Genomic DNA, 283,350 nt, shown 5'->3' on the forward strand with positions numbered 1-283,350 from the left:
GTGAAAAGTATCCCCAGCCACCTGGCAACCAATCCATTCATGGTTAACCCTGTCATAGTGACCACACCTGTGGGTGTCTGTTTTCACGAGTTGGGTTTTTATCAATGCTGCATGCACCAAGCCCAATGTACAGTGTTGGGAGTCGTCCATTATTGAACCGGGGGTTGGGGAGGCCTTCAATGCTCGCTTCGTGTCGGGAGGGGTCGCTGCTGAACGCATCGTTAGTGGGCGCTGTCCGTGGTGCTGATCCGTCCATGAACCACGCGAGCCCGGCGATTGCGCTCGCTACACAATCACACACGAGACGCGTCGCATCTTCACGCCATACCCATTTATCTATCGCACCTATAGCCCAGTGGTGTCTTTGTAAAAATATATATGTATAAATAACTTAAGTAATAAGGCGAGCGTGATTTTTTGCCTATATGCACACACGAGCAGATTGCAGCGCACTGTGCTATGGATGATTATATAAGGCTTGCGTTTGTGAATCGGCATTACAGAAATTCATGAATGTCACACATTCCTGTGAATGAATATAAGCAGCTGTTGTAAGTTGCTGCTATCCACACTCAACCGCAGTTACGTGCCACACAGCCGTGTGTCACAGTTGCGTGCCACAACAGTTGCGGTGAGTGCACACTGCTGCGCCGGCCGCGTATATCGGCAAAGCAGTCAGCTTGCCACAAGCGCATGCGCGCGTCCCTCTGCCGGAGAGAGCAAGAGAGCGAGAGAGAGAGAGAGAGGGAGGAGGAGAGGAGATCTGGAGAGAGGGGAGGGAGGGAGATAAACAGAGCGAGGCGGGGGGGGGGAGATAGACGGGGGGAGGAGAGAGGATAGGAGAGAGAGAGAGGGTGCGAGCGAGAGCAAGCAACACGACTAATCCGCATCGTCGCCAGCTAAAGATGGTGGAGTAGCAAAAGCAAGAGAGCGAAGAGTCAAGCGCTGCCCTCTGCGTCGTCAGGAGAAGATGGGAAATGAGCTGAGCGGCGAGGGAGGAGAGGCCATGCCGGGCGCAGCCGCTGCAGCAGCAGCAGCGGGAGGAGCAGCAACAGGGCCGGGTGCTGGCTCGCTCCTGCAGGGCGGTGCCCCGACTGCTGGAGGCCGAGGACCAGCGCCAACCTCCGTCGCTGCCTCCGCCTTCCCCCCGGCCTCTGCCTCCCCCTCGTCCGTGCAGAGGGCGTCCGCTGCTGGGCCCGGAGACCCATCGCTCTACCGGCACGTAGCCCCCCCCCCCCCCCACGCTGTGTGATCTTGTTGTAGCAGGTTGTGATCCACTGGTCCACACGTCGATCCAACACGCGAGCACATCGGATGGATTTGTGTGCGCGTGCCTGGGTGTTGCTTGTGTATCTGCCTGTGTGTGTGTGCGTGTGTGTGTGTTCCTGTGGCTCACCTGTACGTGTTATGTATAGGTCACTATATGGGTGATGGCTAACAGGCGACACGGAAGGTCTTTGTATGGATTCCTATGCTCGTGTAACCTGTCCGTATGTGTTTGTGTATGTTCATTAATCTGTCTGCCTGTATGTGTGTGTATGGATGAGTGTTCACGTGTCTGTCTGTATATGTATGTATGGGTGTGTCTGCCTGTTGATGAGCATGGGTGTGTGAATTAATGTGGCTGCCTGTTACCTATACTGTAATTGTAAAAATGGTGTTCACTCGTGTGTCCGCCTATGTGTATGGGCGTGTTGATGTGTCTATATGTGTTAATGTGTCTACGTGTGTGTCTATCTGGGTGTTTGTGTGTGTTCGTGCCTGTATATGTGTAGGTATGTTCACCTATCTGCTTGTGTGCGTTCTTATGTATGTAAATACAATGTATGTATTTGCATGCTATATGCATATAAGGTGGAGTGTATGTACAGGTACGTGTGTGAATGTATGTGTTTACTGTGGACGCTTCATATGTAGGTACGACATGCAAATTATGTATTAAAATATTCTGTTTCGCTGTGTGTGGGTGCATATGTATGAATGCGAGTGTGTATGTATGTATGTAACAGGACATACGTGAAGTATTTGTTAGATATAGCACGGTATGTAGATTTAGCGTACAGATGTGTAATGTGAATGATACTCCCACCGTTGTCTTCCTGAGTTTCGGACCGGGTAACACGTGTACCAAAAGCACTCATTCATATATTTGCGTGCACACACACACACACAAACTCATACCTTCGTGATGAAGATGAGAGTCCATTGAGTAAATATATTTCTTTAGAAGTGCATCCTAAAACAGAAGACATCTTACCTGTAGGTACGTGATATGTATGTGACCGAATGTGTACACAAAAGCAGGCAACGATGAACGGCGAAGAATCTAAGCGGGAGGCAACGCAACTGCCATGCTCGACTCACGAATTCTCGTCAGCGCATTGTTATCTCTCCCGAGTCGATAAAATAGGTACCACTTTGTGAGAAGCCAACAGAGGCCGGTCCATAGAAAGACTGACGCTCGCCATAGGAATGTGGAATTTCCACACATGCTCGTGGCCACCCAACGGCGATGAGCCCTGTGTATTATAGGAGACAGAACAGTATATATATGTCGCTGTGCTGTACTATGGCTCTCACGTTCATGCCTCCGTCCCCATCAACCCGCATTGACCAGCGTGGTGAAGTATGGCCAAATACCTCTCCCTCCCCTCCCCCTACCCACACGCCGTGGGGTGGCCCCCATCCAGCAGTGGATTCACACGAGGGTTCTAAATGCGCACGCGTCTCTTAAAATCGTCAACCAGCAATCTGCGTTTCAATACCATTGCAGTGCAGGTGACAATCGCATACTCTCCACATACACACTTATAGCCCCCCCCCTATTGGGGGGGTTATTTGGCCATACTTCACCACGCTGGTCATTGTGGGATGGTGAAGATTGTTTTCTGTGTGTGCAGCATATACATCTTTATTCCATTGTCAGACGAGGCGTGCAAATTCCTTGCCCTACTTACAGGGAATAACGTGTGTGGGTGTGTTAACATTGTCTTAATATTGTACTAAGTGATGTGTGTGCAACCCATTGACACCTAACGTGACATTTGAAGGCATATAATTGGTGTAGTAGATGTGTAATGCAATGCTACATAACGTATCAAAGCGCATAATGCAATGGAACTTCGTGTATGTACCTATGTACGACGTTTATAATGTGCCCACTGCATTATAAAATGCCCAATTATGCATGTCCTTGTGCATTACGTGGTGTGCTGTGTATGTATAATGCTCCTTTACATTATATTATGTAATGCACTGCAGTTGGTGTGTGTGCAGCGATGTAATGGCATGCAATGCACGATGCCAGTGTGATGCAGGGTGGTGCTACGAATGAAGGCGAATGTCAGGTGATGATTCTGATGATGGTGGCGGTGATAATGCAAGGTGATTATTACCATGATGATGGTGAATGATGTGTAATTCAAGGTGGTGGTGAGGATGATGATGCTGGTGCGGATGAGTTAGAAAAAAGGATGCAAGGTCGAGATGTGGATGACTAATGCGAGGAGGTGGGTGATGGTGGTGGAATGAGGAATATCCGATAATGCAAGGTCAGGTGACGTAGTGTGCGTGAGAGAGCTGTGTGTGTGTCTACATGCGTGTGTATGTGTTAGAGAGATTGAGGAAGAGCTGTATAAATGAAAGCGAGTTGTGTATACGTGTGTATGTATCAAGGGAATGGAAAAGGCTTCGTGTGTATGATTAATGTGTGTGTGTGTGAATGGGAGCTGTGTGTACTGTACGTGAGACAGAGCGATGTGTGTGAGCTATGTGTGGTGTGTATGAGAGCTACTTTGTGTGTGTTTGAGAGTGAACTGTTTGTATGACCGGGCGTGGTGCTGGCCACCCACCCCGTGTGTGCTATGCTAGCCTTCATTGGTGCTACTCGCTCACAGCACTTGACACAATAGCCTGCGTGGGTTACATGGGGGATCTTTGTCGTTGTTTGTATGAGAGTGCGCTGTGTGTGTGTGTGAGCAAGCTGTTTGTATAATTGTACTACTTGTGACAAGCATCACCACTGTCACCATCACTCCTCTGTTTGCACATCACGTGCACAGCAGTGCATTTGACATTCTCCTCTCCATTACACGAGTGTGCACTGATTGAAAACCCAGGACCATTGCTGTGTTGCCTTCCTGGATTTATTTCTCTTGCATGTATCTCCATTTAAAATGTTGATCCACTTACTGTATATATATAAAATGTTATGCAGGATAGTGCTGATTTCCATTGGAATTGCAGTACATACAACGCTACCGCTGTTCATCATTGCAACGTTATTTTACGTGATAATAATGATGTTTAAGAATTTGTTAATGTTATCGTATACATTACTACATGATACCAGCCATCACGCATTGATCAGAAAAAAAACACGCTGTGAAGAGCCGCCATCCAGCAGCACGGCGAGATGCGCTTCCTGGGATCGCAGCGTGAGGAGTCGAGAGAGGAAGACATCGGAATGGGGAAGGAACGTCGCGTCAGACTGACCACAGCGAACAGTCTTGTTAAGTGACGGAGGGCAAGACGCAATGACTAGAAGAGACTGATGATGTAGTGACTGTCACTAGAAGAGACTGATGATGTAGTGACTGTGACTATAAGAGACTGATGATGTAGTGACTGTCACTATAAGAGACTGATGATGTAGTGACTGTGACTAGAAGAGACTGATGATGTAGTGACTGTCACTAGAAGAGACTGATGATGTAGTGACTGTGACTATAAGAGACTGATGATGTAGTGACTGTGACTATAAGAGACTGATGATGTAGTGACTGTGACTATAAGAGACTGATGATGTAGTGACTGTCACTATAAGAGACTGATGATGTAGTGACTGTCACTAGAAGAGACTGATGATGTAGTGACTGTGACTAGAAGAGACTGATGATGTAGTGACTGTCACTATAAGAGACTGATGATGTAGTGACTGTGACTATAAGAGACTGATGATGTAGTGACTGTCACTAGAAGAGACTGATGATGTAGTGACTGTCACTATAAGAGACTGATGATGTAGTGACTGTCACTAGAAGAGACTGATGATGTAGTGACTGTGACTATAAGAGACTGATGATGTAGTGACTGTCACTATAAGAGACTGATGATGTAGTGACTGTGACTAGAAGAGACTGATGATGTAGTGACTGTCACTATAAGAGACTGATGATGTAGTGACTGTCACTATAAGAGACTGATGATGTAGTGACTGTGACTATAAGAGACTGATGATGTAGTGACTGTGACTAGAAGAGACTGATGATGTAGTGACTGTCACTATAAGCGACTGATGATGTAGTGACTGTGACTATAAGAGACTGATGATGTAGTGACTGTCACTAGAAGAGACTGATGATGTAGTGACTGTGACTATTAGAGACTGATGATGTAGTGACTGTCAATAGAAGAGACGGATGATGTAGTGACTGTCATTAGAAGAGACTGATGATGTAGTGACTGTCACTATAAGAGACTGATGATGTAGTGACTGTCACTATAAGAGACTGATGATGTAGTGACTGTCACTATAAGAGACTGATGATGTAGTGACTGTGACTAGAAGAGACTGATGATGTAGTGACTGTGACTATAAGAGACTGATGATGTAGTGACTGTGACTATAAGAGACTGATGATGTAGTGACTGTGACTATAAGAGACTGATGATGTAGTGACTGTCACTATAAGAGACTGATGATGTAGTGACTGTGACTATAAGAGACTGATGATGTAGTGACTGTCACTATAAGAGACTGATGATGTAGTGACTGTCACTATAAGAGAATGATGATGTAGTGACTGTGACTAGAAGAGACTGATGATGTAGTGACTGTGACTAGAAGAGACTGATGATGTAGTGACTGTCACTATAAGAGACTGATGATGTAGTGACTGTGACTATAAGAGACTGATGATGTAGTGACTGTCACTAGAAGAGACTGATGATGTAGTGACTGTGACTAGAAGAGACTGATGATATAGTGACTGTCACTAGAAGAGACTGATGATGTAGTGACTGTGACTAGAAGAGACTGATGATGTAGTGACTGTCACTATAAGAGACTGATGATGTAGTGACTGTCATTAGAAGAGACTGATGATGTAGTGACTGTGACTATAAGAGACTGATGATGTAGTGACTGTCACTAGAAGAGACTGATGATGTAGTGACTGTCACTATAAGAGACTGATGATGTAGTGACTGTGACTAGAAGAGACTGATGATGTAGTGACTGTGACTATAAGAGACTGATGATGTAGTGACTGTGACTAGAAGAGACTGATGATGTAGTGACTGTGACTATAAGAGACTGATGATGTAGTGACTGTCACTATAAGAGACTGATGATGTAGTGATTGTGACTATAAGAGACTGATGATGTAGTGACTGTCACTATAAGAGACTGATGATGTAGTGATTGTGACTATAAGAGACTGATGATGTAGTGACTGTGAATAGAAGAGACTGATGATGTAGTGACTGTGACTATAAGAGACTGATGATGTAGTGACTGTGACTATAAGAGACTGATGATGTAGTGACTGTGACTATAAGAGACTGATGATGTAGTGACTGTCACTAGAAGAGACTGATGATGTAGTGACTGTGAATAGAAGAGACTGATGATGTAGTGACTGTGACTATAAGAGACTGATGATGTAGTGACTGTGACTATAAGAGACTGATGATGTAGTGACTGTCACTAGAAGAGACTGATGATGTAGTGACTGTGACTATAAGAGACTGATGATGTAGTGACTGTCACTATAAGAGACTGATGATGTAGTGACTGTCACTATAAGAGACTGATGATGTAGTGACTGTGACTAGAAGAGACTGATGATGTAGTGACTGTCACTAGAAGAGACTGATGATGTAGTGACTGTCACTAGAAGAGACTGATGATGTAGTGACTGTGACTATAAGAGACTGATGATGTAGTGACTGTCACTATGAGAGACTGATGATGTAGTGACTGTCACTAGAAGAGACTGATGATGTAGTGACTGTGACTATAAGAGACTGATGATGTAGTGACTGTGACTAGAAGAGACTGATGATGTAGTGACTGTGACTATAAGAGACTGATGATGTAGTGACTGTCACTATAAGAGACTGATGATGTAGTGACTGTGACTAGAAGAGACTGATGATGTAGTGACTGTCACTATAAGAGACTGATGATGTAGTGACTGTTACTAGAAGAGACTGATGATGTAGTGACTGTGACTAGAAGAGACTGATGATGTAGTGACTGTCACTATAAGAGACTGATGATGTAGTGACTGTGACTATAAGAGACTGATGGTGTAGTGACTGTCACTAGAAGAGACTGATGATGTAGTGACTGTCACTAGAAAAGACTGATGATGTAGTGACTGTCACTAGAAGAGACTGATGATGTAGTGACTGTGACTATAAGAGACGGATGATGTAGTGACTGTCACTATAAGAGACTGATGATGTAGTGACTGTGAATAGAAGAGACTGATGATGTAGTGACTGTCACTATAAGAGACTGATGATGTAGTGACTGTGACTATAAGAGACTGATGGTGTAGTGACTGTGACTATAAGAGACTGATGATGTAGTGACTGTCACTATAAGAGACTGATGATGTAGTGACTGTCACTATAAGAGACTGATGATGTAGTGACTGTCACTAGAAGAGACTGATGATGTAGTGACTGTCACTATAAGAGACTGATGATGTAGTGACTGTCACTAGAAGAGACTGATGATGTAGTGACTGTGACTAGAAGAGACTGATGATGTAGTGACTGTGACTATAAGAGACTGATGATGTAGTGACTGTCACTATAAGAGACTGATGATGTAGTGACTGTCACTAGAAGAGACTGATGATGTAGTGACTGTGACTAGAAGAGACTGATGATGTAGTGACTGTCACTAGAAGAGACTGATGATGTAGTGACTGTCACTAGAAGGTTGATGTGTAAACAATGCCGGCAATGCAATGGCAGCTGGGTGTGACAGGGTGCCTGGAACCTGTCGCTCTTGTCGATGGCATTGCCCTTCGTGTGCGAAGGTGACGCTGCTGGCGGTCTGGAGTCCTGCGCAGACCGATGCGTGAGTGGAGAGCTTCTCTCGCCCACTGCGGTTGCCACTTGTAGTTTGGCGTGTGAAGGGATGGTATTTGCCTGTCGCGAGAGACCTTACATCGTACGGGACTGTGGGTCCACACCATGGCGGTGCAGCGATGAGATCGCTTTGTGCGCAGGAGTGAGATGGATTGTGACATCATCGCAGGGCAGCTGAGGGATGGGCGATGGAGTGAGGAATATGATGGCTGCTGCTGATGATGGTTTTTATAATTAGATTATTATGTTGGCACGTTGGAAATGATGAGACGGAGGGGCTCCAGATCGATGGCAAAACGTTTATCTTGAATAGCTGTAAAACGCAAGGACATGGACGTCACACCGAGCGGGTCTGCATCAGGCCTCCATTATCGAGGCGCCTCGTGCCGTCTCTCATTTGCGACTCGCGAGCCCCAACGTCTGGCCACAACCAAAATTGATCGTCCGTGTAAATACAGGAAACCGACAGCAAATAAGGGACTTTATAAACAAAGGCAACTTACAAAGTCGCTACAAAAATAAATACATTATGGGGGTGAGGGGGAGACATTTCTAACGTGCCATAATTAATATTGAGCATCGCTATTCTAGACAGTGGTGGAATAATCTATTTATAGGTTTATTATCTATGGGACCTTTTTCCCCCAGTATCGAAGTATGAAAAATAAGAATAGGTATTGGCAATGAAACAGGTGTTAAGATGTTAAAATACCAAATAGACACGTTTTTGCAAGGCATCAAATCTGCAGAGAACGCCAAAAGGTGAACAGCACTGTCTGCCTTTTGGCGTTGTCTGGTTTGATACTGACGAGACTAGGCCATCAAGAAGGCTGTCTCTGGTGTAGGCCAATCCGTTTCAAAGACAATGCATATTTGATCAAAGCATGAATGTTTGCATGTGTTGCAACAAGTACGTGTGGTTTTATTACTTATAATATATAGCATTACTGCAGTGGAAATTTAGGTCATTCACAAATTTTCATTTAATTAAAACTTACATCATGAGACCTCCTTTGCCAGTACCAAAATATGAGAATAGGTTTTCCCCCTTTTATCTGGCAACAAAACCGGTGTTAAGTTGTTAAAACACCAAACTGAAACCTTTTACAAGGAATCATGTCTGCATTAACCACAATACTTTTGGCGTCCTCTGGTCTAACACCGTTTGAGACGAGGCTCAAAAGAAAGCTGTCTCTGGTGTGGACCAATCAGTTTAAAAGACAATGCCACATATATTATCAGAGTATGTTTTTTGTTTGCATTTTGACCACAAGTATTGTGGTTAATGCAGACATGATTCCTTGTAAAAGGTTTCAGTTTGGTGTTTTAACAACGTAACACCTATTCTTAGTTTTTTCGGTAAAGTCACGTTGAAGAGAAACAACAAAATAACAAAATATATATAAAACAATAAAAAATTCTCACGACGTTTCGACCATAACTGATGATGACCGTTTGAGTTATGGTCGAAACGTCGTGAGAATTTTTTATTGTTTTATATATATTTTGTTATTTTGTTGTTTCTCTTCAACGTGACTTTACCGAAAAAACTAAGAATATGAATTACTGCAGTCACGAAAGCTTTAAATCAAAACGTAACACCTGTTTTTTTGCCAGAAAAAAAGGGGACAAACCTATTCTTAAAATGTACATGTTTATTGTAAAGGTAAAACAGATAATCGTGCAGCCCCGACTTGCTTGCTCATGCCACTGCTGGCGAAAGGGTCTCCAGAGAGCCCCTATAGAGCGTACTTGGTCTCCTCTTCCACACTCGCCGAATGTCTTTATAAAGAGGTAGGGGGGTACCCAAAATTTACCCCACCATAGTCGACCTGCCAATCAACTAACTGTGGTTGTTACTCATCTAAACCAACGGGTGGACAGAGGCGAGGGGAAATTCAAGCAACTTGCACCGCTGTTTCAACTGCCGCACCAGGAAAATTATCTGGTGACCCCAGGATTACAATTCCATCGTGCAAACCATTACACCACCAGCATGTTACATCAGTGAATAATGAGTACATGTGGAATACAGTGCTTAATGAAATAGTGCATACATTGTGTAGCGTGACACATTGGGGTTTTTGGATGGGATCCAATGATGGGGAATGGTTGTGCGGCATATATCGTGTATGCTAGGTGAGTTTTTTGTGATCAGTAGTCCGGTGCATTGCTTCATATTGAGTGGCTTGATTTTAGTTTTATGTAAAGTTGCATAAGGGTCAATAGACAGGGCCTGGTGTTATAAGAAATCAGGATCGATATATAATCAATGGTCGGGTGGCAGTTGAGAGTAGTTTAGCACTGACAAATCCGTTTATAGGAGATCCATATCGTGGATCCTATTATCCGTTAATTTACTCCTATTATCCGTGTGGTAAACACGTCGATAACCCATGGATGATAAGATTAATATGCCACGTGACGACTGTCATAACCCATGCCATTCCATTAAGACTTATGGGAAAAGTCACGGATAATAGGAAGAATAGGGCCACGAATAATAGGAGTTTTCACGGACCCTGCAGCTGTCACAGATAATAGGGGTATGGATGTGATAAAATGGAGATATCTCACAATAGTGAAAGATATGTGAACTATTTGACAATTATAATTTTTTTGAGTGCCATATTATTATGGAACAGACAAAATCCGAGACTTTAATGTCCCTGGAAGCCGAATAGATTTCTCAGAACTCTGCTACCTCAAGGATACGACGATCCTGGAAAAATCGTGACCGGTGGCAACCCAAAATGCAATACTGTACTTCTTGATTTACTCAGGAAAACCTCATTCAGTCTCATGGGACTTGTTTCACTATCTTGGTGCAATAGAGATGTAAGTTGTTAAATAACGACTTATTCATTGTTATGACACCATCTGGAATGAAGTCCCAAAAGACTAGACAATAAGGTGCTGATGAAGAAAAATAGACAATGTATTGTTTGTTGTTTTATGGATTTTATGACATTAAATTCACTGGCTCAAAGGGAAATTAATCTCTAAATGCCTGTTTGACCATGATGACCTTTTCCATTTGATATGTTTTAGTATCTGATACAACTACTTGCTGTGCATTCGCCTTAAGTTTCAAAATCATTTCCATATACTAAGTTGTGATGATTCTCATTGTCATACAGATCGTGTTTAATGACTAAGTTGTTCAATAATATATATGGAAACTTGTTTCTTTACTGTGTTACAGAAAACCTGATACTTCACAAGGAGACTACAGTTTACAAGGAGACCCAGTGCGGGTTAGGCAAGGGGAAGGCTTTCAAAGAGACCAAGGCAGAGCTAGGCAAGGCGAAGGCTTTCAAGGAGACCAAGGCCGAGTCAGCCAAGGGGAAGGAGACCAAGGCCGAGTTAGCCAAGGCGAAGGCTTTCATGGAGACCAAGGCCGAGTTAGCCAAGGGGAAGGTTTCCAAGGAGACCAAGGCCGATCTAGGCAAGGAGAAGGATTTCAAGGAGATGCAGGCAGGAGTAGACAAGGGGAGAGCCTACAGGGGGATGGTGCCGAACGGGGTCGGCACCAAAACCGAGAGCGCCGCTCCTCTCGTGCGAGGCAAGGGGAGTCCGGGGAGGTGTCTGGTGGGGAGGCGCAGGGAGGTAGGGTTCATCGGAGCCGTAACCTGCAGAGGCAGCCATCCTCTGCATCTGATCACCACCACAGCGGGGGCAGCAGTGGTGGAGGGGAGGCAGAACGTGGGTCTAGGCGGGGATCCCATCGCGACTCCACTGCGGTGCAACGGCAGGGCTCGGCGCGTGGGCTGGAGGCCACAGGAACCCGTTCAGAGCAGCGGGGTCGAGGTGTCGGGGCGGCCGCTACCGCCGTCCCCGCCTCCGCCGAAGGCCAGGAGAAGAGGTCTCGGCCTAAAAGCGTCCACGGCACGTCCACCCGGGGTTCGGCAGCCCCGCCAAAAGTAACGATGTGCCCTCTTTGCAACACCTCGGCCCTGAACCTGAACTCGGCTGAGCCGCCCAACTACAACAGCTGCACGGAGTGCCGAGCCACGGTGTGCAAGCAGTGCGGATTCAATCCCAACCCACACCTGTCACAGGTACACGGGGAAGTGGGCTGATGCATGGGGCTGAACAGTGAGGGAAAAAGGTATTTGATCCCCTGCTGATTTTGTACGTTTGCTCCACTGACAAAGAAATGAGCAGTCTATCATTTTAATGGTAGGTTTATTTGAACAGTGAGAGACAGAGTAACAACAACAAAATCCAGAAAAACGCATGTCAAAAATGTTATAAATTGTCACAGTCACTACTTATTTCCCTCATTAAAATGCAAATCAATTGATAACATTTTTGACATGCGTTTTTCTAGATTTTTTTTGTTGTTATTCTGTATCTCACTGTTCAAATAAACCTACCATTAAAATTATAGACTGATAATTTCTTTGTCAGTGGGCAAACGTACAAAATCAGCAGGGCATCAATTACTTTTTTCCCTCAGTGTATACGCGTGTGTGTGTGTGTGATGCAACACAGGTACACATACATGCAACCACATGGAGAGATATAATGCCAGAGCTCCACACACACACACCCACACAACCACAAAGTGACTGTCACAGCAATGAGCCAGTGTAAATGAATATTGGTCTCCCTGGTACAAATATTCATTGGATATTTGTGCTCCCAGGGACACTAACTTTGTTCCCCCTGACAGGGTTAGGGGAAGACTCCATTGGTTTAAACGAAAATAAGGCTCCGTTGGTTCGATTTGAGCGAACAAATGGTATGGGAATGTTGTTGGGTAGAACACTCTAACACTCTTGCCTTTTTAAAAGCAATCGCTATCAGTAGAACATTTTAAATGTATCAGCAAGGAAAGTGTTTTAATCAAACGTTTAAAAAGGGCTCCTGGTACCGCTGAGATCGCGGATTTGAATCCGAATTTCAGCCACCCATGATTTAGTTGATGGTCTCAGCCTGCCCACCAATGAATACGAATAAAACATTACATTTGGTTAATCAATTAATTACTTTTTTCAAATATCGAGTATATATAGTTATATACCACATGACAAACGCTCTTTTTAGTGATAAAATGATGTCGTGCCTAGTATGGATACGAGGCCTATTAAAGGAGAACAAGAGCAGGATGGAGTGAGTTTAGAAAGTTGAAGAATAATTAAAAAGAGCAGTCCATTGTGTCTGAAGAAGAACGTTTTCAATTGGTGCACATTGTCAGCGATGACTCGGAACGGACACTGACAAAGACAATGGAACAAAAGCTGAAAAGTGAACAAAAAATCACGGAGAGAGACGCGTGCTTGGAATTGAGATCGATAACTGAATGCATAGTTTCAGGGAACACAGACAAATCGGAGGATGTCACGTTCACTTGAAAAAGAACTGGGCCTGCGCAGCACTCAACGCTAGACATGCGGTGGACGAGACTGGTGATGAAATAGCAGCCAAAGGAGGGAATACAGACACGGAGTAAAGTGGATTGTAGCAAATCTGGACCAGAAGGTAACGCGATGGCTTGAAAAGGCCTTCATGCAGCAGTGGATACACAGTGGCTGATGGCGACGATGATGAATAGAAAAACAAGGCCTGTGTCTGCATCTGCGTGTCTACTATTATTCGGTTCATCCACACAAAAGAGATAATGAATGTCAATGGATTCTCACCGAGTTAAGTAACTTAACTTTGAGCTGAATGTAGAGTTCACCTTCGTATTAAAATTGTGTAAATTATTGCATGTACGTGGGTCTGCGGGGCTGTGCTGTATTTTTAATACAATGGTTGGCAGATTTTGGGTGAAAATACTGACCAAATGGTTTTGATCAGATATAGAATTATCTCAACCGCTTTATTGGAAACCCAATTTAATTTCGGCACACCCGAGAACATAATAGACCAATTATTATGTGTTTTTTTGCGATTTACCCCCTCCCTTATTTGGTGATCTAATAGACGCTTCAGACACGAGCTAACGAAAGTCCCTGCTTTTACAGTGCCCATATTTGCGATTTAAGGATCCTGCAATGTGTCACGTTATGGCCATTTGGGGTTGCTTTGTAAAATTTAGCAGGATTGCATCAATTATGCCGCCTCAATCAACAATTAAACTGATGGATAAACATACAAAACCATCCACATCAACAGCCTTGTTACAGAAATTATGTTTTATATATCTAGTATGGAGTTAACGTGTCTTTACGGCTCTGAATACATTTGGAAGGTCATCAACTAGTGGTGGAAAAACACCGTTAACCTATGGCGGGGTCCTCCATAGCACAGCCACTGTTTACTCTCATTAAAGTAGTTTTCATGAATGCATTTATAGGCTCGATGTATGTACATTTGTACAGAAAGCTATGTTCTCTCAGCGTTTCATAGATTTATACTGTATCAAGTTAACAAGTAGTGATGTGGATACACTCGCCCGTTCCATAGACGTTTGGAATTTCCATCGTTAGACCCGGGGCTACCAGCGGAGATTGCCACTGGCCAATACTCGTTTGTGCACGAAGACAATATGCCCGTGTAATGTGTACATTTCCCGTTCGGTACACGATCGCTCTACCATGAGCATCACCACCTTGTGCTTCGATAAACTTGTCCAGATGGCACCGTGGTTGGAACACTTTGACGCACGCACTTGAAGGTTACCAGTCCGGGTGTCGGCACCCATCATCATTCTGAGATGGATAAAATGAGGAATGATACCGTGCTGAAACTGACCACTGCCAGAGGAATGTGGAAATTCCACATTCACATGACCGGAATGTGGAATTTTCCAAATGTATATCATTGTCATCACGATCCATTGGCAGATCGCCCTGTAGGTGTCCACTGCACATTTCGTAATTTGTTTCCACTTTCCTCAGTCTTGTGCCAATACGCTCAAACAGTGCCACATCTTTCTGTCACCAATCTCCTATGTTGTCCTGTCAGAGGAATGTGGAATTTCCACCACTGGTCCAGAGTCACTAGAGATGATGGAAACCGCTTCCCGCGCCCGTTTGAGCGTGAAGACACGCAGGCGGCGTTGACGGTCGCCCACGTCGACGCGCCCGCGTGTGTGACCGTGCAAGCGTTGTCGCCGCTCTCCCTGCGTGCAGGTCGAGTGGCTGTGCCTCAACTGCCAGATGCAGAGGGCTCTCGGAGCGAAGCCGACCGCCGCTGCCCGCGAACCTCCGCCGCACGCTGCGGGCCAGCCCAGCGCCGTCCCCGAGTCACGCAAACAGCCGAGCGAGACGGACGCCCATGTGCAGCACCGGCCCCAGCCCCAGACGCAACCCCAGCCCCAGCACCAGAGCGTCGCTCAGCAAAAGCGGCAGCCGCACGCCACTCCCGCGGATAAGCCGGCGACGCTCCCCGCCGCGAGCAGGGCCGACGTTGAGCCGCAGGTGGATTTGAAGGCTGCGCCATCACCCAGAAAGCAGCCACTCGGCGCTCCGCCCGGCCCCGGGGTCCACGATGTGGCTCGGGAACTACCGCACGACCGTGCCCCTCGGCAAGTACAACAGCAGCAGCAACAGCAGCAGCAGTTGAATCAACAGCAGAAGCAGCAGCATCAACAACAGCAGCAGCAGGATAGGAAATCCTCCTCCCCGCATCCTCCAGATCCGAGGCAGCCACCCGAAACCAAGGCAACGGCAGCACCATCGGCACCATCGGCACCATCGTCGTCATCATCCGAGGCCGGTGTGGCGGGAAAGCTGTTCGGCTTCGGGGCCAATCTGTTCAGCCAGGCGACCACCATCATGGGTGCCGTCAACGCTCCGGGCTCTCAGCCCTCCAGCCGCCCGGGGTCCCAGCCGCCCAGCCGCGGGGGGTCCCAGCCGCCCAGCCAGCAGGGCTCACCCCTGCGGAGGCCCGCGACGCCCGGGGATCCCAGGCAGGTGGCGGCGGACGAAGCGCGTGGCGCTCATCCGGCCTCGGCAGCTGCTGCGGCGTTGGGTCAGCTGTCGGACTTGCAGCAGAAACAGCAGCAGCAGAAACCGCAGCAGCAGCAGCAGGCAGTGCCAGATGTTTCGGGGCAGCGGCTACAAGGCCGGAATACAGATGCGAGGGGCAGGGTGGATGAGATGGGGCGGCAGGGAGCGGTGGTTTCGGGGACGCCTGCCGCTGCTGCCACTGCTGCCGTGGTCGCTGCCCCTGCACCAGCCAAGCCCAAGGTCACGTGTCCTCTCTGCGGAGAGGAGCTCAACGTCGGCGGGCAGGAGCCGGCGAACTACAGCACCTGTACGGGCTGCCGAGCGCAGGTCTGCAACCTCTGCGGCTTCAACCCCTGCCCGCATTTGCCAGAGGTGCGTAGAGGGCCATCGTGGTAATGAGGCTTGTGGAACAGTTGCATTGTAAACGTGTTTTTTTTATTCAAATTAGTGTCACTCTGTGGTCATCTGTGTTAGCAAACACGAGGACATTCCTCATTTCTAGTCAGAAGCATGTTTATCCAAGGGATAAGCATTGCTGACTTACATAAAGTTGCTACTTTTAAACCAAGGCTTCTGACACTATTTATATTAGTCGCCAGATTTAATTCTGGCACCTGGTGATTATTTAATTGTTTAATTTATATTTCCTTTGTATGTATAATTTTATTATTTTACGAGTATTTTCACCCTCGTCTTTGTAAATATATTTTTTTATCTTGTGTGAAGTGCTGAGAAACATTTTTTTTAATCAATCTGTTTACAGTGCAGTAACATTAATATTTAATCCGAGTTGACCAGATTGTTGCTTTTTAAATATCTTCAATAATAACGCTTGAAACATGAAGACTTCTGCACAATTCTGGATAATCACCAGTGATGGAAATGGCACATTCCCATGGCCAGGGTTAGTATCTCCAGAGGACATCCTTTTGTGGATTTAATTTAATTGCTACCAGTGAAACAACACTTACTCTGTTGATCAATGAGCATTAAGTATCAATGTATGCGAGTAGCGTTTAAACATTAAATACCCTGGAATGGTTTCTTGTCACCGAGTCTCATCGGCACAGTGTGGTCTATTAAATCAATGCCTGTTGAAAACCCACTGCCACTTGTTATGGGCAACATCTATTCACAAACGCTGTGGCCTAAAACAAGTTTTGCAGTAAAAATGTAACTTGTGACATTTGGCAGGGACGTTTGCCAAAATCTCTAGATTAAAATTGTCTTTACAGCTGGAGAGACTGTTATGGGCAAAAGGTCATTGTAGAGGCTTGTGGCTAACTATAAAGTTTTTGGGCTAACTCCCAAAAAGTTGTGCTTTTGACGTGTGTAGAAGCAGCCATGCATGTGGCAGGAGGAATCATTTAATTAGCCGAGGCTGTGGCTGCGGATGGATTTCCAGTGGGTCCTGTCAGGGCGTTCCACGAGCACGTCTCAGAACCTGAGTTCAATTTTTGGACTTTGCAACTCTTACACTCACAATACCGTACGACGAGTTGGCCTGTAGCCGCATCTGCGGCACTAAAGGTATGCGCTGCCTGCTGCTGCACACATTGTAGTCTATGCTGGTATCTCCTTAATTCAACAGAGAAGTGTAACCTCTTTATCCCTGCTTCCTTAACTCCTTAGGCCCCACCTCTTCCTTGTTAGTTCCCATCTCTTCCTCTTTTGGCTTCGCACCTTTCCTTTTGAGGACGCGACCATTCTTCTTGAGGCCCTCTCTCTTTTTGGTTGTGGGATTGTGGAAGGGTGGAGGAGGGGGGTCTCAGCCGTGGATAGGCATAGGTGGGGGCCGTAGGGGTGGGTAGGGTTATTGGGGTCCGTAGGGGTGGGTAGGGTCATTGGGGTCCGTAGGGGTGGGTAGGGTCATTGGGGTCCGTAGGGGTGGGTAGGGTCATTGGGGTCCGTAGGGGTGGGTAGGGTCATTGGGGGTAGGGGCAGCTTCCAAGACCAAATCCCCGTTAGAACAGCGATGCAAAGGGTGCATCTTCACTTGTACCTGTTGTCAGCCATTGCATGGCATCCGGGGTGGTTAGCTGAGTGGAGTCCTCTTGCTCCACCTGCACACGCGTGGATGTATTTCATTAGAAGGATCCAAGGGTGGACTCAAAATACATTTCAGAAACAAAAGCAGGCACAACAAGTTCACTTCACAATTGTGCATGCGTAATCAGATTGACCCGAGCAAGATAGTGTGCAGTTTTCTTTGATTGAAATGTCATTACAATTAGCTCACAAGCTTCCTTGATGGTGCCTGTTTACTCAGTGTGGTATGCATGGTGTGAAGCCTACGTCGGTTGTACTGTGGACAAACTGGCCTCGACTACAGGGAATGTGGAATTTACTCAACACGCTCAAGGTCTGCTCTTCGAAATGTGCACCTCAATTCTAAATTGAAGAGAGATACTTTGCTTCCCTTTATATGGCAAATGCTTCATTTGGAATGTGGTTATCGAACGTTCCCATCCCGCCCTTTTCTTAAAGGTTGTCGGTCATGTAGAGACTGATGTAATATTTGTAAACATAATGGGCTGCCTTGTTCTGTGTGGTGAGACGAGTGAGCATTTCTGGACAAAGTTCAGTCAATCGAATTGACAGACCAAGAGGTGCGATGTCCGTGTTGTTTGCAAAACGATACAACTCGCCTTCATAAAGCGTCAAAACCCAAAGGTCATTGCAACGCTCTGCAGTGTTATGGCAAGGCAATATAGTCCTGTAATCACGAGAGGGCTGGGCAAGGAACAGTACACATCTTACAGTGCTCTCCAGACGAATACCCAAGACTCTTCCACCGTCTTCTCAGCGAGCACGTATCAAGGCTAGCGCGTCAAACAAAATGGTACGGTGGCTAACACCACATATTGCACAGCCACCTTTGTATTCCTAGTACTTATGCTGACCACATCACACCAGGTACTCATTTTTGACTGAGTTAACCTCATGGAGGCCCATGCGAAGTTCTGTGATTTATTTCACAAACCAAAATGAATATATTGCTGCGCTAATCCATGACACAGCCACACACAAATACCCTCATTTAGCGCTGTAGATTGCAGAACCAGATGTTGTTGGCAAGCACCTATTTAGGTGGTCAGGTGTCTTAGAGATTAGAGCACTGAGCTGGCACGACTGATACCTGGGTTCGAATCCAGGCAGCTGCTTGTGATTAAAACGGCTTCTCACTTGTAGAGCATCGATGGTCTCAGCCTGGTCACCAATGGAGGTACAACACAAAAACCCATCGCATAGAATGTGGTGCTGCACTGTTATTTCGGTAAATTCCTGCTCTGAGATTTAAACTCAAACGTTTGTCCATCATGTGACGACATTACTCTCAACGGCAGGGCAGGTGAGAAAGGGATCTGAGGAGTAGATCTGTGGCATCCACTTCCGTGGGCTGTTTTTTTTCTTCTTTACAGGAAGCATTGCATTGTTGTGCAAGAGTTCCGAATGGACTCCCGTGTCTCATGACACCGATAGCACGATCAGGACTAAGGGGGGGGGGGGGGGGGTTGAGACGCGCGATACAAAAACAGGTACAGATGGCACGTGTTGGGGTGGTGGTGTGGTCAGAACCCGACATGCTCGGCCACCTTCGTCTCCCCAGTGCCGATATTTACATATCGCACCAGATACTCATCTATGGCTAAGTTGACCCTTGACGAAGACTATAGAAGGGCAGGTTCAGATGCCTTTTTGCTCCTCGTGTGTGTGTGTGGTGATCAGGGATGGAATGTAGGAGGTTTTAAATCGAGCGCAGTGTGCACGGTCCACTAAACCCTGGCTCTTAAATCAATGAGATTAGATTTATTGTTAATTATAGAGAGTGATCCATTAATAGATACCCCTCGAAAACAATAAGGAGAAATGATACCGTTATAGACTGTGTTATACAGCATGGCCTCCTCAGATCTTACAGCCCTCGCACTGATTTTCTTAACGCCCATAATTCTTATTCTAATTCTACCCGATGGCAAGGACTGTCGGTGTACATTATGCGTGCAAGCCACGCGATAATGCCTTTGGAGGTGCCGTGACTGGTATTGTCCAGTCTCCGCCGGCGAGCGGGCGTAGCGGTCGGTCCATCGCGGTATGGTTGTTTGTTAGGTCCGGGTGGCCAGAGTCTCACCGTGGATCCACGTTATTTTTTCACCACGCGTCACAGAATTTGCGATGCGATTTGGAAATCGTTTACCTCTAAGGGAATAGAAGCCGTGCACGCGTGTGATAGTGCAGGAGCGGTGGTGTCGCGATTACGTGCACTGCGCTACGAACCTGGCAACCCAGGTTCGATTCTAGCTCGCGGTCAACACCAGCGACGATTATCTGAACTAGACCTGGGCCTCCCCTAGGTCGACTCGGCCTCAAATGAGTACCTGGTGCGATGTGTAAACATCGCCACTGGGGAGACAAATGCGGCCGGGCGTGGTGCTGGATATCTACCCCCTCGTGTGCCGTGCCAGCCTTCGTAGGTGCTCGCTAACAGCACTTGCCCCAACAGTCTGTTCCAGGCTATACGGGGGATCTTTGTCTTGTGGTAGATGCATGAATCCCCACCTGTCACCACCTTCCTTTTGTGTTTCTCTGTAAGATGCGGATATTCAATTGCATGTTGAAAAGACAGAAAAGGAAATCGCCAGAAATCAGTGGGTTGCCTATAAAAAAGATCACCCTTGTGTGTTCGGAGTAGATGGAGGAGGATAACTTTATCCAGAAAAGCCGAAGAATCGTTACCCTCGCAAATGTATTCGGCATTGTCTGGTGCTTTGCATGCGTGTGTGAAATCAGTGAAGGCTCCAGAAAATGCCCACGCACACAATGGGTCATGAACACCATTTGCTCGACTGCCACCTCCAGGCCACCTCCGAGGCCACTTGGGCTGGGTTACAGATCCCCGTCATCAACCACCCACAACCCACGACGCCACGCAGCCACAGCAGGAACGAAACACGATCCACGCGAAGCATAAACACATTCGAGTCGGCGCGCTGCATCGGGAAAACTCGCTTCCAGCCGCAGCACGCGCGCCAAGGCAGCCGGCGTGCATCCCGGTGTTCCGGTGGGGTCTGCTCCGTGCTCTGCGTTTGAAATCCGCGCTGTTGCTGCACGCCCAGAGGGAGGGGCGTTCATTTTAAAGGTCGGGGGGGGGGGACCCGTGGGGAGCCCCCCCCCCCACCAGCTTGCCCCGGGGGAGCTCGCCACAGGGCGGCTGCGTGCATAAGAACAGGCGGCGGCGGCGCGGGGTGGAAGTCTTTGTGTCTGCCTCTGTGTTCTGACATTGACTCATCAAAGGTCCCCGTGCTTTTTTTTAAATAATTCCATGAGCTGTGGCTACAATGTCGCCTTGCCCATTGTACTGCTGTGGAGCTCCGTCGCCGTGCCTGCTGCCTGCTGCTGTTGTCGCCACTTTATCTTTGCGCTGTCAGTGAAAGGCGTTTTGATGTTTGGCGAGAAATGGCATTTAAATATACATGGCTCTGTACATTCATAAAGGCAGTAGGTTGTATCTTACACACGCGCACTCGGAGTATGTCGCACCGAACACTCCTACAAAAACAAAGATCGCCCGTATAGCCTTCAACAGACTGTTGGGGCAAGTGCTTTTAGCGAATGCTAACGAGATGTGTATTGAACACCACGCCCGGCCGCCCTCGTCTCCCCAGTGGCACACCGCACCAGGTACCCGTCGATGGCCGAGTCTGCCTCGTGGAGGCCCAGGACCGGTACAGGTATTCGTCATCGATGTTGGCCATGAGCGGGAATCCAATTCGGGTCGCTGGGTTTGTAGTGCAGTGCGCTAACTAATGCGCCACCGCTCCCCACACTCGCACACGTGTGTGTTTTGACTCGAGCATTGAGTGTCATTATCTCCACACTCAAACGTGCAATATAGTGGCGACCATTTGTATTGGTCGTCTTAATCCTTTAGTGCTGTCCGTCCCACATCCGTATGGCAGAAACCAATGTCTCGGTAGAATGTCACCGTTGATCTCAACAAAGTGGTGTACAACTACTATTTTCTACCTTCACTTGATGGAGGGTAGGCTGAGGGCTACGCTGTCAGAACCTATTTTCTGTACTGCTTTTTACACACACCACATTGTTCCCTTTGTTGGTGTGCCTCACGCCCTCGGCTCCATCTCCGTGTGGTCCGTTAACCCCACATTGCATTGACGAGATTGCAGGAAGGCGCCGTTGGCGATGGCTCCTTGCTAAATGCGGCCCTGTGTGCAGAGAGGGAGGAGAGGCAGTCTTCCAGAGAGAACGACAGAGACTGGAAGAGAGACAGACGGAGGGACATGGAGGGATATCAACATTGAAACACTCACAGAGACATTGTTATATACAGACTCGGAGACAGACACAAAGAGAGACTTGGAGACATGCAGGTAAATGGACACAGAGGAACACGGAGGTGAGGCAGACAGAGTCAAGGACAGGGGCACATTACAGAGACACAGAAGCTGACGCATGGAGAAACATATGGAGACGTATAACAAACCTTGAGAGAAAATGGTGACACATTGAGAGATAAATACAAAAATAGACTTGAAGCATGATAGACAGAGAGAGAAAGACACGCATACAGCAAGAGTCGTGGAGAGGGACACAGCGAGAGAACCTGGAGGTGACATGCACGATAATAATGGGGGGGAGCCATGTTGCTCGCTCATGCGGTGCACTGCACCATCTCATTACGAGTGGCGAGTCGGCTTTGCTCCACGGCTTCCAGACCGTGGCCTGAGAAGGCATTCGTATTCAGAAGATGTCGAGGGCCCACCGGAAGGAAACTCTCCCCCCGGGCCCCCCACCACCACTGCAGCGCGCCCCGTGGCCACGCCCCGCACACCGCTACGAGCAGCGCACATTGTGATGAGGATTTGTGATGAGGATATGTGATGAGGATTTGTGATGAGGATTTGTGATGAGGATTTGTGATGAGGATTTGTGATGAGGATTCCGGCAGTCGGTGGAGGCTGAGTTTGGCGCAGCGCGCCGCCGCATTCATTGACACAGCCAAAGGGTCTCCACGCTTGAGGACAAATGGAGCGACGCTCATCTCCGTCGGTGACCGCGCGTGGCCCTGGCAGGGCCCTGTCCTCCCCTCCCCGGCGATGACGATATTCTCCCCGCAGGAGCGGTACTCGTTTTGCTGACCCCAGGTGTGGTGGGATTTGCGTTTGCCCCATTGACAGGATTGGAGCCGTGAGATCTGCACGAGCTAGGTGCGGTGACAACGCCGTCACTCAGCTGGGAGATTTTGAATATTAACGCTCGTGTGGAGTGCATCGTACGCGAGCAGACAACGCGTGTACCCAAAGCCGTCCCTATGGTACCGTGAATCTGGGCGACTGCCCCGGCCCCCGAGCTTTGGGGGGTGTCAGATGTAAGACTTCCGGTTTAGTTTTAACACATCGGTGGTCCAAGGGTATAAGTTGACCCGGGCCCCTATGGACGGCTCGGCGCGCACCATCCATACTATCTGGGTTGTGACGGTCCGGTTTGATCTCCTGGTGCGGCAATTGAAACAAACGGTGCTAGTTTATGAAATACCACACCCCCCGCAGTACGAGTGGGTACAGCCACAGTCGGTCGGCAGGTCGCATGTGGTGGGGTAAAGTGTGGGCCCTCCCACCTCGTTTCAAGACATCTGGCCATCATGGAAGAGTCGGTAAAATACCCTCTCGGGGCACTCTGTAGAGCTCCCTCTCGTGGCTGCCCTTCCACAAGCAGTGGCGTAAGCAGAACATTACAAGGCTGCACCTTTACCTGGTGACTCTTCTGATGTGTTCACAACGCCAAGGTAAAGGCGTCTCTACCATCAAACGAGCATGGGGCAGTTCTCACCTCTACGTTTTCTGGCAGCCCTGCATGAGCCGAGGAAATTCCACATTCCCATGAGATCGGTCAATTTTTACCACTGTACAACTAAGTGGCACTCGTTGTATAAACCCCACACAATGAAGGGCCTAGTTGAAGGCCATTGCATAAGAATATCTTTGACCTCAACAGACGCTGACCCATGAGATCATATGCATTCGTATTTATCCGTACTCAAACACCGACGCTATTTGTTTGCAACGCGGTGACTTTGTAAATATCAAAGGAGCAAACGAACGGGCAAGAATAAATAAACGAAAAGGCATCTCGTGCGGTCTCGGCACTCGTGAGCTGGAGTGTAAATTTTGCCTGCGTGAGGCAGCCCTGCACTGTGATATCCATGTTCATCATGGGATATAATCACGTTTACCACGGGCAGTGACATTCACGTTTACCACGGGCTGTGACATCCACGTTTACCACGGGCTGTGACATCCACGTTTACCACGGGCTATGATATCCATGTTTACCACGGGCTATGATATCCATGTTTACCACGGGCAGTGACATCCACGTTTACCACGGGCTGTGACATCCACGTTTACCACGGGCAGTGACATCCACGTTTACCACGGGCTATGATATCCACGTTTACCACGGGCTATGACATCCACGTTTACCACGGGCTATGATATCCACGTTTACCACGGGCTATGACATCCACGTTAACTTCGGGAAGGCAAAATAGCGGTGACCTGGCCACTCCTCTGTGCCCACGGCCACTTCCGGAGCCATCAACGTCTGCATGGCCGTGTGCAGTGCACCTCAATGTGGCCGGTTGAATGGAACCAAATTTTCAATGTAATACGAGTGAATATAATATAAGTATATAGTCATCGTAATCAAAGTACACGGATACATTGCAAGTAATATTGCCTGTGCCAGTCTGACGACGCGAACACGTTCCATGTACCGCCTCCACGGTGGCCCGACTCTGCGTGTCGTTGTTGGTGCCGCTGACACACCTTTGAGAAGTTACGGCAATGCAGCCTCTTGCACGCAACGTAGACGAAGATTCACTGCTAATCACCGTGACTTGAGGCTGTAGTGGCTGGGGGTTGACGGCTGTAATTGCTACAAATTGCCCATTCCCCGCGCTCTATCAGGTCCTCGCCCCTCGCAGAACCGAAAACAGCCAATGCCACCCTGACATGCGAGTGAAAGGGCCCTGCCTGGCTCTAATTACTGCCCTGAAACCTCTAATGCCACTCGCAAAGCGAAATAGATTCCAGGGTGCCACGGTGTTCTGAGCGCCCGTAATGGCCGGGTCTTAACGGCTTGACACTCGGCGTGAGCTGGTGCCGTGCATAAATTCATTTCGGGAATAACTTTTAACTATTTCCAAGGAACAGTTACGCATTGTAAATGCTCTGTCCTGTAGCCAGCGCTGCCATGGTGTGATGGCTAGAACGCTGGAGGTCGCGTATTCTATTTGGTCTGGGTAACTTCCTCTGTCCACCCATGCGTATAATAATGGTACACCGAAGTATAACAATAATAATGATGACGGGTAAACCACAGTGTGTAGTCGATTGGCAAGGTCGCGTGTGAACTCGTGCTCTCGCCTGTTCCAAGATGTCTGACCGGCCTGGAAGAGTAGGCCAATCACCCCCTTAGGCTCAGACTTATCCACTGAGGAGTATCGTGGGTGTCGATTGCCAGTTGTAGTGATGTGGTGCCTATCTTTCAGCGCTTTGTGAGTAGGGTTAGTGGATTAAGCAGAGATCATCTTGCGTGCAAGATACAGTGGGGTTCCAGGAAAGAGGCAGCAGCACAAGAAAGTTGTTTACGGATGTAAAATGTCACACGTGGCTCTTCTCTAGAGCCTATGGGAAATGGCCTTAGCGAGGCTTTCCTAGGTAAATAAAGGACCTTTAATATGGCTTATTCATCGTGAGCATTACGCTACATTGGATATGTAATCGTAGAGCTAAAGTTATTCCTGAGAGGCAAAATAAACACTATGTAATTTCCTTGTAGCACTGATTATATCTTAACGTGTTGTGGGAATTAAATAAGAAAGAAGATGCAGGTGTCATGTATTGCTTGTGAAATCACACACGGCGATGAAAATACTTGGGCTTGATGGAAGTACAAAAGGCGTGTAATAACGTACTCTTCCTGTGTTCTTCGTCGTAGATTGAGCCATCCCGCTCATCATGCGGGGATTCAACTATGCTCTATTTATATCCCATGCACTCAAAGCAGCGTGGGAACTGTGCACAAACGTTTACCCTGAGTGGGGAATCATCGGTGCATCCGGCCAGGTGGCACTGTGACCAACTTGTATCGCAATCAGAAGGGTTCGCGGTTCAGAACCTGGTTACGAGGGTCAGCTCAGTCTGTGTTGTCCTTCTGGGGTCGACAACATTATTATGGCTATTGAAGGGTGGGAAGTCATCAATGTTCGTCCCACGGAGAGACGGGTCCAGACCGTGGAAACGTGGAATTTACACCACCAGCTGAGGGCTGGCAACAGAGATGAGCGCTACCCCCTGTGCTCATTGAAGAACACAAGACACTGAAACTCGTTTTCCACTGGCACATCAGAGCTGAGTCAGTTGGGGGCTCTCGAAGTGCGCGGGTAGTTTTCTGCACCTTCTCTTTCCTGAGCCGAGCCAGAATCAGACCGTGATTTGCTGGCCTCTCAAGACTTCTGAATCTGGTTCGGGGGCCAAGGGCGGGGTTTTATAATGCGCGTGACGTCGGTGACACAGCTCTGGATCTGCAGTGGAAAAACGACCAAGCTGGTGCTTCCTGAGCTGTGCTGGGCTGGCTTGGCACAGGCCTAGTGCGGTGGAAAATAAATAGGTGTACGGACCAGGTCTTTATCATATGTAACGTTCATTGTGTCAGATTTTTGTTTGATTGCTGCTGCTGTTGCTGAAAATGGGCCGATGTCCACCATTCCCAACAACGGTGCATTTTTGACCGTTGTTGTCAAGAATTCATGAGTCTCTTCCCGCCCGTAGGCTCCGGCTTGACCTTTCCCGCGTGTGACCCCCGCATGTGAGGCCCCCACACGTGTGTTTTGTTTTTCTTGTTCTCGATCTCGTAACGTTGAGCTCAACGTGTTCGGGAGGTGCCGGTGTTCGCGCATGCCATCTGCATGCGCATGCGCCGGGTTGCACGGTTGGGCCGGCGCTGGCGCGGAGAAGATGGGAGAGGGGGGGAGGGAGGAAAAGGCAGGGTTGCAAATGGGGTTTTACTGAACTCTCCCGCGTTATCTCGTCCGTGCAGCTTGCCCCGGGATGCATGGATTTCCTAGGGCAGTGGCGTCTAGGGCCTTTAATGGGATGGCGCTGAGAGAAGCGAGGGGGCTGATGTCTGGTTGCGCAGCCATGATTGTGCCACAGCGCGCTCGAACGGAGAATGGCGATCGCAGTTTTTAGTTTTAATGTCGGCCAAGATCGATCCGCCACCGGACAAAGGCCTCCCCAAGCCGCTCGATTTTTTTATAATGGTCAAGCAAGGTGATAGCAGCAATATCTGTTTCTCCATCATATCTGTCTCTATTCAAATATTGTCCAGCAATATTAAACGCTATTGGCAAATGCAAATGTAATGGCTTCATCGTCATTATCTTCATCATATTATTTAATCATCATCATCATCAGTAGCAGCATTATCAGCAGCATCACCATCATCATTAGCATTACCACAGACTATCATAAGCATAATTATCATCATCAATAGCAGCATCATTATCAGTATCATTACAGTAACATTACTGCTAACAGCGGCAGCTTAAATGTGAAACTATATATCCTTGTCTGTTTATATATTGACATACAATAGTCACCTTATATCTGTTGAATGTTTCCGTGATTTAACTTAAGATTTTGTGTTTGTGCAATATTTTTGATCGCTCACGTGGCAATGCGGTTTTAGTGTAAAATGTCTTCGTTGCTGAACTTTAATTGTATTTGCTTCTGTCATGTGAGGTGACCCGGGCGAGTCTCGCGACCGAGACTCGCCCTGGCTCTTTCTTAGGGGCTCACGTGGTCGCCCAATAAACGTGAACAATCATCATGGTTATTACGGTATCTTACTATCGCGCGACATTTTCATCAACTGCAATGGCTTTCCCTTACGTGCAAAACAAACGCATCGTATATATCCCAATAACAGAACAGGATAAAACGCGTAGACCGAGCAAGCTCTGAAATTTAAACGCATCGAGACGTTCATTGAAATGACCCTGTCTCACCGGACGGCGAATATAAGCACTTTGTTGCTCCACACATCGACAAATTATAGCGTCGCGAAAGCACCTGCCAAATATAGTTCAACTCAAGTGAGTTAAACTAGAGAGAAAAAAAATAACAACTGTGAAGTTCCAAGTGATATGGAAGATGTGGCGAGCGGCACTGGGAATGATTGTCCTTTTATTGAATCGCTCATTTAATCATCTAGTTGGTGACTTGTGGAGAGAAATGGGGGGATGGGGCGTGGGGAATTGAAGAAACTTTCTTCGTCCCAGGAGATGGAACCAGGGACCTCTGGATCGCAACTCCAGTGTGTGCGAACAATCGCGCCATGGCAGACACCCAGAAATACGTCTTTCGCGTTTTAAACTAAAGTCCAGCGGACCTTTTTTATCACCTGGTAACCATTTATTTATTTTCCCCGGTAGAAAGTGGAAGGCATCTACAGCAAAAGATCCGGAACACACAGTGGGGAAATTTTCGAGTGGAGCGAGATTCAGTTGGCTTATCTTGACGGCCCGATGCCTTGGCCATCAAGGCTCTCAATTGTGAGCCATTTTGAATGATTTCCAAGGCTGCAATTCTCCTGCAAGAGTTGTTTTTTTTGCAGTAAATTGCCAAAGTGCAATCTGCTGCATGGTGCATCCAAAAGAGTAATGACCCCATGACATAATTTGAATGGCGTAGGCCCTCTGTAGGCTCCAGTCAAGCCCCAAATAAAAGCATTTTAAACGTTCGCCAAATAAGTTACAGAAATGTGAGAGCAATATTTTTTGTTCAATCTGCTGTTAAAACATTTTGAGGTGTCCCATCGCTTGGATTTGTTATGCTAGCCTGCAGCACTTGATTCTGCTCCACGTGGAATTCTGTAGTTGGTCATGGCTTAACGAACCCTCACTCTAACCCTTAACTCTACTCTGCACATATTACACTTGGTATCAAAAATGCAGCTGCACAACTACTTTGCAAAGTGAATCTATATGAACAATTGCATTAGCTTAGGCTATTTGCATACTTTATATGCTTTCGATGAAAGGGAATCCATTGGATTGCGTCTGGATATCAAAGTGAGCTCACCACACTGCAGACATCACTCGTTCATCTTCTGGCAGTCTTGTCCACCCGTCTGGCCAATCCTGGCGACAGCTTTTGTCAATTAGTTCCAATCTTACCGGACTACTTTCCATTTCAACGTTGGTCATGCTTTTGTCTGGTTTTGGGTCAAGATTCTTCGAAGCTTTCCTCTTTTTGAAATACATTTCACTCTGAGTAAGGCTAATTCGAGGAGTGTGCATGCGTGTGTGTGTGTGGTCTTTGTGCTTGAATAGACTGATTTGCGGCACTGTCAGTTGAGTTTGTTGTGAAGAACGTGAAGGGATTGTATCGTAATAACTGTCATAATAATAATAATCTAGGACATTTGATAGTCTTGCCATTCTTACAGCACGAGGCGAACACGAAGGGCGTGATATTTCACAGATGAGTGTAGTCCACCATTCGACAGGGATGTTTCTCTGTGGTTTACCCAATGAAGTAAATTTGTGATATTTGTTTTTATTTTGACTATCGCTGGCACAAATAGCTTCTTTCACGTCCACAGTGAGAAATGATGGGCTGAGCTCATTCCTTTTTTGTGACGTTCTAACCGGCGTTAGTTCACCCACCTCCTCCAAAATGTCTGGTCAACCAGAGTTCAGCCACCTCCTCCAAAATATCTGGTCAACAAGAGTTCAGCCACCTCCTCCAAAATGTCTGGTCAACAAGTAGGCCAAACCCTCCCGAGGTGGCTCTCAAGAGCTCCCTCTTCTGGAAGGCCTTCTGCCAGCAGCGGCGTGAGCGAGGAATTGCAGGGCTGCGCCTTTACCTGCTGTCATCTCCTGGGGCCAGTGTCTGACTGAGTGGTGCGCTGCTCACCGTGGTAGTTGCGACAGGCAACTGCATCGTGTTCCGCCCGACACGGTGCCAATGGCAAGATAGGAATTTATTTAGGTGACAACAATTAGAACCAAAGTAAATAAAAAACTAAAATTTGTCGTGATATTATAAACAGATAAATATGGCAAAATGCATTTCAAATTATATTTTCACTCCCATCTAACCTCATTAGAAGCTTGAGGATAACATACTAAATGTGATTTTGGATTGTAATATATATTCATACATATTTAACACAAGGCAGCTGGGCAGGCATTCTCGTGAAGCCATAATTCACTGCAGTTGGCACGATTTTGTTTCCGTTAACTTTCCCATTTGCACCGCTCATCTGTGGGGACTTTTATTTTGGCAGGAGGATGTCCTAAGTGGCTCGACACACACTGCCTGTACACATCCCAGATGTACGATTCTGCAAGCTCTAAATGGAATGCTTATAGTGCTCTGGCATGCGCCACCGTTTCGCACATGCATGCCAACGCTCATTTGCGATCAAATATGCAGAGCACGTTACCATTATCATGGCATAATTATCATTTAAGGGGCTCATTGTCTCAATGTAGGCTCTCATATGAGATATGCAAAATATCGGTGGGTGTCAGTGACATCCAGGGCATATTAATGAAACATCCTTTTTTAACCAAACAAGATCAAATTCATATTGCAATGAAATTGCAACAGGCAAACCTGGATAGCTGTAGTTACAACGGAACATTTATATTCATGAGCTGTCCTTGTTCTGACAAGTGTTGGGTGGTGCTTGTCTCTCCAGCTGTGAATTTCGTGGTGTAAATTCTACATTCTTGTTGCAGGGCCCAGTCTCTTTGTAAATGAAGCAGTGTTGATGCTCACAACGTGGTACAGACTTTATTGAAACCAGAATTGATTCTTGTGAGCCGAGTGATCCTGACCACAACAGCACTTGGACACATGAAGCAATTTGTGAATGCACAATATAAAACAGCATGTTGATTGTGGGCTGAGTTGATTTTACAATTAAGATTAGAAAGGCTTACCTTGCCATTGTGAGTATAACTACTTAAACCGCTGTACCGCTCTACCTGATAGCTGGTATTTAATGCAGACCAAAAACATGACCTTATGATTGGGTTTATTTTTTTATCGTTCTCATAATTGTTTCAATTGTGAATTCAGAATTACATCATTAAAATAAAACTGTCATTCATATTCTTAGTTCTTTCGGTAAAGTCACGTTGAAGGGAAACAACAAAATAATAAAATATATATAAAACAATAAAATTCTCACGACGTTTCGACCATAACACAAACGGTCGTCTTCAGGTGTGTTGGTTTGCATGGTCGAAACGTCGTGAGAATTTTTATTGTTTTATATATATATTATTATTTTGTTGTTTCCCTTCAACGTGACTTTACCGAAAGAACTAAGTATATGAATTACTGCGGTCACGAAAGCTTTAAATCAAAACTGTCATTCTCAGCTCTCAAAGGAGTGTTTAGTGCCACTACCTTGTGAAATAATGCCCCCTGAAATATTACATCACAAAACTTCCCACGAGAAGCCTTTAGTAGGCCCCCCTATCCACACAACAGGTGCAACTTTAATATAATTTTCAAAATAGTGTTTTTTAACATGGAAGCAATACTAAAAAAAACATTTTGACTTGGAAAATACCAAATTTTCTAGGTGTTCAGGTTTCCTTTCACATGTGAGGTTTCCTTTCACATGTAAGCAATTTTTGGCGCCGGCTCACCACGTGGCTGCCTTCCTGTTGGGATGTGGTTCCTTCTTGCACCTCCAAAGAATAGTAATTTATCGACAATTATGATCTCAGCGGTGCGAACTGCTTGCAATGAAACGGCGACAGTTCCCTGGGCCCCGTTCTGCTGTCTCTTTTTTGTGGAAGGAGCCATCGCCTTGTTTTGCTGTCATCTTGAAGGCATCCACGTGGAAAGGGACTCGGTTTGTAATGCTGTGATCCTGCGGTACCCTTGCAAGATGGACGTGTGACTTTCAGAAAAGTTTAGAATGTTACGCGTCATAACATTTTAAAATGTATCTGTCACAGTCGCAGAGTATGTTTTTGTTCTCTCAAGGAACTTGCGGTCAGAGTTATATTTTCACTATGGATGAGATGCCTATCAGACCTGTACATGTCTTGCCATGGAGGAGCAGGGATAAGCGTTCAAATGGCTATGTGGGTTTGTACTCTGTGCGCAAAAGCAATGATGCTCTCCTTGTTCAGCCTGAGCTGAGTGAACGCCTATTAAGGCTAGCACATCCAGTAAAGAAGTCTTATCACCAGAACAACACATGCCCAACCACCTTTGTCTCTACAGTGCTGATATATAACGCAGCCACACAAGTACGGTCCTTTATCAATCCACTGCTGAGTGAAAGCCTTTCTCACACTCAGGTGCTGACGGCGGTTTGCTTGGCAACGCTTAAACGCAATTGACTAGCAATCTGTGTTTGTAAAATTTCTTAATGAATTATATTGTTTCAAGACACGTATCTTTAAACGCTACAGCTTGTTTGCCATGTTTGCTCGGTTTGTTTGCTGCACAGAGCTTGAATTACAGGACACGCGGGGAGGTGTGCGTATACATTACGGCGTGAGTCTACGTGCTAATTTCTAAACGCGTGCGATATCTGTGGGGAATGCACACGTCTTGTTTCGTTGACCATTTTTGTGCCCACAATACCGGATACACCTCCATATTCCCTACAAAGATTTTATGTTGCTTGTGTGGTAAACTGTAGTTTCTACTCTCCTCCGGGGGCTGAAATAAGATAAATGTAGCAACAAAATCACATTCGTTGATAGGGTTTTTTCCTCCCCACAAAGTCATTGGAGACTGAGCGCAGACATATCAACTTGCTACACGTGCAAGTCTGGTTTATTGGAGCAGGCCTCCTGGGCCACGAAAAAAAAACATTGAAACTAATTGAATAATTGTAACTACGCTTCGGCCGTTATGAGAGTTTCACTTTGGTAAATGGATAATGCATCTCAGCGGGGTCCCCGTCTGCCTACATAAATGATGTGGCACGTGACTATAGTGCTTCTTCTTTTTTGATAGGCACTTCATCAGGGCAACCATTGGTGGAGAGGTGCATCAGACACGCTGGATAAAGATCACACCAGGCTGTGTCTATTTTGGTTTTTGCTTTGGGAAATTGACAGAGCTTTGGGCAACTTCTATCCAATTATTTTTAATTGGTCGCATGCTCTGAGGATTTCCTCGTGCAGCAAGTGTCACAGTCTGTGCTGTTATGAATGTTTAGAAGCGGACTGATGTGTAATCACACATTGTACATTTTTTTGGCTTGTTTCCAAATTATATTCGACTGGCGGTGCATCGTAAGACGAGGCAAACTGAGAACTAGTCACAATGAACGTCATAACGTTGCTTCGTGTGAGAGAACATCATGTAAGTCGTTCCAGCGGGCGCGTTATCCACACCTTTTATGCACCCTGCAAGGAGTGTTGAGTCTACGGCAACTGGAACGGGAATGAACCAAATTACCTCAAAATCCATATGAGTGGGTCAGTCGGTCGGTTTATTTTGGGTAATGCCCATTGATTTGGGAATCTTTTTGTTTTTTCCAATGGCAACCCGGACAAAATGGCTGACACGACGGGAGGCAGCAAGTTAAATGGGAAGGTGGGAGGGCTTCTAGCGGCTGCCTTCAACAAAAGCAGGAAGTTTTATTTTATTTTAATAAAACATGGCTGATATACAACCATAACTACGTACAATGTATATGTCGCGAGCAATCCTAAATAGCACTCGACATGACATTATGTGAAAAGAACAGGATATGTGAATAGAACAGATCTGTGAACATCTGTAGAAAGTGACAGTTACTGGGTGTTGGTGGTATATTGGTGACGATCGAATATGGGGCATTGTGCTGTATCACGGTTTTGTGTTCAGTCGTCGTTGGAGGGGCTGCCTGGAGTCGAACCCAGGCTCTCTGTGGTGCCACTGGTGCGGCTGGTATTGGCCCCTTGAGACGACAAGCTAATTTAGCACCAAATAATCCCTAACGCCTTCATGTAAACATGTCACCTAAATGAAATTATGCATACAGAAATCAATTATAGATGTTCTGAGATGCATCAATTAGGGATATCGCAATTATACAATTTCCATCTAATGTTCTCGTACATAATATATTTGAAGATGTACAGCGCTCTCTTTTTACATCTTCTACTTGAGACTGCTATGCTCTGAAATTCACAGCATGTGTACTCAACCCAGACTCAAAGCCAGATGCTTAATTGCCGGTTTCCGTGTTGATGCCTACCCCTGTAACCGTGTTGATGCCCTACTCCTGTAACCGTTTTGATGCCTACCTCTGTAACCGTGTTGATGCCTACCCCTGTAACCGTGTTGATGCCTACCCCTGTAACCGTGTTGATGCCTACCCCTGTAACCGTGTTGATGCCTACTCCTGTAACCGTGTTGATGCCTACCCCTGTAACCGTGTTGATGCCTACCCCTGTAACCGACAAGAACAATAGAGGCCCCTGCAAACAAACGGTGATTCCCATTGTTTAATTTGTCACCGAATTTGATTTGCTACTGCACGTGACTGGTATATCCAGCTATAGTGAGAAATATGTCGTAGGTACATGATAAGTAGCTACAGCCATAGAGTCCCAGGTATAATCATTCCCTGGTTATACCTATTCAAGATTTAACACTCCCATGCCACTATTCACTTCAATGTGGAATGGAGACAATAATAATGACAAAGCATTTCTCTTTGCGCTGGATTCGGACCTCACTGCATCTCGGGTGAGCAATGATATGTTGCTCATGTCAATTGGGAGCTCTCTAGCAGAGGTGGAAATTCCACATTTCCATAACGGAGGTCAAACTTCCCATAGGACAATCTCCGATATTGATAGTGATTTTTTTCACTTTTTGTAATCTGAACAGATGATAGTCCGTGCCTCCCCCTGACTGACCTCACAACCTTCCACTTTTCAGTCGAACGCTGTAACCACAGCACTGCCTGGCCATATCACAGTTCTTCATGATTATTTATTTGTCATTGCATATATTATTATTATCACATATTATTGTACCGTCCATCTTGGCCTTCTTTTTCCTGTATTTTGTTGTATTGTTGTCAAAGTCATTCACGCTTCACTTGAAATCCACAAAAGGCTGAGCAATTTCATTTTTATTAAAATGCCAGTTGCCGTGATGCATTGCCATTTTGGAAGTCGGGGGCTTTGTGAGGAGGCCCCTGTTCTCAGAGAGCACAGAAAGAGTGCCGTTTTTTTATTTCACGCTTGACTGCACTTAATGAACTTGCCACACATTTAACCCCTATTTTTGCTTTGCCATTGTCCGTCTGGTGTTCCGGCAAAACTTTCTAGAAAGCCAAACCCTCGTAATGAGGAGACAGATTCAACTTCAAAGAAAACTCATATATACACACAAAAAAACAGATGTCTAAGGGCTTCAGAGAATAGCGTGTAAAACGTTCAGCTGACAAAAACTACGTCAGTGCATGCTCGTAATGAGTGAAAAACAACGTCTTCATTTTTGCTAAATCCTTATCTTCGCAATCATTAATCACCTTCAGTATCAAATGTGTTCCTGCCTTCTTCATTGCAAGGCGGCATTCAAATTCCGCGGACGTGCTCGCGCTAAGCAGAGGACAAAACGTCGCTTGAAGTTGCATTAATATTGTCCATTACCTCCTGTAATACTTGAAAGTGCGTCTAGAATGAAAACAGCAGAGGAATTTTAAAATACTTCAATAATGCCCTGTGCTTAGAACCAATGTGATCAATGCAGCCAAGGCTGCAGGTTTTTTTTTTGGATAAAGGAATGAAAATCGTTTAACTGATTACAGCTCTGAAAGGCTTCAGAGTCGTCTATAATGAGCTCGCATTCTTTACATTCATTCAGAATCTCCATCAAATGCCTCCCCCCCCCAAAAAAAATGTGGGTGGTTCAAGACAACCATTAGCTCTACACTTTAAAAATTCATGACCAGATGTGACAAGTTAATACGTGCAAGGCATCATGGGAAATATCCACAACATCCTACGAGAGACAGAGCCGTGCATGGTAGATCTGGGACAATTAGTCAATACAGTGCGTTGATTAGGTCTATTAACCGACTGGAAATTGCAATCGACTGCTATTTTTGCTTTTTATTTAATCGGGCGGTTTTAAAAAGGGCGATTGCCCCAAACAGCTTGGCCCCCGAAGGTGGGAAACCCCCTACAAGCCACGCCCAACGAAACGTTGCTGATGATCCTCTGCATCAATTAAACCTGTGTGCAGTCAGATCAACTGTCCCTTGAACCTCACTCAGAGGCCCTGCCTCTGGGAGCCTCGCAGCCGAGAGATGGAATTCCCCTGCGATCGCAGCGGCAAGCACCGATTAATCTCCTCCTGGGGCATTCTGGGTCACTCGGGCGTAAGCAGATAAAACTGGGGTGAGCCTTGTTTTGTGATGCAATGTGATTGCCGCAACATCTGCCACTTAGTGCAGGACAAGCGGGGTAGAAAAGTGATTTCTCATTCAACGTGGTAGATCGGTCCTGAAAAGTGTGATGTTGAATGGTGGCTTCTCACCAGTGGTGGCATGAGAGAGAAATTGCACGGCTGCACATTTTTAATTTGCTCTATATGACTTTAGGATTTATTGTACGTATCTGAGTTATAATTGTATTCCAGTTGTACGATGGATGTTAAACCAGGATGTAGGAAATGTCCAATTGTAACTCTCATAGTGACCAATGTAACATCGCATTATATCCGGAGATGTCCCCGGAATGTGACATCACAAAAACTACTTCTAAATCACGTCAATATGTCCTCTAAAGAGCGTTTTACTGCATCGCAATAAAACTGATCACTTAGTCCTATGAGCTGGAATCTTATGAATTATGTGGAAAATCGAATTAATTTAAATGTTTTATTTTCCATCAAGTCCCTGGTGGCCAGGTTGAGAACATTCGCTGCATTTGAGAACCCAATTTAACCACGTGTATCTGATATCCTGACTGGAACTCAGGCTCTCGTCAATATTGGCTCAGTTCTTTGCAAGATCCATGAGTCACCAGGCCACCTCCAGTACCAACAGCTGATGGGCGGTGGTGGCTCATTTGTCGGAGGTGGAAGTGAAAAATAGACACTTGGTTGAAACTGCGTATTCACACACATATACGCGTGACTCGCTTGCAGAGAGGGTGGGTGTGGATTAAGTGTAGCTCGGCTGAGTCACGCTTTGCACTGGGCTGCAGAGCTCACTTAGACGGTGTCACAACGGAGCAGCGAGAGCTGTCTGAACTTGGGCTTAAGTCGCAGCGCATTGCAGCAAACGAGCGCGGCTCTCCAGTGGAGGGGAAGGGCAAAAGTCCTAATTTATTTTAATAACCCGAATGAGAGGCACTTGTAGTCTGGCACAGCTAACACTCGCGGTCACGGCAATTTTTAAAGGTGGTATTAACTTTCAAGGTTTGTGTTAATGACTTTATTATAATTTTTGTTGGGCACATGCACAAGTACTTGACTTTTTCCCCAAGCCTCAAATGGTTGTTAATGGGTCTTGTGATACCACCTGCATGCAATCATTAAGGGGTTTTAATAGGCCAACTAGCTTATGCATACACCACGTAACAAAAGTCCTTATAGGTTTAACACAAGAGTGTATTGCTTCAGGCATGCATTCAGTGCTGTGGTAATGCTAATATGTAATCTATCAATTAGGAAGTATGATTGGTGGATGATGCACAGATGGAGCATTGCGATGCATGAGACGCATATTTTAAAGGTCTCGAGGTGGTGTCTACAAGAAGCAGTACAGCAAGTACACGAGGAAAAACTATCTATGCAGAGTTTGAGCGCATGAGTTTTGTTCAGGCACTTTGATTTCCTTCCACCACAATACACACGAATGTATCGTTATGCTCAAACAATGTATTGGCTAATAACTCAACCAGAGGCATTTGAAAATGGGTCATGAGAGTCAATGAAGTTTTCCTGAATATCACAATACAATTGTATTTTATTTAGACGTTATTCATTTATGTTGCAATCATGTGCAGGTTTTGAAAAATTATTATGTCTTGGTCACAGTGCTGAGCAAGCACCACTGAGAAGCATGGCTCAAAACCCCAGGCTCTGGCCACCCATGATTAACCTGAGTTCTCAATTGTAGTTGAGTCAGTGGTCTCAGCCCGGTCACCAGTGACTGCACAGCCAATTATTTGTAAGGAATTATCATTGGGAGAACACACTTTACAATTTGTGCCATGTCACATGTGTACAGTGAGGGAAAAAAGTATTTGATCCCCTGCTGATTTTGTACGTTTGCCCACTAACAAATAAATGATCAGTCTATAATTTTAATGGTAGGTTTATTTGAACAGTGAGAGACAGAATAACAACAAAAAAATCCAGAAAAACGCATGTCAAAAATGTTTTAACTTGATTTGCATTTTAATGAGGGAAATAAGTATTTGACCCTCTCTCAATCAGAAAGATTTCTGGCTCCCAGGTGTCTTTTATACAGGTAACAAGCTGAGATTAGGAGCACACTCTTAAAGGGAGTGCTCCTAATCTCAGCTTGTTACCTGTATAAAATACACCTGTCTACAGAAGCAATAAATCAATCAGATTCCAAACTTTACACCATGGCCAAGACCAAAGAGCTCTCCAAGGATGTCAGGGACAAGACTGTAGACCTACACAAGGCTGGAATGGGCTACAAGACCATTGCCAAGCAGCTTGGTGAGAAGGTGACGACAGTTGGTGCGATTATTTGCAAATGGAAGAAACACAAAAGAACTGTCAATCTCCCTCGGCCTGGGGCTCCATGCAAGATCTCACCTCGTGGAGTTGCAATGATCATGAGAACGGTGAGGAATTAGCCCAGAACTACACGGGAGGATCTTGTCAATGATCTCAAGGCAGCTGGGACCATAGTCACCAAGAAAACAATTGGTAACACACTATGCCGTGAATGACTGAAATCCTGCAGCGCTCGCAAGGTCCCCCTGCTCAAGAAAGCACATATACATGCCCGTCTGAAGTTTGCTAATGAACATCTGAATGATTCAAAGGACAACTGGGTGAAAGTGTTGTGGTCAGATGAGACCAAAATGTAGCTCTTTGGCATCAACTCAACTCGCCGTGTTTGGAGGAGGAGGAATGCTGCCTATGACCCCAAGAACACCATCCCCACCGTCAAACATGGAGGTGGAAACATTATGCTTTGGGGGTGTTTTTTTCTGCTAAGGAGACAGGACAACTTCACCGCATCAAAGGGACGATGGACGGGGCCATGTATTGTCAAATCTTGAGTGAGAACCTCCTTCCCTCAGCCAGGGCATTGAAAATGGGTCGTGGATGGGTATTCCAGCATGACAATGACCCAAAACACACGGCCAAGGCAACAAAGGAGTGGCTCAAGAAGAAGCACATTAAGGTCCTGGAGTGGCCTAGCCAGTTTCCAGACCTTAATCCCATCGAAAATCTGTGGAGGGAGCTGAAGGTTCGAGTTGCCAAACGTCAGCCTCGAAACCTTAATGACTTGGAGAAGATCTGCAAAGAGGAGTGGGACAAAATCCCTCCTAAGATGTGTGCAAACCTGGTGGCCAACTACAAGAAACGTCTGACCTCTGTGATTGCCAACAAGGGTTTTGCCACCAAGTACTAAGTCATGTTTTGCAGAGGGGTCAAATACTTATTTCCCTCATTAAAATGCAAATCAATTTATAAATTTTTGACATGCGTTTTTCTGGATTTTTTTGTTGTTATTCTGTCTCTCACTGTTCAAATAAACCTACCATTAAAATTATAGACTGATCATTTTTTTGTCAGTGGGCAAACGTACAAAATCAGCAGGGGATCAAATACTTTTTTCCCTCACTGTATGTGTGTGTGCTCGCGCGCATTTCAATACGTGATTATCTGAAATACACATCACATGACTGTTCAAATAATCCACGCCTCGAGTTTCCTGGCTAACCGCTGGGTGGGCTCCTCTCCATCACCCCAACAGAGACCGTTGTCGTTTGTGGCCGTGGGCAGTTGGCACCGAAACTAGGTGGGTAACTGGCTGCACGATGTTTGTCGTATAACAAATAAACATTGCCTTGAATAAGTAATTATCATAGCGACGCCGAAGACGCGTAAGGAGTACAGACTGACGCGGCTAATTTAAAATCTCTCAAACGTTTCAATTGGTGTTCCTATTAATGGAATTATTTCGCCAAAATAGTCTTTAAATCGTAGAGGATATAAAAAAGAAGCCCATTACTTTGTGATCCGAGTACAGGAGATGATTGTGAGAAGAGCGTGAACGTGACAGCCGTCTCTTACTTTACACTGCAGAACAATTGGGCCCTCTCTACGAGTGTATGTCCATAATAATAAATAAAATTCGCGGGCACTACAAGGTATTACATCGTCATTAAATATTAACTGTGCTGCAGGCTGCGAAGAAGCGATGTTAGCCGTGGCTGGTGACAGTCCCTGAAACAAAGAATCCTTTTGTCTGTGGAGCGTGCGGCCGCATGGACGAGCGACGGAGGCGGCCGCGTTACCCCACGGAGCTCGGCAGCGAACTCGTGGCCAAGTCGCCCACACTTTCACCTTCGTCACACGGGGCGGTGGTATTAAGCAGAATTCATTATTCATACGCATTGCACTGTGCGAGATAGAATGGGAGGGGGGGGGGCACTCCTTCTTCATGGGGACTGCGTGCTGGTCGGCTGTAATGAGGGACTCGTGGCTAGTATGCGGACATATTAGTGAGACCAATGGTGCTTGTGGTTGCGGTGCTACTCGTGTGCTACCGAAAAGTATTTTTACGTGGATTATTCTGCTGTACCTAAAAAGAGAAAGAGCGCGTGTTGAGCCTGTGTTGAGCCTGTGGAGATGAAAGCTGTTAGGAGCACGTATTAAGGGCCATCACAGCAGATAGAAAAGCCAGCCTCACATCAGTTTATTTTACCTCATTTAGTATGAGCTAACCAAGGGGAGTCCCAGAACAGGTTCCAATTCAACCCCCCAGTATTGTGCTTGGCCAAAAATCTAACCTGGGTCGCTGGGTTAAAGAGCAGCACACTAACCACTACATTACTGCTCGAAAAACAGCCATTTGCCATTAAGTGACTTTACAGATGAAAATAATGACTTAAAGCTGTCGTGACTGCAGGAAGATGCAGTTGTACCAGACTATGTGCAGTGCCCTCTACTGCCCACCATTGTACATTGAAATGAAATGCATTTCCACTTCACTTTTTATCACTTACTTCGTATGTACTTTAATAGGTTTGGTGCAACCTAACTCAAATGAAATGTAAACAAAGCTATTTCCCATTACCATACTATGGCATAGACTCGAAGTGAACAGGCAATTTTAAATCCATTAATTTAATTTTACACTCACAGTGTTTGATAAAACACACGTGCACACACACCACTTGCACGTGTGAGATAAAGATTCCATGTGGAGCCATACAGCAGTGGTTCTTAACCTGGGGTGCACGCTCCACCCCCAGGGGGTGCGAGATGCCCTTTCTGGGGGTGCGAGACATGGCCAGATTGTTTTAGAAGGTAAATAATCGAAACACAAATTAAACACGGGCATGTAAGTACAACTACTTTGTTTCATCAAATCGATGTATTTATGAGCATGAGACATGTTTTACCGATCGAGAACCAAAGGGGTGCAAGTCTGCAGTCAAGGTTAAGAACCAGTGTCATACAGCCTGGAGGGAGAAGGGCTGTTATTAAGCACCTCGCAAGGCAGCCACGGCACGCGCTGTGAGCTGGACACGACAACATTCGCCTGCAATTACAAACCATGTCCACGTGTATAGTTCAGTTAATACGGGGGAAGGGGGGGGGGGGGGTACAGGACAAGCCGAGCTTTCCCCTCTTTGTATTCATTGCCAGGAATCGAACTGAGGTGCCTGCGCTGCGGTGTGTGAATCGCTGCACCAAAATTGCTTGGTGCACACACGGCACGGGAGGAGCCAACGTGCTGATGAAAGATCCGTCTGAAACCGTGCACAAAATCCGACCGTGACTCAACAGTATCTGCATGCGCCAGATCCCAGTTGTGCACGGGCTCCCGAGAGATGCGTTTGAGGCAACTGCAGCGTGAAGGTTTCAATCCATCGGTGAATGTTTGCACTTGTCTCAATGGTGCACAACCAATCCCGTGTGCCAGCGCCCGTTTTTTCACCAGTGGATGTCCGAAGACATCCCCTGGAAATTCATCGATCCTGGAATTACATGGTTGACCACATCCATCATTGTCCTCTCGTGTCTATCGGTGGCCTCGAGGAACTGCCGTAGCACGTCTGGATCCTCAGTCGTCCGGCTTCGTCGCTGTTTGTCTAATTCACTCGCAATGCTGGCGAACGCAAGGGTCCGCCTCTGTGTGGTATGGTGCACTTTGAATTGGCGTTCGAATCATGTTGGCGGGTTCCCCTCTCCACGTCCATCACGACAAGGGGACATTCACTCGTGGTAGTCGGCACACAGAACTCGCTCTCGAAGCAGTCCTTCTCATTCACACAGTGGCACCCCTTAAGTGGCGCAAAAAATGGTAACCACACCGTCGACGCGTAAAATGGCGGCCGCTTTTAACCCACGTGCGCAATGGCGGCCACGTGGTTTACACGGTGATGGCGTGCAAACCACGACGACGGATCACGTAGTCGGTGTGCGAACGTCGCCGAGGCTCGATAATGGAGAGCGAAGACAGTGGGCTACGGCCCGGCTCTCCGCTCATGCGGTGCTGGCTATGCAGGGTTTTTTTAGACGGACGAATCTTTTATTCGTCCCACTTCTGAAGCGTTTTCTATTTTCTTACTGATGTAAAGGAGCTGGCCGTGTAGTGAGAGAAATATTTTATTGCAGCCAGTAACTCAGCACGCATGGCATTCAGATCAGAGCAAGCCTCAAGATCGTGTACCCTATCCCTTATAGACCCATCCCCCAGCCTTATCGAACCTTCTCAACTGATTCCATATCCCGAAAGCCAATCAATCCCCTAATCCCTCAACGGGTCTCTAACCCGATCCTCCGTTTACTCTTGAATGTTCTGGGCAATGAGCCCTTCAAACCCTTCCACCAATCTTATTCACGGCCCACTAATCACGTGTGCGCTAGCGGGCAGCCAATCACGCGAGTTGAAGCTTGTTAGCCAATAGAACACACAAGTGTGCCCATTTGAACGGCAAGATTGTGGGTTTGTGCTGTACACGACGGCGGATCTGATTAGTGAATAATCTACACACTTTAACACGTAGGCTTTCGCGACTAATATCCATAATACAGGTTTTTTGGGTTAGATCGCGTAAATATAAAAGTGACCTTACTTGCCAGTATCAAAGTATAAGAATAGGTTTTACCCTTTCTGGCACTAAAACAGAGACTAGGTCCTTAAGAAGGCTTCTCTGGTGTCGACCAATCATTTACTAGAGCATGTATTTGTTTGCATGGTCACCACAAGTACTGGATGTGTGGTTAACGCAGACTTGATTCCTTGCAAAAGGTTTCAGTTTGGTGTTTGAACATCTTAACGCCTAGATTTGAAGCTTTTTGTGACTGCAAGGATTCATACGCTTTGGTCTTATTCGGTAAATTCACGTAGGTAAAATAAATTAAAATAAAATAAACAATTAAAACACGACGTTTCGGAGGCAATGCAAGCTTCCGTCTTCAGGTGGGACCAATCACTTGGTGCAGCGATTTTGGCTGTGACTGGTCCCACCTGAAGACGGAAGCTTGCGTTGCCTCTGAAACGTCCGTGACACCGAACGGGAATGGACCGGTGCGCGGCACGGTGTAACATTCCGAATGTGTTTTGAATAACGATGAGTGTTGTACCTCACACTGAGTTAAATGCAGCAGAATTGTACCAACGCAATGGTTACAGTAGCACACATTCAATATATCTCTCTCTCTCGTGACCAGGGTAATAGTCTTGTGATTTCCATTTAGATGAGCTGCTTATATGTATGCTGTATTTTCCAGAATTATATTTTCTACTTGAAGTCCCGAATACAGATGTATACTGTACAGTATTTTAAAAGCTGACCTTGGATTTTAAACAAATTCTAGGATGCAAATGCTTTCTCGCGCTCCAACTGTGATAAAGTGAAGGCACTGGCTTAAAAATATTTAATTTTGAGCGCTTTCCAACTCAATGTTAAAAGCGTTTGTGTTATCTCTGTCCGTTCATCTGTTTGTGTCTCTATCTCTGTCACCTGTTTTCTCTCGAACATAATAACTCTCGGGAAAAGAAGATGACCCAATATAGGTGTGAGCTGAACACTTGAAACGTGTCCTGTCGGGCAGTGGTGGATATGCACGTGGCCTGTAACCCAGCAGCACTGTGGAGGCAGCAAGGGTTGGTGGATCACCGCACAAATGTTGTGAAAATCCCTCCTGTGGGCGTCGAGGAGGTGCCATACCCTGGCTCACCAGGAGGAGGCAGTACAGCAAGTGGACTCATCGCCATCTGTTTATATCTGTACGGTGAAGAGTGTGTTGCCCCCCCCCCCACCCCTACGACTCAATGCGGCTTTCCAGGATAAATTTTATTTCATGTTTATTATGACTAAAAAGTTGCGTTGCCATTTGAAGACTTGCCCCATAAAAAAACGGCCATTTGATCAAAGGATAGCCCAAAATGTGGCAAGAAAATCTCCGGCGCTAAATGGAAAACCCCTTTCACGCCACGCTGCGTGTGACGTCATGTCGCCGCGCGTGTGACGTCACGTCACCGCGCGACTGACGGTTGCGTTATCATTGAGGACACTCGCATGGTTGGGAAATGTTACGGGACACGTGAATATGCGTGATTTTTTTTCTCTCTTATGTGACTCTGCTGCGCTGCCTTAATGTGCAAACACCGTGTGTTCTGGGCAATACTAAAAACAAAAAATAGTGAAATACACGCTACAATATAAAATTATAACGTTTACACGAACGCATATTCGACGGAGACATGCAATGAGTCACTTCCCCACCCCTGCAACGTGATGATAAAGTGTCACAATTCACAGTCGCAATTAATTTGGTCTGAGCACTGTCTCATTAGCGCCGTCTTTCCTTTGTGCTGCCGTATCTGTACTACCACATTCATCCAAATAGCCTAACGGCAACATTTGCATCTACTGTATAGTAATTTACGTATAATTTAAAAATAATCAATATTTACATGCACGACGTTGATGTATGGACCGCAAGGGTGAGAATCAATTTTAATCAATCGATCAATGAATCGTTACATGCCTACGGCAGGTTCCGAAGATGCGTAGCAATTACACCACGTGCTGAAAGACATAGGGCCCCGCAAGGAGTGTTAAATTACAAAGCCAAGTCATGTATGGCAACCGCCCTGTAAGGTGCTGCCTTGAATAGATACATTTACCAGGCTATTTCCTGGCACTATTCGCGATTTTTTTGTTATTTCTATTCCCACAATTCCTCTTGGGCCTTCTGTTAGTAGCTCTATCGAGCTGTGATGAAGCTACCAAACTGTAAAATAAAAAAGGCCCCGGCATGGGAATGTGGAATTATCACTGGCCTCAACGCTGCCATTTTTGACTGGATGTGTCTTTCATGAAGTGGTCTAGGAATAGACGCGTATTATTATTATTATGATGATGGATCAGAGGTCAGAGCGCTGCTGCGCTGGCACCGCTGAGACCCTGGGCTCGAATCCACTCAGCGCGTGCAACCCAACCGGCGTCTCAAGTGAAGCGAGTTCGTCGTCAATGACTGGGTAATTAAACCCCGAAAACATTACATCTGGCTGAGCACTTAATTTGAGTGCAGCAATACTCTACTGGTATGACAAACATTACTTTTATTTTACCAGGTAAGGCCCACTGAGCTAAATAGCTCTTTTTCAGAAGCAAGCTAGCCACAAATGATAGCTCAACGAAGTGGCTTATCATGTGAAGGTGTATCGCAGCCAAATACTCTAAACGCATGTTTGTAAATTGTGGAGGGACAAACCGAAGGACCGGGAGCAAAATCCACGCGACCACGGGGAGAAAGCCATGCAGATTCCAAATATCTACTCCCATAGGGCATAACAGGTGATAAAGCACTTACAGTACCTGTGTCGACCAGAGGTCATTTGAAGGCATCTCAAAGGTAGCTCTGTGTATCCGCCTCTGTAGGCCGTGCTGTAACACGTATGATTGCACTGCTCTGGGAGAGATCTGAATGGATACTTCGTCTCGTGACATGACACCGATAGCACTTTTGGGATGAATTTGATTGATTTTAAGACTAAACAAGCGGGGCTGAATTCAGCAATCAGTCCGTCATGCGTGATATGCGGCGAGGTGTAACCCGCTGCTGTTATCCTCACCCGACCCACTGGATAGCTACACCAGAGCCCTTTTTAAGCCTCTAAATAGAAGCCCATTGATTCTATCTCAGTGGCCCGTGCCCTCTCCCGGCATTTGCATGTCCTCCTCATCATCATCATCAAATGAGCGTGGGGGGAGGGGGGGAGTGGCCTGACGTTTGTTTCGCAGGGCAAGCACTGCATTAGCAGTAGCCATAGGAGAGATGTGGCACTCACCAATTGCATTCCATGATCTGGGAAAAACTCATTGAATCTCAAGACACATTTTGAGGAGAGTCCTGTTTGGGATGTTTAGACAATTTGTCTTCGAGTGTTATTGCACGTCAGATTAGACCATAGTGCCCGTGGAATAAAAACAAAATCTAGACTCGAGGGAGCACATCGCAACAGTACGATAAATTAAATATGCAATTCGACCTGTCAATTGCGTATCAATCTAAATCGTATTGCATAAACATGACGATGAAAACTCCTGCAAGTGCTGCTGCCTCTCGAGAGGCTTCTCGGCCTCGCACCGCCACGCGGGCCCACCGTCTGTGAACCAGTGGGAGCACTTGGTCTCGCCACACGGGAGCTGCCGGTCACGTTCACTGCGGTGTAGCTGCGCAACCCCGGTGTGTGTGTGTGGGGGGGGGGGGGGTATTTAAGAGGGAACTTGCAGCGTTGCTTCAACTGCCGTGCCGGGAGATCGGACCGGCGACCTCTGCTTTGCAAGTCCGCTGTGTGCTAACCATGAACACCACGGCAGCGATGCCATCGTTGGTGAGCATCGCTGTCTCCTGTGCATCTGCGTGGCGCAGCGGCGATGCATGCGTCTGCAGAGGGATCGTGTGAGATTTGTTTCTAATGCTCCGCCGGTGCAAGGGAAACTTGCCACGTCGGGATTTTGTGGTCTAATTCGGGATGACGCTGACCGACTGAGTCGGTGTCATCCTCGGAGCCCCTTTGCGGCGGCGCTGGCACATTCACCGATAGCGCCGTTCGTCCAGACACGGGCCGCTTTGTTGCTCTCATGGGGATTGGTCTCGCGTCTGCTGCTGTGAGTACCTCTCAGCTCGCCGCTGTGCGAGCGTCGCTCACCTGCGTTGTCTCTTCGAAGTCACCTTTGTTGGGTATCGTCGTTTGATGTACAGCGGTGGTGTTCGAGAGAGACTGGTCCTGTTAGTTCTGGTCTGAAGGCCTCATCGGACGTCGGCCCGTCAGTCTAAACCAGGGAGTCAAACCGATTGGTTATCGGGTGCGGTTTTGGTGAACCGTTAACCACTTTAACTGGTTAAAAAAGTTCGGTCCTAGGCCAACCGTTTACGTGACCTGGTTATAGCGGTCCAAATTTTCATGAATTTACAAAAAGGACAAACCTCCTCTGCAGATAATTTTTGCAGGCTACAATGCAGGCTACACGGGAGATCTTTGTTTAGCAATGTTTTTAGTTGATTACTAAAATATTCGATGTTTATTAAAACAAAGAGGTGTTTGAATCGCTTAAAACATGCATCTCTCTCTGTTATAACTTACTAGAAACCATGAGATGGAGATGCACAGACAACGGGAGATGTAAATACAAAATAATCTGCACAAAGGGAGGTGCAGAGACAGCGAGGTGGACGTTTTTGGGGCAATTGGTATTTGTGGGCACATACAAACTTGACAAACAAATATGACCAGCACTAGCGCACAGCAATAAACATTGCCTAGCTTTCGTCAGCTATGCTTTAAGGACTATTTTAATATTCGTGTGATAAGGTAGAACTAACGTTAAAGTTATTAAAGTGTACCCTGCCGTGTGTTTACATCTTTTCCACTATTCAAGCTGGCCGCAGGTATTATTGTATACACAAACGGTGCCAGTATTCCCAAATCACCAAGATATTTACAAGCCAATTATTTTTCACATTCATTCGGAAACGGCTGAAGTTCTGTGCCCTGTAACTTTAAACGGCGCTCACAGTTTATTCGGAACGTTTTCCTGAAAAAGCCGATTTAAAGAAACGTCTACGGGGTGGGTTTTGTTGGGTCTTCTCCCTCATCCACTTTGCCTTTTTAACATAATTCTCTTTCAATGCAACCTGCCCCATTCCTCCGACACAATCCGTGGCTCGCTGCTGGTGCGGGAGTGGCGGTGGAGGCGGTTTGCTTAATTAAATCAATGGCAAAATCAATCGGTAATTAGGCGTGAAAGGAGGCAACGCGCGCTCGCCCGGTGCGCAAGGGCCCTGCCTGCGCACGCCGCCTCATTGGCACCGCACACGAAGCCCCCCGGAGTGGCATTTCTCTTTCCTCCTCCTCCTCCTCCTGGAATCGATAGTTGCCCGTGCTGAGGCGCCGCAATAAACCCCCCCCCCCCCCCGCCTGACTAAAGTCATTTCGCTTTCACTGTTATTGCTCGGCGCGTTGCACTCTCCGCGAAATGGGACACGGCTCGACGGGAGCAAAGGGACCGACGAGCCAGAAGCGTTAAAAGAAGTGACAATTTGATCTCTCCCGACGTGGCTGCTGCTTCGATGCTGATTTTTGAATGGGGGTCTGAAGAGCCCCCCCCCCCAGCCCTCTCCCCGTTGGCAGTCCGCGCGAGCCCCTGGGAACGCGCTCAGAAATAAACGTGCTGCGATGGCGAATTAGGACGTGGGAATTTACGGCATTGTATGCATTGTTATAAGTGAGCGTGTTGATTCATAGCTGCTGGGATCATGGCGGGATTAAACCAAAGGTCTCCACAGGTTTTTTTTTGCTTAACACAATACTGATGTTTTTTTTTACCGAAGGAAAGCCACGATCGTGACCGATTCTACCGTTCTCGAAATGAGGCGTTTACCCCCCCCCCCCCAACCCCGGGCGTCTGCGTTTCTCCACTCTGTCCGCCAGCTTTCTTCCGGATCTGTCTGAGATCCAGCAGCGCGATCCCAGAGTTCTTAACCTCGTATCGAACCCCTCCCACCCACCACCGATTTAATCCCTCCAGAAGTCGTCAATTGTCTCCGTCGTCGTGAGAATGTGGAATATAAACCACGGGTTCCGGCCCACCCACCAGAGATGAGTGTGAAGCACGTGTGTGCTGCCGCGCTCAAGGTGGCTGGGAGTGGGGGGGTCACACTCGTGAACGCTTGCCGGTGGCGATCGGTGACGCTGCACCTGCATATTGACTGCACGGCGAATTTGTGCACCTCGTTTGCATCTGCCACCGTGGCCAGGTTTGGCGTGCACCGTGCAGGCTTTTTTTTCCGCAGGCCTCCCCAAGCAGCGCATGAACTAAAGCACAAATAGATGCACGGCTGAACGCATGGACGAATGAACGAATGCATTCACGGAACGCACGATTGAATACGTTGATTTATTACATCATTGAATACATAAATTCATGGTTACATTATTGCATGAATGGTTTAACTATTGCATAAATTCATGAAATATGGTTGAATGCATAAACAAATACACGCACCAATTAATGCATGAAGGATTTAATGCATGAAGGAATGCACGGATGAGTTGTTTAGCACGAATGGATTAATGCTGATTTCATGAATAAATTAACGATTGAATGGATTAATACACCAATACACGCAGAAACAAATGCAGGCATTGTAATATTGCTGCTCATTTTGACCTGGCCTGCAAGAATATTATTGCAGCTGTAGAGAAATGGAAGTTACGAAATGGTGTACGGTAAACATTTTTTTTCCCGGCTTTGATCTTAGTTACACCTCTAACTCTTGGTCTCAAGTGCGCGCTGAATCTCCCAAAGGTTCCTTGTTAGAAAAATAACAAAGAAACTCCCTGCCTAACGATGCCTCTGAAGCCTTGACCTAATTGCTACAAAGCCTTTACGAACATCAGGCCCTCGCTTGCTGTAATTAAACTAAGCCCGTTACTAATCCAGCGATTGGCCGCGGCTTAAATCACTGCGCCGGTGTTTGGCATGGCGTGCGAAATCGGGAATATTACACGTAACTAGCTGTACTACTCGGCTTCGCCCGGGACTTGGATTCACCACGGCCGGCCGCCTTTGTCTCCCCAGTGGCGATGTTGACACACCACACCACTTCCTCGTTTGATGCTGAGTCGACCTAGGGGAGGCCCAGGACCGGTTCAAAGAATCGTCACCGGCGGTTGCCGTGAGCGGGAATTGAACTCGGGTGGCCGGGTTCGTAGCGCAGCGCGCTAACCACTACACTACAATGCGTTACGCTTTCACATGCGGGGGTTGTTGAGCCCCCCCCCAAAACAAAAGTGTATTTTTATAATTTTTGCATGGTGTACAGTCTGGAAAGTACCCACATGGCAAATTTCAAGTTTGTTGCATGTCGGGAAGTACACTAAACATTTTGAACAGACACACATTCACAACTTTGCCTTTTTTATATATATAGAGATGATTGTCTGGCAGTTCCGGCAGCTATTAATGTGTTATTGACTTAAGTGAATAAGGAGTTCTGTTTTCTATACAGACATAGCACCCACGACTGTAACTGCACGACATTCGTGCATTTGGTTTTATTAGGGGATAGTTGATGATTGGGTCTGCGACATGATTTTTTGCTGCAATTGTTTGATTCTCTACTTAAATTTCCGTAAATCAACAGGGGCGTTCATGGTGGCAGCATTTCTCCATAAGTCGCTGCTGTCATTGCTTGAGCGTTGAGGGTTTGCGGCGTTAATCGGAGGTCGGTTCTTCAGTCTTCGTTAGGCCCCTCCCCTTCGTCGTCAGGTCCCGCCCTTTTCCTGATGAAGCCCCGCCTTCTTTCTGCTTAGCCCCCACCCTTTTCATATTTAGGCCCCGCCCTCTTTTTGCTTAGGTCCACGCCTCTTTCGGCTCTTGCCCATTCCTCCAGACAAGGGCTTGGGATTTTGGGTTTGTGTTTTTTAAAAGTTAGAGCCACTTCTTTTGCTATCCCCCTCGATATTTGGCAACTCTGGGCTGAAGCCGAGTTGATTCGAGTGAGAGGCGGCCTGGTCAGTGGGTTGCAATCGGGTGAGGGTTGTGGATTTGGGGGTGTACTTGCTGAGCACACAGGCAGTAGTCCTGTTGAGTAGGGAGGGCATTGTGGCTCGGGAAGTGGAAATGCTGGGTAGGCGGTGGATGTTATTGGCTAGAGATGTGGGCATGATTGTTAGGGAGGATCTGATGGGTAGAGATGTGACATAGGACGGCCCTGTCCTCGAGTTTATACATCTCCGACGTTATTGTACCTCTCAGTCTCTTGTAGCACGTTAAGAGGGCCTATGGAATATTACCGTATATATTAAAATGTTATTGGGTCTTAGACTTTATAAACTCTCTCCCTGCTCATTGATTCAGTTCAAAGTTGAGAATAGCGTGAAATGTGACATCATCTGTGTAAAAAATTCACCATAACCGTAGGATGGGCAGGTTCTGGCTTTATATGTTCTATGTACATGTTTAAAATGAAACAACGGCAAACAATTAAGTACATAAATATAATGCACATAACCACGTACCACACATGCACACACACATTCATGCACACAGGCATCCGATATATTTGACAATCTGATGCATTGCCTTCCTTAAGTGCACAATGCATATATGGCACAAAAAATCATGACCATTAGCATTTAACTCTGCTTGAGCCATCAGGAGCACCCACTTACAGAACCAACGTCAATATGAGACTCATCTTCGCCCGCGAGTGCGACAATTTAGTAACGGTTCGGGGAAGATAGATTGAAAGAATTGCATTAGCGGTGAAATTGCAGCTTTCGGTGTTGATGTTACTGCGTCGTTGCGAATAACACCCCAGTGTCGTGGGCGTGAGCTCGTGCCAATCGTCGAGAGAGCCCGAGAGCCGCTGGCTGTAATCTGCCGAGGCCAGGATGCGCGTGCGCTCGCAGATTATAGCCGCGACCGTGGACAAATATTGCACGATGTGTATCATTGGCTGTCACTCCTCCCTCCGTGAAATGTAGAGGTGGGGAGCAGCCATCAAAACGCTTTTATATCCTATTTTTTTTTGCCTCGCCGTAAGTCTCAAGGGCGCGGCATTATTTGTGTTGTGTACGTGGGCGCGCGGGAGTGTCGGGGTGAGCGCCTTTGTTAGCGAGCGCCTATTAAGGGCGGTGTGTGGAGCACGTGTGTGTGGAGCACGTGTGTGTGTGTGTGTAGCACGTGTGTGTGGAGCACGGGTGTGTGTAGCACGTGTGTGTGTGGGGCACGTGTGTGTAGCACGTGTGTGTGTGTGGAGCACGTGTGTGTGTGTGATCAGCACAGTGCACGGTCATCCATCCGCCTGTGCTCCTCCAGGGCTGGTGTCGACCACGATGCACCAGGTGCTCAGCCATACGTCGAGCTGACAGAAGGGATATCTAATCCGGATTCAGATTTTCATATCGCTATGATGTGTTTTTGTTTACCTCGCACAGAAAGTCATTACCCTTTGGTACTTTCGGTAAAGTCACGAAAGCATCGAATCTAGCAAGTCATTGTTTTGGGAATCGTACACTGCACGTGCATTGCCGCGTTGTGCAATTACCCCGTGCCACTGTTAAACGAAGGGACTGACCAAATGGTGTATACAAGGCGTAACATTGTAAGAGCAGCTGCAGGCTCGGTGATAAATCAAAAAGGCAGAGGACAGAGCCAGGCTGAGTGACCAAGCTCGCGTTATCGGTGTAGGGTTGCAGCGATAGACCGGTCGATAAATCAGAATACAGGGGCAGGATTAATGGGCCAGAGGATGGACATCGTAAGGTGAATACTGCAGTTTGTTAGCAATTTGGGATGAGAGGCCAACAAAGATGTAAAGTATGGAATAAGTGGGCTCTGGCAAGAAATATGATCATCTGTGTCCGGGAGCTCGAAGCAAGCCCTGGGGGGAGACGGCACTGCTCAGGATTTACAACCCATGGTCGTGTTGCTGAACAGGAAACCCAAGACTTTGTTCACAGGTTGTCAATACTCTACACATTATATTCATAACTCGGGACTCCATCTTGCCGAGTTGTTTCACTGGGACGCTGCCATCGGTGGCCACACGATGCGTCTGCCATCTAGCGGAAATGTCGATAAGAATACAACGTTAACTCGTCCCATTTCGCTATTCGGTCGTTACCAAACCCCGCAAACAGTATTTCTCTTTCGTGAAATACTGTACTTTTGTACGGTATTATCGTACAGTATGTATAATGTATGCGTAGAACTACATTCATTTACAGAGGAGCGTGATTCTATATTGAGAGCAAAACAGCGTTTACGTAAATGAAAGTATAATAATTTTGTCTTCACAGGCATGATCTCTTCGCTGAAAAGCTCCATCATCATTAACACTCTTCTTTGACACAAACGTATGCGGTATAACATTTCTGCCAATAGCTGTTCTCCAAAGCTTGAGCTTGAGACAGTTGTCAAATCAACACATTGCATTGTGGCTCACAACCGAAGCATTGGCTCTACGTTCCTATTTGTACTTGTGTGGCGCAGATGCCACGGAGCAGACATGAAAGAGCAATCCGATGAGTGACCGATAACCAGCAAATAGGAACCACCAAGTCCCAACCAATAAATTGATCATGAACGTAAAAGGAAGCGTCATGGCAGCGGAAATGGGAACAGGACAGAAGGGACATGTAAGAATGAGGCAGTGATATCTGAAGGAGCTGTTCGTGGACATCCACGGCCAGGAAATTGCACTCTCTATTTGAGTCTTGATCAAAGCCTACTATCGACCAAATTGTCTTTGTGTTGTACGCCTTGGTGGATGTGGGCAGTGATTTCTGAGCGGTTAGCGCACCCCACTGAAACCCCAGCGACTCGGGTTTGAATCCTGGCTCAGGACTACATCGGTTCATTTCGTCTTCCGTCACGCTTTATTACCTGGTTGCTCTACATGGCTTTTCCAATGTTCTGCCAACTGTTCTATCAGCGTTGTGACACGAGATGAGCAATCCATTAGAAACTCTCACACAGTTCAGAGATTCTCGCCCAGTGTTAAGAGAAGCGTTTACTGGGGGAGTAGATGTCACAGAGCAGCATCTGACATCTCTCATAGAGAACCCTTACCCAACATCAGGGGGCTGGAACTCCCACTTGCCCTGCTATATACAGAAATGTTCATCACATTGCAGTTGAACTGACATTTGTTTAAATGTGACTGCAATGTAGCCATATTTTTTCAAGTGCAAAAACAAATCCATACTCTTTGGTTCTATTGGGTAAAGTTACGTAGGTGAAAATAAAATAACAAAAAATCACGACGTTTCGGCCACAACACAAGCGGCCTTCATCAGCGCTGTCCTCCAGACAGTCTCGTCCCTTCACCTGATGAAGGCCGCTTGTGTTGTGGCCGAAACGTCGTGATTTTTTGTTATTTTATTTTCACCTACGTGACTTTACCCAATAGAACCAAAGAGTATAAATTTTCTAAATGTTTTTTTTTCAAGCAGTCATTGGTGTGACCATGTTGAGACCATCAGCTGACTATACTTGAGAACATTATTTAGTGACAAGTGGCTGGAATCCGGATGTGGGTGCAGGAACTCAGAGGCGCCGGCTCAATCCTCTGAACTTTGAGCTACCTGGCCACCTGCAATTGAGTTGATAAGCACTGGCGATGATGATGATGATGATAACAAGGATGTACATTTGTATAATATACAATAAAGGTGGCCAGACTGGCGATGACACAACTGCTGATGACTCACCGCAAAATACCACTCTAATTATTATGCACATAAAATATAACCTCCATGCGAGTAAATATATATTGTGTAGGTGACTACAGTATATAAATACACGGACATAATCAATTCAGTATGGCACTAATGAAATTGATAGCCGCGGCAATATATTGCGGGAGTAATTAGCGTCCGTGATGAGCCACACGCCGATGCGAATCGCTCCACATCTCGGCAAATCCATCCATCATCGGCCAAAATCGACCATTACCGCTCGTGCAGGTTCCAGCATAATTTGTTTGCTCAAAATGAGGACGCGATCAATCAACGGACACCGCCATGGTGTCCGTTGATTGAAAATTTCGAATTCACGTGGAGGATCTTCACCGCCCGTCGAGGCATAACGAACGCGTCTGAAAATCATGGGCGGACGCGTTCACAAGGGGAAGATAATGTGAAGGCTCGTGGGGAAGAGGATCCACTCACCCGTTCGCCCGTGCCTCCTTCATCCACGTGAAGTACCGAATGCAGCAGACTCGTCGCGCGAGCCACATCCAGCGGCTGCACCTGCTCATTCTCGAGCAGGTGCCAGCCGCTTTTGACAGAGCGAGCATCGTCAGGAACGGGAGACCTGGTCCAAGCAAGTCGACTCAAGGCGGCGGGGAGTCAGGACCGCGCCATACTGGAGGTTTTGGTGCACAGATCTCGTCATGGATGTTTCCGTGTGCTCCAGCTGAGGCAGCTTAGGCCATCGTCGCGAAGCGAGCCACGGGGGGCTTGGATTTCGCGGCTCTCTGAAGCGATGTTACCAGGCGCGGGCCTCCTCGCACATTGTCCCAGCGCGTGCTTTCAGGATGACGACTTTGCACATCGAGCATTTTGGTTTATTTGTGACTCTAAGCAAGGTATCTCCTAAACACCACGTGGTACGATGTTTCCCTGTTTTAAAAAAAAAAAACACAAATATTACAGTAATGTATACCGTCATACTCATCATCATTGTGTCGTTAATTGTGCAGTGGACATAAAATGTACAGCACGGGAGATTGCCTCAGAGCGGGGGCTCATTGGGGGCAGAGGGTTACGGGATACTGTGCTGTAAGTTATTAAATATCCCAACAGCTAAATTACTTCATTTTATTTATTCAACACCAAACACATTTAATTTATATTTAAATATACAAATTTTGACATTTACGGTTGACAAAGGAAGACATCGTGTAGAATTATGCAGGATTATTTTTTTCCGGCACACAGAAGGACCCTGGTGATTCCTTTGAAGCAAATCAAACCGATATAAATATACATAGCAAAGCACTGCCCTTTGAAACGTTATGTTTTAAAGATTAACATTCAGACGTCTCCCCGGGAGGTGATGGTGCTGACGGAATGTCCGCGCTGCGTGGTGTTTGTGGATAGATTGACAGGAGGAGGAGGAGCGCTTGTCGACGTGACAAGTTGCAGTGCGGAGTTGATGTTGATTCGCTCCACGGATGATGATCCCGTTTAGCGAGTTCCCCAAATATGTCACACGAGAGAGAGATGCGTGGTGCACGAGCGCAGTGAGAAGAACCATCAAAGACGAATAACATCGCCGTTGTAGAGTTGGAGTGAAGGGTCCGTAATGAATATGTGCACAACTAACAAACGAGGTATTTGACTGTCGTAAACAAAACACGCATGAATGCAAAAAGAACATGTACAAATGTAATACGAAAGCAAAAGAGGCGCCAGACAAGTTAGGTACAAGTGTAACTGTGTAAGTAAGCTGACTAGTTTAGCCTGACAATGGCATGAACACTCGCGAATTGAAAAAGACGATGTAAACTTGTGGGAGCAAGTGGTGCGAGAAAAAAAAATAGTTAGGGTACATCATGTGCAACGGCGCTGAGTTGTTGTTTTAATAGGGACATAAAGACTGGGGAGTGAAGGGATGGAGGGCGCTTACCAGCTGTGATTGTGACTGCGAGAGATGAGAGGGTGCATGCGCAAGGAGCGAGCGAGGGAGTTCTCTCCCGAAAGCCGCTCATCACGACCCTCCCGTGAGCTGCTGTGGCAACACTGCTGCTCTGTCACGCAGAGCGCACGGCTGCACTCTGATTTTACTTCTGTATGCACGGTAGCAGAGAGAGATGGATCAGAGTTCAGAATGTGTGGCTTTTTTTTTAAACCAGTATATATTCCACGCTCCATAGCTATAATCATCAGGGTCATTATTATCATAATTGTCGTTAAAGTACTGGCGGAAGGCCTCCCAGTCGCCCATCTCTCACGGTCCTGCAATGCCACGCTCCATCAGCATCACGCCACTCATGTTCGTGCACTCATCTCATTACTTCCATTTCAACGACGGTGGTCATCCTATCGGGCACGTTCTCGTCGCTGACCCACGGCGTTTATTATGTATTCTTTCCACTTGACAACTTCATATGAGCGTGAACAACTAACGATTAAACGAGTCTCAGTCCGAGGTGTGTGTGTGTGTGTTCCCACCTAGGGAGCTATGCACTTTTAAATCGAATGAAAACTAATTTCTTTAGAACTGTTTTATGTTTAGATTTTTAGTTTTTCCACCTCACCTCCGATTAGTACCGTTGGCGACGTACGGCCCAAAATAAGTTCTACATACATACATACACACGTACATACATACACACGTACACACACACATACGTACACACACGTACACACACACATACACACACAACAACAACAACCGCCATTCGCCACTAAGTAGCGGTGACGTCACCACGACGCTTGTGCCAGGCCATGTGCACCTTGAGGCCACGTGAAGTGTCGAACGCCCGCTGGCAGGAGGTCACGCGGCAGACCCAGGTGCCACGGGTCGACTGACTGAGATGACTGGCTGATGCACCACCTGTGCCCCCTACTGTGCGAAACTGCTGTGCTTTAGCCACCCGGCGCTCCGCTCGTTGTTGTGAGCGTCGCTTCTCCGCCCTCCGTTGTTGTTGGAGGGCGACTACCTCCAACTGCCCAGCAGCGTCCTTCATGAGGCTCCTCCACAGAGGCCGATCTTGACACCGCTGGTACCAGTCATCGGCAAGTCCGCTCAGCTCCACGTCCTCCTGTACCACATCACTCCATCTCTTCTCTAGCCTGTGCCGCGCCCGTTTAGCCCCTTCGATCCGGCCAAACAAAAGCTGTTTCGTCATGCGGTGGCTGGGCATGCGTGCTACATGACCCAGCCAACGCAGCCTTGCCTGCCGGAGGAGCTCACCGATGGGACCTTGCCCAGATACACACACACACACGTACATACACACATACATACACAACAACAACAACAACCGTCATTCGCCACTAAGTGGCGGTGACGTCACCACGACGCTTGTGCCAGGCTATGTGCACCCTGAGGCCACGTGAAGTGTCGAACGCCCGCTGGCAGGAGGTCACGGGGCAGACCCAGGTGCCACGGGTCGACTGACTGAGATGACTGGCTGATGCACCACCTGTGCCCCCTACTGTGCCAACCTGCTGTGCTTTAGCCACCCGGCGCTCCGCTCGTTGTTCTGAGCGTCGCTCCTCCGCCCTCCGTTGTTGTTGGAGGGCGACTGCCTCCAACTGCCCTGTAGCATCCTTCACGAGCCTCCTCCACAGAGGCCGATCTTGACACCGCTGGTACCAGTCATCGGCAAGTCCACTCAGCTCCACGTACTCCTGTACCACATCACTCCATCTCTTCTCTAGCCCGTGCCGTGCCCGCTTAGCCCCCTCAATCCGGCCAAACAAAAGCTGTTTCGGCATGCGGTGGCTGGGCATGCAGGCTACATGACCCAGCTATCGCAGCCTTGCCTGCCGGAGGAGCTCACCGATGGGACCCTGCCCAGATCTTTCAAGGATTTGTGAGCTCCTCACACAATCCAGTCTGGTTAAACCCAGGATGGATCGTAGGCAGGCCAGCCTAAATGTTTCTAACCGGCGAAGATGTTCCATTAGGGGGGTCCACGTTTCGCAAGCGTAGAGAAGGGAGGGAATGACCGTGGCCGAGAAGACCTGAAGCTTAGTGCGGAGCGACAGACCAGGTAGCTTCCACACAGCGTTACGCAACCGATGAAAAGATATTGCCGCTCGACTGATTCGGAGTGAGACCTCTGCTGTTAAACTGGAGCCAGTCATAAGCACACTGCCCAGGTATGGGAAACTCTCCACTCTCTCCACAACTGCCCCATCACCGATTGGGAGTTGTGGGGGTGGAGTGTCCGATGGTACAAAATACCCAGGCAGGTGCTTAGTTTTGGTGGGGCTGATGGTAAGGCCCCATCTCTTAGTGGCACGCTCCAGTCTCAGCAGCAGCGTCTCCAACTCCCCCTCTGACTGAGCAGCTATTACCAAATCATCAGCATACATAACGTGGTTGAGCAATAGGGAGCCATCCCTTGACCGCACCCGGGCATCGATTAGCCTCCCATTATATCTGTACCATATGGAGATTCCCCCGGTACAGCTATTGAAGGCTTCACGAACTACGTGGTCAAAATAGATGTTAAATAATGTGGGAGCCAGAGGACATCCCTGTCGCACCCCAAGGTGTACAGGGAATGGCTCTGACTCCCGGCCACGTAGTTTTACCCGGGCCCGCTCACCATCATGAAGGTCCTTAATGATCGTGAGCAGAGGGTCAGGTACTCCAAAAGCACGAAGAACGACCCAGAGCCCAGGCCTACTGATGGTATCATAGGCCTTGACCAGGTCAATAAAGCAGAGATGTAGGTCTTGGTGGAATTCCCTACACCTCTGCTGTAGCAGACGGACAGAAAATATGGCATCTGTGCAGGACCGCCCTTTCCTGAAACCGCATTGGGGCTCCGCAAGCCTCTCCTCAGCGTGCCTGGCAAGGCGATGCTGAATAATCTTTGCCAGGACCTTTCCCGGCACACTGAGGAGTGAGATGCCCCTGTAGTTGTTACAGTCTGTGCGGACCCCCTTCTTAAAAAGGGGGACCACCAGGGCATCCTTCCAATCCTGCGGAACCCGTCCAGTGGTCCAGACTGTTGTTATGATGTCATATAGGGCAGTCTGTGCACAAACGCCACCCTCCCTCAGCATTTCGCTTGGGAGATCATCTCTGCCCGCTGCCTTTCCTGGTCTCAGACTCCGGATCGCCTTCAATACTTCCTCAGCAGATGGCACCTCAGCCAGCCACTCACAGGGGGTGACTTCTTCCAATATTTGAGGCACCGCAGCCTCAGCAGGGTCATCCTCACTTTGTGCCACGATGTTTTCCTGGCTGAGGGATTTTCCCTCCCCCAGGACCTCACAGAAATGCTCAGCAAATCTGCGAACCTGTTCCTGGGGGTCGGAGATTGGATCACCGTTTTTTCCCCTAATGATGGTAATAGGTGTGGCGCTGCAGATTACTTTTTTGATGGAGTTAAATAGAGATTTGTGATCACGGGCCACTGAGGCAGACTCCATCTCCTCAGCAACCCGCGACCACCACCCATCCTTGCAGCGCCTCACGGCTCTCCGAACCTCCGAGCGAAGGCTGCGGTAAGCCTCCTCATTCTCTGACGTGGGATTCTGTAACCGATGACAGTGGGCCTGTCGCTTTTTCTCAACCATCCTGAACACCTCCTCTGTCAGCCAGGGTCTCTGGGGAGGTCTGGACTGCGTACCCAAAGCAGCCATTGCAGCTGCATGAGTCACAGTCCTAAACCTCGCCCATTTACCCTCGACATCAGGAGGAGTCGGGGACGATGCCAATCCCAGCCGCAAGCGATGATGAAATTCTCGCTTGCAACTTTCATCAGATAACTGAGAACAGGCCACTTTATGTTGGAATGGGGTCCTGGGTGTACACCCACCACCGGAGTGGAAGAATGGCAGGCGCATCTTACAGATGACTAGTCGATGGTCAGAGGGCAGTTCAGCTCCACGGTAGGTCCTGGTGTCAAGGACATGGGCTCGCATCCGCTGGTCCGTCACTATGTAGTCCAGCAGATGTTCTTGCTTGGACCCGGCATGCATCCATGATGTTGTGTGGATGCGCCGATGCCGGAACAGCGTGTTGGTAATTACAAGCCCATGGGCTGCACAAAAATCTAGCAGCCTCCTACCGTTGTTATTGAGCTGATCTGGCCCATGCCTTCCAATCACTCCAGACCAGGTGCCAGTATCATGACCAACTCGGGCATTGAAGTCACCCAACATGATGACTCTATCCCGAGGGGCCACTTTAGCCAGAAAGCATCTGACTCATCGGCTTTGCCTGCATCCCTCCACGGATGTTCATCTTCGGTGGGGGCATAAGTAACCACGACCACCATTCCTCGCCTCCGGTTGATGGTAAGGCGAGCCCAAAGTAGCCTGGGGCTTACAGCTTCCCACACCTCACCGCCACGCTCCCACGCCCCCTTCATTCTTTTGTTCAAAAGAAGACCCACACCCTGTTGTTTGGCAGTCTGCTGCCCCGAGTAGAGGACTGTCCACCCCTCATGGTGGCAGGAGCCAGAGCCGGTCCACCGGACCTCCTGAATGCCGCATAGATCCAGGCGGTACCGGTCCAGCTCCCGACAGAGGAGTGGCAGACTCTCCTCTGCAGTGAGCGTTCGAACATTCCACGTGGCCACCCGTAGTGGCTTTTCGTTGTTTCTGGAGTAGCCCCGAGAGTAGGTATTCAATCTCCTGGCTCCGCCAATTGGGGTTTGGCCAGGAGACGTCATAGACGCCTGGCCCCCCGGTGCCTCCGGCACAAGCTTATTAGTTACATATTTCAGTTTAATTCGTGGTTTCGTGGTAATTAATTGAAGGTGGAGGGGTTACCAGCCCCTCGCACCCATCCAGAGCCCCCGTTTAGCCCCTGTGGTGGACACATATGCCATGAGGGGAGGAGCCAATCAAAATTGGATCTCCCCCCACAGCACTGTCCACGACAGAGTTGCCCGTCCGGCACCGCGAGGAGGTAGGGGGTTGTTTTGCCGGACACACATACATACACACATACATCCCCTGGTGGCCCCTCCCCCCCTCGTGCCCCCTCCCCTATTTCGCGTGACCAGTCTGGCGCTGTCGTCTTCCCAGCCCAGGCTTCAGCCTCTGGCCAATCTCACCGGTCTACCATTCAATGTTAGACGTTGTCTGTTTCAGAGGTGAAACATGCCGTTTATTATAGATTTTGACGTGCTGAATTCAAATATGACAATTAAAACACCTGATTGGCTACTGTTCCCGAGATATTTAAGTTTTTACATTTGACGTCTGTGTATATTGTGTAGATAGTGGAGTTAATTATAATTCGCCCCTTCTCCCCCTTCATTGCTGCCAGCCAGGGCTGCCTACAATAACCAAATTGACGTCTGGTTAGGCCACCCGTGATTGTGGCTGCACTCTTCACGCATCTCGTCGTCTTTGTTGTGCACACCCGTCGACTGTGCCCATGCCTTCACCTGCCTCTCTTACATCACAGGATCGCGAGGGATGGTGGAGGCTTGAGGAAGGCCTTCATCCAGCAGTGGATTGATTATAGCGCGTAATGATGATGAATATCTATGGGTTTGCTTTGGTCACGAGTTCCCTCCAAAACACTAAATGTTACAGCTATGGGAGCCAAACAGCCCAAGCAGAATCTTTTTGTGAAAAAAATAGCAAACTCGTCACTATACAGATATATAATGATATACATTGATATATTTTACATTTAATTGGATGTTTATTTATATTTATTGGCAAGATAATAAATTATTAATAATAAATTATTATCTTCAGAGCCACTCTCCATCTCATCCCACATTATGTGTCTAAATCTCTCAACCAAAACTAAGTTCTATGACCCTGTGGCACGCACTGCAAAGGTAACGTGCGGAATTTATTGGGATTACAGTGTTGATGATTCAGTGGATGAGCCCGAGGCTTTTATAGGGACCAAACAAGGGCAAACTGATAAAACAAAGTCAGTGCTATGATACGAAATTATATCGCAGCAGTGGGTTTACAATTATATTGTGATACCAGGCGTGATGATGCCGTGGTGCGACGGGTTGGCACACGCTTGACTTGCAATCCAGAAGTCACCGGTTCGATCTTCTGGCGCGGCAGTTGAATCGATGGACACTTTTCTTAAATCCCCCCTCCGTCTCTGTCCACCCAGCAGTGCAAATGGGTACAATCAGGGTTAGTCGATCGGCACGTCGAGCGTGGTAGGATAAAATGTGAGTCCTTCCACCTCTTGTGAGACGACTGCCCAGCGTGGAATAGTAGGCCAAACACCCTCTCGGCAACTCCCTCTCTGTGTGTGTAAGATCTTCTGCCAGCAGTGGCGTGAGTGAGCAATTGCATTGCTGCCCCTTTTAACGTTTTACCCTCACTGGACGTGACTTGCAGTTAAATTTGTAATTGTGTAGGTGACCGGCTGGCTCAAGAGGATATTGCTGCATCAGGCAACTGAGTCGGCAATACTTGGGTCCCGGGTTTGGATTGCCGAGTGTAGCCACTCGAGATTAAATGGGGTTTTCAAGTGTAATGAGTTCATAGTTTCAGCCTGGTCATCAATAACTGCAACAAAAAAGTTGTATTTTAGTTTTTTTTTTTATTAGCTCTGAAATGTGTAATTTTCAGTTGGATTGAAATGTGACGTTCTGTTTTCAGGGAGTCAGGAAAGGGCATGTGGATTAGGTTTCATTTCAGGTTTTTCAGAGGTAGTTCTGACATAATTTTCCAGAACCATTCTCTGACACGTAATGTTACATTGCTCGCTGTGTAAGCTCGTGCACTGGCTCTGAGAGTACAAGCTCAGTGCAACGTGGGGAGAAAGCGAAAATAAAACGTTTAATTATATAAAGTAACGCAACATGTAATTCAAATATTTGACTGGCCAGGTGTGGAGGCAGTGGTAGATCGTGCAGAGCCCTGGGATGTGAGACACCCATTTTTCAGTGCGAAGGGGTGACCTGTTTAGGGAAGTATAGCAAGTAGGTTGCTAAGCTCTCTCTGTGGATCATTGCCCTGTTTTCCATCCACACACAGAGCTACTGGATACATAATTGGCCCAAACATTTCAAGCAGAATTATGCAGAAAAAAAATTGGCATTCATTTGAGGCTTTTGTAGATAAATCAAGAGCTAGTATTGTCATCATTGTTGTAGTTGTGATAAGCATTGGTTACGGCTAATCCAAAGTAATTGCACATTTGGTTTTCACAGCGTTTTGTAACCTGTGGCATTGTGAGCTTCATTAAAAAAATATCCAGCAATTTCCGTGTTAGACATTGTAGGCGCCCATTCAAGAAGAATTGCAAATCTATAAATATCTGCACGCTGATGTATGCCTGGTTGGGGTGAAAACATGTGACAACGATTGCAATCATTCAAACCATTTAATTAAAACCTTTATTTATAACTCCACACACTTTTCCATTTTTTTTCAGTTCATTGGCAACATTCATCACGGGAAAATTGATTTTAAATCAGTCAGACCTCCTGGATAAACCGTACGTAGGAAACTAAAATGCAGAAAATTTGCAAATTATCGAATGTTACCATGGTATAACGGTGGCACACTGGACTTATGATCCAGAAATCGCCGGTCCAATCTCCTGTTGCGCCAGTTGAAACAACAATTCACATTTCTTAAATCTCTCCGCCTCAATCCACCCAGCGGTTTAAATGTTTACCCCAAGGTGAGTCGGTCGGCAGGTCACGTGTGGCCAACATGGAAGAGTCTGACAGATGTGACATCTCAAGGAGCTCTCGAGGGGCTCTCGAGAGCTCCGCCTAATGGAGCCCCTTCGACCAGCAGTGGCGTGATCAAGCAATTGCAAGGCTGCGCATAGACAGGCACGTGTCACTGTGTAGCCTGTAGGGACACGTGCTGTTGGTGCACGCGGTGCTCGCCACACCGGCTGGCACACAACAGGTGTTGTGCCTGGTACCATATTTTTATTTCATGTGCCGGTTGTCGGCATGCCGTAGCACTTGATAATTTTAGTCTGAGTTGACTCGGGGAAGCCTCAGCCCTGAGATATTGGGATTGTTGCACAGTGGGTGAACACCACCACTCGCCGCTCTACATACACTAAAGACAAATATCCCCCGCGTAGCCTTGGAGGCAACAGAGACAAGTGCTGTTAGTGAACAACACCACGCTCGACTGGCTCCCCACAGTACCGTGTACAGTACGCATTTAGGGCTTGCTAAACCTAGGGGAGGCTCAGCACAGCCTAAAGTATGATTTTTGCATGGCCCGGAATCAAACTGAGATTCGTGGGATTGCAGCGCTGCTGTGCGCTCACCGCAGTCACAACCGCTTCACCCACCCACGACAATTGAACACATTGTCCTTGATTTTACCAGATGAGAACCCACTGAGAGTCGTTGCCCCGTGTGCGGTATTGAGAGTAGTTATGTAAGGGCAGTATGTTTTGCATTTAAATAGGCTTCAGGTGATTTCAGTTATATAGGGTTAAAGACAAAGGTGAAGTTCCCCCGTTATAGCCTTACTAGGCGGTTGGGGCAAGTGCCGTTAGCGGGCCTGAGTTTTAATCGAGGTTTCATGAATGAATCATTATCAGCAGCCATGCTCAATCCACTGCTGGATGAAGACATGCTCAAGTCTTCACCATCAGTCATGATCCGGCGGGGTCATAATCCACCCCAGCGCCTGCTGCACACGATCTCCGATTCCATTGCTCCATCTCTGCAGGAGACGTTCCCTCGGTTACGTTCCGTGACTGCCACTCCATCACCTTCACGTCAGGGTGATTTACAATGGCATTGAGTCCGTTGTATTTAATTTAAAATAATATTCATAATGTTCCGCCTTTGATCTATCCACTGCTTGATGAAGGCACCCCCTGCACAGTTTCGGTAATGGGGGTTGTTTGACTTTACATCTCCCTGTGGGTGAGTGTGGGTTGGTGAATAGGGTGGGTGCCCAGGAAAGGCTTCGATATCATTGCCCTGCCCAGGAATCAACTCGTCCTGCAGTGCATGAACTACTGCACCAAAGTTCCACCCATGTGAATAGCGTACCACCTTGCCTCTCTGCACACATGAGCATTAGACAACACTTACCCCCGTTGGTTAACCTGAGTCAGTCGTAATAATTCCACATTACTACATCAGGTGCCAGCCTACTACTCATAGGACAAATTCGTACTTATTGTATTGACTTTGGAGGGATGGTATAGTGGATCGAGCCACACTTGGCATTTGAGCTCACAACCCTTCTGATTGCAGACCGCTGCTCTCAAATCATTGCACCACCACGCTACCCAATTATTGCACCACCACCCTACCCAATTATTGCACCACCACCCTACCCAACCATTGCACCACCACCCTACCCAACCATTGCACCACCACCCTACCCAACCATTGCACCACCACCCTACCCAATCAATGCACCACCACGCTACCCAATCATTGCACCACCACCCTACCCAATCATTGCACCACCACCCTACCCAACCATTGCACCACCACCCTACCCAATCAATGCACCACCACCCTACCCAATCATTGCACCACCACCCTACCCAACCACTGCACCACCACGCTACCCAATCGTTGCACCACCACCCTACCCAATCAATGCACCACCACCCTACCCAACCACTGCACCACCACCCTACCCAACCACTGCACCACCACCCTACCCAACCATTGCACCACCCTACCCAACCACTGCACAACCACCCTACCCAACCACTGCACCACCACCCTACCCAACCACTGCACCACCACCCTACCCAACCATTGCACCACCACCCTACCCAACCACTGCACAACCACCCTACCCAACCACTGCACCACCACCCTACCCAACCACTGCACCACCACCCTACCCAACCATTGCACCACCAACCTACCCAACCACTGCACCACCACCCTACCCAACCACTGCACCACCACCCTACCCAACCACTGCACCACCACCCTACCCAATCATTGCACCACCGCCCCAACCCAGCTGGCAATCCCTGCTGGATGCGTTCACAGAAGCGGCAATCGCGTGCGTTGCCGAGGTGCAATGGAGCTCCGTGGCTGTTGGATCGGTCGGTGGCTGACACAATGTGCTCCTCCTGTGCTGTGCTTGCCAGCTGCGTAGCCGGTTCCAGCCAGCTGCTGCAGGTTTGCGCTAAAAAGACTGATGCAGCTGTAATTTCCCCATTTACGCATAAATTCAATCACGGGGCGATGTGTGGTCGAAATTTGCTCCTGAATCCCCCTCTGCCCCGTACTGCTGTCTTCAAAACCATCGCCCGTCCCTCTTGTAATCATAATAGCAATGCGATAACGGGATCCTCTAAGGTTTGACATTCATTATTTTGATGTATTCTTTTTAAAGGAAGATCAGGAAGCTAGAGTTTAGTGGAGGCAAACATTTTGAATTGGAATATCGCAGTAAATATTTACTCGTATATGTATTAGTAATTAGTAATTGTACTTCAGACTTATCTGATAGATCGGCTGACGTCCATGCAATCAAAATTGTATGCTAATCTCTTACATTACCATAGCCACCTTGGCGCGCTCGTCGTGGAGGATGCTCGGCGATCTGACATTAACATGCTAATTTTTACCTGGCAGCCCTTTGATTGGTGGAAAACCCACCACCTTCGCCGTCCACCACTCACATTAACATGGCTGCCGACATTTGGGCTATGCCCATTTCAAACCTTTATAAGCAGTTGTCTTTAGAAGCTAACCCCCTTTTCCTGATGACGGCCGCCTGTGTTGCGATCGAAACGTCGTAGTTTTTAGTTGTTTTTGTTATTTTCTTTGTACCTATCAACGTGACTTTACCTAAAGACCCAAAGAATATGAATTCCTGCAGTCACAAAAGCTTTAAGTCACGCTGGGGCATATTTGCTGACTTGAGAACCCTACCTACAAGTTTAAGCTGTGTTTAAAACCTACGATATTTACTGGCAGACCGATTTTCAAAGCTAATTACTGTCTACAGCTTCGTGCGTTAAAAAAAGTGTTTTGATTACAACATTTACTTTGAAAATCGTTACGTGGGAAAATATAAAAAAAAACAATTGGCAGGATAGCACTTACAATTGGTGTGACGTTGTCCACGGTATTGCAGCTGGGTGCAGTGACCTGGCAAGAGAATGGGAGCGTGGCACACATGAACATCGTGGCGATGCTTGGAGCATCGAGGGAGAGAGTTGGTCTATCATGGATATGATTTGGAGGTGTGGGATTTGCTGGGGTTTTTTCAGGAGTTAAAAACACAAGGCCTTATTCTGGTCCTTTATAGCGACAAGGCCACTGTACAACAGTAGTGATATTTATAGCAGCACGAACTGGCTCAGTGGCTGCACTGCCACCACCCGGCCACCCATCATCCCCTTTAATGTCCAATCTATTTCGCTCACCTCTCTCCATCTTTTCTGATCTCTCCCTGTCACTCGTTACCGCTCTCTCTCTCTCCCACAACACAACGCGACTTCTCCTTCTTCGTATGGCTGACATTGATCTAGAAGAAGAGCGAGAGCAGGACTTGTACATTGAGGCGGTTGAGCCAGATGTTTGAGTGGTGCGCATTACTGTGATGATGATGATGGTGATTCCCTTCGTATTTGTGAATCGGGTATCGAGTCGTTAAATGGTGTGTTCTGGCTGACCGTGGTCGCACACCGGCGAGTGTGCAATTTTCCATTCGCACAGCCAGTATATGCACCCTACTGCTGCCATGGTTTTTCCACGGATGTGGTTCAGCTTCGGGTTGTGGTCGATGAGCTTGGTGGAACCTCAAAGCCCAGGGGATCGTCTGCATCGTCGGGTTATTGAAGAGGTGATTGTGATTTGTTGTGAACTCCATTCGGCATTCCAAGCATCGTCATATTATCATCAGGGTTGAAGTTGTATTGACAACAAAGCAACTGATCACAGCTCACTGGAATGCCTGGACTCTGTGCTGCTCTCCACAGCTGAAGTGAGAGCGATACTCATTCTACCTGTTTCTTCATTCACCGACCACATGTATTGTGGGTGGAACGGTGAGACGAGGTGCATACTGTTCATCACAGTAGCAGCAGCAGTCTGGAGAGAAGCATTAATCGGTGGTGGGGAAAGGGGCTTAGAGTTAGCATCACCTCAAAGAGACCTTCAGATTGCCTAAGCTGTTACAGCCGCAAGACAAGGTGGTGACACGTTACGATGGGCCACGTTCACATCTTGACAAAATGGGCAAATTGTTTTTGTCAACTCAAAGATGTGCGCAGTTGTTGGTGATAGGCAGATGACCGTAGGGTTTTTGTTCAAATTTTTACAGAAAGGGCTAGTCGCCAAGGATGTATCGAGTGTGAGGTTGAGTAAATATAAAGGATTGTGAAAGATGTTTCGAGATTATTGACTTGCACTTTTTTTTTACTGTAGATTCTGGTTCCTGACTTTCAGAACCGTGTTCATAGCACACGAAGAAGAGAGGTCAGAGCGTTAGAGTTAATTAGGTTTGGAGACTGCATTTGATAACATGTGGCCCTGATTAGAATAAAAAAATTATAATATTTTCTGATGACCAGTTTTTAAATAGGCATTTTAATAATTAGTAGTAGCTATCGAGCAACAGTAGTAGCTATCGAGCAACAGACACATCCTTAAATAATCAATAAAGTATTCTAATATTAATGAATTTAAGTTAAAAGTAAATGTTGCTGGCGCCTTGCATTGTGGGAAGGTTTGTTTAGGGCAGACTCCTGCAAATGCATTCTTGGGCCCTAATGACCATTTCAATAAAATGTATTTAGCTGCCCTACATTCCTGAGGCAGAGAAGTCTGGGAAATAAAATGAACGATACAACTATAGAGCAGTTTTTTTACTAAAAATAATAAGGTTTGATCAGCACTCAATGACAAAGCTCCGTCTGATGTGACGGGAGGCTGCTCATTCAGTGCTGCTGCTGCTGCTGGAACGATATTCAGTATAAGCGTGGCGATGGGGTGCTGTCCACGCTTGATGTCATCCTATTTAATTGGTACGAGCGAGGACCCTTTTGGCAGCCTTTTGGATGAGTTGATTACGTTGAGTGAGAGAGACGGAAATTGTAGTAATCTTATCTGGAGGTTACAAAGGCACGAATTAAGGTTTCAGGAGCATAGTAAGGTAAGTTACGGATCCATGGACATTTTATGCGGGTGATGGGAAGCAGATTTAGAAGCCTGAGAAATATATATGTTGAACTTCTTTCACACCGTTCGTAGCCAACCGTGATAATCAAAATATATTGAGAAACAGATAGCTCCGAGTCGCGCAGGAGGACGCTAAGCTGACACACGACGATATCGCAAGTCGGTGAACAGCAGGTGATTGGAATCGTGTACGAGTAGATCTGTTTGTTATTGAGTTGAAGACAATTTGACACCATCTGCTCGGGGACAGCGGGGACACAGGAAGAGCGGGGAGAGAGAGAGGATCTGGGGCATTGAGCTGCGTGTGGGCGGCAAAGAAGTGATGACCAATCTCAAAACTCAAGATAATTTCATCTCGAGGAAGAAGGAGTACATGGCTAGGAGTCGAGGACTAAGCATAGAGCCCAGAGGAACACCATACTGCAGAGGTTTGCACGATGGGGGTATTCCCTGGTTAGAGGACGAAGCAATTCCGGTCAGATGGAATGCGCGAAGAACCACGCAAGGAGTGGATTAGAGATGCCCACATGTCTGTGTTGGTGGATTTGTGGCCTTCTGATTGTTAAACCGTGAGATCCAACCATAGCACCACCTAGTGAGGTGTTTCATTTTATATATATAAGAAGAGACTTGTTTTATATCGCCAGTGCTGTTGAAAATGTATTTTAATCAGGCTGTGTGTAGTTCATTGCTGCATTTCCCTGCAGTGAAATGCTTGACTCGCATAGTAATGATTTAATTTTGTTGGCTACACACATAATTATATTCCAGTTGTACATTAGCAGTGTTAACACATACCTGTTGAGAACGCTCCACGGCAGAAATCCTGATAACACACAGAGCACATTGTGAAACGACTTAGAAGTCATCGCATTTACTTTAGTGCAATCATTAGTCCGACCTTTAAAATAATTACATTTATTACAGAACATTTTTTTTGCGTAATCGCAGCAGTCAATAAGCTCTCTGAAGCAGTAACCCTGCATCATTATGGATAATGTATTTAGTCTTGTAAACGTAACTAGGTATACTCTTTGGTTCTATTCGGTAAAGTCACGTAGGTAAAAAATTAAAACAACAAAAATCACGACGTTTCGGCCACAACACAAGCGGCCTTAATCAGGTGAAGGGACCAACCTGTCCAGCACTCCAACGCTGTCCGGTGGACAGGTTGGTCCCTTAACCTGATGAAGGCCGCTTGTGTTGTGACCGAAACGTCGTGATTTTTGTTGTTTTAATTTTTTACCTACGTGACTTTACCGAATATAACCAAAGAGTATGGATCCTTGCAGTCACGAAAGCTTCAAATCTACAAGTAACTAGGTATGTACAACGTAGCGGTCATTCCGCAGTCATATGACGCCACCATTCCCCCCCCCATGTACGTAGTTTATGGTTCAGTGGGGTGTTAAATCACTGACTTGGACAGTTCAAGCCTTGCAGAATTTTCAGCCGAGATTCATGAAAGAGCTCTCAGTCTTATGTACAAGGGAATGTGGAAGACAGAACTCGTGACATCAACATTCGTTATCCAAGTGCGCTGACACTCGCCAATAATATAAGCACATCGAGGTAGGGTTTACGTGTCACTCGGAGATCTGACCGACAGAGTGACACGCTGTCCTGGATGAAGCAGGACCAGCGAGTACGGTTCTGACTCGTCCGTGAGGAGCTTGAGTGTTATATCTCCTTGTGGTTGTGGGGCTTTCTCTGGGCACTCATTTCCTACCCCACTCAATAATTAAATAGCCAAACTTGAAAATGGCATTGAGACTGAGCGAGGCGTTTGCAGGTCGTTCTTGGTAGTGTTGAGGAAATAAATCCCCACATCACGAAGCATTCCCAGGGTATTCCCAGGTCCCAAATGGATTCATCTACTGAATCAAACTCGCCCATTAGTGGTGCCAAGAGGCGCCACACGATGCCGTTAATTCACGCAGGAAAACCTCGGGTGTGTCACGTGACTCGATCAGGAGGGGTTTGGCCTGTCATGTTTGTGTCATTTGCGCTTTGCTGCAAGCGCGTTTGTGTAAACATTGTGTATACTTACGCTGTATTACTGAATACGGCTAATTGAAGAAGAGAAAACGCACGTTCCACACTGTGCGATGTTCCCCCGTTTACAGCAACGACACATATCATGGACAGCCTTTGCGCACATGTCGAGGGGAAACCATTTTCTCGTGCTCCATCGCATTTGGTGTCGACGTGCCTGCAGGAGTGTAATGGGCGCAGAAGTGTGCCCTCACCCGGATGGGATGTGTTGTTCACACGCGTGCCATCGGTGAGGCCCTCCCTACCTTGCACGTTGGATCCAATTCTACAGTGAAACGAGCTGCTCAATGACGTCACTTTCACACTCGCTGCAAACAGAAATCCATCCGGGTGGCAATTTAACCCAGAAGCTTGTTGCAAGTTCAAGTCCCGATTGGAGGACGACTCATGCCGTCCGTTGCACTGGGGGTCGATAAAACGGAGTACCACTTTGAGACAAGTCAGTAGTGACTGTCTGGTGGGGCCCCTACCACGGGAATGTGGAATTTATACCGCTGGCTCCCGGGTCACTACATAAATAAGCATTGAGCATTGTTTATTTGAGGAAGGGGAGACACTGGCGTTCGCTTGAATAGGAGAATAGATGTGTGTGCAGGTCTGGGACCTCCCTTCGTATTGAACTAAACACCACGTTGGCTGCTCTGTATAAACACAGTACATTTGTGAATGTGCTGCTGGATGAGGGCAGGCAATGACGTTCATTAAATTATACTTCGCCACGCTGGTTCGCACAAGTTAGTGAATGAGGGAGAAGTACAGAGCCAATAGATTGAGCTGCACATCCCTCTGCTGCCCACAATGGCCACAATACCCACAATACCTACTACTCCTGTTGTATGCATGGTGGTCACCCATCTAAGTACTAATCAGGCTCAACCTGATGAGCTTCTCAGGGCTGAAGGGATCTTCTGGTGCATTCGGAGCGATTTGGTCACAGCAGTGCACTTCTGTAATAATCTAAAAATCCCACACATGTGAGTTCGAAATGAAATATATAGATTTAAATTAAATATTGTGATTTAAAGCTTTCGTGACTGCAGGGATTCATATTCTTGGTTCTTTCCGTAAAGTCACGTAGAAGGGAATCAATAAAATAATAAAAATGTAAAACAATATATTTTATATTTTTATTATTTATAATATACATATTGCGTTAATGTTTATCCAGATGTGTTCTTCCACATGCAGGGCACATTGCACTTAATCAGGAGCACAGTGCCAAATCACATTGTTTACCCCTTTTGGTATAGTTGCTGTGTGTGGATAACTAAGTATCGGCGAGGTAGACATAATTAACTAATTACAATTGTTATTTCAACTGCATAATGCTATGGATAAATAATGGTGCTTGCCATAGCAACGGGAAATATCCACATTTGACTCTACAACGGAGATGAGCCACTGGCCCTCTCTCGTGAGCGTTACACAGAAAGGTCAGTGGTCTCATTGAACGCTCCCTTGTTTTTCCTTCCTTCGCACAGAAGAAGGAATGGCTCTGCCTGACGTGCAACACGGAGAGGCTCATGACGGGGCAGTTGGGAGATCTGGACGCCCCTGGTTTCCCTCCGCAACAGCAGCCCGCATCTCACCCCACCAAGTTCGTGCCGCCATCTCCCCAGAAACAGCCACCCTCCTCATCGGCATCGCCATCCTCGTCTCCGTTCAAGTCGCCGGCCAAGCAACCGTCTGCTCAAAGCCAAGGGCTGCAGCAGCAGAAGCAGCAGCAAAACGAACGACCATATGCCACTGTGACATCGGCTGCAGCAGCAGCAGGGTCTGGGATGTCGGTGGTGGAACCCAACGTACAGCTGCCAGCATCGTCCGTGCTGCTGTCAGATGGTTTGCATCATCAGCCAGGTGGAGGTGGTGCGATGGATGTTAAGTCGGGGCTGGCTGTGGCTCAGAAGATGGACATGCAGCAGCAGCAGCAGCAGCCTGGCTTGGTGAGCTGATAATAGTCAAACAGTAATGCCGTGTTATGTAGCTGGTACAGATAATCAACAACAAAAATGTCATCCTGTGTTACAAGTGGTGCGTAAGCACAATGAACAAAAATACACCAATAGCACTGCCCCAATTGTCAATGTTTCCTCTATATGGCAGTGTTATTGAGGAATGTGTTTTGAGTTTTGGTACAGCTCAATAGGCCTGGCCACAGCTTCAGTTCCTACAATTCTCAGCATTCACTCTAAGGGCCTACAGCTCGGAGAGACAAACTACGACAAGTCCACACAAACAAAACTGACAATAGCTAGATATTCTTGGTTCTTTCGGTAAAGTCACGTAGAAGGGAAACAATAAAATAATAAAAATATAAAACAATTAAATTCTCACGACGTTTCGACTGCAACACAAGCAATCATCATCAGGTGTGAAAACCACAGCAAGAAAATTTGAAAAAGTGGCGGGTTTTTTTTTTACGTTAGCACCACGGAGAGCGATTTGGCAGTTATTCAGATGGACAAGTCCATCTATGTTCGGAAAAGATAGCAAGATAGATTACACCAAACAAGATGCAGCGGTTAAGTTGTTGTAGAGGGCAGATATTCATGGCATTTTTCTTCGAACACAACTTCAGAGTGAGAAATATGCACAGTTGCAGATAATGCATTTCAAACTTGGTAACCTCTGCAAATAAACATCCGGTTTGTTGCTTAGTTTGGTAAAATGCTTTGGAAATATCACCCTGACTACACAAACTGTTCTGGTGTTCATGTTCATACACCTCTTGAATATTGGCCTGCAACTTATTTGGCAAGTGATCATTCGAAAACATAAAATAAATGACAATGAACAATTCAAAAGTAAAGTATCATTGCATTGGTGTTTGCAGTGACTGATAATGGATCAACTGTAATTTTTTTTCTTTCTCCCAGGGAATGGCGGCGAGTCAGAAGCAGCTCGATAGTCAGGTAAAAGATGTGCCGGCTGACAAGAAGAAACAGGCGGGCAAACGGTCTGCGGTCACATCGGACAAAGACAACAAAAATCTCCTGCAGAAGCCAAAGGCCAACAACAAGGGGCAGGACAAGACGAGGCAGGGCCAGAGCCTGCAAAGGCACGGGGAGGCTCAGGGTAGAGACAGGCGGCAGAGGCCTCGCTCTCTCTCCATCACGCCGGAGTCGTACAGCTCGGGCGAGGAGGACGCGCGGGACACGAAGGAGGTGGACGAGGGCGTGATGGACATGGACAGCACGTTGAGGAGCCACTCAGACGCCAGCCGCCGCGAGAGCCTGGACTCGCTGGATGAGGAGCTGGCGAGGATCCAGCGGCACGACATGGTGGAGGACAGCAGCGAGAGCACGCCATCGCCTCTGCCGTACGGCAAGGGCTTCGTGACAACGACGGCGGCGACAACGACAGCGGCATCGACAGCAACGTCTGCGGAGGGGGTGGCGGCAGTGACGACGGCGGCGGGAGCATCAAAGGGCCAGGGCGGCCAGCAGGCCCGAGGCAAGGAGCCGGTGCAGCCCGAGGACGAGGACGAGGACTTCATCCGCAGACAGCTCCTGGAGATGAGCGCCGATGAGGGAGGCTCCGCGTCCGAGGAGGAAGAGGAGGATGAGGACGATGACGATGTGAAAGGGCGGCCGGCGGGTGAGAGTGGAGAGAAAGCATACCAGAAGAAAGACGCGGTGAAGGGGAACGAAGCAAAGTTCGGGCAGTATCAGGATACAGGCGGTTTGGGCTTAGCTGGGAGCCCCGGTGACGATGTGTTTTACGACAAAGAGCCAGAGCTGGAGATGGAAAGTTTGACGGACACGGCGGAGGACCGGTCTCAGGGCGATGGCTCGTCGAGCTACCCGGCGGCTTCGAGCATGACACCAGGCAGTGGCACGTCGCCCTCTGTGTCCTCTCTGGAGGAGGACAGCGATGGCAGCCCCAGCCGTAGGCGCAAACCCGAGGAGGTGAAGAAGCAGCGGAAACCCAAGCACCACTCGCACGGCCCGCAGCTGCCGACCATCGAAGACTCGTCGGAAGAAGACGAGCTGCGGGAGGAGGAGGAGCTCCTCAAGGAGCAGGAGAAGCTGCGGGAGCAGGAGCTACAGCAGAGGAAGAACCTGGGCCGCAAGTCGAAGCGCGATAAGGAGGAGCTGAGGGCGCAGAGGAGGCGGCGCTCCAGGGCGTCTCCCAGCAACCTCTCTCCGATTGAGGATGCATCGCCCACCGAGGAGCTGAGGCAGGCAGCCGAGATGGAGGAGCTGCACCGCTCCTCGTGCTCCGAGTACTCGCCCAGCATCGAGTCCGAGCCGGAGGGCTTCGAGGTTTACACGGAGAAGCTCTACAAACTGCAACAGGAGTTCAACATGCTCACAGCTCAGTCCCTGAGCAATGTGAGCGGCCAGGATGGGATGGAGCCCGGTAGGCTTCAACGAGAGGACACATCGGACAAGCTCCTGCGCAGCGCCGAAGAGGTCTACGAGGAGATGATGAGGAAGGCCCGGCTTCTGCAGAGCCAGCATTCGGGCCACCAGGAGTTTACGCAAGGCATGGACAACAGCCAGTGCGACGATCCATCGCAGCAGACCGACCTGGCCGACAGTGGTCAGGACTCGCTTTACAGCATGGACGAGGACATGGAGAGGGGATCTCACGGGTGGCAGTCGGTGGGGCCATCCAAGAGCTCCAATGAGATCTACGACGAGATCTCCCAGCGTCTGCAGGAACTGCAGCAGAACAACCGGTCATACAGTACAACGTCGCTCAAGCTGGAGCTGCGCAGCAAAGAAGAAATTGACAGCGGCAACATCTCGGCGAGTTACTCGGACACCGCCCTGGTGTCTAAGCAGGACAAGAAGCTGCTGGACGCGGACGCTGCTTACGACGAGCTCATGAAGAGGCACCAAGAGATGCTCACTCCAGGGACGAGCCCCACGCAGCCGTCCTCCCCGATGACCCCGCCTCACCAGATGGAGCACACAGCAATCTGTTTTCCCACACAGATTATATACAACAACCAGAGTGTGCCAGCCGTTCAGATCACACAGCACTTCTCGACAGACGATGACGGCGCTGCAGGTCCGGCGGTGGCGGCGATTAATCAACCGGGCAGAGCAGCCACGTCTGCTTCGGGGTCATCATCATCGGCGTACGTGAGACCTTCTCAAAGCTTATCTGGTGCGATGACAAAACAGACATCTGTGGATTCTGCAACGGCACAAGGCTCCGCGCCATCGTCGACGCAGACCGCCGGAGGGGTTTCGGCGACGAAGGCTTCGGCGTCGGTCACGCCCTCCGCACGCCTCACCAGGCAGCAGAGCTTGCAGGGTAAACAGAGCGGGTTTGCAGCTGATGCTAAGAAACAAGGAGCGTCGTCACTGCAGCGATCCAGCTCCGTCACGTCCGATGATTACGAGTCAACTTCTCGTGCTGCGGCGGGATCCGGAAATCTGATTCAGCAAGGTCAGAGGGGTAGTGGCGGCGCCAGGCAAGGAGGGCATTCCAGCTGTGGACCGGGCACTTCTGTCAAAAGTGCCGGCATCTCGATGGTGAACAGAACGTCGCAGACGGGCATTGGCCCCAGCGCCAACATGAAACACGCACAGACGAGCACAACTCCCGTCGGCACCAGCGTCATGGATCTGAGATCTTCCACGATGCTTGCCAAGCACGTTATGACCGACGGCGGGATGGATTTAACTTCTTTCAGTGGGGAAGGGAGGCGTTATTCCCTCCCAAGTGAGGACTCCATCAGGCACGTCATCTCGTCGGGCGTAATGAATCTGAGCGCCGTCGGCTCGGATCAGCCGCAGCCAGTCACCGTGTTCAACCCGGCCACTCACACTTCCGGAGCTTACAACGCCGTGTCGCAGCCCCCGCCGTACCAGCCGGGCGATGGCACGGTGCACAAGCCGCTCGACCTGGTGTCCAGCTGCCCCTCTCGCAGCTCGGTCGCGGTGGATGCGACGCGAGCGCCTCCCAAGTCGATGACTGCCACCGCTGTCCAGACGGACAATGATGACGACGAGGAGGAGGACGAGGAGGAGGAGGCCATCCAGACTCCACAGCGGCGCACGCGGCAGTCCATCTCACACGGGGAAGGCCACCACCACCACCACTGCGGCAGTGGCGGTGCGAAGCCACACGACACGGTTGTCACCATGGACGATTCGGTGAACCGGGCCGTGACGAGGCTCGCGAGCAGGGACGTGGCCACGGACCCCGTGGACCTGACCGGTGGCCGGGAGGAGAGACGTGCCGTGTGCTGCGACGTCGTCTACAAGTTTCCCTTCATGAAGTCGGCCAAGAAGGAGAGGTCGTCTCCGGGCGTTCCCATCACGCCTCCGCCCCATCACCGGTTTGACCCGACCCACTACTACTATCCCGAGATTCCACCATCGCCGATGAATCCCAACTTCGTGCTGAGCCCAATGAAGTCGTCGTTTTCGGACACAAACCTCGCCGACATAGGGATGTTCTCCTACCGTAGTAGGAACAACGCGGAGTTCGATGGCAACGGCTCCGTGGTCGACCTGACATCCAGGAAAGGGATGCAGCGGAAGCCCGAAGGCAGCGAGTTGAGATACGACAGTATGTACGGGTCATCATCGGACCTCCGGTGGAATCAGGAGGAGCAGGACTACTACATGAGGCCCATGAGACGTTACAACTCTGACCTCAACATATCGAAGCTAGACCCGGAGTTTGACTACTACGGCAGAAATCTGTACAACGTGAGGCAGGCCAATGCGGGCTCCTGGCAGTCCACCGCAGATACGATCAGGGAAATCAACAAACTGTGCTCTGAGCTCAATGCCCTGCAACAGGAGTGGACGGCATACAGCGACCAGAGAGAAACTGTGCAGTTCGGCATGAGCCAGGCCAGCGCCATGCCCACGTTTGCCTCTCGCCCTCAGCAAAACGTGCCCATGGGCATGAAGGTCAATCAGCCATTCACTGGTCAACTGGGCCAAATGATGCCGAGACCTCAGCTGGGACAATTGCCATACACACTGCACGGCCAGTCGCTGCATGGCCAGTATTCGGACACGGTCAGTAAGCAGCTGGGCCTCTCGGGCTCGTTCAGGACGCCCGGCGGACTGCTGTACTCGACCATCACGACGCCAATCCTGTCCACGCTGCCCATCACCACGCAGCCATCCTCCATCATGCCGTCACCCTACAAGGACAACTATAGGCCCACCACCTTCACGCCGGCGCCACTGGGGCCCCTAAACCCACGCTACCCGCTCAACCGCTTCCCGGCACCCGCATATCCAAGGCCAGTGGGGATGCCGATGCCTCGGCAGGTGCTGCCACCGTTGGCGTACCCCGTGAGGGTCACGCAGGCCGAGCGGCCCGTGGGCAGCGTCACCAGGATGGAGTCGGCACCGCTTGTCAACAAAGCCGGTGCTGTGGCGCAGATGAGGCCCCCGCAGCCGGCCGCCACCGTCCCGCCTCAGTTCCACCAGGGCAGCGCAATGAGCGGCAGCCTCAGCTACTCGCAGCCGGCAGACAAGCTGCAGGCAGGTCAGCAAGTGGCGTCCTGCACGTACCAGATGGTGGGCGAGCAGGCAGCGGCCTTCACGAAGCAGCAGGTGCAGCCAATCCCTCTCATCAAGGGGGTGGCCGCGACGGCACACCAGCCCGTCACATCGGTGGTGCCCGTGATGCACATTGGCATCTCCGACCCCGGCCTCAACTTGACTGTGGTGGCTGAGAAGGCGAAGCCACCAGCGTCCGAGCGTGGGGAGCAGGCGATGGCCGTCCACGCCACGGCGCCTCCAATCCCGGCGGTGCCGCAAGTGGTGAAGGTGGACGAGGGGAAGAAGCGGAAGGAGAGTGAGGAGGTTAAAGTGGTGGTGCGGAGTGCGGAGGAGGAGGGGGAGAGGCGGCTGAGGGAGGAAGAAGCGAGGAAGAAGGCGGAGGATGAGGAACGGAGAAAGAGGGAGCAAGAGTTTCAAAGGATGCGGGAAATCGAAGAGGCACGGAGGAGGAACGAGGAGGAGCAGAGGCGGCTGCGGGAAGCGGAAGAAACGAGGCGGAGGGAGCAGGAGCAGATTCAGAAGAAGCACATGGAGCAGCAGCTGCTGATCCAGCAAGAGATCCTAGAGATCGAGAAGCTCAAGCAGAAGAGGATCCACGAGGAGCTTGAGCGGGACCGCTTGGAGATGAAGCAGCGCCTCGATCAGGAGAAGAGGCTCATGGAGCAGGAGCTGCAGGACTTGCAGAAGATGAAGCAGCACATCTTCCAGCAGCAGCAGGAGGAGCGCCAGGCGCAGATGTCGCTGCAGCAGGAGCAGATGGCTCAGCAGCGGATGCAGATAGAGAAGATCCAGCAGCTACAGCAGCAGCTTCAGCAGCAGCTCCAGGAGCAGAAGGTCAGACAGGTCGGCCCTGTGACGTTCGCTCATGACCCGGCAGCCGGAAGGTGGACACCGCAGATGGTCCAGGAGATGGAAGCTCAGGGCATCGCGAGCAGCCACTATTGGCACGGAGCTCCCCACGCAATGACGTCCGAAAAAGAGAAGGCCGCCAGAGGCCAGGGAGAGGGAATCCCTCATCAGCATCACCCACGTCACCCCGTGGCCATGTCAACGTCGGACACGCCGATTAAGGACGGCGGTTACAGGGGCAGGAAGGTGGTGAGGCGGCGGAGTTCCATTTCGGGGCCGAGGGTCTCCTACGACGAGGACGACGACGACGTGGGCGCGCCGTCCTCGTTCAGGGGGGCGAGGAGGTCCAAGATGGACAGCGGGGTGCAGACTGATGAAGAGGACACGGAGCGCTGCTTCGAGGGCCGCCGGAGGAGGGCGCGCCGGAGCGTCGACTGTGGCGTGCAGACCGATGACGACGAGGACGACTGCGGCGACGACTGGAGCCACCCGTCACGGCGCAGGAGGCCGAGGGCAGCCAGGTGTGCGGACGCCTGCGCGGAGCTCGACAAGTGCAGGCCCGCATCCAAGTCGATGTCCAGCATCGCCGTGCAGACCATCGCGCACCGCTCCGCGCAGACCGAGCCGGATGACATTGCCAAGTGCCCAGCGGTCGCCTTCCCCACGCTGTCCCGCACCGAGATTGTGCATCACATCTCGGCGCCCGAGCGTGGCACCAAGGGTGGCAGCCTGGCCTGCCAGACCGACCTGGAGGCTTGCATGCCGTTTTCACAGCAGCAGCAAGCCGCAGGCCAGAGTGTCTACTCTAAGGGCTGCTCATACTCGATGGTAACTCAGCAGCAGGAGCAGGTATCCACATCCTCGGTCTACAGGAAGCGACCCGCCCCGCTCGAGATCGCGTACGGAGCCGGACAGCAGCCGCCCGACTCGTCCGGGCACCAGCAGACCTCGCCCAAATCCCCCAAGGTGCTGTACTCGCCTGTCTCCCCCATCGGACAGAGCAAGCCGGCGCCATCGCCGTTTGGCTCCTACGACAAGCAGCACAGGGCGGTGCACGTCTCCCCGCAGAAGCACGCGGCGACGACGGTGGCCGCGTCGGTGCCCTCTATGCAGTCTGCGGCCACCCCCCGCGTGGTCGTCCACCACTGCTCTGCTGACACCAAACCGCTGGAGAGCAGTGGGGCCTACCAGAGCTCCGGCCAGCAGGTATCGGCTGCTCCACATCATCGGATTGTTACCTTAGTCTTTGGTTCTTTCGGTAAAGTCACGTAGGTAGAAAAATAACAGATCGCGATGTTTCGATCGCAACACAAGCAATCGTCATCAGATGGGATAACCACAGCAAGAAAAAACTGCTGAAGTAGGCGAGAGATCTGTCATGGTACGAGGCTATATAGTAGGCCTCGGCAGTAGGGGGGGAGAGAGAAGGGGGGGGGGGGAAGAGGTGGGGCAGAAAGTGGAACCCGCAGCAGCCGAGGCCTATATAACCTCGTGCCACGGCAGATCTCTCGCCTACTTCAGCAGTTTTTTTCTTGCTGTGGTTGTCCCACCTGATGACGATTGCTTGTGTTGCGATCGAAGCGTCGTGATCTATTATTTTTTTACCTACGTGACTTTACCGAAAGAACCAAAGAGAATGGATTCCTGCAGTCACGAAAGCTTAAAATCAAGATTGTTACCTTAGGTTTACCTTATTATTATTATTATCATCATCATTGTATCCTGGTTGTGGAACAGTATGGTTTAGAGATGAAAACCGAGAAAATGTATAAAGGACAAAAACTTGTCAAACCTATTAACCCTAACAGTAAAGAAATATCTAGGAAGTGAAGAGGCTTGTAACAACAGATGGTGTCTCTAGTTGGGATGTGACTAGGCCGTGAGACTCGTTGGTAGAAACACCATCGACTTCCTTCTTGACAAGAATTGCATGAACACCGAATGTACACGATCGTCATTGTCGTCACCGATCGTTATCCCGCAGGACAAAACTCAGCAGAGCCCTTCGTTGGCACGGAAGGTGAAGAGGACGCTGCCCAACCCGCCACCCGAGGAGGCCGTCCCCACGTCTGCCCAGCTCCTGGCCTCGATGGGGCGAAGCCTATCGGGCCAAATCACGCCCATGCAACGCGACAAGCTGCTCAAGGAGATCAACAAGGAGTTGGAGCTCGTGGAGAAGGAGTCGGTGAAGCTGCGGCAGAAGCAGGCCGAGCTGGACGAGGAGGAGAAGGAGATCGACGCCAAGCTCAAGAACCTGGAGCAGGGTGTCCTGCGCAAGCCGGATGGCCCTGGAAAGGAGGCCGCGCCCGCCAGCACGAGCACGTGGGCGGGCATCGTCGAAGAGTCGGTCGTGGCCGAGGCCACCATTAGCAGCAGCAGTGGCAGCATTGTCGGCTGTAGTGTAGGCGGCGGTGGTGCCGCCGGCTCTGTGAGGCTAGACGGACCCAAGACAACTCAACAACAGCTGCAGCAGCAGCAACAACAACAGCAGCATTCGAGCTATGCGCTAACGAGTGCCCATTTCACGCAGCCGTCGGCGTTTATTCCGTACCAACAGTCCACCTCCCACGTACCTCCGACGCTGTACCCGCAGCAGCCGGGCTACCAGCAGCTGAGCTTCCAGCAGGTTGGGCAGTACCAGCCGCAGCCGCCGCAGATGCACGGGCAGACGGCCTTCTATGGGCAGAGCGGCGTCGGCATGCCGGCTTACCAGGGCGTCGTCGCTGGCGGCGTGGGGTACTCAACGCTGCCGCACGCGCACGCCTACCCGCAGCCGTTTGCACAGCCGTACCAGGCGCAGCCGTGCGTGCAGTACCAACAACAGCAGCAGCAGCCAGTGGCGGCGTACGTCCAGAGCCAGCCGCCCGCTCAGGCACCCGCGGTTTACTCGGCAGCCGTGGCCGTGACCACGGCGCAGGCGCCGGCCGCGCCGCTCGGCAAGCATCCGACCAAGCAGACCAACTTGACCGACCTGGAGCCCAAACTGATGACCAACTACGAGGTGGTGCCAGGGCTGCCGCTGCTGGCGACGTCGGTGGCGGCGTCTTCGTCGTCGTCCGCGGCGGACCCCGCGGCGGGAGGAGGGGGCGGGCGCTACGAGCAGGCCGAGCTGAGGCTGCCGGGTGATGAGAAGGGCAGCCCCGCGTCCAACGTGTCGGCCGAGTCGTTCTACTCCGACCTGGAGCAGAGCATCCCGAGGAACTACGTGATGATCGACGACATCAGCGAGCTGACGAAGGCCTCGGCGTCCGGTGCCGGTTCGCTCGCCGGGGGCGGCAGGGATGGAGGAGCCTCCTCGCAGGTGAAGGGCGAGCGTCAGAAGTTCACGTATGAGAAGCGGCGGGCGGACGCTGCCCCCGCTGCTTCCGAGCGGCAGAAGCTGCCGCTGCAGTCGTCATCGCCGTCGCCGTACGACCGCACGGTTGACGCTCCGGCCGCCTCTTCCATCTCCTCCCAGCTGTACTCATACGACAAGGACGTGGAGCCTCTGCCGGGAGATCCCTACGAGCAGCAAAAGTGTACGAAAAACCACCACCATCATCACCAACGGTCGAAGAACAACGACGACTACGGCCCGACGGCCTCCTCCTACGGCTACGACGACGGCGACTACAAGCAGTCGGCGAGGCGCTCCGACAAGCACGGCTCGAGCCGTAACTCGTCGCACAAGCAGGTCTCACCGTCCTTCTCCTCGGCGGTCATGTCCAAGCGCGGCAAGCACAAGAAGCAGAGCGCCGAGCAGAAAATGTCGACGTTCTCTCCCATTGAGGAGTCCAACGATGGGGAGGCCGACTACGCCTACTACGGCGGTGGCGGCGGCGGCGGCAGCGGCCTGTCGTCGGGCTCCAAGGGCTCGGTGTCTTCGCGTGCTCGCAAGCTGCAAGACGACATCACCTATGGCCTCAAGAAGAACATCAGCGACCAGCAGAAGTACGGCGGCGTCTCCTCCTCGCGCAGCAGGAGCCACGGCGACCCCGACAAGTACTACGGCGGCGAGGGCCGCTCGCAGCACTCGTCGCACGCCGCCGAGCCGTACTCCCCGTACGCCCCCCCGCAGGGGCCCAAGCCGTCGTGCAAGGGCGGCAACCGGGGCTACGGCGGCAAGTACGAGTCAGACGACGGGCCCTACGCGCCGTACGGCGGCGCGGGCGTCGGTGGCGGCGGGCCATCGCGGCCGCGCTACTCGGACGCGCCCCACGCGTCATCGTCCCACTCGCGCTCCAAGTCGGGCGGCGTGGGCAAGGGCCGCTCGTGCGGGCCGGCCCAGACCTCGGAGGAGGAGGTGGTGGTGCGCAAGCCGTCGCGCGCCGCGGGGCCACCGTACGCCCCGCCGTCGGTGGCGGCCGCCGTGGCGCGAGATTCGTTCGGCTCGAGCCACTCGCTGCCCGAGGTGCAGAGGCACGGCAAGCCCGAGGCGCGGCCCCAGCGCGGCTACGAGCGCGACGCCGTCTTCATGCCCGACGACGCGCAGCACGCCATGTCCGACAGTGAAGGTGGGTTTTTCTTCCCTCCAGGCACCCATCCTCATCTAGTCTATATTTACATTGAGCCGGCTTCGCTCCAGGCGCTCTATGACACCGCTTACATAATGGCGACACAGAATGGAACGATGTAGATGGCGGGGTTGTGCTACAAGGAGTGAGGAATGAGTGACAGCGATAGAGGGGTACTTGGGGATCACGAATGGAGAAGAGGTGAGGCTTTGAGAGAGGAACGGACGGAGGTTAAGGAGGGGGACTGTATCATGTATAGGGGAAGTTTATTTTCAGCGAAGGAGAAGGACCAAATTATGGGATTGCTGCTCGAGTGGGATGGTCGGCATGCTGGACTTGCAATCCAGAGGCTGCCGGTTCGATGCAACCATTCCCATGCAGCAGTTGACACAAAGTATCGTCTGGCACAAACGAACGAGGATATACGTTCAAATATATTCTGAGCACCGAGCGCAGTGATTTTAAATGTTTTGTATTATAATATCAGGGATGCTGCTGGAGTTTAATGGTTAGAACACTGGATTTGCAATCCAGAGATCGCCGGTCTGGCCTCCTGGCATGACAGTTAAAACAGCGGTGCGATATTCAATGACAGCACAAAGTCCACGTATCCAATTCATTGCGGGAGACTAAGGCAAAGGCGAATATGTGAAAAGGTCGGATAAGTGAACATCTATACACAATGACAATTACACTGTGCACAAATACCACACTGGGTGTGGGTGGTTATTTGGCCAGGGCAGATACGTGACGCTCGAATATGTGGGATTGTACTGTAATTGGGTCTCTCACCTCTCAAGTCTAGCTTCCAAGGCTGTAGCACAGGATACTGGAAGGTAGAATCTCCCATTACATGGCACAACGGATCGCCGGGGTTTGTCTTTTTGAGACGCATTGTTAGTATTCTCGTGTCTTCTTCATATTGAGAAATTGGGAGAGTCACGAGCCTTAGAACACTTTGTTGGCGCTTTGAGTGGCAGATTTGTACCGGCAAGGCGCCATGTGTTTGAGCAAAAATAAAATTTACTTGACTATGTTGTATTACACGATTCGCTATGACATTCAACATCTAAGGCTTTTGATGTTTGAACACAACCATATTTGTTTAATTGCCATTGTGTTGTCCGGTCTGTCATGTCGAAGCAATACGTGATGAATGATTGCCGTGATCTCACGCTTCCTGTTGCCCTGATTGTGCGCGCGATATTTGTTATTGATGTTTTGTTTCATCTGCTCGTCCAACATTTTTTTTTGTTTAAACTTCACGAACAATATTTCTGGGTGATGTTTCCCGACCACAATTGAGCCATCGCCAGTTGTAAGTTTTCCCAACTTTAAGAGTACTTAAAGTATATGTATAAATACCCAATCCATTGAGATGGACCATTGACACAAAGTGGTTGCTAGCGAGCAGCTGTCGATGCTCAGCAGCAACAAACAGAATTCTGGTAGAGCGAGAACACCTCGGACTTCACCACTTTTAAATCTCCCAATGATATATATTTTTTTTATTTTAGGTCAAGTCAACCTAACAGCGAGGTCCAGGCCAGGAAAATGGCCACCTAATATGCGCGTGGTCAGGGTGGCGCTCATCTGGGCAGCACTCGCCCCCATCGGTGGCCCCAAACAGCTGGCGGAAATTCCCCAAACTCATGGCGGGAACCAGTATTGTAAAACAAAATGGGCACAATTTACTTTCCACAAAGCTGATGAGTAACGCTCCGCGTCGATTCCCGACCGGGATGTAACAATGCAGCCTTCCCCCTCTGCCAGTCTTAAGCTCGGCGAGTCGGAGCTCTCTGTGCCACCCAGGCACAAATACGTGGTGCGTTGAGAGGGCGCCTCAATAAATACATGAGGGCGTGAGGCTCGCAGACATCCCACGACTCTCACTGCTGGGCCTCAGTGCATGTGTAGTGCTTAGAAGGCGGCGCGTGCCGTGCGTTGTTGTTAATCGACCTGTTCTTGCATGCATTTGGATTAAAGAGTGGCATTTGCCTTTCGAAGCATACCACCTGCGGGGCGAGGAAACGGACTGGTTCGAGAAGCCCCCGGATGTGGCCCATCAAGAGCCAGTGGCGGCTGCCCTCCCTAAGCCACAGACGAGCGATAAACCCATCAAAGTTGGCCATGAATCAAAGGCGCCTCCCGCTAGCAGCGTTGCCAAGGTAAGCGGTCGCATGAGGGGTGCCTCGTGCCGTGAGCTGTGACGGCCGTTTTAATGCTCGGACACGGTGGGCAAGGTAGGCACCAGAGGCGCCCCGGTTTCCAAGGGGACTTGCGAGCAGCGGGAGCTTCGGTCAGAGTATTAAACGCGGCCTTGTCACGTGATGGTGCCACGCACGTGTTGGTTCCTCGGTTGCGGCGCTCTCAATTGTTAGTCACTGCCGGCGCGTTAGATTCCGTTACGAACCGTCAGGTACCGTACAGTGTTCCAGCTGCATCAATTGTGAAACAAATCACATGTAGACATTGTAGGAGTTTTTTTTGTCTATCTGTATATTTGCTCTCTGCTCATACTCAGCCCTTGTGTTTTTTCAGCAGTTTGTCCAATTGTCTTAACATTTACCCAACTGCCTGTCATTCTGTCTGTTTATTTTGCTCATATGTCCATCTGTTTATTTGTCTGCATCTGTCTGACCTCTTTCCTTTAATGTAATTTTCCTTCAATTTGTCCAATTTTCTTGGTTCTTTCGGTAAAGTCACGTAGAAGGGAAACAATAAAATAATAAAATATATATTTTTTTCCGAAAGAACCAAGAATATGAATCCCTGCAGTCACGAAAGCTTTAAATCAAAATTTGTCCAATTTCTTTATTTTCAGAAATGATTTCATTCAATCATCTGTCCATATGCTGCTCCACCCATCTAATTGCTCCGCTCTTCATCTTTTCATATGTCTTCCGATTAATTAGTCTGTCCAATCAGTCATCCCTCATTTATTTTTCTCATCGATCCATTTAAATAACCAATACAATTGTCTCCGTATCCTTTCATCTGTATTCCATGTGTCTGCATGTCATTTGGACTCTTTGTTGATCTATCTATTTATTGATGTGTCTTTCCATTCGATTGTCCATTCACTCCTCCGTCTATGCTTTTTGCCTTTTCATCCATCCAGCTGTCTGCTCACACTTAAAAGAGCTGCAAAGCCACATTGCCTGGCACTGACGTCATGTGGCACATCAAATGAATAACAGATGACGGTGTAATCAGAATTACATAATACAGAGCAAGAATTAAAAGAGCTGACCTGGAAAGCTTTGTCTACACAGCGCGGCCTGCATGACATTACAGACATTCTGAACAGACAGAAACTCCCACTAAAGGACAAGGATAAGTGGTAATTAATTAAGCTGCTTTTAAGTATTAACAAATATTACCTGTGCAACAATTGTTAAATGAACACTAATAATGGACCAGTTTAACAGGAACCATTGGAGATCTTAGATTTATTGGCACGATCTTAACTACCTCGCCTGGTATACAGGAGGTTGTGGGTTCGATCCCGACCCTGATGCCTGCTGCTGTATATTTGGAGTTTGCATGTTCTGCCTGTGCTCGCGTGGATTGTTGTCCGGGTCCTCCGGTTTTTACCTCCACATTTAGAAACATGGGTCTCAATTATGTGATTGCTATAAATGTCCACATGATACGCCACTTAGCTGAGCTATCATTTTTGATTGCCAGGTCGTTTTTGAAAAAAGAGCTTTGTAGCTCAGTGGGCCTTACCTGGTAAAATCAAACTCGTTATAATGTGGTGGGTGGCGTGTGCTTTCTCTGTGGATCGCTGCCACGCTTTCCCGCCCGGATCTCGGTTCTCAGCCTCCCTGTCCCCCACTCCATTATCGCCAGCGAGGCGATTCATTAAAGCCGTGCCCGCCTCTGGTAGCCGTGCAGCTCGGAGGTCAGAGCTCTGAGCCAGAAGCCCCCAAGACCCTGAGTGACTTCATTTGACTGCCATATCATGATAATAATACTTTTATATTACGTTTCGGAATATAATATACATAACGGAATGTAATGTAATGTACGTAATGTAATTTCTCAGATTGCGGTTTTTAGCTTAGGGGACTCCCCCTCCCCATTATATGGCAGCTGTCCCTGTGACACTATTCCAAACTCTAATCTCATAGCAGCATGTGTTGTTAAGTGTGGTAAAGTGTGCGCCCGAATGTGTTGACATAAAAGACGCCGCATGTTCGGTTTTTCACGAGTTGAGTGAACTAAATAACTAAATAACAAACATTCCCAGCCGTTAGTGCGAAATTCAAATAGCACTCTTTTTCTCATGCCGTGATGTTGATCACGGGGCTAAATATACGATTGGGAGAAAGAGGACCAAAACGTCTCTAACCCTGCCGACCAACTGATGCGCAGACCGTTGTGACCAGCCACGACATCCATAAACCACCATCGGCCGATTATTTTCGTGATGTTCTATCCCATCGATGTTTCCCACTTGGCAAAATAAGTTGGCATTTAGAGATATCTAGTTTCCAGTGCTTCTTTATTTTGGATTGGCTGGGTCGTGTCACCTGTCATTCCCTTCCCCGCATGCCCAACTTGTTCACGTTTGGCAGGATAGAGGGGTTTAAACAGTCACGGCCCAGGCTAGAGAAGAGACGGGCTGGAGTGGTACAGGAGGACTTGGGGGCTGAATGGAATGGCTGACGGCTGGCGACGGCAACCTCAAGATTAGCCTTTGTGGACGAGGCTCCTTAAAGATGCTACTGGGCACTTGTCAGCAGCCATCCTCCAGTAGCGATGCTCACAGCTTTGAGCAGTGCACAATGGAGAATTTGGATGCTGCATCTGCCAGGCAGCTGAGGAGCCCTACCCGGTTGTTTTTACGCTGCAGAACCCCAAGCTGTGCTGCTGGCAGCACACGCAGTGAATTTGCGACGTCAGCATGACACTGTCTGGTGGACTGACTGATGCAACCTGTGACAAAAATAATTTGCACCAACCCAAATCCGTAACCGGGATGTGAACCTGCAAACTGCTAACCACAGCTGCTACCCGGCTACATCGTTCTCGAATGGCATATGCAATAGCATCACACTCCTACAATTACCTAAACTGCAATTAGGCCAGGAGATGAACAATATTTTTAGCAGTGTATCGCAAGAGGGCTGGAACATAAATGTATTATTAATAGGGCAGTGTTAATAACATACTTGGTGACTTTGCCATTTAACTGGCAAGTCCGTGTTTTCATTGTATTTGTGAATAGTTAGCGTGGTAGGTTACTAACAATCGCCCTGCAATGTGAATGTCTCCCGTGTGGTTCAGCCACTGAGCTCTCAGATGGCCGTGACCCCCCAGCCCATCCCGACCCCTCAGCCCATCCCTGCCCCACAGCCGACGCAGCCCCCACATCAAGAGGCTCCTCGTAACCGGCCGATAATCCAGCCCGTGCCCAAGATGACCACAGTGACAGGTAATGCGCCGACTTCGCATACGCATTCGCGTGTGCGTGTGTGTGTACGCGTGTGTGTGTGTGTGCATGCGTGTGTGTGTGTGCATGCGTGTGTGTGTGCATGCGTGTGTGTGTGTGCGCGTGTGCGTGTGTGTGTGGGGAGCGGTAGTGTGGCGGTTAGCGCGTTGCACCCCGAAGCCGGCGAGCCGAGCTCGATTCCCGCTCACGGCCAATATCGGTGTCGATTATCTTGAACCTGTCCTGGGCCTCCCCTAGGTCGACTTATCCTCAACTGGTGCAGTGTGTACACATCATAGCAAGATCGCAGCATTACACGAAGCTGCGTTGGAGTTAACGTGCGGTGTTAAGTCTCGGCAGAGCGAGTTGTCGTCGTTCACGAGCCCAGTGGGTGATGGTAAACGCGTTGCTCCATCAAAGAGGAGGGAGATGACGGCCGTGCGCTTCGTAAGTGCGGCGACTTTGGCCACAGTGCTCGGGTGAATTATGCGGTGTGTGTGTGTGTGTAAAGGCACTTGGCAACGCAATACACGGATGCTGGCGATGATGGGCCGAGCTCTCCCGTTGACCAGAATTTGAACTTTTGCAGCCTTCTAGTTGTGAATTGAGCAACCTGGCGGCGGCAGCACCCGGCCAGATGTGTAATGTGAGTGGTGCAGTGTCGGCGACGAATACATTCTCGCATTGATTGTATTTCTCTTCCGTTTGCCCACCGCCCGCTTGGGCAGGCAATGGTATAGGAGCCAAGGCGGCACCGCCCGCCATGGGTAAGGACGGTGGCACCGCTAAGGATCCAGAAATCGGAGCCTACATCAATAAGATCATCCCGGGAGCGGCGGCGGAGCAGGCTGGCAAGCTGGGCGACGGTGAGCGGCGGCGGCGGCGGCGTCATACGCGCTGTTCTAAAGCAAAGCGATCTGCGTGGCGGTGACCTTCGTGGCCTGCAGGGGCCGGTGAGCCCGTAGCCTTTGGTCAAGGTCCTGGCCTGGGTGCGTCTCGCTGGGGCGGTGCCAATGTGAGGGCACGGAGCCATCGCCACTCAGGGCTTGGCTGCTTGGTGCTGAGCCAGCATCGCCGACGTCCCCGGGTTCTAAGGCGTTGGGCCGGGAGCACCTTGGGGGAGCGATGCTCATGACCGGGCAGCACGGCCGAGATGTTGGCTTCTCCTCGGGGAGTGACTCTCATGCCTTAGCAAAGTGCTGCCGAGGTCTTGGGTTCGAGACTTTGGGCCGATGTTTCTCGCGTGGGTGATGCTTAGGGTCGGGACACTTGAGGTCAACGCTGCTTTCCCACCCACGGACCTGTTAAAATATTCTCGTAGACAGCTGGTCTGAGTGGCATCAGCACAGTCACATGATTAATGAACAAAACTAAACTGGAAAGAGCCAACGACGTTCAGAGTCAAAGTGTCGCCCTGCTTTAACGAAAACGTGGGATGGCACTCGTCCGAGTTGGTGTCCCTGAGGCAATGGATACAATTCCACATTTCCATGGTGGAGGCCAGGCAAACATCGGGTCGGGCAGTGAGTGCCAGCATACATTTTGGGAGGTTTTGTAGCTTAAGACTTTCTGAAATTACTATCTGGAGCTTTTCAAATGTGCTGAATCCATATCTGACATCCGATTCTCATTCACTCCACATACTGCATTACTTTTGGTAGAGTGTTATTCATAACAGGGTCCAACAGTCAATCATACATCCGGGAAGAAATGCTTTAGAACATTGCACGTATGCACATTGTACACAGCGAATGCGTTTTGTCATTCCTTTCATGTAGCGTTTGACAGCGAGTCCACAATTTTCAAAACTATGCACATACTTTCGGTGTGGAAACTGCAAACAAATAATTGGCAATGATTCACTCCACTGGCAGGAGAAATATGAATGATGTATTTACATTTAAATCGTACAAATACAATATTCATAAGCTCTGTCACTATGCAGCAAGCCAGGAGTTAATTCATATTTAGTGAAGTGTTGGTGAATGTTGTGGTAAGTCCAATGTATTTGATATCTTGCACATTGACCTCTGAGCTATCTAGTGCATGTGGAGAATTCTGGAAAGTACATACCGGGATAGGGTAGGAAACTCGGATCGGATATCTTGGAATAAAATTTAGGAAGAAACATTCGTCTGGAAAAGCATTTGGTAGAAAAGTATTGCTGTTTTTTTAGGAGAGTAGGTTGTCGTGGGTGAGGAATGTGTGCAGCACAGATGAGGACTGGTTACAATGAGAGGCGTGGGGTCGCACGGATGAGGCATGGCATGGCACCCAGAGATGGGTCACCAAGGCGGAAGACCTAAAACCAGATCGTGGGAGACTCTTAAGAACATACATTAAAGGTCATGTGTGACAGGAGAAAGTGACAGATGATCTGAACAAGCGGAATTTCTCTATACATCTCACATTTTTTGGAGAACGGGGTGTTGGTGGCTAACGCTCGGATTTCGTGCGTGCCTTCCAATCTGCTGAGCTCCGAGGTGTCTCGTGAGATGCCAGTGCAGTAAGTCTGCCACTGAGCTGTCCGTGCAGATTTCGAGCTCTTTACCCCAATAAGACTCTGCGTTTTCTGCCACGCTCAAAACACATTCAACAAATGGCCTAAGATCTTAATGCGTATGTAAAGGTGCATGCCTACAATTGCTTACCCAAGCCACTGTGTTCGGAAGCGCCTCCACGAGAGGGAGCTCTCGAGATCACCTCTAGAGGGTATTTTAGCCGACTTTTCCTTGCAGGCCAGATATCCTATAAGAATCAAATCGGAAAATAATGAGAAAATCGCATCAAAGCCAAACAATAGTCAGTTTTAGAGTCTTGTTTGAAGCTCGTGGGTTTTCCGGCATGCATTATGTGCCCTTTTATGGGGTTTCATCGTCATTTTAAAAGTTTCATTATTATTGGCATAAGCCGAGATAATTGTCCCCCCATAGTCTGGCCGTGGGGACTCCACATCTACAGATCCCAGAGGCAGACTTTGCACCAGTGAACGTTGGCGACTGTACTAATAATGACGAAACTGATCTCCAGTGGTCTCTCCCCGTGTCAGTACTGCCTCTGCTGCTGTCAGTTGGTCAGATCTGCTCAAATGCATTTTTATGGGACCTTCGACAAGAGGACCAGAATGCACCTCATCAGGAACAGCTGATGGTCTTTTTGCAATAATGAGCCAAGGCGGAGAGCCGTTTAAATACTCCGCAAGAGGTGGGAGGACCAGTCACACCTTTGACTCACCACTTGCCACCTTCCGTTCAACTAACAATGCCGTACCTATTTGTACGGCTGGGTGGCCGGGTTCCAGTGGAATTAGGGAATTTAAGACATTCCCCATTGCTTTTAACTACCTCACTGGGAAATCGATCAAACCTCTTGGATTGCAAGTCCAGTGTGTGCCCTCTTTGATGCAGTACAGGCAGCATCTCCATGAATCGACTACATTCCTTTAAGAAAGGGTCTCGTGACATGGTGAATCTTTGTTAGAAAAATGAAGGAGGTTTTATTTCATATTCTTAGCTCTTTCGGTAAAGTCATCATCAGGTGATGACCGTTTGTGTTATGGTCGAAACGTCGTGAGAATTTTTATTGTTTTATATATATTTTATTATTTCATTGTTTCCCTTCCACGTGACTTTACCGAAAGAGCTAAGAATATGGATTACTGCAGTCACGAAAGCTTTAAATCAAAATTTAGGTTTTATATCGTAAGTGTGCCCCCAAGATCATCTTCAATAATACATGTAGGTAGCGCCTTCTCTCCTGGCACTTCTTCTCAAGCCACCCTTGGTCGTTTTTATATTCCATATCCATTTATTTAGCGAGGCAGATTTCAAAATGCCGACATCTCACGCAAGCATGAAAACAATATATATTTATTTTTCAAAGTATAGAAACGAATGCAATCACAGAGCCCCAGGGATAAACACTCGTGATTTCTTACGCACTACAGAGCACCTCAAAATAGCCACTGCTGTCATTCTCCTGCTCCTTCCTCCCCTCACCCTGCCACTTGCGCTCACAATATGTTCTTAGCGTCGCTCTTAAGTCTCACCCCCCCCCCCCCCCGTCCAGCATCTTCAATCTTGTCCCCGCTCCATAACGAGATAATGTTCTAACAAGCTGCCATCTGCAGCGCGCTTGTTAATAATGCAGCAGGCTCCTGGGCCATTAGTGAAGAGTCCTGGCTCTGGTTTTGTGCCTCTCGTGCAGATGCACTTCTGCGGTTTTACGTCTGGTCATGAGAGCAGAGGAAAATGCGTCACGTTTAAATCACTGTTATCGTTTGGCGTTGTCTACACACTGCTGGATGAAAGCCTTTGCCATGAACCAATCCCATCACTCGGTCCAGTGGCTTGTCGTTCCCTCTCTCTCGTGGATGTGATGCCTGCTTGCGCTCGTTCTGTTACGCGCCGATTGTTTTTTAGGCTTTGATATTTGTTCTGAAAGTCATTGAACAATTTTAATCTTGTAATCGAGTCACATCGCAGCTTAATTTGAGCTGTTATAACGATACTAATATTAGAACAATTTATAACGTGCCCTTTGTCACGAAAAGGCATTTTCAGTCGCAACTCCAGAGGCTCCGTGGAGTCTGGCTCAGGGTGTCGTCTCCCCTACGCCCGACTTGAACAAATGAGCGGTCTGCAACTGTCTTTTTTATGATTATAAATGTTTTGTTTATTAAACAAGAGCCCGATGCAAAGCCCCGAGGCCAGATGGCCACGGGGCAGGGGAAAGGGAAGGTGGTTGGGCTCACTGCCCTCCTACTCGCGTCGGGGCAACGCTTGGGATCTTGGTATTTTAATGAAGGATGGGGAGATCGGGCAAACGGGAGGATCCTCAGCTGTCTCTTAAAAGTGGTGGTGGATTAGCTGCTGCTGCTGCTACTGTGTGTGTGTGCAACACCAGTGACGATTATCTGAACCGGTCCTGGGCCTCCCCTAGGTCGACTCAGCCTCAAATTAGTACCTGATGCGGTGCGTAAAAATATCGCCACTGGAGAGACAAAGGCGACTGGGCGTGGTGCTGGCCACCCACCCCCTTGTGTGCCGTTCTCGCCTTCATAGGTGCTCGCTAACAGCACTTACCTCAACAGTCTGTTAAGGCTATATGGGGGATCTTTGTCTTTTGTGTGAGTGGGATGTAAGTCTACAATGATTGGAGCAGCCCTGGAAAAATGGCGCTCTGCCAGGACAGTCTTCGTGTGCTGCTGAGAATGAGCCATCCCTGTGTCTCTAAACTATTTTTCTGAAGCGACCTGGCCACAAATAATGTTTCGCAGCCAAATGCTCTAAACGCGTGATGTTGATTCTAAATGTAGAAGAAACATGCAAACTCCATATATACAGGCGTTAGGGTCAGGATTGCATCCACGACCTCTTGTATACCAGGCGTGGTAGTTAACATCTCACCACTACGGTGATAGTTTACAAACATTTTCTGTGTTGTATTTTCCATCGTCACTGTACATTGAATCATTGGCTTGGGCTTTATTGTGCAGAACAGCATGCCAACGGACATACAAAATCTGTATCATGAATATCCTGAGAATAGGTTTTCCCCTTTTTTCTGGCAACAAAATAGGTGTCAAGATGCTAAAACACCAAACTGAAACCTTTTACAAGGAATCATGTCTACATTCACCACAATACTTGTGGTCAAAATGAATCAGACATGATTCCTTGTTAAAGGTTTCAGTTTGGTGCTTTAACAACTTAACGCCTATTTTGTTGCCAGAAAAAAGGTTAAACCTAGTCTCATATTTTGGTACTGGCAAAGGAGGTTCCATGTTGTGAGCATCCTCTTGGCATCTCAGAACTCATCGCGCCTGCTGCTGTACTGCTCGCTGTAAAAGGTGACACTCTGCTCATAGATGTCCTGCAATTTCTGAACACCGAAATTTAATACCAGTCCAGTTTGGATTGATCTGCTGGACTTTGACCCGAGAGTCTTAATTAATACAAGATGATGCCATCCATATCTTAAGTTTGTACATTATTCCACTGCTTAGCTTCAGCATTTTATTTTAAGTGGCAATTACATTTTTAACAAGTGATTTTGCGATTCTCCAAAACCCATAATGAATGCTTGTATTCCTTAATACGGTCTAATATTGTAGCTATATACAATTGTGCCGCAAATCTTTTTTTTTAAATGATACTCACAGCCACAATATTGGGTCTGCATGGAGAATGAGTAATGAGTTGGTGCAAGCCTCTAAATTCGTGGTTGAAATTCTACATTCCCATGGTGTGAGCCAGTCGATCCACTGTATGAAATCTGCAGCATCTGCTGCCTTCCCACAAAGTGGTGCTCATATTATTGACCTCAGAGGGATGATGGGTTAAGTTAACTCCCCGCACCTCCTATTAGCATGGTTGGCTACGTACGGTGTGAAAGAAGTTCAACATACATACATACAACCTAAGTGTAATGCTCTGACTGTAGCACCACTTGACCAAATTTAAAACGCAGCTGTAGAATTGCAGCCTTTGTGAGTAACTTTCAGTGTGAATATCCAACAGTGCAAATAAACACAGTGTGTGCGCTCCCAACAACACCGATCGGGGAATTGGACGGGGAGCTGTAATACGTCTAGTTATGAATACAAATGTTGATTTTATGGAATGAATATTTAAAATGCAAATCTGCTTTCCGTGATACTCGTGTAAAAAGCCGCCTTCACCAAGCGGCGTCACCACGACGAGACGTCGAGCCTCTACGCTCGCACCCTCGGCATTCCACGCGCGGCACGCAGACTCCGCTTTCATCTCGGCGTGTTGACGGCACAACGAGTGCGGGAAAATCATTAGAACGTGATGCATGCCGGCACCTTTCCTAGCGTACGGGGCGTGTTCGCCGAGGCGCGCCTGTAGCAGAGGCGCCTTTAAAAGGCGGGAGGGGGGTTGGCGGATCACGCACGCGGCTGCTTGTGCGAGGCACCTACGAGAAGATCTTTGTGACGAAGTTGGGATAGGGAGCGGCTCTTTGCGCCTTAATGGTGGCTCGAGCGCTGCGTTGTGAACCCGGCACAACCCCAGTTTGATTCCTGGCCGGTAGTGAGTGGCATCGGAACTGTCCCTCCCTCCCTCCTTTTCACAAACCCGCATTTGACGAGCGTGGTGAGGTATGGTCTAAACAATTGCCACGATTGACGTGTCGCTGGGAGGCCACGATCCATTGGTGGATTGAGAGTGGCTTGAATTAATGCGATTTTACTTTTACGAATAATACTTTACAGCTGTTCCCAGTTCGACTACTGGACCCAGGCCTCCTTGCTGTGGTGTGTCAGTCTTGTGGGTTGCTTGACCACATTTAATTGCACGAGTTCCCTATGGGCTGATGCAGTGGGGACCCAAGAGCGGCTGCAGACATCTTCCACCGCTGACGTTAGCCGAGGTGTGGCATCACACTCCGGACACCGGCCCGGGTTCGTCACGCAGCGGGGCTGAACCACTGGCGCTGCTGCCACTCCCGCTGGATTCGTGCGAGACTCAACGTATGTTAGCGTTGCACACGTTGATTAGGACGATGCTCCGAACAGCGACGATCGCATTGGGCTGCGCCGCAGACCACCGCAGCAGTATTTACGCTTGGGTGAAGGCATTACCGTGTTTGGTGAGGACGCATGGCGAGACTTCATGGCCTGGCCTCTCCAGGCACCTTCCGGTATTGTCAGGTCAGTGGTCTCCAGAGCCCTCGGGGATTGGGGGCGCTGACATTTTTTTATTATTTAGGCTTGGAAACCCATCCAATAATGTTTCCACGAATGCCTCCTTCTGCCGAGGCTGATGTATCCTGTGTGACGCGGTGTGCCATTTATGGTTTTGTAATGTGTTATTTATTTTTTTGCATTGCAGAAATGATTTGTGCAATTTTGCGCGGCATTCACTCGCTGTCACAAAATGGAGCCGCATCGTTGTAAATTGGTTTTCCATTCACTGGACCTCAAAGGTGGAAAGATTAGTCATCGCTAAAGCACTGTTATTCTGTAGCAGTGGACAAAGATAAAAGTGGAAATATCTTCCCCCCCAAATGAGTCAGGATCTGTGGTCAATTATGTTTCTGGCCCCTCGTCAGTGTTTCTAATTTTGTATTCTAATGGCAGGGACAATGCTGCTGGGTAAACGGTCGGCACACTGCACTCGCGATCCAGAGGTCATCATTTCGATCTCCCGGCACAGCGGTTGAAACAACGCTGCGAGTTTCTTAACTCCCCACGTCTCTGTCCAGCCAGCGGTGTAAGCAGGTTCTTCACCAGAGTTAGTCGATCAGAAGGTCGTGTGTGGAGGTGTAAAACCTGTGGGTTACTCCGGCCTCTTCGAAGACGTCTGACCGGTGTGAATAAGTAGGCCGACACCCTCTAGTCGAAGCCCTGTTGCTAGGAGTGGTACGAGCAACCAATTGCAGGGCTGCAACTTTACCTTTGTTCCAAAACGCATATGATAACAGTTGCGTATATCTTGTTGGGAAATAATCTAACAACAGGCAATAAGCTTTTTAATCCCGGCAAAATTCAGATTTTCACAAATTCTTCCCGGTACCAGGACTGTCTTTCTCAAACAAGGGCTGTTCTGGCCAAATGAGGATGTTTGCTAGCTTTGACTGTGTGTATGCAGATACACTTTGTACATGGACATGCAGTTCAATTAAGGATAGATGTGGGTGTTACAATTGAAGGTGCTTATCGCCTTTCGATTGCACCTCTTTTCGGCGTGGTTGTGGTATAAGCATGGAGTGTGTTATGGGTACCTGGCGGACGCTGACCATCAAACAGTCTATTAAAACCGTGACAGTCTAAATCGTGCCCTACTCATAGCTCACGACGTAGCCAGTTACCGTTGACACAGGTCACCGTGACAGTTCAACGCTCCCTCGCTTCAGTCGCAGTGCATTGTTACCAGCAAGTGACCGATGAAGCAGTGATTTAAATGGAGTCACTTAATTGCATCGCTGAAATTGCACACAGTGTAAAATTGCGTAGAAGTGCAAAATGTATTTGTCTCAATTTCGGTATTGATTAACAGGTTTAATGAGTGTTGCAAATTCGACAGCAGTCTGGGTGTTTTGTATTCAGGTCAGCTTATGAGATGCACTGACACTCAAGTGTTATAATTGGCTGATGGCAACATGAATTCCCTCAGCGCTGGCTGTATAGACGCGTGGCCAAATTGCTTCAGCAGCCCAATTTCGGAATCAACAAAATCCCGTTGAAAAATGAAAATGGGTGACATTTATTTCTCCACAAGACCATTTACTTACAATTACTCGCACGCGCGTCTCCATGGCCGAAATCTCTTACGTCAAACTTTTTCTCCGGGTTACTGCGATAGGCAGCTGCCCTATGGAACTGCAGCAATATTGTCGCCGCCATCGTACGTATCGCATCACATTTTTCGAGTGCATGAAGGCGGCCAAGTATGGATTTTGTGAGAATGGTGGAGAGATGATGATCATGATATTCTTCCATTTCCTCACTGATTTTGACCAGAATTCCAGGAATGCACCTTCAGTCAAGAAAGTTCCTCGGGTCAAATAGAAACCCTTCGAATCCTGTTTAGTATGACGAAGGATTCGTGTGTCTCTGACGCATCTGGTCAATCATCCACTGCGGAATGAAGGGCTCCCCAAGCCGCCAGCACATCTCTCTCGAACCCGCAATGTAACAATCCACCCGGCACCCGGGCCGATTCCATCGCTGCATCTCCCAGGTGGACGGCCCCTCGGGATCATTCTGTTTCCTTGGCCGCTGCCTCTGCATCAACCGGTGTTTCTGAATGCGTTAAATTACTTTTTCAGGTTTAATGTTTACCTTTCGATTTTTATTATGTTGAATTATTTGCCCTATAAATATCAAAGTAATTGCAGCAACGCTAACTATTGTACTTCACACGCACCTGAGCAAGACGTCACTCTTGATTATGTATACTCCTCTTCCACTGTAGACATCCCTGGCAGTGTGCGACCGTGGTCACCCCCCCCAGAACAGACCCTGGGATACGTGGCGACTCGGTGTCCAATTAACAAACACGGAGTAGGTAGCGTCATCACCACGGTGATGAAGCGCCACTCCACTACACCTGACTCAAACGTATGGCTCGATCACTTCCATGTGAAAGAATATTGTAATTGTAAATCGTGTCCAAAATGTATCACACTCAATGGGGCATGATCAAATATTTATTGTCAATTGTGCAACAATTGACTGTATAGGGTATCAATTGCTTCCTGGCTGTAAAGATATCAGATTTGCATTATTTTCTCTATGCTCAGTGTATAAACACTGACTTTTGTTGTTGCTGCTGCTGCTGCTGTGTTTGGGATTGGTGAACAAGGCAGTAGCGGTTGTGCGTGCGAGATTAGACTGGCAGCCTGTAGGATTGAGGTCACCACGTGTCTCACATGGTCAATGGTGCTGCCGGAGCAGCAAATAACATTATCACTGTGTTTGCTCAAGAATGCATCACGTGATTGTGTACTTGCCCTGTACACGATATACATATATACTTACACTTGTGTGTGTAGTGTAGCGGTTAGCGCTGCGCTACAAACCCAGTGACCCGAATTCGATTCCCGCTCACGGCCACCACCAGTGACGATTATCTGAACTGGTCTTGGGCCTCCCCTAGGTCGACACAGCCTCCAATGAGTACGTATTTCGATCATTTATACAATAGCGTTTTTACATATTTAAATATATAGTGAACTCATCGACCCACTCCAAAACGTATTCTATCGTGGCCATCTCCATTGGCGGTCTCTAAAAGCAGGTGCCAAGTTTTAATCTCGAAACTCTTCCAAGTTTGTGTAGTGAGCGACTTCGGACGCACGTCAAGTATTAAGAGCACACAGGGCTATACACTTCGTAACGTGGCTACACCCAGGCTGTCCAAACACGCAGCCCATCTCCGTCCTGCGCTACGCGGGCTGGTCCACGAGCGTTTCGGTGAAGACGGAGCTGGTCTTACAGAAGAACAGCCACGTGGTCAAAGACATGACGATGGCAGCGACGCAAGCAGGACCCAGACCCCACGCTAACAGCCCCGAACCTTCTGATTCGGGGCTCCTTATATCCGCCTGCTGCGGCCAAGCTCCACCTCTGGCCACGCCCCCTTTCCAGAACCTTCGGGTTGGTTCCCGGAGCTTCTCGATTGACTCCGCACTTGACCTTTGCCCCAGATATGCCCTTCATAATAAGGCATTATGTAATGCAGCTCTAACCGTAATTACCCGTACAGGCCGGCAGGTGTCACTCTGTCATTACACTTGCACTAGACACGCTAGCCACAGTGCCGTCTGCCTGGACAGCACAGTGCAACCATTCAACAAATTGTGTGGTGCTGCAGCTGCCGCGTTGGCAGCGGTGCACAAGCGCAAATAACAAAAGCAAAACACCCATCGCATTAATCGATAACACTATGGCCTTAAAAGGAAGCTTATATAATTGGTTGAAATTTAAGGCTAACATTCACAGCACAGAAACAGCTTTTACTGACACAACCGTCATCCACTATTGTCTCCGTGGTCTCTCCACTTTGTGCGCTGTAACGGAGTGCCCATTGCTCGTACCCTCGCCCACTCCTCCTTTGAAGGCCACCACGGCGTTATCGACGAGCGCATTTGGGGTGTTTTTGTTCTCTCGTTAGCAGCGGTGGAGTGCGTGGTTGCGCCGTGGGCCCCGTCCATTGTGCCGCGAGTGCCATCGCCGCCGAGAGAAAGGCGCCTTTCTGTGGAGCGCACAGGTGTAGTGATAAGTGCCCTCATTCCGCAGAGTGGACGGGAAAGCATTAATTGGAAGCGGTTGAGAGCGGTGATAATTGGGGATGCTTGCGCTCGCACATTCACGCTCCGCCGCCGCTGAAGAGGCAGGCATGGGCGCAGTGACACTTGAATGACTCGGCGAGAGTCCTCGGGACATGCAGAGCGGAGAACTGAACACGTGTCAAGAAGTGCGTCACGCTGATCCTCCAGTCTAATTAGTTGGCTTTGTGCTCAACTGTAATTAGACAAAAAGCACACCGCCTATTTGTGTTCGCAGTGCTATATTCTCTGTGTTTTTGCATACGTCTGTGAGCTCTACGTGGATTACACCTCAAATTTGGAATAAACATAGCAAGCATCGCCCCGACGGCAAAAGCCTTGCAGGACCCTCTTCAAAAATAGACTTGGTGAAGCATTTCCAGGGGGTAAAGAAGTTCGGTCAAAAGAATGAAGTAGTAACAATAATAATCTTATCCACTGATGGACGAACGTCTCTCCAAGTGGCAGTCATCCGACGAGCTCTCGCGATGCACCAATCCATCGAGCTCCCGAGTGACTTCTGATATTGTCGCTCCATCTCCAGCGGTCGCGCCCCCGTGCGTGGTCACTCGCGTGACTGCGTGTTTGCGGAATACAAAATTCTATCTCTATCACGTGCGGTGCATCACAACGCCACGCCGTGTTGTCGCCAAAATGTGTGTCCTCTATACCTGCAGTCAGTAACTTGTACGTTGGATATGAAATTCTGTACAAGTACTGTGCTGTACCCTGTAAGCGGAAGGCATCGTTGCGGTGTGAGGCATACGAATTGCGCTATACCACAGCCGGCACACAAATTACGTATCTGTCTCTCCCCGCCGGTAGAGACGCATTTTTCTGCAAGACGGAGCGATTCGACAATTAAATAAACAAACTACATCCTCGGGGCGTATTTCCGTCACACTCCGCAAACAGTCGACGTGACTTCAGGTCCCCCACCCCAGCGCGTATTTGGCGAAGACGACAATTATGGCTTAAACCCAGCGCGCGGCTGCACGACCTGACACATTCGTAAATATTCTCGTTCATTGTGAGGCCGTCGTGCAGAAATTGCAATTGTATCCATTATTGTACCCACGTGGTGCACGAGGATCACGATGCAAAGTGCCATGTGCCGTGTGTTTACGCTGCAGGGGCCCTTGGCCATCGTGCTTTTGGTTGTGTGTGGTTTCCTCGTGGCTGCTAGAGTGGTCTGCCGTTCGTTGTAGAGCATAGAGCAAGGGCTAAAATGTGGGGTACAACCCGAAAACAGTCGGGGGAGTTTGGCCAATCCATGAGCGACTAATTGACTATCAGCAAAATAAAATATTTCTGGAGACTCGGTGAGGCTATCCTGGATATATAACTGACATTATTAATATATTATATAAAATGTGAAATATTTCCATATAATTTTGCATCTCAGGTGTCCTGTACAGAAGAGACTTTTGTCTTAATGGGCTCTCACCCAATATAAAGTGAATTCATTAATTCACAAGTTATTAAAAAAACAATACATGGAATGCCACTATTGAATTTCATTGATTCAACATATCCATTTTCTCCTTAAAATTTTCAGTAAAATTTACTTTAATGTATTCTTCACACGGGCCTCTTAGGCAAACGAGATATTGGATCTCAGAAGGTCCTCTCTGGGTTCCCCCTAAGTTAATTCATTCGATCACCCAGTTACTCTCATGGGGCCTGACAACTGGACTGGTTTAAACCCCACTTGGGAAGCCGAGAGGGGAATGGTGGTTCTGAGCCCATCGGCCGTGTTTCAAAAATAGCCAGCGAGCGGGTCAGCCAGCCTGCCAGTGAGCGAGCGAACCAACCAGCGAGCGAGTCAGCTAGTCAGCCAGCCAGCCAGTGAGTGAGTGAGTCAGCCAGCCAGCCAGTGAGTGAGTGAGTCAACCAGCCAGTGAGTGAGTGAGTGAGTCAACCAGCCAGCCAGTGAATGAGTCAGCCAGCTAGCCAGTGAGTCAGCCAGCCAGCCAGCGACCGAGTCAATCAACCAGCCAGCCAGTGAGTGAGTCAGCCAGCCAGCCAGTGAGTGAGTCAGCCAGCCAGCGACCGAGTGAATCAACCGGCCAGCCAGCCAGTGAGTGAGTCAGCCAGCCAGCCAGTGAGTGAGTGAGTCAGCCAGCCAGCCAGCGAGCGGGTCAACCAGCCAGTGAGTGAGTCAACCAGCCAGCCAGTGAGTGAGTCAGCCAGCCAGCCAGTGAGTGAGTCAGCCAGCCAGCGACCGAGTCAATCAACCGGCCAGCCAGCCAGTGAGTGAGTCAGCCAGCCAGCCAGTGAGTGAGTCAACCAGCCAGCCTGCGAGCGGGTCAACCAGCCAGTGAGTGAGTCAACCAGCCAGCCAATGAGTGAGTCAGCCAGCCAGCCAGCCAGCGACCGAGTTAATAAACCAGCCAGCCAGCCAGTGAGTGAGTCAACCAGCCAGCGACCAAGTCAATCAACCAGCCAGCCAGCCAGTGAGTGAGTGAGTCAACCAGCCAGCGACCAAGTCAATCAACCAGCCAGCCAGCCAGTGATTGAGTGAGTCAACCAGCCAGCGACCAAGTCAATCAACCAGCCAGCCAGCCAGTGAGTGAGTCAACCAGCCAGCTAGCCAGTGAGTGAGTCAACCAGCAAGCCAGTGAGTGAGTCAGCCAGCCAGCCACCGACCGAGTTAATCAGCCAGCCAGTGAGTGAGTCAACCAGCCAGCAACTGAGCCAATCAACCAGCCAGCCAGCCAGTGAGTGAGTCAATCACCCAGCCAGCCAGCCAGTGAGTGAGTCAACCAGCCAGCTAGCCAGTGAGTGAGTCAATCAACCAGCCAGCCAGCCAATGAGTGAGTCAGCCAGCCAGCGACCGATTCAATCAACCAGCCAGCCAGCTAGCGAACTAGCGAGCGAGCCCACCCTTAGCCAGATATTCCTTCTCCACGCAGCCACTGTTGGAAAGGTAGCATTGATTTATTTACAGGTGTTAACTACACACACTGAACACCATCACCATCTTCATTATTACCAGCCATGTAGAGCTTTAACCATTGGGCTTTCCCGAGAGAAGAGAGAAGGCAGCAGGATTAATTTTGGTTGCCAACTCTCCTGGTTTTCCTAGAATCATACATTTTTTGAGGTAAGCTGCTCTTGGATATCTCTAAATCTTCAGAGGACATTAGAAGTCATGATTTAAAGCTTTCGTGACTGCAGTAATTCATATTCTTAGCTCTTTCGGTAAAGTCACGTTGAAGGGAAACAATAAAATAATAAAATATATAAAACAATAAAAATTTTCACGACGTTTCGACCATAACACAAACGGTCATCATCAGGTGTGAGCCCACCCGTTTGTGTTATGGTCGAAACGTCGTGAGAATTTTTATTGTTTTATATATATATTTTATTATTTTCTTGTTTCCCTTCAACGTGACTTTACCGAAAGAGCTAAGAATATGAATATTAGAAGTCCTGTTTTTTTTCTCAGTTGCTTAAAAATAATAATAAACCACTCAAGACGATGCGTCGACTTGTAGTTCTTACCTCTTCTGGTAGTGTCGTCTTGCTGTGTTATGTCCCCCTTCACGTCACTGTCAACCATTTTCTTTCTTTCTTTACCCCAGAAGGCCTCGCCGAGTCTCCAGGCGCTTGATCAGGAGAGGACAGTGCTGCATTCTGATTTATACACAATGCCTCGGAGGATTTTTGCACGTCCAAGGACGCAACATTGCCTGGAGAAAACCTGCACACGAGGGAATAACACTCAAAAATGAATACACTTTTTGTAGGCTAGAGAACTGTTTGCTGTACTGTCATATATTGAATGACTCACTCATGCACGCACAACCTTGCACAGCAATTATCACATCAAAATGCAAATTAAACAAAAACAGGCCAAATTTAGATTTATAGCTTTCGTGACTGCAGGGATTCATCTTCTTGGTTCTTTCGGTAAAGTCACGTAGAATGGAAATAAAATAATAAAAATAAAACATAATAAAATAAAATGATTTTTATGTTTTATTTTTATTATTTTATTTCCATTCTACGTGACTTTACCGAAAGAACCAACAATAAAAAACAGGCCAGTCCCTCCATTCTCAAAAGGAGGACTGGGATTTGCCCTGAGTCGGGTTAGGACATTCCACATTCATATGGCCACATCAGTCCGCGCATAAAATAACCACCATCTGTTTAATATACAGTTAATGTAGAACCTTTGAAGAATGGGCGACTGAAGACATAAAAAAGCCTTAAAAGAATAATTACTGTCAGGCCTTTCCTTAAACCTCCCCACCGCTGTCGATTGCCAATTTCATGCGCGGGTCGTGGTGTATAAACTCATCATTAAAACGTATGTTTTCATCTGTGCACGTGTTCATCCAGTGTGCACTGTTGACTTATCGCCAGCAGTGTACATTATTATTGCCGAGCCCGTAATGATTTGTGTCCCTGCTGTCACGGAGGCAAGGCCCCTCTGGGGGACCTACAGCTGACAACGATTTTCGGAAATGTTGTCAACTATAGTGTGCAGCATTGTAGTCGATGCAACGTTCGCGATGGCGGATGTGTCGTGATGAGACGCACGCCTGCTCCAAAGCATTTTGTCAGTTTTAGGGGTTGGCGGGAGCTCTGGATTTGTTTGAGTGAGAGGAGACCACGTTTAAAGGGGAGAGGCGTGCGGTGTCTTCGCATTTTTTCATTTAGCTGAACACTTCCATTACCATATTCTTGTTTTTTTCGGTAAAGTCACGTAGAAGAGAAACAATAAAATAATAAAAATATAAAACAATAAAATCCTCACGACGTTTCGACTGCAACACAAGCAATCGTCATCAGGTGTGAAAACCACAGCAATAAAATTTTGCAAAAAGTGGCGTTTTTTTAATTCATGAGGCTATCCACATATACAAACACAGAGACAATTTCAACCGAGAAGATGGATTCTGGCTTAGCAATCATTGGAAGGATTTGATAAACCATTTCAGGTCTTAATTGATTGTTCACGCTCAGACCGCATCCATTATTTTCGTCTCCCCCCTCCTCTTTTCCGAACATAGATGGACTCGTCCATCTGAATAACTGCCAAATCTCTGTGCGTGGTGCTAACGTAAAAAAAAACGCCACTTTTTTGAAATTTTCTTGCTGTGGTTTTCACACCTGACGATGATTGCTTGTGTTGCAGTCGAAACGTCGTGAGAATTGTATTGTTCAATATTTTTATTATTTTATTGTTTCCCTTCTACGTGACTTTACCGAAAGAACCAAGAATATGAATCCCTGCAGTCACGAAAGCTTCAAATCAAAACTTCCATTACCCTCAACCAGACGCCTGCCAGGTTTTTTGTTCTTTGTCTGTGGCGCGCCTGAACTGCGCTCGGGCTGGAGACATCGTTGGAGACGATTAAATAAAAGCTCAGTGGGGGCTCGGGCAGAGCACGTCGCGAGTGGGGGACGGTGGCTGATGGTCAAAGAGTATTGACAGATTGGGAGCCAGGGATGGAATGCGTCCGAGCGGACGTTCAGCGAGGAGGTGGAGCGATGATTTGAGCTCGTGTGCGGCTCGCGAGAGAGATGATGGCGGCTTGGGGCGGGAGGGGGGAGGCCTTCATCCAGCAGTGGATTGACCATGGCTCATGGTTATTTGATGCTGATGATTATGATGGTGATGACACCCGTCTATAATCCAGCGCTATCGAGGTATGGTTGGCGGATCATTGGCAGATTGCATGCGAGACCCACCTGTAGAGCTATTGGGTGACCAGGAAATGGCAGCACAGCAAGTGGGTTGCTGAGCTGTCTGTACAAATGTCTGCCATCCCATATACAAAGAAAAAACACTCACTAAGCAACTGGCCAAACTTCCTAAGCAGAACTCGACGAAACTATTAATTTTGAAACCAATGCATATTTTGCTGAACAAATATAGGGACTTGTCAAGCGAATAACCCTGTCCCTATCAACAGGGGATTGCCCATAGCTGTTATGATGAATATACTGTGTAGTCAACAATGGATAAGGCCTTTTTGTTTTTTTTCAACTCATGTTTTTTTTATTTCTCTCTAATTGTGGTCGAAATATGTAATAACGACAGTTGCGAATGAAAAATAATCATCAACATTTTTGGAAATGGCCACGATTACATTTAGATGTCGTGGTAAATCAGGTCAAACACGTGCTGCAGGGATCACGGCACTATGAAGCCATTAATGGCGGCAAGGACATTCCAGGCCACATTCGTTGCCATAGTAAATTTTGCGCGGTCCCTCTTCAGTGCTCTACCCACACCGTCCTTTCTCATGCACGGCCCTAAATGGATCCACGTATCGATCGTTGCCTCAACTTGCGTGCGCACGCGCTTTCCCGCGGCGTCCTGCGCTGTAACGTTTCTCCCCGTCAAAGCCTCTGCACAGCGCCTGCATTGTGCAAGCGCTTCCATGAGCAGCACGCCTCTCACCTCGGGAGTCTACGTTGGCGTGCTGCACATTTCAATCGATGCCTCCTCGGTTTGTTCGGGGGAAAACGAACGTCTTTGCGCGTACGGCAAATTTTTTGCGCGCTGTCCACTTTGGTGACGTTAAGTTTTGAGATCAATATTTCATCAGGCGTCGGCCGTTGTGGTGATACAAAATATATTTTAGCGTCGCGTACGGTATAACATCATATTTAATTTATATTCTGTGCACTGGCAGCTGAAAGTAGCTTCGAATGCAGCCAGGCGGTTTTGCGGTCAGAGGTGCTTGATTCACAATCGGGAGGTTTCGAGTTCAAATTTCAGCTGGGCCTCGAACTCGTCTCATCATCCCTTCCAAGGTTGCTAAAATGATGCACCGCTTCGTGAGACTTCAACAGCTGTTGCCATTAGAAAGATCTGGCTCCTTGACTTGGAAACGTGGAGTTGTAATTGCCAGCTGGGCCTCGAACTCATCTCATCATCCCTTCCAAGGTTGATAAAATGATGCACCGCTTTGTGAGACTTCAACAGCTGTTGCCCTTAGAAAGATCTGGCTCCTTGCCTTGGAAACGTGGAGTTGTAATTGTCAGCGGTTCAGGTCCCACAATGGAGATGAGCGCAGCTGCCACATTAGTCTGAGGTGGGGAGACATTTGATTTGCACCGTCCATTGCAACAACTGGAAACTCACAATCCTTTCACGATCTCTCTACAATTCACCCCCATGATCTCATTGCTCATGCTCTCTATCTCTCATCATTCCCTCGGCACCAATAACCGGCGCCATCTCCCGCCGACCCCCGTCATCCATCTCTGCCGCACATCGCCCAGTCGGCTGGTGAAAAATTTAAGTGGACGTTTTAAATATTGACACGGCTTTAGCTTTGGCTTGAGTCAAATATATTTAAAGTACTCCTTGTCCACGATACTGCATACTGTATATTTACATTATCAGCCGTTTGTTCATTTCAAATTAAACATAATTTAGTATATACGGATGTGTTTGGCACATAGAGAGAACCGGGAGTTCCTTTGACAGCATGTAATGCATGTTCCTTATCCACAGTCTCATTAAACAAAGATTACCCTTGTAGTTTTAATATTGCAGCCTTCGCATGAATTCCCATCGTGCTACCAGTATCTATAGAGAGTGCAGTGCAGTTTGCTCTTCATAACCTCCAAGATAAAATGGTGGTAGACTCTAAGAGCAGGCGTTGGACGTTGGTTATTGACGACGAAATATGTGAGCAATCTGGCAGAAGGAAGCAAGTAATGGCAAGGTTTGGTGGCATTAAGAACATTGGCCATGATGACCTGCTCACTTGATTTACTTCCTGCAGACAGCAGGGTCACGACATCCACTATGGAGAATGAAAGCAGAGACGGCAGGATTTAGATCGGTGTCCATCGATGATCTATCTCAGCACCACCGCCACCTCGACTCTGTGTGCTTCAGATGGTCATTGAGTGAGCAGTTAATTCTGTGCCTTGCCTGCTGAGTAAGCCCTTCAAACGAATACTGTAGCATGTTAATGCAGTTTGAAAAAGGTTCCCGTTTAAAGTCACAACAATGTAGCCAGGTGTTTCCTGAGTTGTAGCTTCAATTAAGCACGATACTAAATTAATTTTTTTTTGTAAAATCATTCGTAGCTTCGCTGAGACCAACAATGTGCTGCACGTGAGAAGCCGGTTTAATCACGGGTGGCTGCAACCCTATTTTGAACCTAGGTCCTCAACAGCACTGCCTCGTTGTTGTAACATGTGTAAAGGAGTGTTGGAACATCACGCCTCTAGTAGGCCCAGTTATCCTGTCTTCCCAGTGCTTCTCGGATGTTCCCAATCGACTCCCCTCTCTTGAGCAATCCCACATCCATCCCAAAATAAGGGGGCTCATACCGACCCACAATTAACTTTTCAAATATCCCGTTTTTTTACCTTTCACACTCCCTGTCCAATCGGATGCAAGCGCCGTCGCTCTCCGCAAATCGGGTCAAAAAATCTCGCTGAGCAGCCAATCGGCTCGGACCAAATGGTGGTCGACTCATGTTGCGAACATGTGATAGCAGGCCATGAGTGGAGGAATACCCCACATCCAAACGGCGAGTCTTAAAATTGATACATCTTTCGGTCTTATATAATTAAACAATAGGGTTTTCCTATTCGCCGACACTTGCATGTGGCTATTACAAAGCTGTCAACCCATACGGTTTACCACGTATTCTTGCACAAGAAAATTGAGTTTTCAGGTCCATGCGGCGTACAGCCGTTTCAATGCGGGCTTTGTAGGATGAGCATTGAGATTTATAAAGGCACGGGGTGACCAATAAAGTCTAAATTGGTCTGTAATAAGGTAGGGCAATGATAACGGGTTGACAGGTTTGCTATTACGAGCCTCTTGAGGCACCCAACATACTTCCGAATGTGATTTTTATGCAGAATAATAGAGAGCTGGACATCTTTGGTTCTTTCGGTAAAGTCACGTAGAATGAGAATAAAATAATACATTAATAAAATAAAATAACACAATAAAATTCTCACGACGTTTCGGCCACAACACAAGTGGCCTTCTTCAGGTGAAATGAACAGACCTGTCGGGACGACAGAGCTTCAATGAACGTTGTTAAGATTTGTAGCGTCTTTTAAGCTGGTTTAGAGAAGTGAGGCACCTTGACAAAGGGGTTTACATTGATATGTAAACCCCTTTGTCAAATCTTAACAACGTTAAGACCTGTTGTCCCGACAGGTCTGTTCCTTTCACCTGAAGAAGGCCACTTATGTTGTGGCCGAAACGTCCTGAGAATTTTATTGTGTTATTTTATTTTATTAATTTATTATTTTATTCTCATTCTACGTGACTTTACCGAAAGAACCAAAGAAGATGAATCCTTGCAGTCACGAAAGCTTTAAATCGAAGCTGGACATCTGTTCAAGTTAATTTTACCAACTGACAGCAAGCCTTACTTATCTAACTGGCTTGCCCAGGAGATTAGTTGTCATTCTATCCTCCAGCTCTTTCTTAAAGTTTAAATGTATAGAAAAATAATGATTAAAACGGCCTTATTTTGCCTCGGGTGGTTGAACTCATGCTGAAGTTTATCCAGCGATGCGCTCGACATTCACAGGGACGCTGCGCTAGTGAGGCGTCATTAATCGGGCCCTTCGTTTTTTCACCGGATGGGGGCACGCGGTGGCTGCCGTCACTAGCCAGGCATGCCAGCCCTCCTCCCGCGGCAGTCGTTGAAGATTAACGTCAAGCAACGCCGCGCGTAAGCCGTTATTTCTTATATTTTTTAGGGCATCCTCGGGCGAGGTGGGGCCGACGGCTGTGCCCACAATGCGCCGCTTCCGGAAAGGCTTCCAAATCTGATGTTCGCGAGGCCGAGTAGCGGTGGTGCGTGTCTGGCACTCCACGATCGTTGTTCGTGAACCTCGAATTAAAAGCAAAGGTCATCGTCGATGGTTGAAGACAGCAGCACCGCCACTCACGGAAGCACAAACGAGTGTTCACACAAAGCTGTGCTAACAAGAGCAAATTTCATTCCTCTACTACTTGTTCCTTATTTTTATAATAATATCACCCAGATCCTTGCATTTAATGTTTTAGTTCATCTCCAGATTCTCGACACCTCTTGTTGGTGGGGATGAAGGAAGGAAGGAAGGTCGTGGTAGGTGGGTACATAAGAGCCCATTTGCAAATTCTAATCGTGGCAGTCTGTCTCCCTTACCACTCGCACCTCAGTGGGCGCTCTCACTCGTCGCCGCGCGAGTTGCTATTAATTTAATGGAATCGCTTTCCGGCGGCGATAATTTCGATCACGGTAAATAAACACCGCGGCCATCCCTTCGCACGCACGGCCACTGCGACGGTCTCTCCCAAAGGTTAGCCGTGGCGGCGGGCAACGCGTTTAATGGATGGCAGCATTACCCACTCCCTCCCCGCCACGCTCACCCAGAGAGGCTGATTTATAGTGGCAGAGCCGGCGGGTGCAAGGGGTGGGGGGGGGAGATTATTCTGCACTGCGGCCCCATCCCTCGGAGTGCCACTGACCGCGTGTAGAACACAGAGAGGACCTTTTCCCTTCGCCACGCGCGCCACTGCCGTCGCCGCCACGCGACCTGATGGTGCCCCTCCCCCCACCACTCACCCACTCACCCTCCTCTGTCTTTCAACAGCAATAACCGTTGGCAGCAATAGGTCACCGCGGATTGCCCTTTATGCCCGCACAATACGGCGGTTGAGGGCGGCATGACACGAGAGATGCATATGGCGTGTGATACAGGCGCCAGAGATGTAGATTAATATGTTTTCGCTACGGAATGGGAATGGTTTAACCCATTACAACCCTTTTTGTTACCAAAAAGGGTTAAAGTCCTGTAGACTTTATTTATTGTCAATTTACATGAACATGACATGAACGTGTAGCATTTAACATAGCCGTCCTCTGAAATAATAAATCATGCAACTTGACCTATTTTGCATAGCCCTACGATCCCTTCCTTCAATAATGAAGAACTTTCTAGTAAGAATATCGCATTCATGTTTCAACTGTCATGACAGCATCGTATACTTGGCAAAATCAATCCAACATTACCATTCGGCATTATATTACATGTACACACGCACAGTGGAATAACTCTTAGTATGTCCAGTCCTGGAGAACATCCCTCCAACCCAAGCAGACCCCTTCACGCCCCTGTGCGGCGACTTCACTCCACATAATCCGGGCATCTGCGTGAGTCCCTCGGACTAAAAACCTGCAGTTCATGATTCAATCTAAAAACCTGTGAACCGCCGTCTAATCTAAAAACCTGTGAACTGTGGTTTGATCTAAAAACCTGCAGTTCATGATTCAATCTAAAAACCTGTGAACCGTGGTTTGATCTAAAAACCTGTGAACCGTGGTTTGATCTAAAGACCTGTGAGCTGTGGTTTGATCTAAAAACCTGTGAACCGTGGTTTGATCTAAAAACCTGTGAACCGTGGTTTGATCTAAAAACCTGTGAACCCTGGTTTGATCTAAAAACCTGTGAACCCTGGTTTGATCTAAAAACCTGTGAACCCTGGTTTGATCTAAAAACCTGTGAACCGTAGTTTGATCTAAAAACCTGTGAACCGTAGTTTGATCTAAAAACCTGTGAACCATGGTTTGATCTAAAAACCTGTGAACCCTGGTTTGATCTAAAAACCTGTGAGCCGTGGTTTGATCTAAAAACCTGTGAGCCGTGGTTTGATCTAAAAACCTGTGAACCCTAGTTTGATCTAAAAACCTGTGAACCCTGGTTTGATCTAAAAACCTGTGAACCCTGGTTTGATCTAAAAACCTGTGAACCGTGGTTTGATCTAAAAACCTGTGAACCCTGGTTTGATCTATAAACCTGTGAACCCTGGTTTGATCTAAAAACCTGTGAACCGTGGTTTGATCTAAAAACCTGTGAACCCTGGTTTGATCTAAAAACCTGTGAACCCTGGTTTGATCTAAAAACCTGTGAACCGTGGTTTGATCTAAAAACCTCTGAACCGTGGTTTGATCTAAAAACCTGTGAGCCGTGGTTTGATCTAAAAACCTGTGAACCCTGGTTTGATCTAAAAACCTGTGAACCCTGGTTTGATCTAAAAACCTGTGAACCCTGGTTTGATCTAAAAACCTGTGAACCCTGGTTTGATCTAAAAACCTGTGAACCGTGGTTTGATCTAAAAACCTGTGAACCCTGGTTTGATCTATAAACCTGTGAACCCTGGTTTGATCTAAAAACCTGTGAACCGTGGTTTGATCTAAAAACCTGTGAACCGTCGTTTGATCTAAAAACCTGTGAACCGTGGTTTGATCTAAAAACCTGTGAACCCTGGTTTGATCTATAAACCTGTGAACCCTGGTTTGATCTAAAAACCTGTGAACTGTGGTTTGATCTAAAAACCTGTGAACCCTGGTTTGATCTAAAAACCTGTGAACCCTGGTTTGATCTAAAAACCTGTGAACCGTGGTTTGATCTAAAAACCTCTGAACCGTGGTTTGATCTAAAAACCTGTGAGCCGTGGTTTGATCTAAAAACCTGTGAACCCTGGTTTGATCTAAAAACCTGTGAACCCTGGTTTGATCTAAAAACCTGTGAACCCTGGTTTGATCTAAAAACCTGTGAACCGTGGTTTGATCTAAAAACCTGCGAGCCCTGGTTTGATATAAAAACCTGTGAACCGTGGTTTGATCTATAAACCTGTGAACCCTGGTTTGATCTAAAAACCTGTGAACCGTGGTTTGATCTAAAAACCTGTGAAACGTGGTTTGATCTAAAAACCTGTGAACCCTGGTTTGATCTAAAAACCTGTGAACCGTGGTTTGATCTAAAAACCTGTGAACCGTGGTTTGATCTAAAAACCTGTGAACCCTGGTTTGATCTAAAAACCTGTGAACCCTGGTTTGATCTAAAAACCTGTGAACCCTGGTTTGATCTAAAAACCTGTGAACCGTAGTTTGATCTAAAAACCTGTGAACCGTAGTTTGATCTAAAAACCTGTGAACCATGGTTTGATCTAAAAACCTGTGAACCCTGGTTTGATCTAAAAACCTGTGAGCCGTGGTTTGATCTAAAAACCTGTGAGCCGTGGTTTGATCTAAAAACCTGTGAACCCTAGTTTGATCTAAAAACCTGTGAACCCTGGTTTGATCTAAAAACCTGTGAACCCTGGTTTGATCTAAAAACCTGTGAACCGTGGTTTGATCTAAAAACCTGTGAACCCTGGTTTGATCTATAAACCTGTGAACCCTGGTTTGATCTAAAAACCTGTGAACCGTGGTTTGATCTAAAAACCTGTGAACCCTGGTTTGATCTAAAAACCTGTGAACCCTGGTTTGATCTAAAAACCTGTGAACCGTGGTTTGATCTAAAAACCTCTGAACCGTGGTTTGATCTAAAAACCTGTGAGCCGTGGTTTGATCTAAAAACCTGTGAACCCTGGTTTGATCTAAAAACCTGTGAACCCTGGTTTGATCTAAAAACCTGTGAACCCTGGTTTGATCTAAAAACCTGTGAACCCTGGTTTGATCTAAAAACCTGTGAACCGTGGTTTGATCTAAAAACCTGTGAACCCTGGTTTGATCTATAAACCTGTGAACCCTGGTTTGATCTAAAAACCTGTGAACCGTGGTTTGATCTAAAAACCTGTGAACCGTCGTTTGATCTAAAAACCTGTGAACCGTGGTTTGATCTAAAAACCTGTGAACCCTGGTTTGATCTATAAACCTGTGAACCCTGGTTTGATCTAAAAACCTGTGAACTGTGGTTTGATCTAAAAACCTGTGAACCCTGGTTTGATCTAAAAACCTGTGAACCCTGGTTTGATCTAAAAACCTGTGAACCGTGGTTTGATCTAAAAACCTCTGAACCGTGGTTTGATCTAAAAACCTGTGAGCCGTGGTTTGATCTAAAAACCTGTGAACCCTGGTTTGATCTAAAAACCTGTGAACCCTGGTTTGATCTAAAAACCTGTGAACCGTGGTTTGATCTAAAAACCTGCGAGCCCTGGTTTGATATAAAAACCTGTGAACCCTGGTTTGATCTATAAACCTGTGAACCCTGGTTTGATCTAAAAACCTGTGAACCGTGGTTTGATCTAAAAACCTGTGAAACGTGGTTTGATCTAAAAACCTGTGAACCCTGGTTTGATCTATAAACCTGTGAACCCTGGTTTGATCTAAAAACCTGTGAACCGTGGTTTGATCTAAAAACCTGTGAACCGTCGTTTGATCTAAAAACCTGTGAACCGTGGTTTGATCTAAAAACCTGTGAACCCTGGTTTGATCTATAAACCTGTGAACCCTGGTTTGATCTAAAAACCTGTGAACTGTGGTTTGATCTAAAAACCTGTGAACCCTGGTTTGATCTAAAAACCTGTGAACCCTGGTTTGATCTAAAAACCTGTGAACCGTGGTTTGATCTAAAAACCTCTGAACCGTGGTTTGATCTAAAAACCTGTGAGCCGTGGTTTGATCTAAAAACCTGTGAACCCTGGTTTGATCTAAAAACCTGTGAACCCTGGTTTGATCTAAAAACCTGTGAACCGTGGTTTGATCTAAAAACCTGCGAGCCCTGGTTTGATATAAAAACCTGTGAACCCTGGTTTGATCTATAAACCTGTGAACCCTGGTTTGATCTAAAAACCTGTGAACCGTGGTTTGATCTAAAAACCTGTGAAACGTGGTTTGATCTAAAAACCTGTGAACCCTGGTTTGATCTAAAAACCTGTGAACCGTGGTTTGATCTAAAAACCTGTGAACCATGGTTTGATCTAAAAACCTGTGAACCCTGGTTTGATCTAAAAACCTGTGAACCGTAGTTTGATCTAAAAACCTGTGAACCCTGGTTTGATCTAAAAACCTGTGAAACGTGGTTTGATCTAAAAACCTGTGAACCCTGGTTTGATCTAAAAACCTGTGAACCGTAGTTTGATCTAAAAACCTGTGAACCCTGGTTTGATCTAAAAACCTGTGAACCGTGGTTTGATCTAAAAACCTGTGAACCCTGGTTTGATCTAAAAACCTGTGAACCGTAGTTTGATCTAAAAACCTGTGAACCGTAGTTTGATCTAAAAACCTGTGAACCATGGTTTGATCTAAAAACCTGTGAACCCTGGTTTGATCTAAAAACCTGTGAGCTGTGGTTTGATCTAAAAACCTGTGAGCCGTGGTTTGATCTAAAAACCTGTGAACCCTGGTTTGATCTAAAAACCTGTGAACCCTGGTTTGATCTAAAAACCTGTGAACCCTGGTTTGATCTAAAAACCTGTGAACCGTGGTTTGATCTAAAAACCTGTGAACCGTGGTTTGATCTAAAAACCTGTGAGCCGTGGTTTGATCTAAAAACCTGTGAACCGTGGTTTGATCTAAAAACCTGTGAACCGTGGTTTGATCTAAAAACCTGTGAACCGTGGTTTGATCTAAAAACCTGTGAACCCTGGTTTGATCTAAAAACCTGTGAACCGTGGTTTGATCTAAAAACCTCTGAACCGTGGTTTGATCTAAAAACCTGTGAGCCGTGGTTTGATCTAAAAACCTGTGAACCCTGGTTTGATCTAAAAACCTGTGAACCCTGGTTTGATCTAAAAACCTGTGAACCGTGGTTTGATCTAAAAACCTGTGAACCGTGGTTTGATCCAAAAACCTGTGAACCGTGGTTTGATCTAAAAACCTGTGAACCCTGGTTTGATCTATAAACCTGTGAACCCTGGTTTGATCTAAAAACCTGTGAACCGTGGTTTGATCTAAAAACCTGTGAACCCTGGTTTGATCTAAAAACCTGTGAACCCTGGTTTGATCTAAAAACCTGTGAACCGTGGTTTGATCTAAAAACCTCTGAACCATGGTTTGATCTAAAAACCTGTGAACCATGGTTTGATCTAAAAACCTGTGAGCCGTGGTGTGATCTAAAAACCTGTGAACCCTGGTTTGATCTAAACACCTGTGAGCCGTGGTGTGATCTAAAAACCTGTGAACCCTGGTTTGATCTAAACACCTGTGAGCCGTGGTTTGATTTAAAAACCTGTGAACCATGGTTTGATCTAAAAACCTGTGAGCCATGGTGTGATCTAAAAACCTGTGAACCCTGGTTTGATCTAAACACCTGTGAGCCGTGGTTTGATTTAAAACCTGTGAGCCCTGGTTTGATCTAAAAACCTGTGAACCGTGGTTTGATCTAAAAACCTGTGAGCCGTGGTTTGATCTAAAAACCTGTGAACCGTGGTTTGATCTAAAAACCTGTGAACCGTGGTTTGATATAAAAACCTGTGAACCGTAGTTTGATCTAAAAACCTGTGAATCGTGGTTTGATCTAAAAACCTGTGAACCGTGGTGTGATCTAAAAACCTATGAACCGTGGTTTGATCTAAAAACCTGTGAACCGTGGTGTGATCTAAAAACCTGTGAATCGTGGTTTGATCTAAAAACCTGTGAACCGTGGTGTGATCTAAAGACCTGTGAACTGTAGTTTGATCTAAAAACCTGTGAACTGTAGTTTGATCTAAAAACCTGTGAACCCTGGTTTGATCTAAAAACCTGTGAACCGTGGTTTGATCTAAAAACCTGTGAACCCTGGTTTGATCTATAAACCTGTGAACCCTGGTTTGATCTAAAAACCTGTGAACCATGGTTTGATCTAAAAACCTGTGAACCCTGGTTTGATCTAAAAACCTCTGAACCGTTGTTTGATCTAAAAACCTGTGAACCCTGGTTTGATCTAAAAACCTGTGAAACGTGGTTTGATCTAAAAACCTGTGAACCGTGGTTTGATCTAAAAACCTGTGAACCCTGGTTTGATCTAAAAACCTCTGAACCGTGGTTTGATCTAAAAACCTGTGAACCCTGGTTTGATCTAAAAACCTGTGAAACGTGGTTTGATCTAAAAACCTGTGAGCCGTGGTTTTATCTAAAAACCTGTGAACCGTGGTTTGATATAAAAACCTGTGAGCCGTGGTTTGATATAAAAACCTTTGAACCGTGGTTTGATCTAAAAACCTGTGAACCATGGTTTGATCTAAAGACCTGTGAGCCCTGGTTTGATCTAAAAACCTGCGAACCGTGGTTTGATATAAAAACCTGTGAGCCGTGGTTTGATATAAAAACCTGTGAACCGTGGTTTGATCTAAAAACCTGTGAACCCTGCTTTGATCTAAAAACCTGCGAACCCTGGTGTGATCTAAAAACCTGTGAACCATGGTTTGATCTAAAGACCTGTGAGCCCTGGTTTGATCTAAAAACCTGTGAACCGTGGTTTGATCTTAAAACCTGTGAGCCGTGGTGTGATCTAAAAACCTGTGAACCCTGGTTTGATCTAAAAACCTGTGAACCGTGGTTTGATCTAAAAACCTGTGAACCCTGGTTTGATCTATAAACCTGTGAACCCTGGTTTGATCTAAAAACCTGTGAACCATGGTTTGATCTAAAAACCTGTGAACCCTGGTTTGATCTAAAAACCTCTGAACCGTGGTTTGATCTAAAAACCTGTGAACCCTGGTTTGATCTAAAAACCTGTGAAACGTGGTTTGATCTAAAAACCTGTGAACCGTGGTTTGATCTAAAAACTTGTGAACCCCGGTTTGATATAAAAACCTGTGAGCCGTGGTTTTATCTAAAAAACCTGTGAACCGTGGTTTGATATAAAAACCTGTGAGCCGTGGTTTGATATAAAAACCTGTGAACCGTGGTTTGATCTAAAAACCTGTGAACCATGGTTTGATCTAAAGACCTGTGAGCCCTGGTTTGATCTAAAAACCTGCGAACCGTGGTTTGATATAAAAACCTGTGAGCCGTGGTTTGATATAAAAACCTGTGAACCGTGGTTTGATCTAAAAACCTGTGAACCCTGCTTTGATCTAAAAACCTGCGAACCCTGGTGTGATCTAAAAACCTGTGAACCATGGTTTGATCTAAAGACCTGTGAGCCCTGGTTTGATCTAAAAACCTGTGAACCGTGGTTTGATCTTAAAACCTGTGAGCCGTGGTGTGATCTAAAAACCTGTGAACCCTGGTTTGATCTAAACACCTGTGAGCCGTGGTTTGATTTAAAAACCTGTGAACCATGGTTTGATCTAAAAACCTGTGAGCCATGGTGTGATCTAAAAACCTGTGAACCCTGGTTTGATCTAAACACCTGTGAGCCGTGGTTTGATTTAAAACCTGTGAGCCCTGGTTTGATCTAAAAACCTGTGAACCGTGGTTTGATCTAAAAACCTGTGAGCCGTGGTTTGATCTAAAAACCTGTGAACCGTGGTTTGATCTAAAAACCTGTGAACCGTGGTTTGATATAAAAACCTGTGAACCGTAGTTTGATCTAAAAACCTGTGAATCGTGGTTTGATCTAAAAACCTGTGAACCGTGGTGTGATCTAAAAACCTATGAACCGTGGTTTGATCTAAAAACCTGTGAACCGTGGTGTGATCTAAAAACCTGTGAATCGTGGTTTGATCTAAAAACCTGTGAACCGTGGTGTGATCTAAAGACCTGTGAACTGTAGTTTGATCTAAAAACCTGTGAACTGTAGTTTGATCTAAAAACCTGTGAACCCTGGTTTGATCTAAAAACCTGTGAACCGTGGTTTGATCTAAAAACCTGTGAACCCTGGTTTGATCTATAAACCTGTGAACCCTGGTTTGATCTAAAAACCTGTGAACCATGGTTTGATGGAACAACCTGTGAACCCTGGTTTGATCTAAAAACCTCTGAACCGTGGTTTGATCTAAAAACCTGTGAACCCTGGTTTGATCTAAAAACCTGTGAAACGTGGTTTGATCTAAAAACCTGTGAACCGTGGTTTGATCTAAAAACCTGTGAACCCTGGTTTGATATAAAAACCTGTGAGCCGTGGTTTTATTTAAAAACCTGTGAACCGTGGTTTGATATAAAAACCTGTGAGCCGTGGTTTGATATAAAAACCTGTGAACCGTGGTTTGATCTAAAAACCTGTGAACCATGGTTTGATCTAAAGACCTGTGAGCCCTGGTTTGATCTAAAAACCTGCGAACCGTGGTTTGATATAAAAACCTGTGAGCCGTGGTTTGATATAAAAACCTGTGAACCGTGGTTTGATCTAAAAACCTGTGAACCCTGCTTTGATCTAAAAACCTGCGAACCCTGGTGTGATCTAAAAACCTGTGAACCATGGTTTGATCTAAAGACCTGTGAGCCCTGGTTTGATCTAAAAACCTGTGAACCGTGGTTTGATCTTAAAACCTGTGAACCCTGGTGTGATCTAAAAACCTGTGAGCCGTGGTTTGATCTAAAAACCTGTGAGCCGTGGTTTGATCTAAAAACCTGCGAACCGTGGTCTGATCGATCCTTCAGCAGCAGCAGCCAGGGGCCGCTTTAACCTCTTAGGACCTGTATCCGTGGTCACTTCCATATCTGTCTGCGGAGGTTTTGTTGTGCCTTTTGCGCAGGATTTTAATCTTTAGTTTGTATATTCATGTGTATTTGTGAAGGGTTTGTTAGGCGTTGGGTCCATTTGCTCTGGTGCAGCGTGTTTAGAGAACCGTGTTCCAGACCGCCTATATCGGAGGCCAGATGTTGCTTCTACACCCCGAGGATCCTTGCCCATGCTGACTGAGTTAGAGAGCATCACAGTGGACGCTCCAGCTTGATGTCATATTAAACTGTTCTGGGTCACCCTTAGGTCAACTGAGCCTGAAATTAGAACTGTGAAGACAAAGAAGGTATTAGTGACACTTGCCCCCTGCCCCCCCCCCCCCCCCGATATGTGATGCTGGCATAAATAAATGCTTTCTAAAAGCATTTACCCTTATAGCCTATACAAATAAATTGGGGATCTTTGTCTATGGTTGTGTGTTAGGGTTGGGGGTCAGTTGTTGCATTGCAGTTGGCTTGGTGAATGCAGCGTGTGTAGCAAATGCAGCATGTCCATATATTGGCGCTTTTAATGTCCAAAGGTTTGCTCTGTGGGAGAACTATCCCGTGTAGAATATCAACCGTGCAGAGTCTGTGTGTGGGTGTTTATATATACGTGTATAATTTGCTATGTTTATATATACGTGTATAATTTGCTATGTTTATATATACACGTGTATAATTTGCTATTCCCAGATACTCTCTGACAAAGCCAAGTCGTATCTCAAGGGACCCTCACGCGTTATCATGAAAGTTTTGTGAAAGAAAAAAAGCCAGAGGCACTGGATCTAATTTTGGGTGCAAGGTGTCACCCTGCTATTGCACACTTCACAAATTACCTTGTATTGTTTTTTTTGGGATATTAAATTGTTTTGCAAATCGTCCCGTTGCTCAGAGTTTTTATAACATCTCTGGTTCTGCCCTATTAACGTGGCTTGGTTTCTCTTAGGAGCCGAATGCCCAAGGTCTGGGCATAGACCCAGAACCTCTGAGGTTCCTTGGTTTTTGCTCAACCACCTTAGTGCAAAACGTCGTTGCTCGACATCAACATTGGCAATACAAATTAGAGGTTACCCCCAGGAGTGAACCTGATCTGATTCAGTATTCGTGGGACATTTTAAGGTTATTTGCAGCAAGCTGTTTAAAACACTTTCCCACACCACTGGAAAATCCCAAAATCCAAAAATACTTTATTAGCTCGGTAGAAAAAAAAGACTGCAATGTTTTTCTATTTTGTACCCAATGTAAATGGATCTTTATCACGAAATTGATGTTAGTTTTGGTGCTTCATTCAGCAGAGTTATGTTGGTGTTTAATATATACGCACCAGAGACTTGAAAGTCGTAACACATGCGATAGACGGTTCCATGGGATTTCCTTGTGCACATACTCATTGCTGTGTGTTCTGTGTGTGTTCTGTGTTCTCTTTGTATTGCGTGTTCTGTGTGTGTTCTGCGTTCCGTGTGTGTTCTGAAAACGTTTTGTTTCACAGGTTCATGGTCTTGGCTTCATAGGGAATTGGACTATAAGTAACTCTGATTGCCCTTTGCCACAAAAATTATATTTTTAAAAGCTCTGATGAGATCAAGGGGGAATAGACTTGAAACCATGGATTCCTATAATCTGAAATTAATAATACAACCTCATAAAATTCTCCACTCCCATACATGACGTAAAATGTCCGGTGATCTCTTATTCCTAAACTTATTGTATATTAGGTCTCCAATAAATATTGTTGGAAAATGTGAATTATATTACACGGTTATATAATTTTGTGACGCTAATAACGATTTACATCCCCGTTACCGGGGATGTAAACAATGAAGCACAAACCTTGGATGTTAGATGTTGGTAGCATAACAGATGTGGGGGTCTGGCAGATGCAGGGGAAGCAGAATATGCATTGGCCATGATGGCGTATTTGGTTTCATGGAAATTAGCAAAACTGTTGCCATTCTCGAAATATAAGGTTTATAGTGTCCCCACTGGTGGTCCTAGAACCAAATGTCGATAATTCCACATTCCCCCGGCCAAGGCCAGTCTATCCATAGGGCAACTCACGTTGATTTCCTACAAAATACTGATCATATTGACCCTGAGATGGATCGAGGGGCCTAACCAAACCCCGGGCAGAATTTTAACTCCTCGACGTTTCCCATACGGAGGAGGTTGGTGCTGTGCCACGGTGCCAGATGAGTGACTTGAAATCCTCCACGCAGCGTGGCGGTCAGGAGGACAACATTATTATTGTCTGCGGGAGTAATAAAAGAACACAAACACCTTTTGTTATTTGTTGCTTATAATAAGAGCCATAGGCTGTTGCAATTTGCCCAAGTCAAATATACTTATTGAGGTTTTTAACATTTTTAAGTTGCTGACTGAAGGTCCCGATTGTGATCCAACCACCTTCAACACTGCTGGGGCACACTCGCTATGCGAATGACATTACACTGAACAAATTGCTCAATTGTAAATAAAGGTTTAGGATGCAGAGGCGGGTAATGAGTTCCAGTGCAGGATGTAAAAGGTGAAGCGAAGTACTTTGTACGGCCGGGTCGTCGCGAAGGAGATTGCACGCAAAGAGTCGAAGGGAGGAGATTAGCAGGAGCGAGTCGAAAGGCATCAAAAGTGGGAATGACATGACACTTGAACAGAGCCACTGATCGCAGCAGCAGTCGTAGAAGAGGCAAATAGAAGCGACAGAGCGATGGTGGTGAGACAGAGGCATGAAAGGTCAACATCGCTGGGTCATCAATAAGGCAAACAGCTTTTGATTGGATTCCGTCTGTAAGTTTGTAGCGCTGGCTTTGGCACGCATCGCAACATTGGGGCAGCAGAGCACCAATCGCGAAGCGACCGGTGATTTGATGAGCATCAGGACTTCCTCTTGAATAAGCAGTGATTACTCTTTGCTGCTGCGATCAGCAGTGATTGTTCAAAGCAATGGAATCCAAGTTTCTGTGGAGGCACCCTTAGCAACTAAAACGGTATTGTAGGTTCCAACGGAAGTCAGCAGAGAGCTAGCTCCAGAGATGGATATTCAGACTTCATGAACACACTCACAGGATAAATCAATATTTTTCAGGAGCTTCTTCAGAACTGAACTGATAGGGTCACCATGTCCCTTGGTTAAAACACATCGGAGTGGTGATGCGGCTTCACCGCAAACGCCCACGCAGTGGTAGCAGCGGAAGAAATGCCTCAAGCGGGGTTGAATGGCAGCCTTGTCTTATTTGCTGCATATTTGTTTTCTTTTAATTACATACCCGCGACTCTAATTACCACATTTGGCTATGTACGGTGCGAAAGAAGGTCTACATACATACATCATCCATGTGTGGGAACCCCTGTTTGGTTTAAATGTTGTAGCAAATAGCACTGCTTTGTGATAGCTGGCTTCCTGAAGAGGTGATCCAAGGTGATCTACTCAAGTCATTTCCACAGCGTTTGAGAGACGGAGTTTCCCCCCAGTGTTTGACCTCCAAGGGCTTGGAATGCATTTGTGGGCGAGGGTTGTAACCTTGCAGCCTGCAAACGAGACGAAACCTGGGCCCGCAGTGCTCACAAGTCACCGGGCCTGCAACGATGTTTTATTTTCTCTTGCAGAGATATTTACTTGCCCTCGTCGTCTACCACTTTCAGGGAGGTTGATGAACGATGGGCCCAGGACTAGTTCAGATTTCGTTCATCAACAGCTGTTAGCTGTGGCTCAGGGTTGCCACCTGTCCTGATTTTGCGAGGATCGTCCTACTTTTTGAGGTAGCCTCTGGGAAATATGTGAGTCTTCTCAGAACATTAACCGGGACACCGCTCAAGGCAATGCATTATTTACACGTGGTTCTCTCCTCTCTCAGTATTGTGAGATATTCTTCTTCCCATGATATCTCCTGGTAGTTTGGCAACCCAGGTGCTGCCCTTTCTCATAAATATGCCCAAAATAGCTCAGCACACATTTTAATATGCAGGATATTTTCGTGGGAAAAACATCGCTGTGGCTGGAAAACTCAGGTCGCTGGGTGCATAGCACAGCGTGCTAACTAACCACTGCATTGGACTGCAGAGTTGCTACTGCCGTACATTGACTGACAGGAAGAAGGCCTACCTCTGTATTCATAGTTTAAAATACAAGCCCAGAACGTCCATAAATCCAGAGTAATTAATATTGCACATTTAAAAAATGATAATTTTAAGCAGTCGTTCATGAGCTTGTGGTGTGAAAGTGATGAGCTCTTTGACGTACAAATAAATAATTAAGCCACACATTTGCTGCAATGCAAGCCTGGGGGGTGCGATCACGTGACGTTGGTGTCACATGCCCACGCACGCTATTTAGTGGCTATTTTAAATTTACCCACTCTAATTAATATCTGTATGCCATGCAAGTCTCGATGATTATTGAGATTGAGACGCAGAAGCTCCCCCCATCCATGGTGACGTGGGAAATGAATGCCACAGATCCTGTTACCCGCGGGGTTATCCGCGGGTAACAGGATCTGTTACCTGCACTTCTCCGCTGGATAAAACAAAACGGCGTTTAACCGCAGAAAAGAATAAGATTGGGGCCAACTTGGACCATGACGCTGAGACTCAATGTCCTACGAGTTCAAATTAAATAATATAATGATTTAATTTAATTAGGAAAGCCTCAATGATCTTCACGATACGTTTGCAGGAGGGCCGTTGATTAGGATGTGTGGCTATTTCCACGAGTGAGTATCTGACATGTGGGTAGTACACTGCCATTCCCTGTGCACCTCGCAGCCCAAGTCTCACAAATATCTAATACACGAATGCTTGCCTCCAGAATGCAGGATTTTACAGGTGTGCACAACCGCTGTCGTTTCTGCGTGCCCTTGTCATCATCATCAGTGTGTGTGTGTGTGCATCTCAACATTACACAGTGGTATTTACGCCGCGATTGCCGTGATTGCCGTGATGAAGGAGAGGGCTGATTGTGGCTGCGGCCCGTTTACAAGTGGCAGCACTGATGGATGTGTCCCTGGCCCTGAATCTGCGCTCTCGGGATCGTGAGTGAATGTGAAAATGAATGTGCCGCCACCCCCTGTGTCAATGAGTAATTAAGTGCCTGTTTGCCTGCGTCCGAGATGCAAGCGCCGATGCGTTCGGTCGATACCAGTCAATAGTGCACAGCCCACTCTGCTTGGAAAAGTGACACCGATTTCCCGAGCCCTCCGTCCGGGTAATGGCTCGAATTGTCAAAGTAGTAACGCAACGGGTGGTAGGTCCTGAAGGGGAGACCCATCGCGAACACATTTGGGTACTGTACTTGTTTTTTTTCATAAACACAAAGGTAAAGGCGCAGACGCGCAATTGCTCGAACCAACGAGTGCGGAACGGCCTCCGAGAGAGAGTGACCTCAAGCGAGCCCCTCTAGAGCAGGGCTTCGCAACCGGCGGTTCCGCGGTGTTTTTTGGATTGTAGAAAAGGACCGAGCCCTCGCTTGTTCGCGAGCTGGGACAGGCGAGCTCTCCTCCGTGACGTTCAATGGGCGATCCAGCCTCCCACCTCTCCATTGGTCGTACGTGCGCAGCACGGCAGTGGAGACAGCCGTCAGCCCTCACCCCCGGCCCTCTTAGCTCCCTCGGTCGCACGTGCGCAGTTGAGCAGGCAGCCGCTATGAGCGGCGTGCGTCGTGAGCGATGATACGTTGTTCTCGCCCGGGCCCATCGTGCGGGTTTTGGTTCGTTGTGCTGCAACGATTGAGCAATCTGGAAAGCGAGTGCTGTGTAGTGAAACAGTTTGAGAAGCCCTGCTCTACAGGGTGCCACTTTAAGTTGAGACGAATTCTCGCATCAACTAGGCGGTGGTGGCTACGCACGCCTCTAGGCCAGCGCCGGTGGAGGCGAGCGTTGGTGAATCACCGCACAGATGTTGTGAAATTCCCTTTCCTTGGGTGTCGAGGAGCCGTGTACCCTGGCTTGCCAGGCGAATGCGGTGCAGCAAGAATATGGACTCGACCTGTTCCATCTGTATGGGATAGAGTGTTTCCCCCTCACACGCGTGAGTTTTCTGTGGGTGTTTACAGTTTCCTCCCGTGTGTACGCACTCATTAATTGGCTGATCATGCCTTAATATATAGAGGGCCGCAGATCTTGGGCAATTGTTGGCACGGGCTCACCGCGTAGCTGCCTTCCCGCTTGTCTGTGGATCCTCTTCACATCTCTGAGTCGTTCCCTTTCTTCGACAGTGAGTGAATACTGTTCGCGTTATAAGTTGAAATTATTATTTTTCTCCAAGGGGCAAATCATTCTATCCGTTCTCTTTACATATACTATATTCTCCAGATAATGACTTACTGCTTTTCCCTTATATCATTAATAAGTCTGATTTATAGAGTGCACTGATTTGTGCAGTGAATCGCTCACACACGTCCAATATAAGTCCTGTATTTTAGAGTGAAAGTTTGAAGTGCGCCGTTTATAATCCGGGGAATAAGTTAGTTTTACTGCAGATGTGTTTTAATCAAGGTGCATACGAGTCATCTTCTGGAAGGCGGTTCTCCATCGCACTGCATTCTCCCAATGCTAGAACAGCTTTTTTTAGCCTCCACGACTCAAGTCTGGCGTGCTTCTTACCTGACAGAGTGTCCCATAATCCGGAGGACGCGCGGTTGTACATTTACTTGTGTATATTAAGACCAGTGGCGGTCTCTGAGTCAAAGGTTGAGGAGGGATAAAACGACGAAGACTTGACCAAATCTATTAATCACTCGCGATCTAATACCACGAGTAGCTTCAAAATATCGATACTTTTTCACATTATTACGTGTGTAAAAAACAACTCATTGTTCAGGCCCTTCTTCTCTGGCAGCAAGCAGGATTTGCTTTGACTATCACCAAGGTCATTATAAATCAATTCAAATTCCAGATAGCGCTGGAAAGTATACGTGACCCTTCAGACAATGCATTAATCAAGTGACATAAAAAAAGACTGTGCAAAATTAGAAGCCATTTATTACGATGAGTTAACTATTTATAGGCTGCAGGGTAGCAAAAAGTGAAACCACATACATCCACTCGATAGCATTTTTAAATTGGATTTGCGTTATTTAGATATGCATAAGGCAAATTGGCAAGGAATGACGACGCTGCTCAGAGGGCAGTGTCCCTGAGCAGACACCGCTGACAGCCTGTGTTCGATTCCAGGCAGCTGCCGGTGGTGAACCCGGCTTCTCAAGTGTGGCCATTTGATGGCCTCAGCCTGGTCTCCAATGACAGCATCGCAACAAAAATAAAATGAAAACCCATCGCATACAATTTTATTCTGCACGTAATTTGAATAAATTCCAGCGCTGAGAATGCAAATGTTGCTTCGACTTTTGTGCGACCAAACATTGTTACCCTCGCATGCAGAGCCAGTGGGAAAGTGCTGCCCCCCCCACTCGTGTGAGCAACCAGATGCCACTTGTACGGACCTCAGAGGTGGCTCTGTGACGTCGCACATTATCTGGACGGCTGTCCAGCACGCAGGGTGGCACTGCTCTCTCAGGGATCCAATGGAATACTTCACCTCATGTCTTGACGCTGATGGCGCAATTGGGCTAGCGTTATGTACATTATTACATTTAATTAAGAAAGAAACAACTGCTGAGAATGCCAAGGAGTTACATTTCTTGGAACGGCTTACGTGTGATATATTTAGTTTTAATTGTGGTTGCTAAAACTATGAAGACGGTAATAACTTTTAAGTGAGTGCTGGTGTCTATCACTGCTTAAACACACAGGCAGAGACCATGGCTCGGGGGGGGGGGAGGAAATTCCTAATTCTTGCAGCAACAATACTCTATCGATAAAACTACCACTGTTGACAGCCCCAGGGGGATGATCGATGCGTTATTTTGGGATTGACCTTGCGACCTTCCAATCGCAAATGTAATACTTTCACCAGAGTTTCATCCATCACTTTTTCATGAATGTTATTATTTTTACTGAGTCTCAATACTATATTTTGATGGGTTCTGCAATTAAGTTGTTTGGTTTAATTCCTTGTTGAGTAATTATGCTGATGGGGTGCAAACCGAGGTGTCAGGAGAAAAGCCACACATACGAGAGGATAACGTTCCACCTCTTAGAGAATAGCTCGGCAGCTTACTTGCTCTACTGCCTTATGCAGGCATGCTCTCCTGCTCGGTCAGGTGTATCGCCACGGTGGCGAGATGTTGACTAGCTCGCCTGGTAGACAGGAGGTCGTGGGTTCGATCCCGAGAGGACACCTGCATAGTTTGCGTTTGCACGCTCTCCCTGTGATCGTGTGGATTTTTCTCCGGGTCCTTTGGTTTTTCCCTCCTACATTTAGAATCGCCACGCGTTCAGAGTATTTGGCTGCGAGAAATGTCCACACGTGATAAGCCACTTCGTTGAGCTATCATTTGTGGCCAGGTCGCTTCTAAAAGAAGAGTTGGATAGCTCAGTGGGTCTTACCTGGTAAAATAAAAATAGTTTATAGTTTCAGTTTATAGCAGCACGCGTGTGAGCACAGAACGATCTGCCAACTCTGCCTCCGGGCTGCCGGATTAAATGCGTCCCCGACGTAAGATGGCACTGTGCAAGTTGTTGGCACGTTTCATTCGAGGCGACGTGTGTGATCCGTGCAGTGAAAGCCACACATTACTGCATAGGTCGTGGAACAAGCATTCAATGTTCATTGTTTACTCTTAGTTCTGCTGCGGTGACGTTTGCTGGAGTACCGGGTGTTTCGGAGTAAGCCCGAGAGCGTGTATTTATTTTCGCGCAGCCGGTTGAATTTTGAGCGCGGAATCCACAAATAAAGGGCTCGACATTTAAACCGCAAGGCCCTTTAGTCAGTGCAAATGTTAAATAATGTATCGATAGAGCAGGTGCATTTTTCTGAAGGTTATTTGGTTATTTATTTTTCTTTCTTTCACAATCTTTTCAGTGAAAAAGATAGATTTTCGCACAGAATTTCTGCGAGTAATGTGCTTTGTGTATTTTTACAATATCATTATATCATGAAATCATCCTCGTTTGCAAGCTTCTGGATTGAAGTGCAGTGTTCTCCAAACAAGCGATCTTATATCTTGAAATGAGTGCTGAGCTAGTCTGGTGGTATTATGGAAAGGGACAGCGGTAGGCTTTGGACTCACGATCCGAGGGTCGGAGTTCAAATCACTGCAGCCTCACGTGCCACCACTTTCAAAAGGGTGGTGGTTATTTCGTGGAAAAACTTGGGCCCTACTCTGAGAATGTGGAATGTTCACCGCTGGTTCAGGACTGCCAATAGAGATGCACAATACCCCATTGCTCTAAATGAAAATGAAGAAAATTTCACATCGCTTAAATCTATCCATGTTTGCATTCTATTATTGTAAGTTTCGCGCAGTATCCACTGGGTGTCATCGGATAGACGAGTCTCCTTCGCTCACTGCGGCAGCGTAGGGCCGAGTTACTAAATGCCCTGCTCGTTGATTGCATTGCTGCATCTGTTTCCGATGCGATCTCTGGCTATTGACGATGGCTTAGCCGGGGCTGGGGTCCCTTTGCCTTGTGAACCCCACACTTCCATCGAGGGACATTGCCGCCGTTCCGAAATCCTGGGAAACCGATCGACGTTTAAATGCAGCCAGCATTCCCGTCTCCACTGCAATTGATTTCGTGAAATCTTTATTTATGCTGGGTCAACCCTATCGTACGCTTATTTATAAGCATATCTTAGCTCTGAGGAAATGGGAAGGCAAAAGTGGCTGAGCACAGTGATGGCCACAACAACAACAACACCAACGTTGCCAGCTTCTTTGGATGCTTGCGAGCTGTAATAAATCTTCGTCCGCGCCAGTTTTGGCAGTACCTCTGTTTATGCTAATACATTTTGTGATGTTTTCTCTGTTTCTGTCCCCACAGCTGTCTCCGCCTTTGGCCGCAAATTTGCATCCCTGTGGTGATGGCATCGCAGGCGAATACTGCGGTACGTGTCTCAGCGCACCGCACTCACAAGGGCACTGCAGGGGGAACACTGTGGTACGTGTCTCAGTGTACCACAGGGGAACACTGTGGTACGTGTCTCAGTGCACCGCAGGGGGAACACTGTGGTACGTGTCTCAGCGCACCACAGGGGGAACACTGTGGTACGTGTCTCAGTGTACCGCAGGGGGAACACTGTGGTACGTGTCTCAGTGTACCACAGGGGAACACTGTGGTACGTGTCTCAGTGCACCGCAGGGGGAACACTGTGGTACGTGTCTCAGCGCACCACACTCACAAGGGCACTGCAGGGGGAACACTGTGGTACGTGTCTCAGTGTACCGCAGGGGGAACACTGTGGTACGTGTCTCAGTGTACCGCAGGGGGAACACTGTGGTACGTGTCTCAGTGCACCGCAGGGGGAACACTGTGGTACGTGTCTCAGCGCACCACACTCACAAGGGCACTGCAGGGGGAACACTGCGGTACGTGTCTCAGCGCACCACACCTGGCACTCACTCACCAGACATTCACCACGCACCTGACACTCACTCACCAGACACTCACCACGCACCTGACACTCACTCACCAGACACTCACCACGCACCTGACACTCACTCACCAGACACTCACCACACACCTGACACTCACTCACCAGACACTCACCACACACCTGACATTCACCAAACACTCACCACGCACCTGACACTCACTCACCAGACACTCACCACACATCTGACACTCACTCAACAGACACTCACCACACACCTGACACTCACCAGACACTCACCAGGCATGCACTGCATGTCAAAACATAATCTGCTTCTTCTCTCGCACACAGCTCAATTGCAGTTCCCTTCCATTGCCTCTTATCCCGAGCTCTAATAAGTTTATCTAATCAAATTAATGTGTTTTAGATTTGATCTATCACGGCCTTCGATAGTGCCGTTTGTTTCCAGATTCTTCGCGTTTTGGGCCTGTGCTCGGCAACTTTGTTCGAAAAAGTGTTATGAAACGTGTGTATGTGTGTATATATGTGTGTATGTGTGTGTATGTATGTATGTGTGTATGTGTGTGTGTGTATGTATGTGTGTATGTGTGTGTGTATGCGTGGACGGGTGCGAGGGGCTGGTAACCCCTCCACCTTCAATTAATTACCACGAAACCACGAATTAAACTGAAATATGTAACAACTAAGCTTGTGCCGGAGGCCCCGGGGGGCCAGGCGTCTATGACGTCTCCTGGCCAAACCCCAATTGGCGGAGCCAGGAGATTGAATACCTACCCTCGGGGCTACTCCAGAAACAACGAAAAGCCACTACGGGTGGCCACGTGGAATGTTCGAACGCTCACTGCAGAGGAGAGGCTGCCACTCCTCTGTCGGGAGCTGGACCGGTACCGCCTGGATCTATGCGGCATTCAGGAGGTCCGGTGGACCGGCTCTGGCTCCTGCCACCATGAGGGGTGGACAGTCCTCTACTCGGGGCAGCAGACTGCCAAACAACAGGGTGTGGGTCTTCTTTTGAACAAAAGAATGAAGGGGGCGTGGGAGTGTGGCGGTGAGGTGTGGGAAGCTGTAAGCCCCAGGCTACTTTGGGCTCGCCTTCCCATCAACCGGAGGCGAGGAATGGTGGTCGTGGTTACTTATGCCCCCACCGAAGATGAACATCCGTGGAGGGATGCAGGCAAAGCCGATGAGTCAGATGCCTTCTATGACCTCCTGTCACAGGTGCTGGCTAAAGTGGCCCCTCGGGATAGAGTCATCATGTTGGGTGACTTCAATGCCCGAGTTGGTCATGATACTGGCACCTGGTCTGGAGTGATTGGAGGGCATGGGCCAGATCAGCTCAATAACAACGGTAGGAGGCTGCTAGATTTTTGTGCAGCCCATGGGCTTGTAATTACCAACACGCTGTTCCGGCATCGGCGCATCCACACAACATCATGGATGCATGCCGGGTCCAAGCAAGAACATCTGCTGGACTACATAGTAACGGACCAGCGAATGCGAGCCCATGTCCTTGACACCAGGACCTACCGTGGAGCTGATCTGCCCTCTGACCATCGACTAGTCATCTGTAAGATGCGCCTGCCATTCTTCCACTCCGGTGGTGGGTGTACACCCAGGACCCCATTCCAACCTAAAGTGGCCTGGTTTCAGTTATCTGATGAAAGTTGCAAGCGAGAATTTCATCATCGCTTGCGGCTGGGATTGGCATCGTCCCCGACTCCTCCTGATGTCGAGGGTAAATGGGCGAGGTTTAGGACTGTGACTCATGCAGCTGCAATGGCTGCTTTGGGTACGCGGTCCAGACCTCCCCAGACACCCTGGATGACAGAGGAGTTGTTCAGGATGGTTGAGAAAAAGCGACAGGCCCACTGTCATCGGCTACAGAATCCCACGTCAGAGAATGAGGAGGCTTACCGCAGCCTTCGCTCGGAGGTTCGGAGAGCCGTGAGGCGCTGCAAGGATGGGTGGTGGTCGCGGGTTGCTGAGGAGATGGAGTCTGCCTCAGTGGCCCGTGATCACAAATCTCTATTTAACTCCATCAAAAAAGTAACCTGCAGCGCCACACCTATTACCATCATTAGGGGAAAAAACGGTGATCCAATTTCCGACCCCCAGGAACAGGTTCGCAGATTTGCTGAGCATTTCTGTGAGGTCCTGGGGGAGGGAAAATCCCTCAGCCAGGAAAACATCATGGCACAAAGTGAGGATGACCCTGCTGAGGCTGCGGTGCCTCAAATATTGGATGAAGTCACCCCCTGTGAGTGGCTGGCTGAGGTGCCATCTGCTGAGGAAGTATTGAAGGCGATCCGGAGTCTGAGACCAGGAAAGGCAGCGGGCAGAGATGATCTCCCAAGCGAAATGCTGAGGGAGGGTGGCGTTTGTGCACAGAATTCCCAATATGACATCATAACAACAGTCTGGACCACTGGACGGGTTCCGCAGGATTGGAAGGATGCCCTGGTGGTCCCCCTTTTTAAGAAGGGGGACCGCACAGACTGTAACAACTACAGGGGCATCTCACTCCTCAGTGTGCCGGGAAAGGTCCTGGCAAGGATTATTCAGCATCGCCTTGCCAGGCACACTGAGGAGAGACTTGCGGAGCCACAATGCGGTTTCAGGAAAGGGCGGTCCTGCACAGATGCCATATTTTCTGTCCGTCTGCTACAGCAGAGGTGTAGGGAATTCCAACAAGACCTACATCTCTGCTTTATTGACCTGGTCAAGGCCTATGATACCATCAGTAGGCCTGGGCTCTGGGTCGTTCTTCGTGCTTTTGGAGTACCTGACCCTCTGCTCACGATCATTAAGGACCTTCATGATGGTGAGCGGGCCCGGGTAAAACTACGTGGCCGGGAGTCAGAGCCATTCCCTGTACACCTTGGGGTGCGACAGGGATGTCCTCTGGCTCCCACATTATTTAACATCTATTTTGACCACGTAGTTCGTGAAGCCTTCAATAGCTGTACCGGGGGAATCTCCATATGGTACAGATATAATGGGAGGCTAATCGATGCCCGGGTGCGGTCAAGGGATGGCTCCCTATTGCTCAACCACGTTATGTATGCTGATGATTTGGTAATAGCTGCTCAGTCAGAGGAGGAGTTGGAGACGCTGCTGCTGAGACTGGAGCGTGCCACTAAGAGGTGGGGCCTTACCATCAGCCCCACCAAAACTAAGCACCTGCCTGGGTATTTTGTACCATCGGACACTCCACCCCCACAACTCCCAATCGGTGATGGGGCAGTTGTGGAGAGAGTGGAGAGTTTCCCATACCTGGGCAGTGTGCTTATGACTGGCTCCAGTTTAACAGCAGAGGTCTCACTCCGAATCAGTCGAGCGGCAATATCTTTTCATCGGTTGCGTAACGCTGTGTGGAAGCTACCTGGTCTGTCGCTCCGCACTAAGCTTCAGGTCTTCTCGGCCACGGTCATTCCCTCCCTTCTCTACGCTTGCGAAACGTTGACCCCCCTAATGGAACATCTTCGCCGGTTAGAAACATTTAGGCTGGCCTGCCTACGATCCATCCTGGGTTTAACCAGACTGGATTGTGTGAGGAGCTCACAAATCCTTGAAAGATCTGGGCAGGGTCCCATCGGTGAGCTCCTCCGGCAGGCAAGGCTGCGATGGCTGGGTCATCTAGCCCGCATGCCCAGCCACCGCATGCCGAAACAGCTTTTGTTTGGCCGGATTGAGGGGGCTAAGCGTGTGCGGCACGGGCTAGAGAAGAGATGGAGTGATGTGGTACAGGAGGACGTGGAGCTGAGTGGACTTGCCGATGACTGGTACCAGCGGTGTCAAGATCGGCCTCTGTGGAGGAGGCTCGTGAAGGATGCTACTGGGCAGTTGGAGGCAGTCGCCCTCCAACAACAACGGAGGGCGGAGGAGCGAAGCTCACAACAGCGAGCGGAGCGCCGGGTGGCTAAAGCACAGCAGGTTGGCACAGTAGGGGGCACAGGTGGTGCATCAGCCAGTCATCTCAGTCAGTCGACCCGTGGCACCTGGGTCTGCCCCGTGACCTCCTGCCAGCGGGCGTTCGACACTTCACGTGGCCTCAGGGTGCACATAGCCTGGCACAAGCGTCGTGGTGACGTCACCGCCACTTAGTGGCGAATGGCGGTTGTTGTTGTTGTGTATGCGTGTGTGTAGGGAATTCCAGCAAGACCTACATCTCTGCTTTATTGACCTCGTCAAGGCCTATGATACCACCAGTAGGCCTGGGCTCTGGGTTGTTCTTCGTGCTTTTGGAGTCCCTGATCCTCTGCTCACGATCATGATGGTGAGCGGGCCCGGGTAAAACTACGTGGCCGGGAGTCAGAGCCATTCCCTGTACACCTTGGGGTGCGACAGGGTTGTCCTCTGGCTCCCAAATTATTTAACATCTATTTTTACCACGTAGTTCGTGAAGCCTTCAATAGCTGTACTGGGGGAATCTCCATTTGGTACAGATATAATGTGAGGCTGATCGATGCCCGGGTGCGGTCAAGGGATGGCTCCCTATTGCTCAACCACGTTATATAAGCCGATAATTTGGTAATAGCTGGTCATTCAGAGGAGGAGTTGGAGACACTGCTGCTGAGACTGGAGCGTGCCACTAAGAGATGGGGCCTTACCATCAGCCCCACCAAAACTAAGCACCTGCCTGGGTATTTTGTACCATCGGACACTCCACCCCCACAACTCCCAATCGGTGATAGGGCAGTTGTGGAGAGAGTGGAGAGTTTCCCATACCTGGGCAGTGTGCTTATGACCGGCTCCAGTTTAACAGCAGAGGTCTCACTCCGAATCAGTCGAGCGGCAAATATATTTTCATCCGTTGCGTAACGCTGTGTGGAAACTACCTGGTCTGTCGCTCCGCACTAAGCTTCACGTCTTCTCGGCCACGGTCATTCCCTCCCTTCTCTACGCTTGCGAAACGTGGACCCCCCTAATGAAACATCTTCGCCGGTTATAAACATTTAGGCTAGCCTGCCTACGATCCATCCTGGGTTTAACCAGGCTGGATTGTGTGAGGAGCTCACAAATCCTTGAAAGATCTGGGCAAGGTCCCATTGGTGAGCTCCTCCGGCAGGCAAGGCTGCGTTGGCTGAGTCATGTAGCCCGCATGCCCAGCCACCGCATGCCGAAACAGCTTTTGTTCGGCCGGACCGAGGGGGCTAAATGGGCGCGGCACAGGCTAGAGAAGAGATGGATTGATGTGGTACAGGAGGACGTGGAGCTGAGTGGACTTGCCGATGACTGGTACCAGCGGTGTCAAGATCGGCCTCTGTGGAGGAGGCACGTGAAGGATGCTACTGGACAGTTGAAGGTAGTCGCCCTCCAACAACAACGGAGGGCGGAGGAGCGACGCTCACAACAATGAGCGGAGCGCCGGGTGGCTAAAGCACAGCAGGTTGGCACAGTAGGGGGCACAGGTGGTGCATCAGCCAGTCATCTCAGTCACCTTAGTCAATCGACCCGTGGCACTTGGGTCTGCCCCGTGACCTCCTGCCAGCGGGCGTTCGACACTTCACGTGGCCTCAAGGTGCACATGGCCTGGCACAAGCGTCGTGGTGACGTCACCGCCACTTAGTGGCGAATGGCGGTTGTTGTATGTGTGTGTTTTAGCATGTGGGGAGCGGTAGTAAAGCGGTTAGTGCACTGCGCTATGAGCGAGGCGACCCGAGTTCGATTCCCGCTCACGGCCGACACCGGTGACGATTATCTGAACCGGTTCTGAGCCTCCCCTAGGTCGACTCAGCCTCAAATAAGTACCTGGTGCAGTGCGTAAACATCGCCAACTCAGGAGACAAAGGCGGCCGGGCGGCAAAGGCGGCCGGGCGGGGTGTTGGCCACCCACCCACTCGTCTGCCGTGCCGGCCCTTCATAGGTGCTCGCTAACAGCACTTGCCCCAAAAGTATATGAAGGCTATACGGGGGGGTCTTTGTCTTTGTATGCATTCTATTTACAAAAGTGTGGAGAATCGTTTGCGAGCCCGTTATGTTGGGAGACCACAGCGGGGGCAATGCTGGCGCACTAACACACACACACACACGAGACTAACACACACACTAACAACCACACTAACACACACACACGAGACTAACACACACACACACGAAACTAACACACACACTAACAACCACACTAACACACACACGAGACTAACACACACACACACGAGACTAACACACACACTAACACACACACTAACACACACACACACGAGACTAACACACACGAGACTAATACATACACACACGAGACTAGCACACACACACGAGACTAACACTAACACACATACACGAGACTAACAGACACACACACGAGACTAATACATACACACACGAGACTAACACACACACACACGAGACTAACACAGACACAGGAGACTAACACACACACACGAGACTAACACACACACACACGAGACTAACACACACACGAGACTAACACTAACACACACGAGACTAACACACACACGAGACTAACACACACACACGAGACTAACACACACACACACGAGACTAACACTAACACACACTAACACACACACACACGAGACTAACACTAACACACACACACGAGACTAACACACACACACGAGACTAACACATACACGAGATTAACACATACACGAGATTAACACATACACGAGACTAACACACACACGAGACTAACACACACTATCGCACACACACAGGAGACTAACACACACTAACACACACAGGAGACCAACACACACTAACACACACACAGGAGACTAACACACACACGAGACTAACACACACTAACACACACACAGGAGACTAACACACACTAACACACACAGGAGACCAACACACACTAACACACACACAGGAGACTAACACACACTAACACACACAGGAGACCAACACACACTAACACACACACAGGAGACTAACACACACACGAGACTAATACACACGAGACTAACACACACACACACGAGACTAACACACACACGAGACTAACACACACTAACACACACACACACAGGAGACTAACACACACTAACACACACAGGAGACCAACACACACTAACACACACACAGGAGACTAACACACACTAACACACACAGGAGACCAACACACACTAACACACACACACAGGAGACTAACACACACACACGAGACTAACGCACACACACACGAGACTAACACACACACACACGAGACTAACACACACACGAGACTAACACACACTAACACACACACACACAGGAGACTAACACACACTAACACACACAGGAGACCAACACACACTAACACACACACAGGAGACTAACACACACTAACACACACAGGAGACCAACACACACTAACACACACACACACAGGAGACTAACACACACACACGAGACTAATACACACGAGACTAACACACACACGAGACTAACACACACACACGAGACTAACACACACACACGTGGGACTAACACACACACAAGACTAACACACACACAAGACTAACACACACACAAGACTAACACACACACGAGACTAACACTAACACACACACGAGACTAACACACACACGAGACTAACACACACACGAGACTAACACACACACGAGACTAACACACGCGCGCTTTGCTCCGCATGAATATCCTCAAAAGAGCTCCTCCACTCGTGCACCCTGCGGCGGTCGTCCGATGTTTATTTTAGAAATCGCCGGCCTCGCCTCTGAATTTCCATTCGTGTATCTGCTGATGTCGAATTTGCCCATTTCATCTGCGCGCCCTCCTCTCCCTCGCTGCGAGGAACATGAGTTTCTCGCAGCAAACTGCTCCTCGGGTCGTGAAAGCAAAATCAGCAGCCGGTTTATTTCTCCGAAGGAAATTTATCGTCGCATTCCGCGCCGTATTTATTTCAGTGTCTCTAAGAAATGCTTTTCATGGAGGCAATATAACATTGCATTTTCCCGCACCGCTGCGCCACGCTCCGTTTGACCACAACACGCACGCCGTGCTGCCCCTGCAGAATGAACGACGGTGATTAATGTGTGCGGCACTGCCTCTCGACTCTAAAATAATGGCAAATAAGAATTCCCCCCACGACCAACCCTTCCACGCGCGGCGTTGCTACACAGACACAGGGAGCGCCCGAGCAGATAGCAACGAGACTCTGCATTCCACTACACAGGCACACACTTGAGATGCCCGCCGTGAGGTAAAGGCAAAGGTGCAGCTCTGCGTGGTTCTTGCTCGCACCACTGCTGACAGAAGGGGCTCCCCCTAGAGTGGGCTCTTAGAGAAACTCTATCGAGTTGTATTTGGCCTACTCTTCCACGCTGGCCACCACACGCGACCTGCCGATCGACTGACCGTGGTCGTCCAGAGGCGCTGGGGGAAGTCGAGGAACTCGCTCCGCTGTTCCAACTCCCGCGTAGGGACATCGAACCGGTGGCGTTTTGGGTCGCAGGCCCAGCGTGCTCACCGCTACGCCACGGCAGAATCTGCAGGGCGGATTCTATGGCATCAATACATTGGCTTGCTCAAGGAGAGTGTCACTGATTCCCAAGACGCGTTCAGCAAGAGGGTTCCGCTGGGCTAAAAGAGCGATCGGCAATGCCGGGCGGTGGTGGCGACTAGGCACGTGGCTGGCTGCCTGTAACGCAGCAGCACCGTGGAGGCAGCGTCGAGGGTTAGCGGATCACCGCACAGATGTTGTGAAACTCTCTCGCCGTGGGCGGTGAGGTGCCATACTCTCTGGCTTGCCAGGAGAAGGCAGTCGAGCAAACACGTGGACTTCACCTGCCCCATCTGTATGGGATAGAGCGTTTCCCCCCCTCGCACACGTGGGGTTTCTCCGGGTGCTCCGGTTTCCTCCGACATGCAAGCACTGATTACTAGGCCGATAACGCCTTCACACATAGAGGACCGCAGATCTCGGGCAAATGTTGGCACCGTCTCACCTCCTGGCCGCTGCCTTCCCGCTTGTCTGCGGTTCGTCGCGCCTGCTGAGTCGTCGCCTCTCTCTCTTGGAGAGAGACCGAATCCTGTGCAGCAGCGCGTTACGAGTTAGAATCCTGTGCAGCACGTTACGAGTTAATAAACGGTGCAGCAGCGCGTTATGAGTTAGAATGACGGTTGTGGATATCGGTCCTGTGTCCATGATAATCACCTTTTGAATGTGTGTGCTGACCGTCCTTTGCTCTACAGCATGCAAGAGTATGTGCATATCAGTGGATTATTTTACTTCGGACCACCTGAAACAATGGAAAACCCGTGAAGAAATGCAACCCTTAACGTGGCGTCTCAACACACACAGTAAGTGTGCACTTTGTCAATTATTTTACGGAGGCGGCTCCCTCCTCCCTGAGCAGTGTGGCTTATTTTTGTGAGTTTATTTCATAGAGCGGAGGGTAAGAGACAGCATGTGCGCTTCCGAGGTGACATCCCAGTCGGGAGTAAATTCTCAGCCCAACATCCTCTTGTGTGGTCGATACAACCGGTATCGCCGTGTGCGAGGTTGACGACGGCCGTGCTGCGGAGTAAATGGCCTCCACCTTGGTAATGTGGAATTCTCACAGCTGGCTCAGGGCCACAGAAGTGAAGGCCTCCCTTCCCACTGTCGTGGGTGACTCCTGGACGTGGGTGACTCCTGGACGTGGGTGACTCCTGGACGTGGATGACTCCACCGCACATTCTCTCCTGGGCAGCCGTGGCCAAAAAGCGCCCTCGCTCGTAGTCCCCCACTCACTAATCTCTCTCCGTGTTTCTCCTCGAACCTGTTCGGTCCTCCTCTCTCCTCACCAATATTGTCCCTTCTTCCTTACCCATCTCGAACGCATCCTCCGCTCCCTTATCTCCCTTTTCCCGCGACGTTGAATCCCTCGGCCGATCTCCCCCCCTCCCTCCCCCCCCATTATCCCACCCCTTGACAGCTGTCCCGCGACAGCAGGGAATATTAAATTAATTCATTGAGGCAGCCTACGGGGGCGAGCCCTTACACGCTCTCGTGATATTGAGTAATGAGAGGGAGCCAGTAACTGTACACACACGGTCGGGAAAATCGTGCACCCGTGTTGATTCTGTAACGCTTCGGCAAAGTGAGTTTGTGTTCCTGACTGCTTAGAGAACAGAAGCCGACTGGTAGCGGTCATGGCCAAATGCGTTGGCATATTTTCAAAGAGTATTTTTTTTGCTGTTCCCTGTTGTGGGAAATCCACTTATCATTGTGGCCGGTTTTGAACAGGGCAAGTCTCTGATAGCGACAAACCTTTATGCCATGTTCATGTTGGATCCACTTGACAAGAGTGTTTGTCGTGAGGCCGTGTTACAGGCAGATGGACAGAGTTAATGCACAAATGCATTCAATCTTGCTTGGAAAGCGATAAATGAAAAGGCATCCTCAATTGCGAACCTAAACAGCGCAAAAGGCTGCCATTTGGTGCAGAGAAACAAAATAACAAATTGTTTCCAATCGGATAAAAAAGGCCTTTGGGACAATGTCTGTGAGCAGTGATTGTTTAAGCAGCGAGCGCTTGGCCACTTTTGGTTTTCGGAGTCGTCAGCAGAGTGTGTGACCTGTGACACTCACGCTGATGTCCATCAGCGTGAGTGTCACGATGCTGTAAACAAGAGCCCTCTCCGTGGACACCACGGGGCTCGGTTTATCACGGTTTACAAATCACCGGTGACGCCCACTGCAACTGGGTGTTTTAGCAAAGGCGAGGCCATGAAAAGCCCCCTTTAGGAAGTGAATGCACGTGACGAGTATCGGTCGTAAATAATATTAACACCAAAAGTCAAGCAACTCTAAATGCCACACGAAGCGCTTTCTTAGTTTGTTGTCCTTGCACCTCCGAGTAGCACGGTTGGCTACGTATGGTGCGAAAGAAGTTCAAAATACATATATCTCTCTGTTGGCCCTTAATATGGCAGGTGTTAATTACACATTTCTGATCACTTTGTACAAATTAGTCTTCATTTTATTGAACCTTGAGGGATGATGGGCCACAACGCCCGCACCACACAGCTGGATTATATTCCATAATGTATCGTGTGTGTGTGATATTATAGCTGTCACGTCTGTGGTACTAAAAACCAGGGACATATGGGAAACAGAAGAATAATGTCTCTTAATATCGGAAGAGGGGCGAATTATAATTCCATTGCCTTGAGTGGTGTTAAATCGTACAGTGTGACCACCTCACACTCCACATCTGCACCTTAACCAGAGCATATCAGCCACCACCTATGGACACCAGATTGAACGCGACTACTAAAATCTAGCTTTGTTACGCGAACGACAAAACAACTCGGATTATAATATCCACGAGAATACTTTACGGATATTCCGGGACAGCAAAACCACCTTGTGATACCAGGATAGGTGGCAATCCGAGTGGTGATACTCGCGTATGTCCATAACAAGTTGGTCTTCATTTTTCCTGTGTGGTTACAGCACCCAGCTGCTTCACATGCAAGGCCATCTGAGCACACGCACGCTCGCTCGCACGCACGCTCGCACGCTCACATGCACACTCACATGCACACTCGCATGCACACTCACATGCACACTCGCATGCACACTCGCACGCTCACTCGCACGCTCACTCACACACTCACACGCACGCTCGCTCACCCTGTGGAGACCCTGGGAGCAACGCAAGAGTGGAAACCCAGCACGTGACTTCACCTGCAGCCAGGTACCGTCCCCATGGCCTCTCGCACGAGCGCAGACCACAACACCGGGACTGATGGGCGGACGTGTCGGCCCTTGACCGTCATCGTGATCATCAACGGTCACGATCTATCCACTGTTGGATGAGTTCCTCCACAATCGGTTTCCATTGCTCTCGATCCGCCTAAAGTCCTGAGCATGAGTCGATTTTCATCGTTTCATTTCCGCATATCCCATCTTTTGCTGCCACTGTATTTGGTTCAAAAAAATTGTGTATTGTGGTGGATTGTGGGAAATGCAGCAATAAATGGACATAAAAAAATAATTAACGGTCGAGTTCATCAGCCTACAGGCTGTCTACTGACCTGATTTTCTGGACTGATGCGTAAGTGAATGAATCTTACAAACATCACGGGTCTTGCAGGGCGACACTCGAAGCGTGCATTGGACTCTGGGTTACTCGTTGAGGTTTCTAAGTAACCAATATTCAAATTAGCATGGTGCGATTACTTATTTTCTTTTGGGTGACAACTTTCTCCATATTCATGTGAACAATTGTTAAAGTGTACATTGTGAAGTGGGTTGATTAAACTTGAGAAAGAGTAGCGCTGTGATTGTAGAATCTGTGGCGTGATGTGCATGCGCTGGCTGCTCTCTCTTTCTCCGAAACCAAATCTCATACTGAAATCATTTCCTTTTAATTGTTTTTGGGATAATGATTTTTCTCAATTATGAAAATCAAAATGTAGTGAAAATGGTACATGCAAAACAACAATTCATCTAAACACTGAGAAATAAATTGGATTTCTCTGGTACTCCGTTTGGTGGAGCGGTGGCACGGTGGTTAGCGCGCCGCGCTCCGAACCCGGCAGTGATTATCTTCTACAGAAAGCCTTGGTTGTTGGAGTGGAGAGTGCGGGTTGGGGAGCAGGGTGAGATTAGAGGAGAGAATGTAGGCAGGGGCAAGTCCATGGAGTATATTAAAGATGATGAGTGTGATCTTGGAATTGAACTGTAATTGCATTGGGAGTCAGCGGAGGGATTTGAGTATTCGGGCGATGTGGTCTCATTTGTGGGTGTGGGTGAGAAGTTTGCGAATAGCTTTTGTGATCACCTGGAGTTGGGAGATGCGGGATCTGGGGAGGCCGTAGAGGCTGTGACTCAAGAGCACTTTTCTCAGAACCTCCCTTACATCACGAGCCTCTGGCAGCAGAAGGAGATGTTGGGTGGATTTCCCTTCGTATTTGCTGATTTTAATGTCTGAACTGGCAGTCCATGAATATTTGTTTAAAACGAACCAGATGCCCCCACTTAATCTTCTGATTCGTTTTAAACAAAGGCGGCCGGGCGCGGTGGTGGCTACCCCCCCTCCTCGTGTGCTGTGCCACCCTTCACATGCGCTCGCTTACCAGCACTTGCCCAAACAGTCTGTTAAGGCTATAGGGGGGCTCTATCTTTGTGTTTTGTACACATGAATGTGCGTACAAAACAAAAGGCCAACTTGCTGTCGTGAGTATAAATTATAATCACATGGCCAGAGGCACTTCTGTGGCCTAGCGCAGTCCAATGTCCCGACACTGGCACCGAGTGCGCTCAGAGAGGTAAATCGTCAAAACGAACCGGACGGCACGGAACCGCTCGCCAGCCACTGGGTTGCATCAACGAAATGAACGAACGGATGGCTGAATAATTAAAAGTATAAATCAATCACTGCAGCCTGCCAAAGATGTACGGTCCTGCGCACTTGGAACGTCCGCGCGCGTGGAGCTTGGCGCGCCTGATGAGTTCGGTTCGCACGCGGCGCCAATTGAATGTTAATCGTGCTCCGATCGCTACGGGGGGAGGGGTGGGACGCCGATACAGCGAGGCTCTGGCCGCTCGTGAAACCCTCGCGGAACGGAGGGAATTTGCCACAGGCAAAGTTGGCGACTGAAATGAAAACAAGTTCAGCAGGTGTCATTTAAAAAAAAAATTAGAAAAAAATATTTTCTTCCTAACCGTGCGAGTTTAATTTTTTGTCCGAGCGATGGGAATGACGTTCATTGGTTCGAGAGGGTGTGCGTTCTTGGTTAGCGAGCCTTTCCGTTCATGTATCTGTGAATGCGATTTAGATTCTGTGTTACTCTACGGGTCACAGAGATGGGCTTAAGAGCAACTAGCAAAGACGCTTCTAGCTTTTGAGTCCAGGTGCATGTGTGAAAGCTGCTAAGAACTGTATGCCAATATAGAGTCAGCAGCTTGAAAGTTCCAAATGGCACGTGGGTACATTCCAACGCACGTGTGCATTCGTTGGCACGTGTACAAAGCATTACGTTACGATAATTGTTAAAGTTAAAATTGTATTCCGAAAGTATTCCGTCGTGGATGTTGCCTGAGTAAACAACGCAGATCTGAGCTCTGGTGCTGGCAAGCTCTATAGCGATTGGTTCAGCGGATTTGTAGTTTTCATGGAAATAAGTCGAGCATCCTCGAAGGGACGAGCAGATGCACGAATACTTTCCCGGCACAGCAGTAAGTGACCTATCAGCTCGCTTAAAAATCAATGTTCACAATTCCGCAGGATCACCACGGCACCTTTTCTCATTACAGTGCCATCATTGTGTCGTTGTTTGGCCCCGTTTCCCATTAAAAGTTGGATTTATTTTATTGTTGTTTTTCTTCGGTCTACTTGAGCCATTGAAAATATCCACATCACATAACAGCTTCGTCTCTTTCAAATGCTGGAAGGGATGCGGTTGATGCGTTGACGTGCCCTGAATTTGCTCGCGTGAAAGTTCGAGTGGTGTGTGTGTTTTTTGTTTGTTTGTATCGCATCGTTTCACTTTGCCAGCTAGAGCAACAACGTGACTATAGCCAGGGACCCGACATTTGGTTTTGATTGCAGTCAGAACTTTGCTGCCCCTGTTCCCATAGCTATCGGATAATATAACATCAGACACAGCACATGCCTCACCGTTCTCACAAATGCACACGCCAGGGCTTATTGCGAACATCTAATCCAATCTAATTTTATATTTACAGAGCGCCTTCATTCAAGTGGGGACGGAATAAAATAAGTCAGATAGCGGAGGGGCGTGCTACAAGCGATGAGAAAAGAGTGACCGCGATCGAGGGAACGCTCAAGGATCGTGAAAGGGTAGGGGAGGGATGGGACGGGGTGGAGGGGCAAGGGGAGGGATGAGGAAGAGAATGGGGAATGGAGAAGAACCATCGCACTCTGCTCTGTTGTAAGAATGGGTGGACAGCAGCCACCGGTACATTTTGGCCATTATTTCATTCCGAATTTGTGCTGACTTTTTTGCTTCTGGTTGCACGAATTAATCAAAATGTAACCCGCTTACTATGTTTGCAGGGCTGCTGTGCCCGTGTTGTAAGGGTCAACACACTGGCCTAGCAATCTGGAAGTTGTAGGTTCGATCTGCGAGCATGCCAGTCCATCCTACAGTATAACTCGGCGCACCGGAGCTAATGAATGGTCAGGTCGCGTCTGGTGGGGTAAAGTGTGGGCAACACCACCTCTTCACAAGGTGCCTGCCAATCAACAAAATGTACGCTTAAATAACCTCCCATGTTTGATTTCATCCCACACCCAACACCACGATAAAACCGACTCCCAATGCAGGACCCTGCCGAAAAGAAAAGTGTCGAGGCATCAACGAGGCTCTCCAGGACAAATAAACCAACCCTCTTAATCATCGCCACCGTTTTGTTAAAGCGGTGAATGTGGGGGGAGGGGGGGGGGGGCTTGCAAATGTGAAGCGTCCACTTGGCCTGCCGCTGCCGCTGTTTGCGCCGTTCACCGGGCCGCGCTAGCGGAGCGGAGTGAGCCCGCGAGCCTGCGAGAGCCCGCGAGCCCGCGAGCTCGCGAGCCCGTGAGCCCGGTGCAGAATAACAATCAGGCCGCCTCGCTCCCCGGAGCGTGCGGCACGCCGCAGCGCGATTAAAACGCGCGCCGCCTTCTGCCGGCTCCGCACGCGCCCCCCCCCCCCTCGCTCGCGTCTCCGCAGATCTCGAGATTTCTGACCGAGGGAAGGGAAGGGGATGGATTGGGGGGGGGGCACACAGGATGGGAGCCCCTTTAATGGCTATCTCGGCGGACGAGAGACATCTGCACGGCAATGAATCATTTATTCGCGTTCAGCGAATTCGAACAGAAGAGTTAAATTCTCGGACAATCTTCCGGAAAGTACGTGTGTTTCAGAAGAGATGCCTGCCGTGGTGTCTAAGGGTTGGCAAACCGGACGAGCAATCTGGAGGTCCCCAGTTCTATCTCGCGGTGCGGCAGTTTAAACAATGGGCCACATTTCTTAACCCCCCCCCGCCACCTCCGTCCACCCATCAGTAGTGCGAATGGGTTCACCGCAGTCGATTGGCAGGCTGCTTGCGGTGGGGTATAGTGTGAGCAACTCCCACTTCTTCCGAGAAGACATCTGGCAAGACAGTACCCACCCGAATGGCTCTAGCACTCCCTCGAGTGTGGGGGGGGGGGCTTATGTCAGCAGTGGCGTGAGCAAGGCATTGGAAAGCATGTTATCTTTTATCCCATGTCCAGTATTTCAGATTTTGCTAAGCCAAGGCTCTAAGCCATGAACCGCAAAGTGGGAAGCAACAGGGAGAGCTGTTTTTGTGAGGCCGTAGAGACGAATGAAGGGAGGGAGATTCGATCAAAATGATCGCTGCCAAGCGGGCAGTCAACAGTGGCTATCCTATTCAATATCTTGCCCCCATCATGCGAGTGTGGAATTTCCCCCACCAGCGTTTTAAGATAAGCATGGAGATGCTTTGATTTTTGAGCATCGGTCTATGGATATCTTTTTTATTGTTAAGAAATACGCATGAACAAACTATGACACGTGTACCACGTGACGTTCAGCTCCTGAAGAATCTCCCAGCACGTGGGGCGAAATGTCGGACATCGTATGTCGAACACTCGGTACCAGCAAGACAACCTATGCAGTACACGTACAATATACCGGAATTAGCCCAGAGAATAAATGACTTATGGCCTAGGAGTATTCCCTTAATCAGCTGCTATCTCTTACTATGACACTTGTGCTATTGTTACGAAGACTGTTTTGTTTCCAGCGTACGTGTTGTGCTGTTTTATTTTTCAAATAACCTCTTTGCTCTCCCCCCCAGAGTGCAGACATGCATCACAGTTACATAATGCCTTATCCCAGCCATGAGGATAGACCACTTAAGACACACATCTGTGGCATTAATCCAAACTGCAGCACGGGAGCCACTCGCGTAGTAATTTTAACAGCTTGAAATTTTTGCTTGATGGAATCAGAGGGTAGATGTTAGATTTGACGCTCACCACGGCGCCTGGTGAGTTTCGATTATTGGACGCTTTTGAATATTGTGCTCGGATGACGCATTTGTGTACTTTTAACTCAACACAAAGGAAAGGGTTATTAAGATATAAAAACTAAATCCGTGGTGTGACAGGATGAGAAATTCAGTAGTCGGGAAGGAAATATTGCGGGTGAGCGCTGTAGATTTACTCGGACAAAAAACGGTTGCGCTGGATGGGACACGAATGCAGGATGGAGGAGGGCCGGTTACATAAAACAGCCATTGGGGTGGTGTCCACGAGAGCCCAGAGAGCAAGGGGAAGAGAAGACTTCGGGCCAGATCTTGCAGGTCACAAGCCATGGGATCTGGCGGAGGGTAGAGGGCACTGGCGAGGCGCGGTGACTTCAACGGTTTTGGCCACGGTGGCATTATTCATATTATTGGTTGCTCTGGGGACTCGTGTATTGACAAGCACGGGGGTCGGCATCCTACGGCTCCAGAGACGCATGCGGCTCTTTAAGGACTGCGTTGTGGCTCTTGAAATATCGAGATGTGTTTTTTATTCTTACCAAATTCCCTGGGCAGGCGGATCAAAACTTCGGACGTGATGCGATACAGCCCAAGCGTGAACACGTGCGCGGTCGTTAACCCAGTGCTGTCAACCACCAGTCAATTCGTTGGGAGGGTTATTTTAATCAAGAAGTATCAGTTTGTATTGGAGGGTTATTTTAATCAAGGTGTATCGGTCTGTATTGGAGGGTTATTTTAATAAAGGTGTATCGGTTTGTATTGGAGGGTTATTTTAATCAAGGTGTATCGGTTTGTATTGGACGGGTTATTTTAGTCAAGGTGTATCGGTTTGTATTGGAGGGTTATTTTAATCAAGGAGTATCAGTTTGTATTGGAGGGTTATTTTAATAAAGGTGTATCAGTTTGTATTGGAGGGTTATTTTAATCAAAATTTCGGGGAGAAAAGTCTTGTGAAATTGGAACAGTGACAATTTTGTGTGAACGTCCTCACCGAATGAACCACGTGTTTATTTCTGCGTCCTTCTTTCTTAACACTCTACAGCAGAGCGTCATGGATGGACACTTGTACGCTAAATATATATTTATTTTTATATATAGATCTTCCCATTATCACCTCGTGTTGCAGCGATAATGACCATTTTCAATTAGGCGACGATGTTTTAATTTAAAATTGCATGCACTCACATCGGATCAGATTTACGTGAAATATTCCAAAATAACCTTCGAAGAAAGCTGCTTTCAATGTGACTTGGCTACTCTGGTGTCGTTACTGGTTCTGTTTCATTCCACGGTGATTCATGGCGTGAAAGTTCAATCTGCATCTGGAATTACTCGGTGTTTTTGCTGTTCATGTGACACACGCTCATAAAGCCATCATGTAATTAGGCATGTGCATTTGGTGTTTTTGGTCAGCGGTGCTATACCCGCGTTTCCAACTATGTTATTCACTACATCACACGGAACATTCATAGCTGGTGCAGCAAGTACTATACTGTATGTCGACTTAGATCAAAAGTTGGGTTCAAGATTCTGCCTTTTGATCCACAAGCTTTATTACTTCTGATGCTGTGGATTAAACAGACTTCCCAAGGCAGGTAGCAATAATGTCAAATTACTGTTTTTCAGTGTGTGTGACCAGTTTGCCTTTATTCATGTGTTAGTTGATATTAACTCTAGATTTGAAGTATTCGTGACTGCAAGGATTCAAACCAAAGAGTTGATATTAACGTTTTTCGGAAGGGGTCACAGTGGCGTGATGGGTTCGCACATTTGACTTAACATTCAGAGGTCACCGGTTCGATCTCATGGGCACGGCTGTGAAAGCGATAGTGCAAGTTTCTTAAACCCTGGGCCGTTGCCTCGTGAAACGCAGTCGTGAGACTCGGTGAGGCTTCCTGGGTAAACGAGTGGAATTATTCCCAGCCTCGATCCACCCAGCTATATAAATTGGCAGAGCATGGTTGTTCTGCAGGTCGTATGTTTTCGGGAAAAGTGTGGGCACTCCCACTTCTTCCAAAACACTATAAAACTAAACTATGTTTTATTTTACCAGGTAAGGCCAACTGAGCTGTATACTGTAGCTCTTTTTCAGAAGAGATCTGGCCATAAATGATAGCTCAACGAAGTAGCTTATCATCGTGTGGAAATTTATAGCAGCCAAATACTCTGAACGCGTGTTGTTTCTAAATGTGGAGGGAAAACCCGGAGGACTTGGAGAATAATCCAGCAGGTGTCGGGGTCGGGATCTAACCCACGACCTCCTGTATACCGGACGAGGTAGTTAACATCTCTTAGCCACCGTGATGATGATGATGAGAGAGAGAGACACGCAAACTCCAAATATACAGCAGGCGTCGGGGTCGGGATCGAACCCACGACCTCCTGTATACCTGGCGAGGTAGTCAACATCTCCTAGCTACCGTGATGATGATGATGATGAGAAAGAGAGACATGCAAACTCCAAATATACAGCAGCAGGCGTCGGGGTCGCGATCGAACCCACGACCTCCTGTATACCAGGCGAGGTAGTCAACATCTCCTAGCCACTGTGGTGTCACAATGTATCTGGCCAGCGTGGAAGAGGAGGCCAATTACCCTCTTGGGGGGGGGGCTCTCTAGGGGGGGGGCCTCTGGGGAGGTGCATTTCTAGGGGGGGGGGGTTCTCCCGAGCCCCCGCTAGCCGAGGCCTCTTCTGCCAGCAGTGGCTGCAGCAAGACATCGCGAAGCTGCGGCTTAACCCTCCGCAGCTCGACCAGGGAGTTGCTCGCGACACCGAGAGTTAGGACCACGACGATCGCCACTGCTTTCTCTTTCTCTCTTGCCGGCGGCCTCCTCCACATTCGCAGCGCTGACTCTTTACTGACCTTTAAGCGCCCTTCTCAAAAAAACATATTTTATATTTTAATTTTACTGAGTGGGTCTCTGAGCTGGAACTCCGCGCCTCAGGGGCACTGCCTTCGGGCAAGTGGACATTTGTGCGCGTTTGACGCGGAGGAAGATTTCGCGACCAGTACCATCCATCACGTAGGTTTGTTTGGGTTAGAGCGAGTAAATATAAATGTGTCATTGTTTAAATGCATGCCTATACAGGTCACCATACATCAATAGGGATTACGTGTACGTGGACAATAACAGGCACTGATATTTTATTGCACGCAAAAGACAGGAAGTACAAGAACAATCTGCTCTGCATCATGTGCATGCATCACGTGCGTTGATTACCATGTGAATAACCCAAGCGGTAATGATACCCATTGCATACTATTTGCTTCTTTCGGTGAAGTCACGTAGGTATAAAAAAATAAAATTAATTAAATATTTTTATTTTATTTTATACCCACGTGACTTTACCGAAAGAACCAAAGAGTATGGATCCCTGCAGTCACGAAAACTTCAAATCTAGATTGATACCCATTGCAATTCAAATGCGAAGAGCTCAAGTGACGTCATCACATCTACGCCTCTATTTAAGGAATGGAACAGGAGGAGGATTTCTCCACAAATCTGGCTGTCGCCTGATAATGCCGGTTGTAATTACTGGCGAAACGTCGTACTCATTGTAATTATTGTGGATGTACTCTCCAACACACCGGTGTGCTGTACTAGTAACGGATTGGCACGTTCTGTTTACGTGACAGCCCTTACTATTTGTCACGTGGTGGTGGCGGGTTTAACGACACATTTATGTTCACGCGATCTTACCCCAAACAAATAAACTGTTATGGATTGTGCGCGTTGCTAATTATTATTACTAATTATTATTAAGTTATTAACTAATAACAATTATTAAATACAGCTTTAAGTCAAGATTATTAAATATAATTCAACAGCAATTCTTAAATAATAATTTAACATCCGCTGTTGAATAATATAAAAAAAGTATTAAATTGTTATTATAAAATTAGTATTACCACCAACATTATCACGATGAAGAAATAAATGTTGCCCATGAATAATAAAGAATAAACTATGCTCTCTAGAAATTTCCACAAATATTATTCGTTTCCAAGACTCTATATTTAGAATTGTGAGACTCGGTGAGGCTTTCTTTCCTGGGTGCAAACAAGTGTAATAATAATATAATATGACATACGGAAGTTAATCTTTGAACCCTTATCAATATAAAACATTCCATCGTTGAGCAAAATTAATTACACATTGGAAGTGCTGAAATATTTCGTATCAATGCAATCCAATACACTTTCAAAACCGGTTTATATTTAACTCCGCTGCCAACTGAACTGCAAACACACTCACACATAACACGCACACGATTACGCTTTCTAGCAAACATATCATGCGGCCAAAGACTAAGAGATCATTACACTGGCAGCTCAATTTAGCTTCTTCGTCATAACATCTTTGAAGTGTTCTCTTCAACAATGTGGATTTTGCTCCGGTGTGGTTTCCCTGTGTGCGAGAAATATTGCTATGAGGAGGAGGAGTGTAAATATGCCTCCATCTGGTCATGAGTCATTCATGAGGTATCCTGTGCCCTTGTCCCTGCCAGACTTTGAAGTGAGCGGTAAAGCACTACACTGTCAAGGTTTTAGTCATCTCTTTCAAAGGCACGTCAATGTCTCATTAAATAACAGTTGATAAACCTCGCGCCTCTTCTTATTGCCGCCGCCGCCGCCTCGGCCCTTGCCGCGCAAGAAGTGCAGACGGGGAGAGGCCGGGCGGTCCGGGACGGAGCAAAATCCACGCCTCGCGCGGCGCGACGGAAGCGCCAAAGATTGCGAGGGCAGCGCGGATCGCAATGCCCGCGACACCCCCCTAGCAACACCCCCTAGCAACACCCCTAGCGACACCCCCCGTGACACCCCTAGCAACACCCCCTAGCAACACCCCTAGCAAACTCCCCCCTAGCGACACCCCTAGCAACACCCCCTAGCAACACCCCCTAGCAACACCCCTAGCGACACCCCTAGCAACCCCCCCTAGCAACACCCCTAGCAAACTCCCCCCTAGCGACACCCCTAGCAACACCCCCTAGCAACACCCCCTAGCGACACCCCCCGTGACACCCCCCGTGACACCCCTAGCAACACCCCCTAGCAACACCCCTAGCGACACCCCCCGTGACACCCCTAGCAACACCCCCTAGCAACACCCCTAGCGACACCCCTAGCAACCCCCCCTAGCAACACCCCTAGCAAACTCCCCCATAGCGACACCCCTAGCAACACCCCCTAGCAACACCCCCTAGCGACACCCCCGTGACACCCCTAGCAACACCCCCTAGCAACACCCCTAGCGACACCCCCCGTGACACCCCTAGCAACACCCCCTAGCAACACCCCTAGCGACACCCCTAGCAACCCCCCATAGCAACACCCCTAGCAAACTCCCCCCTAGCGACACCCCTAGCAACACCCTCTAGCAACACCCCCTAGCGACACCCCCCGTGACACCCCTAGCAACACCCCCTAGCAACACCCCTAGCGACACCCCCCGTGACACCCCTAGCAACACCTCCTAGCAACACCCCTAGCGACACCCCCCGTGACACCCCTAGCAACACCCCCTAGCAACACCCCTAGCGACACCCCTAGCAACACCCCTACAAACCCCCCCTAGCAACACCTCCCTAGCGACACCCCTAGCGACACCCCCCTAGCGACACCCCTAGCGACACCCCCCGTGACACCCCTAGCAACACCCCCTAGCAACACCCCTAGCGACACCCCTACCAACACCCCTAGCAACCCCCCCTAGCAACACCTCCTTAGCGACACCCCTAGCGACACCCCCCTAGCGACACCCCTAGCGACACCCCCTAGCAACACCCCTAGCGACACCCCTAGCGACACCCTTAGCGACACCCCCCTAGCGACACCCCCCGTGACACCCCTAGCAACACCCCTAGCAACACCCCTAGCAACCCCCCTAGCAACACCCCCCGTGACACCCCTAGCAACCCCCCCTAGCAACACCCCTAGCGACACCCCTAGCAACACCCCTAGCAACCCCCCCTAGCAACACCTCCTTAGCGACACCCCTAGCGACACCCCCCTAGCGACACCCCCCTAGCGACACCCCCTAGCGACACCCCTAGCGACACCCCTAGCGACACCCTTAGCGACACCCCCCTAGCGACACCCCTAGCGACACCCCCCGTGACACCCCTAGCAACCCCCCCTAGCAACACCCCTAGCGACACCCCTAGCGACACCCCCTAGCGACACCCCTAGCGACACCCCCTAGCGACACCCCCTAGCGACACCCCTAGCGACACCCCCCTAGCGACACCCCCCTAGCGACACCCCTAGCGACACCCCCTAGCAACACCCCTAGCGACACCCCTAGCGACACCCCTAGCGACACCCCTAGCGACACCCCTAACGACACCCCCCTAGCAACCCCCCCCCTGGCGACACCTCCCGCGCCTCTTCTGTGTGACCGCCGGACCAGGGATCCCTGAATCGCCACGGGGCGAGGACCCCGCTGAACGAACGCCCCTCCCCCATCAGGTGGCCACGTTGTTCAAAACGAACTTTGGTCGGCATTGTGGAGAGCCTGGGATTGAACCAAGACTTTGGTCATCCGAGGTTCAACCGGCTCGTCGAGTTTGTGGCTGGACAGAAGGATGGCTGATTGTTGGATGGCTCGGAATTTTGTGGGTAGTTGTGTGGTCATGTTGTTACGTTAGCTGCATGGCTGTGTGGCGGCTTCATCGGCATTCATCGAGCTAAGAAAATGTCACATGGCGACAGTCTGAGACGTTAATTAAACATGTTAAAAAAGCGCTGCAAATGAAAACCAAATCAAATAACACGAGCATTGAAACTGCCCAAGTAATTCAAACGATCGAAATACTGTACATTGCGGGAGTAACTGATAAACTAGCCAGATGTTTGGAAAAACAAAACATCCGAGTCAGATTTGGCACGGTACATATAATACAGAAATTAATATCTGGTACAAAATATGTATCACCGAAGCTATCAACAGAAGGTGTGTACAGGATTAACTGCACTTGTGGAAAATTATATTTTGGGCAAACAGGACTAATGATCAACACAAAACTAAAGGAACATCAAATAAATGTTAAATATTCCCAAATGCAACTGTCAGCAGTAGCAGAACATGCGTGCCAACAAGGACACTCAATTGATTTTGATAAGACTAATTAGATAATCTATCGAAATTTAAAGAAATAAAAACTATTTTAACCGTTCGGATAGCTAGCGCCTTAGTGCTGCGTAGAAGCGAATAATCAAATAATATGTTCTTTAAATGCATGCCTATACAGGCCACCATACTTGAATCAATAGGGATTACCGTTGGTACGGCTATTTTAATACACGATGGACAGGAAAGACAAGATCAAAGGGCTCGCATAATGCGCATGCATAATATGCGTTGACTCATTAATCCTCCCCCACCACATTGTGCAAAAGCGCAGCTGCATTGTCAACACAACTACGCATCTATATAAGGAACGAAACAGGTGAACATCACAAATCTGGCTGTCGCCTGATGAAGCTAGTTGTAATTACTGGCGAAACGTCGTACTCAGATTGTAAATGTTGAAGCTTGGCTCTCCAACACACCGGTGTGCTGTACTAGTGACGAATTGGCCACGTTATGCTTACGTGACAGCCCTTACTAGTTGGCTGTGTCGGGTGGTGGCGGGTTTTAACGACACATATTTACGCGATCTAACCCCAAAAAACCTCTAATGGAGACTAACCACGTGACTCACCGCTGCCACGTGTTCTCTTCTGTGGCCGGCTGCTGGCAGCCCCCCCCCCCCCGATTCGTGGCTGCTGACAGAGTCGAGCAGCATCCCGCGTGTGGCTCTAAGGGGGGCACTTTCGCCGATAAGACATCATCAGTGCGAGGGCCGCCACACATTTGAAACAATTGTGGGTTTGACAGCAGCACGATGATGATGATGATTATGGTGGGGAGTGTTGTCACGTGTTGTGTATTGTCGGGGTCCACACGTCAGGGGCCGCGCAAAAGGCTACCAGGGGTGCCACCCGTGGCTCGCGGGACTTGCAATGAAGAACAACGCTCTCAGGACAGGAGACACCTTTGCCCTCGGGTCTTAGAAGACTCGGAGGCAATGGGAGAGAGCGGCGCGGTCTGCGCGTTGCTGCGTCGCTGTTCTCGTGCAGGCTGAGTTTGAGGCCTCCTGCTCTATTCACTGTTGAGTGCACTTCCTCGGGTGAGATCCTTGCCTGTTGTTCGCTGAAGATTCGTAATGTGTTAAAAAGTGACGGCCAAAGTAGTCCCGTGGAAATTACCGCACACAGTTTTGGTTTTTCGATTTTAATTTCGGGAAGTAGTTTGACCTTTCTTTGCGCGATTAAAGGTGGGTGTCATCATTTGTGGGCGTCCAAAGTGAACCTTTTCCAAAGCGACGAAACAAGAAGGCCGATCTGCGTGGAAGAAGCCGCGTATTTCTTGGAGCGTGATGGGAATGTTCAAAACTGAACGGTTGCGGGCAGGGAAGCCGCATGGCGCGCACGGCGGGGTTGTCCGCCATCTTTTGCCCTACAGATAAAGAGTAGAAATTTCGCAGATAACCCACACAGATAGTGGGACCCGAGCTATTGATCCCCGGGCAATATCAACGTGGATACGAGGAGTTTTCCAGTAATGGTCATGGATAGTGGCGCCGGGGCTAAGTGGGTAATGATTAAGTGATGAGCGTGGGATGTGGGGTGGTTTTCAGGTCAATTGGCAGCGCTGACCCAGCGGCAAAAAAATTCACCGCCCTTTGGAACGAGAACCCCGTTTGTCTGCGGGACGACTATTAATAACGCTTCACAAAGTGGTACTCGTTTAGACAGCCCTAGCAGGATGATGTGCTGTCAGCCACGATCAATCAACTCCTGGATGAAGGACACCCCAAGGTGTCGCAATCTCTCAGTGGTCAATGCGACTTCGTGATGCAACAAGTGGCTGCACAGGAGCTGACTCACACTTCATAGTACACCTGTAGTTATTATACAAACGCCATGCGAGGGAATGTATCTCTGTTATGATACAGTGTCGACGACTTTATCTTAGCAAGCCGAGCATGTCATTCGGGTAGCTGGTATTATTTGTCGTGCAGTGTAGAAAATAACACGTCTGATTTCGTAAGTGGTGTTGAATGTTATCTTACGTACATGACAACTACAAACATATCCAGAAGGCCTTGTGAACTGCTGTGCAGCATACCTACCTTCCGTATGGGCGTTTTATAGAGAGATATATAAACGAGAAATACATGTAAAGCTATGTTCACCTTGCCATCCAGCCACATTGCCGTTCAAACGTAAGCCATCTCAGCCACCAAGCCACTCAGCTGTCTGTACAGCTAGCCTACGCAGTCACCGAACCAGCCAGACATCCATCTACCGAAAAACCAAGCTGCCCAGTGTCCCAGTCGTCCAGTCATTCAGACTTGCCACCTCTTTTTTTTACCTTCAGCCACCTACTTACTTAACCACCCAGCCACCAAGCCACACAGCCATGCGGCTAACGTAACAACACGGCCACCTAACTACCCACAAAATCCCAGCCATCCAACAAATCCATCCGTGCTCCTGTCCAGCCACGAAAGCACATCGCGACGCGAGCCTCCTGTCCACGTCAGCCGCCCGCCCGCCCGCCCGCCGCGCCCAGCAGACCACCGATGCACGCAGACACCCAGCTAGCCAGCTAGCCAGCTACCCAGTGATGCAAACTGCCCACTCAACTGAATGTGCGTGCCTCACTCAGGGCGCCAGCTTCACGTGCGCAGCAGACTCGCCCAGGCTGTGAAACTATAGCGGCCTTTTGTAGAACGGCTTCTCAAAAGAGCACGTCTTGGATCGACCACAATTCCACAGCCTTGCCTGTGGCTAATTTCAATGCAATGTTACATCGCCCTGATTGTAATTAACAGCTTCTGTTGCCCGAGGCTCCAGCAATCAATTTAGCATTCTGTTGCCAATATGTACAGCAGTTAACCATGTTCAGTGTCTTCCTCTTGAAATTAATGCCATTATTAAATAAATTCACACACATGTTTGTGATTGCATGGCTATTGCTTTGTTTTAAGAATGAGCTCATAAAATAAAGTCGCTTGAGTGTAATTGTAGCCTTAATGTAAAGTCAAATTGCCACACAATAATCACCAAATAATAATTATGTTACATGATAATTATGCAATTATAAAACTATATAATTACATAGCTATTATATAATATAAAAATTATTATATTATAATAATGATGATTATATTAATATGAAATCTACAGCTCTGATTAGTCTGGTTGGTTGCGTACAGTTCTACAAACATACAGCTTTTAGAAGACTGGACATTTGTCGTACACGATAATTTGAGCCATTATCCCTCATCATTTAAGTTGTGAATTGCTTCCCGCGAGTCTTCCAGGGCTTCCCCATCCGAGAGTCACCTTCTTCTCACTTGAGCACGATCGTTTCAGGCGAGGTGCGAATTGGCAACGGGCAGTTGAAGCAATCTGCACGTCGTGACGGCGATGTCAGCAACTGCTAAACCCCACTCGTCAAGGAACGTATCGGCGGTACTACACTGGTGGTGCTCAGTATATATACACACACACAAAAACTACCGAATTCTTCGCAATACTTAGTGACTTTCCCGCGGTTCGCAATCTCCGTTCAGAAAATCTTGCGTGGTGGCGGCGCGTCGAAATCGCTTCTCGTGATGTCGAATCGGTCACAAGACGAATGTCAATTCACACGTAGATGTGAATGTCAATTCACACGTAGATGTGAATGTCAATTCACAAGTAGGTGTAAGACTGTTCTACGAGGACTGGTGTGTCAGGCTGCATCGGTCCACCACCGATTCGTCCAAATGGACACTTTTGCACCGAGCCATTTCCCACCTGCCTGATGTATTTGTATTATTATTGTTGTTGTTAGTTTTAACGGACTCGTTGAAGAGTCAAGAGTTGGCCAGCGTTGGTGCACGCGTTTGTCGTTTGTCGCTAAGGCGGCGGCGTCTGTTGGCTGTGGGCGCCAACGCTGCGCTGGCTCCGTTGAGCGCTGGGCCTGGACGCAGGCAGCCACCAACGGTGCCGGCCACGTTACCCGCTGTGCTGGTGACGTTAGGCCACTCGCCAATGACCGCGTGCACAAAAACTCGACCACATCCCGTTGGCGTTTTACCTCGAATCCGTCAAATTTCCGGTCATCTTCGAAGCGGCTCTTGGCGAGCCATCGAACCGAAGACGCTCCACCGCATTGCGCACGTTCAGATGCGCTTCCGTGGCCGTCTGGAACGCTCTTCCTTCCGATGACTGAAAGACACTGGAGATACGCAGTTGTAAATCTAGATTTAAAAACTCATTTCTGTAGAACTACTTTTGGTGTTTAATTTGTTGTCCTTCCCCTGAAAGAAGTTCAACTTAAGTACAAATCGGCGTATTTCAGCTCTGAGATGAATTATCGCATTTAACATGCAACCAACTTTATTTCTTCGCGAGGTATGCAAACGGTGCATCCCGAGTGTGGATAAAGAGTTGTAGACACAGTGTGACACAGTGTGGTGCACTGCTCACTGCAAGCGTCCCGAATGGAGGTTTCTTTATCTGTGTGACAAGGCAGCATTATGTTTGTGTCGACGTCCGTCCTTTCTCTTTTTGCATCTTTCCATCTGACAGTACCGTACAGGGTTTTCAAATCTACGTCTTGGTTCATATGTTTGTCTGTTATTGTGTCTTTCTCCATTGGTTCAACTGTCCATCTGTCTGCTTGTAAATCTGTCTATCCATCTGTCCACCTTTCTGCCTGCCTATTGTCCCATCCATCCATCCATCTGACCGTCAATGTGTCTACCGTTTGTCTGTATTGCCTCTCTGCCTGCCTTCCTACCCGTATATCTTCACATCATCCGTCCGTTCACTCGTCTGCCCATCTCTCCGTTCATTTCTCTTGCCTGTCTATCGTCTCCCTGCCTGTCTCTTCGTCCAATCGCCCGTGTCATTGACGCCTCCCACCCACCACCGTACTCTTATTTGGCTCTATTTGGCTAACGCGAGAGCATAGTTCGTTGCCCGCCGCGTGTCCTTGCGAGGCTGCAGGGTCGACCGTGCAGCGATGGCTCAGATGATGGGTGCAGCAGTTAACAAGCTGTCACTCCAGAGGCCCCTTTCCCGTCCTTCGGCATTAGCCCCCCTCCTCCCCAGCCACCGCCGCGCCCCGTAAATAGCAACCTCTGTGGGCCATACGTTCACGATTAATGGCACTTATCAGCAAGCCTCGTTTCACGGATTTGTAATTTTAAAGAGACGGGCAAAAGCGTACGTGAAATGCATCCCGATAGCTCGCCATTCAATAAATAAAGGGCGCGGGTTTAAGTGTAAATGTCCCGCGGTATACGAATGTACGGAGACAATTAACTGTTGCAGACTGTCCGAGTCAGCCTTGTTCATAGTACCGAGTTGCGACCCTCTGTTAATCCACCGCTGGATGAAATCCTTGCCGATCACTTTCACGCCGGTCATGTGGGGTTTGTTTGACCATAATTCACCGTGCTGGTCAGTGCAGGTTTGTGCAAAGAGGGTGGTGTAGGGACCGGTTTCGATATCGCACTCGACTGACGGTAGCCGTGGCTGGGAATCAAACCCAGGGTTGTTCAGAGCTCAGGGCGCTAACCACTGCACCGCTGCTCCCGCACCTCCGATTAGCGCAGTTGGCTGCGTACCGTGTTAAAGAAGTTCAACTGACATATTAGTGCTATTAGTGAAGTGTGTACTATGAAGGCGCACTAAGACTGCATGGGTGCGTCATGGACCCACTTTCCGTACTGCTATTTCCTAACCACCTCGCAGCACAGCAGACATCACAGCGGATGATGGTGACGACGACGATGTCTGTGTGTAGCTCAGTGTTCTCTCATCTGGTCAACCTACTTGCGCTGCACTGAGAGACGTGCTGCATATCTCGTACAGTGTTTACGATGTTCATTTGCTATTCTTTAATCCGCGGGAACACCTAGGGCCCCATTTTCCCCACGTCAGGAATTACAATTCATCTCGAGTCGGGAATCACAAATGTTGTGTGAAGAATTGCAACACCAGGCTGCGCTGAGTGTCCCAGTAATATGACCATTTATATTGATGTAGCTGTTGCACGTTCGAATAAATTACGTTTTATTCGCGGTGTGCAGTAGGGTCATTAATGCCGAGGGAGAAGACGGGATGATTGCATCTCCGCTGCCGATACGGTTGCTGCTGCTGCTGCCGTGGGATTATAAATGCAGTGGTGCAGCTTATTAAATGAGTGGGGTGTCTTTCTAACATTGCAATTTCCATGTGGGGGCCGCTCGGGAAGATCACGTGGCACAACATTTCTCAGCCAGGTAAAGGCGCATCTTCGTCCCTTCGGTCGGAGTCGACCTAAGGAAAGGCGCAGAACCGGTTCAGATGTACACCAATCATGCTGGCCTTGAGCCGGAATCAAACCTGGCCCCACCAGGTTCGTGAGCGCTAACCCAACACCCCCCCCACCCACCCCTCTAGAAGCTACTGCGTGTGCTGTAAACATCCATAGCTGGGACCATTGCGTCCGCGCAAACTCTGGCGACGAGGGAACCGCAGCAGCCCTTTGTTTAGCATCACGTGGTGCGTGCCGTGCCGGTGGCGTGTGGAGGCTGACAGCTGCGCGCGTTTACGTCTTAACAAGCTGCATGTGTTTCTGTCAATGGTGCGCGTTCGTTGTGACCAATCGGGCGTGACCTTGAAGTTTACATCTGGCACTACAACCTTGGCAGGAGACCGGCGGTTTGGCCGCGCAAGCCAGCGACGGGCACTGTTAAGTTAACATTTACTGCGGACAGGCCTGCGTTCGACGCTTGTGTGCGGTGCATTGTGATTGATGCACACACGAGCCCAGGTGCATTTGTGGAATCGCACATCGAGAGACGGAAGTACGCATGTGGATCGGGGAACAAACACACTTCAGAGACACCCCAAACTGTCTGTCACGAACGGTGGTATAAGCGGACTTGGGCAGTGCTTCATCAGTGGGTGGTCAGATGGGCGAGACTGGTAACTGAATGGCAACAAGAGTAGAGGACCCGCCCAAGAGGACGACCTCCGTGCAGATGGAGCAAATGAGATGAGTTCGTGAGCAGGAGTGAGAGATGGATCGAGCCATCGCAGGACCATGAGAGATGGCGACGGTGTGGGGAGACCTTCATCCAGCAGTGGATAAAAATGGCCATTATTATGATGAATTAATGCTTGTACCTTTGGGAACATTTCATGTATTTGATTCAGTTATGACCCCGATAAATGTCTGTGTGGTCAATTTATTTCGCACCGTACGTGGCCAACCGTGCTAATGAATCAGAGGTGCAGATAAACAGCGACTATGCTGCCCTCTAGGACAATAACTTGGCGGAGTAGATCAGCTTAACCTTCGTGAGCTTTGCTCGGCCTCCTGTAATGCAGTTTGCCTCTCGGTTTTTACCTTATGATTCAGAGATTGCAATATTGTGGCACCAGATGTATGTGTAATTGTGCACAGGGCTGTCTTTCGATATTTATTAATACATAACTAAATGTCACTAATTACACCCCCCTCGAATAATGTATGCACTGAGCAAATGCACAGAGTTAATATTTGTCTTGGATCTCCCATTGACGGCACAGAGAATAACCCATCAGAGGGCTTTGCGCATTTCCCCTCAAGGATCTGTCTTAAACAGCCATGCATGGTCACCACGATGTGGCGGCTCTGTGCTACACTGTACCATACAGGGCCCGCGATGATTATCATATCGTACGTTTTGCTAAACATCGTCGGATTTTTCTTTCCTATTTTACTCCCTGGCAAAATGGCGTAAGAAATAACAAACACAGTAATTAAAGTTGTAGACAAATAGCCATTGACCCATGAAAAGTATTTTTTAGTAAAATACGTTCTGGAGTAATTGGTGGCGTGGCGATTGTCAGTAGAGGCCAGTGCACGTATGGTCAAATAATCCCCGTGACTCGTATGGCGTGGGGAGGCCCTCATCCAGCAGTGGATGGACAAAAGGGCTGCACGTCTAACCAAGGGCTCAGACCGAGGGTCTCTGTAACATTTCCAGATGTCGTCGTGGCCAAAGTCGTTGATGTCACCACGCCTCGCCAGTGCTCTCTAACCTCCGCCAGATCCCACGGCTGCTGCAAGGTCGACACGTGACCCGCAAGATGTGCTCTGGGGGGGTCGTCGCTTCCCCTTGCTCCCTGGACTCTCGTGGACACCACCACCACCACCCCAGTGGCTGTCTCCGTAACCGGCCCTCCTCATTGGTGTCGCACCAATCGCAACCCGTTGTTGCCCGACTAAATCTCACCATCTGATTCGCTCTCATCACGATTCGATTATTTTTTTTGGTTTTTACAATTCGGTGGTCGCAATTGCATTCGAGAATCAACATTCGTTTGGTAAAATCCAGTAGCTACAGTGCACTCGAACACAAAATGTACTCCTGCTCGCACAATTCTATGCGCGTATCGTGGGCGTGGGAATCTTTTTCAATCGATGGGTCGATTGCACCACGGCGTGGCTGCATGGTGGTGTTGGTGCAGTGCATCGTTCTCAGGTCGTTATGGCGCCCGTAGAACGATGGCGTTCAGGGCGCTTTATACATGTATATTGTTATTATTATAGCAGGCGTCCCGTTATCCTCGGTCCCACCCGTTTTCAATCTTTTCTCCGTAATAAAATAAACTGTGAACGAAACTATTTTTTTCATTTTACCAGGTAAGGCCCACTGAGCTAAATAGCTCTTTTTCAGAAGCGACCTTGCCACAAATGATAGCCCCACGAAGTGGCTTATCACGTGGAAATTTATCGCAGCCAAATAATCAAAACGCGCGTTTCTAAATGTGGAGGGAAAAATCGGAGGATCCGGAGAAAAATCCATGCGACCACGAGGAGAGAGAGAGAGAGACACACAGCAAACTCCAAATATACAGGCATAAAGGGTTGGGATTGATCCCATGACTTTCTGCCTACCAGGCGAGGTAGTTAACATCTCGCTACCGTGAGGCCTTTCCCCACCGTGGCGCCGGTGTGTGAAACGGGCTCATCTCAGATAAAAACGTGTGACGTCACTTGCCATTTATTCGTGAACTTCTAAAATGTACGGGGGGGGGCGGGGGGCACAGGGGGTTGTGATGGGTGGGACACGTGATGGGTGGGACACGTCTCACCAGTAAACCACGGTGCTGCATTGACACCCAGAGAAGGAAAACGTTCCCCGCCTGTTGCTGAGGTTGGCCGCTCGGACTCAGCCGGTCGCCCTGGTTAACACTGCGGATGCATTGATCGTGAAATATGCGCCGCATGTTTCGCGGGAGACGATGCACTGTATGGTGAACTTCTATTGCACCGTACGTAGCCAATCGTTACCAATCGGAGGTGCGGGGGAATGGGCAGTAACAAGGTATCTCGTGACGTCATGTGGAGAAGAGCAGCCATTTTGTGCGCGTGCGTGCCGGCGTCGTGGATGGAATTACCAATTTTTTTTTCTAAATGACACCGCAAATTACTTTATTAGGAAACGCATTACAATCGTCGACCCCCCCACCCCTCCTCCATCCCCCTACTGCGGGAACTCTTGAGCCTCTTGAGTTTGAGGCTTTCGTAGGCAAACAAGGATCATAATAATCTACCAAGGAAAATACCTCTCATACCAGATGGTAGGATACAGTAATGCTGCGTTCCCATGACTCTCGGCTCTAGGCCCAGAGACGGTCAATTTGCGTTCCCGGATCAGGTGCACGGCGCACATTGACATCGCCAATGTGGCGGGCAGTGGTGGTGGTGGTGCAGGAAGTGGTGGCTTGGAACGCGACGGCGCTCATGATTAGCATAAACAGCGCGTGTTCAAAATAACCAATCACTGTGGCAGCAGGTCACTGGTTGTCACACATCTCCTGCCACGGTGACGACGGTTTGGGCAGGCGTTTATCCAGCAGTGGATAGATCACGGCTGATGATGATCTCTGCATGATCCATCAACCATGCCACCGCGTCAACTGGGCTCGAGGCATGCACCACCACAGCCAGTGCTCGACCCATTGTTATCCCTCTGAGGTCGATAAAATATATACTACTTTGTGTAAAATCCCACCACTTGGCCTGCACGAGAGACAGCCTCCTGGCATTGTCTCACCAGTGCTCGCCAAAAGACCCCCATAAAGCGAGCAGTACAAGGCAAATGCAAATACCAAAGCATTTCTAGCTTTGGTTCAGGAGTTATGGTCATGATAATCATGATAATGGGAAGGTGGTTTAGTGGCTCGGAGAAAGTGCAACGACTGTGATCGAGCACTGAGCCAGCAACGCCGAGTGGCTGGGTTCAGGTCCACGTCCCGATGCTCCGAGCACATTGAGCTCCACGGCGCCACCCTGGACTCGGCCGCCTTTGACCCTCCGACCGCTACTCTGACACCGCACCACCAGCAACTCTGGCGACGGCCACCCCAGGGCCTTGCGCCATTCGTGGCCGCTCGTCGCCGCTGAAGTCGCCAACGCTCTCGTCGGCAGCGTCGTTGGATCTCGACTCACTTCCTGTTCGACCTTCGTCGAGTGACCTCCAGCAATTCCAACGGTCGCAAAACAAAACTCGCGTGCATCGTCCCCGGCGCCTGCCATCCACGGCGAGACGCCCTGACACTCCCTCCACTGGCGTCACGTCGCCAGCAGGGACAGCGACAACGTCGCCTTCTGCCTGTGCCTCTGACAGTCCTTGCTGTGTTCAATCACCGTCTTCCCCCTAGCGCCTGTCTCCCGGCACCACAGCTCACGGTGGAACTCTCCGCAGCAGCGCCACTCGCACGCTTCCTCCTGTCTGCACAAAGATCCGGGGCCATCCCCGCTGGGCGTCATTTCTCTCTAGCAGCCACCACCATCATCATCCTCCCGCTGCACATTCGCAGCAGCAGCGTTCAATCCACAGCAACTTATAAGAGGAGACACTTCAAGGCCCCACACCTCTCTCCAAGGGACACTGAGCTTGGCTCCACACCTCAGAGCCTCGATCATTTATTTTTGTAATATATTGTGCGCATTATGAATTGCATCATTTTCATGATTTACAGATGGTTCCCAGAGCCCGTAAACATTGGTGACCCTCCTGTGCTGATGAGTCCTAATAAGGCTGACACCGATCTATAGTTGTCTCTCCCTTGTATTAGTCACATTTGCTCAAAAGTATTTTCATGGTGACCGAAGACAAGAAGACCACAATGCAATACTTGAGGAAACGCCGATCAATGTTTGCATAATGCACAGAGGCAGAGGGGAGCTTTTCACACATTGTCGTGTGTTGTTTGAAACTTCGGGTTTTCTAGCTTGGACTATTTTTCTGGGAGGATGCGTTTCTCTCTCTCGTCATTCACAGATTCTATTAAACATTCTCCATTGTGCGTCTGTTTCATTGTTTCCAGCAAAGATGAAAGAACACGGAGCCACTTTGCCGCTCGAAACTGGTTCAGTGAGACCGGGGTTCAGACTGTCGCCCGTGAACGCTCGCGCAGACTTGTGGTGCCATCCCAGCCAATCAAAGGTAAGGATTTCATTTGCATGTTTTTTATATTCACGCATTTTCTAGAGCTGGGCTATCAGATTAATCAAGTAATTGATTACCGATTATTTGATTATTCGACGAATCGACAAAAATTGTTGCGGGGAAAAAGGTTCACCTCTGTACCCACGTGTGCCGCTGGACGGGAGGTGATGGGCAGGGCTTGGTGAGGTCATTGGCATCATCTGAGTCATGGTGGGCGTGGCTTGTAGGGGGTTTCCCACCTTCAGGAGGCAGGATGTCGGGGCGATTGCCATTTTTTTATGGGGCCCTAGTAATTGACAACCAAGGTACTTGATAAAACATTTTAGTCAAATCGGCAAACATTTTTTTCTTCACGTGCTTGGAGCTGCTGTATGAACTATATCTTAAATTGTTTCAATATTTTATTTAAATGTCCATGGTTCACACCAAACATGTTGACAGCGTTTTATTGCATCGTTTTTGCAGGACAGCAGCACGATTATACGTTGTGGAATGGCTGAAATACGCAAGTCTTCTGGTGACTTCATGGGAAATGGATCTGTCCCTCGATCTCATGGAACGAAGCCTTTAAAGCTGCATCATCAGCTATGGCCTATTTACTGCTGGATGAAGGCATCTCCTCAATAACGCCACAGTTTCAAAATGCCACAAGCTATCTCTAGTGTGCGCACAAAATGACCGAATCGCTTAATTTGCACCGTGACACATCTTTTGGCTCCCACTCCATGACCTGTCTCATCCATCAGTCAGCATCCATTCTTGTGATGCGTCTTGCCCAAACCCACATTCCTCAACAGTCCATACAACACCTGTCATTCGCGTTTGTTCTCTGATCTACGTGTTCCTCTCCACGTATGTCAGTGTAATTCATAACATACATCTCTTCATGCTTTCTTTGTGCACAATTCAACATTTGTTCCACTTTCTTAGTAATTTTCCATATTTCTGATCCATACATCATCTTAGGTAATATGCACTGATTGGCAACTATTCATTTAAAACATTTGCACTTTGCTTTTCATTGACCAACTCAGTTCTCCAAAGTGATGCGTCCGTCCTGCTCACATTCTTATTTAGTCCATCGCCCATCGTTGGCAACGTGTCCTCGACTTAAAAAAAAAAAACTCCACAACATTCGTCTTTGCGAAATCTCAAGATGCTTTGACTTAGACTTTCTTTCGCAAGCAAGAGCACATCTCTTACCAGCGCCATTTCCCACGCCTAACTTCCCCACTTGTACGATTTTCAATGTTCAGCATCCACGCATCTCAAAATATCTCCTGCATGATTTAGCGTCGTTTTGGAGCGTACCTTACGTAACATATCGCGATCCATTTTCTTTCTACATTCTGCCCTCTGGCTCGCCTCTTTTATTTTAAATCAATTTCACCCCAAGCTCTGCGCTTCGCTCTACATGACAGGCCAAGAAGAGACCCATCACGTAACATCTCGCTTCATGAAGTTATAAGTACAAAAGGTGGTCACTTATCACGTCGGGACATTGCAGATATTGATAATAATCATTGTAATGTTATATTATAATATCAGAGCGAGCAAGGGCACATCAATAATTATAATATAATTATTACTCTCAACGCCGATTTTACCCAGCAAAGCATGGCTAGGTTAGGTGCTGCATGCTGGTACGGATGCTGCTGTGGTGTTGTTCAGGGGGCGGTTGAAACAGGCCGCTGGGTTCTTAACCCCCCCACTGCTTCTGTGCACCCCCAGCACTCTGAGTAGAGTCACTGAGAGTCGTGCGTGATGGGTTATAGCGCTGGCACTCTCGCCTCTGGTGCGAGTGCAAGAACAGGAAAACATGCACGCCACTGCACCTCTGCCGGTGGTAGAGATGGGGCGTGGTCATGGCATGGCACGGCTGCGCCTTTGCCTTTTGCTGGACAGCGTGTAAGCGCCACTGATCAAATCTGTTTACCCCTCCAGACACGAGGGATGCGATTTACAGATTTATAATCCACGAGAGTGGGTGGCCACCTGCTTACCATCAAGCCTGGCACGGTAGCGCACGCATTGGGAGGTGGGATTTGTGGATCACACAGAGATGGAGCGTAGTATGCTCCCACTGTCCAAGACATGGCAGTCTGCAAGGTGGCCGAAAGATGTCAGGACAGCAAATGGGTTCCTGACTTAAACTTGCCGTGTGGGTTTTCTCCAGGTACTCCATCTACTACCCGTAATCAAACACCTACACATCCTGTGGACTCAGTGAGGCATTCCTGGGTAAAATACTAGCGACACATTATAAAGCCTAAAACTCCTCTGCCAATTACCTCTACCAATGAACAAAATAAAGAATCCTTCAAGAGAGCCATGATACAAATCCACATGGTACATTGCGTGCGTGTGTGCGTGTGTGCGTGCTGACAAGGTGCACATGGCCTGGCACAAGCGTCGTGGTGACGTCACCGCCACTTAGCGGCGAATGGCGGTTGTTGTGTTGCGTGCTAACAGCAATTGCACCAACAGTCTGCTCAGCCTATACGTGGATCTTTGCTCGTTGTCTTATCTTGCGTGTGCAGCAGCGATTGCCAGCCAGTGTCAGGGGAGTCACAACGCCACACTTGTGGCTTTGTTGCGAGGGCCCCTTCACACGGGCACACACGAGACAGGACAGCAAGCAAAGATCCCGCGCGTGCGCCGGTTGCTGTGGTGCGCCGTCGATTCGAGACGCTGTGCGGTGACTCGCGTGGCCCCGTTACAAGCGTCGGCGGTGCGTTAAGAATCCGAGATCGTCGCGGGTTAAGAGTATCCGGCTTCGACGAGGGCTCCGTTCTTCGCAGGGTTTTCCATTGATGTGTATAATGTACATTGATATTAAGGTGCGGAATATTGCGCTTGACTTGCGGTAATGATTTTGCGCGCTTGACTCTTCGCCCCAGGGTTGACTTGGCACGTCATTTCTCCGGGCTGTATACAATGAGACACGGCTTTGCAGGACGTTATTCGCGATCTCGTCCGACGTTGCAAGCGGCTCTGTCATAGGAATGTGGAATGTTGACGGCTGGTGGAGATCAATGCCACCCTCACCCAGTGCTCGCTGGAACAGGGAGACTCTACACTCGTGTGCCGTGCGTGCCAGATCGCTTTGCATTTCGAAATGAGGATGGAGGTGCGATTTGTGGATTTTGTGTCCTTGTTTGTGTTCAATAGTGTCAATTGAAGATGCCTAAATGTGCATTATTGTTTTGCCAATTTTAATTTTTATTTTCAGGCAGAGTATGAAACATTTAATTGCAATATTGACGTGTGTGTGTGCTTAATGAGAAGCAGCGGTGTAGTATTTAGCACATTGCGATGTAGGATGACGTCAATCACTTCCCGACTGTGCTACACACAGCAGCAGTGTTGCCAATTGGTGTCTGAAAACTGGCCCAGGTCTCTCCAAGTTTCACTCGGCACAAAATGAGCACCTGGTGTGGTAGTGTGCCAACATCTGCACAGGGGGATACAAAGGCGGTCAGGCGTGGGTAGCGCTACACACACCAATCCCTTCGTTTGCCATGCCGATCACAATAGGGACTTACTAACAGCGCTTATGCCTGCAGTCTGTAAGTGAAGCATCTTCGCACATGTGAAGTTGGCGAAGATGCTAGACAAAAGAATAACGCATTATCGGTGTGCACAGATGTACTCAATACCGTGCCTCTTTTATATTTAAAGCTGGGTAGGTGGTACAGCGGTTTGATTATACGACTCACCAAGGTAAGGTGATCCATCAACTCCTCGGTGGTCAATGACTGCAAAACACAGCTACCACTTTGTATTAACCCAGCAGTGGTTATCCTATGGATATACTGACCGTGACATAGGAATATGGAATTTCCATCATTGGACTAAGGCTGGAGATGGAAATGAGGGAGGGTAGTCTCTTCCTCGCTTAAGGAGGGAAACACTTAACTATTTTATAAAAAAAATAATGTAAAGTTATATTTAGCGTGACTAATTTATTTAAAATTTATTTTATCTGTCTGAAACCCTCTTGGCTGTTATTTAATATGTATAATAATAGACTAATATACTGATATGTATAATTGTGTTCAATACAAAACCCTCCATGCTCATTTAGAATAAACACTGCGTTGCTTGAATGGACTAATTTATTGTACATAATTAAAGTGACTTTAGGAATTAAATGAATCGGAGCTTCAGCCGTTGTCACTCAGCTTCTCAAACAGAAGGATTTGTAGGGATAGCGTTGAGGCTCAAGGCACAGGAATTACACGGCTTGCTACGGACGTGTGTGGATGTGTGGTCACCTCTGTGTGTGCGCGTGAACCTTACCTCACTACTGCAGGAACTCGGCTCATTACTGCCGATGGATTAGCGCGGTTGGCTACGTACGGTGCGAAAGGAGTGCAACATGCATACATAGATGCAAATCGGCAATGTGTTTCACTTGCACTCATTTGAAACTCGACCATCGTGGTGGATAATGACTCGAAATTAAATTGAGGCAGGGCCCACAGAAATGTGGAGTTTGTTCCTACTGGTTTATTTGTGTTGTCCCTACTGGTTTCGTTTTTTCCCTTCTGTTTTTTCCCCCCCACAAGAGATGAGCAACCGCCCATTGCTCAATTGAGCACTTAAATATAGCACGTGCACTGTTGCATGCGTTTTGAATTGTTTAACACTTCAAATACTGTTCAGCCCACACATCAACATTCATTCTAAACGTTTCGACCAAAAGAACAAGGTATGAACGTGCATAGTTTGTTCCAGTGATGCAAAACTGCGTTTACATGGCAATGAATGGGCCTGAATGAGTCAAACTTGACAATGCCCTTCGGGCTAATTGTTACATTAAAGGGCAATGATAATTCGCTTTGCAAAAGCCAATATTAGTCCAGGCGGCGTTGTACTTTCTCTTTCAAAATGCCTTTGTAAAGCATCTGACATGTCGACTCTGGCTACAGTTGAATTGCTAATACTCAGTGATGCGTGAGGTTGTGTAACACGGATTTGATTTAACGTTTGAAATAATTTTGCCTTATTTATGGTGGCATCATGGTCAGCCATCCAATGCGCCTGCGTTTGTTAATATCGCCCGATGCTTGTTTTAGCTTGTTCCCGCAAGGGTTTATAAATGTGTGCGTGTCCAGCAAACGTGTCTAGCCTCTCACAACGGAGCTCCCGCGTGACGAGGGCATCGACGCAGGGGTGGTGGTGGTGGTGTAAATATTTAACCCTTTCGTGTTACCAACGTCTCGTTCCTAATTGTGATGGATGGATGGATGACAGCTTGCGAATGTGCATAAGGAGCCGTGAGCGATCGAGCCAGTCAGCCATCAGAGCTTCCAGATAATATGCAAATCTTAGGACCGTAACAGTCTATGCACAGCAATGGCAACAATCTCGTGGGGAATATTCCCATGAAACATGGAATCTGTCACTACTATAGTATCACATAATAGCTGGTTTGGAAATAACATTGTACGAAATGCTGTCTTGCCCATCAGGGCTTTGCTATTTGCTTGGGATGATTGCTTATTTAATTGTGACGTCCTCTTGTGTTGGTTTATGTTGAATGACTGATGCCATCGTGGGCAATGGAATGCCATTTAGGAAATATCTCATGAGCTACTCTTTGTGGGAATTCCCCTCCCACCAATGCCACTCGTGTTGCTTCTTTGCCGCCAATGAAACAACACACGTTGTTCGAGCAATGTTTTAGCGACACTGTAATTGCTTGCGGGCTTAGTGTTGTTCCGACTTCTGCGTTAACAGTTAAATCGTACATAATAGAGGTTTTTGGGTTGGTAAATTTACACGCTGTAACCCAAAAACCTCCATTATGGATGATATTGGTCGCAAAAGCCTACGAGTTACTGTAAATGGTATCTGTACAATCCACAGGTTATATGTTTCAGGTCACATGCGAGGAAATGCGTATTTCCCGCAAGAATGTATATATAGACATTTAAACCACAGCTAGCTTGTGAGTCGTTAAGAAGTTGTGTTTAACTTTGCCGAAACGCATCAGCCATAAACATGTTTTTACAATGAGCCACATTTCAACTAACAGCGTTGGGTGTTTTCAATCTTCACATCGATTTGAAGAAGCATGAGGTCGAACGTTTTGCAGCTCAAATAGTGGTGAAGTCACGAATCGGTGTCATTGATTTACACAGAACCATGTTGTCAATGTCGGTGTATGAACAACATCGCAGCATCGAAGTGATTAGTGGAGGCCAACCAAAAAAAAAAGAATTACTCGTTAAAAAAAAGCACATTTCTAAGGGCAGAGAGTGGCAACGATTCGAAAGATTGTTACCACAATGCCCCTTAGTTGCCCTGCTATATTAATGAAGTAGCAGCATCTTTGGAGGATAGTGCTGTGACGTGACTGTTAAACCTGTTAATCTACTACTAAGACGCACTTGCCATGTACATCGTGTAAATAACGATAGTGTGTGTGTACATAACGGGTGGGAGTTGATATTTCTCAACAACAAAAAAACCCAATACGAGCATTCCACAGAAGATAACGTGCATGTGCGTCTATCTGCCTGGTGTTCCTGTAAATATTCTCCCTTGAATGTCACAATGCACTGGAGTGCAGGAGAGATCACGAGAGTCTGCTCCGCTGTGTCCCCCCCCCCCATTGCTTTGGAGTCCAATGTTGTGTCTCGAACGTGTCGCCATGTCCCTTAAATGTCCGTGAGTGCTGTCGAGTTTGGGGAAATCCGTACATGCGTCTGCATTCCTGCCTAAAGCATGGAAGGCTTTGCATTTCCAGCGAGGATATTTACCGTTGTTGTTAAATGCTTCAAAAAGCTTTCGCTGAGACCAGCGACTAAGCAGAAGAGCTTAAAGTAATTGGTGGTGGTGAACATGAGGCTTGTTGTCAACCGTGCAACGGCTGAGAGAGGCCTAGCAGAAGGAAGGGAGTGATGGCGAGGTGCAGTGGCTTTTGACACCATTGACTGTGATGGCCTCTGCAGCTCGGCCTTTGAAGAAAGCGGAATTTTCCTGTGATCGCGCACGGAATGGGTGCAGAAATGAATGTGCATGTGTTAATTCATGTAAGGGCATTGTAGGCATCACATTTACGAGTCAGTGTCGTTTTGTACGGCTGTGTTGAATTATGAAGTTACAAAACAGTGTGTGGGATTATTATTATTACGTGAGTACAGCCAAAATAATGTGTATTGTGTTGTCATGCAACTCTTTGCTAAAAAAATATATTTCCTCAAAATACACATCCAAATGTGCAGCTTTGGTTACTTAACGTCACTGAGAAGAGATTTTTATTCATTAAAGCATGAAAACAACCCATGTGAATCGACCCATCATGTATGTAATTTTTTAACTGTACATTTTAACTTTGTGAATCATATTAGTAATTTAATGTATCCATAAATGTATCTGCTCCAGTGAAATAATTGATGTTTTTTGGATTAAATGCATATTGAATATTTTATGTGGAGAAATCACACTACAATGCCCTTACAATTCAATTTATCTGAGGCTTGCAATTATGTGTAAAAATAAAAAAAACAATACTAAAAATAATGTTAGCTATATTTGTGACTCATTATAAAGAATTTTAATTATTTCCTGTGTTGTGATAAAATGTTATGGAAATAAACAAATGTTATGCGAATAGAATGTCAGTTGTCATTTATCTGCTTTCACTGCTTAATTACGTTTTTCAAATGTCTGCAAGCGACAAAATATGGAAACTAAATAGGTGTATGCAGAGCCCCAAGAGTTGTGATTGGAATTGAGTCTTTGTTGTACGATGCTAGAACGACAATTGAAGGTGATTCCTCAAGCTAAGCTGTTCAGGCCCAGAAATATCAGGCGCAATGTTCTGTCAAGTAGCAATGCGGCCTATCCATCCATACGGGGGTCAATAGAATAAGCACAACTGTTGGGAATCAACACTTAACCTTCCTATGGGTATACTGAATCCTGCTATGTAAATGTGGGATGTCCACTGGCTCAGGACCATGAATGGTGTTGAGTACTGCCTCGGGCTGTGCTTTCACTTCGTGATCTGAAGATGACTCAACTCTGGCCTTTTCGAGGGTGTCACGCAATGTCTCGTGACTCAGCAGCGACTCGAGTTCCCCGTTGCTCTCTGATTTGACGTCCGAATTACGTCACAAGGACGTTTTCGTGCGTGATCTGGACCACTCGTTCGGTTGGGCTTTTTGTCCAATGTTCTTTCTTTGCTCAAATAGGCGAAGTTTTTTTTATTTGATTATCAAGAAAGGGTATACATTCAATGGGAAGGATGCAATTAGACTTCTTTGAAAACACAAATCCTACTCAAGTCCACGACATTTACAGATGACGTTTTATGATTACGAGCAAGTCGCGCGTGTTTCATGTGTGGCCGCCCGTCCCTCGCAGCCAGCCACCAGAACTTGTACAATATTCTTGTATGGAGCACTCTCTTTCCAACCTCTTACCTTCTCTATCGCTTCGTCTCTCTCTCTCTCTCTATTGCTGTCCCATGTTCCCCCTCTATATTCCTCCCCTCCCTCCCCTGTACCTCGCTCGCTTCCCCCTATCTCTCTCCCTGTTTCTCTCTCACCGCTCACCCTCGCTCTCCTTATCCCCCACCTCTCCCTTCTCCGTCTCAATCTCTCTTGAATCTCCCCAACCCTCCCTCAACGCTGCCTTGTCACGTTGCCTCGCTCTCATCTTTCCGTTTTTCTCTCCTGCCAGTAGTCGCACTGCGCCCCCGTTCACTCTCTCCCCGCCACCTCTCCTGCCTCCTCCTCCACAATCCGTCGGTCACCACCCTCCTGTCTCTCCTTGGGGATGGAGGGTGGGGTGGGTGTGTTGGTACGCGTGTCGAACCCGGCTCAACCACGTGGGTTGCGGCTGATGCATTCAACGCAGATGCACGCGGCAACGTGCAGAAATGAATGTGCATGTGTTAATTCATGTAAGGGCATTGTAGGCATCACATTTACGAGTCAGCGTCGTTTTGTACGGCTGTGTTGAATTATGAAGTTACAAAACAGTGTGTGGGATTATTATTATTATTACGTGAGTACAGCCAAAATAATGTGTATTGTGTTGTCATGAAACTCTTTGCTAAAAAAATATATTTCCTCAAAATACACATCCAAATGTGCAGCTTTGGTTACTTAACGTCACTGAGAAGAGATTTTTATTCATTAAAGGATTAAAACAAGCCATGTGAATCGACCCATCATGTATGTAATTTTTTAACTGTACATTTTAACTTTCTGAATCATATTAGTAATTTAATTTATTCATAAATGTATCTGCTCCAGTGAAATAATTGATGTTTTTTGGATTAAATGCATATTGAATATTTAACGTGGAGAAATCACACTACAATGCCCTTACAATTCAATTTATCTGAGGCTTGCAATTATGTGTTAAAATAAAAAAGCAATACTAAAAATAATATTAGCTATATTTGTGACTCATAAAGAATTTTAATTATTTCCTGTGTTGTGACACAATGTTATGGAAATAAACAAATGTTATGCGAATAGAATGTCAGTTGTCATTTATCTGCTTTCACTGCTCAATTACGTTTTTCAAATGTATGCAAGGGTCAAAATATGGAAACTATATAGGTGTATGCAGAGCCCCAAGAGTTGTGATTGGAATTGAGTCTTTGTTGTACGAGGCTAGAACGACAATTGAAGGTGATTCCTCAAGCTAAGCTGTTCAGGCCCAGAAATATCAGGTGCAATGTTCTGTCAAGTAGCAATGCGGCCTATCCATCCATACGGGGGTCAATAGAATAAGCACAACTGTTGGGAATCAACACTTAACCTTCCTATGGGTATACTGAATCCTGCTATGTAAATGTGGGATGTCCACTGGCTCAGGACCATGAATGGTGTTGAGTACCGCCTCGGGCTGTGCTTTCACTTCGTGATCTGAAGATGACTCAACTCTGGCCTTTTCGAGGGTGTCACGCAATGTCTCGTGACTCAGCAGCGACTCGAGTTCCCCGTTGCTCTCTGATTTGACGTCCGAATTACGTCACAACGACGTTTTCGTGCGTGATCCGGACCACTCGTTCGGTTGGGATTTTTGTCCAATGTTCTTTCTTTGCTCAAATAGGCGAAGTTTTTTTTATTTGATTATCAAGAAAGGGTATACATTCAATGGGAAGGATGCAATTAGACTTCTTTGAAAACACAAATCCTACTCAAGTCCACGACATTTACAGATGACGTTTTATGATTACGAGCAAGTCGCGCGTGTTTCATGTGTGGCCGCCCGTCCCTCGCAGCCAGCCACCAGAACTTGTACAATATTCTTGTATGGAGCACTCTCTTTCCAACCTCTTACCTTCTCTATCGCTTCGTCTCTCTCTCTCTCTCTATTGCTGTCCCATGTTCCCCCTCTATATTCCTCCCCTCCCTCCCCTGTACCTCGCTCGCTTCCCCCTATCTCTCTCCCTGTTTCTCTCTCACCGCTCACCCTCGCTCTCCTTATCCCCCACCTCTCCCTTCCCCGTCTCAATCTCTCTTGAATCTCCCCAACCCTCCCTCAACGCTGCCTTGTCACGTTGCCTCGCTCTCATCTTTCCGTTTTTCTCTCCTGCCAGTAGTCGCACTGCGCCCCCGTTCACTCTCTCCCCGCCACCTCTCCTGCCTCCTCCTCCACAATCCGTCGGTCACCACCCTCCTGTCTCTCCTTGGGGATGGAGGGTGGGGTGGGTGTGTTGGTACGCGTGTCGAACCCGGCTCAACCACGTGGGTTGCGGCTGATGCATTCAACGCAGATGCACGCGGCGACGTCACTACCACGCATTCGCACGCGCCAGCCAGACGGACAGGAATCCAGGCAGGAAACGTTTTTGACACACACCGGTGATTCATATATTCGGATCTACGAAGACTAACGAGTTGATTGAAAAAAATATATAGTACAGTAGTACGAGTATGATATGAGTCATGAACACGTTATTTGGTGGGGTTTGTAAAATGTGTCTACCGGAGTCATTTCTCCGACTTACAAAACGAAACCGAATAACACTATATATACAGGGTGCTTCAAAGAAATATTAACACTTCCGAAAATTTGCAACAATACCACGTGACATGTGCTGCTGCCTCCGGGCTCTGGACACCACCTGGAGAAGATTCCAGGCCACGTGTTGACAATGATGGCGAACAAGTGGAGACTCTTTGACTTTTTGAAGCTCTTAAAATTACATTTGTTTTGATTTAAAGCTTTCGTGACTGCAGTAATTCATATTCTTAGTTTTTTCGGTAAAGTCACGTTGAAGAGAAACAACAAAATAATAAAATATATATATAAAACAATAAAAAATTCTCACGACGTTTCGACCATAACTCAAACGGTCATCTTCAGGTGTGTTGGTTTGCATAAATTTATTTTTAAACGGCGCATTTATTTATTTATAAAAAACGTTAGCGCCACGCGCAGCGATTTGGCAGTTTACCCAGGACTAGTCCATCTATATTCTGAAAAGAGGAGGGGGGAGACGAAATTTTTTATAATGTATGCTGTCTGAAAGCCACTGTAAGCATGAACAATCAATTAAGAACTGAAATGGTTTATCAAATCTTTCCAATGCCTCCGCATTCGTGAACACAAAGCAGACCTTAAACACGGTAGGACCAACACCTCGGCCGTAGCAGATCATTGTTCTAATTCAGTAGGCTCACATGCCATTGACTTTTCCAAGACAGAGGTTCTTTGTAAGCCATCTGGCTTCCATGAGAGATTCGTTCATGAGGCTATCCACATATACAAGCACAGAGACAATTTCAACCGAGAAGATGGATTCTATCTTAGCAATCATTGGAAAGATTTGATAAACCATTTCAGTTCTTAATTGATTGTTCACGCTTACAGTGGCTTTCAGACAGCATACATTATAAAAAATTTCGACTCCCCCCTCCTCTTTTCAGAATATAGATGGACTAGTCCTGGGTAAACTGCCAAATCGCTGCGCGTGGCGCTAACGTTTTTTTAAATAAATAAATAAATGCGCCGTTTAAAAATACATTTATGCAGACCAACACACCTGAAGATGACCGTTTGAGTTATGGTCGAAACGTCGTGAGAATTTTTTATTGTTTTATATATATTTTATTATTTTGTTGTTTCTCTTCAACGTGACTTTACCGAAAAAACTAAGAATATTACATTTGTTATCACGTTACGGTGTATTATTATCCGTTCTTTTTGCCATTCAAAACGATAGTCCCATATAAGTGTTAAGATTTTTTAAGCACCCTGTATTTTAAGCAGACAGCCAGCCCAGCTTTGCATATAAAGCGATATCAGTCTCGCTGAATTGAAGTCTAAATGCATTTACAGGGTTATGAATGGTTTGAATAGCGATCCATCATTAACTCCATGATTGCCGTTTAGAATACGTCACTCTGAAGATGTTGTTACACTTTTTAGCTTCACACGATCGTCAATAACGCCGCGGAATTTAAAGGAAAACATAATAGGGGACGTTTCAGAAAACGGCCCTTCTTCATGGATCAAGCAATCACCAAAAATCTGTCCGTTACACTTTAGTAGTTCCGCAATTTATTTTGAATTCTTCACACCGAAGACTTTTTTTGCAGTCTACCTGGGACAATTTGCCCTTGGGAATCCCCAACCCCTCTGAGACCCCCCCCGCCCGCCCGCCCGCCCGCGGACGTCAGTGAGGCCATCTGGTCGCGACGAGTGCTGCGATGCCTTCAGAATTATTCCGAATAATTTCTTCATCCCGCGGATTCTCTCTCTCGAGGGCTCCCTTCGAGCCGTCTTCTCCAGCCGAGCCGGCAAATCAGCCAGCGCCATCGTCTGGATAGCTACTCGGGCTGAACGATTAATCGATTTCAAATCGAAATCGCCATTTGAAACAATGCGATTAGCAAATCGCAAAGGCTGCGATTTTTTTGCGATTTGAAAAGTCCTATTACTTTCTTATTGGAATTGTTTTATTTTTTTCATTATTATAACTTTTTTTTATTTAACTTAACAATTGTTCTATGTTTGTTCTATTTCATTTTTTTAAATAAATACATGTTGGAAGCAATTAAAACCTTTTAAGTTCTCATCTTTGCATTACAAGAAATAGAGCAGTTAATATGTTGATGGTATCACGTGGTAATGCTCCATCACATGTTTTAAATCTATTACACAGTGAATATTGAACTGAAGCTTGACAAATCGCAATCGCAATATCTGTCATAAAAATCGCAATTCGATATTTTCCCCAAATCATTCAGCCCTAATATCTACCTACCGGTTCTGTATCAACATCAACCTCACGTCAATAATTCCTTCCCCCTCCCCCCAAATCCCCCAACATAGTTGACTCTCAATATTTACGGAAAGTCAGATGACACGAAGGTTTTTCGGTGACGGTAAAGCCATCGCGGGCAGATTGTCATCGTTCACTCGCTTGCATTGGGTCCCTGCAGCCGACAGGAATTGTATCGCAATGCGAGTCGTAGTATCGTGGGAGCATTCCGCCCCCTGCTGCTCAAGAATGCCGCGCTCGTGGGGAGTTTCCAGATGCGTCTGAGACACGTGCCGTGTAAACCCTCATTGCAGTGCTGGCTGCACCGTGCCGTACACACAACATTCAATAACGGCGGCGTCGATTCCCCCGGCCACGGCTAACATCAGTGGCGAGTGATTTTACGAGCTAAAAACTCAACCAAACGTTTTACTTTAGGCAGGTGAGCTACGTGGCTCTTTTGCCGAAGCGAGCTGGCCATCACAAATGATAGCTCTAACGAAGTGGCGTTATCATCACGTGGACATTTAAAGCAGCCAAATAGTGTAAACACGTGTTGATTGTACATGTGGAGGGAAAAACCGGAGGACCCGGAGAAAAAAACATCCACGCAAACTCTAAATACATTAGACGGGCCTCAGGGTCGGGATCGAACCCACGTCCTCGTGTATAGGGGCCGTCCATAAATGACGTCACGCGATTTTTGACAATTTTTGACCCCCCCCTTGTCACACGGCGTCACAAAAGTCAGACTCCCCCCTCAAATATGACGTCACCAAGCTCTGACCCCCCCCCCCAAAAATATATGCTTCAAATTGCTTTAAAGTTTAACCTATTGTCATTGTATTCTTGGTTCTTTCGGTAAAAGTCACGTAGAAGGGAAACAATAAAATAATAAAAATATAAAACAATAAAATTCTCACGACGTTTCGGCTGCAACACAAGCAATCATCATCAGGTGTGAAAACCACAGCAAGAAAATGTTGAAAAAAGTGGCGTTTTTTTAATTCATTAGGCTATACACATATACAAACACAGATACAATTTCAACCGAGAAGATGGATTCTGGCTTAGCAATCATTGGAAGGATTTGATCAACCATTTCGGGTCTTAATTGATTATTTACGCTTACGGTGGCTTTCAGACCGCATCAATTATTTTCGTCTCCCCCCTCCTCATTTCCGAACATAGATGGACTCGTCCATCTGAATAACTGCCAAATCGCTCTCCGTGGTGCTAACGTTAAAAAAACGCCACTTTTTCAAAATTGTATTGCTGTGGTTTTCACACCTGATGATGATTGCTTGTGTTGCAGCCGAAACGTCGTGAGAATTTTATTGTTTTATATTTGAATTATTTTATTGTTTCCCTTCTACGTGACTTTTACTGAAAGAACCAAGAATATGAATCCCTGCAGTCACGAAAGCTTTAAATCAAAATTTATTGTCATTGTATTGCGTATTTAATGTGGCGCTGCACTCTGATGTTGTAGGAGAAAACATTTATTAAAAAGTATATTTAATTAAGTAGAACGTGTTGTCTATATTTAGTTAGTTGAGCATTTTGATGTGACGTCACATTTATCACCCCCCCCCCCCCGTCACACATCGTCACAAATGTTTGACCCCCCCCCCTCCGAGGTGCGTGACGTCATTTATGGACGGCCCCATATCAGGAGTGGTAATGTATGGTCAAACGATCCCCCATAACTGACACCCCATAGGGAGGCCTTCAGTCAGCAGTGGGTTGAGACATGGCTGTAAACCTGCGAATGAATGGTGACAGTAATTAATTATTTTATGAATTATTAAGCGAGGAAGACCTAACAGGGAATGGCCTGGCGACATGAAGACATTTGGTGCCACAGAGATGTGGCAACCACTCGAGCGTATTGGCACAGGGCAGAGGAAAGTGGAAACAACAAATGACGAAGAGGGCAGTTGGTACCCAGGGGCTCTCCGTGCCATGGATCGTGACGACGACGAGGATGAGGGTGGGCACACGCCATACTGAGCATCACCAAAGTCTACAAACACAATCATTCACTTGTGGCAGTGGCGAGGCGCTGCGCATCGCAAAGTCTGCAGTGGGTTCACAGTCAAGGGGCCACGTTGCCCCATTTGGTCATTTGAACCTCGTGGCGGGACCCCGGGGTCACGCCACGAGGTTCATTTAGCGGTGTCAATGGTTATTTATTTATTTATCTTTACCAATTTGAACCGCGTGACGTCGACACGCAATGGCCACTTCGTTTCGAATGACGTCAGTCGGTTTTGAAAGTCCACCGTGAATCAGACGGCGCGTGGTTATTATTATTATTATGCAGGGCGGCCTGCCGGCTCAAACCGCGCGCCTCTGTTAACCAGCGCACCGGCACGGCGCTGCTGCTTGGGGCTATGTCACCTAATCCACACACACACACATGTACATATACGTACTCTATTTGCTTCAATTGAGTCAACTGAGATTATGGATAACTTCAGTCATATGAGAGAATTGGCGGACTCGCGGTGACTCGACTGCACTCGACTGGTTGACTCGAGTTTCTAGGCTCGGAGCGATCTCGGCTCAGAGCTATGGCTCTAGGGTTTGGTGTTACATGTTATTTATGTAGTTTATTGTAAAAATTCGGTCACAGTCCTTGTGATCACTGTTACGTTGCAATTATGGATTTATTTTTTGGTGATTTGGAAAAGTTTTTTGGTTTGGACATGTTTGTTTTGTTGTAGTACGGAGTTAGACTGATGGCCTTAATCTAAGTTTTCTTGTGGTTGTTGTTGTTTGACTTGCATCCCACTGGGATTTTTTGCACACAGCGTTGGTGTACGGTGCTTTTTTCAGGAATATTTTGCTGTTTTTTCATGGATTTTCTGTTTGCACAGTCACATAGTCACTTTAAGTTGTTTTCTTGTTCGTGTTTTTGTTTTTTTGTTTGTTGTGGTTGCACCCGATTCAAGAGCCGGATGGCTCACAGGGCTATACCAAAATAAACTGAACCGAACTGAAGAGCAGTGCGTGTTGTCTTCCACGAGATGTCACTACAGGCTAGAACAACTTCAGCATGGCCACGCCGTCCAACTGTGTACCGCGATGATTGGCGTTCCTGTGATTGAAGTCGTTGGGAGAATAAAAAAAAGGTCGTGCGTAACCTTTTCCATCATGCGTTGGCCAACCAAAATATTTAATTAGCAGTAGCGAAGCCAGCGGGAAGCTGTCACACCAGAGCGAGACAGCTCATTTGGCCGGCATGAGTTCTTTCGGAAAGTCCAAACTGGTCAGTGTTTTCCAAATACTGCCCCGTTGTCCTCGGGGTTGTGTCTCCAGGTTGTTCTTCCACCCTGTGATCGACGTGGCCGGTATTTCTTGAGCGCAGCGGATCCCGACCTTTTCGGGTGTGCGGACTCCTTTTTTAAGCGCCAGACATTTCACGGACCACCACATATCCTCCGAGTTAGACCGCGTCGTAACGGGGAGCACGTTCCGCGTTATAACGGGCGGGTTCCGCGTTGTGCAAAAAGTGTTCCCTAATAGAAGAACCGCGTTCTCGCCAATTATACATACACTACTGTTTTTTAAGGACTTGGAACAGTTAATGTTTTTGGCCAGCAGATGGCATCAGAGCTGTTTGCTCAGGATTTGATGTTTAACCAGATTTTTCCTTAAGCAAGAGCTTGCCTCATTAGAATCGTCAAGTGTGGTCCTGTTTAAATGAGGGTTGGGGTGGTGCTCATCACCATATTCCCATGGCCAGGAGCGAGTCTAGAGCATTGTCACCAGCCATGGTCATTGATGATTAATCAGTTCAGACTGTCAACTCAACACTTGGGAACGTATTATTGGGTCTTTCGGTAAAGTCACGTAGATAGGGTCAAAGAAAATAATAAAAAAATAACAGAAAACTACGACGTTTCGATCGCAAAGCAAGCGGTCGTCTTTCAGGAAAACGACCGCTTGCGTTGCGATCGAAACGTCGTAGTTTTCTGTTATTTTTGATGATTTATTTGACCCTATCTACGTGACTTTACCGAAAGACCCAATAATATGAATTCCTGCAGTCACGAAGGCTTTAAGACTTGGGAACGTGTCTTAATTATGGGATGCTTATTACCACAGTCGATTGTTAGGTCACGTTTGGTGGGGTAAAGTGTGTACTCCCCACTTTTCCGCAAGATGGCTGGATAGCATGGAAGAGTAGACCAAATACACTCTAGATGGGGCTTTAGAGTTCCCTCCAATGGGAGGGAGCTTTAAAGCTAGCATTTGCAAGAGCTATCTAACCTTTATGCATTCTTAAACCCAAATTGAAACCAGGATGTCACCAGGGCTTCTGTTAGAGGCCCCCACGAGCCACCTGGGTCACTTCAACAGCAGTGCTTAATAACGATGCAAATTAAATCGGTGTTTAAATTGGACATGAGTTCCCCATTGGGCCGGCATCTCTCCGCGAGATGTCCTGGATATTCACCGTCAACGTTGGAGGGAAGATTATGCACCGCAGTGTTTATTGCGAGGGCTTCCTTCAAAGGTCACTCCTGGGAGGGGGTAGCGCTACGAGACGTCTGCAGAGGCTGCTGGAGTCCCCGAGCAAGGTGGTGCTGGGGCCTTGCCACGCGGTGAGCGGCTTCCACTGTGGGACCACTCACACCAGAATTAGGCTTCACTCGAGATTTTCATCGTGGTGCTGGCATCTGCTTTTGAAGGACGCTCCCCTCCCTGTAGCACAGCTTCTAAGCCTCCTTGGTGCTTAATCGCGATGACACCACGGGGAAAAGAAACGGACGACCCCCGAGTGAGCCACACCAGTCAGGGGAGATTGCTCAGGAGACGAAGATAGATGCTTTATTAGGGTCCTTCGCTCAGCTAATTAAGAGTCTCCGTGTTTAAAAGAGCAATGGGGCAGTTACGCATTTACATTGACGACCCTGAGATCGTGGTTCATATTTATAGGGTCCTATCGTGAGGGCCACACTAGCCAGGGGACAGTCCCTTGTTGGCTGCCATAGAATGGGAGTCATTACAATGACGGTGTGAATTGATACCAGACTTGGATTTTAACTCGCAACTTCCCATTTGCGAAGCAAGCATTCAAACTGCCCGGCCACGTGAACGGTGTGAGCGAACGGAAGGATGAAGATCCAATTTCTCGTGCAAGGTACCCAAGTTGAGTTTTCAAACTCATTTTGAGGAGGACCCTGTCCGAGATGATGTCTAACCATTTGCTAAACTTTTTTGTCTTTAGATGCCAGAGGAATCTCGAGTGCCCAGAGATAACCCATTCACTGCTCAAGTGTCGCATCGATCTACTCTCCTTACTCCCTCTGACAGGCGCAGCGCGTTGTCAGCTGCGATGCCTCGCATTGTCTCAGCGTCATCCACAGAGGGCCCCCTGCAGGGAGAGATCACGAACGCGCTGCGTCCGCACATCGCCTCCAACATCGCAAACGCTCTCGCCTGCAGCGTCGTTGGGTCGCGGCTCGACTTTCTGTAACTCAGTCCTCGTCCGCTCCACTCTCAGCAATCAGAATGATCTGCAGCGCTCACAAAATCGCATTGTCCCGAGTTGTCCACGGCCCCCGCAACCCTCGCCCTGACTCCCTGTCCATCTGTCGTGTCCCTTCATTTGGCTGCCCATTTCGACCAGCGCGACCTTCACGATCGCTTGCCTCTGCTACCACGCCCTTAAGCCCGGCTCACCCACGGCACCCGCCAAGTCCTCCGCTGACGCCTCACTCAACCGCACCGAATCGTAGACAACTTCGCGGCACGACGCAGAGCCTCCTTGAAACTCGCAGGACAAGGGCCGTCACTGCTTCTCGTCGTTTCTCAGTCGCAGCCCCCACGGTCGTCTGGAACGCCACCCCCCTCCCCCCCCCCCTATTCACATCTGCGACGATCAATTATTTTCTTCGTTCAAAAACCATCTAAGAGGCGCATCTCTTCGGCTCGACGTTTAACCACCGAGCCTCCCCGGAACCGCGCGACGCGATCTAACACTGAGCTCGGCTCAGCGCATCAGAATTGCGTCTTCGGTCCGCAACATTGCGCGCGTTATAAATTGTATTAGTATTATTACGCTTGAGAAGCCAGGTGTGTTCAACGGTGGCCGAAACTGGGATTAGAACCCAGGATGTGAGAATCGATGGCTCTGTGCTCTGACACCGCCATGCTTTGCTCCGTTCATATGTTGTAACATTTAGCTGTCATAATTATATTAGCACAAAATAAAACAGTTCATGCCAGAGATCAATATCGGTTGTACAAACTGCCCCGACTCTTTAATGCATGCTATATTTTGGTGTGCCGAAATGAAAATCTTAATTTGCTGCATTCATTTTTTTACATTTCATCAATTCACCCTCATCGGTTAAATACGCGTCAACTTGGAAATATTTCATAATGTGCTCGTTTCACATGAATCGTGTCAAGAGATGTGTACGCTTTACATGCAAAGAGAGTTATTTAATTGCCTGGCAAGTTTTGTCCAAATTTTCGATTACAACGCGCTGGTGCAATATGTATCTTGAAGGATGATTACACATTACAGTTCACGCGTGCATTATGCACAGTGATGCTAAGTTTGACTTTGTCTTGTGCACAATGATTCAATTATGCGTGCACACACACACACACGAACGTGCTGGAAGGTCTGCGGGTGACAGTTCTGTAAGCGAGCACCTAAACAGCATGGCAGGACATTCACACACTGCAACAGGTATTTATTTAAGGCAAACGACAAAGATCTCCCGTGTAGCCTTATCAGACTGTTGGGGCAAGTGCTGTTAGCGAGTAGCACCTATGAAGACCGGCACAGCATACGAGGGGGTGGGTGGCCAGCACCACGCCTGGCTGCCTTTGTCTCCCTAGTGGCGACGTTAACACATCGCACTAAGTACTCATTTGAGGCTGAGTCGACCTAGCGGAGGCCCAGGACTGGTTCAGATAGTCATCACTGGTATTGGTGGCCGTGAGCTGGAGTCGAACTTGGGGTTCCGGGTTCGTAGTGCAGGGCGCTAGCCGTGCTGTGCCACTTATCTAAGGCACACACACACTCACTTCACAATGCGGGGTAATGACAGTCAGCGATTTTTAGTGTCAAACATTTCTGATTTATAGTTTAATAAAGAGGCTAAGATTTGTAAAATAGCTTTACGCCATCACACTAAGTGTCTGCCATCTGTTATGACTTTTTTCCTCCCATGAAGTAACGTTTTCACTCTGAGTTATGCTTTGTGATGGTGAGGACCTCTGCGCATTTTGAGAGTCCAATTTATTTTTGCAATTATTTATGCACTTTAACAGTGAAGAGAATCACTTGGCTTAAGTGCTCTCTACCCCGGGCTAAAGTCTGTCCTAGATTTTAAAAATCCATGTACATGAGTTTTAAGTTCCAATTTGCTTCAGGGAGAGCAAAAAATAATTTATATTGCAACAAGATGTGATTACTGCTTTGGAATAGATACCTGCATAACCAAATGGGTTTTTCCTTTTTTGTTCAAGAAAATTGATTAATTAATGCAGAGTCTTACATTGTTTTTAATTGAAGTCAGCTTTTAAGGAAATTAATGTGTTTCTCTCTGAAAAAAAAGTCACGTTTTGCACTTATTCCTGCAATCTTGGAAAATAACCTAAAAAAAATATAATGGTGCAGAATTAATGATCGACTTTAATGGATGGTGGAATTAAAATAAAGTTTTGGGGGAAAAAAAACATGGAGCAAAGCTTTTATAAGTACATTAGCTGTAAAATGTTTCGTAGAGCTGAAGGTCATGCTGTGACATGCTTCAAAATATATCCCATCTTTTAATGCTTTAAATGAATACGTTTATTCACCCACAATGTATATGCAATTAAGCCAGATGTCATTTTCTCTTACCGTGCTTAACAAAAAAAAACTCTCCAAATTTTGATGTAAGCCTCAAATATATATTTTTTAATCTTTCATTTAAATGTGAAATAAATATAAAAGAAACCCCCTCCACTAAAAAATGTTCACAATTTCGCCGTTTAGCGCTCTGCATCTCAACTCTGAGCATAACTCTGCAACTTCACCGCGTACGAATATTTAGTAATTATTACCCATGTATTATGCAAATAATCCCGCCGGGGATATAATTATGAATCGGCGAGCTTCAAATGAATGAGAAATTAAGATGATTTTTACTCAAATCCGCACGCTTAACGCTAAAAAAAAACACCGAATGTCATCAGCAAACTATTCCTTGTATGACACGATGTCTCTGTGTTCTATAGTCAATTAGGCGCGGGGCGAATCGTGATTCGGTCACTTTCGAGCGCCCCGCGTTTCCAACGCACCGAGTCAGGAATGGCCTTGCGACAGCGAGCGAGCGAGCGAGCTAGCGCGCGCGATCTTGGCGGCGAGACTGAAGCGGCCCTCAAGCGGAGTCGCGCTCGCCTCGCCTCGCCGATCGGTCGGTGAGGACGGCAGAGTTGTCGTTGGAAAAGATTGGATCAAGTCCGCCGCCCCGAAATGCCACGCTCACAAGTGCAGCCGCACTATGCAGGCAGCTCCTCTAATTCTTCGTCTTCTTATTCCCATCATTCCTCTTCACCGCCCAGCCCCCAGTTTTATTTACACGTCCGATACATAATCGTTTCCCCTGATTCCAAAGACAGAGTCTCATCTTCGAGGAAGCTGTCACCCCCTCTGCATCGTAAATGCACTCTCTAATTTACTAATTAATCGTCGTAATTAAACGCCCACGTTAGTTCCCGCCAGCTAGGAGGTGGTGGTGGGGGGGGAGACAATGGCCTGCTGGCGAGGAGCGCCGCACCTGCAGGATGCTCGCTGCACACTCCTCAAGTGCCGACATCAGCAAAAGAGAAGTTTGTGAGAAGCCAAAAAAGAATGTGCAGGCTCTGCCAAGTCAGGAAAGGGAAACCCCTCTGGACTCACGGAAGGCGATCTCCGGATTTCCAGAAATTCCTGCTGTACACAATTTTCCTTTTTTTCTTCCGACGGTAACATTAACGGTAAGAACATTGACCTCGAAGAGGAAAAATGAGAATCGTTAATAGCCACGAGATTCAGACGATGTTTATGAAATAAAAGTTGCCGGTAAGTCAATTAATTAGCTGTGGTATGGCTGAGAGAAGCTATGCATTGAGCGCTATTGGAGGTGACAGAGGGTATTTTATTTTTTCTGTGGAGATACTAATCCCCGCCATAAGAATGTGGAATTGCCGCTTAATGGCTCAGGGCCACAAGCAAACATGAGCAGGAAGATATTCCGCCTTCGTAAAGAAAAACATAATTAAATAAAATTCTCACGACATTTCGGCCACAACGCAAGCAGTCGTCATCAGGTGAAGAACAGAGCTGTCGGAAAGACAGCGTACTAATGAATACTGCAACGTCGTGAGAATTTTATTTTATTATTTCCCTTCTACGTGACTTTGCCGAAAGAACCAAGAATATGAAGCCCTGCAGTCACGAAAGCTTTAAATCGAACTGAGGCCGTCAATTTACCTTCCAATTCCGATGCAGTGGATGACGACATTGACGTGTAATCTTTGATAATTGTTAGTTGGCTTCACACATTCTCACACAGTTTATTATTGTGCCCAAGTCAGCCAACACATTTCACATTGTCCTCTGTAACCTTCCAACGGTCATTGTTGTTCCAGTGAGGCCGCATTTGTTAATGTTCAGTAGAAGCTTGCACATACACCCCCCACACACATATTTGACCAATATATATGCGTGTATATATATCACGTGCTTTATGAGGTGTAAAATTGTTGCCGCTTCAGCGATCTTTCACAATAAATAAGAGGTTCAAGTTAAAATGCAAACATCGTTTTTGCTTTCACCGACAAGAATGTCTGGAGAGTGTTCGCTACCTGCCGGACCTTCATCTGCGAATCTTTAGTTGGAGCCTTAAATATGAAGCAGCAGAAAGAATGAGCGGCGCTAATTTGAAGTCTTAACGTCTCCCTTGCTCCAAACGGAGCATCAAGCACAGATCATCTCTGATGGCAGCTCTGGGCCAGTGGTGGAGATTTCACATCGCTATGTTTTTACCAGTTTCAGCATAAGGCAAACCGCTGTTGACTTCCCACAAAGTGCTCCTGAATGTTCTTTATCTGGGTACAAAGCCTCTACTAAATCTCAACTGTGCCTAAAAAAAAACTGCTTTGCTCTCAAAGCCATATTTCTCTGAATGTGAAAGCAAAACTGTTAAATCTATAAAGAAAATCCCTGAGCTGGCAACACTGCAAAGTGGGATGTATGTCAAAACTAGGAGTGCGTGGCATCATTACATTTTATGTGTGATAACCCTTTTATTTAACGCACGCCTGCTTTACAGAACGTTTTGAATACAGCTCAGATGATGGGACAGGAGGGCTTACAGTTGTGGGGTTGTGAGTTAAAATCATTGACAGTGGTCACTGATTACAGTATGATGATGATCATCAGCAGAATGATCGTCGTCATCTTCATCTTCGTCATCGTAGTCAATGCCACCTTCGTCATCGTGATCAGCAAAAGCATTGTCAACATCACAACAACAATCATCATACACAACACCTACAACAACAATATCGTCATCATGACTAATCGCATTCGTATTTATTAATAACATTCGAACACGGGTGAACAGGAGGCAACGATATAGAGATGCGCGCGTGTACACTAATTTGTAAACATTACATTTGGTCAAATTAGTTTGTGTGTCTCAAGTCATTTTGTCCATCTACTGCCTGGTGAAGGGGCTCTCTGTGTAACTTGACCATACCTCACCACGCCGGTCAGCGACGGTTAGCCAAGGTGGGAGAGCACAGAAGTACAACGCGACACAGAAGTACAGCGCCCCGTAGCAGCCTATAGCACCTTGCTATGCACTGCCGTCGCCCATTGCAGCATGACGCAAGCTCAAAGATGTGGAGATTTCGGACGCATTCTGGGTGATGTTGGCCCCTGTCACAGGACCCTTGCTATACCCATTCTCTATTGGTCATCATTAGGAAAGATCGACCGGTCCTCGCCATGCACATGTGGACTTTCCACCGCTGGACCAGTACCACCAATGGAGATGTGATGAGTGTCCCCCGACGTCTGACTGATGACAGACACCGACCTAACGCCAAAACACCTCTATTGTGGATGATATTGGTCGCGAAAGCCTCCGTGTTAAACAGACACCGCTTCGTCAGCGCGCAAAAGCGACGGACACGGGGACGCAGACATCAACAGCCAGCAATCGTCAGCCACATTTCAGAGAGTGCTACTTAATTAACTGTAAATGTATCATATTTAATGAAGCAATACTTAATTTCACACCCAATGCTGCGTCCAATAGCGCATTTTACGATGTATAATTATTAACATAATAAACAGTGCTTGGCAATTGGCGTAAAAGCGTTTTAATTTAATTACGCCTACAAAAAAAATGCAAAATGCTCGTTAGGCGGATTGTCGACAGTAGTCTCGACTTTTGTAGCAAAAACATTTTAAGGTTCCCCTTTTGTGGAACGACTTAACAATGAATATAAAAAAACACGAATAAAAGTTTAAACTAGCAAGACTCAGAAAATAGAATGTCACTCCAATCACGCCTTTCAGTTGCTACGGGACTAAAATAGTCACTTCTTGTTTTCTTGCCATGGTAATGTGGAATTTCCACCACTGGCTCAGGATTGCCAAAAGATACGCGCAATAACCCACGCTCATCTGGGCAGTTTGACACACACGTGGGCTTCGTTTGAGCGATCAGCAAAAGCACACGTAACTTGTCTCGATTTATATTTGGAAATGTAAAGCTTCGAAGAGACGAAGCCCCATCTGCTCAAAGAAGCCATTGGTCGGTGCTAATTTCTGCTACCAAGACCCGATCCATTGCTTGAAATTCCACATTCATATGGCAGGGATAGGTACATATAGTACGAACACCACCGCTGTCTTCACGCTCAAGGATGCAGCCTGAAACCGGTGGCGTTAATTTGTTTTAACAAACCCAGCCAAACAATGCTGTTGACGATGACAATGACGATATAGCAATAATAATGATTACAGTAAATATTCCGATTATGATGATAGTAAAAAAATTATATGTTTATAAGATGACTGATTATGATAATGGCATCATAATGATGATGATCATCATCATGATAATGGAATCATGATGATGATGATATTGATGATCATCATCATGAATAAACCCTGGCCAGAGTTTGAAGTGATCGCTTCACAGATTTGGAGTCTCGCCATCTGAAAGTTATATATACATCTATATAAAAAATCACCCCACACACCTCAGTGCGCGCACACAAACCCAATGCGCAGCCCACTCGCATTGCGCGCTCGCTTCCAATGTCACGTGATCTACGGCTTCCTTCAAAGCCTCGCATTTTCTTCATGACATTGAACGGTCGTGGAGTTTTAAAATAGTGCTAACTGAAATAAATCAAATCTCTATTTAGGAGATTATCGCTTTCCCCTCTTGCCACGTACACAGGTCGTTTGTAACCCGTGCTGGATGGGGGTCCCCCGCTCTGATGGATGTGCGCCCGTAAACACTGCGGGGAAATGAAACAGCTCGAGAGGAGGAGGGCTCGCGAGGGGGAAAGCTGCTGCAATGAAGTCGCCGGCGCATTTCAATCGCAACTTTGCAGACACATACTTTGAAATTAAAATAAAAAACACAAACGCGTACTTAATTTTCTCCTGCCTTGGCCTCGCTCGTTAGAGCACGCGCTGAAGTGGTAGTTACGAGGCTCGTGGTAGACGCGATAGCAGAACGCAAGTGGGCCTCTTGGCAGTCTGCTTGGCGTGATGTTTAAGTGCATACGATGGCGTCTTGAGACAACACGATGACAAGGCACTGCCCTGCGCAATGTCTCGCTCCACTCCACTGCTGGCTTAGGGGCCTCCACTAGAGGGAGCTCGAGAGAGAGAGGGGGCACTGGTTCTTAACCGTGGTTAAACATGTATCATGTTAATAAACACACATGTTTGATGAAACAACGTACAGTAGTTGTAACTTCACGTGCCCGTGCTTAATGTGCGTTTTCGATTATTTACCTTCTAAACAAAATCTGGCCGTGTCTCGCACCCCCAGAAAGGACATCACGCACCCCCAGGGGGGTGCATGCACCTCAGGTTAAGAACCACTGGTTCAGAGCACTTGGCCTACTCTTCCACGCTGGCCAGACGTCTTGGAAGGAGGGGGAGTCACCCGACACTTTAACCCACCGCTCGCGAACCTCCGGTCGACGGTGTGCGGTGTCCAAACGAAGGTCGGGTGGGAGGGACGGACTCGGCAAACTTGCCCCGCTCCTTCTCGACCGGCGCGCCAGGAGATGGAGTCGAACCGTCGACCTCTGGATCGCAAGTAGGGAGGTGCGCCGACCGTTACCACCTCCCCCACGCCCTGGACGTTCCATCTTTATTAAAATCTGCGCATTAACATTTTTTTCGGGATCGCAAGCGCGCGTTTCCGCCCTTCACGGCTGCTGAATGTGGCCCAACCTTTGAGAATGTCAGCGAAAGACGCGCCGTTATTATTTTATTATTATTACTACGACTTTTTTATATCACCATCGCGCCTTTATTTATGCCCGTCGGTGAGATCGTCCGTACGAGAAGGGTTAAAGTGGGTAATTGCCAAGGACGATGATGCATGAGCAGCATCTGTGGGAACTGTCCGTGAAGGTTCTCATCCATTGAAGACGCATGGGCAAAACTTGGCCGGCGAAAATGCTCGTGCTGGCTGGGGGAGAATTGAAAAGGGCTTGCTGACAGGTCTATTAGAAGGTGGGAGGCGGGGGTGATGTACATGACATTGACCCACGGCGTACTCACCGCGGTGTCAACGAACGCAATTGAAGAGCCAACGAGGTCCTGCTCACGGTGACCCGCGCTGCAGCACGAGGATGGAGCATGAATAAGCTGTCAGAACTAACAGACTCCCTGATACACTACGGCAAGGAATGGAGCCGATGGAGATAGAGACGCATATAGCGCGTTTGTTCTGTTGTGCTGCGATGAAGATCTCACCACGAGCCGCCTTACCTGCCTGCCCTCACGAATCATCCTCCTACACCGATCGCCTTCCTCGGTACCCAGCATCGACAGCTGCAGAAATGATTTGCCGCTAGCAAGGAGACCGTTGCCTATGAGAAACCGTGTTCAGCACATTAACATTAACACTCCGGGGCTGATCGAGAGATGTCCTCGGCTCAAGAGTGATTGGACTATGAGGTTGGCTGGCTGGCTCCGGAAGGCAATGTAATGTCAGAGCACTGAGCCAGCACTGGCTGAGATCCTGGTTCAAATTTTGGGAAGCTTCCCGTGATTAAACTCTGGCATCTCAAGTGCAGAGTTGATGATTTTAGTGCCAGTCATCACGGACAGCAAAAATAAACAATCACGATAACCTTGTGATGGCGATAAAACAATGCAAGTCTCATTTATCACGCAGGTAACAACGTCAGGGCAATGGAGAAGCCGCACCCACCACGTGTGGATAATCGGGAATTCATGAGGTCTCAGAAGCAGTTCTGTGATGTCATACTTTTTTCGAGGCATTCCTCTCAAATTCTGCGAGTTACAAACCGTCTCCATCTCACGGCAGCTCCAATCGCGTTTTTTTGGACTACAATCGAGAAAGAAAATAAGAAAAACAAAGACAGTGGGGTTTTTATTTGTGTTGTGTTGTGCAGAGAGAACGACAGCTGCCATAGACATGTGAAACACTTCTCCCCTGGCTCAGGGCTTCGATTGGTGATGGGTGGAATGGTGGTCCTGCCGTTAGCGCACAGCGCTACGAACCCGGTGGCCTGAGATCGAATCTCGGCACGCAGCTGACAATTATGGCCTTGGGCTTCCCTTAGGTCGGCTCAGCCTTAAGTGAGTATCTGGTGTAGTATGAAAACATCAGCATTGGGGAGACAAAGGTATTCAGGAATGGTCCATTTTAAATAGGTGTTCACTAACAATCCTTGCCTCAACAGTCTGTTCAAGGGTCCTGGGGGATCATTGTCAAACTGACAAATCATTGTTCCAGCAGAGAGACACTGTGATTTTATCCTTAATGAAATTGTATGTGTGTTTTATTGTACACGTAATATGTACGTGTTAATTCTTTGAAACAATATTTTTTATCCATCCAAAAATAGATGCGGCTCTTGACACAGATGTAATACCAGTTCCAATTTCTGGAAATAGTTCTGCGTCTTCTTTCCAAATGTATTTTTAATCGGTATCATATTATATTATTGGTTCTTTCGATAAAGTCACGTAGAAGGGAAACAATAAAATAATAAAAATATAAAACAATAAAATGCTCACGACGTTTCGACTGCAACACAAGCAATCATCATCAGGTGTGAAAACCACAGCAAGAAAATTGTGGTTTTCACACCTGATGATGATTGCTTGTGTTGCAGTCGAAACGTCGTGAGAATTTTATTGTTTCATATTTTTATTAATTTATTGTTTCCCTTCTACGTGACTTTACCGAAAGAACCAAGAATATGAATCCCTGCAGTCACGAAAGCTTTAAATCGGTATCATATTCATTAAGAATGCGTTCGGACAGTCTCAGAGTCTAGCACATCACCACATTCAAAGAGCTTGGTCTGTGGAAATAAATATCACAAGAACCACTTCTGACACATCTTAAAGTGACCTCTTATCCACACCAGGCGAGAGCACAATCTCTCCCACCCTGCCTCAGGGTACTTGTTCAATGCATGCCGATCAATCTCATTAGTTTGCATTCGCAGAACTAGGATTTATCGAAAATTAAGTGCAAAACTAAATTTCATTATTTTTGTGTGCAGTCATTAGTGACTGAGCTGAGTGGCTCTTGTCTTACATGTGGAGTCAAACTGCATTACCCAGAGAAGCTCAAACACATTTAAGAGGATACCACTCATAAACTTGTGCGATTATCAGACCAGAAACGTTTTGCTGTACTGCTATCTATGGGGCACACTACATGAGGAGTGTCACAACACGTGGTTATTTCCAAGTTAAAACAATGTACGCTAGTCATGAGTAATAGTTGAGCTGTTGCCCCGGAGACCGGGAGATCGTTGATGATCGATGTCCGGTGGTGGCCGGGTCGATGGCGGCGTGGGTGGCAATGTCTCTCTCAACGGAGTGGGTCACGTGCAGGCTGTCACCCTCTCCTCCGTGACATGTAGTAGTGGACATGTAAGAATCACAATGTCCTGGATTAAAGTACACTTTGGGATTCAAAGGAAGTACAACTCTTGGTGACGTGGCTACTTGTGGTGGCTGCTGTGTGTGCGACCAAACCCAGTAAGGCCCACTGAGCTATGTAGCTTTTTTTCAGAAGCGACCTGGCCACAACTTACAGCTCAACGAAGTTGGCCTATCACGTGGGCAATCACAGCACTCAAATACTCTAAACGCGTCTTTATAAATGTGGAGGGGAAAAAAACCAGGAGGACACGGAGAAAAATCCACGTAACCAAGAGGAGAGAGACACACAAACTCCAAATATACAGCAGGTGTCAGGGTCGGGATCGAAGCCACGACCTCCTGCATACCAGGCGAGGGAGTTAACATCTCACCACCACGGCGCCTCAATGTGTAGCATGGCGAATGACGTCATTTTTATTTATAATTAATAAATATACGTGAAACTGTAATTGTAATTCACTTTGAACATTATTCAATGTGCATTAACTTTTAAATTACCGAAGAGCCACCGAAGAGCCACAGCTAAATGTCAGGTTCGGGATCGAAGCCACGACCTCCTGCATACCAGGCGAGGGAGTCAACATCTCACCACACGGCGCCTCAATGTGTAGCAAGGCGAATGACGTCATTTTTATTTATAATAAATAAATATACGTGAAAATGTAATTGTAATTCACTTTTAACATTATTCAATGTGCATTAACTTTTAAATTACCGAAGAGCCACAGCTAAATTTCTGGGATGAACATTTTTGAATTCGGTAAACTGAAAACGTCCTCGATCGGAGGGTTCTGTTGCCTGAGCCCGTCGAGAACGCGGCTGTCGCGTACACAATCACAGCGCTTCACACAAACGCTGTGCAATTAGACAGGCAAGCAAGAGCTCTCTGACACGGCCAACACGAACCACTCCCCGGCCCAGGCATTTGGACAACGTAGCACTAAGTGCAACCGTTGTTGCTTTTGCTGCTTTGCAACGTGGCATGTCACGAGGCACGCCCCCTTGCAGTTGCTCAAACAGCGCAATAGGTGGCAGCAAAGGCTTCGCGATGCGGACGAGGCCAGAGCCCTCGTCGACGTCGCCAGGACGAGCCCCCTTGGCCATTTCTGAATTCTAAATGCAACCGTTCATTTCACATTGCTGTGCAGCCTCATTAGGCACAGACACAGGCCATTAACGGTCGCCATTAGTTCTCCGCTTAGCTTCCACCCTCTAATAAACCGCCAGTGTTCCATAAAAAAGAGCTGTAACAATCGTGACACGATATTTATTGGAGTCTCATCGCCTGCGATGGCGGGGTTTTTTTTCCTCTTCTCGGCTGGGATTAAATTATTTTTACGGGCATGAATCAATGGCACGCACAGCGGGGGAGAGGCAATCTAAAAGTTAAATGATAATGATTTCTCATCCCTTCTTGCCCCTCCAATGCCTCTGCTTCTCACTATCAAATGCATTAAATACATATTGAACTGTTATATTATTATGGCTACTGGGTTCTCCCCATAACTTGCCAACTTTATTGTTAAGTCATTTATGTATAGTTATAATAAATAAATAGAGGAATATTAAACGATAAATATGTTTGACGAAGGTTCAAGGCCCCAGTGATATCAGTCACGTCGGCAGATCATTCTGTCCAAGTGTTATAGCCAAAATATTACAATTACTCAAATCTAAATATACAATGATAGTACTATTATTCATTTATAATTATTCATTTGCCAATATTACCCTTACTTTGCCTCAAGATTTCTTCAGGAGAGTCCTGCTTACAAGTTCATTATCAGCAGTCATGATCCATCCACTGCTGGATGTATAACAAATAATTACAGCGTATTTAGCGCCTTTCGTAAAATATCAACGTGCTTTAAATCAATGGCAACTGCCGGGGTGGCTCTTGAGTTGAAATAGGAAACGTCTGGTGAGAGAGACAAGTTTGTCGGAGGATTGACTTGAAGATCCCAACCAAACCGGACTCCCTGACAGCCTTCAAAAAAAAGTTCCACAGTGCGGGTGTCACGTGAGTGAAGGCCCAGAGAGTTCCACAGTGCGGGTGTCACGTGAGTGAAGGCCCAGAGAGTTCCACAGTGCGGGTATCACGTGAGTGAAGGCCCAGAGAGTTCCACAGTGCGAGTGTCACGTGAGTGAAGGCCCAGAGAGTTCCACAGTGCGGGTGTCACGTGAGTGAAGGCCCAGAGAGTTACACAGTGCGGGTGTCACGTGAGTGAAGGCCCAGAGAGTTCCACAGTGAGGGTGTCACGTGAGTGAAGGCCCAGAGAGTTCCACAGTGCGGGTGTCACGTGAGTGAAGGTCCAGAGAGTTCCACAGTGCGGGTGTCACGTGAGTGAAGGCCCAGAAAGTTCCACAGTTCAGGTGTCACGTGAGTGAAGGCCCAGAGAGTTCCACAGTGCGGGTGTCACGTGAGTGAAGGCCCAGAGAGTTCCACAGTGCGGGTGTCACGTGAGAGAAGGCCCAGAGAGTTCCACAGTGCGGGTGTCACGTGAGTGAAGGCCCAGAGAGTTTCACAGTGCGGGTGTCACGTGAGTGACGGCCCAGAGAGTTCCACAGTGCGGGTGTCACGTGAGTGAAGGCCCAGATAGTTCCACAGTGCGGGTGTCACATGAGTGAAGGCCCAGAGAGTTCCACAGTGCGGGTGTCACGTGAGTGAAGGCCCAGAGAGTTCCACAGTGCGGGTGTCACGTGAGTGAGGGCCCAGAGAGTTACACAGTGCGGGTGTCACGTGAGTGAAGGCCCAGAGAGTTACACAGTGCGCGTGTCACGTGAGTGAAGGCCCAGAGAGTTCCGCAGTCCGGGTAACCACGTGAGAGAAGGCCCAGGGATCGGTACCCATGGATTTGAGCTTCGTTCTGGGGATGCAGAGGAGATCCAAGTCCACCGACCTCACAGTTCTCGCGATTGGAAGCTTAGGGCTCAGCAGGAGGAGCAGCAGCAACTCCCCAATGTACGGATGTGGGAGTTCATTCAGGGCCTTGAGTGTGAGAAGGACCATGAATTCCACACAGAATTTGACCGGTAACCAGTGACGCGATGGGATCAGAGGGATGATGTGAACTTCTCTCTAAGCAGTCATCATCTTTCACGACCCTGTGATGCTTTTGGAGCAGCACTCATCTCCATGCTGCAGAAGTGTCCTTACGCGCGACAGACCACTGGGCGATGCCGATGTCCTTTGATGGCCACGAGCCAGCGGCAGAGATTCACCAATTCCTGTGATGGAGGTGGCCTCCCTGAACGATGACCACTGGTGACCTCCAACACTGGTTCTTATTTAATCAACTCCACCATGATGAGGATTATGAAAACTCAAAGAGCTTACGATGGTCAAGGGTGTTGATGCTACCACGCATCGCCATTCCTTCCTTCCCTCCTTCTGCTAGATGCCAGACTGGTTGTAAAGTTGACACCCAACGTTAGAGATTGCTCTTATGATGATGATGATGATTATTATTACAGTTATCATTGTTTAATCTTATCCTACTTGGGCATTTATAATACAGCATAATGTATTCTCCCAGAGTTAAATAAAGAGCATTTACATATAAGTCTAAGAAAATATGTATTTAATCATGTATGATATGCACACCAATATACACGAACTGTATGTGCCCAGACACGTATGCTCAATAATTAATAATGAAAATTAGTCCGTATCGTTATCCTCATTATTACGATAATAATGATGGGCCAATTAAAATTACTTCATCTCTGAAGAACGGTCATTAAGCTAGGAAAATAGAATGTCAGTCTTGCGATTGGAATTTTATGAACTCACCCTGCATTTATTTCTGGTTTGCCACAGCTTTACTCGAATGATGTTTGCGGAATGATCATACAATGACAATTCGGACGCGTAAACACGTGAGCCCATGTCATTCCACTGCTGCGTGAAGGCCGCGTTGGTGGTGACGTTCGTTGACCACACAGGTTGGTGAAAGCGATATGCCCAGGATACTGGCTCAGATATCACTCGCCAGTAGAGAGACAAAGGCGACCGGGCGTGGTGCTGGCCACACATTCCTTCGTGTGCAGTGCCGGACGTAATAGGTGCTCGCAAACAGGCTGTACAGGGGGCCTTTGTCTTGTTTGGTGTAGTGGTAAGCACACTGTGCTACAAAGCGATTACTGGACCGGGGCTAACATCAGTGGCCTTCTCGAGTCAATTTAGTCTCAAACGAGTAGCTGGTGCAATGAGTATAAACATCAGTACCTGGGAGACAAAAGTCTGGAGGGGCGTAGTCACACCACCCCCCCCCTCCCCCATGGAGGACTTCATAGTTGTTCGCTAAGAGCACTTGTCCCATAAGTCTGTATGCCTATAAGGGTCATCTTTGCCTTTTTGACACCAGAGTTGGAGTCCCGACTGTGTTCAACATCAAACTGTCCTCTGACTTGCCCAGGTCGAATCACCTGGTTGGTGTCTACTGAGGTGGCCTCGTGGCTATTAAGGTGGAAAGACATGTAGTTGGCCATGCCACCTTCATCTCGCGTACGTGTCATGCCAACCTAGCAGGTGCTCGCTAACAACGCTGCAGTCTATCAAGGCTAAACACAGTACATTGCGTGCAATAAATGCAGTCACATTCAATATTAACGGCGCAATGCATCACAATAATAAATCATTTTTCACTTGAAAAATGCCGCGTTATTTCCTGGCATTCCGTTTAAATTGGTGTCGGGCAAAAATGAAATAAATAGCCGGTCCCTTTAAAAAAAAAACTTTAATAAATCTTACTTTTTGAGAAGCGTACAGAGTGCCCAATGAAGCGAAGGCCTCTCCAATTATCCACTTAGACTGCAGGGGCTGTTTGCTATTCGTTGTCGCATTTTTAAACGGGGGCACCAAGTCGCAGCAGGCCTCGTGTGGTGGGATTGTGTGTGGGTGCTCCACCTCTTCCAGGACTTTCGGTCAGCATGGAAGAGTAGGCCAAACACCCTCGAGATGGCCTCTCTAGAGCTCCCTCTCGTGGAGGCTTTTACTTTGCCGGTTGTGGCTTTAGAATCATAATCTGTATTTAGACTGGAGGAACCCGGTGACCTCTATGACTCATTATGCTTATGTCTTACATCTCCAATCCACGTTTCTGGAGATATGTACTGCACTGGCATTGTTGTGCAGAGTCTTGGCGGGTGCATTTCTCCATGCGAGACTCATTTTTTGTTTTTAAATGCTACTTCATTTGCGAAATCTTCGTACGGCTGTTTTATATTTTTTAATGGATTCTATAATTTCGAAATGTTTTTTTTGTTATCAAATGCATTTCATATTAAGTTTTATTTCTTTATAGATTTTTTTTTATACATCATGGGCGTAGTTGCCTGTAGATTGCTAATTAGCATTGTATCATAACGATTAATATAATGTATATATATAATTTGTGTTTGTCCTGTCATCCATGTGTTCCTCTTTCTGCCTCTGGGTGTAAATTCAAGCATGCCATCGCTGCAGGCTTCGTTGTGTACGCTTCAGCTCTTGTTATATATTTAAATGTTCAGTGTCCCTTGCTTCCAAAATCTGTTGCGTGATTCCCGCCACGCGCGTCGATCTCTCTCTCCGAGTGGCTGAGGATCCAGAGATCCAGTGGTCCCTAAACAATCCTTCCCCAGAGGCCCTTCAGGAGCAACGGGGCCCTCCGATTGGCCATAGAACGCTCAAACAAATGTTGCAGCGGTGGCACAGAGGCAATGGGTCCCAAAACACTCGGCAGCAGCGGCAGCAGCGTCCACATAGTTTGGGGTCATGCGTTTGCGGTGTCTCGCCTATGGGGGATGGTGGGGGGGGGTGCTCAGTAACCCGTTCATCATCCCGCGAGCCGATGATGTTGTTGTTTACACGGCTGACCTACGGGGTCACGGCGATGTCACGTGCGGCTGTCTGCTGCCTCCGAGCTGCGCGGCTGATCTCCGTGCCGCAGCTGTGAATTCCATTAATGCCGCTGATGTTGCTGTCCATTCATTTATAAAAAAAAAATCTCTCTCACACACACACTTGTTCTCTCTCCCTCCCGTCTCTCCGCGGCTATCTCTGTCTCTCTTTATTTGCCTGTCTGTGACCTATCTTGTCTCGCTGTCTTCCCCACTGTATTTTTGATCGTTTACCCCATCACGTCTCACTTTCATATTCTTGGTTCTTTCGGAAAAGTCACGTTGAAGGGAAACAATAAAATAATAAAAAAAATATCTAAAACAATAAAAATTCTCACTTTCTCGATATTTTTAAATAAACATTTTTTGGATATTGCAAATTTTTTTTTATTTAAAGGCTTATGCCCAATAATTAGACCCAAACAGGAAGAATTAACCTTGTTTATAATACAAAATACGATTTCTCGTATTTGTGTACGAAAAGGTAAAAATATATATTAAGGTGCAGCCCTGAAAGTTCTCACACAAGCCACTGTTGGCAGAAGAGTCTCCGCTAGAGGGACTCTAGCAGTCTCTTTTGGACTACTCTTCCACGCGAGTCTTGTAAGAGTTGGGGGTACCCACACTTTACCCCACTACACTTTAACTCCACCGCTTGATTAACTCTGACTGACTCGTTAACACTCCTGGGGGGGGTGGGGGGGAGATTTAACAAACTGGCAGCAGTGTTCCAAACGCCGCGCGGGGCGATCGAACCGGCCACCACTGGATTTGCAAGTCGAGCGTGCTGACCATGGTAAGCATCCAACTCCTGTAAACATTCAGACGTGGCGTCTTCATCAGCGAACGGGCACAGCGGGGGTGCTCTGATGAGTTGGCGGCGTTCGACGCAAGTGGAAATTCTCACATTGCCGCTGCAGAAGTCAGTCTCTCTGTTCGATTGCACAAAGTTGTCCTCATTTAATAGACCCAGGTGGAATGATGTGCTGAGTTGATGCAACTCTATCCCCCACTCTGTATAAATGTTCAAGACCCCCACTTGCTGATGATAGATGTCGCGAGTTCCACTCCCACTGCCAACGCCGCCGCCTTCCCCATTGCTTCTCGGACTTGTTCAGATTTTGTTTTGTTCTTCCCGTCGAGATGGCTCAAATACATTTTTGCATTTTAAATATTCCCAAAAGGCCTCGTCATTTGCATCCCGCTCAATTATTCTGTAAATGTTTGTAACATTTTAATGGCTTGTTGCATCGAGCGTTTGGCTTATTATTCTCAAGAGCATTGATACATGCGTGCATCGAAGAGACAACAGTAAAACAATCCCAGTGCATTCATTAAAATAATTACAGATAGGGTTATAATAACATTAAAAGGAGCTGTGGGGCCTCTTTAATTATTCACTCTATGATGTGACAGAATACGGCACATCAAAGATGTGTGTTTTTAAACCTCATGTTTCTGTAAATGATTTCCACATAATCTTCCCTTTTCAGATCTCAACAATAGCACGACATGTTTCAGGGAAACCAAGGCTCCGTCCGTCATTTGCATCAATGGAGCATTTATTAATGATCTGTGTTAATGAGCACGTCGCATGCTGCAAAAGCGTGAGCTACTTCATTGAACCTAGACTCAGAACTGCGCTCACTCGCCAAGTGTGATTGTCCAGAAGGCGCATGTGTACGTACTTACAGGGTGGCCCAAAGTTAGGACACATGAGGGGTTCTTATATTTATTTCAATAAATCACATAGGGTTATTGAATAATTTTTTACGTGTTCAAACTGACTTCCATTAACATTAATACATGCATGAATTCTATTACAAAATGAGTGTGGGACTTTTTAAAAGATTACAGGTGTAATCTTTAGCATACATAAAAACTAATTGAACTCGTTAGTCTTTCATAAGTTTTCTTTAAATTTAAAAATGTCATCTAAGAAGAAAATAGATGATGAAAAAAAATGATAATAGAACAATTATCTGTTCAACGAATAAACAATTAAAATGTTTGAATTTAAGTGTCAAAATAAATGAAATAACCATATGTGTGCTGACTTATGGGCCACCCTGTATAACAATCATCATCATCAATTGCCTATCTACTGCTGGATGAAGGCCTCCTCCCCACGACGCTGCTGCCTCTTACGGTCCTGCGATTCCACAATTCCATCTGACTACTGCACACAAACTGTATCTCATTGCTCCGACTCTTCGATCGATCTCGAGGTTGCGGTTTCTACCCTTTGGCTGCTATTCCATCACCAGCCTCAACCGTCGATCCTCATTGGCGTCGATGTCTCCGATGTGTTTGCATCACTGAACAAAGGCCATCCGTGTCTGTAAAACCAAACACCGTACGGTCGTTTGCTTGTAGCTATCTGTCCATGGATGTGACCATCAACTCGATGCAATCGGCATCCCAATTGAATTCAAGGAGGATGAAACTCAATTTAAAAGCCAGAATTTAATTCGTGCTGGCCATTATGAACCACATGGACAGCCGGGCCTAAGACACGCACCTACAAACAGCGGAATCATTGCCACCGTCACGTGGCCCGGTTAATAAACTGGCAATGTTTATTTTAACTCCAGTAACAAAGTCCCAACCAGACGCACAGATTATATACAAAGGAGTTGCTTAAACGCTAATGACTGCAATTTGCACTGAAAGGTAATCTTACTGTTGCCAGAACTGTTGAGCAGATGTGTTGTGTAAATGAACACCCTTCTATTTGGTGAAAACTGCAGCGATTCCTTTACCAGAACAAGTTAAAATAAAACAGAAACCATCGCAGATAAAGTCTTTCATTTTTAAACTCAGACTGCAATGTACCATTTCGCACCATAACCTGTTAAAAACTAACTAATAATACTCAAAGCATGTCTTTGAGTTTATTTCATGAAATAATTGCATTATAAACGAAAAATAATTATGTACATTTTAAAGACTCATCATCACCAGCCCTTCCACGGTAGAATGAAGGCAGACATACCCACGCTGTTGCAATGCCACACTCCATTTGTGAAAAAGAGCTTCATAGCTGATCGGATGCCTCCAGGTTAAATACAAATTCTGATTCTAACATCTTTATTTATTTGTTAGTTTGAGTAATATTTGTCTATAATTATTGTAGTCCACACACCTATGGCAGGATTCATTGGTGACTTCTAACAATGTGGTACCCTATATTCTCAGCTCTTTCGGTAAAGTCACGTTGAAGGGAAACAATAAAATAATAAAATATATAAAACAATAAAAATTCTCACGACGTTTCGACCATAACACAAACGGTCGTCATCAGGTGTGTCGGTTTGCATAAATTTATTTATTTTTAAACGGTGTATTTATATATTTATAAAAAACCGTCAGCGCCACGCGCAGCGATTTAGCAGTTTATTTAGAAGGACTAGTCCATCTATGTTCTGAAAAGAGGAGGGGGGAGACGAAAAATGAATGCATGCTGTCTGAAAGCCACCGTAAGCGTGAACAATCAATTAAGATATGAAATGGTTGATCAAATCTTTCCAATGATTGCTAAGCCAGAATCCATCTTCTCGGTTGAAATTGTCTCTGTGCTTGTATATGTGGATAGCCTCGTGAACGTGACTTTACCGAAAGAGCTAAGAATATGAATTGCTGCAGTCACGAAAGCTTTAAATCAAAATGTGGTACCCTATTTATTGACATTGGTGAAATGATTATTCGCCATGGTGTACGTATTTCTTGAAGGCACAAAGAAGAAACAAATATATAAATATATATCACTCCGACCTCAATAAAGTCCAATCACAAATGCAACCTAAAGTTCGAACTGACATTAAGGAATAAAAAAAACCCCTGTGAACAATCCTCCAAATTGTCTGCAACAAGACCACAAACGCAGCGTTGTGTTGAACCGGCCGAATTGACTCGTCATGTGTTGACGTCAAAGGGCAATGATTTGCGTTCCTTATCCTAGACGCGATTCTCGCTAACAACACAGCCAGCCCTGTTCTCAAGGGAGGCCATCACCACTGACTGTGCACTAATTACGCGGTAATTGTTGTGGACCAGTGTGCCAAGAGGTTGTCTGGATGTAAGGAACTTGCACAGTTGTTTTCGAATGTCCCCTTCCAGCGAGTTCAGCAGCACTGCTCTGGTAACTCGAGTCGCCCCTTGTGTGACCGCGGAGAATTGTGTGAGAAACCACATTGTCACTCAACATGTGACTCTCTCTGTGTGTGTGTGGCCGTGTTGTGCTTCTAGGAAACCGAGCCGGGTCAAAAGTCATGCTTATGGCGATGCTGTTTTCTGTCTCGAGGGAAGGAATACATTAAATCTTGCCTTAAAGCTTTCGTGACTGCAGGAATTCATATTCTTTGGGTCTGTCGGCGGTCATCAGACCGCTTGCGTTGCGATCGAAACGTCGTAGTTTCTGTTATTTTCGTTGAACCTATCGACGTGACTGTGCCGACAGACCCCAAGAAGAAGGAACACATTGTCCAGTCGGCTCATCGCGCCCACCCCTCTTGACCCACATTTTGCCAGGACGTGATGGTTTGATTCCCCGCTACAAACTTATGGAAACGTATGTAGGATGCCACAAAAGCACGCAGCCTGCTGCAATTTGATGTTGGGTAACACATTAGTATGTAATTTATATTTAGTCGATGCGGCAACATTCTTTCATTTGCCAATCATCAATAAACCCGGTCGGGGGTAGGGTGCTTCATTATTGGAATATCAGAAGTGTTATTTTCAGCCTGGAATCAACAGAGAGAATTGCCACTCTGGGGTCAGTCACTAAAACAAGTTTCACTTTTAAGTGGTGGCCGAGTGGCTCAGAGGTCAGGGCGCTGAGCCGGCTCCCGCTGACAACCTGCGTGCGAATCCAGGCAGCTGTCGGGTGTTAAACCAGGTTCTGCAGTGTGGTGGGTTGATGGTCCGATGCCATTTACTCATGAAAGAACAAAGACATCGTATTAAACTTGGTTCTACACTTTACGTGGACACATTCCAACTATGGGAATAAAAAATTGCGGTTTGGATGTCATGCGACGTACAGGATGGGAAAGTGCTCTCCACCGGTGTATTAATAAGAGGTCACTTGAAGCAATGGCTGAAGTAGTCTTGTACATTTACAATTTTGAATCGCAGCATTGCTTTGCATGTCGAGATGACATCCACAGTTCTCATGCTCCCACTGCACACATTGCCTTGTGGTCGCCCCCAGCTGAATTTGATTTGATATCAATGTCTGCAGACACTGTGCACTGGTTCATGCTGATTAGAGACTCATGCATACTCTACAGTATAGCCACCATGTTATAACCATCACGCCACCTATGTAAGCATTTATGCTATAGTATAATTAGCATATATATGCCATTACGCACACGCCACCTTATAAACACAGCAGAGGTCATATGTACAGTGAGGGAAAAAAAGTATTTGATCCCCTGCTGATTTTATACGTTTGCCCACTGACAAAGAAATGATCAGTCTATAATTTTAATGGTAGGTTTATTTGAACAGTGAGAGAGAATAACAACAACAAAATCCAGAAAAAACACATGTCAAAATGTTATAAATTGATTTGCATTTTAATGAGGGAAAAAAGTATTTGACCCCTCTGCAAAACATGACTTAGTACGTGGTGGCAAAACCCTTGTTGGCAATCATAGAGGTCAGACGTTTCTTGTAGTTGGCCCCTAGGTTTGCACACATCTCAGGAGGGATTTTGTCCCACTCCTCTTTGCAGATCTTCTCCAAGTCATTAAGGTTTCGAGGCGGACGTTTGGCAACTCGAACCTTCAGCTCCCTCCACAAATGTTCTATGGTATTAAGGTCTGGAGACTGGCTAGGCCACTCCAGGACCTTAATGTGCTTATTCTTGAGCCACTTCTTTATTGCATTGACCGTGTGTTTTGGGTCATTGTCATGCTGTAATACCCATCCACGACCCATTTTCAATGCCCTGGCTGAGGGAAGGAGGTTCTCACCCAAGATTTGACGATACATGGCCCCGTCCATCGTCCCTTTGATGCGGTGAAGTTGTCCTGTCCCCTTAGCAGAAAAACACCCCCAAAGCATAATGTTTCCACCTCCATGTTTGACGGTGGGGATGGTGTTCTTGGGGTCATAGGCAGCATTCCTCCTCCTCCAAACACGGCGAGTTGAGTTGATGCCAAAGAGCTCCATTTTGGTCTCATCTGACCACAACACTTTCACCCAGTTGTCCTCTGAATTATTCAGATGTTCATTGGCAAACTTCAGACGGGCATGTATATGTGCTTTCTTGAGCAGGGGGACCTTGCGGGCGCTGCAGGATTTCAGTCCTTCATAGCGTAGTGTGTTACCAATTGTTTTCTTGGTGACTATGGTCCCAGCTGCCTTGAGATCATTGACAAGATCCTCCCGTGTAGTTCTGGGCTGATTCCTCACCGTTCTCATGATCATTGCAACTCCACGAGGTGAGATCTTGCATGGAGCCCCAGGCCGAGGGAGATTGACAGTTCTTTTGTGTTTCTTCCATTTGCGAATAATCGCACCAACTGTTGTCACCTTCTCACCAAGCTGCTTGGCAATGGTCTTGTAGCCCATTCCAGCCTTGTGTAGGTCTACAATCTTGTCCCTGACATCCTTGAAGAGCTCTTTAGTCTTGGCCATGGTGGAGAGTTTGGAATCTGATTGATTGATTGCGTTTGTGGACAGGTGTCTTTTATACAGGTAACAAGCTGAGATTAGGAGCACTCCCTTTAAGAGTGTGCTCCTAATCTCAGCTCGTTACCTGTATAAAAGACACCTGAGAGCCAGAAAATTTTCTGATTGAGAGGGGGTCAAATACTTATTTCCCTCATTAAAATGCAAATCAATTTATACATTTTTGACATGCGTTTTTCTGGATTTCTTTGTTGTTATTCTGTCTCTCACTGTTCAAATAAACCTACCATTAAAATTATAGACTGATCATTTCTTTGTCAGTGGGAAAACGTACAAAATCAGCAGGGGATCAAATACTTTTTTTCCCTCACTGTATAGATCTGTCCCTGCCATGGAAATGTAGAATGTTCAATTCTGAGTGACAAGAGATGATTGCTGAGAGACTGCGTTGGTCACTCCTGAAGGGAATGCGATGATGTGTCAAAGTGACGTGCACTTTCTAAGAATAAAATGCAATTTTAAAATCTTATTCGCATATTACCTCACCGATCCATCCCTGGTAAAAAAAAAAAAACGTCCATAACATTTGTAATTAATCTCAGTATCTATTGTTATACCATTACTAGTGTATGTGATATGTACCACAGGAAGTCACTGCACATTTGTTTATAATTATTTCATCCGATACTGCCCTCCCCACGTGTTATGTTTATTCAGATGTACAGTATTAGGGGTACATTTTTGGATTTCGTTTTCCCCCGACATTAGCTTTTTTGACAATTTCAGATTTCATTTCCTCTTTAAATTAATTACACTTCAATAACTCCTATTGTTTGAGAACTAAAATGTAAACGTGTTAACTAATTTAAATATTAATCAGTCAGGTGGCCTCACGGTGGAGCGAGTGAGTGGCCCTAAAAAAAGATAAAGCAAAGTTCCCCCGTGTAGCCTTTAACATCCTCTTGGGACTTTCACAGACTGTTGGGGCAAATGCTGTTTGCGAGCACCTATTAAGGCCGGGACAGCCCTCAAAGGGGTGGGGGTGGCCAAAACGACTCCTGTTGTCCCCATTGCTGAGGTTTACATAACACACCAGGACCAGTTCAGTATATTCATCACCACTGACGTTAGCCGTGGTCAGGAATCGAACCCAGATGGCTGGGTTCATAGTGCATTATGCTCGTCCTTATGCCACCACTTTCCACACCCATACAGACACATACATACGTTTACACACATGCAGGCAATGTTGCTGTATTACCCAAACTTGCTGAGTTATATCAAGAATACTTACACAATTTAATTGGGTGTTTTATGACTTTTGCGTATAACTGTGGTACACATTTCCTCCAACTATAATGTAATGAATAGTCAACGATATAGACACAGACTTGCATCTTCCGTCTGACGCCCTCACTGAATAGAACACACAACACACGGTGTTGCCTGTGTGCGAGTGCATGCTGTAAACTTATGACAATATGACAGCAAGGGCAAATGAACAAGACGATGGCACTTTAGCGCTGACAGTAATATAATCGCAATTTATTTGGTATGCTTCAAATTAGCATGAAACCTGCTCTTGCAAGCCACCTAAAATAGGCATCTGCAAGAAGGTTAACCACCGCCAAGGCTGGAAATGCCAGGAATTTAATTTATTGGCAGAGCTCAAAATTAATAATTTCATGGTTGACTTTACTCAATTTCCCCCCCGCTGCTCCCGGTGGCTAACCGACACTGTTGCTAAACAATATCGCGGCACTTGACTGAGGATGCCGCACTTTTTTTTAGCGGATGTTAACGGCGAGAGGGGAGAGAAAGAGAGAAAAAAAGTGTGGCCGGTCTCAAGCCATTAGCAGAATAAATCACCGCACTCTGCTTAGTCTCCGCAGCCCCTTCTGAGTAATTGGGAAGCTCGCGGTTGTGTCTTGAGGCTTGGCTACATCAGGGGATACCCATGACAATTATCAGGATGATCAGGGTTAGCATCAAAAGCAGGTGGGCAGGAACTTGGGAGGGGATTAGGGATTGCAGGCCACCCAGAGCTGTGGGCACGCGAAGGGGTCTCAGTGCGCACGGGCGCGCGGGGGGTTCAAATTTCACAAGACAGGGAGACGAATCACGGCGCATTATAATGGATGCTTACAGCGGACCGCAAGGACAGTCATAATGAGACGTTGCTTCAGGTGAAAAATTATCGTACGGTCTAGAGAAGCATGAATTGGAAGGTCCCGGAAGGCCTCTGTGCTGGTGAGGTGCGAGGATTTTTTTTTAAACAAGCAAGGCTTCTCATTATTCAAATCAGACATTAAATTTCGTCTCATCTGAATGCAAAAATAGGACCTCAAAGAACTCATCTCCCAACCATTTTTCAGCCTGATTTGGCTTCTACATATTCTGATTTCTTTTTCTTTATATATTTATCATGAAGGCAATTCGCTGGGGTTTTACTCTTTCGATTGGTTTAGACTTTTGAGCATCAGCACAATTCCAACTGTTTTTTTGCTTCTGAAGCACTTTTATACTTTCCAGCAACTTTGCCTACCTTTAGAGCCCCAATTATAGATGTGTAAATTGTGATGTATACTTTATAACCAGTCGAGTCAACGTGTAATATATCACCTATGGTTCAAGCACATCTTAAATATACAAATACGTATCCTTTAAAATATGAGAACACAAACTGGAAACGTCTCCACACGATTAGCGTCCATTTTCCGTGCGCCACACTAATTACCACTCACTCATTTTAAAATAAATTAACATCTCATATGATGAGACTATAAACAGCCCAACAAGGGAAAAAAATTGGTATTAAATTGAAGCCATTTAATTAACACGTTGACATCGCATCGCGGTCCAAGATAATTTTTACATAAGCTAAAACGTTTAAGAATTAACACTCTGCACTATAATTACTGGGCCAGCCTAAAAGGTGGTGGCACATGCATTATGGGATTTAGTATGTTAATTATAAGCCCATTACTGAAAGCATTCATAGATTTATACATAATGGTGCTTGAACCAAACGTTTCTGTGTGTATTATTACTACAACACTGAATTTAGTGCCTTTATTTAAGGCTCAAAATTAAGCATTGGAATTTATAATAAATCCGTATGCGCCTTAGGAATGTAATGAAATTCGCGTGAGCTATTACAATCGTCGCGCGCAATACGCCTCACATGGCTGTCCAGATCGAAAAACCGACGCCTGAACGAATGACGAACAAAATAAAACGGCGTTCAGTAATAAAGCTGTTCCACTTGACATTATTACTTATTTCCTTTAATCTTATGTGCACACGTGTGTCTCCAACGTGCACACGGGATTGGTGGATCACGTCGAGATCACCGCGTGTGTAAAACACCGAGCTCCGGGTAACGTGGAGGCTGGAGTGCTCTCGAATGTAGATAGATGTCCTTCTCTAGACAGCGTGGTTTTATTTGTATTATTATTATCGTCAAGCGAACGTCGAGGTTACTGGGCAGACATGAAGAGCAAAACTTTAAACGTGGGGAACTGCTAGACTGTGCTTAAGAAGTGAGCGAATGTACGCCAGATGAAGACTGTTGCATTGCCATGCGGGGAAAAAGGTCACAGATTCGTGAACATCGAGCTCAGCATTATGGGGGGAAAACAATAAAATTAATGTGCAGCAGAACACTCAGTCATGCATAGCAGACTAATTCACCTTAAAATGTAATAAAAAAATATATATGTTTAATTAATAAATTAAAATACGGATACGAATCAGTCTTAGGAATTTCACCTTTGTTATTTGCTAGTTTTTAACGAAGTATCTTCGTTTCAATAATTTATCCACGTTTCATTGTTGGGAAATCATTATTTGTTAAAATTGTGCATTTAAAATAATTAAAGATATCATATTGCATTTTAAAATTCCACATCATAACCAATATGTACCAGTACAACTTGTTTCAGATTTGATTCTCAGTAAAAATGTAAATTTGACCATTTTGATGCCAAAACCAATCAGTTTATGAGCAGCCACGAAGTGGATACTTCACTTTGCAGGCTCGTGAGAGATGGAAACATCCAGCGTTGGATTGACCATGGCCGTTGACGATAAATATCAAAATACTTTTAATTTGAACAATTGTAAAATAATTGTTATCCTTTTTTACGTTCCACACAGCTTATGAAACCTTCATTTCAACGGGCCTTGTGTAATGTTAATGGCTAACACATCAACACTAAAGTGGAGTTAAGAGGTGAAAATGCCAATTTAATTAAGAGCGCAGGCGATTGCCCATAGCAGGGGCTGATGAAGATTAATCGTTTGCTAGCTGTGTAACTTTATTAACTTATATTTCACTTTCTCAGTGCAATTTCAATTCCTCTGTAGATTTTTTTTACGAATAAAAAACCCCAATGGGGGTCTCGCGTGGTTAAATAATGAATTTAGTCGAGTCAAAGTGCCCCCACGCTTAAACGTTGCGGGCTGGTTGTCCTTGTCGGTGTGCGGTGGCCCTGAACAAGTGGTGGCAATTCCACATTTTCATGTACGAGGCCAGTCGTTCGAAGGATGTAAACAAAGAATACTCTTATTGATGGTTCTTTCGGTAAAGTCACGTAGAAGGGAAACAATAAAATAATAAAAATATAAAACAATACAATTCTCACGACGTTTCGACTGCAACACAAGCAATCATCATCGGGTGTGAAAACCACAGCAAGAAAATTTGAAAAAAGTGGCGTTTTTTATTATTTTATTGTTTCCCTTCTATGTGACTTTACCGAAAGAACCAAGAATATGAATCCCTGCAGTCACGAAAGCTTTAAGTAAAAAAAAGAATACTCTATAAATAAAATTACCACCCAGTGCAATGATTTTGTGATAAAAAAGTGACAATGTTATAAAATTTAATAGATTCCTATGTTTTTTTTACTTTTCAGTTTGAACTGAAAGATTATATCTTTTACAAACTCGATGCAAATGTGTGTTGAGTGAAGCCTAAATCTTCCACTTTCATACTTTTTAATTATTAACAATTTTAGACAAGCAAGTTAAAAAAACCATTATAGATGTGCGTACATAAATCACGTATGGACACACGCACACACCGACCACGTAAAAGGGCAAAGTTGTAGGCCTGCAATTGTTTCCTCACACCCACTGCTTGGCAAGGGGCTCCACTCGAGCGAGTTGTGGACAGACCCTCGAGTTAGAGAGTCATTTGGCCTCCTCTTCCACGATGGCCAAATATCCCACACGCAATCTGCCGACCGATCGCCTGCGTCCGCTGCCCATAGATACCGCTTGAGTGGTCGCACCGGTGGCCTCTAGATCACGAGTCCAGCGTGCTCACTATTATACACCACGACATAATCATACGCAAGAGCCGTGATCGTAAAAAAAAAACAAGCTAATCTGCAAATTCACCATGGAATGATGTATAATGGGGAGAGGTAATGGAACACAAGAGGTCAGAAGTTGCCCAAGCTTCGTTCAGAGGAGACAGGGTAAATATTTATCTATCTTTTTTTTCCCCCGTTAAAGTTCGTGTTCTCCCCGTGGTCGTGTGGATTTTTCTCCGGGTCCTCCGGGTTTTCCCTCCACATTTAGAATCAACATGCGTTCACAGTATTTGGCTGCGATATACATTTTCACGTGATGAGCCACTTCATTGAGCTAACATTTGTGGCCAGGTCGCTTCTGGAAGAGAGCTGTATAGCTCAGTGGGCCTTACCTGGTCAAATAAAAAAAGTTAGGTTGGTTTAGTCTCATCAAGCAAGGGGCTGAACAAGCAGATATCAGACGGAGTGTTGACTCACCGCAGTGCACTTACATCTTAGAGTGCAGTGAGCGAGTATAATTAGACGAGGTATTATTTTAGCCTTTAAGGAGTCCGGATGCAGGGCATCAACGACGGTCCACGTCTGTTGGACAAGACCTCTCGGTTCGAGCCGAGCGGGCCTCCAGTAATGAGTCCGCGCGTGGGAAGCGCACACAAAGTCGCCGCTGTGAGGAGCAAGCAGAGAGATGGGTGGGCGAGGCTCGCTCGCGCGAAGCGAAGAAGTCCTCCCGGATGCGTCGTCAAGTCCCCTGTTCAATGTGCCACGGTGTACAAGTGATCAGACGGTGGTCCGGTAAAAATCACACACTCCGCGAATGTGCTACTGTGAGAAAACCGGACCGTCTCTTTCGTAGAATCTCTGCGAAACGTTATTCCTCCTGTATTTGCAAAGGGTGTTGTTGTGACACCTGTGATTGCTGTGTGATTGCTGTGCGCTCCTGTGTATTGTTGGGGAGTTGGGTGGTCAAACGCTCTCAAAATCCGAAAATCCTGCAGCACGCGGTGTGAGATGGCTCTAGGCCGACCCACAGCTATATACAAACCAACCACTTGTCAAACATTCATTCTGGTTGTGACAATGGCCCGTTGCCAGTGGAGCACGTGATTAAGTATTCCGATGAAGTGGCCATCATTGATGTTACTGGGTAAAGTTATAAAGGAAAATAATTGTGCTGGAGCTGTGTCAACAAGGGCCAGACCAAAGGCAGAACTCATTAAAAAAATACATACCCTTACTTAAGAAACATGAGATGTTAAATAAATATTGAAGCTCCCATACCCATTTTACCAAACTTTATTTATGTATGAGGTAAGGCAATGTAGGTAGAATTAAGTAATGCACAACAGTACACACATATCTTAATTAAAATCTGACTTTGTGGCCCACAATCTCACCGTGAAAAAATGCAGTGAAATGTAAGGTGCACCAATGTATTCCAAATGGGCCTTACACGTTTTTTTTGACTCTCCAATATGATTGCATGAATGTGCGTTCCAATCTCAGGGGTCAATTCAGCCCATCATTCCTCAAAGGCCTATAAAATTCGTACCACTTTGAAGTCGATGGATGTTGTTCATGTTGACGAAGTCGTTCAGGGCTGCCAATCGAGCACTGCCAAAATGCTCATTTCAGCAGAAAAAATATTTAGGAGTTGACTCGATTTCATAGTAAAATTAGGAATCATTTAGGCATCATCATCAATAGTCATCACGATCATCTTCCCTACGATGCTGGCAAAATGACCACCACCACCACCACCACCTCCAGGCGAGGATGCACCGCTCACAGTGAGAAGTCGTTCAAAGAGAGCGAGCGAGCGAGCGAGAGATCAGGCCCCTGCCGTGAACATTGCAGAAATCCCACCGGTGGTAACGTGGAGCGAAACGTCGGACGTCGTTTGCCGAACGGCACGGTGGAGCCTCACACCGGCACGGAGGCCACGAGACGCAAGCGAGATCCTTGGGGGTGACGTTCTGCCAGCGGTGAGGTGAAAGCGGCGTCCCGAGAGATTTACTCACAGCCCCTTGCCCCCCCCCCAGCCCCCCTTTTACATCACCCCCGAGGTGTGACCCCCGTGCTAAACGAGGGAGCCAAATAGCCGCTCACTCGACCGGAAACCCGCGGGGTTCGGGGGTGGCGAGGCGGTGAAGCCCACCCCGTACACTCCCGCACTGCTGTTGTTTACAGCCTTCCCTGCCCAGTTGTGCCAACGACAAATAAGCACACAACGAGTACAACGAGTGATAGTCATGAAATAAACAGCGGGGCGGGGGGGGTTAAGGATAGGGAGTTGGGGAAACAGCGTTGCTTTTTCATTTAATCAACAGATTCTGATTTGAAAGCGTTTTGCCAAGAGGGGGGCAATGGGTGGGGGTGTCGAGGCTTTTTGTACACGGAACGCTGCGGCCGTGTCAAGCAGCAGCAGCGACAACGACTGAGATCCATCAGCGGGCTCCGGGGCGAGATCCACCTTGGGGGAAACGAAGGTCAGCCGCTCCGCTCGCGCGCTGCCGGTAACCCGAGCGCCGTGCGCTTGGCACTTGTTGTTGTGTTATTGTTGTGTTGTTGTTGTGTTGTTGTTGTGTTGTTGTTGTGTTGTTGTTGTGTTGTTGTTGAGCTGTCGTTGTGTTGTTGTGTTGTTGTGTTGTTGTTGTGTTGTTGTTGTGTTGTTGTTGTGTTGTTGTTGTGTTGTTGTTGTGTTGTTGTTGTGTTGTTGTTGTTGTGTTGTTGTGTTGTTGTGTTGTTGTTGTGTTGCTGTTGTGTTGCTGTTGTGTTGTTGTTGTGTTGTTGTTGTGTTGTTGTGTTGTTGCTGTGTTGTTGTTGTGTTGTTGTGTTGTTGTTGTGTTGTTGTGTTGTTGTTGTTGTGTTGTTGTGTTGTTGTGTTGTTGTTGTGTTGTTGTGTTGTTGTTGTGTTGTTGTTGTGTTGTTGTGTTGTTGTTGTGTTGTTGTGTTGTTGTTGTGTTGTTGTGTTGTTGTTGTGTTGTGCTTGTTCCCGCGACGGCCGTGCCGCTGTTGCTCGGCACCGTCCCCCGGGGCTCTTCCCCGCGCGCCCAGACGGAGGAGCCGCGCCTTGATCAGCACGTGTCGATTGGCGCCCAGCGAACTACCACCACCACTACCACCACCACTACCACCACCACCACTACCACCACTACCACTACTACCACTACCACTACTACCACTACTACCACTACCACTTCTAACACTACTACCACTACTACCACCACCACTACTACCACTACTACCACTTCTAACACTACTACCACTTCTACCACTACCACCACCACTACTACCACCACTACCACCACTACCACTACTAACACTACTACCACTACCACCACTACCACTACTACCACTACTACCACTACCACTTCTAACACTACTACCACTACCACCACTACCACTTCTAACACTACTACCACTACTACCACTACCACTTCTAACACTACTACCACTACTACCACTACTACTTCTAACACTACTACCACTACTACCACTACCACTTCTAACACTACTACCACTACTACCACCACTACCACTACCACTTCTAACACTACTACCACTACTACCACTACCACTTCTAACACTACTACCACTACTACCACTACCACTTCTAACACTACTACCACTACTACCACCACTACCACTACCACTTCTAACACTACTACCACTACTACCACTACTACCACTACCACTTCTAACACTACTACCACTACTACCACTACCACTTCTAACACTACTACCACTACTACCACTACCACTTCTAACACTACTACCACTACTACCACTACCACTTCTAACACTACTACCACTACTACCACTACCACTTCTAACACTACTACCACTACTACCACTACCACTTCTAACACTACTACCACTACTACTTCTAACACTACTACCACCACCACTACCACTACTACCACTACCACTACTACCACACTACTACCACTACCACTTCTAACACTACTACCACTACTACCACTTCTAACACTACTACCACTACTACCACTACCACCACCACTACTACCACCACCACTACCACCACTACCACCACTACTACCACTACCACTACTACCACTTCTAACAGTACTACCACTACTGCCACTTCTACCACTACTACCACTACTACCACTACCACCACAACCACCACTACTACCACTACCACTACTACCACTTCTAACACTACTACCACTACTACCACTACCACCACTACTAAGACTACTACCACTACTACCACCACTACTACCACCACTACCACCACCACTACTACCACTACTACCACTACCACTTCTAACACTACTACCACTACTACCACTACCACTTCTAACACTACTACCACTACTACCACTACCACTTCTAACACTACTACCACTACTGCCACTACTACCACTACTACCACCACCACTACCACCACTACCACCACCACTACTACTACCACTACTACCACTTATAACACTACTAACACTACTACCACTACCACTACTACCACTACCACCACTACTAACACTACTACCACTACTACCACCACTACCACCACCACTACTACCACCACTACTACCACCACTACCACTACCACCACTACCACTACTACCACTACCACCACTACCACTACCACCACTACCACTACCACCACTACCACTACCACCACTACCACCACTACCACTACTACCACTACCACCATTACCACCACCACTACCACCACCACCCCCCTCCTCCTCCCCACTGGGTGTGCTCTGACGGTGACTGGCGTGAAGTCACAAAGTATAAACTCGTCACGAAGTATAAACTCGTCACGAAGTATAAACTCGTCACGAAGTATAAACTCGTCGCGTCGACCGGCGAAAGGGTTAACGCGAACACACAACCTGCCCGGCCGTCATTATCGCCCAGACATGAAAATAAATGAAGCAGCCGAGCACTGCGCTGTCATTATACAAGGCACGCGTCTGGGGAGCCAATGACAGATGAAACTTCCATTGTTACGGACCCAAAAGTGCCAAATTCAATTAGACCGCCTGTAAAAAAAGGGAAGGGGGGGGGGCGAGGCATCTTTTAACCCACGGCGGTCGAGGCTGCGCGTTGTGTCTGTGTGGCCGCGGACGTGTGGAAGCCAGATCCTGCGACATTGACACGAGAGAGAGACAGAGAGAGACAGAGAGAGAGAGACGGAGAGAGACAGAGAGAGACGCGCGAGTCGACGGTCTTGTCTCACGCGTGCCAAAACGGAGTGCGACGTTCCCCGTTATCCGACTGGCATGCAGTTTTAGGGACCGAGATATAGACGGATGTGTGTGTGTGTCTTTGTGTGTGAAAAGGTCGGATTTTGTCATGGTCTGGACATGTAAAATAACGATGACACGCAGTGCAACATTTGTGCACTGCTTGTGGGCAGCTAATTGGCCCGGGCGGATAAGTGACGGTGGGATATGTGGCCTTAGACTGGCCTCAGTAGGAATTGGCCAAGCAAGGACATGCATGACCCTCCTAAAATGTTTACAGACTCGTTGAGGCTATTCAGGCTGAAATATTATGATGATGATATACAAGCAGATATAGATAAAAAAACATTTACAAATACCCATAAACGTAGACACATGTATGTATATGAATACACATACATAGTCAATGACCCAATGTTCTGCGGGATGAAGGCTCCACCACCTCGTGTCGGTTAGGGGTTGTTTGGCCATACTTCACCCTGCTGCTGCCGTGGGGGTGGTGAAGGCGGTCTGGGCTGTTGGTAAGAGGGGGAGTGGACAGGGTCGGTTCAGATATTGCTCGCCACTGCTCTTCGCCAATGCCGGGAATCGAACTCAGGTCGCAGAGTTCATAGCAATGCAATGCGCTAATCAATGCACCACTGCTGTGTGTACACAGAGAGACAAATACTGAACGTGTCTCCCTGCTAACGTGAGCGTGAGACGGTGCTCATTATATCCGGCCAAGTCACGTGCGCTGGTTAGAATTCTCATCTCTCAATCTTAAGAATCCTAAATTTAATCTCACAAAAGACTGACCTAGGCCCATCGTCCCAAGAAAAGTTTAAACATTTTGTACCACTGTGGAAAGTCAAAAGTGGTTGTTCTAATAAAATATACTGACCCCCTGCAATAGCAATGTGGAATTTCCACATCGCTATTGCTCAGGACTGTCAGTGGAGATTAGCAATGCCCCGCATTCAATTTCGCAAAGAGACACTTTACTTTTAACTTTATCTTAACGCGAGAAAAATTACAAACATTCCCTGTGTGCAAATCTTTGACAGGCGGCATGGGCCAGGATGGGAAGGGAATCTCGTGGAAGGCCATGTCATGATGAACTGGCGCAATTAAACAAAGACAACAGAAACTCACAAAACTCCGATCCTAACCATGTATTAAACGAACTCGGAGATTTTAATTTCTGCAATAATAACCGCGTGTGCAGTCTTCGACTTAGGGTGACCAGTGACTGCTTAAGTTAATTATCTGATGACAAACAAACATACCCAATGATAGCTAAAGGCCAATTGAACCGGCATGCGTAACCTACTGGGGGACAGTTAGGGGCATTCATTTCCCTCATCAAGTTCAAGATGCAATGGGTTAAAAAATAAAAGAATAAACGCAAATAAATAAATGAACGCAGAATTTCCAAAGAAATTAAGGATTCATTTTTCGGCTTCACCTTTTTATTATTATTATTATTCGCTTTTTGAATTTCAGGTCTATGCTTTGTGTCATCATATCTGTGAAATTATTTTTGCTCCCAACTCTTCTTTATGGTAATTCATGTTACAAGGAGGGGAAGGTTTGATTTTTCTCACGCAAAGGCATTTCAGGACTTTCATTATCGGAATAAAATTTCCCACCTTGCTCCAGGTTATCACGTCCTTAGAATATTTCTCATTGAAGAATGGATGCCAATCTCGCCTCAATAAATGAGAAAAGCTTAGAATGTATTACCTTTCCTGTAATTTCACAAAACAGATATTAGGCACATTCTTTACATTAATCATTGATGATGGACTATTTTTAAGTTAAATATTGATAGAAGGGAGAAATTGCCAAGAGAGCCTTTGAATTTTAATTTCAAAATGATTAGCACTTAGGTTCATTCATACCAGACCTGAGTCTTGTTTGAAAACTTTAGAAATATCATTATTGCTTAAATGGAATATGTCTACGATGTAAATCTGTTTTAAAAATATAAATCCCTTTTCACGCCTCAAAGTGGTTTTAAACGGGGCGAGAAAAGGAAATAGCAAATTGGAATTAGACGTGTGAGCTGCGTCAGGTGTAATGACTTTAATGGAGGGGCAGATTGATCTCGGTGCATTCAGATGTCAAGTAAAAGGGTACCGACGCCTTGTAGACAACAAAAAAGTTATTTCAGAACATTCCGAGAGTGTCTCTTTGTACATGTGTATTACCTGCGCGCGTGTGTGGAGTTGACAGAGTAAGGAGCTGTAGTTGAGAGGTTCAAGTGCTGCTCTACGAATCCGGCGACCCGAGTTCGATTCCTGCTAACGGCCAACGTAGCTTACGATTATTTGAATCGCTACTGGGCTTCCCTTAGGTCGACTCAGCCTCAAATTAGTGCTTGGTGCGATGTGTAAACGTCACCACTCGGGAGACAAAAGCAGCCGAATGTGGAGTTGGCCACCCACCTCCTCGTGTGCTGTGCCGGCCTGCATAGGTGCTGCTTGCTTACAGCACTTGCCCCCAACAGTCTTTTGAGGCTATAAGGGGGGTCTTTATCGTTTGCCTTAAATTAATACCCGGTGACTTGTGTGAATGTCCTGCCGTGCTGTATAGGTGCTCGCTAATAGCCTTGGGGAGGCGGAACAGCACTTACCCAGCCAGGTGGCATTGTAGTTGAGTGCTTGATTCACAATGGAAGTGTAATCCAAAAATGTATCAATTAAGCCCATCAGCCATCCAGGGCCAATAGAACAATCACGACGGGCTTTCACAGGAAGTCTAAATAACTTCCATAGGAACATGGAATTTCCAACACTGGCTCAGAATCATTATCAGAATATTTATCTATAAAGCTCTTTTTCACAGATGTCCAGTATTCGCTGGTGGCTCAAGGCGATCAACAGAAATGAGGGGCATCTCGTGTTTCATTTAAGAGAGAGTTTACTCTGTAAAATGAGGTGGTTAAGGGATGAGTAACATTACCATGGTCACTCTTGAAAGGCTGCATTAAACCACGGCCGGGATTGGAACTTGCAGCCTCTCGTTATTGAGCCTTGTGCTCTTGCCGCAGTGCCAATTGGCTGGCTCCGGGTTAGGCAGAGTTGTCAGATCTCCATTGGCATTTTTCAGGCTTGTCCAATTTGAATCTACATCTCTGGGACTTTTGACATCACTTCATCCCCGCGTGCTGATGATCACATGCCCCGTGATCTTGATTCAAATGTAGGCAATTTCGAAATCTGAGCTCTTAGCATCCAGCAACGACGGTGTATTTCCCTACACAGTTGTACCTGTGTCAGCAGTGCTAACGGCATGAATAAGTTGAAGGAAAGAAGTTGATTGGGTTGGCGATGGTCGCGCAGTCAGTGAGGTGGAAATATTGTCTCTTCCATGAAAGCAAAAGTTATACTCTGATGAAACGAATTGTTTGGTGATGCTGCTGCTGTTGCATTGGCAATGGTTCACGAGCATAATCATCAAGAACACACTCAAACACGTTTGTCAATAACACTGTGGCCTTCAAAATATATATAATAGACGACGTTTCGGGCAATGGGCCTGCTTCACCACACTCTAGCATGGCTTGTTGAATCGACGCTCTCACAAACCAAGGTATTTGTCAAGCATATACAGTCATTGTTACAACCATTCATATGCATATTCTTTGGGTCTTTCGGTAAAGTCACGTAGAACAATAAAATAATAAAAATGAAAATAAAGTGAATAAAAAATAATAAAAATATCACGATGTTTCGATGAAACGTTAAAATAAAATAATAAAAATGAAAATAAATTGAATACAAAATAATAAAAATATCGCGATGTTTCGATGAAACGTTTCATAATAAAAATAATAAAAATATCACGATGTTTCGATGAAACGTTTCATCGAAACATCGTGATATTTTTATTATTTTTTATTCACTTTATTTTCATTTTTATTATTTTATTGTTCTATCTACGTGACTTTACCGAAAGACCCAAAGAATGTGAATTCCTGCAGTCACGAAAGCTTTAAGTCAACATTCATATCCAGTCATAATTACTACCATTCATACACAGTCATTATTACAACCATTCACAAACAAGGAACTGCCACGTTGAGTTTACATGCAGAGAGCAAGGATAGAGTTAAATCAGAAAAACAGTCAGGTAAGTTGATACGCTCTCACCAACGTTATGTACAGCAACATTAGAGGATATCGTCAGAAAATGTGGTCTTTGGTCACGTAAATGAAGACAGATTCAGCCATCTCAAATTCCATGTGATGAAAGTATTTTAACAAGCAGTGAAAAATAATAGGGCAGCTCAGAGGTTAGAGTCCTGAGCTGGTACCGCTGAGTTCCCGGGTCCGAATCCAGGGCTGTGAATAAAAAAGGTTCTCACGTCGAGTCTAGCCTGAGCCCAGTCACCAATGACCGTACAAAATAAATCATCGCATTCAATAGATTCTGCACTTCATTGGGCTACATTCCACATCTGGGAATTAAAATATTGGTTTGAATGTCACGCGGAAAACTCTACTGTCACGTGCAAAGTGAGTGGGAACATGCTGCCCTTTAATGTGTTGACCAGAGGCCACTTGAAAGGACCTCAGAAGTAGCTCTGTGTTAGCCGCTTCTGTGGGCTCTTCTCTAACACGACGGGTTGCACTGCTCTCCGAGAGATCCCAGTTGATACGTGGCCTCGTAACACCGATGGGTTTTCTCCAGATGCTCAAGTTTCCTCCCATACGTATAAACACTCATCAATTGGCTGAAAACACATCAATGTATAGAGAACTGCAGAGCTTGGGCAATTGTGTGTACTGGTTTTCCACCTGACTGATTTCCAGCTTAAAGATTTGGCAGCAAATCTTTAAGTCGACAGCTCTAAAACTCTATTTGGAGTTACTTAAATTCAGTAGGTCTCAGTCGCTCGACACTTAGATGTCGCTCATTCACAATGTTGAGCGTGCACATGGTGGTTAGCGCTCTCCTCACCAACAGGCAGAGACAGGTAAGGGTTCCAGTCCTTTTACTCAACCTTCTCCATCACACGCGGTTCCCTCCTTCATCCACAGCGGTCTCCTTCATCCACAGCTCTCTCCTTTATCCACAGCATCCTCCATCCACAGCTCTCTCCTTTATCCACAGCATCCTCCATCCACAGCTCTCTCCCATCATTCTTGCCGATGTCTCCATCTTATTCCCACGGCCCCCTCTTCCATTTTCTCCCCCTCCCATCATCCCTGTCTCCTTCACACCTCGGGGTTACCACTCCCGGTCAACTCGGTGCAGGGATGGAGTGAGCGTGTAGTGGGTAGGGAATTACGATGTTGTGCGGACCGTTTGTGTGGGACTGTTACGCGTGGATCGCGAGCCACGGCTGGATCGCTAAACCTTTTGTTGTGGATCTCAGGACAAATCAGAACGATCGCCTCTAACAACAATTGTCTTTACGGCTGATGGCAAATACAAAGCCGTGACTAAGAATTCATATGTTACATTCATATGTTACAGTTGAGGTGGTTCGGGCACCTTGTAACGGATGCCCCCTGGTTGACTCCCCCTGGAACTCTCCCGGGCAGCAGCAGCAGCAACTTCCCGCTGGGCGAAGACCCCGGGGCCGGCCCAGGACACGTTGCTGGTGGTGGGACGATGTCGCTCGGCTGGTCTGGGAACGCCTGGAGTCTGTGTATAGTCGAGTATGGTGTAGTGGTCTATAGTAGTGTATAGTGTATAGTGTTGTCGTGTATAGTGTAGTGTATAGTGGTGCATAGTGTAGTAGTGTATAGTAATGTAGAGTAGTGTAGTAGTGTATAGTAATGTATAGTAGTGTAGTAGTGTATAGTGTAGTAGTGTATAGTAATGTATAGTAGTGTATAGTGTAGTAGTGTACAGTGTTGTCGTGTATAGTAATGTATAGTAGTGTAGTAGTGTATAGTGTAGTAGTGTATAGTAATGTATAGTAGTGTATAGTGTAGTAGTGTACAGTGTTGTCGTGTATAGTGTAGTGTATAGTGGTGCATAGTGTAGTAGTGTATAGTAATGTATAGTAGTGTATAGTGTAGTAGTGTATAGTGTAGTAGTGTATAGTAATGTATAGTAGTGTAGTGGTGTATAGTGTAGTAGTGTATATCAGTGTATAGTGTAGTAGTGTAAAAGTGTTGTATAGTAGTGTAATAGTGTATAGTAGTGTATATTAATGTATAGTAGTGTAGTAGTGTAGTGTATAGTGTAGTAGTGTATTGTATAGTAGTGTATAGTGTAGTAGTGTAAAAGTATTGTATAATAGTGTAATAGTGTATAGTAGTGTATAGTGTAGTGTATAGTAATGTAAAGTATTGTATAGTAGTGTAATAGTGTATAGTAGTGTATAGTAATGTATGGTAGTGTAGTAGTGTATAGTAGTGTATAGTAGTGTAATAGTGTATAGTAGTGTATAGTAGTATAGTAGTGTAATAGTGTATAGTAGTGTAATAGTGTATAGTAGTGTAGTAGTGTATAGTAGTGTAGTAGTGTATAGTAGTGTAATAGTGTATAGTAGTATAGTAGTGTATAGTAGTATAGTAGTGTATAGTAGTGTAGTAGTGTAATAGTGTATAGTAGTGTAATAGTGTATATTAGTGTATAGTAGTGTAATAGTGTATAGTAGTATAGTAGTGTAATAGTGTATATTAGTGTATAGTAGTGTAATAATGTATAGTAGTATAGTAGTGTAGTAGTGTATAGTAGTGTAATAGTGTATAGTAGTGTATAGTAGTGTAGTAGTGTATAGTAGTGTAATAGTGTATAGTAGTGTAATAGTGTATAGTAGTGTATATTAATGTAGTGCTGGAGTCTGGGGAAAGGGAGGTCAGGACCGCCCTACTCAACACGCTGTATAGTAGTGTAGTAGTGTATAGTAGTGTAATGGTGTATAGTAGTGTATATTAATGTAGTGCTGGAGTCTGGGGAAAGGGAGGTCAGGACCGCCCTACTCAACACGCTGTATAGTAGTGTAGTAGTCTATAGTAGTGTAATAGTGTATAGTAGTGTATATTAATGTAGTGCTGGAGTCTGGGGAAAGGGAGGTCAGGACCGCCCTACTCAACACGCTGTTGAGAAACGAAGGAACAAAAACATCACAATTTCTACCAACAGATGGCGGTAGTACATTAGGTCTGTCTATACCCGACAATGGTGATACATTGTTGGCCATGGCTTTCTGGTGGATCACAGCAGAGCCCGTTGAGATCCACCAGACCGCATCACAGCGCTCGGTAGACTGGCCACGACTGCTGGAATCCCTGGGAGCTGATTTGAGAGAAGAAAATTAAAAAAACACGAAAGTCGCGAATTGTTTTACGTTGGGGTACTTGACCCGACTTGGACGAATTAACTTGCGACCGACAAGAAACGAACCTCGGCACGGGTGGCTGAAGGGCAGGTCTCAAACCCAGCATCTCGGCAATTGTGGCTTAGCACATTACTAGCGTGAGTGCACAGAGGCGCCAGAGAGGTAGGCAGCGTGTGGACATGGGTGGGTGGCTCGGTGAGCAGGTTGGTGAGAAGATGGACAGGGACATAGGCAGGGGAAATCCAACAAGTGCAGCAAAATAAACTCAACAAGAAACCGAACGCAAATTCTGTCAAAAACTGAACTACATTTGTCTTGTTTACAGCACGTAAACATAAAGCACAGTACACTGCTTCTGTTCTCTCCTATATTGGTTGTTGAGAATATGAGTGGAGTAAGGCACGAACACGTGTAACCCGATCTCTCAGAATATCTTCTACCCGGACAGACCTCGCAAGCTCAGGAGGCTTTGCGCCTGGGTGAGGGTGATCACCAAGCGCCATGAGTTGCCGTGGGCAACTCCCCAACCCCTCACATTCGCCAAACCACACTGACCAGCACGGTGAGGTATGGCCACATATCCCTCACCGCCCGCAAGGCGTGAGGAATAACTCATTCAGCGGTGGATTCACAAAACTGGCCGAATGTTTACATCGCACATTTACAGATGAAGAACCAAAAAAATCCAAGCTTTCATCTGCTCTGGTTCAGGAATCAAACTCTGAACTCTTTGATTGGGTGACCAAAGACCTCACCAATATTGCATGTTGACGCAATACGCGAGCAGAGCGCCGAGTTAATACCGAGAAATTATCCGGGGAAATGAAGAGAGGGGGAGAGCGAGAGGGAGAGCGGGTGAACTCTTACTTCTGTGCGCATCATTGTTTTGGTGAGGTGTTTTTTTCTCTCTCTCTGTGTGTGTGAATAAAATGAAGGGAGGAGAAATGAGTTTGTTGGGGATCGCTTGCCCTCTGTAATGATGCGATTCATTACGACGCAAATCGCTGCGAAAAGTGGTGGCTGTTGCCCTTTCAACGGCAGAGCTAATAACCAGCCCAAGGAAACGCCATCAATCCTGACAAATGTGCACCAGCGGGTATAAACACGAGGTAATCTCTGCGTCTCTGACTGCATGCATTTTATTTATAATGTATACACACAGTCGCCTGCGCACACACACACAGACACAGACAAAGATCTCGCATTAAGCCTTTTTTGTATGTTAGACCACTGTGTAAATTGATGTTCGCAAGCACCTGTTAGGGCCAGCATGAACACAAGTGGGGTGGCGTGGCTGCCACCACGCATCCCAGCCACCTTTGTCTCCCCCATTGATGTTGGCACATCCCAAGTCAACTTGGAACTTTGGTCCAGTAGTTCCGCCCGAATGCCAACGTTAGCCCAACGTTGCATGTTTAATCAAACGAGGAGTACACGCCAGATTCAGATAATATTTTATAGTGATGAGCATCACACACAGACAAAGAGCCCCCTCCTATACTCATTGTTTTTTTCGGTAAAGTCACGTATGTAGAAATAAAATACAATTTAACTAGATAAAATACAATTTAAATTTTGTTAAATTAAATTAAAAGTTAGTTAAATTTATTTAGTTACATTTTATTTTATTTCTACATACGTGACTTTACCGAAAAAAACAATGAGTATAGTAATTTCTGCAGTCACAAAAGCTTCAATTCTATATCCTCCTCCTAGTTATAGCTATCCAGACTATTGGGACAAGAGCTGTTAGCGAGCACATATGAAGGTCATCACGGCACACGAGTGGGTGGTTGTGGTTAGCATCACCCCTCGAGCGCCTTTGTCTCCCCAGTGCTCTTCATTACACGCACTGCACCAGGTACTCATTTGAGGCTGAAACGACTTAGGAGAGGCCCAGGACCGGTTCAGATAATCGTCGCAGATGTTGGCTGTGAGTGGGAAAAGAACTCGGATGACTGGGTTCGGAACGCAGTGTGTTAACCACTGCGCAATCTTCATGCATACACATACAATCACACCCACTCAATACACAACAACAACAACCGCCATTTGCCACTAAGTGGCGGTGACGTCACCACGGCGCTTGTGCCAGGCCATGTGCACGTTGAGGCCACGTGAAGTGTCGAACGCCTGCTGGCAGGTCACGGGGCAGACCCAGGTGCCACGGGTCGACTAACTGAGATGACCGAGATGACTGGCTGATGCACCACCTGTGCCCCCCCCTGTGCCAACTTGCTGTGCTTTAGCCACCCGGCGCTCCGCTCGTTGTGAGAGTCGCTCCTCCGCCCTCCGTTGTTGTTGGAGGGCGACTGCCTCCAACTGCCCAGCAGCGTCCTTCAAGAGCCTCCTCCACAGAGACCGATCTTGACCCCGCTGGTAACAGTCATCGGCAAGTCCACTCAGCTCCACGTCCTCCTGTACCACATCACTCCATCTCTTCTCTAGCCCGTGCCGCGCCCGTTTAGCCCCCTCGATCCGGCCGAACAAAATCTGTTTCGGCATGCGGTGGCTGGGAATGCGGGCTACATGACCCAGCCAACGCAGCCTTGCCTGCCAGAGGAGCTCACCGATGGGACCTTGCCCAGATCTTTCAAGGATTTGTGAGCTCCTCACACAATCCAGCCTGGTTAAACCCAAGATGGATCGTAGGCAGGCCAGCCTAAATGTTTCTAACCGGCAAAGACGTTCCATTCGGGGGGCCCACGTTTCGCTACTGACACACACCCCATATACGCACACATTCACACACACATACTCACACCCACTCCACACACACTTTACAAAGTCAGAGAAACATTACATTCCAAATTATTTCTTAACCGAGAACAAAATTACAGCGCTAAGCTCCAGCCGTATTATCGTAATGCTCTCAATTTGCAATGGAGTCTATAAAATATGCACAACTCATACCTTTGTTGGATGTCAAATCACGTCCTCCACCTGTTCCTTTCATACATCACGGTGAAACACGTCTGGGTAAATACGGGGAGGGCTCGAGTCACATTACCGGAATATAAAATGACAAGGTGATGTGTAGCGGCCCCATCCGTAAATATTAAACCGTATCGTGCAGCGCTTTTCGCGCCCTTATATTTCACGAGGATGTTCAATGTTGCAGTGAAATCGTGCCTATGGAGATGCACCACAAATAATCACCCCGACTTGCAGAGACCAACAAGGAGCTCTCATTTCATTTTCCCAGCCAGCAACCTCAAGCAACCAATTTGTATTGGAATCAAGATGACGTCCTTTATTGTGACTACTCATGCTGGTGGCGAAAGCCTACGTGTTCAACTGAGACGACACCCTTCTGCTGCCGTCCGGAACGCTCTTCCTTCCGATATTCGGAAGCCACTGGAGCTGCGTACTCTTACATCATCTGGGTTGAGAACTCGTTTCTTCAGAGCTGCTGTTTGTGCTTCGTTTGTTGTCCTTCCCGCGCACTTCTGATGAGCACGGTTGGCTACGTACGGTGCGAAAGAAGTTCAACATACACACGTCTGCTTAAACGCATGAAATATTGTCAACAATTGTCGCTGCTTATTTTCTAACTTTTAGGAACAAAGAGGCGTCTCGTTAATTAGAACAGGCAAGGAGGGCACATATCTATACTCGGATATGAGCAAGCAAATATATATGGGCTTCCCAGTACATAATAATATCATTATCATAACATTATCATAACATTATCATCGTCGTCATTATCACGATGTTCCCATGAACTTGCAACCCAGAGGTCACCGGTCCGACCTCGCGGGGCGGTAGGTTTATTAACCCCCCTCCCCCTTCCCGCCTCTGTCCACCCAGAAGTGTGAAGGGGTTGTTCGGCAGGTCACGTGCGAGTGGTGAGGTAAAGCGTGAGCACTCCCACCTCATCCAACATGTCTGGCCCAGTATGGAAGAATAGGCCAAATACACTCTCCAGAGAGGTTACCTCCCGTCACTTGAACATGATGCTCACACACTCACTCACTCACACACACTCACACACACTCACTCACACACACAACAACAATCGCTAATCGCCACTAAGTGGCGGTGACGTCACCACGACGCTTGTGCCAGGCCATGTGCACCTTGAGGCCACGTGAAGTGTCGAACGCCCGCGGGCAGGAGGTCACGGGGCAGACCCAGGTGCCACGGGTCGACTGACTAAGATGACTGAGATGACTGCTGATGCACCACCTGTGCCCCCTACTGTGCCAACCTGCTGTGCTTTAGCCACCTGGCGCTCCGCTCGTTGTTGTGAGCGTCGCTCCTCCGCCTCCGTTGTTGTTGGAGGGCGACTACCTCCAACTGCCCAGTAGCGTCCTTCACGAGCCTCCTCCACAGAGGCCGATCTTGACACCGCTGGTACCAGTCATCGGCAAGTCCACTCAGCTCCACGTCCTCCGGTACCACATCACTCCATCTCTTCTCTAGCCCGTGCCGCGCCCGTTAAGCCCCCTCGATCCGGCCGAACAAAAGCTGTTTCGGCATGCGGTGGCTGGGCATGCGGGCTACATGACCCAGCCAACGCAGCCTTGCCTGCCGGAGGAGCTCACTGATGGGACCTTGCCCAGATCTTTCAAAGATTTGTGAGCTCCTCACACAATCCAGCCTGATTAAACCCAGGATGGATCGTAGGCAGGCTATCCTAAATGTTTCTAACCGGCGAAGATGTTCCATTAGGGGGGTCCACGTTTCGCAAGCGTAGAGAAGGTAGGGAATGACCGTGGCCGAGAAGACCTGAAACTTAGTGCGGAGCGACAGACCAGGTAGCTTCCACACAGCGTTACGCAACCGATGAAAAGATATTGCCGCTCGACTGATTCGGAGTGAGACCTCTGCTGTTAAACTGGAGCCGGTCTAAAGCACACTGCCCAGGTATGGGAAACTCTCCACTCTCTCCACAACTGCCCCATCACCGATTGGGAGTTGTGGGGGTGGAGTGTCCGATGGTACAAAATACCCAGGCAGGTGCTTAGTTTTGGTGGGGCTGATGGTACGGCCCCATCTCTTAGTGGCACGCTCCAGTCTCAGCAACAGCGTCTCCAACGCCTCCTCTGATTGAGCAGCTATTACCAAATCATCGGCATACATAACGTGGTTGAGCAATAGGGAGCCATCCCTTGACCGCACCCGGGCATCGATCAGCCTCCCATTATATCTGTACCATATGGAGATTCCCCCGGTACAGCTATTGAAGGCTTCACGAACTACGTGGTCAAAATAGATGTTACATAATGTGTTAAATAATGTGGGAGCCAGAGGACATCCCTGTCGCACCCCAAGGTGTACAGAGAATGGCTCTGACTCCCGGCCACGTAGTTTTACCCAGGCCCGCTCACCATCATGAAGGTCCTTAATGATCGTGAGCAGAGGGTCAGGGACTCCAAGAGCACGAAGAACAGCCCAGAGCCCAGGCCTACTGATGGTATCATTAGCCTTGACCAGGTCAATAAAGCAGAGGTGTAGGTCTTGTTGGAATTCCCTACCCCTCTGCGGTAGCACACGGATAGAAAAAATGGCATCCGTGCAGGACCGCCCTTTCCTGAAAACGAATTGGGGCTCTGCAAGCCTCTCCTCAGCGTGCCTGGCAAGGCGATGTTGAATAATCCTTGCCAGGACCTTTCCCGGCACACTGAGGAGTGAGATGCCCCTGTAGTTGTTACAGTCTGTGCGGTCCCCCTTCTTAAAGAGGGGGACCACCAGGGCATCCTTCCAATCCTGCGGAACCCGTCCAGTGGTCCAGACTGTTGTTATGATGTAATAGAGGGCAGTCTGTGCACAAACGCCACCCTCCCTCAGCATTTTGCTTGGGAGATCATCTCTGCCCGGTGCCTTTCCTGGTCTCAGACTCCGGATCGCCTTCAGTACTTCCTCAACAGATGGCACCTCAGCCAGCCACTCACAGGGGGTGAATTCTTCCAATATTTGAGGCACCACAGCCTTAGTAGGGTCATCCCCACTTTGTGCCACAATGTTTTCCTGGCTGAGGGATTTCCCCTCCCCCAGGACCTCACAGAAATGCTCAGCAAATCTGCAAACCTGTTCCTGGGGGTCGGAGATTGGAACACCGTTTTATCCCCTAATGATGGTAATAGGCGTGGCGCTGCAGGTTACTTTTTATGGAGTTGAATATAGATTTGTGATCGCGGGCCACTGAGGCAGACTCCATCTCCTCAGCAACCTACGACTACCACCCATCCTTGCAGCGCCTCACTGCTCTCCGAACCTCCGAGCGAAGGCTGCGGTAAGCCTCCTCATTCTCTGACGTGGGATTATGTAGCCGATGACAGTGGGCCTGTTGCTTTTTCTCAACTATCCTGAACATCTCCTCTGTCAGCCTGGGTCTCTGGGGAGGTCTGGACCACGTACCCAAAGCAGCCATTGCAGCTGCATGAGTCACAGTCCTAAACCTCGCCCATTTACCCTCGACATCAGGAAGAGTGGGGGACGATTCCAACCCCAGCCGCAAGCGATGATGAAATTCTCGCTTGCAACTTTCATCAGCTGAGACCAGGCCACTTTAGGTTGGAATGGGGTCCTGGGTGTACACCCACCACCAGAGTGGAAGAATGGCATGCGCATCTTACAGATGACTAGTCGATGGTCAGAGGGCAGATCAGCTCCACGGTAGGTCCTGGTGTCAAAGACATGGGCTCGCATCCGCTGGTCCGTCACTATGTAGTCCAGCAGATGTTCTTGCTTGGACCCGGCATGCATCCATGATGTTGTGTGGATGCGCCAATGCCAGAACAGCGTGTTGGTAATTACAAGCCCATGGGCTGCACAAAAATCTAGCAGCCTCCTACCGTTGTTATTGAGCTGATCTGGCCCATGCCCTCCAATCACTCCAGACCAGGTGCCAGCATCATGACAAACTTGTGCATTGAAGTCACCCAACAAGATGACTCTATCCCGAGGGGCCACTTTAGCCAGCACCTGTGACAGGAGGTCATAGAAGGCATCTGACTCATCGGCTTTGCCTGCATCCCTCCACGGATGTTCGTCTTCGGTGGGGGCATAAGTAACCACGACCACCACTCCTCGCCTCCGGTGGATGAGAAGGCGAGCCCAAAGTAGCCTGGGGCTTACAGCTTCCCACACCTCACCGCCACGCTCCCATGCCCCCTTCATTCTTTTGTTCAAAGGAAGAGCCACACTCTGTTGTTTGGAAGTCTGCTGCCCCGAGTAGATGACTGTCCACCCCTCATGGTGGCAGGAGTCAGAACCGGTCCCCCGGACCTCCTGAATGCCACAGAGATCCAGGCGGTACCGGTCCAGCTCCCGACAGAGGAGTGGCAGCCCCTCCTCCGCAATGAGCGTTCGAACATTCCACGTGGCCACACAAAGTGGCTTTTCGTTGTTTCTGGAGGAGCCCCGAGGGTAGATATTCAATCTCCTGGCTCCACCAATTGGGGTTTGGCCAGGAGACGTCATAGACGGCTGTCCCCCCGGGGCCTCCGGCACAAGCTTATTGGTTACATTTTTATTTCGTGGTTTCGTGGTAAGTTTTTGAAGGTGGAGGGGTTACCAGCCCCTCGCACCCGTCCAAAGCCCCCGTTTAGCCACTGTGGTGGTCACAGACGCCATGAGGGGAGAGGCCAATCGGAATTGGCCCTCCCCCCACAGCAGTGTCCACGACAGAGTTGCCCGTCCGGCACCGCGAGGAGGTAGGGGGTTGTTTTGCCAGACACTCACTCACACACACACTCACTCACACACTCACACACACTCACACACACACTCACTCACACACACACACTCACACACTCACTCACACACTCACTCACACACACACACTCACCCACACACGCGCGGGTTTCCTATAGTTCAGCAATACCCGGACTGTGAGCGTTAGGGGCGGTGCACCAAGATTATTCATTCTGCATTTTGAAGTTCAAATCGACCCCGGGTGGGTTGCTCGTCGGCAAATTTAATCTGTGAGTCACCAACGTTATGACCCTTTGTAGTGTCCACCGCCTGAGCATGCGTTAAACAGCTGTCACATCTGCCGGCAAGTGTCAAAGCTCCCACGATACTCATTGGACAATAACACAGTCGTCTCTGTCGTCTCGTACACAATTGATTTGTGTCTTCATCTCGGCCCGTTTTTATTCTCAAAGCAAAACGTGTGTTCCTTGAAAAGTATAATCTTAAAGTCCACTAAACGTCTACTGTCATCGAATAGTGATGTGTCGTGCCTTGCGTGCGGCCGCTGACGCGTGTGAACGATCTCGCCCGATCCCTCGAGTCCACGTGAACCGGCGTGCTTGGGTGTTTACATTGCATTCGTTTGCTGCGGGGCCGTGGGAAGTATTCCACGACCTATACGTCCAATGCCGCACTTGTATAACTTACTTATGTCACTGGTATAACCCAACACGAACACAAACATTTGTCACCAATTACAAAAGGCCGCGTGCGGGCTCCGGGTGGCTGACTTACGTCGCGGGGTCGTGAGCAATTGCGGCGGCTCGGGAAAGCCTTCATCCAGCAGTGGAGTTTTGTTAAATTTTATTTGTGAATACAGCGCCCGTGCGTAGCCGCCGAGCCATGCGGTGGCGGTGCGGGGTGCGTGGCTCCTCTCGTGGCCCTGCAGCCATCGACAATGTGCAGGCGTTGTTTGTGCAGTGCCACAACTGTGCCATGACCAAGGCTGCTGCTGCTGATGATGATGATACTAACGCATTGACGTTATACACAGCCGACCCTATCTGACTTGTGTGTTATTTTCATTGCCCTGGCATGCATTTCCAGACTTGCATCATTATCAGGCCCGGCTTGGCTGCGCGTGAATTGTGGCGAGAGAGGGGTCCTCTGAGCATTGGCATTACTGCGAGTGAGAAGGTGTCATCAGCGATTCCGATAATGAGCACGTTGCTCGGGCTGGCAACCCCCCAGTTGTGTTCTCACATCCGCGTGTAATGAAGCAAAGGGCGGTCAAAAGTCATCCCCATCATCAACTCGAGCCGGAGTAGGACGGCTGAGCGGCTCGGGGCTAAACTCAAGCTGGGAGGACTGAAACGGCAAAACACAAAAAACAAATTGACGTACTCTTTGGTTCTTTCGGTAAAGTCACGTGGGTAGGAAAAAATAATAAAAGATCACGACGTTTCGATCGCAAAACAAGCGGTCGTCATGCAGGCGGAAAATAATAATCCAGCAGGTCAGCAGTTCCACTGCTGTCCACGTGCACCCAATTCCGATGTTGCTTTGGGAAGAGCGTCGCTGACCCTCGTTCCATCCCCGACGTCGTCACTGCAGGAGCAGCATCTCCAGCGTGCTCCCATCACATTTCTAACAACACCTCTCCCTACGGTTCGTACACTTCGTGAGGTCATTGTGTTTGTGTGCACATTCAGTGACCTCACGAGGGGTTAAATTATCGAAATAATAATTCGGTAGTAATTGTGAACAAATGTTTATAAATGAAATCTAAATTAGCATTAATATAAATAATCGGATCACACATATTCCTCCGTCCCATGTTTGTCTCGCCACATACAAAAAAAAGAAAATATTAAATGTTTTCACATCCTATCAGTCACAAGCAAATACTCTCAGGAGGCTGCGTGGCTGTGCGGCTGCGTAAAAACAAAACGAATTTTCCACGTCGAGATGTGGCGAAGGAGGCGTAATGTCTCTGCTTATTCATCGTTTGACATGTTTATTCTCCACAACGCCACTCACGATCATTTCGCTCCGAGTAAACATTGTTTGGCGATGCTGCTGCATCGGCCGTGATGCACCAGCACAGCCAATAACAACAACAGCTCAACACACTCGTCAACAACGCTCTCACTTCAAGTAAAGCCATGAATAAGGGTCATTGCCTGAAACGTCGCCGATTATATTTGCACCTTTTAAGCGGTCTTGTTGATGAGTATGCGCCAGGCACTGTGGGTATTGCTGCCACCCTGGGCACACCGATGAAATCCTCCACACATTTTCCATATTTCCGAGAAAACTACTTCACGCGGATTTTATTCGCTATACAAATGACGTGCCAATGGGTGGCGATAAATCGTCGCGTTAATCAGAGGGATGCTCCCTCTATAGGAGACGATCATATTGTTATCATTCAATGTGTGCGGAACGTGCTACGTGAAGTTGTTCTGAGCATTGACTGATGCGATATTTATACATTCGACCAGTTTGTGTGCATTTTAAATGTTGTTACAATGCATAAAAAAGTCTCGCGTGCTTCTCCATGTTGCAAATTATTTTTTAAACAGGATGCAAATAGCCCCCTTTTTAAAAAAAAGTATTTTAAAATACGTCATAGCACACATACACTCACACACGAGGGTCCAAATTTAGCCAAATTCAAAAATCACATCGCAAATTCCTCAATTTGTGTTTGATACAACAGCGGCAACCATCGCCAGCTACGAGCAGAACAATGCCCGAGAGTCACGCTCACTAATGCCACCAATCCCCAGCCTCTTGAGTTCCCACCCAGTCGACGCACAATCGCCTTGGAACCGGACGATAACAAACACATCCTTTTTGTCAATCCACAGCTGGATGAAGGCTTCCCGCACACCCCGTGGTGCTTACGACGCTTGTCAATGGGGGACATCAGAAGCAGTGGGTGGAGGTGGTGAGGGAGGGTCGAGGCTGGGTTGCACGTTGCATGTCGCCCCACCAATATTATCCAGTTTGACTTATTTAGCCGCACGTTTCATCTTCGTGTTTTTCTAAATGTTATTCCAATTGTGCTATCGGCATCATTCCACCAGTGGCAATGCATTCCTCCCAGATAAAGAGAGCCCGTGGAAGAATATACCACAGAACTACCCCCGATTGCTGTTCCAGAGACTTCTTACAAGCGCTGCACTTTTTACACATGCCCAGCTGATAGAGGCGTTCATCACATTCCAGTCAAAGTAGTAATTTCATTTGTTTTACTTCCCAGTTATGGAAATTTGACAAATTAGGTGACAAAACCAAATGTAATGTTCTATTTTATTTTTAGATTGTGTGAATTAATTGATGACGGAAAATAAAACAATGTGTAATTTATACCGCGCGTAACATGCATCTGAACGTGGTTTAATGATGGCTTCATTATAAAGAGGAACTATTGGAGAGTCAGTGGTAAGTGGCCATTTGGTTACTTCTAGATGTGGTGAATTGTAGACACCCCCAGTACCTTCACGTGAATATTTGGGGCAGTGCGAAGTAAAATGGTCTATGGCTCGGAGCTTGTAGCTTTCAGTGGCTGAATAGATCTGACCTCAGCACGTGAGTGGGGCGAGTTCAGTGCTGTGACCCCTAAGGGACCCGACCGCCCCTCTTTAAGAGTTCATCACGGAAGTTTTTTTTATCGCTCGTTAATAAAATGAAGCCCATCTGTGGTTACATCCCTGCTGGCATCTGCCCACTCGGCAGTGCCAGAAACCGCGGCGGGTCGATCGGCCGGTCGCGTGCGGTGAGGTCAAATGTGGGTACTCCCACCTGTTTCAAAGACATCTGGCTAACATGGAAAAGTAGACCAAAGAGCCCTCTTGAAGGTCCTTCTCACGGAGTGCTCTGCCACCAGCAGTGGCGTGAGAAAGGACTTCCAGGGCTGCACCTTTTTCTTTGTTTTTAAGCCCTCGAGATGGAGATTTCCCCATGAACGTACCGTGGTTGTTGACTTTTACAACAGAGTCTTCACGTGAACCCAGAGCCCGTAGGTCTCCCACGAGCATCGCGTAGCTTAGTGGCAATCAAGCCGCAGTGATCGCCTGCGAAAGCGCAGTGGTATCACACGGCCTGCCGGCGATGTTGTACTGTGCACCGCAGTGTTATAGGAGCCTTAGGGAGTATTATTAAACAAGAGACTCGCGGCTATATTTGGGTGGTGAGTGGGTGAGCGGGATATTAAACATGGGGCACTCAATGTGTAATGTGCTTCGTAGCAGGAACGTGCGAGTGGCGCAATCGGGGATTGTTAAACCGAGGGGTTCTGGAAAATCCAGCCGACGCCTTGGGGCAAAGCTGCTTCATTTGGTAGAATAAACTCCCGTGGTCAAACTGTTGGTGTGTCCCCCAGAGAGGTGTTTTGGTGAAACGCGTGATAGGTTAACGCTGTGCTTGGTATTCGAGTCAAGGGACAAAGTGGGGAGATGCCTCTGCTCCAATACGCGAGTGTGAATCCAGAGCAAGAGATGATATGAGCTAAGCAACTACAGTAAATAAAGAAGCAGACTATACGCCTTCCTTCCAACCTGCACATAAACGATGACATTGTTTTTGTTTAACACATCCCATCTAGGCATGAGCGTCTCGTTAGCAGAGTCAGGCTTGCTTGAACCAATGCTGATGAAATTCCAGATGTTTATTGGAAAACTCGTGGCAGAAAATTACACAAATACAGCACACTATACAGTGAGACTATTGTTTGTATTAAAAAAAATCGTATTCAGTGTTGGCAATCACACGGCCACATTCCTAGTATATGGGAGCCAACCTGTTGTGGTTGAGATCACTGTAAGGTAATTATCTTCATCACCAGGATGTCCACCTCCGTTTGTTCAAGGTGGAAAAGGTAAGGGTGCAGGGCTAAATGTTGACTTAAAGCTTTGGTGACTGCAGGAATTCATATTCTATGGGTTGTTCCGTAAAGTCACGTACATAGGTTCAACGAAAATAACAAAAATATAACAAAAGAGCTACGACGTTTCGATCGCAACGTGGTAGTTTTTTTGTTATTTTCTTTATAACCTAACTTCGTGACTTTACCGAAAGACCCATAGAAGTTGCGGGGCTACTTGGATTCACCTCCACCACAGAGACCTCGAGGTCTGAGCGTGGCTGTGTTTCACTCCAGCGCTGTCCTCGAGACAGTCTGGTCCCTTCACCTGATGAAGGCCGCTTGTGTTGTGGCCGAAACGTCGTGATTTTTGTTGTTTTAATTTTTACCTACGTGACTTTACCGGATAGAACCAAAGAGTATGGATCCTTGCAGTCACGAAAGCTTTAAATCTAGAACCTCGAGAGAGCCCATCTCGCGGGTCTTGGGAGAGGGTGGGAGTACGCCACATTTACCGCATCGCACGCGACCTGCCTCGCGACTAACTGTGGCGTGACCCATTTGTTCTGTTGCGGGGCACTGAAGAAACTCGCTCCCTCGTTTCAACCGCCGCTCCGGAAGATCGAATCGGCGACCTCTGGGTTGCATGCCCACTGCCCCAGCCATTGCGACCCGTGTTTCAGAACGACTTGATGATGGATATCCGTTGTCAACAGTTTGAGGGCAATTTTCAAGCACAGCCCAGTAGAGATTGGACCACGGTTCATCATCGTGATGGACGGATGCAGAACAAAAATTAATGAGTACAAAAAAAATTCTTAAGGTGAAAAAGGCTCATTATTTGGAGAATTGGCTACAGGGCTCGGATATTAAAATGTGTGGTGTGCGATGCTGTCTCTCGGCAGATGACGTCAATACTTTTCGCCTTTGGCTTAACTAAATGTGAAAAATAAATGATTTAAATGACTTACTTTTTTAACAATGTGTCACTTCCCAAATCATAACTGCTTGTCGAAATACATACAACTGTGAAGTTAATGAACATCTGCGGCTTGTGAATGCAAGTATAATACCGAGTGTCGTACTCAACTTTATATGCGTACATTTTATCAGCCCTTAATTGATATCTACAGTGTTAATTCATTTAGGATCATTCATTAACGTGACTTTTCTTTTTTATCCCGCATGACGCTTGCCAGTCTTATACGTTGAATCGAATATATGGTTCTAAATTATTCTTTAAAGCCTTAAACATGATGGCGCATAATTACTTGACTTTGAATCAAAGTAGCGAAAATATGCCCAGTGTCTTAACCCTCCGCTATCCTTCTTACGCGGCCTATCGCGTCGTGGAATAGCAAGCTTCGGTAAGATCATCTGAAAACATGTTTTGTTAATTACATCACCTTGGCAGGGGTGCACACAAAGACGTATTGCACTCGTGCGTCAACATCACTGCCTTGAAAGGGACTCATATGTAAGAGCCAACATGTTCGGCAATCTCTCTGCGTTACCTGACACGTCGCCTGCCATCATTTTTTTAATTCCCCTTTAAGACGGCATTATTGAGGAGCATGTCGAGTTTTCGTTAAGTAACAAATACAAATGAAAGGTTGATGCTGCTTCGTTTGAATTTCGGCCGTGTTGGCCGATATGTAAAATAAAACAATTGGGAGTTTCTCTTTGGTTCTTTCGGTAAAGTCACGTATAAATAAATAAATTAAATAATAGAATACGACGTTTCGATTGCAACACAAGCAATCGTCATCAGGTACACACAGACACACAAGCAGAGAGAGACACACAACATAGACACGCCAATTAATTTAACATCTCTGTGCGTCTATGTTGTGTGTCTCTCTGTTTGTCTTTGTGTTGTCTCTCTCTCTGCTTATGTGTCTGTCTGTGTGTACCTGATGACGATTGCTTGTGTTGCAATCGAAATGTCGTATTCTATTATTTAATTAATATCTTTGTGACTTTACCGAAAGAACCAAAGAGTAATTACTGCAGTCACGAAAGCTTCAAGTCAAATTTGGAGTTTATCCGTACGCGATGACCACAAAATGTAGCGTGACCTTACAGAGCATCCCACCACAGAGGCAGCTCCGCATGATGCTGACATTTGCACGCGATTGGTGGAGATCTTAAAGTGAAGTAAGCGGGGACTTTGCTTCTCGCTTCTGAGACAACAACCACTGGACTGGCACACCGCCTTTGATGCAAATTCTTTAGACCAGAGCTCAGTGAATTCAACATTTGAACGATAAACTGGGTCTGTGCGTTAAGGGAGTTGGTTCTTACTAACAACGCCGGCGAGAACAAAAACCTCTCAACTATTTGACTTCATCATTACTCCTTCCAATAATGGGTTGTTGTTGTGAGTTGTTGGTTGTGAGTTGACAGGGCATTCGTCAGGACATAATTATGCTTCATTGGGGAGGTGTATGGCCGATTCATTTAACGAGAAGGTTTCGGACCCCGCGGGCTCTCGTCTCCTAGGCCCCGTGAAGGGCTCCACGGGTTGTAGGCCTGATGATGCTGGTTGTAGGCCTGATGAGGCTGGTTGTAGGCCTGATGAGGCTGGTTGTAGGCCTGATGATGCTGGTTGTAGGCCTGATGATGCTGGTTGTAGACCTGATGATACTGGTTGTAGGCCTGATGAGGCTGGTTGTAGGCCTGATGATGCTGGTTGTAGGCCTGATGAGGCTGGTTGTAGGCCTGATGAGGCTGGTTGTAGGCCTGATGAGGCTGGTTGTAGGCCTGATGAGGCTGGTTGTAGGCCTGATGATGCTGGTTGTAGGCCTGATGATGCTGGTTGTAGGCCTGATGATGCTGGTTGTAGGCCTGATGATGCTGGTTGTAGGCCTGATGATGCTGGTTGTAGGCCTGATGATACTGGTTGTAGGCCTGATGATGCTGGTTGTAGGCCTGATGATGCTGGTTGTAGGCCTGATGAGGCTGGTTGTAGGCCTGATGATGCTGGTTGTAGGCCTGATGAGGCTGGTTGTAGGCCTGATGAGGCTGGTTGTAGGCCTGATGATGCTGGTTGTAGGCCTGATGAGGCTGGTTGTAGGCCTGATGATGCTGGTTGTAGGCCTGATGATGCTGGTTGTAGGCCTAATGATGCTGGTTGTAGGCCTGATGATGCTGGTTGTAGGCCTGATGAGGCTGGTTGTAGGCCTTATGATGCTAGTTGTAGGCCTGATGATGCTGGTTGTAGGCCTGATGGTGCTGGTTGTAGGCCTGATGGTGCTGGTTGTAGGCCTGATGATGCTGGTTGTAGGCCTGATGATGCTGGTTGTAGGCCTGATGATGCTGGTTGTAGGCCTGATGATGCTGGTTGTAGGCCTGATGATGCTGGTTGTAGGCCTGATGATGCTGGTTGTAGGCCTGATGAGGCTGGTTGTAGGCCTGATGATGCTGGTTGTAGGCCTGATGATGCTGGTTGTAGGCCTGATTATGCTGGTTGTAGGCCTGCTTGTGTTGTGGTTATTGCAAACATGATGCCTTGAATAAAGGTGTCAGTTTTTGTGCCAGTTAAAAGGGTAAAACCTATTACTATATCTTGTTACTGGCAAAGGAGGTCTTATAATGTAAATGCTCACCCCGAGCCCTCAATACTCTGATAGTGCGCTGTTTTTGAGTTGTATGCCTTTTGGCGTCTTTTGGTCCAACACCAGTGGAGACTAGGCACTAAGAAAAGCCGTCTCGGGTGTGGACCAATCAAATTCAAGGACAGTGCATATTATTACCAGAGTTGTCTCTTTTGTTTGCATTTTGACTGCTTGTGTTGTGGTTATTGCAAACATGATGCCTTGAATAAAGGTGTCAGTTTTTGTGCCAGTTTAAAGGGTAAAACCTATTTCTATATCAGGATAGACTTATTTGCAAGAGTGGCCTGAGTCATACTGCTCTGTGAAAGATCTGAACTGGCTCTTTGATGACACGATGCCGATAGCACATGCGGAATCACATTCAGGAAACAATCGCCAGAGATGAGGATTTCCCCAATGCTCTTTGCATAACGGAGAAACTGGCTTTTGGAATGACATTAACAATTGCAACACCGCATGAAATTTAGGTCAGGCTTTTGGTTTGAGCGTTTGGGAAAGGCAAAACAATTGGTAAATGAGAGTAGATTTGTTGGTTTTCTTAGAGCATGTAAGATATAACTCATAAGCTTGGAAGCTTCTGACTGAGCGCTATGACAGTCAACGACGCGTATTCACAGACTGATGTCATGACGGCTCGCTCGTGCAGGGCTGTTGTCTGTGCTCCGATTGCTTTTCAAAGGAATCACCTCTTGTTGGCACTCGTTGTTTGAAGTCGAAATGTGACAAAACACCATCGTGAAGAATGCAATATTAAATTCATAAAGGGTATCATATATTGCGAGACAATCTTGTCAGATCTTGTCTCGAATGCGTCTGAACTGTAAAAGATAAGAGCAATCAAACGATGCACACACACACGTGTACAACACAAACCCCGATACTTACTGGGGTTCTGCAGCAAAGTCGGTCTTTTTTAGCAATGGACCTCTGAAGTTAAGCAGGGTTGTCCCTAATCACCGCAAGCTATGGGCAATCTCCAAGCAATGAAGAGTTGGTAGGGTTAACGATTCCTATGCACATATGGTGTTGACCTTCTGAATCTAAACAGCACAGTCAGGCTTGTTATACAAATGTTGCTGGATTTGCATATGTTATTGGGAAGAGCACTCCATAAGTGCCGTTGAAAAATACGCTTATTGAGTTTGTGAGCTAACAAAAATACGCTTATTGAGTTTGTGAGCTAACAAAAATACGCTTATTGAGTTTGTGAGCTAACAAAAATACGCTTATTGAGTTTGTGAGCTAACAAAAATACGCTTATTGAGTTTGTGAGCTAACAAAAATATGCTTATTGAGTTTGTGAGCTAACAAAAATAAGCTTATTGAGTTTGTGAGCTAACAAAAATATGCTTATTGAGTTTGTGAGCTAACAAAAATACGCTTATTGAGTTTGTGAGCTAACAAAAATACGCTTATTGAGTTTGTGAGCTAACAAAAATACGCTTATTCAGTTTGTGAGCTAACAAAAATAAGCTTATTGAGTTTGTGAGCTAACAAAAATATTCTTATTGAGTTTGTGAGCTAACAAGCAGGTAAGGAAGGTCAACAACTCAATTGAGTTTGTGAGCTAACAAGCTCACAAACTCAATAAGCATATTTTTCAACGGCACTTATGGAGTGCTCTTCCCAACAACATATGCAAATCCAGCAATATTTGTATAACAAGCCTGACTCTGCTGATGAGATCCAGAAGGTCAACACCGGTTCAGAGTTTGCGTGCTTAAATAAGTGCTGCTCGATGTGAGTGGTCTGATAAGCCAAGACGCTGCTGAGCTAAGCTATTCACGAGGTGACGTGTGGCTGCCTGTTTCAGATAATTTATTTTATTCCATGCTTTAATTACCTTAAACCAAACAGGGGAATTAAATGGCTGTGGACCCCGACCCTTCCTTTTTATGCTCCGCCTCCTTAGGCCCCACCACTTCCTGATCAGGCTCCATAATCTTCCTGGATTTAGACCCCACCTCTTTTGTGTAGACCCCGCCCCCTCTCCTTTAGGCCCTGCCTGTTACAAGACGGCGCTTGCTAAAGATAGTGTTGATGGTTGTAGAAGGCGGGGAGTAGGGTGCACCACGAGATGTTAACTACCTCGCCTGGTATCCAGGAGGTCTTGGTTTCTATACCGACCCTGACACCTGCTGCTGCTGTATATTTGGCGTTTGCGTCTCTCTCTCCCCGTGGTCGCGTGGACTTTTTTCCGGGTCCTCCCGATTTTCCCCTCCACATTTATAATCAACTTCGAGTATGTTGGCTGCTGCTCTAAATGCCCACGTGATAAGCCACTTCGTTGAGCTGTCATTTGTGGCCAGGTCCCTTCTGAAAAAGAGCTACATAGTTCAGTGGCCCTTACCTGGTAAAATAATGGTTTAGTTGAGAGTGCATGGACAGCAGTAGGTAGGTAGTGGTGGGAGGTAAGGACTTGGTGGCTTCACACTGACCAGAATCCCTTTCAAAGCAGCAACATCATCATCAAAATAGATGGATGTGTGGAGACACACAAACGCAGTAATGCTCGCGTTTGTCAGCTCATTGCTGTGGCAACAGGCACAGGCAGCAGTCAGCGTGGCACGACACACGATGCTCCCTTGAGCTGTTTACAAAGACAAATATTTCCCGTGTAGCCTTAACAGACTGTTGGGGCAAGTGCTGTTAGCGAGCACCTATCAAGGCCAGAACGGAACACGAGGGGGTGAGCGGCCAGCACCACGCCCGGCCGCTTTTGTTTCCCAAGTCGCGATGTTTTTACGCACCGTACCAGGTACTCATTTGAGGCTGAGTCGACGTGGAGCAGGCACAGGACCGGTCGAGATAATCGTCATCGGTGTTGTTGGCCGTGAACAGGAATCAAACTCGGGTCGCCAGGTTGGTAGCGCAGCGCGCTGACCGCTTACACCAACCACCGCTCCGCTCCGAGCCGCGCGCACACCCACGTGGGCACGCCGCTCTGCGCGGCCATTACGTGGCCACGTTTTCGCGGAGCCAATCAAAGCGCGACGCGTCGTGCTTTGATTGGCGATTTTGAAAGCCTTAATTAATTTATAACCACAGGAGCCTCTGAGGCGAGTAATCGCCTGCGATGGGAGGCAGTCACCATTCCCGCACCTTCGGCGGCGCTGGAATCGTTCCAGGATGCCGTCGGCAAGCTGCTATCATTTACACAAAGCAGCTGCCCCAACACCTGTTCTACCCAGGGACACAATACACACAAATTGCTGTGTTCGCTACACTTCTGTGAACCGGTAATTAACGCGCACCAAAGACTGGCGATGTTTTTTTCTTACACGGTGCTTGAAAGAGGAAGAATGTGTGTGTGTGTATTTTTATGGTATTCAAAAAGGCACCATTATTGCCAGGACTGCAGAACTAGGTATATTCCAGTCTTACTCTTTGGTTCTATTTTACCTACGTGACTTTACCGAAAAGAACCAAAGAGTATGGATCCTTGCAGTCACGAAAGCTTCAAATCTAGAATATTCCAGTCTTGGCGTAGTGCAGGTATCTCTGCTGTTATGCAATGCTTTTGATTATCATATGATAGACGAGTGTCATTATTGGTCGGATGGGGCAATAAGGTAAGCAAGGTGTGGTCGGGATTGCAGGCAAGAATTCCTCATTCTCACATCAGGCGCCAGTCTGGTCCATAACGATGACTTCTATGGACTTTATAGATTGAAGTGAAGATTTAGAAGTGAGTAGTTTGTCGAGATTGTTCCTCCCAGAGAGAACTCGGTCCGCTGTGGCCAGTCCCGCTTGTGGTAGTGCGCCTTGGTGCCTAAATATTTTGTAGGAAATTTTGCATTACTTTAGTATAAATACATGTTAATTTTTATTCATGTTTTTTTTCTGACTGAACGAAAAGACACACATTCGCCCGTTTTCTCATTGAAAATATATAAATTAAAAAATATCAATGTCCTGGTCACAAAAGCAAAGTTTGTGGGGAATAATAGGCATTTTCTGTACTTTTGAGGCATAAGCAATTAGGAAAAAGCCATTACTACCTAGGAACAATAAAACACTGTTACACAGTGTTACCTATTGTGTCACCCCAGAGGGCTGATGGAGCAAGTATATCACCGATTGAGTTCATAACGTATGCCATTCTGATTGCGAGTCAAGCTTTCTACCAACACCGCTGGCCACATCATCGTGTAGACTACCAGTGCGATCTCGCTACTATCGTGATTGTAACAAGAGATTCGTACCGTTGGCTACGTACTGTGCGAAAGACGTTCAACATATATACATACGGCAAAGCAAAAAATACCACAACCATTCGGGGATGATTGATGTAAAGTTGCGCTGTGTTCCAGGCCTCTTCTCTCCCATACGGATGGTTGAGATGGTGACTGAACAATTTCAATAAGTCGGAAAATCAGTGGGTCAATGCTTTATTTCGAAAGTGCTCTTCCGGGGAGACAGGACACAGAGAGGGAGGAGACAATGAGACACGTGGAGAGAGAGAGCTCATGGAAGTGGCTCATCGTCACACGTAGCAATGTACAGCAGTGGCCAACAAATCTCAAACTAATCGCATGTTGATTCTAAATGTGGAGGGGGGGGGGCAAAGCCAGGAGAGATATCCACGCGATCACCTCAATCGGGAGAGAGCACGCAGGCGCCGTCCAGGTCGGGGTAGAACCCACGATACACATTGTATGCCACCGTGGAATCACAACACAGGGAATGGCGAGCGCACTAAAACAATATCCAACGCAGTCGCGCGCGTGGAGTCAACAAAAGCTGATCAGTATGCGGACTATGATGTCATTAACCAAGGGACGCAAATTCCACCAGCTTGTGTTTGCCAAATGCTAGCACGTCTCATTCCAATATCAATAATTTGACTAATCCTCCGTAATTGTTACACTTTGCCGGAATAAAAGCTTGATTGTGATGTTACAATTCACCATCTGTCGCGTGTACAGGTGTTGCACAGTTTCTAAGGACAAATGGATTAATTATGTATCTCATTACAGCCCGCATATTATCCCATTTCGGGACAAGTAATGAAGCGTGGAAAATTGCCATGCACGTGCTGCTGTATTGATTAATGGCAACGTAACGAGAGGTCTTTAACGAACGTGATGCCGATACGAATCGGAGCGAAGTTACCGCCACTGACTGGCAACAACAATGATGATGTTGATGTTTGAATGCAGCCTCTCATCACAAAACATTGGTAGCCTTTGTGTTACCGTTGTGTATAGAAACCATTTGGAAACAAACCATTCATAATAGGTTTTTTATATATATGTATTTTTTCATATATTTGGTTATTTGATAGGTTATAACACTATGCAGGCGGATCCATTTGTATATACCCAAATCAAATAGGGGAGAGATTAAGTCACTGCTTGATTTTGATTGAGGAATGGGTAAGCATTGCATCCTGTATCTCGCAACACACTCTCTCCATAATTATCCCAGTTTTTTGGCATATTCTCCTTACGTTCTAAATTGAACCAATGTCACGGAGTTTGCAAAATAATTTAAAATAAAAAATATTTAAAATAAATTGTGTTTTTTATTTATTTATGGTTAATGCCAAAGATCTGTAAATTTCCACCCGTGGTACCAAAAACCAGGGGCTCAGGCATGGCTCAGCTCACAGGAACTCTGAGTGAGTATGGCTGGGGACCAAGCTCACAGCTGGGTCAAGTTGGCTCAGAGCCAGCACGCCCTACAGGGGAGACGGAGTCAGCTTGTGCACAGGTGTGAGTTAGGTGGATCATTTTCAATGTATTGATAGTGAGAGATTTTAACACCATGGGTGAGATCTGAATCCAGCAGTGGATTGATCTTAGCTGCTGATGATGACAACAACAATTATAGTGTCATAAGGTCATAGGACGTAAAGGTTATATAATTAATTGATCAGCCTGAGAGCTTATAGGAATAACATACATTTGTAGGAGAATAAATTTAGATGCATGGAAGAGCGTGTGTTCTTCACTGTCTGCTTGTGTTCTATCAGTGCTAACTTGCTATTAAGGGATTGATTGGCTTCTTGCGAGAGTGGACATATGAAAACAAACATTTACCGGCTGAAAGAGCCCACATCGACACCCTTCATTCACAAGCATCCGAATGCAAACCACTTCTCGACAACAGGAGCTCACCGTCGAAACAATTCCGCTCGAGTCGGGGCCATGAAGGTGCCACGCTTTGCCCTGCGTGTTTACGGTGCTTTTACGATAACACGCGGTTTTAACGGGCAGGGTCAAGGCTGTTCGGGGACCCACTTTCCATGACGCAGAATGGCAGCACGGCCACGTGGACTGCACCCTCAGTGCACGCTCGCCAGCGGTGGATCGCCGCCGGTGAGGCTGCATCATTCTGTCAGCACACATTTTGTTCGAGAAAGTAGCATTGTCGATGTTCATAGGGGCAATGTTTTTTTTTACGATTCAAAGTATACCACTCTGTTCAGAGTGGTATAATTGCATTCATATCAGCGGTGAGTGATTTCTGAATCGGTCCCAAGCCTTTCCTCAACTGACGCACACTGACTGGCAGGGTGAAGTATGGTTAAACAACTCCCATGGCCGACACAGCATGGACATACCTTCATTCATCCAGCAGTGGATTGAAAAAAGTATCTACAATACACTTGGCTATGTGGGTAAGGAGTGTGTCTGCTTCGGACTCCATTCGGCCATCAAGGCCCCTTTGGCCATCCATTTTTGCCGGACCAGTTCACCGGAATCGGGGTACAACCGAGAACGAGTCTACACTCCAGGCAGCGGCAATGAATTTCGACGGTGATTCTGCCCACGTGGAATTGGTTTCAATTGCCATTCTTGCCATCTAGGATTAGTGATGCTTCGTTAAGCTAGATTCACAAAAGGATAATATAATTCCATTCTATTTCAAAATGCTTCCATGGCAGACACCCAATTCTAATCTCTTATTAAACAAATGTAGAATTTGACGTGGGAATCATCCGTAGCAGAATAGCAATTTCTTACTGCAAATGGCCAGGATGGAATCTCATCGCGCCAGAAAGAAGACATCAACCTGGCGTCGTTCTGATCTTAACAAGAGCTTCCTAACAGCACTTGCCTCAAACTGACTATTTTGGTGGGTCGATAACCTTTTTGTATCTGTCTGTATATATAATATTACGAAATCGAAACGTCTATTACACAAATAATGCATAGAGGAAGCGCTCTATATACTTAACATTTAATTCAGTGATGGTTGTTTCACTCCACTCCCCGTGCTCGAGTTCCAACGCGTGCTCATGACGCACAGCACCAGTGGCAATTTATTGGAATATGCACCTGGTCTAAAATCTCCCTTTCAATGGTGCCGCGTGCGGCCAGCATGAGGAAAGGAGAGAGAGAGACAGGGATGGCTGAGTTCAGGACCACCCCATTCGCGTGCTCTTCCCTCGCAGCTGACAGCAGGCAGGCTACCCACCTTGCTTGAGAAACTCCCTGCGAAAAAACCCCTCCCAGTCGCCTGCACCGGGAACCAACCCATCAGCTTGCGCACAATACTGCCTCCCGGGTTGGTGAGCTCACGAACCGCTTGGCTACTGGGGGGGGGGGGCTTGTGAAGAAACGACGGAGCCGAGGGAGGCGTTCACCGAGACAAACACCCAGCGATGGCTTAGCGCTGTTCCGCTGCCGCCACCAAGCCAGTTGTGCGACAATGCGCGGATGTCAGGAAACACGCACAGAGCCCCGTCTCCAGGATTTCATGGCACCTGGGGGTCGTGGTGGCGGCCGTGTCTGCGTGTGTGTGCGTGGCGTGGGCCTCCCCTAGGTCGACTCAGCCTCCAATGAGGTGCGAGGTGCATCTCCGATTACCGCGGTTGGCTACGTATGGTGGGAAAGAAGTTTAACATACATGGTGAAGTATGGTCAAATAACCCCCACGACCCGCATGACAAAAGAAAGCTCTCATCCAGCAGTAGATTTAAAGTTTGGCTGGACGTGTACACTGATTTGTCCATTCATGTCTCTCGATATATATATTCTACACGTAAGGCAAGGGTAAACAAAAACCACGTAGAAAAGTTATCATGGATCGAATGACAATTCTTTGAAATGCGGATCGAGCAACGTAGCGAATGCCACAGATGTAACTTGCAGCACAAATACATTTCTCAACGTTTCAAGAGCTGTGAACGGGAATACAACCTCAACAACCCTGGATTGCAAGACGGGTTTCCCACTCTCCAACATCATTCCAGACGCGATCACGTGCGAATATGAAATCCATTACAGACCACTCAACGGCTCATCACCATTACAAACACCTCAACAATTTAAAGTGCAGTCCCACTGCAATTACACTCACAATTGCAATCACTCAAAAAACGATGTATCTAATTACATACAGCCATAATTGTAATGATAATCATAATTAACTGTGCAACGGCTATTATCCAAAGTCTTTGGACCGTAAAAGTGAGTTCATACGGATGCACCGTTCCTGAGATTTTTTTTTTATTCATGACACCTCTGCATGTCACGAAGCGTCCATGCGTTAAAGACTTGGCCCGTTTTTTTTTTTAAAAAAGGTCCAGACATCTTTAATTTGTCATAATTTTACGTGACATCCACATTTTAGTAAAATTGCCACTGAAGGGGTTAAACCGCGTGTCAAGCAGAGGCACGAGATGCGATGAATGAGGCGGCTGGACAATCATGCCTTTCATACACTCGGCGTTATTTCCTACGGAGTCAGCTTTCGTCTATATATGTGTGTGTGTGTATATATATATACTGTATATATACTGTATATATACTGTGCATATACTGTATACATACTGTATATATACAGTATATATACTGTATATATAATTCGTGGACGCAAGGAGAACAGCCTAATGGCAGCCAATGCGCTGTATGCGCAGGTCAGTAAACCTGAGCGCAAGGAAGGAATCATTAAATTGATGGTCCTAATGAGAGTTGGCAGAACCTTTCATAGACTGACATTTCATCCTTTGTTCTTTCACTTTCTCTTCCTCTCCCCTCTCTCCCTCTCGCACATCCAACCCATCTCTTCTCCACTCACTTCTCTGGCCCGTTAACCCCGCACCTCCCCCACCCTAAACTACCCCCCCCCCCCCCCGCCTGAGGAGGTAGAAATTAAATTAGGGCGCCGCGCACCTCGTGGTTATTCCCCCCCCCTACCCCATCATCCCCCCCTACCCCATCATCCCCCCCCTACCCCACCATTCCCCCTCCTACCCCACCATCCCCCCCTACCCCATCATCCCCCCCTACCCCACCATCCCCCCCTACCCCATCATCCCCCCCTACCCCATCATCCCCCCCCCCTACCCCATCATTCCCCCCTACCCCACCATTCCCCCCCTACCCCATCATTCCCCCCTACCCCACCATTCCCCCCTACCCCATCATTCCCCCCCTACCCCATCATCCCCCCCTACCCCATCATCCCCCCCTACCCCATCATCCCCCCCCCCCTACCCCATCATTCCCCCCTACCCCACCATTCCCCCCCTACCCCATCATTCCCCCCTACCCCACCATTCCCCCCTACCCCATCATTCCCCCCCTACCCCATCATCCCCCCCTACCCCATCATTCCCCCCTACCCCAACATCCTCCCCTACCCCATCATTCCCCCCCTACCCCACCATTCCCCCCCTACCCCATCATTCCCCCCTACCCCAACATCCCCCCCTACCCCATCATTCCCCCCCTACCCCACCATTCCCCCCCTACCCCATCATTCCCCCCTACCCCACCATTCCCCCCCTACCCCATCATTCCCCCCCTACCCCATCATCCCCCCCCTACCCCATCATTCCCCCCTACCCCAACATCCTCCCCTACCCCATCATTCCCCCCTACCCCATCATCCCCCCCTACCCCATCATCCCCCCCCTACCCCATCATTCCCCCCCTACCCCATCATTCCCCCCTACCATCACCCCCCTACCATCACCCCCCCCCCCCTTCCTCGCGACGGTCACGTTTGGCGAGAGCCCCGTGGTAATTGCGCGAAGGGAATGTCCGCGCGCAGGTGGCAGCTGTGAACTTTAAATAATCTCCTGGCTGCAAAGGGGCTCAACGAGTCTCAAGCGGCAGGGAGCATGCAACCGTGTCACCCAGTCATCCACCCACCCACCAATCCACCCACCCACTCATACACCCAACCACCCACCAACCCACTCGGCCACCCACCCACCAACCCAGTCACACCGGCCTGCCACCCAGCCACCTACCAAACTAGTCACCCACTTACCCAGTCACCCACCCACCAACCCTGCCACCCACTAACCCAGACACCCACCCACCAACCCACCTAGTCACCAACCAACTCGGCCACCCGCTAATGAGGGCACTGTTGACCCGTGGGGCCGGCCACTCTCCTGACATTGCCACGAGGCGATGTAAATTACCCGCATGGGTGCCTCGGCAAGGCTCAGCGATGGTGGAACCAAGGGGGCTTCAGGAAGTCGCACATTCTATTCCTGAATGCACGCAATTAAATGCACACTTGCCTGGAGAGTGAACAAAGCGCGTGTGGCTCATTGCCTGGCCGCGGTGGTGGCGGTGGCAGCGATGATGATGATGATGCAGTCGCATAACGAAGGCACTGGATATCCCGTACGAGAAAGTAGGCTAAATTAATGTGTTTATTTGTTAACGCACTGGCATTGCAAACAATCGTATCTGGTCTTAACGACGTCTATTTAGCCCACATGACAGCATTAGTTGTGTTTAGGGCGACACGAAGACAAGAGGGTAACAGCTTACCACGTTGTAGGAGGCTTTCGCGACTAATATTATCCATAAGAGGTTTGTTGGTTTAGATCGTGTAAAATATAAATGTGTCGTTAAACCCGCCACCACTCGACACAGCCAATTAGCAAGGGTTATCACGTAAACACACCGTGCCAATGCGTTACTAGTACAGCACACCGGTGTGTTGGAGAGTAAACCCACAACATTTACAATCCGAGTACGGCATGTGTTTTGTTCACGTGACAAACCTTACGGAGTAGCTGTGGTGAGTGGCGGCGGGTTGAACGCCACATTTATATTTACGCGATCTGCCCCCCCCCCCAAAAAAAAACCTCTTATGGACAAGAGGGTAAGGGGAGGGACACCGCAGAGAACCACTGTGGGTGGTCTGCGCTCCTTCAACACAGGAGAAGAGGGGGAACAGCAAAACGAAACAAACTCTCTCCTGAAGCTCTCTCGGGGCCAGCAGACATCGACACTGGCTATTGGCTCCTGAATCTGTTGCCACGAGCAAACCGAGACACGCGGAGTCCCCATGTTTGCCGTACTGCCTTCTCCTAGCACGCCTGACCACCGTTGACCCATGGTTATGGCAGTGTGGTTACTCATATTCTCCGCGACGATGCGAATGATGATATCGCCTGTCGCCGTTGACTTCCATGTGGTCAAATTTGCACCAATCCCTGCACGTGACACCTCCCACAGAGGTCACAATACAAGAGGTGGAACTTCACACTCTTCCTCGTACACCATCTTCAACCTCCCCTGTGGGCTTCGGCCCATGTGACGGACACCCCGGAGACAACCCAGGCAATGTCACCATGAGCACCGGCAGCCACAGACAGCGCCAGACTCCTCCGGATCCGGTGTATTTGAAAAGCAAGCGTGATGGGCTCCATCTGACTGGTCACCACACCGCAGAGCTGAGCACTGCCAAACCTTGCCAGGCCAGTTCAACTACGCCTCCAGCAACACAATCACATTCTGCCAGCACAAAATATACATGTATACATATATACATGTGTATATATACATATATACACATGTATATATGCATCTATATATACACAAATATATCTCTATTAAATTTAAACACACAAAATAATACGTTTATAGGGAATCAACCTGTGGGCTTTGCAAACCAAATATTATGCAGAAATAATTTGTTTGAAACAAGCAAACTCCCGACTGGTTTTGACGTTCTGTGTCTCATCAGCAGCCGGGCTTGATAAGGAAATACCACGGGATTGCGAGATCATCATGCGTAATACTCCACAATGACAAACACAGACGCTGTATACGCCACTTCGCATTTACAACGCGTATACACGAACACACACACGCCATAGCAGCTCTCTACAAGCTAGACAAGCCATAGCAGCACTCTCAAATAAAAACACCGTCGCATCACTGCACCATCAAGCACAGCACGGTTCACAATGGCCAGCAGTGGCAACCAGGCCCCCCCTGGTCAAGTGCGGGAACACACATCAAAGGTGCAGCCCTGCAAATCCTCGCTCCCCCGCTACTGCAGGCGGAAGGGCCACCGTCAGCTGAAGCTCATGAGGGTATTGTAGCCTCGTCTTCCATGTTGGCTCGACACCTTTGCTATGTTCACGTATTGTTTTTGCTGTAATTCGGTTTCTATGGTGTAACCAGGTCCACACCGACAATTAACATTACTTGCCCAATGGTTTTTTTTTCAATCTATAAAATAATAAAACCTACAGCTGCCGATTGCCGAAAATCACTTAGACTGCCTTTGGCAATCTGGTTACTGAGGTGTTATTTTGACGTACACGAGCTTTGTATCATCCGTTTATTTCATTGTCACTTTGGCATTGTAGCGGTTCACTCTTCTGTCTGCTTTTCCTAGAGGACACATTTGCTAACATTTGACATTTATTTCACTAATTACTCCGAGTGTAAATGTGCGCGTTGTTTTAACGCCAGGAGTTCGATAGCTCAGACGCCAAAACCCACACGAGCGGAAAGCCAAAGAGTCCGCCTTGAGTGAAATAAATAATAAATAACTAAATAGCTTCCCCTGCGGACTGTGAGCAGAAGTGGACGTTAATTAATCAAAGCTAAGTCTCTGCTGCACAACAACACATTACCTTGCACTCGTAGCCGTTAGAGCACGCATGCCAAATGTTAAGTGAACTGAAAACAAACGGGCTAATGAGTATGTTAATGGCAAGTTAAAATCTGCCAACGTTTCAAACAATGCAAAGTCATAAATAAATAGGCTACACTGAAACAATTTGCAAACAGATTCAAGAGTTCCACTGCATGAGCACTGGGACCAGTGTTTATCAATCTGCGTTGCTACATGTTTCCAGCTTTGAAAATTCCACATTCACATGGCGGTGTCTAACTGAAGGACAACAATTGTTTACTTTTCACAAACTTCTACTCGATGTATCGACCCTAAAGGGACGATGATCTTTATTGATCCTCGCCCTGGGATGAAACCTCTTCTAACCTTCCACATGTGATGCGAGAATTCTCCAACCGCACTGCCACGTGGCTGGATTGGGTATTTTAATGACTGCACGTGACATTCTGTACGTCACAATCACCAGGAGCCGCCCCAACCGCACAAGCCCGCCCACTCTCTCCTTGGCCCCACCCACTAGAGCGCCCCCTCCTCGCGCGTGCCCCCCCCCCCCCCCCCCCCACACTCAGCCAATGAAAACGCTGCTGAGTGATCCGTAATGGTTTTCAATCAACAGCACACCACTACAAATGTCTTTAAATGTATACAAGCAATCAAGAACTAAGTTCAATTCCCAGTCCGAGGCTGTCTCAGCCCTTCATCCCCGTGGGCTTGATGAAATGAGTGTGCTGCTGCGAGAAAAGTCCATCGTAATTTGTCTTCCTCATGGCATGACCCTACCTGCCATGGGAATGTGGAATTTCCAACCACTGACTGGCTCAGGGGGAGCAGTGGCGGGGTGGTTAGGGCACTGCGTTATGAGCCCGGCATGCTGTGTTCGATTCCCAAGGCACGGTGAACAATGAGTGACGAGCGATATAATTGCACCGAATTTGGGTTCTTCCCTCTTCACCAACGCGCACTGATCAGCGTGGTGAATTATGGTCAAACTCAAACGACTGCCACCATTGACACGACACGTGGTGGGGAGGCCTTCGTCCAGCAGTGGATTGACAAAGGGCTGCCCGTTATTATGCTTGGCGTGTACGTCACTTGTCACGATGCATCGCACTTCCTCACCACATGGGCTCGGGTTACGCGAGTTCCGTCCAGTAGCGGATTCGACAAAGCGGTTGAAGTCCGCAAAGCAAGCGGCGTTGTCGCTGTATACCGGCGATAACGAGTAACCTGCGTGATCGCGGGTGGCGGTCGACACGATGACATTGTACGTCTTAGCGCACGCAACTTTAAAGAAGTCCTCTCTACGGCGAGACACCGGTGCGAATTGGAACAGAGATGTCCAATTACGTGGATGCGGAGCGTGACAGGAGACCGCACGGCCCCATCGCGCGCCTTTGCTGCGAAAATCTCACATCCTCACATCACTCGCGTCCCATCAGCGAGCCCGTAGCCCCGAGCCGAATCTCGTATAATCGTCGTCCCGTGAGCTCGGCACGACCGGCCCCGCCGCATGGACAAAATCGATCCGTGAACAACGTGTTTCCCCGCTCAGCTCGATAACAAAACACTCTTGGAGGCTGGGATGAGCTGCAGCGAGACCCTACGGGTGTTTTAGTGTCGAGAGCCGTGGAAATTGGGGGGGGGGGGGGGCTGCTTTATTGACTTAATCAGTCAGGGGGGAATGCGCTTATCGGCAAAGGGATTACACATAAAGTGCTTTCATTGCCTCTGCATTGATTCCCACTCTTTACGTGTTACGCACTCAGCCTCATGCATTTCTAATGGGGCTACATTAACGCATTAGAGTAGTTGATTACAGGGACAGTAACAAATAAATGAACGCACACCGAGACAGGCTACGTCTGCCTACGCTAGGGGTCAGCACACGAGCTGCAAATCGCTTTTCAAAAAAAAAATGTTGGCAAGCCTCTATGGTGACGAATAATGTGTGTGTGAACTCAGATGGAGGACAACTTTGTCGGAAGTAAATAGTGGGTGGCTCGTGGATGGTCTGACCCTGGCATATGAACGTGGAATGTGCATTGCTGCTGGAACACAGACTTCGAACGGAGATGACCGTTGCCTCGTGCTACCGGGTAGAAGGAGTGGAGGGCGACTGGGCGAGATGGAAGAGATGCGGTGGACAGGAGAGTCGATGTGACGACAGAAGGGGCACAGACGAGACTCGACGAGGAGAGGAGACGTCATCGGAGCAAGCCCCGTCCGTGCACAACGTTCCGTGCCCTCATCCTGTTCACCAGCTCACTCCTTGTTTAAAAAATGTTGCTTTGAATGTCTGGCTCTCAGAATAACTCTCCCAAATAATCAACAGATAGTGTGCTGCTATCGAACGCCTAGTCGGAAGGATGTTGAAGCTGCATCTGCACTGAGAGAGCTTTTTGGGAGCCTCCTTAAAGGTGAAATAGTTTTAGTGGGTGATCTAAATTGGAACTGGCTAAACCCGCCGGCCATGGCCACAAATTTTGCAGATTAATTTAATCTGTTTCAATTAATAAGACCCAACCTAAAAAATCCGGGATAGTCATCTCTGCTTGACGTCCTATTGACAAATGCCCCTCACAATTTCACACTGACTGGTGTTCTGGGTAATAACCTTCGTGATCCCTCCTTCATTTTTGGGGTGAGATCATCAGCCAGACCTAAAGCCCCCCCCCTAAATTGGTTGAGAAGCACTCTATGAGACACTTCAGCACTCAGGCATTTACTAATGATGTGCTTCACTCGGATATTGACAAGGTCTATGATATCCCCAACCTGACTACGGCTTGGGAGACCTTCCGGTACACGTTTCTCCAAATGCTTAACAAACATGCTCCGTTGGTTAGATTTAAAATTAAAGGCAACCGCCCACCATGGTTTGATCCTTTGATTACAAAGCTCATGAAAACTAGGGACAAGGCTTGGGCATATGTTCAGAAAAGTAATTTGGTCAATGACTGGCTAGAATACAGGATATTAAGGAATAGATGCGCCAAAAAAATACGGCATGCAAAAAATGCCTACTATTCCTCCACTCTCCTGGAATCACATGGAAATGCCAGGAATTTCTGGAAAACAATCAAATTTATCGAAAAGGCATCCAAGACAGACAATCTGCTCGTTGAGCTTAATCGAAATGGGGAATATTTTTCAGATCCCCAAATAATAGTTGACAATTTTAACCTTCATTTTTCTGAAGCTGGTAATCTTTTAAAAAATGTATTGGGAGTCACCCCTGCTCATGCAAATTCCTACACCCCTGTCCAAACATTAAACGAATTTAGTTTCCAGCCAATCCACGAAAGTAATGTTCTGAAACAACTGTCCAACCTCAAAGGGTCCTCTATCGGAGCAGATAGTATTCACGTCTTTGCTCTACTAACTGTTGGTCACCTAATATACAAACCTATAGCCCATATTTTCAACCTGTCCATTAAAGAAGCATCAGTTCCTCTAGAATGGAAACATTCCTATGTCCGTCCACTTCACAAAGGAGGCCCTAAAGATGATCCAAATAACTACCGACCTATCTCAATTTTGTCCCCATTTATGAAAATTTTTGAAAAATTATTGACCTACCAAATTAGCAGTTTCCTGTCCACCAACAATCTACTACATCTAAAACAATCTGGGTTCCGAAAAAAATACAGCACCACATCTGCTGCATTAGACTCTCTGAATCACATTTACAGTAGCCTTGATAAAAAGCAGTACTGTGCCTGTCTTTTTCTAGACTTGTCAAAAGCTTTTGATACAGTAGACCACAACACTCTGCTTAGTAAACTAAGTTGCCTCGGTTTTTCCGAAAACACAGTAAAATGGTTACAAAATTATCTCTTTTCTCACACCCAAACTGTATTCACAGATGGTTGGAGGTCAAACAGTGTTAAGATAATGATTTAAAGCCTTCGTGACTGCATGGATTCATCTTCTTGGTTATTTCGGTAAAGTCACGTAGAAGGGAAATAATAAAATAATAAAATTTAAACATAATAAAATAAAATTATCACGACGTTTCGGCCACAACACAAGCAGCCGTCTTCAGGTGAAGCAACAGAACTGTCGGGAAGACAGCGTTCATTGGAACGCTGTCTTCCTCACCTGAAGACGGCTGCTTGTGTTGTGGCCGAAACGTCGTGATAATTTAATTGTATTATGTTTTATTTTTATTATTTCCCTTCTACGTGACTTCACCGAAAGAACAAAGAAGAGTGTTAAGATAACAAAAGGGGTTCCACAGGGTTCCATCCTCGGCCCCCTCTTGTTCTCTCTTTATGTCAATGACTTGGGCACTGACCTGGATCATTCCAGGGTAAATCTTTTTGCAGATGACACGATACTGATTACTGCTGGCCGCTCTCCGGATGACGTGATTGCTAAGCTACAGGGTGATTTCAACAAACTACAATATCAGCTAGTTGCTCTTAAACTCGTCCTGAATACCTCCAAAACCAAGGTGCTATGCTTTTCACCAGGACTAAAGCAGGAAGTTATTTTTCCCCAATTACTTTCCTTAAATAATTATAAAATAGAGCAAGTCAAGATCTATAAGTATATTGGGGCCATCCTGGATTCAAAACTGAATTTTGAAGATCACATTGATTATATTGGTAAAAAGACAAAAATAAAAATTGGTTTTCTGTATCGACACAAGCACTGCTTCCCCCCAATGTTCCGTTTGGAATTGATCAAAGCTACCATACTGCCTCTACTTGACTACTGTGACATCGTGTATAAATCAGCCCCAAGTACTGTACTGAAGAAGCTTGATTCCATCTATCACTCGGCCTTAAGATTTACATTGAACTGCCCATATAGGACTCACCACTGCGATCTCTACATTGGGTCAAACTTAACATCTCTTAATGTTCGACAGCTTGTGCGCCAGATCTTATTTATTCACGATGTACTTACAAAAAAATCCGCAGACTACCTGCTGGATCTCCTCTCTGTTTCAAAGAACAAATTTGACTTGATGTCTTCGCTCATTTACCAGCTTCACATTCCCTATTGCCATACAAAAACTGGAGGAAGGGCCTTTGCTATTGATGCCCCCAGGGTCTGGAATGCTATTGCCAATAAACTGCAACTTGAATCGCTACCAATGAGATCTTCTCTCAAAACTGCTCTAGAGGAGTTGTACACCCCTAGCTGCCACTGCTATTCATTGGAGTAAAATGAAATAATATGTTTCGCTCCGGATGACGCTGCAAAGTATTATCTGTATTTTGATTTAGCGTGCTGATCCTAAAGGTGCATTGAAAAATTTGATACTCCGACTGATGCATCTGTTGTTGTGGAGTAACTCATGCAGCCAGCTATGGCTCTAGGATTTGGTGTTACATGTTATTTATGCAGTTTATTGCAAAAATTCGGTCACAATCCCTATGATCACTGTTACGTTGCAATTATGGCTTTATTTTTGGTGATTTCGAAAACGTTTTTTGGTTTGGACATGTTTGTTTTGTTGTAGTACGGAGTTAGACTGATGGCCTTAATCTAAGTTTTCTTGTGGTAGTTGTTGTTGTTTGACTTGCATCCCACTGGGATTTTTCGCACACAGCGTTGGTGTACGGTGCTTTTTTTAGGAATATTTTGCTGTTTTTTTCCATGGATTTTCTGTTTGCACAGTCACATAGTCACTTTAAGATGATTTCTTGTTCGTGTTTTTTTTTTGTTTGTTGTGGTTGCACCCGATTCAAGAGCCGAATGGCTCACAGGGCTATACCAAAATAAATAAACTGAAAACTGAAAAACTGAAACTCCATTTGGTGGCCCTCAGCCAGTGTTGGAAGTGTCCACGTTTCATGGCAGAAAGCAGCACGGTGTTGATTTCCCAAAATGTGGTGCCAATTTGTATGGATCCAAGTGGGATGATGAGCTGCGTTATCCCCGAAGCAGGATTGGAAGGCGTTGGGCTCTTGCTATTGTAGTGCCCAGACGGATGTGATCCTCATTATTTATATTCCGCACTGCGTGCTATGGGGTAGCAGCACACCGAGCTGCGGACTCGAGAGATCTGACTTCAATTCCCAGCCTCGGCTAAAATCTTTGGCAAGTGATATCCGAACCAATCCCTGAACCTCCCGTCCCCCTTACTTCACCAATCCACATCTGACCAGCGGGGTGAAGTATGGTCAAACAACCTACACTACTGACACAGTGTGGGAATGCCTTCATGCAGCCGTGGATTAACAATGAACTATTTTTTTTAAATAAATTCTATATATTTAAAATGCTTTTGTAGTATCATATTATTTAAATAGTAATAGTTATATTCTGCAGTGGAGCAATGGCTAGCGGCACGCCAGTCCGAGCCGATCTAACGTGGCATGGCTCCACCACGGCCAGCTGGTCGGCAGGTCGCGTGTGGTGGAGTCAAGCGTGGGGACTCCCAACTCTTCTCCTCTAACACGTCTGAGTCACGTGGAAGAGTAGGCCGAGTACCGTGCCCTCTAGAGCTCCCTCTAGAGGAGGCCCTTCCACCAGCAGGGTGTGAGCGAGGTAATCGCAGCGGCGGCACTTTTACAAAGTCGTTGTTTGGCAATCGAGTAATGATCGCTGCGGTGATGCACGGCACAGGTTCACCCCGCACGTAGCTCAGCACTGATTGCTGCCGCGCCTTGCAGTGCAACAACAGCCACCACTCCGGCTCGAGGGGGAAAACGTGAAAACAGTCGCGTTAGGTGTCATCTGTATCATCATCATTCTCACCATCATCGTATATCAACTGCTGAACGAATGGATGCAGGTCTCCCCACGCCCTTGTGCTGTCCCTCACAGTCCCAGAGAACGATGGACCAATCCATCCCAACCCCCACAGTCCCGGACTACAATGGACCAATCCATCCCAACCCCCACAGTCCCAGAGAACGATGGACCAATACATCCCAACCCCCACAGTCCCCGACTACAATGGACCAATCCATCCCAACCCCCATAGTCCCAGACTACAATGGACCAATCCATCCCAACCCCCACAGTACCCGGACTACAATGGACCAATCCATTCCAAACCCCACAGTCGCCGACTACAATGGACCAATCCATCCCTACCCCCACAGTCCCGGACTACAATGTACCAATCCATCCCAACCCCCACAGTCCCGGACTACAATGGACCAATCCATCCCAAACCCCACAGTCGCCGACTACAATGGACCAATCCATCCCAACCCCCACAGTCCCGGACTACAATGGACCAATCCATCCCAACCCCCACAGTCCCGGACTATAATGGACCAATCCATCCCAACCCCCACAGTCCTGGACTACAATGGACCAATCCATTCCAACCCCCAAAGTCCCGGACTGCAATGGACCAATCGATCCTAACCCCCACAGTCCCGGACTACGATAAAACAATCCATCCCAACCCCCACAGTCCCGGACTACGATGAAACAATCCATCCCAACCCTCACAGTCCCAGACTACGATAAAACAATCCATCTCAACCCTGCTCGTGAACTCATCTCATTGCTCCATCAACACACAGTGGTCACATCTTTGATTCATGGTGGACCCGAGGGTCCACCATGAGTCTTGTCCATCAGCCGTCGCCGCTTCTCTGGAAGTTCTCCACCCAAGCCCACTCGCTTTCCTTAGCAGTCAAGACGACGTCTCTAATTGGCATTTATTCCCTGCTCCGTGTGCTCATCTCTCTGTCTCGGTATAATCCCAAGCATATTGCCACGCTTCTGTGCCTAGGGCAAGCACTGAAGATGAACCGGGATAAAAGCGATGGCATTAAATGAAGAGGCAAACAGGAGCGTGGTGAAACACCATTGGAAGGATAAACTGTAATCCTTAATTTTCGTAATTGGTCTTAATTATAATGTAAGCTTTAATTCGTTCTAAATTAGATTGCCTCGGGAAATTTAGGTTTTGTTATTTTAAATTAAAATTGTTGGGGCATTCATGTATATTTTATTTCATGTGAAGCTCCGATATGCCTTGAATGACGTGAAGTGGCTTGACATTAAGAAGTTAGCAGTCTGCCGCCGAGCCTCGAGATCAGTGCTTCCTATCGGTACCTTCCTCCAGCTGTGACAGGCACCAGGAGCGTTGCTGGACACTGGCAGACAAACAGCCGAGGCAGAGGCACACAACAACAAAAACAACCGCCATTCGCCACTAAGTGGCGGTGACATCACCACGACGCTTGTGCCAGGCCATGTGCACCTTGAGGCCACGTGAAGTGTCCGGCAAAACAACCCCCTACGGGCAACTCTGTCGTGGACAGTGCTGTGGGGGGAGGGCCAATTCCGATTGGCCTCTCCCCTCATGGCGTCTGTGACCACCACAGTGGCTAAACGGGGGCTCTGGACGGGTGCGAGGGGCTGGTAACCCCTCCACCTTCAATTAATTACCACGAAACCACCACTTAAGAGGCACACACGCACATACACAGAGTCATCCAATTCATTTTCTCTCTCTCTCTCTCCAAAAAACGTTGCCAACATTGGAAGAAAAAAAATCCGAAAATAATTACCGGCGTTCAGTTCCTGGCTCAATCTCATCGACCGTTTTCAGCAAACACTTTGGCAACGGCGACACTTAATTACGTAATCGTTCGCGGGTAATTATCAGGTAATTAGATGTAGCGGGCTAAGGACGGAACAATTCACAGATCGTTGCTTACTTTTATTACAACCGCAATTACCAATTTGTGGGGTTTTCCGTTGGGGTAATCACCGGGCAATTCTCAAATAATTGTCCAACCCTGATCTTAACCCTTCACCTTTCGCCCTTAACCCTAACCCAGTCTCCTAACGCCGAGCACATAACGCTAACAGTTTGACATGACCTCTGATTGATGTGTAGCAATTCAGTGAGTCGAGAGTCTTTATGTGAACCCGATGAGAATCAATCGAGACGGGGTATGTCCCTTATGCACCGGAGACGTAAAATAAAAGTAAGGAAAACAACCATTTTTTTCTGGAGCAGGGGAAAAATAAATGGTGCGTGTTCGGTGTCAAACAAAACTCTCGGAACGCAAACTTGGGCTCCACGTTATGAGAAGTGCATCACGACTCACTGCACTTGACCGGGAGAAAAGTGCTGGGGAACCACGGTAGCGAGATGTGAACTACCTCGCCTGGTACACAGGACGTCGTGAGGTCGATCACGACGCTGAAGCCTCCTGTGTGTTTGGAGTTTGCGTGTTTATTTTCCGGTGGACGCGTGGATTTGATCTCCGGGTCCGTCCGGTTTTTCAATCCACATTTAGAAACATTCGTTCAGAGTATTTGGCTGCTATACATTTCCACGTGATGAGCCACTTCGTTGAGCTATCATTTGTGGGCAGGTCGCTGCTGAAAAAGAGCTATACAGCTCAGCGGGCCTTACCTGGTTACATATAAAAAAACATACTTCAGTTTAGTCACAAGTTTGATGGTTCAAATGCTGGTTGGGCTGAAATCAGCCCATTATCCCTACAGGATAAACACAGACATCTACTTCAACTTTGCAGGGAAGTCGATATTCGTCGTCCTGTCGATACACTGCCCACTACCGGCACCGTGCCGCCAGCATCAACGAGCACTCATTGATTAGAGTCACGAAACGTCGATGGTCATCGATTCTTAATTGTCGTACCAGTAGGGGACCCCGCCGTGGTGTCCCGGTCATCACGCCGGACATCTCGCAACCCAGAGGCGTCCAGTTCGGTCGCCCGGTGCGGCAGATGAAACGAAATCCCTCCCCACCTCTCTGTCCTCCCGGCAGTCTAAATGGGCACGACCGCAGTTAGTCGATTGACGAATACACCCGTGGGTATTCCAGCCTCTTCCAAGACGTCCGGCCAACGTGGAAGAGTAGGCCAACATACCCTTGATAGAGGGGCTGCTCTGGAGCTTCGGCTCGCGGAGGCCCTTCTGCCAGCGGTGGAGTGAGCAAGACATTGCAGGCTGCACCTTTACCTTTATAGCTTCAGTACCAGGCAGGTAGGGGAGTGTTGTTCTCTTCACGTTGATCAGCGCGGTGGACCGCGTATGGTGTGAAAGAAGTTCTCGATACGTAGGCTACCGAAGCAGGCATCGGAGTGGCACCCAGGGGTTAGCGACCAAGGGAATGATCTCGAGGCAGGTGGGAGGCACCCTGCTGTAGAACCATTCTCTGGACTAATCTTGATTTGAAGCTTTCGTGACTGCAGGAATCCATACTCTCTGGTTATTTCGGTGAAGTCACGTAGGTAGAAAATCAAATAAATTACGTTTCGGGCGCAACACAAGCGTCCGTCATCAGGTGAGAAAGCATGGTCTGCTGCCTCAGCAGACCATGCTGCCTAAGCAGACCATGCTTTCTCACCTGATGACGGACGCTTGTGTGTTGCGCTTAGGCAGCATGGTCAGCAGACCATGCTGCCTAAGCAGACCATGCTTTCTCACCTGATGACGGACGCTTGTGTGTTGCGCCCGAAACGTCGTGATTAATTGTATTTTATACCTACGTGACTTTACCGAAAGAACCAAAGAGTACAGACTCTGGACTCTTGAAGGTTGCGTGTCAACTGCCCAACAGCAGTGGCACGCCATGCTTGCGTGTGTACAATACGTGCAGTCGCTAGATTCCAGTGTCGAGGTCTGCTAGCCACGAGAGCGACACAGGAGAGAGTTCCTGCAGTTTTGCTTTTCCTCCTCCTCTGCTTAAGGAATGCAGACTGCAGTGGGTCACCATGTGGAGACAGCGGCAGCCTCCGTCTGGTAGTGGCTCCACCTGTCATCTCTTCTTTCTGTCGCCTTAAACAACACTAGGAACGTCGGCTGGGCAACATGGAGATGATTCTAGACCTCTTAGGACAGCAGAGGAGAAGATAGAGAGACCTCCCAGTGAGCAGTGGTTGACAGAGGGATTTGAGGGAAAGCAGAGGGCCATAGAGACGAGAGTAGAGACTGTGGAGTGAGATGGGAAGAGCGGCAGGAGGGGGGAGAAGTCCATGGAGGATGTTGAAGAGGTCGAGAGACATCTTGGAGGAGGAGATCTTCGACTGGACATGCAGCCAGTGGAGAGATCTGATGAATGAAGTGATGTGGTCACGTTTTCAGAAAATTCTCGCGATAGCTTTTTGAGTGATTCGAGGGTGGTTTGCTGACAGACTTGATCCCCCTATACGAACACTGACCGTTGCCATAGGAATGTGGAATTTTCACAACTGGCTCAGGGTTGCCAGTGAGAATGCATCACATCGCATGTGTCTAACTTGTTCGACTTTCATGCGCGCCGCCTCCATCGTGCACGATGACAACGGTGATTAGGATCAGTACTCGGATTAATTAGGGGGCAATTGAGATGTTCAGCTTTGATTACGGCATTGTCTTGTCCGCATGAACATCGCTACGCGCAGCGCCTTCTGAGGTGTTCATCATTAACACGGGAGGAGGCGTCTCCGGTGTTGGCTGTGCTGCAAACACAGTTGTTCCAGATAACCCGGTGCTTGCTGGGAATAAAAAATGAGGAATATTTATACGGTTCTCTAAGTGAGCAAGATTATTATCAAAATTAAATCGTAATTGGTGGACACAAAGCTATTAATTGGCGGTTTGCAAGTGAAAGGGAGCGGGTTTTCTCCGGGCGCCACGTTTACCTCACGCACATGTTTTAATACGTATAATCACGTGTCAACACATACAGTACTTTATTAGGACATATATTTAAACAAAAAATAAGAATTGGCCAAATATTCCAACGCACGAACCTCCAGTTCATCTGCATCGGTGGTGTAGACAGCGCCGGATGATCCTAGTCGCAAACGTGTAGTAGCTACATATGTAGCATATGTAGCTACTACATGTGTAGTACACGTGTAGCTACTACATATGTAGCTACTACATGTGTAGTACACGTGTAGTATGTAGCTACTACATACTACACGTGTAGTAGCTACATATGTACAGCTACATATGTGTAGTAGCTACATATGTACAGCTACATATGTAGCTACTACATATGTAGCTACTACATGTGTAGTGATAGCTACACGTGTAGTAGTAGCTACGGGCCCCGCACTTTCAAGGGCCCCGTGCTAAATGCCTTCAAGCTATCAATTCCGGTTCAGTGATTCTGCACTTGCTCTATTACTATAGTACTATACCGCCTTCAACTTTTATGAACGACTGGCTGTTTAAGGTTAGCGATTTGTCGTATTATCTGGCTGTATAGCAAATGAAAAAAATACAATTACCTTACTGTGCAAGTAAAAAATTTAGTGTTTGAATGTGTTTTAGTACAATTAAGACCCCTTTATAACAGATGCTACAGGCCCCGCACTAGCTGGATCCGGCACTGTGTGTAGCGTCAGCGGAGGGCAGACTCTCTGAAGCACAACCAAAGTTGAATCCTCCCTCGGTGGCTTTCGCTCGATTCTACTGGAGGCATGCCGGGTGTGGGAGGCTGTCACGGCGGTTCAAGGGCCAGCGACACAGGAGCTTGCGTCGCAGCTGGGCGCCCGTTCGTTCTCCCGGCCCGGCAGTCCCAACAACGGGGGCAAGAGCCTCGAACAGCAACCCACACACACGGCCTGCGTCCATGCCAGGAGACCAGCAGGTCACGTGTGTGGGGTCAAGTCGGGGTACTTCCCAGCTCTTACAAGCGTGGAAGAGTTGGCCAAATGCACCGCTCTGCCGTTAGTTTGTTGTCCTTCCCCTGCGCCTCCGATTAGCACGGTTGTCTACGTACGGTGCGAACGAAGTTCAACATGCACACGTGCTCCCACCACGCCCACGGCGTCTGGTCAGCGTGGAAGAGGGGTTGTCTATGGCGCCCTCTAGCGGAGGCCCCTTCCGCCGGCGAGCGGCACGGGGGAGCGTTCGCAGGGCTGCGCCATCGCGCTGACCGCAGTGAGACAATTAGCACCCAGGAGTGCTGTGGGACACGCAAACAAAAAAATCCCCGCCGCGAGTTTTCACGCGGCCGCGACGGCGGGGGCCGCGGGCTCGCAGCGTGCGTGCCGAGGCAGAGGGCCCACGACAGGAGGAGGAATAATGGGAAACACCACAAAGAAAAGCCACACAGGGGGTTTTAGGAGGAATTAGCTGCACGTGTCGTCGCACAGCGAGCCAGCGGTGCGGAGAGCTCGCGGAGAGCTCGCTGATGGCAGACGCCTGAGCACGGGAGGCTCTCGAACTCCGTGGCATCGCTAAGTCCCCCGGACGTGGCGGGAGATTTGCGAGTGATCGATACGTGCGTCTTGAGGGTCCTCGTGCCCTGCCGCTGCCGCCGCTATTGAGTCCGATCGTCACGTGTGGACTGGGATGGAGGGCGGAACGATTTGGGGAAATATCTAATTGCGATTTTTCTGACAGAGATTGCGATTTGATTTGCGATGACATTTTTTCAGCCAAGCTTCAGTTCAATATTCACTGTGTAATAGTTGTAAAACATGATGGAGCATTACCACATGATACCATCAAAATATGAACTGCTCGATATATTCTAATGCAGGGATGAGAACTTAAAGGATATGATTTGCTTCCAACATGTGTTTGTTAAAATGTTTCAATTGAAATAGAACAATCAAACATATCACAATTGTTCAGTCAAATAAATAAAGTTACAATAATTAAAAAAATAAAACAATTCCAATAAGAATAATAATAGGACTTTTCAAATCGCAAAAAATTCGCTGCCTTTGCGATTTGCTAATCGCATTGTTTCAAATTGCAATTGATCGATTTGAAATCAATTAATCGTTCAGCCCTACTGGGATGTGCGAGTGTGCGTGGACGAGTGCAACACAGTACCAATTCGGAATTATCACCGTCATCCGTCATCGGCCATGATCAATCCATGCTGGAGGTGCCAGCTTGCACGGCCCGAAGATGCAGCAATCCGTGTGTACAACGATGTGACTCGTGTCGGCGAATCAGTAAGCAAGAACATTTGTTATTGCGTACTCCTAAAGAGTCCAGTACCCATCACGAACGCGCATTGATCACACATTGAAGTAGGCTCTCGACAACAACGCTGTTTTGAGTCTTGTTTAGCCAGGAAAGCTCAATGCTTTCCTGGGTAAACAAGCATACAAACAACTTCATACACAATCAATCCAGCATCTGCACATGAACTGTTCACATCAGGAGAAGATCCCTCTTTAGCACTGTTTTTCACTCACTTTCAGAGGGGAGCCACTTTCGCCGATAAGACATCATCAGTGTGAGGGCCGCCACACATTTGAAACCATTGTGGGTTTGACAGCAACACGGTGATGTTGATGGCAAGTGTTGTCACTCTTTGTGTATTGTGGGGTTGACAGCAACACGGTGATGTTGATGGGGAGTGTTGTCACTCTTTGTGTATTGTGGGGTTGACAGAAACACGATGAAGATGGGGAGTGTTGTCACTCTTTGTGTATTGTGGGGTTGACAGCAACACGGTGATGTTGATGGGGAGTGTTGTCACTCTTTGTGTATTGTGGGGTTGACAGAAACACGATGAAGATGGGGAGTGTTGTCACTCTTTGTGTATTGTGGTGTTGACAGCAACACGGTGATGTTGATGGCAAGTGTTGTCACTCTTTGTGTATTGTGGGGTTGACAGCAACACGGTGATGTTGATGGGGAGTGTTGTCACTCTTTGTGTATTGTGGGGTTGACAGAAACACGATGAAGATGGGGAGTGTTGTCACTCTTTGTGTATTGTGGGGTTGACAGCAACACGGTGATGTTGATGGGGAGTGTTGTCACTCTTTGTGTATTGTGGGGTTGACAGAAACACGATGAAGATGGGGAGTGTTGTCACTCTTTGTGTATTGTGGTGTTGACAGCAACACGGTGATGTTGATGGGGAGTGTTGTCGCTCTTTGTGTATTGTGGGGTTGACAGCAACACGGTGATGTTGATGGGGAGTGTTGCCACTCTTTGTGTATTGTGGGGTTGACAGCAACACGGTGATGTTGATGGGGAGTGTTGTCACTCTTTGTGTATTGTGGGGTTGACAGCAACACGAATATGTTGATGGGGAGTGTTGTCACTTTTTGTGTATTGTGGGGTTGACAGCAACACGGTGATGTTGATGGGGAGTGTTGTCACTCTTTGTGTATTGTGGGGTTGACAGAAACACGATGAAGATGGGGAGTGTTGTCACTCTTTGTGTATTGTGGTGTTGACAGCAACACGGTGATGTTGATGGGGAGTGTTGTCGCTCTTTGTGTATTGTGGGGTTGACAGCAACACGGTGATGTTGATGGGGAGTGTTGCCACTCTTTGTGTATTGTGGGATTGACAGCAACACGGTGATGTTGATGGGGAGTGTTGTCACTCTTTGTGTATTGTGGGGTTGACAGCAGCATGATGTTGATGGGGAGTGTTGTCACTCTTTGTGTATTGTGGGGTTGACAGAAACACGATGATGTTGATGGGGAGTGTTGTCACTCTTTGTGTATTGTGGGGTTGACAGCAACACGGTGATGTTGATGGGGAGTGTTGTCACTCTTTGTGTATTGTGGGGTTGACAGCAACACGATGAAGATGGGGAGTGTTGTCACTCTTTGTGTATTGTGGGGTTGACAGCAACACGGTGATGTTGATAGGGAATGTTGTCACTCTTTGTGTATTGTGGGGTTGACAGCAGCATGATGTTGATGGGGAGTGTTGTCACTCTTTGTGTATTGCGGGGTTGACAGCAACACGATGAAGATGGGGAGTGTTGTCACTCTTTGTGTATTGTGGGGTTGACAGCAACACGGTGATGTTGATGGGGAGTGTTGTCACTCTTTGTGTATTGTGGGGTTGACAGAAACACGATGAAGATGGGGAGTGTTGTCACTCTTTGTGTATTGTGGTGTTGACAGCAACACGGTGATGTTGATGGGGAGTGTTGTCGCTCTTTGTGTATTGTGGGGTTGACAGCAACACGGTGATGTTGATGGGGAGTGTTGCCACTCTTTGTGTATTGTGGGGTTGACAGCAACACGGTGATGTTGATGGGGAGTGTTGTCACTCTTTGTGTATTGTGGGGTTGACAGCAACACGAATATGTTGATGGGGAGTGTTGTCACTCTTTGTGTATTGTGGGGTTGACAGCAACACGGTGATGTTGATGGGGAGTGTTGTCACTCTTTGTGTATTGTGGGGTTGACAGAAACACGATGAAGATGGGGAGTGTTGTCATTCTTTGTGTATTGTGGTGTTGACAGCAACACGGTGATGTTGATGGGGAGTGTTGTCGCTCTTTGTGTATTGTGGGGTTGACAGCAACACGGTGATGTTGATGGGGAGTGTTGCCACTCTTTGTGTATTGTGGGGTTGACAGCAACACGGTGATGTTGATGGGGAGTGTTGTCACTCTTTGTGTATTGTGGGGTTAACAGAAACACGATGAAGATGGGGAGTGTTGTCACTCTTTGTGTATTGTGGTGTTGACAGCAACACGGTGATGTTGATGGCAAGTGTTGTCACTCTTTGTGTATTGTGGGGTTGACAGCAACACGGTGATGTTGATGGGGAGTGTTGTCACTCTTTGTGTATTGTGGGGTTGACAGAAACACGATGAAGATGGGGAGTGTTGTCACTCTTTGTGTATTGTGGGGTTGACAGCAACACGGTGATGTTGATGGGGAGTGTTGTCACTCTTTGTGTATTGTGGGGTTGACAGAAACACGATGAAGATGGGGAGTGTTGTCACTCTTTGTGTATTGTGGTGTTGACAGCAACACGGTGATGTTGATGGCAAGTGTTGTCACTCTTTGTGTATTGTGGGGTTGACAGCAACACGGTGATGTTGATGGGGAGTGTTGTCACTCTTTGTGTATTGTGGGGTTGACAGCAACACGGTGATGTTGATGGGGAGTGTTGTCACTCTTTGTGTATTGTGGGGTTGACAGCAACACGAATATGTTGATGGGGAGTGTTGTCACTCTTTGTGTATTGTGGGGTTGACAGCAACACGGTGATGTTGATGGGGAGTGTTGTCACTCTTTGTGTATTGTGGGGTTGACAGAAACACGATGAAGATGGGGAGTGTTGTCACTCTTTGTGTATTGTGGTGTTGACAGCAACACGGTGATGTTGATGGGGAGTGTTGTCGCTCTTTGTGTATTGTGGGGTTGACAGCAACACGGTGATGTTGATGGGGAGTGTTGCCACTCTTTGTGTATTGTGGGGTTGACAGCAACACGGTGATGTTGATGGGGAGTGTTGTCACTCTTTGTGTATTGTGGGGTTGACAGCAACACGAATATGTTGATGGGGAGTGTTGTCACTCTTTGTGTATTGCGGGGTTGACAGCAACACGATGAAGATGGGGATTGTTGTCACTCTTTGTGTATTGTGGGGTTGACAGCAACACGGTGATGTTGATGGGGAGTGTTGTCACTCTTTGTGTATTGTGGGGTTGACAGCAGCATGATGTTGATGGGGAGTGTTGTCACTCTTTGTGTATTGTGGGGTTGACAGAAACACGATGATGTTGATGGGGAGTGTTGTCACTCTTTGTGTATTGTGGGGTTGACAGCAACACGGTGATGTTGATGGGGAGTGTTGTCACTCTTTGTGTATTGTGGGGTTGACAGCAACACGATGAAGATGGGGAGTGTTGTCACTCTTTGTGTATTGTGGGGTTGACAGCAACACGGTGATGTTGATAGGGAATGTTGTCACTCTTTGTGTATTGTGGGGTTGACAGCAGCATGATGTTGATGGGGAGTGTTGTCACTCTTTGTGTATTGCGGGGTTGACAGCAACACGATGAAGATGGGGAGTGTTGTCACTCTTTGTGTATTGTGGGGTTGACAGCAACACGGTGATGTTGATGGGGAGTGTTGTCACTCTTTGTGTATTGTGGGGTTGACAGAAACACGATGAAGATGGGGAGTGTTGTCACTCTTTGTGTATTGTGGTGTTGACAGCAACACGGTGATGTTGATGGGGAGTGTTGTCGCTCTTTGTGTATTGTGGGGTTGACAGCAACACGGTGATGTTGATGGGGAGTGTTGCCACTCTTTGTGTATTGTGGGGTTGACAGCAACACGGTGATGTTGATGGGGAGTGTTGTCACTCTTTGTGTATTGTGGGGTTGAGAGCAACACGAATATGTTGATGGGGAGTGTTGTCACTCTTTGTGCATTGTGGGGTTGACAGCAACACGGTGATGTTGATGGGGAGTGTTGTCACTCTTTGTGTATTGTGGGGTTGACAGAAACACGATGAAGATGGGGAGTGTTGTCACTCTTTGTGTATTGTGGTGTTGACAGCAACACGGCGATGTTGATGGGGAGTGTTGTCGCTCTTTGTGTATTGTGGGGTTGACAGCAACACGGTGATGTTGATGGGGAGTGTTGCCACTCTTTGTGTATTGTGGGGTTGACAGCAACACGGTGATGTTGATGGGGAGTGTTGTCACTCTTTGTGTATTGTGGGGTTGACAGCAACACGAATATGTTGATGGGGAGTGTTGTCACTCTTTGTGTATTGTGGGGTTGACAGCAACACGGTGATGTTGATGGGGAGTGTTGTCACTCTTTGTGTATTGTGGGGTTGACAGAAACACGATGAAGATGGGGAGTGTTGTCACTCTTTGTGTATTGTGGTGTTGACAGCAACACGGTGATGTTGATGGGGAGTGTTGTCGCTCTTTGTGTATTGTGGGGTTGACAGCAACACGGTGATGTTGATGGGGAGTGTTGCCACTCTTTGTGTATTGTGGGGTTGACAGCAACACGGTGATGTTGATGGGGAGTGTTGTCACTCTTTGTGTATTGTGGGGTTGACAGCAACACGAATATGTTGATGGGGAGTGTTGTCACTCTTTGTGTATTGCGGGGTTGACAGCAACACGATGAAGATGGGGAGTGTTGTCACTCTTTGTGTATTGTGGGGTTGACAGCAACACGGTGATGTTGATGGGGAGTGTTGTCACTCTTTGTGTATTGTGGGGTTGACAGCAACACGATGAAGATGGGGAGTGTTGTCGCTCTTTGTGTATTGTGGGGTTGACAGCAACACGGTGATGTTGATGGGGAGTGTTGTCACTCTTTGTGTATTGTGGGGTTGACAGCAACACGGTGATGTTGATGGGGAGTGTTGTCACTCTTTGTGTATTGTGGGGTTGACAGAAACACGATGATGTTGATGGGGAGTGTTGTCACTCTTTGTGTATTGTGGGGTTGACAGAAACACGATGATGTTGATGGGGAATGTTGTCACTCTTTGTGTATTGTGGTGTTGACAGCAACACGGTGATGTTGATGGGGAGTGTTGTCACTCTTTGTGTATTGTGGGGTTGACAGCAACACGATGAAGATGGGGAGTGTTGTCACTCTTTGTGTATTGTGGGGTTGACAGCAACACGGTGATGTTGATAGGGAATGTTGTCACTCTTTGTGTATTGTGGGGTTGACAGCAGCATGATGTTGATGGGGAGTGTTGTCACTCTTTGTGTATTGCGGGGTTGACAGCAACACGATGAAGATGGGGAGTGTTGTCACTCTTTGTGTATTGTGGGGTTGACAGCAACACGGTGATGTTGATGGGGAGTGTTGTCACTCTTTGTGTATTGTGGGGTTGACAGCAACACGAATATGTTGATGGGGAGTGTTGTCACTCTTTGTGTATTGCGGGGTTGACAGCAACACGATGAAGATGGGGAGTGTTGTCACTCTTTGTGTATTGTGGGGTTGACAGCAACACGGTGATGTTGATGGGGAGTGTTGTCACTCTTTGTGTATTGTGGGGTTGACAGCAACACGAATATGTTGATGGGGAGTGTTGTCACTCTTTGTGTATTGCGGGGTTGACAGCAGCATGATGTTGATGGGGAGTGTTGTCACTCTTTGTGTATTGTGGGGTTGACAGCAACACGGTGATGTTGATGGGGAGTGTTGTCACTCTTTGTGTATTGTGGGGTTGACAGCAACACGGTGATGTTGATGGGGAGTGTTGTCACTCTTTGTGTCTTGTGGGGTTGACAGCAACACGGTGATGTTGATGGGGAGTGTTGTCACTCTTTGTGTATTGTGGGGTTGACAGCAACACGATGAAGATGGGGAGTGTTGTCACTCTTTGTGTATTGTGGGGTTGACAGCAGCATGATGTTGATGGGGAGTGTTGTCACTCTTTGTGTATTGTGGGGTTGACAGCAACACGATGATGTTGATGGGGAGTGTTGTCACTTTTTGTGTATTGTGGGGTTGACAGCAACACGGTGATGTTGATGGGGAGTGTTGTCACTTTTTGTGTATTGTGGGGTTGACAGCAACACGGTGATGTTGATGGGGAGTGTTGTCACTCTTTGTGTATTGTGGGGTTGACAGCAACACGGTGATGTTGATGGGGAGTGTTGTCACTCTTTGTGTATTGTGGGGTTGACAGCAACACGGTGATGTTGATGGGGAGTGTTGTCACTCTTTGTGTCTTGTGGGGTTGACAGCAACACGGTGATGTTGATGGGGAGTGTTGTCACTCTTTGTGTATTGTGGGGTTGACAGCAACACGGTGATGTTGATGGGGAGTGTTGTCACTTTTTGTGTATTGTGGGGTTGACAGCAACACGGTGATGTTGATGGGGAGTGTTGTCACTCTTTGTGTCTTGTCGGGGGCCGCACTAAAGGCCACAAGGGGCCACCAGGGGCCACCAGGGGCCCGCGGGACTTGCCATGAGGAACGCCGCTCAATAGAACGGCACCGTTGACTCCTAAAGTCGGTTGTTGTATTGTACTTCTACGATCACGCATCGATGCCCCGTGCCTTCACCAATGCGCACACGATTGAAGCGTGGCCAAATAACCCCCAGGGCCCACTCGGTTGTGGAGGGGCCCTCATCCAGCAGTGGAATGACAAATGGGGCCTGCACACGCATCCTTACGTGCTCCGCAACGCTTACAATGACGCAACGAATGCTTCCCGTGCTCGATCGAAGTGGTGGCAATCCTAAGAGTAATGGGTGGAACGTTCCTTGCCAGGCCTGGGAGCAGCTGCTTGCGTTTGTTTTATTCTTACCATTGCGTAGCTTGGATTCTTATGAAAAGACCTAAGCAACAGTTGACAAGGTGGCATAAGTAACCACCTTGGAACACGTGGCTTGTTTCATACAATCACTGCCCCGGTTGCTAAGGCGAACTGCCTTTATCTGTATGAAATGCATTCCCAAAATACATGGGCCAGTGGTCTGTGTTTCCTCAAACTGCTTAAATATTTGAGTCAAATTACTCATCTCATAAACACGACTGTAGATAACGCTCCTCAAGGTGGTATCTCAGTGTGCAGCAGGGAGGCCAACCCAGATATTTCATGCCCTGGCAGCTCTTGTTCGGCTGGACAGAAGGGAGTTAAACATAAGGATGAGTGATGCTTACAACAACGAGCAGCCTATCGGGTGGATAGAACATCGCAAGTTGTGCCGGGTGGAGAGTGTAGGTAGTTCTCCCAATTCATCATGGTCTCTTAAACCAACACATTTGGGATTGCTCAATGACCATATAGATTAATATATATCGTATATATGTATTTAAATATACGTATCCTTCCTGTTGGGGAACTTGACACTCCACAAGGCCTACAGCTCTACGTACCAGCATTAGTGCCACACTTTTCCAAAGGGTACCCCAAAACATGTGATGCTACATATTTATTCAGCATGGTTAAAACCCACAGATACCTACGTTTTAATAATAATAGCATAGGACACATTCGCCTCCACATTTTTGGGGTCCTGAATACAGAAATGTGGGGTTTTTGGACTTGAAAATCTGATGTCATATTTTGATTCAGCACTCTTCAAGCCTCTCCACAAACTCATTGCTTTTCGTTTTGGGTTTTTACCCATTTGAACGGGGTCCCACAGTTTATACGGAGTGCTCTTGTCCACGACATCCGGCGACCCAGCAACATTTGTTTAAATCAACTGACTCTGCTGATGGGACCCAGAAGGTGAAACCCGTTGCAGAGTTCGCTCACTTAAACGAATGCTCCTGGGTAAATAGTGGTAATGCAAAAGCCGAAAGGTCAATAGACTACAACACAGTTGTGTGTGGAGACACAACAGTTGTAGTGATAATCACAGCTATGGCTGGGTGGAAAATGTAATTGTTAACATTATTTTCCCCAATATTTGAAGGGCCCAAAATTGATTCAAATTTTCCCATTTTCATTCAATTGTAGTCACATATGTAATTCGATATAATAAAAAACCCTCCAGGCACAAACTTTTGGAGGTCGGGGTTCGTAAACTGATGCTCCTGCTGTTGTGGAGTGACTCATGCAGCCAGCTATGGCTACAGGGTTTGGTGGTACATGTTGTTTATGTCGTTTATTGTGAAATTTCGGTCACAGTTCCTATGCTCACTGTTACATTGCTTTTATGGTTTTATTTTGGTGATTTCGAAAACGTTTCTTGGTTTGGCCATGTTTGTTTGTTGTAGTACGGAGTTAGACTGATGGCTTTAATATAAGTTGTCTTGTGGTTGTTGTTGTTTGACTTGCATCCCACTGGTATTTTTGCACACAGCGTTGGTGTACGGTGCTTTTTTCTGGAAGATTTTGCTGTTTTTTCCTGGATTTTTCTGTTTGCGCATAGTCACTTTAAAATGTTTTCTTGTTCATGTTTTTGTTTTTTGTTTGTTGCGGTTGCACCCGATTCAAGAGCCGAATGGCTCACAGGGCTATACCAAATAAATAAAACTGAAAAAAAACTTAAACTAAACCAAAAGGTACAAAAGCAACAGCTACATCTTGAAGAGCCCAACATCTAACGTTTTAGCTTCAATATTGTATTTTTTAAAAATCAAGATTGTCGACTCAAATATAAGTTGTCCACATTTCGAGAGCGTTTACATCATTCGCTCAGCCGCTCTCAACCAGGCACAAACACCCGAAGCATCAGAGATGCCTGGACGGGGTTTGCTCGACTAAAAAAGGCCCAGTGCTATAAGTGGCAACAAATGGGCGCTGATCAAGTCTGGCTGGCGCGTCCTATGAACTCAAATCACGAGGCACTAATGGCTGCTAAGAAACGGCCATTTGGAATTCGCCATGCAAAGCACTCCTCCAAGAAGAATAGAGGAAGCCGGTTGTGGGATGCGCAGAAGCGCTGCGCGTGCGATCTCTAACGCCCCACTGTGTGGCCGGCACGTTCGAGTTGGTGAACGTGACGAACGCCGCACTCGAGCATTGCGGTGACGACGAAACGACGCCGAGGAGTTGCGGAAGTTTCGTGACAGTGAAGGCACCGGTGTACGAGAGAGCGTGCCGGTGTACGAGAGCGCGCGCCGGCGTTGAACAGCCCAACGCAATGTTGAGGCTACGTTAACAGACTGGCATGCTCGCTTGTTTTTTCGTGCTATAATTAAATGGAGAGCTGCCAGATTTCACGAGAACTCAATTCTCTGACCAGATGCACCGCGAGGACGATTAGATGAATAAATTAGATCGGTCTCCACAATGCGTAATTATCACACGTGAAGCTAATCCACCCTCTAATACAACATGGGTGTAGTCTTTTAAACACACACACACTTGGCATGGTTTGTATTGCTAATCTGCCAACACAAAGTTAATTCCCGAGCAATGTTTATTAGCAAAATCCATTTCCAGCACGCTGTCTTTTTGTTATTAAATATTTCCCTCTGTTCGGAAACCCGTCGTGTACACGTCGTTTTAATTGATGGGATTATTGTTTGTTATTGGCTCCGTTTTGGCAAAGCACAAATCACAATAGGTGTTTTACACAGTCGTTGACTGGCGCTGATCGGATTATGTTTCTGCATAATACAAAGTTCTTCCGTGCTATTTACAAACTGAAAACTATTTACACACGCGTCTTCGCTCTCTCTCTCTCTTGGGGTAAACTCAACACGTGCGACTTACAACCAGAAGGTTTGTGAGTCCAAGTCCGGGACTTGTCTCAACCCACTCTCCATATCTTTAAATGAAAACAAATTAATATTAAAATCACCGGTTGTACGACCGTGGTCACCCAGAACCCGTACCAACTCGGTGCCCGATTCACTAACGCGGATGAGGCATCATCGTCGTCCACTCCGCCTACTGCCGACTCAATTACCCGCCTTAACCGCCTGAAAGTAAAACCGATAACCGTTTCCCTACATCAACATCGGGAGCAAAAGTTTTGCTAGGGTAAATAGTGGCTTTTATTTTGGAGGACATCAACAGTGATTGTGCCATGGAAAGTCTGGCCACTGTCACTCGAACGTGCGATGTCCATCAATGGCTCAGCGTGTGTACATCCCAAACACACATCAGAGAGCTTGATAACAGCAGAGCTGCGAAAAAAACCATGCACAATAGTGCAACGTGGTGTCCTTCCAAGCAGGCAAGGGAGCCCACGGTGCCTTTGTTACGCCTATAATGTGCCGGCTGGAATGGCAAACTCACAGTTGGAGCCAACGATTTATGATATCAGCCTCTACACACACACACACGCAGCAATGCCATCATCCTCAAATTTATTGAACTATATTTTACATCAGTACGCTCAGTAGTGTTAACTGCAGCCTTTAATTGATCCACATTTAAAGCGATATGGCTGTTAACATACAACACCGTTATTAATGCGAAGCTTTAGATTATAAAAGATCAAAAGCATAAGCAAACGCACATATGACACAACGCAAATCGTTTAAGCTGCACAAATATCCATCACGATTGCAATGTAGCTAATTGATCAGTTATGTAGCTTACAAAATGGTCCAAATTTGAAACAGTTAACATTGGTACATTAACGATAATACTCGTACATCATCAATGTAACCTTGAAAATATACTTTGGTATATACCATATACAGAGTCTGTAGTGATAAACGTATACTGTGATGACAATGAACAGGTTGGTAAAGCGAAAAAATAACGAGACTCAAAGTTGTATTTGCATAGAGATAAAAAAAATCACAAGTGAAAAGTTAAACTCCGAACGTTATCTTCATTACGCAATAGATTGTATAACAATTCGATTACTATTCTTGAAATGATAACTGTTCGACTATCACCGTCTTCACCACACGAGACAATGATTTTTATTTGGCAGCAGAATTCAAAGGAATCCCTTGGCTTGGCACGCTAATTTGTGACCTAAAGAATCATTCATCACCACCACCCATTGTCTATCCACTGCTGGATGAAGGCCCCCCCACACCATCACCATCCATCTCGCTCCTATGCACAAACTCATCTCATCGCTCCATCTCCGCAGCGGAGTGGAAGACGGTAGCGGAGTGGAAGACGGTAGCGGAGTGGAAGATGGTAGTGGAGTGGAAGACGGTAGTGGAGTGGAAGACGGTGGTGGAGTGGAAGACGGTAGCGGAGTGGAAGACGGTAGCGGAGTGGAAGACGGTAGCGGAGTGGAAGACGGTAGTGGAGTGGAAGACGGTAGTGGAGTGGAAGATGGTAGTGGAGTGGAAGACGGCAGGGGAGTGGAAGACGGTAGTGGAGTGGAAGACGGTAGTGGAGTGGAAGACGGTAGTGGAGTGGAAGACGGTGGTGGAGTGCAAGACGGTAGTGGAGTGGAAGACGGTAGTGGAGTGGAAGACGGTAGTGGAGTGGAAGACGGTAGTGGAGTGGAAGACGGTAGTGGAGTGGAAGACGGTAGTGGAGTGGAAGACGGCAGTGGAGTGGAAGACGGTAGCGGAGTGGAAGACGGTAGTGGAGTGGAAGACGGTAGTGGAGTGGAAGACGGTAGTGGAGTGGAAGACGGTAGTGGAGTGGAAGACGGTAGTGGAGTGGAAGACGGTAGTGGAGTGGAAGACGGTAGTGGAGTGGAAGACGGTGGCGGAGTGGAAGACGGTAGCGGAGTGGAAGACGGTAGCGGAGTGGAAGACGGTAGCGGAGTGGAAGACGGTAGTGGAGTGGAAGACGGTAGTGGAGTGGAAGACGGTAGAGTGGAAGACGGTAGTGGAGTGGAAGACGGTAGTGGAGTGGAAGACGGTAGTGGAGTGGAAGATGGTAGTGGAGTGGAAGATGGTAGTGGAGTGGAAGACGGTGGTGGAGTGGAAGACGGTAGTGGAGTGGAAGACGGTAGTGGAGTGGAAGACGGTAGCGGAGTGCAAGACGGTAGAGTGGAAGATGGTAGTGGAGTGGAAGATGGTAGTGGAGTGGAAGATGGTAGCGGAGTGGAAGATGGTAGTGGAGTGGAAGATGGTAGTGGAGTGGAAGACGGTAGCGGAGTGGAAAACGGCAGGGGAGTGGAAGACGGTAGTGGAGTGGAAGACGGTAGCGGAGTGGAAGACGGTAGTGGAGTGGAAGATGGTAGTGGAGTGGAAGACGGTAGTGGAGTGGAAGATGGTAGTGGAGTGGAAGACGGTAGCGGAGTGGAAGATGGTAGTGAAGTGGAAGATGGTAGTGGAGTGGAAGACGGTAGTGGAGTGGAAGACGGTAGCGGAGTGGAAGATGGTAGTGAAGTGGAAGATGGTAGTGGAGTGGAAGACGGTAGCGGAGTGGAAGACGGCAGGGGAGTGGAAGACGGTAGTGGAGTGGAAGACGGTAGCGGAGTGGAAGACGGTAGTGAAGTGGAAGATGGTAGTGGAGTGGAAGATGGTAGTGGAGTGGAAGATGGTAGTGGAGTGGAAGACGGTAGCGGAGTGGAAGATGGTAGTGAAGTGGAAGATGGTAGTGGAGTGGAAGACGGTGGTGGAGTGGAAGACGGTAGCGGAGCCACGCCAGCGGCCCTGCTCAGGGCCAAACAACAACGCGCCAGACAAGGCCCTGGGGACAAGGATCCTCCAAGTGAACCGATCTCCGCAGCGGATCGTCCCCTTGGTCACGCTCGCCCCTTTGGCTGTCGTTCCGTCACCAGTCTCACCCACCGGCCGTCATCCCACCCAGCGATGCGTCCTGCCCAAGCCCCGTTTGATTGTCAATGTGGCGTCTCCCGATTTCTCTTTGTTCAGTGATCCACGCTCAGCGTAATATCCCAAGCGCGCATCTCTGTGCAATCGTCAGCTTTTGTTCCAAGGTCTTTGCAAGTGTTGAATGTTTCCGATTCATATTCTAAATGGAACACAACTGTTATTGCTTAATTTTCAGAAAGCTGCCACCCCCTACAACACAAAGCCATGCTTATTTATTTATTTGGCACCAGCATTCAAAGGCATCTCTTGGTTTATAAGGATAAGGGTAATTTATCGGACATTAA

General features: G+C 47.5%; 1 protein-coding gene and 1 long non-coding RNA gene across 5 annotated transcripts; one reads left to right on the plus strand and one right to left on the minus strand.

The window, feature by feature from the left end:
* The first annotated feature begins 792 nt into the window (after nucleotides 1–792).
* LOC116949422 (protein bassoon-like) lies at nucleotides 793–175,135 on the plus strand. 4 transcript variants are annotated; one of them, XM_076071997.1, is made up of 15 exons: nucleotides 793–1,218; nucleotides 11,315–12,170; nucleotides 15,195–16,385; nucleotides 73,666–74,127; nucleotides 75,061–81,726; nucleotides 82,505–85,013; nucleotides 87,000–87,181; nucleotides 90,309–90,456; nucleotides 91,182–91,319; nucleotides 131,438–131,501; nucleotides 141,171–141,278; nucleotides 143,419–143,662; nucleotides 146,659–146,773; nucleotides 167,385–167,503; nucleotides 167,972–175,135. In XM_076071997.1, exons 1-10 carry the CDS (start codon nucleotides 971–973, stop codon nucleotides 131,476–131,478), a joined length of 12,441 nt encoding a protein of 4,146 aa, XP_075928112.1. In that variant the 5' UTR covers nucleotides 793–970; the 3' UTR covers nucleotides 131,479–131,501; nucleotides 141,171–141,278; nucleotides 143,419–143,662; nucleotides 146,659–146,773; nucleotides 167,385–167,503; nucleotides 167,972–175,135. The 4 variants fall into 4 exon arrangements, with proteins under 4 accessions (XP_075928112.1, XP_032822643.1, XP_075928113.1 ...); XM_032966752.2 differs by lacking the exon at nucleotides 146,659–146,773; XM_032966754.2 differs by lacking the exon at nucleotides 146,659–146,773 and having other exon boundaries at nucleotides 794–1,218; nucleotides 87,021–87,181.
* LOC142930069 (uncharacterized) lies at nucleotides 8,577–11,316 on the minus strand. Its single transcript, XR_012946023.1, has 2 exons — nucleotides 9,712–11,316; nucleotides 8,577–9,450 (listed from the first exon to the last, which is right to left on the minus strand). It is a non-coding gene; the product is annotated as an uncharacterized LOC142930069 (long non-coding RNA).
* Nucleotides 175,136–283,350: the final 108,215 nt, after the last annotated feature.

The sequence above is a fragment of the Petromyzon marinus genome, chromosome 36 (genome assembly GCF_048934315.1).
Source record: "Petromyzon marinus isolate PM22_M1 ecotype Great Lakes invasive population chromosome 36, UKy_Petmar_22M1.pri1.0, whole genome shotgun sequence".
NCBI classification, from domain to species: Eukaryota; Metazoa; Chordata; class Hyperoartia; order Petromyzontiformes; family Petromyzontidae; genus Petromyzon; species Petromyzon marinus.

Bases quoted from the DNA above. Each gene is read 5' to 3' on its own strand.
- LOC116949422 (XM_076071997.1), top strand. From the start codon at position 971: ATGGGAAATGAGCTGAGCGGCGAGGGAGGAGAGGCCATGCCGGGCGCA. The intron at 1,219-11,314 runs GCACGTAGCCCC...ACTGTGTTACAG, and splicing joins GGAGACCCATCGCTCTACCG to AAAACCTGATACTTCACAAG. The intron at 74,128-75,060 runs GTGAGCTGATAA...TCTTTCTCCCAG, and splicing joins AGCAGCAGCAGCCTGGCTTG to GGAATGGCGGCGAGTCAGAA.